At 42.5% G+C, this 240,128-nt stretch overlaps 2 protein-coding genes and 1 non-coding gene across 17 annotated transcripts; 1 reads left to right on the forward strand and 2 right to left on the reverse strand.

Annotated features, from left to right (window-relative positions):
* Nucleotides 1-7,407: 7,407 nt before the first annotated feature.
* On the reverse strand, nucleotides 7,408-37,922 carry TFCP2L1 (transcription factor CP2 like 1). The gene is made up of 15 exons (XM_085066916.1): nucleotides 37,754-37,922; nucleotides 33,511-33,662; nucleotides 20,729-20,805; nucleotides 19,083-19,188; nucleotides 18,713-18,819; nucleotides 17,970-18,122; nucleotides 16,972-17,082; nucleotides 15,150-15,241; nucleotides 13,737-13,785; nucleotides 13,547-13,640; nucleotides 12,602-12,692; nucleotides 11,832-11,932; nucleotides 10,749-10,891; nucleotides 8,272-8,323; nucleotides 7,408-7,840 (listed from the first exon to the last, which is right to left on the reverse strand). Exons 1-15 carry the CDS (start codon nucleotides 37,813-37,815, stop codon nucleotides 7,803-7,805), a joined length of 1,428 nt encoding a protein of 475 aa, XP_084923042.1. The 5' UTR covers nucleotides 37,816-37,922; the 3' UTR covers nucleotides 7,408-7,802.
* A 21,689-nt stretch (nucleotides 37,923-59,611) lies between these two features.
* Nucleotides 59,612-230,740, reverse strand: CLASP1 (cytoplasmic linker associated protein 1). Of its 15 annotated transcripts, XM_085066917.1 has the most exons (43): nucleotides 230,586-230,740; nucleotides 218,564-219,038; nucleotides 184,902-184,980; nucleotides 184,536-184,639; nucleotides 183,958-184,049; nucleotides 183,796-183,871; nucleotides 181,034-181,131; nucleotides 179,671-179,738; nucleotides 150,024-150,176; nucleotides 149,005-149,078; nucleotides 148,233-148,325; nucleotides 146,755-146,900; nucleotides 145,864-145,999; nucleotides 145,065-145,135; nucleotides 144,032-144,091; nucleotides 143,260-143,337; nucleotides 141,240-141,407; nucleotides 140,390-140,439; nucleotides 139,039-139,209; nucleotides 137,350-137,373; nucleotides 130,024-130,131; nucleotides 128,488-128,514; nucleotides 126,653-126,820; nucleotides 121,428-121,535; nucleotides 117,862-117,924; nucleotides 113,926-114,029; nucleotides 111,428-111,451; nucleotides 110,266-110,510; nucleotides 106,573-106,636; nucleotides 104,816-104,979; nucleotides 103,837-103,915; nucleotides 103,419-103,562; nucleotides 96,339-96,434; nucleotides 91,780-91,923; nucleotides 90,431-90,537; nucleotides 85,397-85,513; nucleotides 81,649-81,799; nucleotides 80,772-81,018; nucleotides 79,811-80,004; nucleotides 78,061-78,189; nucleotides 67,597-67,803; nucleotides 65,406-65,522; nucleotides 59,612-63,690 (listed from the first exon to the last, which is right to left on the reverse strand). In XM_085066917.1, exons 2-43 carry the CDS (start codon nucleotides 218,756-218,758, stop codon nucleotides 63,604-63,606), a joined length of 4,830 nt encoding a protein of 1,609 aa, XP_084923043.1. In that variant the 5' UTR covers nucleotides 218,759-219,038; nucleotides 230,586-230,740; the 3' UTR covers nucleotides 59,612-63,603. The 15 variants fall into 15 exon arrangements, with proteins under 15 accessions (XP_084923043.1, XP_084923044.1, XP_084923050.1 ...); XM_085066918.1 differs by lacking the exon at nucleotides 137,350-137,373; XM_085066924.1 differs by lacking the exons at nucleotides 137,350-137,373; nucleotides 139,039-139,209.
* Nucleotides 186,331-186,447, forward strand: LOC146434830 (U4atac minor spliceosomal RNA). Its single transcript, XR_014853586.1, has one exon. It is a non-coding gene; the product is annotated as a U4atac minor spliceosomal RNA (small nuclear RNA).
* Nucleotides 230,741-240,128: the final 9,388 nt, after the last annotated feature.

Raw genomic sequence — 240,128 nt, forward strand, 5'->3', positions numbered from 1 at the left:
TATTCAGCTTTTCCCTTATTTTACTACCTCAGGTCAAAGTATTAGGTGATGTCATGGAGATCTTAATCCTCAAAGCGGTGCACACCCATCCAGGAATTCTTTCTTCCAGGAGATACTAGGCTTTGAAAATACTTTCAAGGAGGAATTCCCCTCAGCATTGCATTTTTTAAAGTGTATCCAACATAATATTTCTAGCATGTCTCCTCTCTAAAGTGTAGTCTTCAACATTTAAATTTTCACCATCGGAAAAAACTATTTCTCAGTGCTAATGGGACACTAACACTAATGTGCTCAGCTAATTTTGGAGTCCTGCTAATCAAACTTTTTTCCAGCTGCATCATACTTGCTTATTACTTAATATCAGATAAATCAGAACTGAGGCTTTTCTAGACAGCAAAATGGATAGTGGCACTGCTTGCAACAGTCAAAAATAGAAGATTTAGGATGGGATAGGACAGCCCTGCCTCCCTGGGCCACACATCTCTGGGGAACAGGGGAGTCAGCACTTGTCTGGAACTCCAGTTTGATCAGGACAACCAGCAGCTGCTGTAATATACTAAAAGAAAAAACCACTTAACAATTTAATTTATTGCAGTGTCAAATCTTTCCTACTCAGGTAAGCCTGGAAGCATTTAGCTTCTTTACAGAAAGAGCATGACAGGTGTTATTTCTCTGCCTGCTCCACAGTTATGACTAATCTAATTAACTGAAAGACTGCATTGATTTGTGAATTAGAAAATTTATTTTAAAATGTTTACTTGCTGTTGAGGATTTTGATGAGACTACACCAATGCTTTAACTAAACAGCTCCAGTCCTAGGTCTTGTTTCTCCTCACTCATTAAAAGCTCTTAACAGTTCCTGTCCTGTCCTAAATCTGCCGCTGACTTCTGGGTCTGCTCTCTCTGAGGTCGTTTGCACGCGTTTCCCATAGAAATTAAATTGTGCAGAATTACCACTTTCCCTGCCCTTGAACCCTTTTTTATTAGGTAGAAACCTTCCTAGTGTTCCTTTCTGCATTGACCAAACCCTGCCAGCACATGGGCCAAGCTTACAGAAGAAGGAGAGTAGTTTTGAGCAGTTTGGTGGGAACTACCCATGCATGTGATACTCCCTTGGCACCCCCAGCTTTCAGGACTCAGGGAGGGATTCACCCCCAGCTCCTGAAAGCCCCAGGGATGACACCTGCAGCTGGCAGGGCTCATACAGCCACCAAGTCACTAGGCTGACAGTGACTCCCCACACTTAGCACCCTTCAGTGAGCCCTGGAGAGCCCAGATGCCAGCCTTGGACCCTCAAGTGCCTACCAGCATCCTGCCCTCAGGGAACAACCCACCCACATCCCCTGCTGCTGCCTGGAAGTGGATTTGACCCTACACTGAAACCGTGTTGAACACAGAAGCCCTTTGGGACACAGTGGTGTGTGACCATGCACGGAGCAGTTGAATACTTCAACAGTATCAGGAGGCCTCAGATGGCTGGGCTTCTGCCTTCAATGAATTTTAAGCACATAGAAATTGGGGTAGACAGTCCTTTTCCTCTTCTCAGGGATGTCTGAATCACTAGTAGGGAAAAATATTAAATTCTCTTTATCTAGGAACATTGTCTGTGCCCTTACACTTTGCATCTGAATAGATAGATAGATAGATGTACAGGCCCAGGCTATATTTTCTAATTTTGTAATTCAAATACTTCTTCAGCAAAGGAAAGGAGCTGAAATTGCTCATGAGGTCAATTCAGATTAAGGAGCACCCTTACACTGGTTGTACACCCATTCTCACTACTTTGCCTTGAGATGAAGTTTGGCTGAGGGAAGATACAATCTCCAAACTGGGCTCTATCTTCTCCAGCTGGAAAATGACACTGAACATCTGCGAAGCTCCTGACTATGTATGTGAGTAGATCTATGGTTTAAACCTTAGAGGATACTGGAGTTTTTCCAGCCAAACCACTGTGAATGCTTCACATCCAAACCTCACTGCCAGCATGTGTCTCACAGCTGCTCAATGGGGCAGAGCATTGCCATGAGGAGGAACTCTGCTCCTCTCTGATGTCAGCGAGGACCAGGATCGGAATCGCCTGTGCCTCCTGAGCACTGCAAGGCCAAAGCCAGCTGCCATCTGACACAGCTGGTGCTTTCAGTAAAGCAGATGCCATGGTCACAGCTTCTGCAAGGACCAGGGTGCCCAGCCCCTTGCAGCTGCACGCTGAGCAGCAGCCACTGCCGAGGCTCTCCTGTGCCCAACCGCAAATAAAGCAGAGACCAAACCCGTGCTTCTTACAAACAGATTTATTTGCATTTTGACTGGAGCACAGATTCTAGATACAGATTTCTTCTGCACAACAGTACAAGAGCCAGTGCAAAATATGCTTTTTTTTTATTTATTCATGTACAAAAAAACCCGAAAACCAACAAACGAAAAGACAAAGAGTGTGGCAGTATTTACTCACAACTGGTACGCCTCAGCCTCCCATCCACCCACCTCCACTCTGCCCTTGCCCATCATACCAACTTCGTGGCCAGCACTGCCTGCCTCTAACAGCTGCACTGTCAGTGAAGAGAGGTAACTCCCCTTTGAAAGATAAACACCCACCCCAAGCAAACCAGGACAACAACAGGCTACTTAAAGTTGGGCACACCATCTGGTCACCAATGCATCCCCTGCCAGGGAGCAGAATTTTGAGGGAATGGCAAAAAAAAAGGTACAAATCAAAAATGCACAAAAAATTTAGGCACTAGCTTAAGCCATTTGTTAGAGAGAGGCAAGGATGTTAGATATACCTCCAGTCTGCCTTCTCATATTCACCCACAGTAGTGATGATCAAAGCCAAACACTCCCCGCTCTGAGTACCCTGTGCTGTCAAACAGATTATAGTCTTATGAAAATATTTCTAATAGTAGCATAAAGTTAAACCATTTCATAACTGGAGGAGAAAGAGAAGAGAAGCTGCGGTCTGAATATAAGCATTTCTTTGAGAAGTCAAAAAAACCCCAACAGATACAGACAAAAAAACCTGTTTCAGTCATCCACCAGACGACTGTTAGAATTACAGCCAATGCTTATGCAATACAATATTGAGCTAGGAAAAGTCATCATATGGTTGTTCTGCTTATGGAGTAGCCTTACTAGTTCACAAAGCATTGGGCAATCTATTTCTCTGTTATTCTAACTAATTTTCAGAAGCTGCAATGTAGAACTGCAGTGTTAGTGAAAGAATATGCTCATCTTCACCGAGGCCTGGGATTTATATCACAGAAATTAATCAAATTTACATCACTCCAAGTGCACCGTGTCCAAATCACCTAGCTGCTACTATGGACTTTTACATTTCTACCCAAGGAATGGCTGGGTTTTGAAGCTTGATCAACCAGAGTCTTTTACATTGAACTGCAGCTAAACAAAGCAGAGTACCAGTTAAAGCCAAAGAACACATGTACTCAGCACAAATATGTGTTGATACAGTACAGTATGTATGTGGATATATATATGTATATATATGCATATATATGTATATGTTACATTATAAGGAGAGTGCCATTCAGGGCTTCTCAAATGCAAGAATCCTTTTACCACCTCCAAGTGTTGAAACTTCAGCCCATTAAATTTCACACTAGGACAATAAGAACTCCAGTATTTTCCATACTGAATTATTATTTCTATTTTAGCCAATTAAGCATGCAGGGCCAGCAGAAAGAACAGAAGCTTTAATTTTAATAGCACCAGTCCTGACACCTCAGACAAATGACCAATTTTTAATCACCAGAGAGTTTGCCCTCTCCCTGCCCTGTAGTTGTGTATCTGTGAATTTTCAGGACATTGCCAGAGTCATATTAACTGATCTGTACCAATTTACTCAGTCAATAGGAGAAAATGCCACAATTTATGAAATTTCAAACAGACAGTACAGATCCAACAAGAGCACAGGTTTACACTTGTTGCACTGGCTGGAATCATGTTGGTATTAATCACACAATGATTCTGCCTTTTCATCCCCAGCAAGCCCCCTTTGACTCACAGTGGCTGTCCTCATGCATTCAGCTAAAGAGCTAGACAGTTTGGGAAACTGTATTACTCACTGTTATCCTAAGCCCCAGTTCTTATAAAAGTTCTGCTGTACAAATTTCACATATAGCTGAAAAAAGTCTAATTTAAATCACTTTGAGCATATTTTGTTACTTTGTAAGAAAGAAATAGGAGCAACAACAATTTAAAAAAGCAAAAAGTGTAACAGGCACTTAAGAACAAAGTAAATGCTATTTCGATGAATGGGAGCTACTCACCTCCCTTGCCTTTAATCTAGAATTTAGTTATCTTAGACTAAACATTTATGCTTCCTCCAGTCTTGAGGAAACAAAAGCTTCCCTCTGGAGGCTGTCACTTCCAGAAACAGGTCAAATGAGGCCCTCCAGGGATGTCAGACCCAAGGAGAGTCAAGGATTACCTGACACACAGGTGAGACAAGTCTCTCTCTCAATCTCTGCACCTTCCTCAAGGGGAGCAGTGAAGGGGAAGTGCTAATCTCCTCTCTCTGGTGACCAGCGACAGGATGAGAGGGAATGGAATGAAGCTGAATCAGGGCAAGTTCAGATTGGACAATGGAGAAAGGTTTTCACTGGGAGGGTGGTTGGTCACTGGGACAGGCTCCCCAGACACTGCCCTTGCTCTTGGTCATGGCAACAAGCCTGCCAGAGCTCAAGGAGCACCTGCGATGCTCTGGATGACACTCGTGACACTCTCAGTCGTATGTATTTGTTTTAGGCACTCCTGTAAGGACCACTGGACTCTGTGATCCTTATGGGTCCCTTTCAACTTATGAAATACTCTATGATTCTAAGCTGAAGTAACTCCCCAGTCTCCTGGACACCAAACCTGTGTCTTCATGGTCGTGTGTATTACTTTACCACAAACCCCCAAATTCCTGCTGGGACTACAGAGGTTCAACAAGGACTAGAACTACTCTGTCAAGTAAGTGTAGGCATTACACAAACACCAAAGCTGTACAGCTTTACAACAGGCTCATACAGACAAAACAGTAGTGCCCACCCATGGGAAAATATTTATAGTCTAGGGGATTGTTTACTCTGGTATACCTTTTTAGAGCATGAAAGCAAGATCTATTGTCAAATTCACCCGCAAATCAGTACAAAATTATTTAATTTTTAAAAATCTAAATACAGCAAGGCCCTAACAGATTTCTTTTCATTCAAAATTGATCAAGCAAGTGTTGTTGAAACACTGTGAGGACTATGGCATATAATTCCTTATGGGCAAAAGTAGTTTTTCAAAGAGTCAAGAAGACTCTTTAAAATAACCAAACAGTTCTCAGTCCCTAACTGGCAGCAAAGCCACCTCTATGCCTTCTTCACACCACTGAGAATCAGCATTGCTGTGTGCCCTCAGTTACAGAGCTACCACATCTAAGTGGATGTGATACAGACTGCACTCCTGGCACCTTCAAGCTCTATTTTGAACCCTTCCCATGAGCTCAGATTCACCTGAACCACATGCCAGTGACAGCCATACTATGCACTGGGCCAGTATTACAGAACAGGATGAAAAACCACAGCCACCATCCACCTTCCAAAGCACCTTCTACAAAATAAATCAAGCAGCTCCTGGTACACAGGGGCAAACTGTGTATCCACCTACTCAGAAAGGCACCTGGAATTCATTCAGCTGTAACTGTGTGGCTACAACCTGGATTAGCCAGTGCCCATGGTCCAGAGCTCCTCCCTCACCTACACAGCCTGGTCCTCAACCAAGAAGCCTCAATTCTCTCCTTTCAGAAGGAGAAATCACTATGTCCCAAAGCCTAGGCATCCTTTTTGGAGAAACACTACAATTCATGGAGCACTGAGGACAGCCAGTTGAGCAAGATCGTGCCTAAGTAGGCACTGCTACTCAATTAGCTGAGTTGGCTGAAGGTTTTCCCATTGTAACACGATTTTTCTATTCTAGTATTATTTTCGGAGTAAAAAAAAAAAAAATCACAGGGGATGGGTGGGGTTTTTTGCGCAAAACTTGATGCTTTTAATGAAAAAAAGGTTGCTTTTCTCAATATTTTGCTGTTTATTTCTGTTGGGAAAACTTGAAACACATAACTTTTGTCAGAGAAATATCAGTCCGTGTCTGTCCGAATTCCTCTAGTGTCAGCTGGGAGCTGTAATTCAAGGGCTCCGTGGCCCCCTCTTTCCCTGGGCACCTCTCCAGCCCTCATGACGCATTCCCTGTTTGACTAACCCATGGTAGGAGCATCATGGGATCTGTAATTCAGCCAAAGGGCTCAGCCCCAAGGGAGACAAGGCGCGCAAGGCACTTGAATGACAATTTCTGAGGGCTGCAACAGTAGCTCAAAACTGATGCTGCTTTAAGGGCCAAATGGATTTAATTAAATGTTTCCATTTCAAAAGGCTGGAACATTTTATTCAGTGTTTTCCAGCTGACAATTTCTCATTTTTTGAAAAATTTCCATTCCAGGAAAATGTTTGATATTTCAGTTTTCCATGTCAGCTCAGGATGAAATGAAATATTCAAGAATCAGATTTTGATGGAATATAGACACTCAGTTTGGGGAAACAGCATTATTATTTAGCTGTCAAAAGTGAAATGTTTTCATCCACGCAAGAAAGGTGTGATCCAGTGTGCCTTTGACATCAGTGGAAGCCAGTTTTTTTAGCTTAATGGAGCCTGATTGGAGTCCCAAAAGACCAACAGAGGGTGAAGCTGATCACAGAGATACTGGAAACAGGAGTCAAGAGTGAAAGAGCAAGAATGTAAGAAGCAGCAACTAAGATGATCTGTTACCAGACTTGATCAAAACTCAGTTTAACTTCAGTAACAGGATGAAAATCCATTAAGAATACAACATCTAATTCCCAGTTAGTCACTACTTTGTAAGTAGAATAAATCTGTAGTATGAATTTGTCATGAGCACTATAGCTTTCAATGTTCAAAACATTTCCTCAGAAAACTTTCATATCCTCCATTCAAGGAGACTACTCTAAAGCTGAAGTTAATAATATGGTACTGAACTGCTCATCTCAGGTTGTCTGTCCTCCCTCCTTTGCACTAGTTTGGGACTGGTTTGGAACCCCTCCAAATTTGTTCTATTAGATTGGTACTACAGATGGTCTGTCAGGAAGGACCAAGGTCTCTGGACTTGGAGCACATCTGCAGGAGGAGAACAGCTAAATATGGGCTTCCAGAGTTGACACTTTGGGTGAAGGCTGGGCACCAAATCCATCCTCTGCATTGCCCAATCTGTTTTGGGATGTAGCCCCAAGCCTTCCACCTCAAAGAGTACAAGAGGAGCCCCAGGATGTCTATGTCCATCAGCATCAGGGTGTGTGTTGAAAGCAAGAGAGCACTCAGAACTGTAAGTAAATCAATTTACCCAAACATGAGGGGTCAAGAGAACTGGGATTTGTTTATCTTTCATTTCCCTTTAGAACAAGATAGATGTTTCAAAGTAATAAGCAGAAACCTCTACAATTTTTAAGACTGAAGAGGAAGGGAAAGAGGAAGAAACATGTACAAGCTTTGAGGATGTTCTCAGCTCCAGCTTAAAAAAACAAAAGAACAAAAACAAAAACCAAAACAAACAAACAAAAAAACCAAACCCACCAAAATCACACACCACCAAAATTTCTATCTGTAAAAGCAAGTTTTTTCTTAAGCTGTTTGGAAATTCTTAGTTCACAGGAGCATTTATCCAGAAGGTTCTTCATGTTTCCAGTCTAGGTTGTAGCAATCTCAGTGAGGCACTAAATTTTAGGCTGTTAAAGTCTCTCTGTGCAGCATGGTCATTTTAAAATGATGTGGTAGCCATCATTGCTTTCAGCTGTAACAAAGAAATGCAAAACATATTTTCATTACTTTTAGGCAACAGAGATACAGAACTTCAAATTTTCTTTCTAGGTAGTTTGCAATAGTTCGTACACTTTCACAAGCCACTCATGAAAACAAATTTTTAACATCTAAGTAGAATAATTTACATTAAAAACTCCACATACTGTCATATTTTATCATTTTACTTGTAAGTTTTCTGCTTATTTATGTCAGAGGTGTCAATGGATTTATGAAATTTTCTAACAGTGTAACTGAGAGTAAAGCATTGATCAGTGTATCATAGTGCAGTCAACACCCTGACTTACACTAGATTAGATTCCTTATCTTTTCGGGATAACAGCATTGAGTTTGTGATAACAGTTAGTGCAACTGAAAGGAGGAATTATCTTTAGAGCAACAGGTAATAGCTGCAGCAATACACACCTTTTAATGTGCTGATAACAAAACAGGATTCGTCTTGGAAGTTTTGCACCATCTGAAGGGCAGAGAGAAAAAAGCCAACATAACATTTTTGTAGTAATTAAATTCACATTTTTTACAGTGCCAGTATAGACTTAGAGGAGAAGTATCAAACAGCATTCAGTGTCTAGTCCTACACAGTCCTGAGTAACCCTGCCCATGAGATTATCGAAGTACATGACTGATTAATTAAGGTCCTTGCAGTTGTTAGTGTGTTTAAGGGAAGCTCATGCTAAATGTGCTTGTCTAAAACTGATCTAGTTCAGCATTTTACCATCCTCTTTGTAGCTCTTGATCCTGAAGGTTCTTATGCCACTCCAATTACTCTATTAAAGATCATGCCCTTTGCTGCTGTGAGTTAAGCTATACTAGTTTAGACTGAATGAAGGTAGTCCCTTTCATAAAAATCCAACAGTGGTAATTACATATTCAGCTAAACGACAGAGCTCAGTTGAACTTTCATTGGCGTTTAAAGAATACCTGGAGATGGTAAACCCCAAGAAATGGACTCCTTGCTGAACAAAGGAATTGCTACTGAAAAGCCACCTCAGCAGTGTCCACCTGGCTATTTTGACCAGACCTTAGTACAGATGCTGTGCTCGCAGGAATCATTTACCTGTTTGCATTTTGTTAATGAACAGGAATCATAGTGAAACTGTCACAAAAAGCAAGGCAAATCATGGGAAGAAAGACTAGAACCTAAAGGTATTTGAGTTATTAATGAGAAACAAATAGATTTTCAGAACAGGTGCAGGTTCCAGTGACACCTTTAAATACAGAGATTGAGATGATTTCAGATCCAATATGAAAAACCCATTTAAGGTTCATCCTTAGTCAGTGCTTCCTCCCATCATAGAGTAGCTATGTGGGACAGAGGAGGTGGATTACCTTCAGGAGGTGTCTCATACAGTTGAAGCAAATGCTGGACACAACTTCAGAGGAGGAAGGTGTGACCAGAGCCTCTCTGATCAGCTCATAAAATCCAGCTTTGTGAAAAAGCCTTCTCCTAGCTACTGAATATCATTCAAGTAGTGCATTTTTCAGCTGTAAGTTCTCGTATCAAAATACCCTTTTCAACTTAGACTAATCTCCCTACTCTCTTTTGGGTTTAACATCCAGCCCCTGCTCCCTCAACTCAAACTTCTCTAGCCAGTTTGTGTGTCTTTGCCTAATGATGCATGAAGTACATTCACAGAGTGCCATACTCTTGCCACTATAGTACTAGAACAAGAAAAAAATATTTAAAAAGCAATAGACCTTGTTAATAATTGACTTAAACAAATACTTAAAGCCTTATACCCAGGCCAGTTCATGCAATTCCCCTACCAAGAGTTGCCTCCAAGCACTTTGCATCCATAAAGCATCAAAGTTTCAGATTTAATCAGGCTGGAATAGCAAGGAGACTTCAGGAATAAGCATTACAGCCTTCAATTTAGGCTCCAGTTGAGACCTATGCTCTGCTTCATTTGCTTTAACAATGCTTCTTATAAATGAAGCTCCTTAAGTGATTCTGGTGCATGAATGAGTAAGCAATTTAGTAGGGGGAAAAGAGGAAGAAGGGCAACTCACTATTAACCTGCAAGTTAATGGAATGGACTAAATTAAGGCATCATATAATGGGACACAAACAGTAGCAGAGGTCCATAAATTATAGTGTGCATATAGTGTATATAGTGACAGATCCAGTGCCCAGAATCATGGGCCAAGATGTAAAACTAATTGCCCTACAGATTTTAAAATTTGCCTTTTTTAGGCAACTTACCTATTTAATTTTAAAAGTTCTTACATTAGATCCTCACTTCAAAATTTGTGTAAGTAGCCAAAATGAAAGGAAATTCATAGAATCATTTAGGTTGGAAAAAACCTGTAAGATCATTATGCACAAACATAGACCTAGCACCAGTAAGTCCAACACTACACCGTGTCCCCAAGCCCCACAACTACATGACTTTTAAACACCCCCAGGGATGGTGACTCAAACACTTCCCTGAGCAGCCAGTTCCAATGCCTAATAACCCTTTCAATGAACAAATTTTTCCTAATACCCAATCTAAACTTTCCTGGTGCAACCTGAGGCCATTTCCTCTCATCCTGACACTTGTAACTTGGGAGACAAGACTGAGCCCTACATTGCTACAACCTCCTTTTGGGCAGTTGTAGAGAGCAATAAATGACCAATTTTGTTGTGTTTTGTTTTGCTTAAGAGAAACCAAACAAGAACCCCAACATCTTTTACAAAGCAAAGATCTTGAACCACACCAAAATTGATGCTGTGCATGGCTGATTCAGTCCAAGTATTTACTTTAACTTGTTGGATTAGTGGCTTTGCAATTCTCCCTTGAAGACACATTCCATAATTTCAAAATTCATTCTAACTTCAAGAACTCAGACAGATGTTACACCTCTGACAAAGATGAGATGTAACAACTTAACCCCCTTACCTCATTGCTCACTAATACATGGATCCCTGTGGGTCCCTGCCTGTAGATCCGATTTATCTGCTGTGGAGAAATGCTGTACAAGTTTGCAATCTTCTCCATCAATTCCAGCGTGGTCAATTCTTCTAGGAAGATTGCATGATACACTGCAACAAGTGGAAAGCAGTTACAGAGCAGCAATACATATGACACCAAGATTCTCAGCATCAACAACCAAATGGGTTTAAGATGAAGGTTCAAATGGAATAAACAAGCTTAGTATTTTAAAGCATCCTCCAAATATCTGGCTTGATGATTTGCAAAAAAATACCCACTATTTGTAAGCAACAGACAACTGAAGCACACACAACTTTTACCCAGAGGAAAACACAGGGACTGATGACAACTTCCATCATGGGGCATTAAAAAAGCCCTCTCATAATGCTGCTAGTATTTTTGGATAATCTATATTTAATGATTTTTGAAGTTAAAAAAAAAATCAAGTAATAAAACATGGTATGTCATAAAAAAGCAGTATTTTATTAGATGCCATCCACTGATCCCATAGGCACAGCCTAAAGCATACAATGTATAAGGTGGTACCTGCATACATGGATGACAGTATTGTTTTATAAATCCAAAACAAATCGTAGCAACCAGGTAGGAAAGTGGTGCATGTTTATTACCAAAGTGCAAGATTTAAGGACAACCTCTATTCTTATTTGATTGTACATTGTGTCATGAGGGATGACAAGTTGCCAAAAGCTTTTAACTTTCAAGAATCAGAGCCTTACTTTAAGACCTACAGACCTTCCATTTCCCAATTTTTTCAAGCAAGACATAATCTAAAGAAAACTGTGGATGGAAGGGTGGTTTTTTAATGCTAATTATGTCCCTACAACTGAATAGAGCTTTTGCTGTGGTATTCTGCAGATAATTTGTAAGCTGGGTCTGTCTCCCAGGCAGATAGTGCCATTTGGAATCTGTAGCCCTGAAAGTATAACCAAAATGGCAAAACTGGGATAAACAGGACCTGTTCAAACACACAGGACACTCAGCTGTCCCACACAGGAGCTCAGGCAGAAAGCAGGTAAAGTAAGAACTTACCACAAAGACTGCCATCTCCATTTTCTCGTTTTTGGTGGAGATGGGACCTGTTTTGCTCTGGTTCTTGACAGACGTAAATTGTCATCTTGGGCCTTACATTTCTGTGGATTAATCAAAAACGATACTAAGTTATTTAGCAGGTCTAAAATTGTTCCAAGTCAGTTACCAAAAAGTAAGAGATGGAATCATTCAGGCTGTGCTTAAGCAAAAGACTAAGGCATAGTCTTGATGCTGATGACTAGATAGCATAGGATGTCTAGCAAGAGACCCCTGGGAGGTGATGCAGAACACCTTAATCTGTTCAAGATCAGATAAGAATAAATAGTTTACAGCGCTTGCCAAGCAGTTCATCATACCTGCCTGTACTGATTTAGATCCTGCTCAGCTGTAGAATTTATGAGGTTATTGCAATGAAAGTAAGTTTAGGAGTCATTTGAGGCTTCAGGTGTTTGGTTTTTTAGTGTTTATTACCTCTGATGGAGATGCAACATAGGGTATTGTAGGCTGTGTCTCCCAGGAAATGGACGTAAGCTATCAGCTGGTAGCAAATAAACCACTGGAGATCCACATTATGCTGCTTCATTGTGGCAACATTTCTGAGCTGTGCTTGGAGTTGTATACCATTGTGATCTCCAGTCCCTGAGAGAACCTCTCTAAAGTATTAAAAGGAAGTCTAAATGCTACAGCTCCAGAATTAACTTCTAATTAACACTGAAATTACCAAGGAATGCTATCACAGCAAAAAAAAGTAGGAAGGAAATAGTACAAACCTTCCTTTAATTGCATTAAAGAGCCGAATTCCATCAGCAGGCCCACAGATTTGAACAAAATCTTCTTTGGACATCTTCAGTAAGTCGGCACCTACATATTTCAAATTGATTTTTTTTCAGAAGTTAAGCAAATCTTAGCTTCCAAATTGTGTGTATGGGCAGCAGGAAAGGGCAGGGGGAGAGAATCCACAAAGCTAAACCAGACAGATTTGCACAGGGAAGTTGCAAATTCAGAGAGGTGTGCACTTCAAATCAATCACTGTGAAACAGAAAGCTGGAACCTGCCAAAAGAGCAGTGCTGCACTGGAAAATATTCTAGCTAACTCAAAAAACAGACAGATATTTCACAGTGGCCATTAAATGACCCAGTTTTCTGTAACTGTCACATTCACTGGGTTATTACTTCATGTTTCAAGTCAGAGAGAGTCCCCTCATGGTTTCACCACCTCTAACATTTGCCTCTTCCACCACCTTACTGGTGTGTACAACTACTCAATGGGAGTGTACAGTGAAGGTGCCAAATGCTTCTTAAAGGTGCACAGGGACAGGATGAGAGGCAGCAGACAGAAGGTGAAAGATTGGAAATGCCAATTAGATATAAGAAAAAACATTTTCACTGTGACAGCAGTTAATTACTTGAAGAGGTTGTTTAGAGAGACTGTGGAATTTCCAGCCTTGGAGATATTCAAAGACAACTGCACAAGGCCCTGGATTTGCTTCAAGGTTTCACTTATCGAACTCAGGGAATCCCTTCCATCTTAATTTATTCTCTTCCATCTTTACTTATTCTATATGCCAACAAACGGTTTTGACAAATGGTAACTAATTTAACAACCACACTGGATCAGACCAGGGGTCCCATCAAAAGTGGCCAGCAGCAGATGCTACCTGAGCTGCACCCACAGAAGCAAAAAAACCCAAAATAATTGGACTGTTTAAACTCACCCGAAAAACTTGAGAAGAGTCTACAGAATGGAGAGAACCTATTACGATGAAGCCACTGCTGGGCATCTTGAATAGAAGCAGAAGGAAGGAGATGCTACATTGCAAAAAGAATAAGAAGGTCTTGAAATGAACTGTTCACCAGTGTCCTAAAAGAGAAAAGCACCACATTAACATGATCTCAAGTACTTACATCATTGCTGGGAGGCAGGAGCTCCATTTGGTGGGTTGGAGAACTGTTGCTAAAAGAAATTATATAAAGTTGGAAGAGAAAAAAAAATACATTATTTTAAATTTTACATTGCAGTGTCCCTCCTCTTTCCCCTCCTCTATTTGACTCAACTTTCACAAGTTACATCCAACTTGGCTTTTTTTCTCTATCAGATTTTTAAAAAGGTGTCCAAAATCTGGAACAAGAATAAAAAACCCCTCCTCACCTGAGCCTTTTGTTGGACAGTTGAGGTCCTCCTCGACACTAAGAGAAAAACTCAGGTTTACTAACCTCTTTCAAGCTTTTCCATATGGGTAACTCACTAATGTGACACCATCTAAGCAAGGAAATTGTAACCTACAGGGTGGCTGAACTCAGACTTTCTAACTAAACCCACTGTCTAATGATAACTCTTCACAAAAATTTAATAAACAACCTTATAATTCAACTCTGGTGTTGTCTTAAACATAGTAAATTGCAATTTAACTATATTACAGAAAACCACATTCCTACTAAATTCTCCTAAACACAGACAAGACTTCTAAACTGTCAAGGATTTTACCAAAGAGCTAATGACCCACCACTGGAAGAAAATGCTTAGCAGATCTCTCTACTAACACAAAATTTGGTCATTTCAGTGTTTGCTCTTATTCATAGGTTGAGGGGATTCATTAAAAATTAGTGATACAACATCCACTGATTAATAAGCTGTGTGGGAAGGCAATAAGATGGCAGAGTCCTACCAAAAGAAAAAGAAAGGCCTATGCGAAATTCCTAAGGGGAAGTATGTAGCAGGGAGGACTCAGAAGTACTGAGGGACCCAGCTGTACCTTTCTGACATGAGTTATCATATTGAGCATTTCAGGATCACTAGAACTGTTTCTTCATGATGGCTGTTTAATGCATTAAACACACCTTTGTTAGTCCTTTGTTCTGAAATGGCTTCTCAAAACCCAGGCTGTTTTGCTGCAAACAGAATTTTTTTAAACTTCATTCATCCGGGAATTCAGCACCCCAAACTACCTCAAGGCAGAAAGCAAGGAAGAAATACCAACTCTGAAGAGGAGCTGAAAGCCTCTAACACAGTAGTGAGAAGATACTGGGGACTACTGATACAGGGCATGGTGTGTTCTCACAGGAATTGCCCTGGAGGCCCTCTGATGCTCACCTTCCAGCCAGCACATGAACAGTGCACATACAAACAGTGCTCTGCATTACAGGGCATTCCTGGATGGAAGGTCTTAAAAGGCTTTTGGGAAATACTTTCCCCTTCCTAGAAAGGGTGGTGGTCCTTAACCTCTTCTTCCAGGGTATGAAATACATGGACACACAAAGCTTATGCACACAAAGGCTACCATATCAACAGGAAAGATAAAGCATGTATTTGTTACATACCCATCTCCGAGGTTGAAGCTGTTGGGAGAACTGTTGTAGCTTGGAGATGGAGCATTGTTCATTTGATAAGGCACATCTGGCCAGGGAGAGCACTGTTGGAAGAAAGGCAGTGGGGAAACTTTCATAAGGATGGAAATAAAGGATTCGATTCTCTTCTAATACCACATTCATGCTGTTGCCACGCCACTAACTTCAGCTCATCACTCCTGCTGGGAGGAGGAGATGGGCCATGGATTTTCTACACTGCTCTCCAAGCGGGCTGTCAGGGGGCCAGATTGATTCCAGTTGTGCATTCCACATTTCTTTCTCCCATTTCACAAAGCCTGTCCCCAAATAACACTGGGCCAAAGTGTGCACAGCTGTAAGTCAGAGAAATGCCAGTAAGTCAACTCAGACTGAAGGCAGCAATGATACAGAAATACCCCTGGTCTCAATTATAAATCCCTAATTAAATCCAGGCAAGAGTGACAAATATGCTCCAGTGGCATTGCTTCAGGTTTATACCAGTGAAAGAGCAGAATTTGAACCAGCCTGCTGAAACCTCTGGCCATTAGTCAAACAGCTCAAGTCATAAATGGGTATTAAACAGAGAAAATTTAAGATACACAGACAGACACAAAGCTACTAAAAGCCTTCACAAATATAGGTCAGACTCCACATTCCATGACAGTAGTGTAAAACCAGGGTAACCCAGCTAGAATTGGTGACTCTGCTCTGAATTTAAGCCACTGTAATCAGCAGGAGAAATCTAGCCCTGTTGAACCCCCCACCACCAAGAGCTCAAGAAAATGCTCTGTAGTGGCCTTGTCTGCAATGATAAAAAGATAAAGCTCCAAAGCAACACTTGCTGTCATCTCCACAAACACTAGCAAACATTTTATCATCTGCACAAGCACTGGCAAATATTTAACTCTTTGGCAACCCACATTTCCCCATGCAATATGTCAAAGTGCATCAGAGCTCATAGGGAGAGTCTGGGATCTGCCAACTCAGTAGAATTAGGTCTGTCAATCAGAAAACATGCTGGTTGATCCTCACAACATGAGGAAAATTGAGTGGGAGGGACTGGATCTCACAAACAGGAAGTTGATTTAAATCAAGAAGAATTAACATCATTTTTGGAAGTCCAGCAAGCTGCTCCAAAAAAAAATTAGAACTAAATCAAACAACAAGACCTTCCCAAAGGGAGATTGAACAACAATTCTAAATCCCTTTCCTGAGTCCTGTTGCTGACTAATTCTTCAGCCTGTGGTAAGTTTATACAAACATCTTAGTAATGACAGGGAGGGGTAGAAAGACATACAACTGTGCACCAGATGCATCAGAATATAACACACGATATTCCTAGAGTACAACTCAGAATCTTCTCATATTTTGCATGTAATAGCAGCTTCATAGGCACATTCACAGAAAAACAGATTAATAATTTAATCAGACAGTCTATTCATCTGTCAAGTGCCCCATCTCCAACATGAGCTTCCGCCTAGCAGTTCTAAAAAAAAAACCTTTCTCATACAACTGGCACCTGAGAGCCATGACAAGTGTCCAGGAGCACAGTGGAAATTGAGATTTTTTTTTTTTTTTTGAAGTCAGGCTGCTAAAGGTTGGTTTATATGCCAAAACATAAGAAACTTTGGCATCTTCCATTTTCCATCTTCCAAGTTTCAACAGTAAGAGTAATTTTGTAATTTTGTTCCACTCTCAGTTTCACTCAGATCTGAGCATACATGTCTCCACAAGACAATCTCCAGGGCTCAGATGCTGTTTTCTTTTAAATTTATCTCCCAACATGATGTAGTATGATGTGTCTAAAACACTTTACCTCTGTGAGAATAGTTGTCTCATAGGAAGGCTGATACTTCTCCTTCTCTTGGGTGGTCTTCTTTTCCATTTTTTCCCTGTCAGTCTTCTGTTTTCTGTCTGCTCCTTTAGGCTATAAGTACAAGCACAGGCTCTCCCTTATGCCAAGTATTACAAGTTTGGAGACAGAGGCCAACAGATTTATCTAATCTGTTCACAAAAGTCTTTTTAAGATTTATGGGAATTCTACATATGAAACAAGACCAGATCTGCCTTTCTAGACAAAAAAAAAAAATTAATCAAGCATCTCTACTGTTTCCATACATCCACCACTAATGCCTACTGCAATTCTAAAATAGGTTGACCACAATCCTCAGATGTGATTGTTACTACTTCACACCATGAGTCCCATCAGTTATGCACCTCAATTGGCATTTGTACCATCTTTCCAGGAACAGGAAGGACACTGCCCACAGGAGCAAAAATGCAGCAGCAGATCCTTTGAGAAAACAGGCCTATGGAGAGTTTGCTGTTAAGTAGCTATAGGTCTGCCATGCCCAGATTACAAGCTTCAGAGATGCTTTCTCTCTGAATCTTTTTCTCCTCCAGGTATGGAGGTAAACTCTGCCACAACAACAACAAAAAAGGGGATTTAAGATCTCCGTGATTAAATCTTACTGTTCGTGGAGGATTCAATCAAAAGAAACTGGAGATGCCATAATGTCTTGATTGCCCAGGAACATCAAAACACAGCGGATACCCTGAATATCTCAGTGTCTTTATAATGTTTGAGGCACGATGGACTGGCACAAGCCCTGGTGCAGCACTTCAACTACAACTGCTGTGTAGGTCAGTGTTTATGCCACCTCATGCACTGGAGTCCTATTTATGATCTTAAGCATATCCAGTTAAAAGTCTGTTCCTCTACTCCACTATTTGCGCCACTCCTACACAACCTCAAATCTTTGCATGCTCCTGTGCCTTAATCTAGTTGATGACAAAGCCAAAACCACCTCATACCTTGAACACTTTGATCTGGCAGCTTGCAGAATGCAAGTGCTCTGTGTATTCACCATTTTCATTCTGCTTAAAGGTGTCGATTTGCACCCGGAAGGGCACCCCTTTCTCTCCTCCATGTTTCCGTGGGGTAAATTCTGTGCTGATGCAATGTACCTGGCAAAACAGAAGCTGTGCTCATCTCTGGAGACAGTTGGAACCTGTGCAAATCTGAATTTCAGATCCTGACAGAACATGAGGTTTTGGCTCCTCACAAAAAACTAAGAGGGGGAAAAGACTTCCTATGTTCTCATTTCTGTTCCCTTGGACAAAATAATCAAGAGAACAAGCAACTCAGAAAGAAATAGGTCATCAGGAAAAGCATATTTTGATTTATGTAAATCACTCATTCAGATTAAAAACCGATAGTATTTCATGAGAAATACTCATGAAAGAAGAAAGCAATCAAAACTAATAGCTTGTGAACAGTTTCCTCCAGACAAAATCTATGCTTAGAAAGCTACATCAGTGTCTCAGTATATTTTTAAAGAAAATCCTGGCAGTAGCAGGTAGTACTCCAATGTTAACATGTAGCCAGCATGTTGATTGAGTATCCTACAAATTAATTATACGTGGCTGTTACATGAGTTTGTATATTATCATTAACACCTTTCTCTTTTCTTCATGTACTAGCTATTTTAATTACTCAGTTCTTTAAAAGATATCTAATCATTGCATTTACCACAGAAATATTACTTCTTTCTTACCTGAATGAATGCTGAAGCTCTCTTTGATGGATCCCAGAGAAATTCAACAGTGTTCAACTGGGTTGGGCTTGCCCTGGGATCCAAGATACCAACTGACAGCGGGATATCTGTAGAAGAAAACCCCTAAAATTTTAAAAATATTAAATTGAAGAAGAGAAAGCATTTCCATACAATCACAAGATGCATGTGAAAAGTGAAGCCACCAAAGAGATCTCTACACGGGACCTAGAGTGATAGATCTCCTTCCCACCCAAAGACATACAGGATTCCTAAGACAGCAGGACATAAAAAACCCAAACACAAGTGCAAACACTCCACACACCAGTCATCTTCCCAACTCTGCAGAGGTGCCACAATGAAATAGCCTCACCTATATCAAGGATACGGTCTCCAGGCCGACTCCACCTCCAGCCCTCGAGCTGCTGATGCTCTGTGTACTGCAGGCGGCGGTCGTGGAAAACTACACGAATTATGCTCTGTTGAAAAAAGACAGCAACATGAACAACGTGATCCAGAATCCTCTCTCGAGATGACTTTGGTTTTCCAGAGTAGAAGCAAAAGCTGATCTGTTATGTTTCTCACCCCTATTCACGAGGAGAGTAGAGGGTCCACCTAAGAGACCCATCACCATGTGTATCAAATTCTTAAGGGACCCCTAAGAGAGAAACACATTTCCCCCGTCACAGGGCACATCTTACAGGAGTAACACAGCCCTGTGCAGCTTTCTGGGATTCACTCTAGAAGCACCATAGCAATGTCCAGCTAATCTTAGGTGTCATGGTATGTAAACATCACTGTACTGCCTCAACACCCAAAAAGCCTCATATAGGGGTAATATTTAATGTGTCTGTACCATGTCCCAACCCCAGTATATCCCATTCTGGTTTGCAAATGTGGAAGCCAGCTCACCTCTCCCTGCACTGGTGGAGCTGACATGTCCAGACACCTTGTCAGTGGGAATTAAACTTGATTCCAGCCAATGGATTTGCTCCAGAGTAGTTAAACAAACACAAAATAGGGAAGCTTCTGTAACAGCAGGCTGGTCCGCAATGGTGCAGCCATGCCAATAACTGGAGAAAAAAGGCTGGAATAAGGGCAATCCCCAGGGCAGACAAGTCTTAAGTACCCCTAACTAATATATCCTTTTGTATATTCAGAGTGCTACGCTTACATGAGTTAATGACCCCTAACATCTCCGTTTCTTAAGCCCACACTCTTGTTGGGGACTTCTGTATCAAATGAGTGAGCAATTTTTGCCAGTGAACCTGAGAAATGCCCAAATCCAACCCTAGCTTAAAGATGCAAACAAGCCACAGTGGGAATACCTGCAAAATTGGAATCCACATACTACCTGAAATGGGCCAAAAGACCAATAGGGAACAGCCTAAACTTGGACATTTGACATCCAAATTGGAATCCAAATTTTGCAACTAGTTCCCACTTCTCAAAGGAAATCCTGAGGCAGAACAAGAATTGAAGGCTGGACCCAGAACCAGGGCTCAGACCAAAGTTTTTCAATTTGAACTGTTTGGGGAGTGAAGGAAACAACAGGAAAAAATCCCCCAAACCAACAGATCAAGTTCTATCTGTTCATCATTGTGCCCATCACCAAAGTAAACTGGAGCTATGCAGAATCTCCCTGGCAGAACAATGTAAGCACCTGGGCCTTCCATGTGTCATGTAACAACCCAGGCATGTTGCTGGGATTCAGCAGGGAGACAAGTCTGCCTCTCCACACCTTTGACCATGTTCACCACTGAACTCTGGGATTCCCCTGAACCCAATATTCATAGTGAAACTCTGGGGTCATGATCACAAACAGATTAAAGGTTCCCCTGAAGCCCTGCAAAGCCAAGCTGCATAGTCCCGTGAAACTAGCACTCAACTCCATCAGCCCTACTCCCATTAAAAACAATGGCAAAGTATTTTCCATTGTCTCAGTGGGAGCAAGGTCAGGCCCTTCATTAAAGGCTGTATGTAGTAGCAGGAAGAAAAGAAATCTATATTTCTCCTTACCTTCACATATTTTGTGTTTAAATCTTGAAACTCTCCCAATTTCCTATTCTCAAGTAGACGGATTTCATAAGACTGACCTAGAGTTTAAGGAAACATTTCCAAGGTGTTTAATATGTTGTAGCAATGAGAGAGTCATGCTGGCATTTATCTGGCTGATAAAGCATATGTTTGATCAGGGAAAGCTTATTTTTGCTAACATAATGCATTTGACCCAGTAATCGACAGGCACTAAAGCACTACTCTGCAGAGGATGGCAACTGGGGCAAAATCTTGCCTTCTTCAGGGAAGAGTCAGGCCTGTAAGGTGTTCTGGTTAACTACAAAATCAAAATTTGTTTCATAAGGCCTGGAAAGTCGCTGCCAAGGGCATAAATAGTCCTTCAGACGTGTGTGGAGGCAGCAATGGGTATTACAGCATGGGCAAGGACCAGTTCTGGGAAGGGAATTCACACTCCACCACCCCCCTCACGTAAGGAATTTAGTCAATTCAACAGAATTCAGCTAACTGGTTTATGAAATAACATCTCTCCAAGGCTGACAGCAGACAAAGGAGACTGATGTCTCAATACCTTATGCACAAAAATGATTAAGACAGTACAAAACCTCATTGTACTACACCAAGGCTTTACAATAAACCTGCAGCCAGTACCGAGGCAGAAGAGGATCATTAGGATCAATGGAGCATATATATGCCTTCTAGCTAGCTTTTCTTGCTCATCTTGCTATCCTCCCTTTTCCTGGAAAATGCACAGGGTATGACAAGGCAGGCACTAAGGAAGACATCAGTTTGGATTTTCTGGCACAACCAGTATCTTCGCAGAACTGGCCCTGCAGAAAACTGCAAAGCAGATCTATCTATACTGTAAGCAGCTTCTACCAGCAGAGACAAAAATGCTACATTTTTTGGATCTGGATTTAGAAATGGAAGACTTGTGACAGTAGATGTGTCAGAAAGGCAGACCACCTTTTGAGAATCCCACCCACATGAGTACAGACCATATCCACAGAGCACAGAGATAACTGTGCTTATTCAGCTGGCTGGCAGATAAGACAAAAAAAAAGGGGGGGGGACGACAAGAGGAGCTATACTGAAGCCCCAAATGTTTGCACAACACTCCTACTGATTTTAGTAAGAGTTCTGCAAACAGGAAATGACCCTTGAATCCAGCAAGTGACTCGGGGCATGGGGAGAGTGGAGAAAAAACCATATGAAGTACCAAAATAAGCATGGAAACATGCATACATCTTTAACCATCTCTTTGAACATAAAGAAAACAAAATTACAACAGTGACCTGCCTTTGAAGGCTGCTGGACAACAAATGTGGATTTTGTAAACCAGTCATGAAACTGAGGTCTTCCACACTTTAACTTATAAGACTTCCTAATGTTTCCACTGATACACATTAATATTGTTCACCTAACAATTTAAAGAGAGGTGTTCATAAATCAGTGCAGTTGTATTAGCATAAAAAAGATCAGGGTCAGGTTAACAAAATGGGATTTCTCTGAGTCATAGAAAACACCTTTAAGACCATGAAGTCCAACCATTAACCTAGGAATGCCAAGTCCACCACTAAAACATGTCCCTAAGTGCCACATTTGCTATTCTACAGACTTGTATGTGCTGTACATGTTTATCTGTGTTGTACAAAGCACTTGGCTGTGCAATGGTTCAGTGTGGAGATACACTTCACCTGCTAGAGAGTGATACAGTTCATCATCTTGAACCCATTCACACAGCCAAGCATCTCTTGCACTTACAGTTCATTCCCATGCAAATATGGGGCTAATTAATCATTATTGAAAATTAATGTAGGTTTTGAGGGCAAGAGACAGTAAAATACATCTATCACTGTATTCAGATGGGGTAACAGGGAGAACAAAATGTGGTATGAGCTGTTCTGTGGAGGAAGGCAATGGTCAAACCAGAAGCATTGTCAGCCATTCACCAAATATCTCAGGAATTAGCAGGTTTTTGGGACACTCTTGTGCACTGATATGCTCTCACTCTTTGGTCAGCCTGATCTGCTTATTTGCAGTTACAATGAGACCATGGGCATAACAGAATCATCCATGTTCCTTTCAAACTAGCATCAAGCATCTCTGACCCCTTGCATGGGACAGGGACAGGGACAGGGACAGAACTGCAGCCCAGAAGGCAGTAGGCACCACAGATCTCCACCTGACAGGAGTGATTCACCTTGTAATGAGCCAGAAACAGATCCTGCAGACCAGTGAAAAAGAAACTACAGTGTAGACAGTTAATATTAAACAGAAAGCTAAAGAAGAAATAAAATGCTTTGATGAAAGATATATGGGTCATCTGGTGGAAGCCCTGGAATGTAGTTTATGCCATGAAAAACCTCAATCAAAATGGTATTTTATGCTAACTGCTTTCCCCTTGAACTCTGAATGTTTAACTTGAGTTGCTACACAATTATCAAACAAGACTGCTCCCAGCCAAGCTTCAGAAAACATCAGGTTTTTTCCCCTCTCTGTGAAACTCTGTCAGTGAGAATTTGGTCCTAATTCCTCAAAGTTTCTCTGTATATCCATCTTCTGGTATTGACTTTCAATTTATTCTCCTTAAAACTTTCCAGCAAATTCATTGCTTTGTGGCTTATGGTACCCAGAATTTATTAGCATGGACAGCATTCAGATACTTTTACTTTTATAGCATCAAACTGCTTGGATTGTATTTTTTCCTTGAAAAATACCTTCCAAACCTTGTTCACCCTCTATTTTCCCCCATCACTATCAGCAAAACTCCAAAATGGTGAACTACAGTCTCCGCCCTGCAATTATTACTGCAGGAAAAAAAGGTCCTAAAGAATGACCACTTGAATGCTGTAAAACAAAATCCCTTTGTAAAATAAAATTAGTAATAGCAACATAACCTGAAGAAAGCTGAACTCCCCCTGGCGTCGAAGAGGGCAAAGAAGTCACACAAGGCTCTGATACACATATCATTTATGAATCCTGCATCACTGACTCACCAGCACTAGCAGGCACACACTGACAATCTTCTGCAAAAACTAAAGCAGTAATAAATCATTCTTAGTCAGGTATCCAAATTTGTAAAGAAACATGTCTGTAAAGCGTGAGTAAAACACCCTGTACTTCCAGTTCCCAACACACAGTACAACTAGCTAAGCCCAAAACAGAGTTGAAATACAGAGTTCCCCCATACTGAGTTTTTCCATCTGTCTCAGATAGAAATACAGATAAATACAGGTGAGACTACAGCTTTCCAAGTCAACACTTGGTAGTAAAACTAGAGACAGGGGCAGATGATACCAATGCTGAGACTCTGCAGTGATTTGACTGAATGTCCCAGGTCCAAGACCGGGGCAAGTATCTTGTCCTCAGCTGACAAAGGTTCAACATCCACTGGGCTCAGATGGAAGAGAGAGCCTGAAAAAAACATTGTGGCAGTGGGGAGCAGCAGTGCTGTTTTAGATCACTCCCCTTTAGCAGGATGATAGGACTAAAGGCCAGCAACTCGCTAAAACCCTTTTTCTACCATGCTCTCAACACCAGCCACAGCTGTACCATCACACGCAACACAGCTTTGAGATTGCTTCAGAGTCAGTGACCAGCCTGGTCTCTGGTCAGGTGTAACACTGGACACACCCACAGGGGCACCCAAAGCACCTCTGTCACTACCTGGAATGAAGGGGACACTTTGCAAGCAAATCCCCAGCATAGCTGATGCCACAGCAGCCTCCTGCACACTGTGTTCGCTCCCCTCACTCACCACAACCCTTCTTCCCTACCTCAGGCAGAGAACAGGAGAGTAATAAATATTCAGAAAAACACAGCAAATTCCTGACATGCAGTTTGTCTCCCAGCTTCATTGGAAGCTTCAGGGGCACCAATAAAAACCGTGGTGGGTGATGAGATACTGTAATTTCTATTTTAAACAGACAGTCCCTGGGCAACAGCAAATTTACATCATCTCCTCCTACGCTAGAGTTTGAGCAACTCGTTTTACAAACAAAGTAGTACCCAGCAAAGTAGTAACCACCCAGGTCCAGAGTTCCTGGTTCATAATTCACGAAGCAATTCCACCTATCTGAAGGAGGATTTATAGACTGATTACATTTTTCAAGTTGCATTGTCTTTGACAATTAACACACATTAAATTAGGACATGGCCACCTAATGTGGGGACAGAAGAACTGAAAGTCAACAACTTACTACAGATGAAAAATTTAGTTCAACACAGGAATGCTTTCACCTACTCAAAAGGTACAAGTTTAACAGCTTACTGATTTCCATGGAATTTAGTCAGCCATCAGAAATTTTGGGTAATTTCTGATTACAAAAGATTATCACTATTTCAAGCTCAAAATTACATTCTGTTCAAATATTTTTTACTACACAACCACAGTATCCTGCTTGCTTTTCTTTGTTTTGGTGTTACATTTCAAGGGCCACTTGCACTATGCATTCTGTGGTTTTCTGCACAATACACCGACATGATACACTAATTTCCAATTAGGATGCTGATGTTCCAGGCTGATATGACTCAGGCCTTGCTTAACCTAACAAAGCAGCCTTTGCAGAAATTAATTAAACCCTAAACTTTGACTAAGCAATATCACCAACAAAACTGTGGAAAGGTGGGAAAAAAAAAAAAACAAAACAAACCAGCTGAGAGTCCTCTTTCTCAGAATGGACCCACACAGCACTAGATAGAACCAGCCTGGAAACTGTTTGATTATTAAGCCAAGCTGGCCAATAAAAATTCCATTTAGCAACTTTATATGGACATCCTAAAAAGAGCACAGATAAAGGCAAAGGAATGCTGACAGTCAAATGCACCATGCAGAAGAAGGGGGGTGTGGGGGCAGAAAGCAAGCATTTATCATACCAAACCAAAGCACATCCAGCAGGCAGGAGGATCACCTTTGAAACAGCCATACAACTATTCAGGGCATCAGGCACACACAAAGATTTTTCTGACAAGAAAGATTAATGAACCTTCAGGGTAAACAGACAAGAGTGGCAGAGCAAGCACATGAACTTGCATGCTTGATGACATACACCTTTTTAGCCAGTCACAAGCAAAAATAAAAATTAGTGTAAGACTTGCTCTAAGTGTCCCATGTGTGGACACTCTGCAGGAGAAGAAGCAAAAGCAGAACCCTCAATCCCTGAACCACAAATGACAGAGGATATATTCTGCAATTGCTCACTGCAGCCTCATTTGACAAGATGCTGTAGATGTTTATCCAGTGGATATTATGAATTCACCAGCTACACAATAGGCCACCCTGGAAGTTCCCACTAAGCTAGGAACATGGCAATCCTGCAAAGGAGGACAAGCTGTGGGCAGGAAATGCAAAAGCAACATTAGAGTCATTCGAACACTGCAGGCACATCTTGCCCCACATCCCATCTTCAACATAGCACCCAGAGATGGAGCAGGGTCAATACAGCCAGCCTTTTCCTTGCTGTATCTTCCCAGTTTTTGGTTTTCAGTGTCCAGATTACATCAAGCTGCCCACTCATGACCAATGCTCACTAACTCTTTTGTGTGGCCTCCTTCCAAATTTGCTTGTACTGTGGCAATCAGAACCACAATTTACACACGCCTTGCTTTACTATCAACAGTCTGGCCCTTCACCTGCCTCTCCCCTTGCACAAAGCCCCTTAGAGCTCCACTGTGTTTTAGTATCCAGCAGTTCAACACCAAGGATTCCTGCTCTGCTTGCCCATACCAACAGGGCAGTGACACTACAGGAACACAGCACACCAATTCAACCACTAATTCCACCACCGCACCACAGAGCTTCAATGTCATCACGTCACTTTTATGTTTTACCTCCTTTTACCATGTGCCCCCAACTAAGAGGGGGTTCTTTGCCCCCATTTCCTCCTTCCCTACCTCTTTCTTGTGGGAAAGCCAAAGAGCTGCCTCACAGCCAAGCATGCTGCAGGAAAATTTCACTGCTCATTTACTATATGAACATGTTTGAGTCCTACTCTCCACAGACTTTTGAAGGTGGTCTATTCTACAGCAGTGACACTTCATAGCTAACAGGCGCTAACAGAAATATTCCTCATTTACACTGGTTTCCACTCAAAAGAGAGGGAGGTGCAGTTAAATCCCTCAAGACTACAGTCTCACTTTGAATCAAGGACACAAAACAAACCAGCAGACACGGAAATATTTCTGGTTGCTAACTTCACTGTGTGCACTTGGCATTCTTTTGCACAGACTTCATCCACTTGATCTCACCTAACCTAAACCACATTAAAAACTTTGATTTTTAATACAAATTAATCAGTGAAAAAAATTATGAACTTCCAATGGAAAGCCGAAAAAATACCTACCCTGTGAAAATATTTTCTTCCTGTATTTCCACTTCTCTAGCATGTACTTGAAACACTCAGGATTATCTTACTCACATCTGTCCAGCTCAGAAAACATCAGCCCCCTCTGTGTAAGTAAAAAATACAGGCTTTTTCTGGTTTCAACCTGTTTTAAGTCAATTTGGACAACAGGTTTTATAGCTCTGTAAGAGGTGCTCTGTGTGTAATATTTACTTGACTTTCAGATAACTAAAAAAGAATGGTCCTGGGTGAGGGTGCTGACGAGGGATGCAGAAGAGCTGAGCATGACTCCTGACCCCACCCAGCAGCTCCCTTAGATGCCCTCAGGTTAAGTCCTTTCCTTCACCACATTTCTGCAATAGGAAACTGGGAGAAGGATGTCCCACTCCCACCCGTGGCTGCTCAATCAGTGCCTAGCACAGGGCAGGGAAGGAGATGTGATCAGAGCTGACTGTACCTTCCACACTGGTCACAAACGTGGTGCCAAGATGGGACAGGAGGAAGCTCACTGCTCCAGTGCTTGCTGTCTAGTTTCAGGAACACATAAATGTTTGGTAGGAAGCAAGCGGGAGAAAAATATGTGCTTTTTTCCCTACCTCTTTTGGAAAAATATATTCTCTTATAAAAACGTATATTACTCCTATAAAAACAGCTAATCACGTCAAACCTACAGTATTTCTCATGCTTCTTATTGCTACCTGAAATGTGATCTTTTAGGGCACTGCAAATTAGAGGAAGCAACAGGAAAATTTCTACATCTTCTCACACTGATAGTAACAGTCACATAAACACCAAATCCTGTAAAATCACAGGCAAAAAAATTCTCTGTCATAATTAAAGGAATCTCAAAGTAGGTATGGATAATGGGGTGGAATAATTACATGGAATATAAGGAAAAATCTTCCCAATATTTTCATACTCCTTACTACACTCTGAGGAACTTCTGAGCACTCCCTTTTTTCACAGATACTGAAGATTTATGGGAGAACAAAATGCAGTTTAGGGGCTTCCAGTAGGAATTGTGCACAGGCTACAATCCAGCAAGTTCACAATCCCATTTGAATTTCATCCAGATGTTAGCAACAGAAGAAAGGATTACAAAAAGAATAGAAAACAGCCTCTTGGTTAAAAGACAACTGAGATTCTAGCTTCCTAGGGACAACAGAAGTCAGATGCTCTACTTACGCAGAGGTGCCCTGTCATCTGAAGCAAGATTCATGGTGAGCTTAGGGATGGTGTGGTTTGGAGACAGGATTGTTTATCCTGGGCTGCCAAGTGAAGACAGAGCTGCCAAACATATGGGGAAATTGCTCCAAGCACAATTAATGGCTTCAGCTGAGACACCAGAACCTACTCAGAGCTGTCTCCAAAGTCAGGCAGGAGACAAATTCCTTCTCCAAAGACGAAGTGCACCACAAGAACCAAAACCGCCAAAAGCCACTTTCAGAAATGGGAAAGACAAATTAACTCCATTACCCACTTCATTTTTAAAGCCACCCAAACCAAAGAACAGAGTAGGAAGGGGTCAAGGAGCAGTATGGCACCCCGCAACAATCAGGAAACAAGGATGCATGGGTAGGTGGGCAGGGACCAGGCAGCACCTGGTGCTCACAGTCTCAATGACACAAATCCATTGCTGTGCTTGTGATCTCAGGCAAGGGTGGAGCATTTGTTCATACAGGAGAAGCCACCAGCAGCAAAGCTCCTACATATGGCCAGAGCCTGGTCAGTGACAGCAGTGACTGTTAGGAAAAGAGGCAGGTCCTAGCACGGGACAAAGCAAAAATATCCCCATAAACAGAGCTATAATTAAACCAGAAGCACACGCAGCCAGAGCTGGTCACCCAGCCTTCTCTACACTTCATTTATGCAAATAAAGAATTGTTCCAGGAAAAGTACAAACATCCAGGCAGTTGTGACCCCATAAAAACTCAATTACGTAGGAGTTAACGTCAATATAAAACAGCTTTTTTCATTTACTGTAAATCTTGGTGTTTAAAACTGTGTTCTCTGGCTGTAGAAGATCAGACAACCAAATTTGAACTTTAGACTTTTTAAAGGAGGCAAAGGTTCTCTTTTGCCTTCTGTTGTAAGCAATTTCATCTCCTACCCAAACAATCAGCAATCGACTCCAAAGCATCCTCTTAAGCTGTTCCTTGCCCACTGCTTCCAGCACCTTTCTTTGGAGAAGCAACCAGAGCATATCTGCAGTTGAGCTGAGGCAGGACAACACCCAGCAGAGTTTAAATGCGGCATCATTTTAAATGTACCAGTTTATGCACATGTGTCTTGAACCTGGATATATGCCTTGGCAACCTGGGGGTTGAAAATTGGGGCTTTTCTTTAGTTTGAGTCTGTGACCCAGACTCAAACTAAGTCCATCGTTAGGCTTATGAGCCACCAATTGCTTATGCACCTCTACAGCATCACTCCCAATAGCACAAGCTCTCTCAGATGTAGTGGTTTTCTCTCATGGTCTGGGGTTTTGGCTTGTTTGTTTTCTGAACCGTCTAGGACTGGCACTAAGGCTGACTCCTGGAAGACACTGTAAGGCAGAGGAGTCCAGACTTCCAAACCCTGACCAGCTGTACACTAAAATCTTTGCATGGCCAAGAACCACAAGTCACACACTGCAGAGCAGGAGAGCTGAACGGAGCCCAGGAAAACTTTACAGGCAGATGATGGCCAGTTACTCTGAAGTACCACTGGGAGACTGGGCTGGATTTCTCACACAGCCTGCTCTCAGTGACCCTCTGCCACCAAACTTAACCTCCATTTGAAGTAATCCAGATCCCAAGTTCTGAGCCAGCCCAATGCTGGTCATGAAACAAAATCATGACTTGAATAGCTCACACTCCACATGTGGTTCTGGCACTACAAGCTGATTCCCTTGGGCAATGACTTTCAGGTTTTTGTGATTTTTGGCATTTTGTTTTTTATAGGAATGACTTTCTCTCCTCACATTTATTAGCATTCAGATCTACTGTACACAGTGCTTGTTTCCTCCACATTCCTCCTGCTGCAGTTTCTGGAAACACCTTTCACTGCTTCCATTTCTGTCTGTGTTTGAAACTGGATTCAACCAGCCACAGTCAAACCACACCCCATATGAGTGCAGACCATGGAATATGCACTGCATCAAGCCATCTTGCTGAAGCAGCGGTTTGCAATATGGTTGCTGGTTGACTGTTTGTCTGAAAATCCCTATCCACAAGAGACGCTGAAATAATGCTAAAAGGCAGGCTAGTTCCAGAAATGTTAGGATGATTGTGCTGCAGACTTCTGGACAGTGTAGCTCTGTTGACAGATGCAAGTCCTGACCAAAGGAGCAATGCCAGCAGCAGGTTCCAGCACAAGGACTGCACCATTACCAGTTTCATGGACTGAAGGTGGAATAGTATTGAGACACCATACTAATAAACCTATACTTTGTCCCATCAGATGAGTAATCCTCCTGAGATTCAGTAAAGACTTCTTAATGAAGGAACTACCCTAAGGTTCAGCAAACTAAGACTGTGTTCAATTTGGCTCCAGTTTCCCGAGGAATGTGGGAAGGCAGGGGGGAAAAGAGATCGGGAAAGACAAGTGTAATGAGTCAGTCTTTGGAAACTAAGCTACAGATTTGACTCTAGTTACCTCATTTACAGGATGGTTCTAGAGCTGTGGCCAGAGAACACTCATGGTTTTAAACTGAACCAGACAAACTTGGGACTCTGCCCCTGCTGAATGTCCCCAAGTCAACTTAACACTACAGCTAAGCTCACTCCAGTAAGCTCCCTCACAAATACTTCCCCTGCCCTTGGTGAAAACACTGGTTCCTGGTTTCCAGCTCTGGAGTCCTCTCAGCCACCACCTTTGTTGGGAGCCCAGGCCAAAGACCTCTTCCTCCTCAACACCACTGACCACCCCTCTGGGTCTATCCTGCAAGAAGCAAGGCTCAAGAGAAGCCATTATACTCCACAAGTCTGGAGTCTTTTCCCATCTGTACACAAACACAGCCACTGGACAGTGCTCCTTCCTAGCCCATATGAAATCCTTCCAGATCTCACATTAAACTCTCCACTGGGTCCTCTTCTATCTCTGCTGTGCAACTTAGCTTTCAATTTGCTACCCTGTACTTGCTGCTTTTCATAGCCCATAGCTCTGTCAGACCTGACCTTTCTTCCACCAGTCACCAAAGAATGAGGAGAACAAGTTTCAGGGCGAGAAGCAGAGCTGCTTCACAGTGACAAAAGGTCAGTTTACTGAGTGGTGAAGAGTTCGAGAAGGAACATTTGAGCAGCAAGTGGCAAGAATCACCCAGCACACAGAAAACCCTTTACTCACACTGGATGTGAATTGCTTTGCTGGTGCTGGGACAGTCAGTCTGTCTTTTTATCTACTTTACTACAAGCCAGCCTTGACTGACACACAGCAGGGCAGAGAAACATTCATTAATGAAGTTACCCATTTGCTAAAGTAATCCATCACAACACTCAAGAAGGGAAGTTGTATGTAACAGTTCTTGGCCAATCCATGATAAACACAGAGACAGGTAAAGGTGCAAGAGGTGTCCCTTTGCTTACAGCCAGCACAAAGTGATAAGGTGTAGAGGATGGTCTTAAAATGCTACACAAGATGACTGTGGCATTGCAGCTGGGTCACAGCGCTTTGGAGTCAGCCAGCTCTTCTGCCATGCCACGAGCACTGGCTCCAGAAACCTCAGCTGCCTCCAGGTCCCCTTCACATACCTTCTCAAGTTCATAGAACATAACTCTACTAACGGGATTAATTTTCTGACAAAACCAGCTTCCCAACTCTGCCCCACTGCACAGCTCATGACAGCCTCATCCCTGCTTTGTTCCTCCATACCTGCCCAGCTTCATGCTCTCCAGGGTGTAATCTGCAAAGACACATCACACCTTGAGGGATGAAAGACAGACGATATCCAAGAAATGCCAAGGAAGCAGGAAGGAGTGTCAGGATGTAGCAGTAGACAACTCCTTGCAATAGTAAGCAGGACAAAGCCTAACACAACATGGTCTATCTAAAAGGCAGTAACAGTCTTACTTTGCAAAGGAAAACATGGACTGCTCCAGTCACACAGTTTTAAAAACTCATGATACCATGTAAAGAGTTACCTAACTTTCCCCCTGCTAAGGTAAAAAAGCAGGCACTGCTTCATGTATGTTAAAGTATTTGGCCATTGACAGATTTTCATTTAAAAATTCTTTTATTCAAATACAAGAAAGAATTGTGCTTCATAGGAAGATTCATCTCAATCTCACAATTGCTATGCCCCATTATCACCTCCTGGGATCTGTGTTTAGATGGATAAACTGGGATGACACAGTCACATATTCCAAGTATCTTTTGATCCTGGGAGACAGAACAGTGCCATTTTATGTGACAAGAAATACCTGGCTTCTTAAGTAGAGCCTGCAGTACTTCACTGACCTTTCTGTGCAGGCTTCATGGGTCTACCAGCTACCAACACAGATCCAGCAGCCAGCTGCACCTGAGGTCAGAGTCCAAAGCAGGTCAAGGCTCCAATCTCTATCAGCATTGAGAGACACCTATCCAGGGAGGCACCCAAGTGACATCCTTCAGTGCACAAAGCTTAAAGAGCTGGGGCAATGTCCTGAAGCAGGAAAGGGTCTCAGTAACAGAGCAGACAGCCTTCAGCTTGTTGTTAGGCTAATGCCCTGGTTTACAGCCTGGCAGAAAATGAGCACAGTATGTTTTAGCATAATCTCTGCATGGAGAGGTCTGATCCCCTCAAGACGCACAAGAGGTCCTGCAAAGTCACAGCAAAACACCAACCACAGACGTGCCTGCACAAATTATGCCAAAGGCAGGGGGAAAAAGAACACAGAGAAACAACGTTTATTTATCCAGGAGTATGAACTAGTCTGTAAGGTCAGCCATACAGGACCTTGCTGCACTGAACCCTGGCAACTTGTCAAAATAGGTGCTCAGCAGAGCCACACCAGCCAGCCTGTGCCAGCAATGTCACTCTGCCCAGACCTCAGAGCAGCCCTTGGATACCTGCTATTTCACCCTCTGGCTACACCCTCCAGCAGTGCTGGGGGACTTGCAGTGTTAAGAACCCTCCCCAGTCCAAGTTGGCCCATCTGCTTCATCAATCTGGTCTTGTGAGATGAAGGTAGGAGGCTGCAGCTTAATCTGAGATCAAGCAAGTACTTTGCCACAGGGAACTGTGCCTGCTATAACACTGCTTTAAATCAACAGTTAAATCAGTGGTACTTCATTATTTTTAGAAAGTTGATAATCTGGTATCTAAATGGGAAAAATTAAATATTCCTCCTTTCCTCCACCCCCTACTCCCCAACTTCTATCCCTCTTTTCCCATCCCACTGCCCTCCCGGTAGAAGTATGGTATTAAATTTCATGAATTGTTCCCAGGAAATATCCTCTCCTTCAGTGTACTGCAAACCCTACCTTGGTTGAGGTAGGTCAGGGTTTCTTCGTGCAGTTTCACAGCGGGTGAGGTGGCTGTGCAGAGGACATACTGGAAGGGTGGCAGTTTGGCATCATTCTCAGGAGACAGCTGCGGCTCTTCCTGCTTGAAGATGGGCAGCGCAAGGACATCTCTGCAACGTACAGTTCATACACAGTTAGTTGAAAAGAGTTTATGGGCTATCCTAGCCTCAATCTGCATTTGGTTCTCATGATCTGACATAATGGGGGTGGTCTCTGGAGAAACACCAGGTTAAAATGGCTAAAGGAGGAAGAATGTGGCCTGTGTAACATAACCGGGAAACTTCTGCCTCTAGGATATCAGCACTGCCCACAAAAGAATATAGCACTGGCAAAACAGAGTACGTCTGAGAATTAATGTAAGGTTTTAAGAAATAAAGCAGATTTACTTTTCAGTTAAGCAGTCTTCTTGATGAGGAAAAAAAGTATCAAAAATAGATTCTTCATCCTTGTGGACGTACATTTGATTAAGAGTTCTCAGGTTCTCAGATGAAAGCCTTTCAGAAAAAAAAAAAAAGCAAAAAGTCAGCACTTTGAGAGCTGAATGTCAGATTAGTCCAAAGTCTTCAAGTAGCAGCCACGAGTGAGAAGTAGACACAGCTCTGATGTAAAAAGGCACTGTTCAAGTAAATGATGGCATGAACTGCCAGATAAATTGACTCATAAGATCTCCCTACATTCTAATAAACCTGGTCCAAGGAATCACACAGCTTTTAAGTCAGCACTGGGCTACCTTGATAAATGCACACCACAGGTGCATGACAGCAGCTTCACTAGGATCTGCACAAAGACCCTGTTCTCAATTCTTTTCAAGATGTTGATACTGACCTGCCTGCTGATTTGTCCACAGGCTGATCCCAACCCACACTAATCCCCAAGCAGAACTGGTATTAGCAAGGCTGAGAGCTCAACAAACGATCAGTTGATTAGTACAAAATGAGATGTCACGAATAAGCATCCTTATCTCAGCCTGGCTGATACTGAAGAACCACATTAGCCTTTCCTATGACACTAACACTGTTGATCACTGTGTCCACCTACTCAAAACATTAATACTCTTATAAATTAGGAGGATAATGTTGAACACAGCGACATTTCAAAATAAGTGATTCTTTTTCTCCTCTATTTCTTCCAGGTGTGTGAAAAGACGAGAGAGATTCCCTTTACAGAGGCTGCAGTTCTGCTCCTTTTGGCAATCCCATACACAAAATGCTTTAAGAAGAACTATCCAGCATGTACAGGCATGCACCCTGAAAGAGCATTAAGAATTTTTTCCTTGCCTGTTCAGTTAATGATCCACTCACAGCACCCACAACCTTGAAGGCTACCCAGGTCATCAGTGAAACAGTGCAGCAGTTTAGGGTAAACTGCTCAAGTGCGTGGTTCAAACACAGGTACTGCTATTTATGGGGAAACAAAGCCAGAGAGCAAACTGTGCCATTTCAGATGCAGACAGGAGAAAAGAAACACCCATCTCTGTTTCCATTCTCCCTTCCAGCCCCACGCCCTCCATATTATCACCCACTCCAAGGCATCCAGCCCCATTTGCTTCCTGGCATTACTGACATAATCACAGCTCTTGCCTAACTGCTGCCACAGAGAGGGTTTTTTTCCCTAAGCGATGATTTACTACAGTAATGAAGTGACAGAAATGCCTGCAGTAGATTTCTGAAATAGATAGCATTGCTCCACACACATGCAGGATCTGATACTGCTCCGGAGTCATCTCGCTCACCCCGGATGCCAACATTTGCTCCTAAGCCGCTCATCTACACAATGCTCTCGGAATGCTTGTGGCTTTACAGATGAGAACAGGTCAAAAACTCCAGCGCCCAAAAACTTCCGCAGTTCGGCACGAACAGTGCACAAAATCCAGCCTGGGTTTAACATGGGGGTGAGGAAATTGCATACCTACTCACCTGAAACAGTTGAGAAATTTAGGCAAGGGGAAGTAAAAATCTAAATACAAAAATTTAAATTAAAAATCAAATTTCACATCGGGCTCTTTGCTCCCCTACACCTGCCAGAACAGCTGTCTGATCACTGAAGACTGTAAGCATGGAGGAATCCAGGAGATAGTTTCTGGAAGTTTCACCATATTAAAGCTCCAACGAAGCCACACAAGTTAATCATATTTTCACACTTAGAGCATTTGAGCTAACGGCCTGTGGTATCGTTGCTTTGGGTCAAGACCTTCTTAAACATTCAAGCTCATTGTAAGTGTTTGGAACTTAGAATAAGGTCAAAAGTCTCCCAAGTTTCACCTTTACGCTAAAGATTTACAGTTCTAGTCTTAAATAACAGTTTGCATACCTGAGAAGAGACATAGTTATTTGAGAGTTCAGTCAGCTGAAAGAACAGAGTAAAACACGTACCGGGTTTTCATGAAAAATTAATGATGATTTACAAGAATTTTTCTGTAGTATCATCTTGCTCTACCTACAAAAACCACTGAGGTCCAGCAGAACTTACTCGGATGTCTCAGATACACAGAAAGCTCTTGATCTCTGCAAAGTATAATTTATACAAACTTTTCTTACAGCAATTTCATATATTGTACTATTTCAGTTTCTTGTGCAGTCACTACAAGGGGATATGGAAAGCCTTCAGAAAGGCATAACTCATCAGAAAAACATCCGTTAGAAATGCATGTCTTGAGACATTTTCATGGAAAGCGAATTGGCCAGAATTAGCCATCTCTACATAAAAAAACCCCAACGGTTTTGCTCAACCAACCTTCCCTGAAACACCTGAGGGCATTGTTGCCATAAAACTGGTTTTAGGGATTTTAGTCTCAGACTGAACCCACTATGGTCACAGCAGCAGACACTCACTAAAGTTTAAGTTTGTTCCTAAAAAACCAACAGGTCACCTCCATACCAGTAGCCTTCCTGACAGAACAGGTATCCTTTATCCCCCAGCTAGCATCAAGCCAGCAAAAATAACCTAATGTGTTTTCTGGCCCATTAAACGGAATTTAAACTGTGGAGTCAAGCCTGACCCAGACCTGATGATCTTATAGCACTCCTGCTACAAATCCATGGAGTTAATGAAGCAGTCTCAGCACCATAAACACTAATGGAGAATATGCACAAGCACCAAAGCTGATGCTCCTTTGCTACTACCGTTCTCACTGTGCTAAACTAATCAAATTTGCAAGCACAAAGCAAGAGGGAACAAGACTTTTGCCACATGCATGTTGTGAAACTGAGTTATTGACATAGAGGGAGGAGATGAAGAATCTTGTATGAAGTGGAAAAGCTGCCAGAAGGCAAGAATCTCTCAGTATTGTACCATTTGATAATGGGAGATTATTTAGTCCAAAATAAAATTCCTTTGCAAGTACACTGACAGGCAGCAGGAATAGTCAAGATAGCGTCTCCTTGAAAGGCAAACATTATCTGTGCACGAAGTGCTTCCCCAGACAAACTCAATGTTCTCCTAAGAGTGGTTATTTGGGGGTACATTTGAAAAATCGGGGTTCTTGGGCCACTGCGAGGCTCTCCATGGCCACAATTCAGCAAAATCCCACTCCAGCAATCGACACCAGCTGACGGCTGAGCTTTACACCTTCAGAAAGCGAATAATTCACAAGCACCCAGCGAAGAGGAAACTCCCAAAGTTGCCTGCTTTCACATCGTTTGGAGGGAGGAAACACGGGTTTGTGCTACACATGTTACAGACTATTGTTTAGCAGCCCTTGTACTTAAATTAGGCATATTTAATTAAACGCAACTGTGCGGAGGCAGGAAAAAGCTGGTTTAGGCAAGTTCAGAAAGCGAAATTGTGCGCTTTTCACATATCGTCCCAAAAAGCAGAGAAAGAAATCCCATCCCCAGCAAACTGGGTGCCTTCTCAATTTGCCAACAGGCGTCTTCGGCAGACTTTTGACAGCGCTCCGCCGCTGCCGCACCTCCTCCCTCGGAACGGCAATACCCCAGCCCGGGGGAGAGGGAACACGGCACGAGCAATAGAGCAACGCCGCAGAGAGCTGCCTAACGAGGCGCTAAAAAAAAAAAAAAATAACGAAGGAAAAAAAGAAAAGGAAGAAGGAGGAAGGTGTCTCAGACAGAGGGGCAGCGCTGACCGCAGGCGGTGCAGCAGGAGAGCCGCCGGGGAGCCTAGCGGGCGGCCGCGGGACGGGAAACACCCGAGCGAACACCCACCGAGCACCGTGCCAGGGCTGCCGCCGCCCGGGACTCACCGCAGGTAGCTGCCGGTCGAGTGCTGGTTGTAGTGCTCCGGCTGCGTGTGCCAAAACAGCATCTTGAGGGCTGCCGACGGCTGTCCCTGCGCTGCGGAGGGGCGGCCGCGCTGCCCACCCCAGAGGTGTCGGACACGGCTGCCGCCAACTGGAGCCGCGACCCCGCCGCCTCCCGGCGCTTTTATAGCTCAGCCCCGGCGGGCGCGGGTTGGCCGGGCCGGGCCCCGGAGCCGGGCGAACCCTCCCCTGGCCCGCCCAGCGCCAGCCCGGCCCTCGGTGGGCACGGGCCGCGCAGCCCCGGGGCGGAGCGCCGGGCGGGGCAGGGCCTGGCCCGGAGCGGGTGTGAGGGGCTCCGGGCGGGGCAGGGCATGGCCCGGAGCGGGTGTGAGGGGCGCCGGGTGGGCAGGGCATGGCCCGGAGCGGGTGTGAGGGGCTCCGGGTGGGCAGGGCATGGCCCGGAGCGGGTGTGAGGGGCGCGGGTGTGAGGGACGCAGGCGGTCCCGGGGCAGCGCTGGAGCTGTCGTGTGGCGTCCGAATTGACGGCTTTTTAAACTGAGCCGCTCCATCCGACACCAGTGTGAAAGCCCTGCTCAGGTTCCACTGGGGTCCCTGTTTTCTTTAAATGAACGACAGCTGATGGCTTTAGCCCCCTGTTGTCTTTCGCACTGCCCCATGCCTCACGTTAACGCGACCTTTGTGTCAGGGGCATTTTCCAAGTGAGAGAGCAACAGGCAAAGTTTGCCAGAGGAGATGCATGAACGAGAGAACAGCGTCAGAGACTAAATTCACTCCTAACCCATTCGAAATCCTCCTGTCTTTCCGGCCTCAACTTCCCCACATAGTGTGGAGAAATCTGTTTGTTTTGCATTTCAAATCGCGGATCCTGATGCTCTGCCATAGAGCTGCCGATAGCTCATTTTCCTCACCCGCTGCTCTCAGGGCAGCTTCCCGTGCCTCCAATCCTCCGGTCTGACAGTTTGGGGAGGGGAAACAAAATGGTACAGGGGCTCCCCGTTTCGTCATTTCCTATTGCCTGTCCACCAGCTGAAATGAAAACAGACCCTTAATTACTCTGAGTCATTAAACTCAGTTTTCAGGAGAGGGCTTCCTATCCATGAAGTTCCTGGTCAAATTTCAGTTGAGAAAAAGGCACTTTACTCAGGGTAGTTGTTGGCATTTACTGTCAGATTTCACTGTCAGATGAGTTTTTCAGGCAGATGAATTTTCTATTCTCCTGCCATGATTATTGATAGAAAGAATATATTGATAGAATATTGATATTGTCATAGTATTTATAGATTATAGTTAGGTCGAGCTAAACAGAGTCACATGCAGCACAATGATAGGCATTGGTTGTTCATATTTGAGGTGAAGAACAAGCTAACCTGAAAGGTAATTAAACAGCTTTACAGAGATGTTATGAGTCTAAAAGTTTTTAAGATGCATTGTTTGTATCTGCTTGTCTCTGTTAATTTCAGACCAAGAAATAGTACAAATCAATGTGCCTTTAAGTTAGTTTCTCTTTCCTCAGTTATTACCCAGTTAGACAAACACTGGTTCTGACAAAACAAAATGTCTGGAGTTATCTTTTTTTATACTCTTGAAAATATTTAGCTCTGCTCACACAACATCTGAGACCTTGATTAAGCAAAGACTATATATAGCTCTTGGACAGAGAAACAAGGCAAAGTTTGCTGAGCTGTCCAAGGACTTCTCTAAACAGTAAATATCTTTCCACAGTTTAAGTAGTTTGCTGCACCAGCTGAGGAAATATGAAGTCCAATGCAAAAGTAAATTGCCACACTGTATGAAACAAAGGATCCCATCAAGTTTGGCATGTTATATTTTCTTTACTATCTTCCTAGAAAGTACATGTTGGAGTGAAAATTACTTTAAAATAATCCCACTCATTTCCTCTCTGGCCTGTTGATGAATGTAGAAAATACGGTGAGACCTACTAATTAATTTTACAGATATTCTGGCAGCAGATCTGTCTTCTAAGTGTTCCCGTCCTTCCCACTCCTTTCTAAGCCAAATCTGATGAAGAAAAATATTTCTTTGTTCCTTGTCTACCTCTCCTGAAAGAAATCTCAACCATCTTCTGGTCAACTGCTTCTCTTTCCCTGGTGCAGAAGTTTGTACCACAGCATCAAATATCTTCTCCTGACCTTCAGAACCCACCACATCACATAGACCAAATCATCCTCTGCTCCCCTCTGGGGCTCCCTTGATCACCCAGCATCTGCTCTTCCTCTAACCTTAACACAACCCCACAGTGAAGAAGTCATCTCCACCACAGGTTTCTCACTCAAATCTCTCCTTGCTCTCCTACTCTCTCCCAGATCAAAGTAATTTCTTTGCTGTGCTGATTGCTCTTCCTCTCTCATTTTAGACGCTTGTTCAATTTTCCAAGGTAAAATACTTTAGTCATATAATTAAAAGGGATTGACTAAATATTTTGTTAGATGGATTTTTCTACTTGAGGTAATGCTATGAAGGGATCTTGGGATACTTTTTGTGTTGAAAAAAGGTATTTTAAAAATAAGTGTCCTTTCCTGTGGATGTTTGTACCTGGAAACCCAAGTGCTGTGCCAGTAAGTTCAGTCTTAAAGTTCGTTCTGCTGCTTCACTGTTCATTGCAATCCCTGTAGCTGAGCACTGGGTGGGAAACATCTTTCATCTGCTTCACTGGAGAGTTGAGAGGTTTTGATCAGCTTTTCAGCAGCTGGAGCCAAACTAGTAGAATTTGCAATGAAGTGACTGAGATACAGTCACATACTCTGTTCCCTTTCTGCTCTGGAAGAACAGTGTTCCTATTAGCCAAGGGGCTAAGTGGATGTGAGCATTATAACACTGTAGAGATGGCTACAGATCTGTAAAAGAAATTAAACGCTTAACTCCCATGAAACTGGAAAGAAACAAAGCATCTCTATGCTGCTGAAGAGCGAGGTCCGCCGGCGGCTCGGCTCTGCGTATGGCGAGGCAGCGGGCGCGGGAGCGGCTGCAGTGTGGAGAAGCCGGCGCTGTGGTTTTTCGCGGCGGCGATGGTTCGTCGTCACTGCGAAGCCGCGCGGGGCGGATCACACTGGTTCCCGGGTGTTCAGCAGATCTTGGCGTTTCCCGGCCAATGCACCATTTGCTGCTTTGACCCCCGAAAGACTGCCAGCTGCCCCAAAAGCAGCAACGGAAAGGCGGCTGGCAGCGCTGAACACGGCCCGGGCGCGCAGCCGCGGTGAGGCAATCAGGCGAGTGCGGCTTCCAGGAGAACGGTAGCGCTTTAGGAAAGCGGTAAATACGGAAGAGGCGTAGACTCCTGCGTTTGGGATTCTAGAGGGTTTATTATAGGAACGGGGGTGGAGGACAAGGTAAAGGATAGGGTAGCCTAGAATCCGGAAACCCCCAGAAGCCCCGAGCCCGGTTCTGCACGGTGTTAAAAGGGCGGCGAGCACGGGGCGTGTCCAGACCCAGAGGACCTATCAGGAAGGGTCTTAGGGTGAAGGGCAGGCTTACAAACCAGTAACAGTATTGCAGGGGACGGTACATGACTTTTAACCAATGGGATGTTTTAGTTGGGGGAAAATTCTGGAACAGAAATTATAAATTCAAAGCTAGTTCACTGCAACATCTCTAGACCTTTATGACTTCCACCACAAACATCTGAGTTGCTTCTGGAAAGTCTAACAGGATGTTCTGTATCAGTTAAGCAATTTTGTGTTAGGTAGAGCCCCAGGTAAAGAATCAAGGGTGAACATTATCCTGTATCAAAGAGCTTCCAAAAGCTGCTATTAGTTCATTATGGCGTTAGTGAAGGTTATTCAGGGATTACTCCACCTCCGTCCTGATGCACAGACTGTAGAGTCTGGATGAGCTGCAGGGATTTGAAATGAGCTGCAGAGACTTGGGAAGACTTACTGAGATGGTCACCCAAGCACTGAATATACTCTTAGGAAAAGGAGTCAGCATGGTCTTTTGTGTTGCCTTTCTGTGTGTTTTAGCTCACAGGTTTCCAGCATTTGACTTAAGGATCCTTGGGGGTGTTATAATAAGGGGACTCTGCAAGATAATAAAGAAAAGTGACTGGGCTGTGACTGGCTGATTTGCTCAACTTTGCTTGGAAAACACTGGAGGCACCAGAAAGGACTGAGGTTTTAATCAGCTGTGATGTTATGAAAAAAGGAAAAGCTTTTAAACAGCCCTTATTGCTCTAAATAAAAAAGCATTGCCTTTGACAGGGTTTGGGACTGCTTCCAGTGGCAAGTACAGGCTCTCACAGGTACCCACTGACCCTCAGGGTCTCCTCATCTATTCCATGTTGGTCCACTTGTCAGATGGAAACCAGCCTAGGTGAGTTCCCATTGCCCTCTACTGAGCAGAAGCTCTGGGCAGTGACTACCAGCAGGAGTATGAATGTAGTCGTGGTGTTACAGCCAAGAAGGAGGACACTGAGGTGGAAAAACTGAGAATGAGCAAGGCCTTGAAAGTGTTCATTATACTGACAGAAACATGGAGCTTATTTTGGTTTTACAAGAGGAAGATTAACAGGTGACTCAGACATAGCCTATAAATACTCACAAGGAAAATCAACATTTCATAAGGAATGCTCCTAAACGTCACAACAAAGATACAAGAGCCACAGAATAAACACTGCAAGTTAATAAAGCGAGGCTAAGAACAGACTGCATTGAATGTAATCAACCATGAGTGTAACTTTCCCAAATTTTGTGGTTAAAGCTGTGTCCCCCATCCGTATTTTCTAGATGTAATTACAGAGTCATTAAAAAAAAAAAAAAGTTTAACAGAAAGGAATTCATTTAGGTGCTGTGGCCACTTTGACAGAGGAGAGCAAAGAATCTCACCAGAATTCTTTCTATCTTTACAATCTCTGACGTTTCCTGCCAAAGGCTTCCAAATGTCATCTCATTACAGTCACCTCCCTGCTCTACCTCGTGAGGGTGAAGCAATGTGTTCCCTTCCCTGACAGTCAAACTGCCCTGATGCTCACATGTCGTGATGTGCTGTCAACACAGTCATCATGACACAATGAGAACCACATTAACTGAACTTAATAGCAAAACAAATATCAGGAAGAATACCACACAGACTGGCTTATTTTCTTATTCAAGTCATTCATTAAAAGCCTCACCATTTTCTCACTTATCAGAGGTCACCATCAAATTTCCAGCTGCCACTAAATTTTCAGGCACAACATAGCACTGATGTATCCACGAGGTCTTTTTGCCACAGAAATTAAGCCTCATTTGCGAGCTCTCCCCAATGTCATATTAATCATTTTGACTGTCCTGATTTTATCACCAGAATCAAAATTTTCTTTCTTCCTGGTGAACATTTCTTTTAAAGTCATTTTGTTGTGGAAACAAAAAAATATTTACACAATGAGGAAGATGGATGATTGGATGACAAAATAAGTGCTTTTTAAATGCTCATTATACATCTATTGGCATTGGCTGTCTCATTGTGAGCTACAGGCTGCAATCATGGGGCACACAGTAGCTGTGTTTACATTGCTGCAAGGGACCTCCTCCAACAGCACGAGAAGGAAAGCAGCACATGACTTAAAAAAAAAAAGAAAGAAAGAAAATGAAGAGAAAGAACAACAGCAAAAAAAAAACCAAAAAACCCCAAAACATGTACTTTTTGGCCAGCAACAGACACTGACTCTGCAAACAGCTATGCTCAGAGCACATCCGGGGGTTAGTTATGGTCTCTCTGCCTGAGGTCACCGTGTGTGCTATGCTCCTGTCCTGGCTGGAGTGGCTTGAATACCTCACACCAGGGTGGCAGAGCAGGGGGGACTGTCACTGCCTGGTGTTTTATGGGGAACAGTGGCAGGAGGTGAAGCATCATCACCCTGAGCTGACAACAGCCCAGTTCTGCTCACAGCTCCGCTACCCAAGGAAGCTTTGCTTCACAGATGAAAAATTGTAGCTGGGACAAAAATATCTGTGATGGCTGTGTGTATCCCACATCTGCCACCAGCCTGGTCTGCCACCCTGCCCCAAACATTGGTGTCAGCACATGCAGGGAGAGCAGAGCAGGGAAAGGAGAGGCCAGGAGCTGGGCTGCAGCAGGAACTGACTGCTTCAGCCAGCTTTGCCAGGGGTGGGTGTGGGAAAGCAGAAGAGGTGCCAGATGATGTCTAGTCCATAGATCCCACAGACCAAAGCTATGTCCTGTCTACTCATGAAAAGGGAGTCCTAAAAGCCTGAACAAGAGGCAGAAGACACCCTCTGGAGATTTGCAGGCACCACCAAACTGGGCGGGGTGGTTGGCATACTGAGCACCAGTGCTTTGATCAGCAGGACCTTGGGAAACTTGAGGCCAAGAGAAACCTCACTGAGTTTTACAGAGCCATGCAAAACACTGCACCAAGCTGGAATAACCCCACACATCAGTCCAGGCTGGGAACCAACTGACTGCAGAGCAGCCCAACTGAGGAGGACCCAAGTGTTATCTTGAAAGATTAGGTATGAAACAACAGTTCCCTCTTGCCACAAATGAGGCAAGCCATTCCTCTTAATGCATGAGATCAGGGAAAGCTATCAACCCCTTCTCCTTGGTGCTGTGGAACTGCACCTGTTTGCACCTCCTGTTCAAGGCTGAGAATTTGGACAGCATCCAACAGGTCAACTGCTGAAACACTCAAGGCACAGAGCACTTCTCCTGGGAGAAGAGCTTGAAGGCGTTAGGCTTGCTGGGTCTGAGGATGATGAAGTCAAGACAGGTCCTTATAGCAGCCCACTATGCAAAGGCATTAAAAAAGGTGATGGACTCAAACCCTCCTCATTGGCAGCAGTGATCAAGGCAATGTCCACAAGCTGTCACTTGGAGATTAGACTGAAAATTAACAAAAACTTCTTCACCAGAGGACTGGAACAGGTTACCAGACAGGCTGTGGCATCTCCATCCTTGGAGGTGTTAAAGACTGCAGCAGTAGAGCCATGGTTGATGCAACCCAGAGCAGGCTCCAGCCCTGTTTTGAGGTGGAGTTTAGAGACATTCAGAGTTCCCTTCCCACCAACATTTCAACAAGTCTGTAAAATCCTGCAAGGGGTACTGTGGTTCTCACACAGGTTTTAGTGAACATGCTCCACAATCCCCTTCCTGCTCAAGGCAATGTCCAGGTCTTTAGCACACATGTAATGCCCTAGCACATGTGGGATGTCCACAGCTTCTCAGTTCCTGAAGAGATTAGTGGTAAAATGTCTGCATGCTGCTCTACTGCATGTGCTGTCCTACCCAGTGAGACTTCTATGCAAAAGCCAGCTGAAAAGTGGTTATTTTTAACTCTAGAGGAAAGGCTTTATAATAATCTGGAGCTGCCAAAGTAACAGTGTCAAGTAGACACATCCTCTCCAATGTAAACTCCTCAGACATGAAATAATTCCGGGAAAATTATTAGACACAGTTGAGCATGTAGAAAGAACTCAAATGCTCCACCCCAGGGTATTTATCTGTTGTAGGACAGCACAAAGCATGAAATACATTACAGTCTTTCATTTCCCCTGAAACACTTTAGAGACATTTTAAATTCCTTGGGAGGAAAACAATTTAAGATCCTTCATGTACTCAGAACACCTTTCAATAGTCCCTCAGAGAATGCTTAATGTACCTCAGCAGAGTCACAACTTACAGCTACAAGATCACTAGTCCTTCACAAACACTGTGTTTAAAAACTCAAAATAAAATAAAACATTTACCATTATTGTCATTATTATTATAGTAATATTTGTTCTTTAATTCAAAATAAAGCTTCCATCAAATGAGGTTTTTCTTATAGAAATGCTCTAGTTAGATGATTCACACAACAAATTCATAACTAAGAAGAAAGACTGGAAAAGGGAGTGTGGTTTTCTTTTATTAGCTACATGTAATCTGACTGTAATTATTCCCAACTGGAATATTCATACATAAAAGCAATTTTGCAATGACAGTAATTTGTACAATTATTCTAATAACATGTTATTCCCTTAGTTTTTATAAACAAATTCTGAGACTTTTTTATTATGTTTCCACAGCAATTCCTAAGTCAAATAATGAAGCCTCCCAAGTTCCCCACAAGGTAAGGTAAGGTGAGGTGAGTGGAGAGTGATCTCTACTGCTAGTTACAAATGCATTTATTTCCTCAATATTCCTTTCTGCCCCAGGATATCCCAGATTTCTTGCTTTTACAAGGTGTCATCTCTTGTCTCTGCAAGTCCTGTGGGGCAAGTTAACGCATTTGTATTAACTTCATGTGATGGCACAGAGTGTGGATGCACCTTACATGTGCAGATATCACCATTAGATAACGTAAAAGTCATCTTACATTGCAGGAAACTTAAGGGCAAACTAACATCACCGAGACAATGATGGATGTGTGAATAAATCCCAGAGTGATGAGAATAAATCCCAGTCTAGCTCTCCTTAGTAGCCATACAGCTGGACCAGGGAGAAGCCATCCCTTTCAAGGTGGGATATGCAGTACTGAAGTCCGTGATTTCATTTTCCTCTTATGCATCCAGGGATCAACTCAAGAATTTTTTTGATAAAAAAAAAATGGAGTTACAGAAATGTCAAAACAATGTAGGTGGAATAAGAATCACAGAATATCGTGAGCTGGAAGGGACACACAAGGATCATTGATTCTAGCTCCTCTTCCTGCGCAGGACACCTCAGGAGTTACACCATGTGCCTGAGGACATTGTCCAAACACTTCTTGGACTCTGTCAGGCTCAGTGCTGTGACTACTGCCCTGGGGAGCCTGTTCCAGTGCCCAGCCACCCTCTGGGTGAAGAACCTTTTCCTAATATCCTAATATCTAACACAGACACTTTATCTTTCCGCATGAACAGTGGGTACATTGATATGACTTTGCAATAACCTTAGTGAGACCAATAGAAATGTGACCATTTTGGCACATTCCCACACAACCCAGGGAAGTGGTTTAAGACACTGTTGTTTCCAAATTTTTTAAGACAAATTACCAAATTCAAGTCTCTTTAATACACTAATCACCTGCCCACTGAGGTACCCTTGTGCTGTGGATAAAGACTTTCCAGAGAGGAATGGGATAGCATCTGAGGGCACAGATGGTAAGGAATACCCTCAAATAAGACAATCCCAGTGACCAAAGCATAGAACTGCCACATCCTCACTTCCCAAAGGCTTGTGGGTTTGTTTTCATAGTGCAGTAACTAAGCTCACTGCACAGCCTTCCTGGGGCCATTACTGAAGCTTTTCCCATGATGTAGCTGGGGGAGGTCAGTGGCAGTTCAGATGCACAGTATTCAGTACTGCTGGCTACACCATGGCAAAAACCACCTGTGTCTTGCCTCCTCTAGGTTTGACAGTCAAACAGCTGTTGGACTAAATAGACAGCAGATACCAAGGATATAATCAGAGTTCACTGTACCAAGCAGAAATGGTTGTCTTCAGGCTAGAAGCCTGATTTGTCTCAGGCTAGAAGATTTTGTATCAGGCTAGAAGCACTCCCATATTTCATAGTAAAGACAAGTGCAGATTTTCAGAGGAAGTTTTTTCTATTGTTCTACTTTAATCAATCAGTGCCAATTAACCAACATTTAGTTTCAGCTCGAGGAAGGAATGACAGAAATAATTATGTCCTGAGACAGACATGCCATCAGCTTCTCCAAATCTATTAACTACCTCAGATGAATTGGCAATCAATTAACTGAGATTAAAAAGTCTAGCACACAAACCATTTTCATTCCCCTCTCTAGAACCAGGATGGCACAAAATTACTATCCAACCTGTGCATATGTTCAAATAAATACAACCTTACTCTGTCCATAAAACAGATTTTCTGGTTTATCCCAGGACATGTGTCCCTCTGACACTGAAATACAATGTAGATTTGCTCTTAGTTGACCCTGAGCAGGGAATGGAATAACCACTCCTGACATGTCTGTTTATAAGGCATCAGCTAAACAAGTGTGCTACCATAGAATAATTCAGTCAAGAGCTTTGTGCTATAGGTACATGTTGCCCATTGTAAAAGAAATTTGTGGTCTTGAATACAAGTTACTGTAGATAGACTAAAGATGTAAAAAAATATAAATACTGGTGTGAAATAGAATAAGGTTATAGTAGTTGTAGTGTAGCTCTGCCTTCCTTATTTGACTTAATATAAATATTTGTTTAGGATAGGGAGCACAGCATCCTAAATTCTTTGGATTGTGCCAGTGAGATCCCACTGCTGTAAACACTGGAGATGAATCAGATGAATCCTGCCAAACATCTGCTTTCATTTATCAAAATAAGGTTAAGAAACTTGATCACAGTTTATAAACATTTCTTGGGAAGTGTCTTTTCTTGACACAAACAGAAGTGAGGTGGTAACACTGATGGGGAAGCTGAGTGCATCCAGCAGTGTCCAGCTCATAACACCTAGTGTGAGCAGTAGCAGTCATGGGGATTATTAATGCTGAGACAGCACTGGTTTTTCTGATAAATAAATAGAATAAACCCAAGGTGACATCATCTACTTAGTAGTGTCAAGCAGTTAGATTTATATCTAATCATCATAGCTGCTTTTCAATAGTTTCCACTTATTTGAAGTGGCTAGCATTTTGATTTTATCATTATACATGCCTCCTGTGCTTTTTTTCTTCAAAAGCATAAAATAAATTATTCTCAAGTTCTTCTTCCTGTAGGCTTCTTGTTTGGACTTTCCTAACCTTAGTAGTGAGTAAAATTATGAGGTTTCAATCCAGCAATCCAAGCATAAAATGCATTGCAAAACTGTCTGTACCACTGGTGCCAATGTACAGCATCTGGCTCAGGTTGCTCCTGGTGTTGTTTCCACTCCTGAGGAAAGTGATTGCACTTCACAGGCCAGCTGGCTATAGATGTGACTTTTTGGGGATTCCCATCTCTACTGGAAATAAAAATAATGGTTGAAAACCATTGAACTGCATAAACGCAAGAGCCTTCCAGTGGCCTTGAATATGCTATTCATTGAGGTCGGAAGCTGCTATGGAATTTTTCAATACATGATTTAATCTGGGCAGCCTGAGCTCCAGAAGCAGAGGGAGGAAACCCTTCGACTCTGGAGCCAGGAGCCCTCGGGCAAGGAAAGGGAACATTTTCAATGGCTTTTAGAGGACACATTGGCCAAGTCACACATGTTCCAGCAGCTCACTGGCAGCATTATAAAGCTAGAAAAGAAGTGTCAGGTGAGCTTTCTAAAAGGGCAAAGATTACTCCCTACTCTGCAGCATAGTAACATTTGGGCATTTTAACTTTGGGTTTTAACTGCCTCATGATTGGAAGGCAACCCTTAGCATAGGGATTTTTGACCACTCTAAAGACAGAGTTAGCAGCAGCTTCTCAGCAGGCAGAAACCTGCTGTGGTACTCACTTCTCAGCAACTGAGGTTTCCCCAGCAGGTTCTGGGGTGACACAGCCCTGCCCTGAGAGCTGCACTGCCTCCTCATGTACTTCCACCCAACCACTGCAGGGCATGCTGCATCTCTTGTCTCACCTGTACCAGCAGTGCCAGGAGGCAACCAGCTCCCTCTGGGAACTGTTCTTTCTTCATGAGAGAAAAAATGGCTTCGTTTTGGTCTTCAGTTTGCTTCTCAGGTGGATCAGTCCCTGGATCTGAGTCCCTGTGTGGAGCAGTGGTGCCAGCACAGTGCGGGGAGCAGGGAGGGAAGAAGCTGAGGGAGGGCTGGGGATGGATTCTGCTCTCAGCCTAGTGAGGTGTGAATACCACTGAATACCACTATGCTATAGCATAGTCTCAACTCCAAAGAGATCAGTGTCTAAACAGCTTTGCATGAACCACTTCTTCCTGCCTTGATGGCATTCCTTCCCTTCTTGTGCCTGACAAAGTTTGCTGACATTTTCTGCATACAGCATCTTCTTTTCTATTCCAGAATATCTGGAACCTTATTAATAAGACAAACAAACTCATGAGTCCTAACCTTCACTGCTTTGTTTCATTCACTCCCACTATCCCAAGGAAAAGTAAAACAACATTCACTGCCTGGTTCCTGAAGGGTGCAGGAGCAGCTCTTGGTGGGGAAGAGGTGACCCAGAGCTGGGGAGCACCCAGAGGATACTGTGAACATCTCTCCTCACCCTGCACTGCACAGCTCTTCCCAGGCCCTCTGATAAGTGTGTCTTGGGATAGAGCTTCAAGGGTGATGTCCTCAAGTCAAGGAAACAACATCACCAAAGAGGTGCCTATTCAATTTTCTGTCCTTCAAGTGCCAGTGGCCTTTTTGTTGGTGTCTTTGATTTTAGAGACTGGCTGAGGAATTTGTACTTCACACTCAATTGCATCCAACTGCTTTTAAAGCAGAGAGCACTGCCAGCCCAAGAAATACAATCTTATCCCAAGGCCTTGAGAAACATAGTGGCTGTTTTTAAGTGTTTTCCTCCATCACAAGCAGCTCTTTGTCAAGGGCACCCAGGGCTAACCAACATTGATAAGAAGATCACATCCCCCACTGCTGCAAAGGGTCCTGCTGCTCCAGGGGGGATCAGACTCTAAAGGAGAAAACAGCACAGCCCATGGAAAGGCTTTGTGCAGGCAGGGCTGAGGCAGAGCTCACTGCCCACTGTCAGGTACCCTTGGCACCAAGGGATGGCAGTCCTCAGTTCAGGTTGCAAAGCCTGTCCCTCCCCACACAGGCAGGGACCATCAGTTGCGTTTCCCATCTTGGCGCCAATTAACCTCAGAGAGCCAAGGGAAGGGGAGGACAACAATGCTCCCTCTGGCAAAGGTGTCTTCTACAGCATCCATGTGATGGGGGGAACCTAGGACATAAGATTAGAAAATGAACCCTAACACAGAGATGAAGGGATGGTTGATATAATTTAGATGGGTTTCAACAATAGAGGAAGCCCATGTCTGAACATGCGCTCTAACTCCCTGCAGATGTGTGATAGCTGTGGAGGGATCCTGGAAGTGCAGAGAAACAGCAGAAAAGCAGAAACTCACCATCCCCTTGATAACAGGAGCCTTGGAGGAAGATGTGCCTCATGTCTCCAAAAGATCTTCCAGTCATTGTAACGGCTTTGCTATTTTTTTTCTGGATGCACAGTTTGCAGGGCCTTCTCCTGAAAGGGACCCTGTTAGTGCACCATCCCCTGCCTCTGTTTCCCCACCTGCACATCCAGGGCAACTGGGCTGTCCCCACAGAAGCACTGGGAAGATGGATTGGTTAATATTTGCTTAGTGCTCTGGAGATAGCACTATATAAGTCTAATTACATTTTATGCCCTCATGTGATAAGGATGTCATCTTGGATTAGAAGGGATTAGTTGTTAATGCCATTCCTGTACATACCGGTCCCCTCCGGGGCTTTGATTTCTGCTGAGAAGGTTATTCACTCTGCTTTCAAATCAGTAAGGTCCTCCCAATAATGGTAATTGTGGAAATCAAAGATTTTTGATGGATGAAAACAAGACTTGGTGGATACCTGACTATGCCTTCAGCCAAGCACAGGTGTGTGCTCAGTGAATGATGATGTGCACTCTGTGATTCTCTTGCTTTGGCATCCCTAAACCTTTGGCAAGGCCAGGGGAAGGGGGTTGAGCATGTCCCCTCCCTCTGCACTGAGTTCCAAACACACCACCAAGTCATTAAGTGCAAATCTAAGTTAATGTTTAGCGCTTGCCCAAAACACAGTGATTGCTAAAAGTCAAAACAGAGTGAGAAGCCACATGCTGGTAATGATTGCAGGGCTAATGCTACTGAGAGGACATTCCCACATCCTAGGAGTGCTGCAGTCCAGGGAGTGCTCCAAGCTGCAGACATGTCCCAGAGGGCTGAGAGGGGCCTCTGGCTCCCATGCTGTGTGTTGGGAGCCAGGCAACTCACAGGGATTTGGCTTTTCGAAGCCTGTTGCAGTGAAGCTTCCATCCCTTCCCCACAGTGACCCTGACAGCTCTCAGGGGACTTCCTGGGGAGCTAAGGCCCTCTGCCCTGGTTGCAGAGGTATCACAGATTAAGCTGAGATCCTTCTCAAGGATCCTTTTCCAGCACTCCCAGTTCCTCCCAGCATTGGTTTACCTTTGGCACAGGCTGGATTTCAGCTTGTGGCTCAGAATGAAAAGAGCTGTCCTGTCCCCACCTCCCACCAGCAAGGGTTTGCCTCAGAGGGAACTCTGGATCCATCACCTACTGCTGACCACCCAGGAGTAGCAAAGGGTAGGGCACAGGCTCCTCTTAGCAGCAGAGGTTGAGGATACCACCTCCTGGCTCTCAGCCCCCAGCTGACAGGAACAGTTTTGGCTTACCAGCATGATGAAAAAGCTCATTGTAAAGGAAAACCTCTAGGGACTTCTCAAAAGGTGCATTAAACTTTCAGAGACAGATCCCACCATGGTCCTTTGGCAGGGACCATGTGCAGCCAGGTATCAAACAGGGAGCTGCAACAAGAAGTGGTAGGAACTGGTGAACAGCAAAAGGAGCCCCTTATGGTTCCAGGAACACCCGTGAGAGTGCTGGAGGGCACAGCTGAGCGAGGAAGAAGGTGGCCAAACCATCAGCCCCAGCTCTAGGGAGCCTGTGAGGGCTCAGATGAGCACAGTGCGGGCTGAGGCTGCTGGGAGCCAAACTGGGTCAGACTGGAGGTGCTTCTCCACCATCAATGGAATGCAAAAGCAACTGGAGCTGTCTGCTTACCTGGGTTGGCTCTACAAAGCCACCTCCATTTATTTCTTACTGTTGGCCAGAAGAGCTGGTCTTTTGCAAGACAGGGACTAAATTGCTACCATAGTCATTTGGGTGGGTGTTCTCTGTCCTCACAGGGCAAGAGGTCCTGAGGTGCAGGTGGGATGCATGATTTTTGACAAGAAAAGGTTAGTTTGATAACTGGAACAAGACATTTTCCCTGGAAGACATCCCATGGCACAAGAAGCACCAGGGACAGCTGCAAGGCAGAATGCTGGGGGACATGAGGCTGAAGATGCCACCAGGGTGCCCTGGCTTGGCACAGCCCATCCAGAGCCTCAGCAGAGTCATCACCCTGGGAGCCCTGAGCATCACATTTCTTTGGCTGCAAAGACTAACCTTCCTCCCAGCAGCTACTCCAAATGCAGGGCACAGAGCCAAGCTGTCAGGGAAGCCAGCAGGATCCCATAGCAATTATACCAGACTCAGCATTTTTGGGTAGAACATTTCCATTTCAGTGAGTCAGCAGCCTTAGAAAGTGTCTGTCTGTGGGCAGCAATGAAGCTCGAGGTGGGCATGCAGGGAAAGGCCCCTGGGACATGCACCTGACCCAGCTGCAAGGACACTGTGCTCAGGAGGAGCCTGCAATGAACTGCCCCACCCTTTGGCCAATTCTGCTCCAGTCTATTCGTTGTCCATCAACAGAGAAGCTTGTCCAAGCTGAGTTTTCAGGTTTAAGTGGACTGACATGCAACAGGTCAAGACAGCAGAAGGATTCTGTTCCTTCTCATGCTTGATCAAATTGTCCCTTTGTCAAAATTAAGCCTGGAAACAAGTTAACTTTATTACTCTGACTTTTAGGCTTTCCTCATCTAAATTTTTCTTGCTAAGCTCAAAACATTTTGCCCTCTCCAGAGAAGAGATTAACCTCCCTCTGCATTTGCCTCTTGCATATTTGAGGGCTGCTCTCATGTCTCGCTGAGCCCCTACTGTTGCCTTTTATCCAAACCAGGTCAAGCTTGCTGGGAGTCATGTTCTCACTGATCTCTGGCTTCCCTCCAACCTGCTCATGTCTTCCCCACCCCAGTGGGAAGCCAGCTTTTCTTCACAGACCTTCTCTGCAAACTCCCAGTAAGTCCTCACAAGGATTTACAGCCTGTCGCTCAGCAGGGATGGAGCTGTTCTCATTGTTGGAGAGATGGCGGAGATAGGGCAGGGGATGCAGGCTCGGGGGTAGCCAGCAGATTGGAGACTTGCAAAGAGACAAAAAATGCTGTCGGCCCCCTCTCCCTGCTCCCTCTCCACCAAGAGGGATTTTTCACCCAGGGAGAAGAACCAGGTCTTCCACATCAGCTTGCAGTGCTTGAACCAGGGCTTCACCTGTCCCAAAAGGGGATGGCTCTGAGGCAGCTCTGGAGGGGCAAGGCAGGGAGTCAAACTGGTCATCCTGGAGTCCCTGCCAGGGCATGGCTTGGTGTCTCTCCTTTTTTTTTTTTTTTTCCCTTTTTTTATTTTTGCATGTGTTATCAATGATGGGTTGGAGTAGGACTGACAGATGAGTCTCATCGGGCAGGATTCAGCTGCTCCTCTTCCTCTCCCACCAGTGTCTGCAGGGCTGCAAAACGTAGCAGTTGCAGGTACCTCCTTGCAGGAAAAAGCAGGAAAAAACTGGCAGGGAGTGGAAACGAGTGGCAAGCAGATTAGGAACCCAGCTCCTATTTATAGACCGGCAGTCAAGAAACTGCCCCTGTGACAGGGCCATCTGTTTAACCCTTCTGATCCCAAATACCAGCCCAGCCAGCCCAGCCTGTGCCACGAGGGAGCATTCTGGCACAGGGGAAGAAGCAGAGACCCTGCTCCAGGGCACCTGTAGAGGGGCAGGAGACAGGTCCAGGTACTACAGAGATTACAGGGGTTGTTCCTCAGCAAGGCACTGGGGAGAAAGGTGGGGTTATGGGCATTAAGAGGTTGGGTGACCAGGGCAGGAAAAGAATATCCCAAGTATCCTGCTGCATGGCAGACAGAGAGAGACAAAAATATTTCTTCTGAGAGTGAGGTAATGAACATGTTTGAGGGGCTGCTCCAATGCTTCCAGCCTCTTTTGTCTCCCCTGGTTTGAAGGTACTGGGGGCCATCCCTTTGAGGGTAACTCCATATGCCATGCCCAGGAGTGGTTGCTGATGCTCACACAGGGCTGCTGCATCCCACAGGAGTGGACTGTGGCCCCTGCCCCCTGCTGCTCCCCACCGTGGTCTCCCCAGAGCTCAGACACTTCACCTGGCCCCTGCCACATTTGCATTTATTTGTTAAATGTATTCTGAAGCTCCCCTTGGCTGTTACTCTACCTGCTGTCACTTATGGGTGTCTTTACGCCATACGCATTTGTTTTATACACTGCCATGGAAAGACTTTCCAGCTGTTCCCCACTTGCTTGTGTCAATAGCTATTTTTGCAAGATTGCTTTTCTTCACTTCTTAATTGATCTAAATCCTTTCCCTTAGCTTTCTTGTTAAAGGTGGATTTAAAGAAAAGGAGTTCATTATCTCGGACATTTTTGAGTCATTATGAATTTCATCCCTCTCTTCATTAATTACTCATTACCCCTCAGCTCTGGAGGGCTGCTTTGTCCCCGATGTGTTTGTGAGCAGCTTCCCTGGCACCCTGTAATCCCGCCAGCCCTGCGTTAGCTCAGTCTGGTTTACACTGCCTTTGCCATCCCCTCCACTGCCTGCGCGGCTGCTCCCAGTCTCCTCTGCTCCCAAACAAGCTCCTGCCTTTCCCTTGTGCCCCAGCACTGTTTCTGCTGAGCCCTGCAGCCCTGGGTCCCTCAGGGGGTTGAACCCCATGAGCATCATCTTGTGCATCCTGCCTGCCCCATGGGACAAGCACCTACTTGCACTGTCCCTGTGCTGTGTGGCGAGAGGAGCTCCTGGCTCCTGGTTAATGGGCTGGCAATCGAGCCTGGATAGAAACAGCTGGGTTTGGGAAAGTAGTGGCTTTGCTGGGCATGTCTCAGTGCATGCCAGGTTATGACAATGCAGCATGGAGAATGGAGTAATGCATAAGGGCCTTGGGATTAACATGCCAGTATTTCCCAAGCCTTTGGCTGCAGTCAGTTCCCCAGGGACAGCCTGGAACATGTAAGCATCTCCTGTGATGCAGTGGTCCAGGGGGCACAATGGCTGCAATGGGTGTCACTGTCCTCCCATCCTCCCAGCAGAGCAAAGCCATGCCCAGTTGGGCACTCAGGTGCTGACCCTGCTACTGAGCCAACCTCCTCCAGCCTATTTTACATACTACTGCTGTATTCCCATGTTGACCACAAATGGATCCATGACTGGGGATGACAGTGAGGGATGGCCTTTCTCTGGACTAATACAAGCACACAACCATCCAATCTCTGAGACACCCCCTCCAACCCAGTCTCATGCTTGGGTTGATTTCCATGCCCCTTCTGCCCCAGCAGCTTCCCCAAAGCTTTGCAGGACTCTTTTTTCCCCCAGAACAGGGGGTGGTGCTTTATGGTCTGCCCTTTGCTCCCTGAGGTCAGTGTTACATCCATTTCTGCCCTGAGCTTCCACCCAGCAGGCTCCTGCCAGGACTGGGGTGCGGTCACTGGGGCCCTTTCCATCCCTCATGGAAGTCTATGAAAAGGCAAAGCAGGAAAAATGGGTTGGGTTGGCGAAGGGAAGGGAAGAGAGGGGTGTGCAGTATTTGTTTGGAGAGGGTAAACGAGGGTTGCACAATAAGAGGTTGGGTTACACAATCAGAAGCAGTGGAATTATTTAAGTTACCACTGATCAACTGAGCTGCACTTTCTCAGGGAGTTTGAACCAAAACATCTTATTCTGTAAGTGGAGCACATTGAGATAAGACACCTACCTGGTCTGGGAGTGCAACTCTGCTGACATGCCCTGAGTCACTCCTTGGCACATCCCTTAGCGGGAGGGAAGGAGTCACAAAATCATGTGAGGGGGATTGCAGAGGGAAGAAGGAGCAGCAGCTCAGACCCTTCAGGACAGAGAAATGAATTGAGAATGGGCTGCAAGTGCTTCCAGCAAGTCTTCACACTTGCCAGGAATCTGTTAACTACCTTTAATGGCTGGCAGCAACTCCAGTTCTCCTCCATAGGGGTGAGCTCAGCAAAACCCTCTAAACCAAGGATTACAGCCATTCCTCATTCTCTATCTGTGCATCAGTCATGTGGCTGAGGACAAAGGATTTAACCACAAAGGGGATACAAGGGACAGATACTTTCAGGTGGCTCAATAAACAAACACTCTCTTGTCAATCCAGTGCTGTCTCATCCTAAAGAACATATGAAAATCCATAGAATTGTTTGGGTTGGAAAAGACCTCTAAGGTCACCAAGTCCAGCTGTAAACCCAACACTGCCAAGTCCACCATGAAACCATGTCCATAAGTGACAAATCTGCATCTTTTAAATACCTCCACAGATGGTGATTCAGCCACTTCACCACACAGCCTGTTCCCTGACAGGCCTTTCCATGAATTTTCTTTCCTGATATCTAATCTAGACCTCCCCTGGTGAAACCTGAGGCCCTTTTCCTAGAATTTTGTACTTGGGAGAAGAGAACACCTCACTACAGCCTCTTTCAGCTGGTTATGGATAGCAGTAAGGTCTCCCCTGAGCTTTTTTCTCCACAGTGAACATCCCCAGTCACTCCTTGTAGTATTAGTGTTCCACACCCTTCCACAGCTCCGTTGCCCTTCTCTGGACATGCTTCAGCACCTCAATGTCCTTCCTGTAGGGAGGGGCCCAAAACAGCATTTGAAGTGCAGCCTCAGCAGTGCCTAGTATAGGGGGACAATCACTGTCCTGGTCCTGCTGGCCACTCTAAAAGGCTTTACTGAAGTCCAGGTAGAAAACATCCACAGCGCTCTCATCCACTCAGCAGGTCACCTGTCACAGGAGATCAGGTCAGTCAAGCAGAACCTGCCTTTCACAATCCCATGTTGGCTGGGTCTGGTCCCCTGATTGTCCTCTGTATGCCTTGTGATGGCACTCAGGAGGCTCTGCTTCATGCATTAAGTACCTCAAGCCTTTCCCTCATCCTTTGTCACTGTTTCCTGTGCATCCAATAAAGGATGGGGATTCTCCCTCTGGCTTAATTGCTTATTGTCTTTTACAGCAGTAGCCAGATTAAGTTCTAGCTGGGATTCAGCCCCTCTAATTTTCTCCCTGCATAACCTCAAGACATCCCTGTAGTCCTGAGTTGCTCCTCCTTCTTTCTTCAAAGGTCACAAATTCTCCTCTTTTTCCTGAGCTACAGCCCAAAGCTCTGTCAAGCCAGGCTGGGCTGTATCCCTACTGGCTCTTTTTGGCACCTGGGGACAGCCTTCTCCTGTGCCTCTATGATTTTCCTTCTTGAAGAATGTCCAGACTTCCTGAATTCCTTTGTCTTTTAGAACTGCCTCCCAAGGGACTCTTAGTCAGTCTCCTAAAGAAGCCAAATCTGCCCTCTGGAAGCCCAAGGCAGCTGTTCTGCTGACTCCCCTCCTTACTCCTCTCAAGCCCCATCATTTTGTGATTGCTGTGCACAAAACAACCATCACATCACCCACAAGTCCCTCATTGCAGAAGGAGCCAGGAGACTGAGACTATTTCCTTCTGCTCCTGTATTTCAATTGCATCCTGTAAAACTCTGGCCTTCTGCCATGCTCCTCCTGCAAAACAGTGGGGTGGCCTGTCCTGGCACCCCCAAAAGTGCAAATCTTGGAACCAAGGCCCATATTTGTGTGTCTTCCATGGAGAACAGCAGACGGTCAGATCTGGGCAGGGAGTGCCTGAAAGCATGAGCCAGTGCTGGGAGAAGACAACTTCTCCAAGAAGAGCTCTGCATCTGGCAATGGTTGGTGAGAAGCCAGACACAGCTCCATCATGGCCTTCCTCCTTATAACCTGAGCAACAGCACAAGGACTTGGAAAAACCCAGTCACAGGGTATAGAGTGTCTCACTCTGGAGGATGAAGTAGGCACGTGCCCAGCCTTCTCCAGTCCAGCCCAAGCTGCCTGGTGCTCCAGCCATGCAGACTCCTCTGCATGAGTCTTGCACCAACTGCCAGAATGACCAACTTCTGCATCTGTGGGATGTCCCTTGCCTCAGCTCCCACAATGGCTTTTGCAAGGACTGACCATTCCAAGCACGTGTCAGTGAAATCCAGCTCTGCAGCTTGGGCTAATACATTTGCAATGCCTCAGCCTTCAGAGCTTTTCCAAATCCCTCAGGACTGTAAGGTTAATTTCAGCCAGCACCTGGAGTTTTACAAGGCCCAGATGAGATACTCCCTTCTTTCTTTTCTTATAACCCCAGCTACCTGGCACTGCTTGAGAAGACACATGGAAAGTGCTCTGGGAAGAAGCCAGGGTTACTGGGCAAGGAAGGACCTTCCCTCCTACTGTTCTGACACACATCAGAGTGAAAAAGGACCCTGTCACAACAGGGGCAAGGTGGTCCATCTGCAGCAGGGAGAGCCACCAGTGCCCCTTGCTCCCAGCCCAGACCCCAAATCTTGATGCAGAAGGGTCCCCAGGCTGGCATGGGCAGAGATTGGTGACAGCCAGGAGTGCCAGGGCTGGTGTGCATGCTCTGTGACACTCTCCATATATTCTTCTGTCTGGGAATATTCACATCAAAAGCCTCCCCTACAAAATCTGAACCTCTGGTGCACTCCTGGCTTCCCTGCTCCCACCACAAGGTATTAGAGGACATTTTGCCTTGATCATCAAGGTAAAAATCAAACCTTAGGGCAATTATTTCCCTCGTTTAGAGCACAGCTTCATTACAGGTTTTAAACTGCGATGAGCTGTTATTCCCACAGGGCAACACACAAGTGCTTGAGTACTCAGGCTGCCCAGACAACTCAAATTTGAGTTCTTTGTTGTTTGGTACCAGGCACAGAGACCTGTGCAGTTCCCAGCACTCCTTCACTTCCCCAAACACTTAATCACCCAAATTTCTACTCCCATGTATTTTAAAGCCTCTAGAACTCTTTAACAAGCCTCAGAACAGATACCTTTGAAGCCCTTCCTCCTCCAGTTACATGACTTTGCACGACTATCAGCTTTCAAACACAATTGTGTCAAATAAGACCAAATCACTTCCAAGCACAGGTTGGAGTAAGGAGCTGTGCTGGATAATGAATCTACTTTCGTGTTTCTCCCCCAAGAAGAAACCCAACTTCCACTTACTCTAGGGCAAACTCAAAAGGTTTTATTTTAATTTTTTTTTTTAGCAAATTCTATCACGTAAATGTTAACAAAAAACATCTGTACAATTGCCATGATACACTCAAAAGTGAAACAAATAAGATATAAATACAGATATGGATGTAACATGACAAAAGCGGAAAAAATAGAAAAAAATACATGCGCATGAACACAGTGCCAACAAAGTCATTTCTCATGGCTGGCATTTTTCAGAGCGTTTTTTACTTCCCATTTAAAACATTGTTAGCAACGTCCTGCTGTATACTACAAAGGTCTATTTTTCTGTCCCTTAATATGTAATATTATGCTTGATAAATAAAGGGGTGGGGAGAAAAGGTTCTGATGACAAAGATGCAAGTTACATTACTTATACAGGTTATTGGTAAGCTAGTAATAAGCAATTAAAAAGACAGTCTTGTATTGTATTGTAATCCAGGCAAGCACACATAGTGTACCTTAAGAAAGCCACATGCCTCGGTATTTCTGAACTACATGAGAACTACAGTACGTAGACCTGTGGGGCAGATGGATCTGGGATTTGCCCATGCCCACGGAGCACTGGTGCAGCCAATGGCAGAAAAAACATCCACATCTAAGATTTCAGCAACCTTGCAGCCAAGAGCTGCTGTCTGCTGAGAGTTTTCTCCCATTCAGATTTTTAAAGCATGGTGGGCAAAGAAAATACACTTTTTTTTTCTTTTTTTTTTTACTTTTTTTTTTTTTTTAAAGGTACGAAAAATTGAAGCCCGGCATAATGGGCAGCAAGAAAAAAAAAAGGCAGCTGCAGTAGGTGGCTACTGCCAGGAGAAGGTGAGCACAAGCTTCACCGGTGCAGTGAGGCACTGCAGCATGCAGACCTTCCTCTGCAAGCGTGCGTGGACACTGATTTGTAGCCAGAGAGACCTTTATGCTCGCTGAAGAGAAAACAAGATGATTGTACAGCTTGTTGAAGTCAAAACTGGAGATCAGAGAGGTGACATTCAGAGCTAGCCCTTTGAGTACTTCAAAGGAAACACAAAATAAAAACTGGGTCATGTTCAACATACTAAACAACCCTACTATGTACATTATCTGCGATGATTTATAAATACCTAAGCAGAATGCTCCTACTGTGTACAGGTAGAACACATCCTAGAGTACTCAAAGGATGGACAGTCCTTGACTGACTCACGCAACAAAATTAAGTAGCACATTAATGAGCATCTGTTGACAAACAGAACTGAATCTGATTCAGAAAGTAAGGCCTGATTCTACCCTTTGCAGCCCCGGGGGTGCAGTGGCCTCGGGAAGCGCAGGCTGGCTGCAGGCGCCTTTTCAAGGACGAGCTTTGACCCCGACTGAGGTGTCAGGGACGTTACAGTGCGTTCACTCTCAGTGCATACCAACAGGATTTTATAAAACATATAAAATCATTTGAGAAGGAATTCGATTCCTGGAGATTTGCTACAGTGTGCCATTCAATGGAAAAAGAAAATAAATCAAAACCAGCGAACAGCGAACGATGATGGACCATGCTCCATCACAGCTGGGAGGGACTAACACCACCTGGTCAGCTATGCTGATCTTCTGAACCCCAGAACTGGAACAGAGGTTGCTCAACTAAGATGGAGAGAAAGAAAGGCATAAATACTAAGCAGTTAAGAGTATAATTAAAAAAAAAAAAACCAAAAAACCCTAGCCCACTACTAAAAATTCAAACAAGACAGCTAACTGCTGCCAACAAGTCAGCTGAGTATTTCCTCAAAAGGAAAAATAAATTTGTGTTAAAATCAAATTTGAATCATTCAAAAAAATTAAGAAAGAGCATTCTAACAAGCATACCAAAAGATGTTGAAAAGAAATGGTCCATGGAAAGGCAGACACGAACCATGGAGCAGCCAATCCCCCCTTTAGTGAGGATGGCTTTTCTGAGCCTGTGGAAAGACCCTGGGGGAATCCCACACCCCAGGAAAGCACACAGTTTCTCCTGCCATAGAATTACTTTTTGGGAAATAGGAGGGAACTAGCCCTGCAGCCAGCAAAAGCCTGCACACATATGTACCAGGAACAGGTCACCTCCTCTGCTCTCATGTGAGCAGGGAAAGGGACCAACAAGCCCAGTGCCACAGAGACCCCACCAGCCCCAATCCCTCCTGAGATGAGGACTGGGAGAGAAGCTGGCACCAAGCGTCAGCTCCCAGCTTATCTCCTCAGGGATGGGGCTGAAAAACAGGGATGGAATGAAGGAAGGGGCTTTACCCTCCTCTGCTGCAGTAACGGAGTCTCATGTTCATAATATGTTCCCAAGGTGTCCCTTCAGCTCCTCAAAGTGGAGATGGAGGAAGCTGGAGAGACTCCAAGGCACTGGGAGCAGCCAGAGAACACACATCCATCACCACAGCTGCAGCCATAAGCTGCAGGTCCCACCATCCTCTTACATGACTGGCACTGGGGGCAAAATCCCAGCTGTGATCCATGGCAGGTTTAGGGTGGGCATGCCCATCAGCCAGGATCCAGCCCAGGGCCAAACACAGCATGTTAATTAGCAACCTCCTGCCTTCCCTGGTGATAGGCAGAGCAAGGGGGAACTCCCCCTTTGCAAACAGAAGGGTCTCCGTTCAGGGAAGGGCAGTGCTGTGGGGTGTTTGATTTGCTGGTTTGCCTCTGATCTGGTCTGTGTCATCAGGCTGCAAAAATTTTCCCTGCTGCACCCTCAGCCAGAGCATCCTGCTGCCAGCAGTGCCCAGAGAGGGAACCCCACTCCTCTGAAATGCAGAGCACTCAGCAGGCCTGCGCATGGGGATGGCCACGAAGAAGGAGGTTTCAAAAGGCAGTTAACAGCACTGCAGGGTCTTCAGGAACAGGAGGAGCTGTGGCACGCAACCAGCACTGTCCCAGCTGGCTCAGAGGTGCTTCCACGTGGTATTTCTGTTCAGATTCAGACACCCTTTCTGTCCTCTGAGATGAACATTTTGCCCAAAGTGCAAAGGAGTTGTGGGGACAAAGCCAACCAGCATCAGTGGGTCAGTCAGAGCAGCAGATCAGCCCTTTGATGCTACAGATTTCAAGGAAAACAGCTGGCACTGAGGAAAAGCTCTGCCAGTTCCCACTGCCCACCCACTGATACACTCAGAGCCTAACCAAGCCCACCCACCTAACTCCACCATCCTATTTGCAGACATCAGTCCCAGCATCGAGTCTCAGGTTCCCTTTGGGGAGTGACAGGTAACCTGGAGAGTCTTTTGAACATATGAAAGGGCCAAATGGGTCGAGAGGGGAAAAATATTTACACACTCAATGAAAAGAGCAAGAGCCCAGCTGTTATGCACAGCACAGCTGGTTGGAGAGCAGTTACAGAAAGACCAGCCCATCCGGGGTCTGTCAGAACTATGTACAAAACTCAGATGTTTAAAAAGAACCTAAGTTTTCATTACTCACTCAGTATCTCCCAGTATTAAAGCATCTGAGGCTGGAATTGCAGCCACATCTGCAAAGCTCTCCCCATGGAGAACCCTGCAAGTTAGGCAAGCTGCAGTAGGGAGTACAAAACAGGAACACAAGACTTGTAAGAAGAGGAGGACCCAGCCAGAATGGGTGCTGGGAGAGAGCAGGTAACTAGCACACAGAAACCAGAACTGGGTATGAACTAAACCAACAAGATTTGTTTGACTTTTACACGGGTCCAGGTTCTTGGACTCAGTGTTAGAATGCAAACCTAAACATATTTCTGAGATTTCAGCAGGCTATACAAATATGTTTAAGTATGGCTTTCTGATGTTCACTTTTAATGAAGACTGCGACACAGACCTTGCTTCCTTTACATTCAATACCAGTAAGATTCTACATAAAAGCTTTTAAGGGACTAAAATACTGATTGCAATAAATATCTGCATGGCCTCCTTAAGCTGATGGAGCGCGCCAGTGAAGAGTAGCAGAAAGGTCTCTGAGAGGCACCGTTGATTGCTTCTAAGTCTACACATGTCCACAGATCTCCATTAACTGTGCGTTGAAACATCTGAAGAGGAGCTGCTGTTGCTGTTGGTGGTCTGGGCCCTCTTTATATACAAGTTTAGTAGCTTCATCTGAAAGAAAGAAACAAACGTCAGGAGAAGATGCCAGAAAAAAGCAGGTAGGGAAAAGCTGACTGCAAAATGTAAAAACTCGCATTTTGGGGTGAGCTGACACTGGGCACTCTGGAGGAAAAGCAAAAGCAAAACTGAGACAAGAGGCTATGCCCAGTCCCACTGAAGTTACAGACAGATTTAACGGGATTTAGGAAAGCCTCTTGCATTTCACTTCAGTGGCCATCAGTTCACAGACCTCAATCCCATAGCCAGATCAGGTCAAGCAGGATTCCCACAGAGGTCAGTAGGGCTGCAGGCACACTAGGTGCCCCTCCCAGGAACCACCCTGAACTTTCCCTGGTTTATAAAATGTTCTTTTCCAATGCCATTATATCTTCACTAATATGGTACATCTAGTGCAACTGCAGCTGTTATGACTATATACTTCCCTTGCATGGGTTTGCTCTCTTTTTCCTCCTTGCCACCTTAATTCCAGATCCTGTAATGACTCATGCATACATTTAACTTTAAACATGCAGGCAGTCTGCATAAACACAGAAGAATTACTTCCATGTTTATAGTTAGTGATGTGGCCAAGTGTGTTTGTGGCACCAAGGATATTGGGATAATAAAGCCTCTGCAATATTTTATAAGGAGATTTCCTAACTTCCCACATATAAAGAGGTAAACCTCAGCATACATAGCTGTCTCTTTGCAGAGCAATTTGGAAGCACAATTGTTATTTGTGACAAGACTACACAGAAATAAAATCCAAGAGTCTTCAGTCTCAGGTTGTTTTGGCCTATACCACACTTCCTTACCCATGAAAGAAATTATTGCTTAAAAATGATCGAATGAAGCACCCTGAACTAAGCAGCTACTCACATGCATAGATCTGTTTCAGAAACAAAAAATGCAGAATTCATCTCAAAATTGCATAGAAATCTTGAGTATGAAAGCTTAAAACAGAAGGAAGAAAAATTTGTGGTGGCTTATTGAGCAGCTCTGATAAGCAATCAAACACCTACACAAAAGTCTAGTCTGAAGGACAGAGCTGAATGAAGGGCTTGGCTTCACTTGCAGCATCAGGTCAGAATTTGAGTTTTGCAGCTAGCCTGACTCCAGGGTACAAAGTCCTTTGTGGGGTCCCTTAAGTTTGCTGTTGTCCCAGAAGGAAAGGGACACATGCACCCTGACATTAAGAGTGAAGCTTTACCTGCATTTCTACCAGCCCTAATCACAACTTGCTGCTGAGAGAACCTGTGCTCCCACCATCCCCATGCATTCCCATCACTCTCTGCATGAGGATGTCTGTGCAGCCAAAGAGCAGAATGAAAGCTATTTAATTTGTATTGCAGATCTGGTTTTCAGCCAGAGCAGCCAGCTGAGCCAGCTCACTGCACAATCACCTCTGGATGTAATGCCAAAGGAGCAAGGCAAACATGGCTGGAGTGGAAAAGACCTGTCAGAGGCAACTTGCAGTTACACAGGACCAAATGCATCATGAAATCAATCTCCAAACACCATCAAAATTTTCTTACTGAGATTTCAAATGCTCACACTCCTGAACAAGTGCTGTGCTGCTCCAGGGGCATTTGTCAGGGTGAGACAAGATTTAATAGAGTTCAGGGAACTCGACCCAGAGCTACAGTGAAGCCACAGGTCTTGCTGCTAGTAAAAGCCAGGAGAACAGCTTGCACTATCAAAACACCAGAGACACACTACTCTCGTACCTTGCTTCCTGTGAGTTGTGCGAGATGAGGTTTCAGTTCTTCTCCAATCACTGAATAAATTGCCACTAGGCAAAATACACTGGCTTTTCGGACACTGCTCTCTGTGTTATCATAACCCTGGAAATGAGAGGAAAAAGTCAGAAGCCAAACAGCACTCCCCAACAGCCTTATGAGCAATACACTCCAGAGCTGATACAATCACTCAGTACATCCTATCTGTTCCTTCTGTTATTGGTGTATGTCATGCTGTAAGTCATTAATATCTAGTTATTTATAACATTAAATAACAAGACTTTCCTAACATGAACTTGGGACTCTATCAGATACACACACTACTGTGTCCAGTTCAGATGACCATGAACTACCCTGAATGGTCAGGACCTGGAGGGCAGCTTACCTATCAAGTAGGAAGTACCACAGGAAAGAACATGCTGAAAGACCCCCTGTGCTGATCTCTGGCAGTTTGAGCACAACTCAAACTAGCCACCAGGTCAGTCAGCAGCTGGTGACACCAGTCCCAAACTCAGGCAGAGACCCATCACTCAGCAGCCATCCCACCCCATGAGAAAGGCAGATGTCACTTCAGCCTGGGGGATGCTGGCTCCTCCAGATACAGGGTGACCTCTGCCGGGAAAGCCCGAGGAGGGATGCAGCACAGCTGGGGCTGTTCCAGCTGCAGGGCCAAAGTACAGCCCAAAATGACAGTCTGCAATCCCACAGAGCACTGAGCCAGGAAAGCAGGAGGCCTCTGTGAGCTCAGAGAAACACCAAGCTACTGATGGTGGAGAGAAGGCTGAGCCTCCTGATCCAAGACCAGGGCAAGCACCACAACTCTCCCCTGGCCAGGCCCTGTTCTTCCATGGAGACCCCATCTGTTCATGGAGAGCCTGCTCCAGGCTGTTGAGCTGCACACTTGTGCTCACACTGCTGCTGACACTCCTTGCCTCCTCACCAGGACTCTCAGCATGGTAAACAAGCACAAAGGTGATTCTCTGCAATACAGTCCTTCCGCCAGGATTTCAAAATACTTCCCAAATGGAAGGAATAGATTACTTCAATCACTGAGTTTCTAAGGTAAGGAAATATCTCAGGCAAACTAGGCTCTGAAACATGAACCATTTAAAGACCTGGAAGTAATTAAAGAAGACAAATAAAACTGCCTTTTTAAAGGCATGCTGCTCCCAGACTTTTTCCAGTGCATCGAAGCTTCACTGTTCAAATTGTTGTCTCCAACAATGATGGCTAAAACCATTTTACAACAAAAGTTTAGATCAATACAGAATTGTCCAATTCCCAGAAGTTGAGATTTAAGAATTGCAAGAGCTGACACTACAAAGTTGGGATGAATGCTAGATGCATAAGGGGAATTTCTGACTTTGCTCTTGTCCTTCCAACATTTTATGCTCACAATGAGGAGGCCTCTTTATCCCAGTTCTCCATGGAAGTCTTACCCTCCCAAACATGTCTCCCCCTTTCACAAATTATTGAGCTGTTCCTGTCACAATCTCTCTCCTGCAAACACACACATTCCTTCTCCTCCCTCGCTGCTACTTCACATATTTCCTTCTTGTTTGCAGCCCCATCCCAATACTGCCAGCTACTTGTGCAGGGGATCAAAAGACAACACTGCTACAGCCAGTGCTCAAAGCTAAATCCACAGTGTACAACCAAGCCTTAGCACTGGCAAAAACACAGCTCCCCAGCCAGCCAGGAGAGGGTTATGAAAGAGGCTGAATGAAGTCAGCAAGTAGTTTGGTCCTAATTTCAGAAAGAAAAGATGAAAGGAGCAACCTGCCTGCTGGGATTCAAATTCAAGTGTGAAGTACCATCAAAGAACAGAACAGCTCAACAGAATTAAAGGGGAATTAAAGGGGACTAGAAGATGTATAGAGACAGTATAAAATGTGGATAACTCCTACTCCCAAATGTATTACATGGCTACATGCTACTGGCTTATTTAGGAGTCAGGAAAGGCATCCAATTGTGGAACATGCACATAAGAACCTGAGTTTTCCCTTCCTTAATACTAAAAAGATCAAAAACCCATATATAAAATTTTTATTTTAGCAAAAATTAAATGGTTTAATTTACCAAAATCTGGCCCTACAGGATCTATCATTCTCCCTTAGGGCACGGATCTCACAAATAAATGGTGGCTTTTGCTCAGGAGCAATGACATGAGATTCTGTACCTGTAACAACCCAGGAATGATATCGGGTAGGAGCTGATGCAACGATTCCTTGGAAATCCTCTCGATGACTTTCGTTTGCATTTTGATGGCAGCTAAATTAATTGGATAGTCTGCAGTCTGAATGATGGGGCAAAGCACCTTGATGCACTGCTCGGGGTGGATGGAACTCGCCAGGGTGGAAGCAGCTTCTTCAGCAGCTCTGACGACCTGAAAGGAAAGTAGAGCAAACCCTTATGTTAATGAGGTCACACTTGACAGCCAACACCGCTGGTGTGTGCTAGGAATGACTGCCAGGAAATGCTTGGGGATGTTCATTAACAGATCTGCAGGAGGCTCTGTCAAGGGGCAATCGACTCTGAGAATTCACATCCTCTGCCTCCAGTGACATCTTTGTTACAGCCACTGGCAAGATGCCCATCCTGCCTAATGTAACTGTGTCAAAGTTGTGGCTAGTTTGAAAAAATCACCTGCCACCCAAGACAGACAGGCTTGTCCATCCCATGAGGAGCAAGAGGACGACATCTCTCCAGCCACTGTTGAAGAACCCAAACCAACCAGCTTAGACTTATACAAAATATATCTCCTTAACTTTTGCCAGAACGGCCCTGTTGCAGCTTTCAGTGTGCATCTCACTGCTGAGTGCCCTGTGCCCACACTGAGACACCCATGGCAGATGTGTCCTGCCCCTTCCCAGCTCAACTGTGCTGCAATCAAATCCAGCTCACAGACACCAACAGGCTTTAGGGTGTCCCTGACCAGGCAGCTGTGCTCTCAGCACATCTAACCTATCAAGGCAGCACTGGGATCACCATACAAAATGGAGGAAGAACAAGTGGAAACAGCAGTAGCACCCACCCTTTGCAACAAGTCCACACTGTAAAGCAGTCACACAAAGCAAGGGAGATGCCAAATTCAACTCTGACCCTGACAGAAGGCAGATTCACAACTTTCACTCTTCTCCAGCAGATAGGACAGCTAGTTCAAGGAAGAAAGACCCAAATCTGGTCTCTCCTCCCATGAGAATTTATTAATTTTACATTCTGCAGTAATTGGATAAAAAAGAACAGGATGGGAAGGCAGGTTTTCTTTTTTCAAGTGTCTGTGCTAATTGCCAGGCAACAAAATGAAGCTTCCTCTTGGCTGCACTCTTCCTGGCCACAAATAACACTCTTTGCTCCCCATGTCCTTGTTACAACACAAAAGATGGAGGATGCTTTTTCTCATCTTCTCTCACTCCCCTCTTCTCAGGGTTTACTTTTAAGGGAGGGTAAATTCTGAGTAGCAGAGATGCCTCAGTGGGCAGACTTAAATCCAACACCTCAACTTGAACAAGAAAGAAGCATTCACAAATCATCATGTTTAGGATCTTCCAGCTAGTCCCAGGCAGTCCCTATCTGAGGCCAGGAGCATTAATGCACCCTCTGTTTCCTGGCTGTGTGGGATGCTCAGGTGCCCAGCACCAGCTCTGTATCTTGTCTAAACTAAACTGCCTGGGGTTGTCCGAAGTCAATACTTTGAAACCAGCACTAGGAAATCTGTCTCAGGCAATCTGCAAAACAGAAAATAAATCAAACCACAGGTCTCCTGTCACTTAGACTGAAAAAATGGCTGCTGAATTCACCTTGGTCTCCTCATCCACATGCTGTGATGGCATCAAACTCAGGGATTTCTACTTCACTAAGGCAAACCCTGGACAGATGTAGCTCCATCAAAGCCTCAAAAGGTGAGCTTTCATTCTTTTTAAGCAACTACTGTGGAATATGCATGAACAAGGAGTAGCTGGAAGCTTATCTTATTGTGTGGACTACAAAATACAAGGTTTAACTGACTTTTAAGATAACAGCAATTAATAGTGACCAGAAAGTATAATCTCCACCTACAAAGCCTGCTTAACCCACAGTCTTAGCATCACAGCCATGCTGCTAACATTAATCTTCCACTCATGCTGACAGCTACCTCCCCAAAATAGGAATGGCACAAGACACTTCTAGACCCAGGAAATAGCAGAACTGATCCACTTGGCTTTTGGCATCCTCTAAAGCAGATCTAACAGTGAATGTGATCTCAGACACTTCACACAGCACAAATATTGCGTGCAGGCAAGATATGAGCAGGATGGTGAAGCAACCTGAGATCTTGGACTGCTTCTGTACCAGTGCCCCATTTTACAGAAGAAAAGCTGTCCAAATGCTCCATTTACTTCAGGCCTTTCTCAGCATTTAATTATAATATTAAAACATATTCCAAAATGAATGGCAAGCCACAATGTGGCCAATATTAAATAAAAAATCATCCTAAAAGATCCATGAATGAGTAGACATCCATGCAGAACAGAATGCTTGCTTTTCTCACTTACACCAAGTTTTCCCACTTCCAGCTATTTCTTTGTTAATTCCTCTTCAATTTCACACATGAGAAGCATGAAAGTTAGTATTTTTCCCCATAAAGTGGTACTGCCTTAGGAGCCAGCACTGTGTGATTTTGTTGAGAAAGAAGAGAAACAACCCAAGTACTTGAGGGAAACCTAATGCCAGGCTTTGACAGCACAGAGTGGAATTGCTGGAGTGGATTAAGTCAGGAGTTCCACAAGGTCTCTAAAGGAATGCCCTTCCTGGCACTGTAGCTTCTGATGTCTGCTTTCCACAAATGAGGGAAAGCACCAACTTATAGAGGGTCCTGACACTTTGCAATCCATTTAACTATCCGCTAGCAAGCCACTAGCTAGAAAGCCCCAAATATTACTATTTGGACACAGGCCACCTGGGATTTTGTTCTGCAGCAATGCCAAACACTGTTTGGAAGTGTTTTCAGACACTCTCAGAAAGAAAAGCTTGCACATATATCACAACACACTAAAGAAAATTAAAAAAAAAAGAAATTCAACCTTATATCCTCTTGGTATCCTGCTTGATAAAAAAGCAACAATATTTTAGTGTAAACCTATGGCAAGACTCTGATCTCAAATACACTACCATAAAAAAGAACCCAAAAGCAGTAGGTGAAAAAATCAATGAATATTCTATCTGGGTTTCAGCTCCATATCCTGTTTGCACACAGTTCACTATGGTTATAAAGTTGAAGGTATGAAGCAAGTACATGAGGCAAAATCTTTTTTTAAAGCCTATTAATCAATTCCAAGCACAACAAGCATTAAAATACAGAGATAATTTTTCCCAAAATAAGTGAGGGTTCAACAGGTTCAAAGGTCACACATATTTTGCCACATCAAAAGGGGAGCAAGGAACGTTGTGAAGGTTCAGAAATTATTTATGTCCCTGACAGTCCTGCTTTCAGCATTGCTGCCCAGTTCTAGCATGGATGTGGCTACATTTAGGCAGTGGTTAGGTACTTCACATCTCTCTACCTGCAGGGCCTTCCCCCTGAACACAGAAGGATGTATTACACATGTCCAGCATGATAGGAGTTGTAAATGTGACAACACCAGGGAGACTTCCAAATCTCCCACAAGCACATCTGGTGAACAACGCCTGAATCTCAGCCACACTTCAGCAAACCCTGAGTGTGTGACTAGCTTTAATAACATGCTCAAGGCTCACTGACATCAACGGGATTCCAGCATGTGCTTACATGCTTGCTTGGAGGAGAGCCTCTGCAGGTAAGCAGCTCCTGGCTCCCTGGGGAAGCACCGGCAGCTGACGGCGTAGGAAGGGTAGGGTAAAACCAGCTGACAGTGAGCCAAAGAGACAAACTCATCCCTGCTGGCACAGAAAGCCAAATGCCACCATTCTGCAATACAAATACCAGCCCTGTCCTTCCTCCTGGCTTTGGCAAAACAAAACATTCAGCCACCCAGACAGACTCTGCGTCCCACGAGGGGAAGCGTGGCTTTTAGTATTTACCTAACTCACTCAGAGTCCTGCTCACCTGGCACTGCCAGAGAAATCAGCAGCATTCCCAAACAGAGGGAAGCCCATAATCAAAAGATACAAACTGCCAGGTCATTTGGCAACAAGCATATGCAATTGCAACAGAGTTTAGCAAAGACATTTTGCCATAAGGCACAATGCCTGTGCCTTGCAAATTGTACATACCATACAATATCAAAAAATCAAATATCTTTTATAATCGGGGCTTTAACAAGACCAGCAGAGTGAAACAACCTGAAAAGGAGTAGGAGAAATGAACAAACAGGATAAAGCAACAGGTCTTCCTCCCAGCTTTGAAAGCAAGATCAACAGATACACATCAGGAAGTGACAGGAATGGTTCATACCAGCAGAGACACCACAATAAGTAGCGGATATGTAATCTATCCTTTAAGCCCAAGAAAATAAAAGGGTGCTGTTTGGTACGTGCTCAGACTGGGGAGCTTGCTGTCACAAGAGGATTAGAAGTTAGACAAGTTAGCCAAAGAGGAAAAAAAAAGCCAACACACACAGGGAGGCAGACAGAACAATTCACACGGAAAGACTTTAAGACAGCTGGAAGGAGGGAGAATATCCACAGGGAAGCATCATTGTACGCTTGCCTCTTGCTAGTCAGTCAGGTAGGGTATCAAATGAAGCAAGATTTTTGTCTGACCTAATGTAATGAGTCTCAGAAATACAAAAGGAAACTAGAAAAGTCATTAAGTGATGATGGCAGCTGGAAGCACCGGGTTTAAAAGGGTGGCTATGAAGCAAGATGCGCAAGACTTCAGAGAGCCTGCAGTTCTTTAACAGCACAGCCACTAAGCTGTGTGTAAGGTATGTCACAAACATGATTTTACCTCCCAGTAAAAGCTTAAAGCAAACCATGGCTTGAACTGGATAGCTTGACATCATTCAACACAGGGCGGGTAGCCCAGGAATGCAGATCTAAGAGATAGCTCTTGGCCCTAAAGCAGCAGGTTTTTCTCCTTTCCAAAGGCTTATTCCCTACACACTGGAGACTAGATTCAGCCTGACTTCTGCTGGCACAACACAAACTGTGTGTGCTGGTGGGTTCCTTGAAAGACATCTGAGGTGCATTACGACCTTTCTAGTCTCACAAAAGAGAAATTTTTATACTTCCACCCAGTTTGCTGTAGGGAAGGAACCATATTCACATGCACAAAGCCAGTGAGGTGTAGCACACAGAGAGCTGTTCACCTCTAGCAATGTCATCCTTAATGCTACCAAGGAGTAATTTCAAACTAACAGGTTAGGCACTCCCAGGAACATGCATGGGAATTGCTTCCTGATCTCAGTGGGAGAGGATATGCTGACATGTACTATTAGGAACAGTGTGATCAAGACACTAATCTGTCACAGATCCTTTTCTTTTAATAGAAAAGCACATTGGAATCATCACAGTTCTACAAAATTTGCTGGACAAACTTTGGATGGCAATGCCCACTGGTTTACCTGGTTCACAGAGCACTGCAGCCACAGGATCCTGTTCACTTAAGACAGCCAGAACAAAGACTCCGTCTCTTCCACTCAATTTCTTCTGCTCAGCTATTACTTTCAGTGCATTAAGATGTTGTTTGCTGCTGCAGCAAGCAGCTTGTCTGCGACAATATGCTCTTGGTCAATATGCAGCAGCTTTCTAAAGAATTTTCATAGTTTCATTTCTGCTTTAAAGTGACAAACTGCTAGCAAATAAGGAAAGAAAAATGTCCTGACTCACCTAAGGCAGAACATGGCAGGTTCATAGGCTACACAGGGCATCAGTGTAACATGCAGGGATCTCAGCAAAGCAGCACCTGCACACCTGGATGAGAGCTTCCCATAGGAGCTTAAACTGGAATACTTTGCTATGACTGCTAGTTACACTGTCCCTGCAGAAGGCTGTAGAGGATGAGGCAGTGCAGGCAAAACCCCAAGGAAAGCTTAGAAGCTTTGTACACCATTGTGAAACACACAGAGCCAGAGAAGTTTATTAAACAGAAGAATGAGGTTTTGCTTTCTGGCTTACAAGGCATGTGATTGTCCTTTTGAGCCAATTTTTGCCATCTAGAGGTGGTTACTTAAAGCCTGTATAATCTAAGCTGGAGGGGATGGAGGTTTACCAGTACCTAGTCAGGCAAACTCCCATCCCTGAAGGCTTTACAGTCTGATCCAGACAGGAACAAACAATTACAGACTTGGTTTCAAAGCAGGAAGTGGACTCAGCAATAGGGAGTGCTAAGCAGATGAAAAGGCAGTGTGATTTTTATAAGGGATTCCGAGATGAAGTAGATTAGACTGCTTCTCCTGGGCATTAGATATTTAAAACATGTTGGAAAATAAAAAAAGCTTATAAACATATATCATGAAACATCAATGACTACCCAGTTTTAGCACTTGGTAGCTTCCAGCATGGACTAGGTAACAATTAATCTTCAAGACTATGATCATTCAGTGATTTTCTACACAGATCATACCATCATCAGCGGACAGTTACAAATCTTATAAATGTCAGAGGCCAATCTAAAAACACCTCAGCAAGATAGTAACAATTACCTACAGCTAATGGATTACTGATTTCTTCTCCTTCTCCCTCCTTTAGAGGGTTACAACAAAGAATGTACAATAATGTACAATAAGCATCTCAATTATGCTTATGGATCTTCTAGATCATAAAATACAGAAATCAGATATCTAAGATATGGCACAGGATCCTTTCCTTACACATAGAAAACACACAACAGTTGAGTCTATAGGCTTTATGCCAGAGACAGAAACAGGGAATTAGCTATCCTGTGGTTTTTCACTCTGTGGCTGATTTCCAAGATATTAAACTATTTCTGTTTTAAAATAATAATAAGAAATTATCCTCATTTTGCTGGCATGAAAGTGAAGCAATGTCATATCAGTGGTATTGGGTCAGCAAGTAGCATCTCTCCTTAGTTATGGGTGAGTAACTACACTGGAACAATATAAGTTAATATTAACTTATTGGCAACAGAAAGATGGTTCTCTTCCAAATAACTCTAAACAAAGACTGATAAAAATCAACAAGATTTAATATCATCCACAACTTCAATTACATTCTAATGCTCCAAAAGTAAGTGGAAGGCATTTACATGTCACCCCCCTAAATGTTTCCAGTTATGACTGAAGCAGGCTTGACTCTTCACATCACCCCATTATATCAACAACATCCAATAGACTGTTGTACTACAAACAGTATAAAAACAGGATGAAGTTAAAAAATGCAAACTAAACATGAATTCCAAGCCAGAGTCTTTTAGTCTGTAGCCCAGGGTTACATTAATTTCGACCTGCCACTGAGGTCTGTGCTTTGCCAATCTCCTGCATTTGTACTTACAACAAGGTGTGACTCAGCCTCCAACTCCATGTACCAACTTTCCCTCTCCCTTGTCCCTGGGGGGAAATGTGGTGCTCTCAGTTGTGCTGCTCTGCTGATCCCAGACCTTGCCTTCAGCAACAGAAGGCAGAAGACTTCTTGGACTTGGAAAAACAGCCAATTATCCAGGCATACTAAAATATCTAACAATGCTAACACTGATTTAATACTTCCAACTATGTAATTTGGAATAAAATCATGGTCTTTTTTTGTTAAAAAAACTCGTTATCTAAATATCAGCACTCAGTTGGGGAAGGGGCTGATATTTGCTCATTGGTGAATGTGTGGGTTTTAATTTATGATTTGATCTCTCCTGGCCACAATGAACAACAGCAATATTGGAATTTGGGTAGGCAAATGAACCTTCCTGATCTCCAAAGAACTGCCTCTTAGTAAGACTTCCTGGAGACAGTACCAACTTTAACAGCTCTGCCCTGTGCTCCTCTTCAAATTCCCTTTGCTTGGTCACTTTAGACTGAGTCTCTGTGGGTCACATATAACTGAAAATGTGTGCAATAGCTTGGCAGCAATTAGCAGTCTCTGTGCTGAAGGGGAAACTCAGGTAAGAAGGACTGAAACAGATGCAGCTTGCTCAAAACAGACATTTTCTCCTTACTTATGCGGCCCGCTGGACACCAAAGTATCTCAAACCACAAACAAGGATCACTGCTATCTTCTACTACAAGGCAGAAGCAGCCCAGAAACATAACAAAATGGAGTGACATCTTATCAGGACATCACCAGCACAAAGATTAATCCTTTCCCAACTGAATTATATACCAGCTTTTCTTGAAATAGTTCTAACAGTCTAGAGGAAGATTTGATTTTATGTAGTCTAAGGGCAATACAACACTGCCTTCAATATTCCTCTGATACAGTGAAAAAGAAAACTGTAGAACAGACTTCTGTTCTGTAGCTGTTCTGTACCTCAGAACTTCCTTTCCCTCTTCAGCTATCCTTTGAAAGTGCCCTTCAATCACAAACTGGTGAATCCTCATTTAATCTGCTGCTCAGTGGGATCCAGCCAAAGGGCAGCTCCTCCTCCCCTCCTGGAGAGACCAGTGCTGCAAAGTCAGCAGTGGGAGCAAGCTGGAGGGCCACTACAGGAAGGGAATTTGTGACCTTCTGGCTCTGGGCTATGAGTCTGACCAACTGGGCCATGCCCAAATGAACCCTCAGTTAATTTTTTACAGACTTAACTGAATCAGCAAGTCCCAGCTACAGGTAAAAATACTTAGAGCATATTCCCAGGTATATATTTAGCCTAGCTCATGTGAATTCTTAAGTGCAGGTACCTTTCTTAACTTCAGGAATGCTGATATTCTTAAACTACTGACAGACAGCTGATGCCTTTCCTGGGCTGCATCATGGTTCTGAAAGCCTCATTTACACAGAGATCAGAAAATACTCAAAAACTGAACAAAAAATCTACAACCAGTGCCCCCACTTAACAGGAGTATACCTGCAGTGTCCTGCTGTGACAGCTGTCACCCAAAGGTCTCACTGCAGCAGCTGATGTCTCAATATGAAGATGCTGTGCAAAACTGTGGCAAATCAAAGACATGCTATGTGCAGCACAGCAGCTACTTGCTGAGAGCAATACAGCTCAATTGTTCAATAAAGAAGTGCCAGAACTCCCACCTCTTCATTCCTGGTTTGAGTTTGTATTTCTCTGCTTTTCCTTGGGAGGCACCTCATGCAAATCCTGAAGAACCTTCCCACACCACAAGAACACAGAGGCATAAAGCATGGGGTTTTCAACATTGTTCTTGATTTCTGTAAAACCCACCAGTCCCACAAAGACAGTGAATACTGAGGGGCATTAAAAACAGTGCCAGGGACAATCTGGAAAGGTCCTTCTAGAAATGTTAGTTTTGGAGGACTCTCAGAGAAAAAATACAAAGGGCACTGAGTCAAGGTGAGCTGAGAAGTATGTAAGTAGGAAAACTTGCCAATAAAAGGCACTCCTTCAGAACATAATGTTTTGTCTGACTGCTTTATCAGAAAATCAATTTACAACTGCTTCTTACTACTCAGAACTGAAAATGACAGGGATGCAAAGGCTCTAAATCAAGAAGAGGAAGGTAGGCAGATCAGGCGGCCCTCATTCACTAAATGATTAAACATTTTCTACTTTTGCATTTTAGAGAAATCCAGACTGTTAGTTTCTTTCCCTGAGAGTGTTTCTTGTTTTGCTGTTTGGATTTTCAAACAGTACAGTTTCTGCTACCCACAGCTAAAATAACCTTGTGTCAGTCACCCAGTGCTCTGGAGCAGTCTGGTCTATTACAATCATCTTTTCATGGCCAAATCTCTTCAGACAGAGATGCCCAAAATTGCTTTTTGATTTGATTTAGAAGAATCCTGTTGCAGAGAAGAATAAATGCCTTAGATTTCAAAGCAAGAACTTTGGTAATAAAGCCATCACAGATCAATAGAGAAATTCTGGTAGCACTTTCCAGAAGGTTTGGTTCAAACTTGCAACATGCACCAAGGCAGATTAAAAGATCCAACTTGGAAATCAATCTACAAAGATTAACTTTAAATGTAATTTGAATTGATATACTTAAAATGTTATCATGTCCCTTTATTCTTGCTTTACTTCAAAATACTTTCAATTTTGTGTATGAATTCTCTCATAAAAGAAAAATGCAATTGACTCTTCCCTTTGCTTCTTCCTCTGCTGCTGCAACATGGCCTCTTTGTCCATTTTCTCCTGTTACTCACCAGTTCCCAGCTCTCCAGCATGGCCCAATTTCACCATTCAGTTTTCTCACACAATTCTGCATGAACATGGCCTTGGTGTTCACCAGTACATTTTGTATTCTTACCTGTACAGACAGAGGCAGCACAATGCCCCCAGCACGCTCTAAAAGACAGTTAAACATGCACTTTTTTCCTACAGTGTCTCAGCCTCTCCCAGAATGAGCAGGGAAGTCCTGGGAAATTAATAAACAGTGGCCTGCAAATCCAGACAGCTCCAAGTCCACATAAAAAAAGTTGACAGTTTCAACTTTGCTCCTCCCTGTTCAAGCATGTAAAAATCCTGTCTCTTCATACTTGGGAGACTCAATACCAATTTTTTCTTCTGTCAAGATGGCTCAACATGTCTGCCTGTAAAATCTCACAGGTCCTACATTCTTCAACAGGTCCATATTGCTTTCCCAGTAGCAATGCTGAAAGGCTCACTCACCTCCTTGTGGGAATCCTTATGTGCTTCCAGTGTCTTCATGATAGTCAACTCCGCGTAGTTCTTAAACCTTGCCGGCTGGTTCCGGAGGATCTCCCTCAGCACTCGCAGTGCCAGGGCTCTTATCGAATGCTGTGCCGAGAAAAATAGGCATTACAAAAAGCTGCTTCTCAAAATCATACTCTGAAGTGAATTCCAATGGCTCACCAGAAATTCTCATGGCTCCCTACACCATCAGCTCCAGTGGAGTGAGCAGCGCAATGTAACAAAATTCAGAATTGGGTTCCTTGCTTGCTCTTGCACAAAAAGCCAAAGAAAATTACTGTTTTCATATATACAAGAGTCAGAATGACTGCTTTGTTAAATCCCCTATTTCTGACAATGAAGTACAAATTTGTTCCCACAGCTGCACGTCTGCATTACATGAATCTACAAAGAAAGTCAGATCATACATGTTTTGCCCTTCCCCTTTTGCTCAGCTTTGCAGATATTGGGCTCCATACATGCCACAAAGCTGTTTCTCATGTACTAATGCAGTAAAACTGACTCTTCCTGTAACTCCTATAGAAATTACTTTCAAGAACTTAAATTTAAGATATTGTAGTCAACACTGACCTATGACTTAATCCTTCATATCAAAAGATCATTAGCAGAAGGGATTTATGACACCTGTTTCAATTGAATAACTTACATTAAGTTTTTGGCCTGTGGCCACTCCAAATAGATTCCATCATTTCAGCAGAGGAATACTTACTTTACTTCATACTCTGCCTTTAAAACATGTACTTTGCTATTCATCTGCAAAATTCATACAGCAGCACAATTCACATGTACTTAAGACAAAGTCACCAGACCTTCTGAAACCTCTGTGATTGTGCTATGATTAAATATATAGAACTAGAGCAGTTCATGCTTAAACTAAGAACAATGACTGAGAAAATGTCAGCCACCTGCCCTGCTTCAGAATTAACATTTCTGAGAGCATGTCATATATTTTAGAAGGAGTGTAAGAAATACAACAGATTTTTGACTCGGATAAAACAAAAAATAACTGTGAGTGCCCTGCAGCCTCAATATTGTAACATTCAGATGGAGCATGGCTCTGATGTGAAGGTGCAGTGGGGTGTTGAGCCTTTCCCATTTTTGTGCTGCAAGCTAAACAAATATCCCCAAATGGAAAAAAGCCTAGACTGTCAATTACCACTTTGATCAACTACCAAACATAAAGCTGTGATAATAACACAGCTTTTTTTAACATTTCAAAACAAGATCCCCTATAAAAGCAGCTTGTTCTTGATGACATTTTTACAAGAGACAGAGACCCATCCCATGAGATCTAATACCCTGGGTCTTTAAAACACACAGAGAAGAAAAATTAATTTATTCCAGAATGCCTTTATTCTCCTTGTTGGGAATGGGTATAATATAGCTAAGAGCTTGTAACTTCATCCTAACTCAGAAGAGAATAACTACTGAAGTCTTGATAGTTTTTTACTAGACTTCTTTTACTAGAAGTTATTTTCTAATTCTAGTTCAATTTTCTAGCTATTTATTGGTAACACTCTGGAGGGAGGAGAAAAAACTGGGACACTTTGGAGTAGCTTAAAACTCATCACTGAATGCAGTGTCAACCTTCAAAAGAAAAAATGAGCAGTGCAGTATCACTGATGAGTTTCATTTAAACAGGTATGTAGGAACTATTACCCGAGATGAAGCAATGTATAGGAGAGTTAAGACAAAATCTACATCTCACATCTTTGTCTCCAAGCGTTTCCAGCAGCAAAAGAAGAATGGTTTTGAAATGCTCCTCCCAAACTCCAAGATTATCTTCCCTTGTGATCTTTAGTAATTCCAGGAGAGCTCCTTTCCGCTCCTCCACCCGCTCGTTGTGGTTGGAGAGCTCTTTCAGAAGATCAGCCACCAAATCCGAATGGTCAATGGGTACTTCTAGGACAAATGGCAGCAAATCATTTGGAGAAATGGGGAAAAGACCTAATGTGCCAAGATTGCTAACCCTCTACAGAATAAGGTGCACATAACAAGGGGCCCCCAAAAAATGCATTGAATTCCAGGTGGCCTCAGTCAAGCAGGCAACAGAATCTGACTATCCCATAATTTAACCTGAGTTCATAGCACGGCTCATGCATCTGCACATGGCTTCTGACGAACCAGGAAGAGACGACACCTGGATTTCTTCCAGTTCCAACAATTACTTCTACAAGATGAGAACTGCCGTGGTTTTTCCCAGACACACACACACCCAAAACCAGTGGTCACGTGTATGACCTTTAGATTAAAGTACAGTGACTCATCAGTGTACTGCAAAAGAATAAAGCTGATGTGTAGCAGCACTTAAATGAAGTCAAACACTCAATAACAACAAGCTGTTGAGTGAGGCGTCTCAGCCATAAAGAGGGGAAGGTCCCAAAGCAGTGTCCCTACAGATGCATGGGGATGCTTAAGGGACTAGTTTGTGGGAAACCCCAGGCAAACAAGAATCAAAACCACAGTAGAATATTTTTTCTCAATAGCCACAGATGAGGTTCTGCTGGGACATGAGAACAAAGGGTATTTCATACCAAGCCTCGACTCAGATGCAAAGTAATACACAACACATGCACAGGCAGGCACGTATCTGAGAGCACAACCCATACACAAACACACCAGAAAGGCAGCAAGCTGTCTGCAGTGTTAGGAGGTGAGCTGATACAAACCATCCCGAAGCTGATCCATGTCATCATCAAACACTGCTTCCTTCAGGGCAGTCTTGTCATAAGTGTTAATTGTGTCAGCGTAAGGATAGGGGTTGTATTCCCGAGCACGAGGCCCTGAAAAGGCCCGGGGAGGCTGGGTGTTCAGGAGGGAAGTTTTGTTATCCAGAGCCATCCTTCCACCTTCCACAATGTCACTGCCTCCACGGACATCACCAGTGGGGAGAGCAAGGCCACCATCTCGAGACACCTGGGGGATCAAACAGAGGAAAAAAGTATGTTCAAAATTCTATGGGAACTGTAGCATTTTTGGAGCTCACCCACCAACAGGAAGAGGCATAGAATCATTTACACATATCATTTACACATAACACTTCAGTAAAATATTGATTCACACAACTACACCTGCTCAAAACCATCCCATGATCGCAGTTTCTGTAAGCACTCATGCAATGTAAGATACCATATGAGATGTGCACTTGGAGTGATCACAGGTCCTAAGCCTGTGAGGGAAACCATCCTTACATTTTAAGAACTAACATTTCCCATTATGGACCAGACTACACTCTATGCAAAAGCCATCACTGAGCCATGCTGAGCCTGAGGAACACTAGCATTGTTTCCATCCTACGTGGGACTCCCACACAGAAGCCCAGTGAGCACATTCCACAGGAGGCCTGAGTTCAAAGGGAGCCAAGAGAGCACATCAGTGAAACCCCATAACTAGGGTATAGGAAGTTAACAACCAATAAGCAGAAGATGCCTCTAAGAATACAACAGGAATAACTGGATTTTATACACTTAACAATCCCTGGACAGGTTTAATAACAATGTTTTAAAATTTAATTTATCTGGGGACATTAATCAGTGGAATACTTACAATGTCACAGTCTTTCTTTCCATCACGTTTAATTGGCTCATTCAGGTCCTCTTGACTACGGAAACTAAATTTCTCAATTGCTTCTGTGACTCCACGAAGAGAGCTGTAGATTTCATCAGAGTTTAGGTTCTCCGTGTCATAATCCAGCATACTAAAGACCAAACGTATATGAAATGTTACAAATGAAATTGGGATCCGCTTCTGACTGTTAACAAAAACAAGCTGGAGACAGATGGTTTGGAGTACCCTTTCTAGCAGTGACTTGCAACACAACATGGATGGAATAAAAGCAGAGTTTGGGTCTGAGTTTCCCCTCAAACGGGGCTAAAACAAAGAGAAGCTCCACTGAAATCAGTGATGTTACAATGCTGTAAGGGAAGGGAAAACAGGTCCACTGTTCCTTACATTCAGTAAGTGTGCTACCTTCTGTAAACCAAAAAACCCTATCCCCAGTGTGGCAGCGGTGTAATTTGAAAAGGAAAATAATATCAATCACTATGCGAACTCAAAGGGCTGTGACAGCTGGTGGAAATGAAATCAGTGAAATTTAAGTTGAGTCATATATGAAACTGTGACAGATTTAAATGGAAAGGAAAATGTAACTTGACATAAACGATAGTCTAACATGGCCCATTTTAATTTAAAAAGTAAAAAAACCAAAACCACTTGCACAATGCCTTGAGAAAAGAAGCATTTCAGTATTGAGTCTAAGTTTGGGAATTCTCTCATTCTATTCTGACACTTTCTGCAGTCTATCTGTTCCTTAGAAATTTCTTAGCAACATAAATCCTCAAAAGTTTTGGGATTCCTTGAGGAATTATCCAAAATTGAGTCCCATGATAAAATGCTTTGCATGCAAGGGCAGATGATATTAAAAGATCTGACTAAAGAGAAGTTCCTACAAGCTCGAAGAAAATGAAAAGGCATTATTGGCAGGGCTTTGCTCTATCTAGGAGAAGTTGAGTTTGCATGACAATCACTAAATTAATAGATCCAGTAACAGAGAACAATTTCTGGCAGAGTCTCAGATCTCAGTAGAGCCAGAAGCAAATAGACTGAATCAGACATTTACATCAAGTTGTTTGTCAATAAATGGCAAGAAGTGGCTCCCTACAGTGGTGAATTACTATTTCATAATAGCTTGGGAAGGATGACAGGATGGGCTTGGAGGCAGATGGCTGAATAGTGTTGTGCTTCTTTTCCACAAAAGAAAGATTCCCTATGAGGTGGGTGGGGAAAAAACCCAAACAAACAAGAAAATCCCTTCTGAATTCTGGGTACACAGCTGTTATTTTCAATGGAACTAAAAGTAAGATATTAAATATCTATTAAGTATCTACAACCGTGGCCTTTTTTCTGGAGGAAACTTGGGAACTTCAGACAGAGGATAAGATTGGCGCTGTACAATTCCTTTGGGATTAACACACTGAAAATAGCCATAATCCTTGGCTCCCAAGCAACGCGCTCGCACTACACTCACACAAGCATCAGCACCATGTATTTTGGCAAAGAAACCAAACAACAACTCCCCAGTGTCTGGCAGGTCAGGGACAATGAGAAACCACATAAAGAACGGACCAAGATCAGGAAACGAAAGTTGTTCATAAACCTAGAGAAGTCAAAGTAGTTAGGGCTTTTCAGACAGCTGAACAACACTAATGCAGTGGGATGGCTTTCCAGACAGAATGGAAGGCAGGTTCTTTAAAAGTATCAGTCAGGAGTAGGAAAATCTTTGTTTCATATGTTCTCAAAAAATATTCGTTTTGAGCTCAAGCATGTTTAATTCATAGATCTTAAAGGGTTTTTCATACAACATTGAAGTGGGCAATGACACCACCCAATATTTGAAAAGGCATACATGTGACTGTACCTGTGTACTCACACCAAGAGATGACATGACTTACCAAAGATCACACAATTAAATCCATGGCCAAAAAACCAAGAGATAATCACAAATATAATACTGACAATAAATCTGTTGAAATCATCACTTCTTCCCTCAGGAATGAATTTTGCCCTACACTGTTACCAAAGAACAATCAAAGTACAGACTCTTTAGTGCTAAAGGACTAAGACAATTTCTCAGAGCCACCAATCTTGTGCATCTGTCAAAGCACAAACCCACATTTTAATAAAAATCTAAAGAATCCAGTGATTTCATATGTCAGGAGTAAGCCTGTGTAGGAGGTCACATTATGGCTGTGCTCTGCATGAATGAAAATTCTACAATGTGAACACACGTCTCTACTGACAGTATGCGCACTGGAATACTTCACAGACAACACAATGGGGGGAATAAAAGTAAAATGGAACTACACTCACCTTTCAGGAAAAAGAAAAAAAAAACTTACAAAAGGGGAAAAAAAAAATTATGACCCCATGCAGAAAACTAGAGGAAAGGCACAGGATGAATAAGAAGTGAGTAGAGATGAGCAGTGCTTAGGGATGTCACAACATTATTTTCCATCTACTGCACAAAACCAATGCAGCTGTCTATAAGTTTATCAAGATACAATTTGGCAGTTTTCCAGTCTGGCATGACATACATTTTACTTCCATAAATTGTTATTCAGTTTCCAATCCAAACTATGTGTAAGTAATCCACAGTTTAATGTTTTCACGCAGTACACAGTAACTCATGCTTTTGCACTTTCAGGCTCTGGGCTGGAATATATGTTACATTATTCCAAACCTTATTATCTGGTATCTGGTAAAAAAAAGACTGAAAAAACACTCTCAACTAGTTTTATTCCGAAAATCAACATGCATCTTCCCCACAGATATCTTAGTGTCCTAGCAGAGTCAGAACATTATTTTAAAGCTTTTAATTCTGCAGTTATTCCCAGAGGTACCTACTATTGTATTCTATTTTCTCTCTCAGATGTCACAGGTTCTTAAATTTTGAGCCCTCAAAGAAAAATTTCTTTGCTTTTCTTCCAATAGTTTTTCATTAGGAACTTTTTTGCTTTAAGGAAAAACTATATATACTCCTGCAGGTAACAGACATATTTAAGTCAGGGGAAAACACATTTACAGATAGTCTGTTGTAAGGGTTTAAACTTAAAAAAATCTAAGGAATTTAACATAGATCTGACAAATTAAATTTGTATTCAGGCTGGGTTTTTTTATTAAAACCAGCATACAGCTTTAGTCCAGTATATTGATCCAAGATATGTATGCAGACTGGAACAAACTGTGAGGGCACAGGAGGAGGAATAGATGTCGAAATTGCAATTGATAAACTCAAAATCTTGTGGTAAGGACAATTTTAATTTCAACACTACAAATTTCCAAGATGTTCCACAATCACATTATGCAAGCAAAGTTCTGTGTGAAGTCACTCCTGAGCTGTATGTGCTCATCTGGAGGTGCTTGAGTGCCACATGCACAGCACAGCCAAACTGAAAGATCCTGCCCCTGGTATCATAACGCAACCAGTGCCTGCCAGAAGTGCTCAGCAACTGTGTTCTGCATTGGAAACCAACTGTGAAGCATCTTCCCTGCCACCTTCTTGAACAGGTGCAAGAGTCTGGGAAAATCCACTTTTTTTACCCACTTGCATGCTGCATTCTTCCCCAAACAGCGAGCAAGTGGCTGCTCATCACCCTTGCTCTCTGAAAGCTATCATCATCTTTTCCTTTTCGAGCCAAAACCTCTACAAGTCCCACATTTGTACAAATTCCATGGTGTGAAAGGTAAATAATACTGTGACACCTCAGACAAGTTGGTTTAACAGGTAGCTTGTTACCTGGGAGAGTAAGAGCGTCTGAAAGTCTTGTGGGAAGGAGCAGTGGGGATGGAGTTAGGCTGAGAAAGGGGAGGGGGGTGCTTCGACAGCCCATCTGCACTCCAACCCCAGAGCCGACTGCCGTGACCAGAGGAGAAACAAAAGAGAGAAAAAACAGAGAAAGGAGAGGAAGGAAAAAAAAAAAAAGAAACTATAATCTGAGTGGCTTAGTGCTGTCATGCTGCCTTGGAGAGAGAAAAAAATTAATAGAAACAAAATTAAACAAGAATACTCTGTTGAGCCTCACAAGTCATTGTTTTGGCCTTTATTATTAATTTCCATTTTTATTCCTAACATAATATGATTCACAAAAAATCCAGTCCCTGCTTGTACTAACCAGTAGATTTTGCAAATGGATATAACCTCTATAAACAACTCTATTTATAATGTTCTACGCAAACAATCCCTGGCCACGTGTGTATTCAAACTCTAAGCAGGTATTTCTAAGCAACAGGATTTCCCTGGAAGAAAGGAAAATTGGAGTTTATTTTTTTATCAGACACCTGAAGGTACCTTGTAAAGTTTGTCACCTGGTGCCTCTATAAAAGGCCCTACACAATCAGGAAACCTTTGCAGGGCTTAAGATCTGATCCTGTTTCACCAGATTCAAACTGAACCCAAATATGCAGCAAGTGAAAGTCAGTCTAGATTGTAAATGTATCATGTAAATAGGGGACTTGGCCCAGGTCACAGCAGACAAAGCTGGAAAGCTCGATGAAACAAGCCTCTCAGTTGATCCAGATCTCTCCTTAAACTCTCACATGCCCCTTTGAGTTATATTTTGACCCTGTGCCTTTGAGTCAAGACATCCATCCCTGAGTCAATTTGTCTAATCTCTGCTTTTGTCCTGCTCCCATTATGATACATGGATTTTCAAAATCACATTCTAAATTAGAGTAGATGCTTGAGCTGGTGGAGTATTCACAACATCATTTTGTTTCTATTATATTTCAGCACATTGTCTTAGATAGTTGTATTCGTATACATGCAAGTGAAAGATATTGTAAGATCAGATGTAACAAGTCAACAGTTGCTCCACTGCAAACAGCAGCAAAGCCAGTTGAAAAACTCCTCCAAAGAGCAGTGTCCAGAATTTCACTCATTAACCAGCAATCAAAACCCAAGCTATTACAGGCCACTATTATCATGGGAATACCCCAGACTCCCAGACTGCTGATCAGAAGTCTCACAGCTCAGGTCTCACCTACCTGAAAACAGGCCACCAAACAATGAAGGCTTGTCCTTACTGTATAAAGTGGGTGGCTTATTTTAATTCTGTTTCCATGCCTTTGCTTGCTCAACTTTATATTGAAAGTGTCAAATTTTGTTTTTAATGGTATTTTCTATTATCAGTGAAATAGCAAGCATGCGAACTTACACAGCGAAATAAAGCTGTTAGCCTTTTATTTGGAGGGATTTCCTCTAAAGCTCTTTGAAGGACTAAATAGTTTTTTAAATTTTGGGTGATTTTTGTTTATTTGTTTTTAATAATCAAAAGTACACACAGGCTTCTGGGCTAGTAGTAATGGCAGAAACCCATTACAAATGTATTCGTTTGATATTTCTTCAAATATTTCCACAAAATTCTACGTGAAAACTCCCAACCTGAATGTAACTTTTAAGTTTACAGAAGTTGATTTATCATTCAGAACAGTATTCTAACACCAAAGGACTTCACAACTTAGCGTTTCCTTTTTTGTACTACAACATAATTTATTAAATCTCAGCAGATTTTTTCTGTCCAACACAAACTCAAGCCATTCATCTGTGCTTTGCCTAGGAAACATTCTTCTCTTTCAGTCTGAAGCCTGGGGTTTTCTTCCTATTATTTGCAGTCTTCCCAAGTGCCCTTCCCTGCTTTTCTCTTTCAGAAAGCACATTATTCTTCCATAACTCCTCTCACCAAAAACTAAAACTGTTAAGAAAAAAAAAAAAAAGAAGATACAAATGCAGAAGTAACTCACAGATGCAGTGGATATGTTGTAGTGATCATGAAGCAGAACTGGAGGGAGCAAATGAAGGCAAGAGAAAGGACTCTGTCCAAGACCCTGAAAGCATGTTACCCTCCTGAAAACTTCAGGGAATACTTAAGCAGATATTATCATCTGGACAGGCAAATTAGGTGTTTGCAGAGTCCAGTTCAACCAAAACATTCAAAATCTATCCAGAGAGCCCAAATACACACACACATAAATACACACACACACACAACCCTAAAAATCAGTCATCTGGAATACATACATAGTACAGTAAATTGGTATCAATGAAACCTTGCTGATTAATGTTCAGGATACTTGTCCACAAACCATTAGTAAGTAATATAGGAGAGCAGCTATGCTTAGCATTTTCATGTTACTACAGGATCCAAGCATCCTTTCTATACATATCCAGCTCCAAAGACATGTGTGCCTCTAAATTTGACTCCAATCTGTGCACCAAGGAAAAAAACAAAAGGAAAGCATAATCTTCAAAACCAAAGCTAGCATTAAGAACTGGAAACAATCCTTCAACCAACTGCACTCAGGCTGCCTGTACAAGACATTGGCACGGATGAGGTAAACAGCGCCTGTACATGGAGCACCCCAGGAACACACAACCTGACTACAAACCTTTGGCAGTAGGCCCCATGGAAATGTAAAGCCAAGCCTACTTTTGGAGGAGAGCTACACAAAGAAACTGGGAATCTTTATCCTTCTACGCTGCTACCAGAATGACCTGGGTTCCAAGTCTGTAGAGAGAAAAGTGACATTTCACACCACTGCTGAATAGCAAATGGCAAACATTTGTAATGGAAACATGACACTGAAGCACCTATACCAAAAAATGCAATGCTGCAGCGTACCCTACTTATCACAATCTGTTTGCACATCTTTCAAAGCCTTTTCTCTGAAAGAAAGACAACCAGAGCTAAATTCTCCCTTCTAAATTAGGACCATGCCCAAACTGTGCTACACAGGACATTTTCAAGAAGGATGCAGCCCAGAAGAGCATCAGAAGCTACTGCCCCTGATTTGCAGTACTTGCCACTGTCTTATCTACAAATGGCAAAAGTCTGCAGTTACTGCTCAGAGGTCACTCATCACAAAAAAGCACAGCTTCTCCCCTCCAAATATTTTAAATGGCTTTTGCAACAGCACCTTCCCCTATCACTGAAGAGTAAGTTTTAAACATCACTCTTGTATAACTAAATCCAGCAAGGAAGCAGGACACACTTCTTGAAGAGACACCTAAATTTTTGAATCAACACTTCCAAGAACTCAATAGAAAATGGAAGCAACACTTGTTTTCTAAAGGCAATTCCTAGTCCACTGCACCCATGGCAGAATGCTCTGGAATTACGTGCTCTCTCTAACTAGTCCTTGAGAACAAATCACAAGGGGAAAAAAAACCCTTTCAGTTTCTAAACTCAGTATGCTAGAAAGCAACAGCAACAATGTACACTGGATGTTTTAACCAATACTTTGATATTTCCCTCCTGACATCAAGAGGTGAGAAGAATGCAAAGACAAACAGAAAACAGTGAGTGAAGGGGCAATAAACAGTTGTGTCCCAATGGCAAAACCCAAAAAGCATGGTAAAAGGTTGTGGAATTATAAAATAAGTGCCACATGCAAACACAGCCAACAAAACCACAAGGTAACCACAGGGAGACAGAGCTAATAATTTCCCATGACAGAAATCAGCAGGGCAACAATGCTCAAGCTGGTCAAAAAGGAAGCAACATAGCTGGACCCATTCCCCTGAAACTCTACCACTTAACTTCTTAATGAAAACTTTGTGGAAAAAACTCATAACTGGAAACTTGACCTTGGCTTGCAAACTCTTGGTTTAGTTTTGAATTACAGAAGATTTAGAAGTCACTAAGATGTATTTAGATATCCAAAATTTTCTCAGGAAACCCCAATGATCCCTATGCTGCTGGAATTAGTATAACTGTTCATTGAGTGCTAAAGGCCTGTACTTTTCCTGACACATAGGAACTCACATGTCTAAGCATCCCTTCAGACAGAGTTTTGCAAGTCACAATAAGGACAGATCAACAAATTTCAGTGTAAATTACTATACTGGACTATGAACTGCAGTCCTCACCCATATGGTTCCTTATGTTTCTTCCATAACCTGTCATGAAGAGGACAGGCAGACAAGAACAGCAGATTTTAAGCTTTCCCAGCATCAGAGGTCATCCAGGTAACAACCTGACACTTTCCTCCAATATTTCTATGGTCCCAGAACATACTCTTTAAAATGTCATCTTCCCTGCTCCAAGTTTTAATGGTGCAAGACATCTACATTCCCAACATCCCAGAGTCCATGTTGGCTGAATACAAGATTTTGGAGTGGACCAATATGTTCTAGGGTAGCACCTGAAGCTTCAGCAAAACAACTGGTTGCAATAGACCTGCTGCATAAAAATACCAGGCCAATGCTCTGCTGGTGAGCAGCCAGGTGAGCAATCTGGGAGCTATTCAGCATTGAAACACAGCCACCACCTCTGCTTGTCCTGAATCCTCACAAAGAATAAGAGGGGAGCAGGAGACGCAGCACTTCGCTCAGCAGCACAAGCACTGTGCTACAGTGAGAGGAATTACTGTTCTCAAGTCCATACCTAAAAAATAAGCACAATCTGGAACTCCCATTCTGAGAGTCATCACAGACTTTGTGACATATGCAATCTCAACAAGACCTTATTTCTAATGCTGCCAATTAATATTACCTTTATTTATTATCCACAAATGTAATTCTGAAGAAGGCCATGGAAGAAAATTAATATGATAAGAAAAGACATTAAGATTACACAGATAGCATGAGGACTGGAACACTGAAGTCAATGACCAGCCACATATTATCATGTTCAAACAGTGCTTCTTTGGAGCAATCTACTGTAAACTTTTGGTCTTGTTTTTGCTTTCAAAGTGAGTCATATTCTGCAAACGCACAGTCAGTGTTGAAATCCTTTAGTATTTTGCAAGGGGTTTAATTAGCCTGCCACATTACCTTGGAGACAGTCCCCCATGGGAACAGTTGGTAGGTGAAGTTAAGGGGCTGGTTCTGCTGCTGGAGTGCCGGGAAGGAGTCCGACCAAGGGTATTGCTGGGGGAACCCTGACACAGAAGCAGGAAAACAGGGATTAGCAACGTGTTGCAATGCACAGGCAGGAGTACAACAACAGGTCCAGACATTGCCTCTCTTTGCTCTAGACAAGCTTAATGCAGTTTTGATTATGCCTCTTCACCTAAAAATCTGCAGCCATAGTTCATGTAGTCATTGATAAGTTCCTGAAGGTACGACTCGAAGGGTGAAGAAAGTGTATGTGCACTTCTTCACAACCCAAGGTACTTACAAATTTAAATACACAACATGTACAGCCTGCAAATATTGCCAGATAAATGGTTCATCAATACAGCTATGCAGCTTCTCAAACAAGATTTGCAAGGCTCCAAAATATGCTCACCATTACCCTGGCAATTCAGCATTCCAATTACACTGCTGTTCTCCACATTGTCTAAAGCATTCTGATTATGCTTGTTAGGAGCATAAGTAAGCAGTCTAACTTATCGTTTTTCCACTGGCCTGCACAATCTTTTATACCACAGCAAAATGAGTAGAAATTGCTCTCAATTTTGACACTCTTCACAGAGTCAAAAGTATTAGAGAATCCAGAATATTTGCCTGGAAGCCTAACACTGCAGTTTTACTTTACACTAAATTCTACTTGTCCCCGTGGAAGTGCAAAGATAGGAGGGTTGAAATTCCAGCAAGTTCACAAGATTTCCACATTAAAAAGACAAAAAATTCCCTAATCCTTGCTGCTCTGGGAAGAGAAAAAAAATTCAAATTTAAATCTTCCACTAACATACTCCTTCAGTGAAATAAAAACATGTAAGAGCTTCATATAAGAGCAAAACATAAGGTAATAGGCATAGTCTGAGGTGACCTTGTAGGTCACATTAAAGACCCTGCAAGCTTCTTAACAGACAATATATCTGTTATTAAACTGATCTCAATAAGAGTACCAAGGCCAGAAAATTTGTGGTATCAGATCTGCTGTAGCCAAAAAGTTGTTACTGGCAGGACTTTCAAAAGCACCACCAACTTGAAAGCACCAATTTTAATGCACTTCTGTAATTTTTTAATCCCTTCTGGTTAGGACTATATTAAATTTTAAAATAACTGAGTTTTTTATTTTAATGGTCCCTATTAAAAGCAACATCAAACAAAAGCCTCTGTTGCCATATTGCTTCAAGACAACAGTTACAGATAATTCAAACTGAACATCTGCAACAGCTTATCAATGAGCTGCTGTCTTTGGGGCTCTGCTGTTTGCAAGGACAAGAGCCTCTCACCACACTGGTGTTACTGGAGTTCTTGAGGTGGTTGTGCAGGAGCTTGGTAGCACCATCCTGGAATGTTTTTGGCAAGGCACCAAGTAACATGGTAAACTCAGGAGTGTTCAATTCAAAGAGAGAAATCAGGACTATTTGTGCTGCCTGAAAAGAAGAAAAAAGACGAGACCATCAGTTTTTATTCTTTGAAAAGAGCATGCATTCTCTTGGTGGTGATCCTTACAGTAAATGTGTGTTCCACTCAAAAAGAAGACTCGCCTACCAGACAAATCTTTGAAATGTTCTTTGTGATGTATCATAAGGATTTACAAATACCAACAGTTATTTTTTTAAGTTCTTATAGCTTACAATATATTTTTGCATTTATGTCACTAATTTCCCAGATGTGAGGTGTACAGCTATTCACAGCTACTGAGAAATTCTTATCATTGTCCTGTCCAGCACATATTTCAATTGAACAAGTTACTGCACAGATTTACTGAAATCAAATAAAACCAGAAGCTCAAATAAGTATGAAGACTCTAGGACTGCAACTTTTCATTCCTGTGCTTTTTATTTTATGTATGAATGGGACTAGTTATCTTCCCACCCAACCTCTCCTCTTCCTAGACATCCTAAGCTTGTTTCATCAAACAGACAATCCACCTCTCCTTTTAAGTCTTGACCATGGAGGCTGTTTCAGCAATAGAAGACTCCATCTGAAGTGGAAGATCTATTAGGATGGTGAGAACCATCATTCTCTAGACCATGAACAGGCTAAACCCCACCAGATTTCCTAAATTTAATAAGTGAAACTAAGGTACCACTGAAACAATGGAGAATTCTACCATTAATCTTACTGGACAGGGTTTGCTTTATCTGCCTCAGAGAACTGCTGCCAGAACAGGATCTCCACTAATACATTAGCAAACACACAGCTCTGCATATCCTGAACTAAGCCAATGGAATCAAATGGGAATGGAAGCAGAATAAATCACAGTGTGCAGACCTGAAAAAGTAATTAACATCACACGTTCCTAACTAGACTTCCCCAGCAGCATCCAACCTGTGTGGGTGCACCAGTTCTGTGTTTTTTCCTCCTGACTTTACTTTGAAAGTACACAAACATACAAACATTTATGAAAAGAACAATAAAAATGAAGCAATGATGAAGGATATCTGACTGCCTGCAGCAGCACCTTCTCCAAGGAGGATGTAGCCACTGATTCATCAACTTCCAGAACACATATATATGGACACAAAGCAGTGGATTGGGCTCACAAAGTTAAGCAGCAAAGCTACACATGCTCTTATTTTGGAAAAGCATACACACACACTTAGGAAGAGCAGACACTTGTGTTTGACCCTTTCAGGAACTTTCTAAAGTCTGCTAAAACTGAAAAACAACTTTGAAAATAGTACAAGTGTAATTCACTGCTGTGGGGATAAATGTACATTCATTGTTCTCATCAATTTAAAGAAGGATTTTTTAGTAAGCAATGTGTTCACAAAGTTGACATAATTAAGTGTATCTGTAATTCCCTCTGGAGTGGAATTCTTCACAGATTAATTACTTAGGTATACAAGAACCTTTCATAGTGGAGGGGAATCAGAGTACTTCACTGTTTCAGTGTGCAAACTGCAATTCAAGCTATACTGTTTCTTCTGCCATCAGGAGCAGCTAGCACAGCTTTGTATATAAAAACATTTTCCATCCATGAAAATTTGGTATCATCTTTTTCATATGGCCAACAAAGGAACCAAGGCCCACAACACTAAATGGGCTTCCAAGAACTGCAGCAAACAACAGGTCTTCAGACTTCATTGCAGATGGATCATACTGCCTCCCCTGCCAAAACTCTCACTGACTTGAACAGAAACACAGTATGTTATTATTCACTCCATTCCAAAGATCAAAGAAGTGGGGAGGTAAGTTTCCCCCGTGGCTTTCCCAGCTCCACAGTATACCCTCCTCTGAACGAAGTTTTGGGCAATTCTGACATGAAGCCTGCCTGGTATCCAACAAGGAAATGTATGTCTGTCCATTTTGATCCAAGAACTTTTAAGTTTTCACCAGCATAGTATCTTCTGTAATAAAAATATTACTGCAAACAAGAAATCTCAGAACAAGAAACAGCAAGTTGAACTGAATGCAAAGTGACAAGACATGCCAAAGTACATTCCCACTGGTGAAGGGCATGCGTATCCTCAGTGGTTAGGAGTGGACATGCAGATCCTCTGTGTCAGAACAAGCAGATCTCATGTTCATTGAGATTTAAAAAAAAAAAAAACCAAATAAAAAAAAAACCCACCAAAAAACCCCTGAAACAACAAAAAGCCCCCAAACCAAACCCCACAAAAATTGATCAACAAGGTTCCCAGACTGAGAAATTGCTTACAGACTAGAATATCTGGAGTTATCAACTGGTAAGCCAGGAGCTACCCAAGGTGTGAAATGATTTCAGATACCTCTGTTCCAAATATCTCCCACTGATGGGTTAGAAATAAAGCCCATCCTTGGAGATCTCCTAAGTAAAGCAAACAGATGCAAGAGTACATGCACTCTACGATGGGACATTCTGGAGATACCCTTCCTGTATGACAGAGATGTTCCAGATGCATCTCAGATCTGAGCAAAAGCTTCAGCAAAGCTGAACCACAAACACTAACAGCACAGTGTCATACATGAGTAGCTGAAAAAAGTTTCAGGTCTCAGAGGTCACTCTAGTTTTGTTCCACTTTAGTGTCTTGGCTTTAATAAAACCAGAACAATGCCTGCCCTCCCTCTGCACAAAATACAGCTTGTCTTTAGGAGTGTCTGCCAGTATGCTGTGTACCCAGTGCTCTTCAGCAGCTTTCCTGTTGCCTGTAAATAGACACTGGGCTTTGAATGAAGTGCTTAACAGTAGCTCCCAATGGTCACAATCTTCTGTGGCCTCAAAGAAAATGATCTACAGTCTAAGCCTTTTGAAATAAAGCCAAGGACTACTACATCCTGAGAGTGGTGCTCCAGTAAAGGTCTCAAAGGCAACACTGGAGTTACATGGGTAAAATCCTATCTGTGTTCTTTCTACACAGTCCTCAGCCATCCAACTGCACTTCCAGGTTTATTTCAGGCAAAAGCCACTATTTGAAAGTGTGCCCATAATTTCCTACTTAATATTTAACACACAAAGGTCTTGGTCCCTACTACCATAAGACCAACACTCTTACTTACTGGCCTCAAAAGCTGGAAGGTCCATGCTAGCTTAAAATCAGACTTGTAACATGCTCCAAGTTTCATTCCTGAAATATTTCCCAGTTCTAATACAAGCAATTTTATTTCAGTAATGAAGAGCATTAGGAGCCGCATTTATACATCTCTCTTAATAGTTAGATCTGGATAATCCTCTAAATTTCATTTATCTAGCATACTTTCACCTAATCAAAAGACATCATCTACAGATAATGTTTCTAAGAATTTTAAATCTGTCGATTTTTGGCTTGTGACAAACCAGAGACATTTTCATAATCTCTGAATTTCTGGTCGTCTTCTGAAAATCTTGTTTCATTAGATTACTGTCAGAGTAAATAAATTTAACAAGCAATAAAAAACTTATTTCTGTACACAATGTACAAACATTCTCCATGCAACACTCATGCTTGATGACATATAGTCTGAAGAAAGTAATATCTGAATTTTCCCTTGCTTTTGTGTCCCTGTACCATTAGTATGGAACGCTAATCCATCTCCTTCAGTGACACATAACGTAGACCCTACAGATTATCTAATCTTAATGAAGCCATTCTCTGCTGGCTTGAGCTGGAGAAACTCCAGTCACTTCAGAGCCTGACTATGCTAGAGAGGGGGTCTGGCTCAGTGTCAGGTTCTTGAATCATTTGCAAAGGATTGCTTATGTAACTTTATTATTTTCCTTATCACAATGCAGTGAGGGATCAGGTTCCACAAGCCAGTAGCAGCTCCCAAAGTTTCACACTTAGGTCACTGCAATTCATGCTGTCCAACAGTGTCAGCTGCTAAAGGGACACAAATGCTTTAGCATCATCTCGGGGTTTTTTTGTTTTACCTAGACAGTGGATGATAATCAGATTTAACCAAATCTGTAACTTTTCAACTTGGCTGAGTTATAATAAAGTCTCTTTGAAATTGTTTGGGCTTATTAAGCAAAAAGATCAAAGCTAAGTGGAAAAATCCATTGATTTTAGGAAGGAAACGTGGTCACTGACCTAAGGTTAATAAAAGTGCCTTATGATCGCTGCTGCTGCTGGTCAAGTGGACCAAGCAGAATTAGCAGCTAGCTGCCTGAGCTACATGAAGGTAATTTCCAAGTTACTCAAACATCTACTGGTGATGGGATCCCAACACTGGCAGCCCCATAAAAGGAGGGAACTTTGTACCCTGATCCTTTATGAGGGACTACAGCAAGAGAGTTAACAGCAAAACACACCAATGCCAAAAGTTACTTCAGACAGACACACTTTTTTCAGGCTCCCAGTCCAGGTCTCTTTACACAGCTGGACAGTTGAATTGAGACTGCAAACACAATTAGTGTGATTAGTGCACAAGGCTTTCAGTCTACCTGTTTACATTTCTCTTCCAAGTTTCCTTCACCAGGCCCTGAGGAGGCTGTAGTTGTCCTAGCTGGCAAATCCTCACCCACCCAACTATGCATCGTCTGGGTTTGACAAACAGGAAAGTTGATATTATTCAAAGAAAACATAGATTTCAACTCAATCATCTAAACAGTACACATGCTATCTTTTTGCAGAAGAGTTTTAATCAATTTCTTGCTTTATTTCAAGTAAAAAAAAACATTATTTGAGGTCATCAGAAGAAAATTCCTTTCAGCAGAGGGCAGCTGAAATTAAATTCAAAATTAAATCTGGCCACAGCTCCCAGGCTTACAGATCATCCCTTAGTTCTTCTACAAGGCATTGCTTTAGCAACCTCCTGGTGGCCTCCATAAGCTCTTGAAAACCTCTGCTGAGGTGCAGAGCCCAGGCTGTGCTAAACTGAGATGGCACTTGCATCTGGCCAGGCAGGAATGGAGGAATAGGTGCATCTCCCTGCACCTGCCCTAGCAAATATCTCTAAGTTCAGAGGAAGTTAAAAACTTGCAAACTCCTGTCTCCAGTCTGGACATCAGTCTGATGGACCAACACGGTGTACAAATGCCTTTAATCATGGGATCAGTCTGGGGAAGAGCCTCACTAACATCTAGTCACTTTTGTTAAACACAATCATATTCTGAATGCATCCCACACTTCACCATCCAGTCAAAGGCAAATGTGGTTTTTAATAACTTAAGGCACAGTGGAGCAGAGAAGCTCTCTCTTGTGTCACTTAAAATTATACTAAACTGCAGATCAACTAGAGGTCCACTGAGATGAAGAGGCAGCACTTTCACATTAGGCAGCTTGTATTAGCTCACACTGGCACACAGCTTCAATTCTCCAGTGAGAGTAGCTGATGTTAAGTGAGTTATTCACATCTACTGAGAGTTTGCAAGCTCTAAACAGGTGTTATTTCAGTGTACTTTCCAGCAGACAATTAAGTATTAGCTGGCACTGAACTAATGATGTATCTACCAAACCAAACCTCCTGTTTCTTCTTTTTTCAGGCCTAGAATCTGATGAGCAAGAATGTCCACACTACTGACATGGCAATATGAAGCACAATGGCTTTAGCAGCTAACACATAATCCAAACACATCAGCTTGAGTACAAGTTTTTAAACACACATTTTGTATTAGAATATGGTGTTCACATCCACATCCTGAAAAGGAAGAATTTGTTTAACAGATTTAAATACAGAAACAGATTAAATCCATGTTGCTATTGTGTTCCACAAAGTACACACTTTATACATCATGAAGGCTTTTGCAAGTCAGAGATGGTTGCATTACAAGTATCAAAGGCATCTTAGAAAAGTGACAGCAAAAAAGATGCAGCACCAAATCACCACATATTTGGGTTACTGTTCTATAGCACATTATTACTCATGTGTGGTTGTTTCATGACCTAGGCACAGAAAAGACCATGGCAAAAATGTTCATTATTTCTTGAGAATCGGGCATTACTCCAGAAATCAACTTGATGAAGTCTACCCTGAGTAACTTTGCTCATTATAAAATGACAGTTGTTGCAAAACCAGGTTTCAGGATAGAAACAAAGGTTACATTTCATTAACAACTGAGAAACTTTTCTTATGAACCTGGCATGATAGAAGTATGAATTTTCAGGCAAAAGTTCCCACATACAAACTAAGAAAGAAGAAAAGTTACTGAAGTCATATGGTTTGTAATGAAAACATGCACTTCAAACTGCATGGATTTTCGAAATGCTAGAGGAAGTATAGCTGAATTATCTGTCACGCTGCAAACAGCTCTGCAACGCATTGTGTAAACACCACTTCTAGACTTGATTTTCGAGATAGATACATCACCTATACCTGTGTAGGTGTGCATGTGTTTACATAAATGGCATGTTCTCACAAACATATTGTGCACAGACACATAATGTAAGTGTTAGTGTACACATTCTGCGAAGCCATTTCTTCTCTCGCATTACCACGCACTAGCTATTCTAGCAAACAGAGTATGTGCTTATATGCAAACTGCTTTCTGCCCAAAGCATACTAGAGGGCTGTATAAAGTGGAGGGATTAATTTTAAGGAAATCTGCCCCAGCACCATGCTTCCAACAAGCACATAATGATTTTCTGGTCACTAACATTGGGTGAAAGCCATTTTCTTTACAATGCGTACACTAAAAACATTTGGGCTCCCATAGCTCTGTAGCATCAAATTCAAAACAAACAGAAAATGAGGGATACTGTTTTGGAAACACAACTAGGACACAGAGATCCTTTCTGTTCTAATAGCTTTACATCATACAAACACTACACTCCACCAGGTGCCATTTTTGATGCATTACACTATTTTTCCTAACACTGACTGTGCTTTAAATGCCTGATAGAAGTTCCTCTGGGCATTTTTACTGAGTTTGACTTCTTTAGGAATATTCTTTGGCTAAAAGGCTGACCTCAGCAATATGGACATAGTCCTATTTAAGATTCTGTAAGCCTGAAATGAAATCCTAAAGCCTGGTGCTCTGGTAACTTGGCTCATCATGAAGTCCATGAGATGCACAAATCTGGTGTAGGAATACTGCAACAGTACTAGAGAAACCTCTGACCCAGAAAGGCAAGGGCCTGTGGCTAGAGAGCACGAAAACAATTTGCCTTTCACAAGCATTTCTGCAAGTGTTCTCTTTGCCACTGCTACTGTAACAGGCCATGACCAACAGTGTTTATTGTTCAACACCAGTGAAAATCAGCAATGCCATTTCAGCTCATTCAGAGGCTTTGGGAGTGCTCTTACAGTGACATGTCTGCCCCAGAGTTGCTGAAGTCAGCCTGATGCTAGATAGAAAATTAAAACTTCAAGAGATTTTAGAAGTTTCATGGCATCACCTTGCAAAGGAGCCTAATTTCATTTAATTAAAAGTGCTTTCCTGTCTGTCACAGGTCCTTCTACAGATATCACAGCAATGTTTTATCCAAAGTTGCTCTAGGCTTTATTGATAGATAGGATTTCCTTACCAAAGCAACAATATCAACATTTCTCAAGAAATGACCTTGAGGATTACTAATTAAAGAAGTAAATGCATCTTCATCGCCTGTTTCAGCTTATGAAGCACCTGTTGACCTTCAGCTTTCTCTCTGAAATCTTCCTCATCTTCTGCATTACTCAGAAACTATTTCTCAATCAGTTTTAGTGAAAAAAATCTGATCCCAAACCCATCTTCTTTGGATATCCCTAGACTTCACCAGCAAACCATTGGCACCAATCCAAGGAGAGCCTTCCTCAAGGTACTCTCAGGGGAGCTTCATCTTCATGTAAATTACAGTAACACAAGCACCCTCCTGGCCCTTTTGGTTCATTGCAACGGTTCTAGTTTCTTACCAAAACCCCACTGTCTGTATCCAAGGGCAGCTTACAGTGACAAGTTGGGCAGCTGAAAGAAGTAGTTTTCCCAGTTACATAAGTGGAAGGCAGAATATGATGTACACGTAACACAAGACTGCCCATAACATGTAAAAATGCCCTCAGGCTTGTAAAATAAAACCACTGTAGGAATGTTTCATCAACAGAGAAGCCAGTCAGGACATTTGGAACAAAGGAAAATAATTCTTTTGCCCTGAGATCAGTACTCCAAATACCCATCAGGCAATACAGATCTTGTTATTTATCTGTAAGACCAGAGCCTGGCCGATTAACAAGATGGTAAGAATTGTCATTGGCCCTTCAGCCTGCACAAGGTCCTCCTAAACACTAAGATCCTGTGTCCCTCATAGCTGATTCCACATCTGCAAATTTCTGGGCACTCATGTTAAACAGAAGTCTCCATTCAGACAAGCCTTGGACAGGTGGCTTCTGCAGGCTCTGGCCAGAGTCAAATGAGAAGTCTTATTCTAATTTCCATTCTCAAACTGATGGCTCTCTTCCAAGATCAAAGTATTTTCCCACACAGAGCTTGTCATCCAAATTCAATAAGCACTTAACCTACGTAAGGATTTCACAACAACTTTGCTGGCAATCTTACTGATAAATTGGTGAAGTTACTGACTTAATGTCCTCCCAGACCAGTCATCACAGTATTGGCATTGCCATTGTGTTACTTTCCTGTGTGGTAATCAACTGGCTTTTTAAAAATTATTTCATTAAATCTTGAACAATTTCCAGATGAAAATCAGAATTAACACCCTGCTACAGACAGGAATAAATCAGTGCAGAGGGAAGTCAAGCACCTCACACAAGGTTAGATGACACTGCAGTTGAAATCACAGCTCAGTGATCTGAAATCCTGATCTGTGCCCTGCCCAAAGGTAAGTTCTGCAGGGGGAAAACGTCATGAGCTGGCTGCATGTGCAGGAATCACATCCCATCCCATTCAGGTCTCCACACAGCACTGCAGGACCTGCTCCTACCGCGTGGCTTTTGTTCAGCATGGAGGGCAAATGTCTTCACCTTTCTTCCAGCACTGCTTGCAGGAAGTAAACCTTAAGCTGAATGGAGGGTAAACATCCACAAGTACTAACAGTCTTTAAAGCAAGACAAATATTTACCCATAACACACTGCAGATCACCTTATTTCAAACCCAAAGCTTGACAATAATTTTCACTGTACGTACTTCATGGCTACTATCAGCAGTTTAAATGGTTTCTGTCCTGAGAGGGAATCACGACATTTTGTCAATAACACTCTTTAGCATCAACTGCACGCTCCTCATAGTACATCATGTTTTCCTTGTGTTAAAAGAGCTTATGTTTAACTATAGATGTCGTTGCATACAGGACCATAAACTGTTTTATGCAAAACAGCATTTCCTTTGACTTTTTCTCATTTCACTAGCTACAAAACATGAGCTGCAGTTCAAGTTGTGTCAGATTGGTTAAGTGTGCTCATTAAGCGTACTTAAGTGTTGTCACAAGAATACACAAAGTTATTAATAAAACTGTAGCATTCAGTTTGAAGATGTTTTTGGGCTAAATGACATTTCTTGTTCTATTTTTCCCCAGTGCCTTAACACTATGTGGCTGGCACCTCCATGACCATCACATATAGTAAATAGAAGTAATGGACAGACGATCCCTAATAAAAGGATAATCTCAGTATAGACTGAAGATACAATCAATTTCTTGAACAGATATTAAAAAGGTACTTCTGGGTTTTTTTTCCCAAGTTATATTCTCAAAAAAAAAGCAGGGCAATATTTAATTGTGCTCTTCAGAACATTTCACCTGCCTGGATTGAGTCTTGATAATCCACTTCACTACTGCATAGTGAATTTATTAGTCTGTTAACTGCAGTCCTGACGGAGATAATGGCCAATGATTGCTTATAAATCATTTGCTGCACTCTTTCTTCTAAAGCCTGTGGTTTGTACTATGCTCTTAATAAAATCATAGTACAGCAACGGTATGTTGAAATAAAGATCATTTGTGCATTCATTTTTAGTAGCCTAAGTTAGCTTAACTGTGTAACAATTTATTTGAAAACTACAGGTATCAAAGGCAAATCCAAGTCACATGCAGGTTTAATAAAAAGAATTTAGATTCAGTAATCTCTTGTCAGCCCCAAGGCACTTTGCCCAAGTACTGCTCAGGCAGAGTCTGCTGGAAGTTTTGCTAGAGCTGTGCAAGCCATTGGGACAGGAAGAAGGATGGACACCACATGAACACCTGCTCCCCACAGCCCACATGAACAGCAAACATCCAATTTTTCAGCTGCAGCAGACATCCCCTGCTTCCCTTTGCATGTAGCAATGATGACCCCTAATGGTGGAATATTTCTCCCACTGGGCAATATGCAGAGATTTTGCTTTTCAATGCGTATTTCTACTTAAAATAATTACAACTTCCCCTCACAGCCCAGCAGCAGAGTAAACTGCTTGAGATTCACCTGAACTGTAACAAAGAAGCAGCTGCTTTGCCTGTTTAATTGATTCTGACTTTGGACATGGAAACATGAAAATGCAAATCCATATTCCAGATCTAAGCCCAGAATTTAAAGTACATCTTTTTTCCTGAGGCAAACTATCTTACAGAAGCAAGTATCAGTTACAAAGGTGTGAATAATCCCTGCAGAAAGTCTTAAGAAATGAGGATGATACATTTTTCCCCAGAACCAATTATTTGTATGCAAGCAAGCAAATAGCACACACCCAAACAGCTTCTTTGAAAGCTTCCTTCAGCTGCTGGATAATGCGGCACACTTATGTGTGGCAGCACATTTGATACCCAGCAATCTTTTAATCATAATCAAATAAAAGTAATTTTATTATTTCCCAAGTTATAAAATTGTATGTTACTTTAGTATTAAGTCAACATTTTATGTGCATATAGTGTCAAGTTCTCATACAATTTTTACATTCTCAAGCTATTATAATTTGGTTGGGTTACTTTTAAATCCAAGTACATCTTAAAGCCTGTAACTCTACTGAAATTAGAAGGTAATTTTACCCTATGTTACAGATGCCAGGTGCATAAAACTAAGTCTTGCTTTTCTCTTGGGAGAGATGAGTATCACTACCTGTCCCATTTTAGCTTGCCTGACACTTGCATCTAGAGCAAGATAAAGAACAAGGTAACTATTACCCAGGCCTGACCTAATTGTGTCAGTTTTTTCCAAGCAGAGATAAACACACAGTGCTTAAAAGAGAAGGGCTGAGAGCCCCTGGCAGCTTACTGATTTGTTTACTTTCTTTTAACAACATTATAACACTGAAGTTGTGCTAGCTTTCAGTCTACAAAGCACAAAGCCTTCACCTAAACAAAAAACAAACCTAGAGATATTTCCAGAATGCTCAAGAAAAAGCACATTTTCAAACTATGATCTCTTTTTGTATGGTAATAGTAGTTCAAGTCACACAGGTAAGTACCTACTAGGAAAAAAAAATATGGAGACATGCTTCAGAGCTGTGTCTGGACTGAATTGACAATTTTGTCTGGACAGTGAGATATGTAAAATCAAGGCTTTTTTTAAGTTAAGAGACTAATCGCTGAAGTTTTCAGTACCTTTATGACAGATTTCTTTGATTTTTTCTCCTTTCTGAAGAGCAATTATTACTGCAAATACTTCATCAACCTGGCTTACCTTTCTCACATCTGAGCTCTTTGGTTCTGTTGTCCAAGTTATAATTCTAGATACAGCAAGTCTTGTCTCACTGGAGTTCACAAAGTCTGTTGGATCCATCTGTCTTGCCAAGGACTCAATATACTTCAGGATAGCAACTTTGACCTGAGAAATGAAAAGGGATTTGTTAAGCTCAGGAGTTGGCAAAAATGCATTTTTCCCACAGGAACAGATACCACTACAGATTGACAAGACTTATGTCACATGGTGGGGGAGAAGTATTTCTGTGACATGTCTTAAAGTTGCCAATATAATTTCTATATCACGCACATACTGCAACTAATTATTTTCTCTTGAGTTCTATGCTTTATGGTATGCCTGACATGACAAGCTACAAGAAGCATGTTGATGCTTTAGTGAAATTGCTTTTGATACTGACCTTCAGGTTTGGTGTCTGGGTCTGATCTACAATAAACCTCATCAAAATGTTAAATTGCTGATCAAATGGAAAAGAGTCTCTGTCCAAAGAAAACAAAGGCAAAAAGTTAATCTAACATAAACTAAATTAATACCTTAAAGATTACAAAACAGATTTCAACATACTTTTCTTCTTGGTAACTTTACCATCAACAAGAGAAACTCTAACCTTAAGGATAAGCTAGTTATTGACACAACACTGGAGAAAACTGCTAAATCAGTATCTTTATACACTGTTACTCTACTTTCTGCACACTTCTTTAGCTTTTGGCACACCTGTCCATTCCTCTTCGTTTCAGACTCTGCTTTGCTCCCTTATCTCTACAAGCAGCTTGGTTTATCTTGTCCTTAGAGTTCATACCTGGTTTTGATTTCTTTCCTCTTTTCTCCAACTTTATCCTGTCTTCTCCTAAATTATTACTGCTTTTTCTTTTCTTTTTAAATTATCCTATTTCTAGAATGAGCTGAACTTTATTGTAATAGTGTCCTGTGCTGGACATCCTTTGAAAAGGACATGGAGTACAGAATTGGTGTCAGCATTGCAGCACCATTCAAGGTATTATCCTGACGTAACCGTTATTTGTGTTTGAACAACATGAAAGATGCACTGAACTTTGTGGCAAAGCACTTTTCATATTCTGAACACTGCAATTTTGGTACCTGTCAATCAAAAAAATTGATATCTGAGCACACACACCCCAAAACTCTGAGATTAATCAGTTATATATTTTAAAATTTATGCTTTGAAGTTATTTATTTAGAAGAGACAGGCCTTTTTAATTCAATACTTGAAATACTGTGACATAACTTTGCTCTCCTTTATTCTTATATTCATCAAGATTGAGCCCTCAAAATACACAGCACTGCTGGATTTCTAAAATGTTCATGCCTTCCTGTAATCCTAAAAAACTTCCATAACATCTGCCATCTGAGTGCTCTACCTGGTGACATCCAGAGCTTTTTGAACTTTTGCCTGCACAGACCCCAACAAATCTGCTCCCATTTTCTTTAGCAACTGGGTCAGGAGAACAAAAAGCCAATCCTGCAAGTCATCTTTATGAATGATGATGAAATCAACCAGGGTTTCCAGAAACATGCTGAAGACCTATAAACAAAACAAGTGTCAGAAAAAGAAACACACTTCTTAAAATAAAAATATTCAAAGGGAGGGGGGATTACAGTCTGAGTTTCACGATGATTTTGTTATAAAAGTTTCATGAATGAATGATTTTAGTGACTTTACATTGCTCTGAATAAAAAATCAGACAAGACATGTCTAAAATATGTTGTATTAAAATACCACATGAAACGAATGAAGGAGGGGGGTAGAAAACACTTACTCTCTGTTGTGAATTCCACGGCAAAGCAGGCCATGCAACAAAACAAACCACTCGTTAGCACACAAAGTGATCAAGGATGCAGTTTCTCAACAGATTAAAGACACATTCATTGAAAATTTACATTTTCTTAAAACTAAATACCTCTTCTCAGCATAGTTACTTAAAACACTATATACCTTGGATTAGATTTAGTCTCCTCAGTCACAAAAGTACCATATGTTTATATGCATTTATATGAACAAATCTACATGTCTTTAACACTACAACTAATGAGTTTGTATCAGTAATTCTATAAAAGCAGTACAGATGACAGATCACTGATGACACAAAGGATATATCCGAGCCCAGAGTGCAATAAACTCCCAGAAACTGGAAGTATTGCAGACAAATAATTACACCTCCACCCTTTCCACTACACATACCTTGGAGAACCAAAGCATCAAGACCTTAGTAGGTAGGACCTACACATTGGTGAGACCTGTGGGACAGCTGGTCTACAGTATAATTAAGGCCAAAACTGCACATTTTCAGCACGACCTGTGACAGGTTACTCTGCCTACCCACAGAATTTCCACCTCAGAATTATTTGCTAAAGCTGGCTTGCCAAGAGGTCTTGAAGTGATAAGATTTATACAGATTATCCTTTCTCAAACTGCATTTAACCCAACTGCAGACGTTTTTACACAGCCATTACTGGTTTTTCTCAAGCAGCAAAACTCAGAAAAGGGCGTGAAATTCCCTGTTCCTTTCTCCATGCTCATCCTGAGCTGTTAGCAAAAACCCACTAGTTCTGAACACACCTATGGGCCCTACCTTCCCATTCTGTAACCCACTTCTTCTTAAGAAATGTCTGTAAATTTATGCCACAGCCTTTAACTTCTAAGGTCAGAGTAATAAAAAAGGCAAAGTAGCTATATTGAGCTAAAGACCTTAATTATGGGATTCAGAATAGTGTCTTGGTGAAACACCTGCTCCCAGGTGAATACAACCCACAAACCCCAGGGGCCATGATGCTCATGACCCCTTCATGGACCACCTTTCCCTGTGTGTCACCAAAAATACAAGCTAGAGAAGTGCAAACCAAAATTAACTTCTCGCTCCAGGAGGTCTGGAGGCATTTCAAGTCTGAAAGGCACTAAGCTGCTCCTCAGAAAGCATAGAGTAACCAGTTCCTACAATATAAGAGAAATTGAGACACACCCCCTCACTGTAAAAGAGATGAAAAACAAGGAGCTTTATAAATGCCAGTTTTCCCCAGCAGATGGCAGGGGTAGAAATACAAACCACTCATCTTGGAACAGTGTCAAATGTGCACACATGGTAACATAGGAGAGCGAGCCAAGGCTTTGTGATCTTACCTTGCTGTGAGGGTCAGCAAACATGCGAGTAAATATTTCACAAAGTCTTTTTAACTCCACTCGGCTAAAATACATAAATAAAACACAACATTAATGCCAAAGTTTTAGCTGCAGGGAAAAAAAAAGGCAGCTAATAAATATTAACAGCTGAAAGATCTAACCTTCTTTATGTAAATGTTACTTCCATCACACTTCTGAAAGATTTGTATATCCAGGCAAAGCCTTTACTGGCACTCCAGTTTAACAGCTGGGATCACCAGTTTGACACTAAGAATCTAATAAACATTTATTTTTTAAAATCGCAAGCCAGACAATTGTATTTTCAGCTGCTTTTATTTTCTTCTATATTCTGGATTCCAGAAGACAACGTAAATGTGCACGTTTGGGAGGCACTTTGCTTCTGCATGGGTCAAGGTCACTGAATCACTGAATTATGCGTCTTTTTCAGTTTAAGAATACGTTTTTCACGTCTTTTTTTTTTTTTCATTCACAATCCTTTGTGTCAATGATTTCAAATTTTCAAGTAAAATCAAAACTTTCATGTTGTTTGGTTATATACTAATCAAATATTTTAGTTTAAATTTTCAGTTGCATTAGTAATATCAGTCTAGAATCACAGATTATTAACAGATCAGAATCGACTCCAAAGTCTGACAGCAGGCATGTTGAAAATGCATATAGAAGAGACAGATACATAGAAATGGAAGCCAGATTAACAAATAGCAACCTATTAAATTAGAAGATAATTACATCAAGGAATAATCTAAGTTCCTATTAGTAAGAGATTATTAGGTGCTCATCAGTGCTCTTTTTATGGCAGGGAAAAAAAAGAATGATGCATGAGATACTGAGTTGGAGTCAAATGCACAACTCTTTAGTGCTAAAGCTCTTATCTGCAATGTATTGAAAATGTCTTAGCTTTCCTGCAAGGCAAACTGGCAAAAAATACAGAAGTTCTTCTTGTTTACAGTGCAAACAAAAACAGAGCAAGGCAGTTAAGTTACATTTCTGCATACTACAGATGCAAATAGGTATTTTTCACAATTACAATGAAACCACAGAAACTAGTGAAATGCAAACTGATTGCTCAGAGAGGAGTTATTGAAGGTTTTGACTACAGGTAATGTATTTCCAGACTAACATTAATTCTACAATCCACCAACTTCTATCTTTCTAAAAATCAGCTTCAAACAGGCCAGAATATGGCAGTAGTCTGTAGCTATTTTATGTTAGATTGTTTCAAAGTAACACAGGAGTTTGGTTTTTTTTCCCCCAGTAAGTCCATGCATGAAAGGCTGATCAAATTTTAAAAGGGCACAAAAATAATGGGTTTAAGAGTCTGGTAGGGAGGGAGAAGTCTTTGTAACAACATCACAGTAAACTGTCAGCTTAACTCAGGGTGAGGCTTCACAGGCTCAAAATGACAGCAACACTCTCCTGACATCATGTAGATTGCAGGTCTCTGAATGAACTCCTATTTATTACTCTAATGAATTTTCTTTCTGGACAAAGGTTACATAAAGTCAGAAAGTGTAAGTGTGTCTGTTTCTAAAAGCTCACAGACCCAATGTAACAATGCAAGCATACAAAACTGCAACAGGCAGTGGAAGAACATTTCCTTAAGGGACTCGTTTGTCTTGTTTTATTCAGATGACCTTATGTGGAGCCCTTAAAAAAGTAGGACACACGAAGCTGTACGAAAACAAAGATGGGTAAGTGCCATTGCACTTTGCATACACATCTCTGGATATGCAAATCCCAGCTAACACAGGATCAGCCGTCTTTCAGTTCAGAATACTAAAGAAAACCTAGCCACATCACCGCCTCTTATTAAAGTGGTGTTATACCACAACAGAAGATACCAGGTTTAATTAGAAGACAGACTTGCCCCTTGGACTAATGACCTTGATGATGTTCTCAAGATGCCGTGGGAACAGGATGATAAAATCTAATCATTAGAACAGGCACCAGATCAACTCTGAACCAAGGCGGAAACAGATCAAAAGAAAACCAAAATGAAATATGGAGAACTAAACACAGTATCAAATTAAAAAAAAATAACTGTGCAGAGGTGCAATTTCTGGGACAAGTTTAAAAATTATTCAGGATCAAAGCTAAGAAAACTTGTTAGCTTGACTGGTGACAGGACAGCTCAAACACTTCAACCAGCAGGGATGAAATCAAGAGTTTAATTCCACCGGCATTTGTGCTAAGAGCTACTGACCTGGATAAACAGCCCATCACCAAAATTTCTCAGCACTTCCTCCCTTGCAACCATCCCCAGCAGCACTCCAAACACTGCTTATAATCCTCACACACCTTTGTGGCAAAATCAAAATCTCACTCAACTTTTTCACACAAGTAATGAGGTGCCATTGTTTTTCCAGACAGTTTGTTAAAGAGAAAGAAAAAAGACAGCATACATGGGGGAAGTATCTTTTAAAAGACTCAGACCACATCAAAAAACATCTCTGATCCAGAGACTCTTAACTATCCATTTAAAAAACCTGTAGCACTTCCCATTTAAGGCCTGTATCACATCATGTGAAGTACAGGAATATTTTTATGATGACAAGGAAACAACCTTTTCAAGCCTGCTCTCAGCACATTTTCATTCAGACTGTTAACACGAACAATCAAATATTTTCAGCCAGTGTGAAGCCGTTTTAAAATGCAAACAACTGCAAAAATCCAAGTAGGGAGGCTCTAAACTATACAGCAACCACTTATAAACTCAGCTATAATTTAAGTACATACTATTCATAACAGGAAAATAAAATTTTTGCAGCTATTTGTGAATATTATCTTCAAAGGAGCCAAGAGATAAACAGCTTGTTTCAAACACTTTCACCATAAACTAAGGGTGGGTGAAAAGTCTATGGCCTGAGAGCCAGTTGTTTAGTTAACATGACCTGTGGCCATAGGGAGATTCCACATGACTACTGGATAATTCTGAGACCTACTGGATAATTCTAAGACCTCTTTTAATGTGTGATGTGCCAAAGGTGTTTGAAGGGGTTTTGAAGTTCTCCACAAAGGAAAAACATCTCCCTCTCCTGCCACATGCAAAGTTTCAGAGTTGGTACACCTACTTCATCGACCTAAGAAGCTTCCCTCTTCATTATACACTACACCATTTATATGACACAAGTTTCTGATATAAAGTTTTTCAAGAGTTCTAAACAAGATCTATAATTGCACCTAACAGAGCCTTCATAAAGAGCCAAAGTATAGCCAACACCAGCACCATCTGATCTCAGCTTTGAAACACACACACCCTGAGTCATTTTAGAGTCAGCGCAATGTTTGCTTCACCAACTAAACTGCCGTGGGAAAAAATACTGAAGGTTCAAACAGACTAATGTAAAAATGGTACCACCCTTTGAGTATGTCTACAATAGCACCAAAGTGGGAAATCTCACTGTGCTGCAACCACTGGAGGTCTTCATGAGACAAAGGAAAGCTAAGATAAGACACGATGCTTACCTGAGCCCTTTCCACATTACCACCACAAATTATACTGACAACATAGCAGAAATCTTTACAAAACTTAATTGCAATGCCACTTTGTGGAGAAAAAGAGTTCACAGCCATGGAAGACACAACCTGTCTCCATAAGGCAAGCACACAATATTGACTTCTGGCTATAGCCATCCCTCATGAATTATTGACATCATAAAACTATGAAATCACCTCAGTGTCCGTTGGCTTTTCAGTAAATTCTGAAGACCTATGAGCCCTTCTTTCCTTTCAGACCAGTTGGAGCTGGCACAGTGGTTCAGGACCTCAGCCACATCTTCAGTCTGCCGCAGGTAGTGTGGAATGCCCCCGTTCCTGGAGCCATAGGAGCGCTCCGAGCAAGCGCTGGATGCGTCACTGTTGGCATCATCATCAGAGTACATCCCATAGGGCTCATATCTTCTTCTCACTGGCTTTTTCTGGAACAGGGGAAACTCAGACTTACCAAGTTACGTATGGCTACATCAATGCCAAAAGAAAAACATTCTATTTGCAATCACTAAAAGGAAGATTAGTGCTACTGTTATAGTGACTGAAGTGTTTTAAAGACGTCACCATGCACTCCCTGCTTACCTCTCACAGCAGAGCAAAACAGACCCCACTGATTTCAATGAGACTGAATGACTATGGGGAAGTGGGTCTGCCTTCCCCAGCATCAAAGTGAGATATTTATGCCCAGTAGAATTAAGTTACTGGTAACGGAATTAAATACAATAAATGTTCTATTTGCAATAATGGTCCGTTTCATTGTTACAGATGCTATGATGATATGACCTCTACTAAAAAAAAAAAAAAGATAAGGAAGAAATAGCTGAAAGAATCTGTGCTGGCAAGCCCAGTCACTTTGATATTGATACTGAAGTGACTCTAGAAATGCACTGGATATAGGAGATGGCAATTTCTCTGTTTGTTTGGGCTAGGATTCTTTCGAGAGGCTGTGCTAAGGGAGTCGAGTACTCAAATCCCTCTCACTTCCATAGCATGGCATTGGAGAACCTAATTCCCTAAGGATCATCTTTGACAGCCTTGATCCTCACAGAAAGAATAGTAGCATAATTATGGCAGCAAAACAAACTCTTAAATAAACCTTAATAGAACAGGGTTGGTAAGAGAATGTATCAGAAAAAGATCATCTATATACTAAAGTGTTTGCTACAGAATTCATTCCAGTGTCCAGTCCTGCAGGTTTTGGAATTTTGAAGCCAGCAGTGTTTTGCTTCCACTAGGACTTGAGGACTGAAGCATACAAATTAACTCATGTGCATTATCATGGGCGTTAGCAACAGGGTGGGGAGAGTTGGAAAGTAGAAATAAAAAGTCAAGAAAGCACTAGTACCTTGCTCCTGGAGTCTCCTAACAGCTGTAGGCAGGAAAATATTGAAGGGTGGGAAAAAGCATAGAGAATTATGTCAGAAGCTTATGTAGGGTTTGTTTTTGCAACAAAAATGTATAGCAAATGTGTCTTAGCAAATTAAAAAAAACCACAGTTTTTGCAAAATAAAAGTGGGTATAACGCCTGACTTTATCTCCTAACTGTTGCACTACTCATGCTGCCTACAATTTTCCTTAGGGAGCTTGGAAGTGAGAATATCTGTTGAAAACTTTTTTAGGAACAGATCTCTATTCAGCACCTCTTTGCTCACTTTTCAGAAACCTCCACTGAAAGATACCCGAAATTTTGGTAATGATTTCTTTCCCCACGTATTATTAGCAGCATTTCATTTTAGAGTTGTACAAAGAAATCCTGATGTGAGGAAGTCACTATCTACAGTACAGCACATTTAATCCATTTCACTTGCCAAGTTTTCTTTCAACCCACAGTTCTTACAGCACACTTTTTTGAAGATTAGCTTCTTTTAAGACCTCCTGGTTGGCACCCCTGGCTTAAAGGCCTTACTTAACAGCAAAGTTTCCATCACCCTTTGAGCTCTTCTGACAGATCCAAGCACTGATTCCCAGTACAGACACTGTGGGTTTAGGCCAAGTCCAGCTCAAACAGAAGCAGTGGATCCAACTGGAATTGTACAGAGGGAGCAGAGGTCACAAAATGACCCACCATGTTTTGTTTCAGTTGAGAATTTGGCTGAAGCCATCTTTGGAGGAGTTCTTTTCATTTCTTACTACGCGGAAAGGACGACTCTCTGAAAACAAGGCTACTGGGTAAAAGCTGGCATCACAACACTCTCTTACAAGGAGCCTGCACAGGCTTTGTAAATTGCCTGTTGTCAGAAGGCAACAAAGAAAAAGAGAAAATTGGAGTGGTGGGAAAGAAGGGATCAACAAGATAATGTTGCATCTCCTGAAGTCGTACAAATTCAGATTGATTAACCCAGTCAGCAGCTAGTTTCCAGCTAGACTCAAGTATTTCTCTCTTCAACCCTTCAAAATTTTAACATTTCAATATAATGTTATTTAACTTCAAAGACGGAATATTTAAAAGAGAACTCTGTAAACCTAGCTGAATATTAAGTCACACCCAAAGAAATCTCAGGGCTCAGCAGTCAACTGAAACACTGTGACACTCTCCTCCCTCAAGAAACTTGCATTCAGCAGCTGCTCACACGAAGGGATAAAGCCTGATTTTGTTTACACAGGCAAAACATTGTCTGTAATTATGCCCTGAACTGCTCTGGTAGCAAATCTGAGGTGCTGAGTGCAGAAACTGGCTCACAAACTGTTATATTTGGTAATGAAAATGCTCCCTAGTGATTCAGCCCACTAAATGCAACAGTGCCATCCATTATATACTGCTCTACCTTTCTAATACTCACAAATTCTTTGTTTTGAAAAGTAAATTTTGTAAAATGGAACATTTTTCTAGAAGTACTCTAAGAGGTGCCATGAGCTGCATGATAATCAGACATAAAAAGGAAAATGTTAGCCATCCTTAGGGAAACTGAATTAGGAAACAGAGAAAGGCCATCTACCACAAATACTGGTGACATGGTTCATCCTCTATAAAGTGCATCTGAGACAGATTCTGAGAGATATGTCTCAAGATATATCAGGAAATCCTCCCCTTGTTCACGTCTAGAGTTGAAGAAGACCCACGGGTACCCAGCTAACATTGTACAATAATTTCTCCTGCCTCTACACATCCTCTCTCCCCCAAATATTCAAGATACATAAAAAGGTTTACTACATGCCTTCTGAAGAGCAGAAGACACTTTCTGGGTTCTAGCCAAGAGATACCATAGTACAGTAAGATTACACAGGACAATAACATGCTCTAAAATTATATAAAATTTACTAGGAAAAGCAGTGAATGGTTGAAAATATGAGCAGCAAACTAGACAAATACACTTCAACTTAGAACTTAACTGCATGAGATGGTACAGATTCCATGCATGCCAAGTTATGAGCTATCAGAGTATCTACCCAGCTGCAAATAACACAGGGCAGGAACTTGGGAAATTCTTGATTCCTGCTGAAACCTGATCAGGAACTGACCCTAACAGAGAACACGGCTTTTCTGACAAAATCTTTGTGCAGGTGATGGGACTGACAGCAATCTCTGACCCCATGAGTGCCGAGCACTGTCACACTGCTCTGCACATCCTCTGACAACCAAGTGAAAGGCAAACAGCTGATTCAACCCATCCTGCAGCTGTAGCACCAAGCGACAGCACTATCTGACAACTGCAGAGAACTGACATGGAGTAAGGAGAAACATACTGCTGCCAGTATACCCAAAGACAAAACAGCAAAAGGTAACTCTACAGCATCAGACACTGGCACAATCAGAATAAAGCTATTTAGAAAGAGGAGAACATACGTACAGGTAACTTTAAGCCACTTTCCGGTGTTGGAAGCATTTTGTATTTTTCCTCTTACCAGTGCATCGGCCACAGCAGCCTCCAGATCTGTGCTGGTGCTCAGGACTCGCATGGCATTCACAGAAGCAGGCATCCTGCCTGGCTGTCCGAGTCCAAACCGGTCTGCACAAAAGACAACAGTGAAAGGGATTGTTAAATGAATTCACATTCATTTGGAATCCTAATCAGGTGCCCAAGTAGTTCTCCCCACGGACTCTGGGAACTCACAGTGCTTTTCCATTAAACGCCCTTCTACCCAGAGCTCCAGAGTTTGCCATTAGGGTAAGAAATAAACTATTGTTTGTTGGGCGTTGGAGGCAATTTTGAATCCTCAGGGCAACTTTGCATTTATTTATTTTAAGCTGGGAAGCAGGGTATCTATTTTCTGTTTCTTTTTACACAATTGTCTCAAAGTTTTATTTTAATGTCAGAGGCAGACATGCCCATCCCAATCTGGCACTCTCAGAAATCAAGAGAAAACTTCTCATTAACTTCAGAGAGACAGAACCATGGCCAGTGTCAGAACATGTTCTAACCTGAGCACTCATCTATCCTGCAGCCATTTCTCTCTGGCAAGGATGTGATACTAGCAGCACCAGATTAGCCTATTTTACGTCTCAAGGCTTAATCAACCAGTAGAAATATCCCCCTACACCTCACAGTATAAAAATAAAGTTTATAATTCACTTGTGAAGTGACTCCAATTTTTGATTTAGTACTAGTCTTGAGATGCAGTTTAAATTCCAGAGCCCTATATGAAAACTGATTTTGAGCAGACAAGATCATCTTCTTCCCTTTGAATTTGATGGCAAAGCTCTCAGTGGCATCCAAAGCAATGGGACTGAGTCTAAAGTGCCATTTACACTCCTAACATTAATTACTTCATTATTTGCCCAGTCTGCCAAAAAAAGTTACTGAAATTAGTTTCTTCAGCACAGCCAAATTCAGAAAGGCATACTAGCACAGCTATGACAAAATCAGCGACTTGAGTATCACAGGCCAGGTCCTGGTAGCCAAGTCTTTCTAGAGGGGGGGCAGATCAGATACCAGATATTGGGATCCTGGCTCTGGTCCATAATCAGAAAGATTGGTTATGACATTCCAAGCTTTTCTTTCAGTGTGGGCCTGTGTTTGCTCATGGAGGACTTAGAATATCCTCTGTCCCTGTACCCACACACGTCAATAGGAGTTTTGCCAGCAAATTCAGTGGTGAACAGATCAAGCTGCATGAAACCATTTAAAAGACATTCAGCTGATCCACATCAAGCAGCAGGAGAGAGGGGTCAAGTCACACAGTTTTTTTAATAGTTCATCTATATTTAATCTAACAACGGAAAAGTACTGCTTATCAAACTGCTGAATTATATAGTGGATTTACTCAAAGCTGAGGCCAAACATGGCATTCAGCAGCTTACTGAATGGGGTTTTGGGGGAAATACTGCGTATCACAAAATTTCATTGCTTTCTTCTTTATGAGCCTACTGCACTGAAATATCTTCTAGGAATCAGCTCACATTGACATGCATAATTTAAATCAGAGATTGAGGTTGGCCAGTTCTACTGTCCTAATTACAAAGCTTTATTCAAGATTAAGCTACTGTGGGGGAAACAGGGAAGATTTTTAAAATCCCAAGCATTTTGAAAAGAAAAAAAAAACCCTGCAGACTATTTATTTCAAATAGAAGTGATATCTATCAAAATTTACTGTTTCTTGGAGTTACATACCCAGACAAGACATTTCGGATTTACAACAAAAGCACATTTTCTACAAAACACATTACAAGGGAAAAAAAAATAAACGAACTTCTTAGAACTATTGCCAAAAAGTAATCAAATAATGACATTTCACAAAAAATAAAAGTTATATGTGTTTTTACTATCCCCTTTTTTAATGCACTTGGGTTGAAGAATCACTTGAAATAGGAAGGTGAAATAATGCTTCATTCCTATAATGGAAAGATCTGTGCACTCTTAACAGAAGCACAGAGATGATAATGCATTAGGTCTGATTGAAACTAAAGTCACCACTACAGAGATATAAAGCTGTACAGAAGACAAGGATTTTCCTAAGTGTAAATGAGATCTGGTACAGTACAAGGGCTGTAAATGTTGAGGTAAGTTCTGGACTTGGTTTCATAATTAAATCCAACTCAATTACATTACTCAAGTGTTACTGAGATCAGAATTTGGCTTTAACTTTTGAAACTACATAGCATCAAAAATACCACTGCCGTTTGTCTTCAAGTAAATTTAGTATTACATTAGAAAAGGGAAGATAGTTTTGCTTTTTTTTTAAATGAAGAACAAAATGACAAAGTAATTCAATTGTAGATCAGTTAAAAACCCAGCATAAAGAAACAAAATTAAGCTTTTTAAACACATTAAGTACAGTGTGGCATGCTGACTTCTATCTCCACGGCTATCAGCAATTTTCTGAACTACTTTGTCCAGCCATTTTTAAATTCTAAATACCCAAGTCATTCCGGGCTTCTCCCCAAGACACTGCTGCCATACTTGAGTGCAGAAAGAAGACCAGAGGAGAGACCTCAACATATCTCTGATGTGGGGCTGAGAACACATCTGGCTCCAGGAATAACCAGTACAGCCAAGCCCAATGTTACCGGGCAAGAAATCTGTGGATTATGCTCTGGCCACATTCCCTTGTCTTCCAGGCTAGATTCATTATATTTGCTACAAACTTGGTGAAAATTTGCAACCACCATTATTAATCCTATTTTGCCATTCTTCATAAGGTTTTGGCCTTCTGTAGTACACAGGTAACCATACAAAATTCGATTATGCTTTGTACCAAACCACAGGAGCCAAACATGAAGTGACTATCACAGGAAGCTGAATGCAAACAGCTTAAATCTGTATTATTTTTAATTATTTTGGTTAAATACAAATTCAGATTGTTCTTTGAAAAATGCCAGTCCAATCAGCTTGCATCATTTCTGTCGAGTTACATGATAAGGGAAACATTTTGAGAGTTTCAGTTAAGTGATAGCCTTTTAACTAGACTCGTGAGAAACAGTATTTTTCACTCCCTATTTGAAGTGTGTTAATTAATTAACTTCCAGTATGACAAACTCCTCATATGATTTTAGCCTCCAAGAAAACACTGAAGCCCTCATCTTCTACATTATCTTTGTCCCCACAATTAACTCTCTATTGTCCCAAAGCTAGCAGCCCTCATTCAATTCTTTTTAAGATTCCCAGTAAAATATCCTGATTCCAAAGTAAGTTACAGGTTCTCCATAACTGCAAATCCAGTACAAGGGTGGGACAGAAGCAACTGGAATCTGCAGGTTTTTCTCATTACATGTAGCCATCAGTCACCTTAAGCAAAGCCCAGTGAAATAAAGGGATTTTTTTTCTTTCAACAACTTCCACGTACTTTGGACAAGGCCTTCAGAATTACATAAAGGATGGATAAACATGTGTTATGCTCCAAAGTTCATTTTGAAAGCTTATCAGGTGCTTAAAATGCTGCTCTTGTGTATTTTGGAGAGGATCCCACAAAGAGCTTTCATTAACAGAGACAGGAGTCCAGAATATTTAGTAATAAATGGGATGAAACCCATTGGGATCCTGTCCTAGGCACTGGAAAGTGCTACACTACAGAAGAGGAAACAGAATTTGCAAGTACTCTGCATCAGTCAGGATTTAGCTCATGCTGCACAACTGATCCAATTTACAGGAGAATTGAGAAAGCCCTGGATCACCCTTTGTTTAAACACTGCTCACAATATTTCTAAAATACTTTAAAATTAAAAACATCCAATGAATGAAACTTAAAACGAAAAGCCACATTGAACAAAACCAGAACAGAAAGCCCCGCAGCGGTGAGAAGCACATGCCAAGTGCTGGCTGATGCACACGATGGCAAATGTTAAGATGGTGTAAAACAAGACTACGTATAAGAAGCGGATTCATGCAGTTAGCGCTTGTTCACCTGACTGCCCAACAGAATCAGCAGTGGAGAGAGCACTAGTGGACCTGGAATGACGTCGAGAAGCTGCAAGTAGAAGGAATGGCAACACCCACAGGATTAACACACATTGAACCCGAGACACAAAATGCCACAATCCAAAGGGGATGCGTGTGAGCGCTACCGGCAGAGGTGTTTCATAGTGACAGGGAATGGCGCTGTATGTGGATGTGTAACAGGGACAGTGCAAGCCCCACAGCGACGCCTCCGCCTGTAGCTTCCCCCTTCCCCTCATGACCATAAACACAATGCATGACAGAACTCATTTGGAACAGTCCCAAACCGGGTGCAGCTCAGCAAAAACACCCTGATGCACATCAGTCACGTTCCAGACCCGCAGGTCTGGCAGGCGGCCGTCACGAAAACGTGGAGCACAGAGAAGGGTTTAGATGTGTCTGATCTAAACCCCAAAGTGAAGCCATGAGGAATGGTTACAAACTGTGCTTGCAGGTATTTTTCCACAACATTCTAACCTATGCATAATAAAACCAACATTAACAAAGAGAATGCGTAACCACATGAGTAGAAAGAGTCATACAGGGAGGTCACCAACCACTGTAGAGGTCCTTGGGTTGGTTTCTTTTTCCAAGTAAACACACATACACACATATTGCAGGTGTTGCTACTTCCAAAGGTCTCTTGCTTTTAACAATTTTTGCATACATGTTTCTTGAGCCTCAGAATGGACATGCACAGCTAAAGAGAATATGCACATCACACACCTATCTAGAAGGACACATGTATACAAATTGTTAAAAGCAACGGAGCACACACGGTAGCAGAGGAGCCTAAGCCAAATATAGCTCCCACTTCAATTCCCAGTTGTTAGCAGCACATCAATCACAAAATGCCTTTGGAGAGGTTTTCAGTTCTTGGATTCAGCATACAAGTGAGCTCTTTATGAAAGCAAATGAAAAATGGGCCCAGTCATTTCCAAATTACAGAAATTTCATTTTTCTAAAGAAGTTTTCCCTAGGTCTGGCAATGACATGCTCACCAGCTCAAAGCAACTGACCCAAGAAACCAATTGTTCATTTAAGCAATTCATCATAACAGACTCACTGAAGGCCTTGTTGCTTTAACACCATAACTAGTACTGTCAAGAAACTGAAAAAATAAAGCAGAATCACCTTACAGTACAAATAGGCTTTCTCAATTATGCACATAAGTGTGCAGCAGAAAAACTCTAAGTCTTCTGTGTAAGGCAAAGCATTCTTAAACACAATACTAATATTATGAAATAGAAATCAGCAAAGTGAGAAAAATATAATTTCAGGGTTTTTATAACTTTGAGAGCTTCACTAAAAGCTATACAGAATATGCAATGTGGTCTTTGACTATGGAGAACACATGCATTTATTCAAGAGAACAATCCCACTGACATCATAAGTAAACTCATTAAAGATTTGCATGATCAGCACAGGATGATGGACTGAACCTTACAATTACGGTTCATAGGTCACAACTGCTTTTTCCCAAGCCATCCCCTGTGCCCTTGTGGACACCACTGCAAGATCAAGGCCCAGGGAGAAACAAGAAAAACAAAAAAATAGAAATGTCCACATCTCTGCAAGGAGGCTGAGTAGAGACTCACTCTTGACTGATTTTACTAACGTAGGAAGCAGGACTCTTGATACACAGACATGCATACCTGCATAGCAGCCCCAAAACAAGGGGCAAAATAACATTTACAAGGTAAGGATGTCAGAGCTGACACTGACCATAATACCATTAAATGCAAGAATTTTGTCATTTACATGTAGTTATTCTGAGCATAAGTCACAAATATACAAGTTAATCTTTATAAGCAAAACCAGACCAAGCACAGCATTATTGAATTGTTGCAAGATTAACTGGGTTCTAAAAATACGGTAAGAGAACCACATTGTTTTGGTTTAAAAGGACATATATAAATTTCTTTGAGATTAATTACATGCTACATAATTAACAAGTTCATGAACATGTTTGAGCTTAAAGCATTTCAAAGAAAACACAAGAAAAAGGTAATAGGATAACAGCTACATTGTGTTACTGTTGTTACATTGGTATTTCCTCCCCATGTAACCTTTATGACCTAATAACAATAATTAGTATTTCTAGAAATGCATTACTCTTCAGGTAATTAAAAATCATGAGCCAAAATGACTCTCTCCTCACAATCTGTTAAAACAGAGTAACACACATCCATAACTGAGATTTTATACTCAGTGTAAGAGTCAAACTGGTGGAAGTGTACAAAGCTCACACCAACCATGGTTCTGATACACTGCATTTCCTTTTCAGAACAAGGGCTCAAGACAATACTTCAACTACTTTATTTTCAATAAAATAAACAAAACACAGCCCAGTGACACAGAACACTGACAAGTTAACACTGAAATCCAGCCTGCTTATACATTTTGGCTGGAGGAAAAAAGCTTCATCCAAAATTGAAGCTAGGCAGGTTAACTATAAAAATAAGGTACAGTTGTAGATATACTGTCTTTTTCTAGCTCTGCTATGAAATCAGCTTCATTTAATCAACAAAAAGTTCATCTATTTATCTTTAACAGTTATGAACCAAGTTTTGAATGCAAAGTTGAACTCCTCCCACTTTTCACCAAAAGTTGAGGCATTAGAGATAATGTAAATAGATTATTTTATAGCTCAATAAAATGATGTCTTTGAACACAAAAGCTTCTCCAATATTAACTTATGCTATGTTCCATTTACACACTACATCATATAGAACTGTATTTTGTCACTACGTGCGAAATAGATCCTGTAACACCATTCTCCACCAAATTACTACATAAATGAAGAGGGCCTGGAGATTAGCTGAATTTCATGTCTGAGATGACAAGTTTTGATACAACAAGCAATGTATTTGATTGAATATGACATGGTATTTGATCAGAAACATTAACGATCTTGCTGTATTCAGCAATGTGCAGAAAAACTTCTGCATGTGGTAAGTGTAATGAGATTTTCTATTTGTACTGTACACTTAAACTGCACTTTAATGATGCTCCTTTAAAATCTCAGTCTTTCCATGATTTTAGACTGCCCTGTAAAATCTCTACAAAAAGAGAGCTGCTATCTTCACTGGAAGATTTAGGATAGAAATTATACTGTAACTGTACCTAGCTGTAAGAAAATCTTATCATGAATAATTTAGAGTCACTCAACAACAGGCTACGAGGCTACAAAACTACTTCACTGTGACCTAGAAAATCCAGGCTTGCCCTCCCATAGATTTCCATCGGTGTTATTAAGCGAAGCACAGCAGCCCCATACAAGCTGATTTAATGAAACTAAAAATTGCAAAAGTTCAAACTAAGCTATTTCCCTGCTAACAGTAAAATGCTGAGAGTTGAAGCATGCAGAAAACAGAGGGGGGAAAAAAGGGTGTTGGAAACGGGGAGTGTCAGGAATCCAAAGGACAGAAAAAGCTCATTCCACCTAGCAGTGTCTTGAAAGGGCAATCACAACAAGGGAAAAAAGAAAAAAAAATATTGACCCTTAAAGCTCCAATGCCTACATGTACTCACCAAGTGGAGGGAAGCCCCGAGCAGGGCTTGTATCTCGACTGCTCTCACGGCTGGTATCACGACTGCACCCCTGACTCATGCTGGGTCGGGGGATACGACTGCTCCGTGCTAGCATGCAGCATGGAGAGTTTCAGAGAAGGTGAACAAGTTTAATGAGGACAGAAAGCTCAAAGTCAAGTCACATTTCTGTTAGTTATGGTAATTATTACATTAGTAATTACAATTTGCAGCAGCCTGCCCAGGCTCTTTACAAACCAACTACCTTACATGCTGAGCTGTTGTGTTTGTGATGTGAAATTTCAGCAGCATTAAAGTCTGGCTGACAGTCTGCTTTTTTCTTAAGCAATCCAAGTTTTGTTATTCAAGTAGAGCAGGAATCTTCACTCATTTAGGGAAGCTCTACTGTTGCAAAACAGATGAGACTGAAAGAAACCCTCCCGGAATACTTCTTCCTTAATTATAACACCCTTCTGCAACAAAATAGCAGACAATTTTTTTTTTTTAAAGTAATCAGAATACCAACATGATATTTTTACATAGATTTGCCTTTCACAGGGATAGTTTTTTAATAAATATCCTAAGGAAAAGAAAGGTGTACTGCACAGACTTGCAGAGATATCTTTCTCCAATGAAAGATACTGGGAAAAAACATTTAGAACCTCAATACCTGAAAGACAGGTTAAAAAGTGATTTGAATTTGAAGAGAGCAGAAGCTTCAGATATTTAACAGAAGCTAACTTCTCCTTGACTTTATGGTTTTATATGCACACAGATTGAGATCAGGGGAGCTTTAAACTGTATTTATTACTTTGACAAAACTCTACATGCTTGCAGATGTTTGAGACCTTTATGTTTGAAAAATGCTTGCAGAAAAACATTTAGTAAGCTTTATACCTGGGTAAAGAATACAGTATTTTCTTAGGGCAAAACCAGCAGTTAATTGTCAGGAGAATTTAATGACAAGAGGGATTTCCCTTGCTGTTTTGAAAAGGCAGCAGCATATTTCATGTGTTCAGGAATCGCCATTAAGGAATTTTCTCAGGCACAGAGTAAAACTTAATCTACCAGCTTTGATGACAACATAGCAAAGATACATATGCATAACATGAACGTGCTAATACTTTGACTTATCCTTGTTTCTATAAAAATAATGTAATTTGCATGCTTCAGAATATATATATATATATTCTTATAAATCTCTGTTAGTCTGTATACAGAACTTAAATGCCTAGACTCAAGCTAAAGTTCCTCTACAGTGTTTCAGTGCTCTTGTATACACTGGGTATATTAGCATCCTTCAAGCAAAACAGTACAGAACAAAATAGAAACCTTCATATTTAGGCCTTATAATTCAAATAGAGACTTCTGCCAGATTCTTGCTTTGTCAAATCCCTCCCAGTTTTGCAAAACCCGGTTTGTATCTCTCAGATTAATTAATGGTTCTGATGGTTGAACTCTGATGTCAGACAATGCAAGATGAGCTATTAACCAAGCTGATTAGATCACTATAATGTTTAATGGTACTGAGTTATACAGTCTTACAATAAATAAGACAGACTAAATTATAAGAACTGGATGAAATTAGGGTCCATGAGTACAACAATCTTATCTCAGATGTACAAGGGAAAATACTGACAGGTGAACTACAAGTAAAAGTAACACTAAAGTTCTCCACACAAATACTTGGCTTGAAATTGCAAACTCTGTAGAAGCAAACTTCTCATTCTTGGGTCTCATGCTTAGATATAAAAATGGCAGCCTTCACAACAAGTTTGCTCAAGCAGCCACTTCTCTTAAGCAGAGATTTGCCCATTTTTTTCTATAATACAACCCTACTAAAAACAGTAAAGGCTCTTTAGAGAGGGAGAGATGTGAACCATTAAAAAAGTAATGGATGCACACAACAGATTCTCCTTCCATACCAGCTAACAGCAGCAGCATGAAGAAAATGCACTTTAACTGCATGAGAATACACTACTAGGACAATGCTACTAATGAAGCATGATACTGACTGCACAAACAGAACACCCAAAACCAAACACTGGGTACTTCAGGATGAATGGTCAAATAAAAGGGTTGCATGTTACTGGATACAAAAGAAAAGCAAGGAAAAAAAATGGATCAAAAAGAACTGAAGGATGAGTCTGTTGTGGACTCCCAGGCACCTGCCTTGCATTTTCACCACTGTGCTATGTAGAGATTTTTTATCAGCTACTCAGACTATTTCCTTTAGACACTGCCAGCAGTAAAGGCCAGCAGTGTTGTCATTTAGGTAAGTCTCTCATACTGTGACAGCCTGTCTCTGCAGTGCAGGGAGCAAAATCACAGAACATAGACACAAGTCTCAGTTTGAGAATTCTCAACCCCCAAAAGCTGGACAGAAATCAAGTGAATGAGTAGCAAAATGGATTAAGAGGAGTAGGCAGGATGAAAGCAGACAGTGTGTCCACAGCCAGCTCTGCTGTGAGAAAGTCTAGGTCAGGACAAGGATGGGTTGTTTTCAATAACATTCCAACTTTCTAATGTGTAGTGTACATCTAAGTTTTACCAATTTCATCAGGAAAGTCAGAGCACTGACTTGGACATGGCTCACACCATTACTAAAAGACACTATTAGGCTGTCTTACACCAGTGGAACCCAACAGCTGCAAGTATCACCAGCAGAACATGAACATGCCCCTGTTTACCAATCTACCACTTGGAAGAAACTTGTATTTCATTATGGCATGAATTTTAGTGATTCTTAAGTGGAGACTTAAAATCAGCAAATGCTTTCTTTACATCAATACCAGAATTTTAAAGAGTCTGAAATTCTGCCAAACAGCCAGAGGAAAGCTCTGCAGTGGGGAACACCCAGTCAAGGCAAGTCAAGAACCACCTTCAGGTTTCAAACAAACATGCACAGCATAACTCCAACAGAAAGACTGCCGCTGCATGAAACTGACAGACAGCTATGCCTGCTCCACTTTTTGGAGAATGGCTATCTTGAATCTCTCACTTCTTTCAGATCCAGCTGTGCCACATGATCTACAGAGCATCCAGCAGAATTAACTCCAGGCTGGTAATTTTCAATCCATGGGAAATGGACATCACCTGTTTGAGCAGATGATCTCCTTCAAGGGGCCCAAAGAAAAGCTCAAGATTAACTGGAGTATACTCCTCCTTCCCCAACAGGGTATCACCACTAGTAAAAATCACTGAGCAGACAGGAGAGCCAAGTTTAAAACTGAAGTGTCACAAGCAGTGCCATATAGGTGACCACACAGGACCTCAGCATGTTGAATGTGCCTCATTGTGCTGCTTCTGGGAAATCAACATACTTCTTCAGGGTTCCCAGCATACAGAAGGAATCTATTTCATGGATGCCTGTAGTCATCATGGAAATCAAAGCTAGCAGCAAGGTACTGATGCTTACAGGCATCCACATGCAGAGGGCTCTATTATTGCTACTGACCCAGGAGGGCCTGAAAAACTCCAGTGGATGGTTTCTGTATTTGGAATCAAGGTGAGTGGGAGTCTATTTAATGAAATGAACAAACAAAATAAAATATCAAGGAAATACAGAGACTGAAGCAACACAATAAGAAAGCATAAAATACTGTTAGCTACTATGTCATAAAGCAATAAATACAATGGAATAATAGTATACAGCTGACAGCTCAAAAGCTATCTCTGTCTGGGTCAGTATCACAACTTTCAACATCCAGTAAATAGACAGAATTTCTGCAGCTGAACAGTTAAGTGTCAGACACTCCTGCTCCCATAACAGCTCAATCCAGGCTGTGTCGATCAGTCTGGAGGGAACAGGTGAAAGCCACACATCTGATACATGTCAGAGCTCTCTCCCACTCTCAAAGAACAAGCACTGATTGTGTTCTCAGGGAGCACATCTGAGAAATCAGATACATATTACTCTTTCAAAAGAATTCAAGGCTCCTGTAATATACCTGAAAGCAGGCAACCCAAGAGTGAGGATTTTACACAAGGCAATTTCCCTTCAGGTGCTCGAGAATGTTTTAAATCAGACCACATAATATGATGATCAGCTTAAGCATGTATGATGACGCCATCTACCATTCTTTGCTTCCTCCTAAAAAATAATGCTCTTCTACACAGTGACAGCAGAACAATTATCTCTAGTATTTGGGAGGCACTTTACATTTTAAAAGCAATGAACAGAAAAGCAGAATGTATTCATACAGAGTCCATAAAATAGATCAGACATGAGAAGAACACTAAATTTGAAAAAGCAATCACAATGAATATGCAGTATTTTTTATGAATCATAATGGCATATACACTCAGATGCTTTAAATTCATTTCAGTATGCTGGAAAGAATGAATAAAATACTTCTTTATTAACAACCTCCTCTAAATAAAAATGTAGCTCAAATGCAAAATATAAAACTATTGCTAAGGCAATAGTAACAAATTTAACTGCCAACAGTAAGGCTATAATTTCAACCAATTTCAATCTACTAGTAAAGTCTTTGGAGATAAAAAAGAATTTAGTGTCAGTATAATTTCAAATGTTCTTCTACATTAGCTTCAAACTTATAAAATAATTTCTACTAAAAAGTGAAAATTTTCAGATAGCACATTGAATACCTTTTCACTTCAACTCAGATACAGAAAGGTTTATATATATATTTACTCACCTGACTTAAAAAAAAAGTCCGCTGATAAATTTGGAAATAGAAACTATTACAGAGTATTTACATAACAATCACTGAGACAAGACTATTGAAAGCAGAACAATTAATGCATAAGTCTAAAATGTGGTCTAAGAACGTGCCTCCAGGGTATTAAGGATGAGAGAAGCAAACCATTTCAGATGCAAAATTTCTAAAATAATCCAAGAAGGTGCTTTTTGCCCTTGATTCCAAGTGACTGTAAAGACTGCTCAACTCATTTTAGGACTAAGCTTAAATGAGGTCTTTTTGCTGTGATCGTTATTCAGAACAATTGTTTTTTGCTGCCTGATCTAATAACATTGCTCATGTTGAATTCCAAACAGAAAACAAGTCATGACATCTTTAGGCTTGCTTTGAAACCATAAGCTCAACCCAGAAAATTGAAATTGCTCTCCTATAAACCACAATCATATCAACATGTCAGCTAAAAAACTCAGAAGAATAAGAGTAACATGAACAGTTTCCTAGTGAACAGGAAAGCCCCTCCTTCAAGCACGCCAGCCAGCATGTCAGTGCAGTGATTGCTCTTACCTAAGCCTATTCTGTTGGGACTCGTCTCCCGACTGCATCCCTGGCTCCGAGGAATCTTGCTGCGCTTCTCTGAGGATGATGGCACTGGCTGGACTCTGGATGTTCCACTGCTCAGGCCACCATAGGAGCTTCCTAAGAGCTTACCCGGAGAACTAGACCGGCTACCAGCTAGAAGAGAACCAGAAATAAAGAAAAAGCAATTAAAACCCCCCAAGATTTTAAACACACTGATAGCAAAACTGGAATGCAATCAGTTCTATGTAAGAATTTAATCCAAATCACTCAGACAACTAATGGGAAAACTTCAAGAAATACTGAGGAAAGCCTGTGGACAATGAACACTGACATCAGCAACCCTGTACTGCCCAGGGAGATCAAGCCCAAAGCAGACACTGCAGTGTATGAACACCCCAGTTGGCTTCAGGAGAGCTTGTGGAGGTGCTGGGGCAGTCTTGCTGCAGCAGCAAGGGATTCCCAGGCTGCCTCACCTCCTCACAAAGCAACACCAACCAGGCTGTGTGCAGAGCTGTACTGCAGTGCCCTGGCTTCTGGCACAGGTCACCTGCTGCAAAGCAGCTCAGGCAGCTTCGTGCTACACTGCAGTGGTGGCATTGCTTTTCTGCAATAATTCAGTGAAGGAAAATAAAAAACCCACCACATCTGAACAGATCACCACAATAAAGAGTAAACCACGTGAGCCTCTCACACTTGTAGAGATGCTGGCTCGCTTAGGTCTGGCTGGTTAAACCCAAGCTATTTATTTTTCAGATGATATTTTTTAGCAAGTTCAATACTTGGCCAGTTTTATTTTTCCTTGTCTGTTTGAATAGTCCATGGCAACTTTACATTTCTTCTAAGCCATGTTGTCTGCAATCAAGATGTATCTCCTTATTTACACTGCAGCTGCAGTAGATACTTCTACATGAAACACCCTTGCTGTCTAACTCAATGAGATGACTAATACTTTTTTTTGTTGCAACTCTTCATTTGGTAAGTTGTTCAAAAATTAAATAATGCTAGATTAAAGGCAATAATAAATAACTGTAAGAGTAGTAGATTGATGATTTTTTTTTTCTTCAGATAAGTGAGTCTCTGAAAACCTGCTGCTGCCATTACGATTTCTGATATTCAATTTATTTGTTGAAACAGCCAAGAAAATTATATTTGAAAAGGTTGCAAGAACATACTCAGGCAAGCTAAAATTTGGAACCAATATTCGTGTTGATTTCTTTCTGAAATGCATCTACACATTTCATAAAAATTTCATTTCCAGATACTATTACAACTAGTAAGATTGCTCTTCTATCTTAATTTAAACAAAGATTGCTCTTCTATCTTAATTTAAGAAGATATACAACTCTATTAGTGTCATGAACAACACCATAACACATGTATTATTTTGACTTACTTGCCCCCTCCAATTTCTTGGTCACAGCCATCCTGAATCAATCAAATATACTCCAGTCCTGTATGTGGTGCTGGCTTTGTTCTCCCCACCCCAAAGTGACAGATGCCAGTCTTCCACACAGCACCATGACCTAAAAGTCATCTCACTGATGTCAGCAGGGGTGCACTGGAGTAACTGAGAGAAGAATTCGGCCCCTGGGGGTTGCGCTACAGCAGTGAGCAAGCTTTGACATCAGAATGTATGATTACCATAGTTTGATTACTAGAAGAAAGCAAAATCACCCACCATACCTATTTTGATTTATGACTGTAAGGAAATGCTTTTTAAGTCTCACAGTTAGGAGAGAATGAGGGAAGCTAAAAGCTTAGCAGTTAAAAAATGTGAAGGAAATAACATGAAAAAGCAAGAAAGGGAAAACGTTTCTTACCACCAGCAGGATTAGCTGATCTGGATCCTTGATTATGAGGGCAGACCAAGGGACAGGCAAAAAGTGGATTAAAAGACAGCAAGACAATATAGCGTTCAGCATGCGGTTTGTGCTATACACAATACAGACAGATTTATTTACAAACATGTCACTCCTAAAGCCTCTGCAGAATGCAGTGAGTTAATGTGCAGACGCAACTAAACTTCCCAAGGTTGACCAGCCTCTCAGCAAAATGTCAACCAAGACCCAAGTTCTACTCTAAATTCCACCCCAACCCAGTCTGTGCAATTACAACATGGTTATCCACTGTGTGGGCATGGAGAATTTGGTCCTGTGACCAACTCATTAGATTTGAATTCATAAATTATTCCATTCAATGTTTGGCTTAACGATGAAGATCACATCTGGTTGGGCTAGGCTGGAAACTCAGGAAACTAGACCAAGGCAGCAGGTCCAGATATGGCCATCCTAAATCTTCATAAGGCATTCTATAGAAAAATTAAGTCCATAATCTTTGAAACCTTTAAAGAATATTTAACTATTCTTTAAATACTTCTGAGACTTGTCTCATCTGGTCTGACCATTTTTCACCAAACTAAGTTTAGGAAAAAGGTCACCTCTGGCTTTGGATCAGTTTTAGATTCAGCACTGAAGAAATCAATTTACATTAGCATCCCAAAGCCCAAATATATCCTTATGGCCTCAATGTAAAGATTTCCATTTGGCCCCATGCTCAATATACTGTGTCTTTATGCGGTTCTCCCAGCCTAACAGAAGGCTATAAACTGCTTTTTCATCCCTCCAGCATGACAGAGCAAAGCAATGAAAGAATGAACAGAGAAGGGCTTTCAAATAGGGGTACAAAGCAAGACAATTCCTCAGAACAGACAGGTCTTTCCACAAACCCAATCTCCTCTTGTTCACAAGGCTGAAGGTCCTCATAACAGGGAGTTCCTCCCTCCCTCTAGTTCCTTTTTAAAATCTGAGTGACAAAATTCTTCCCAGATACACATGACAAATATGCAGCAGCACCATATGTGTGGCTCCTAGGAGAAAACGATGCCTTGCCAGGAAGCCAGAGAGCGCAGATGTGTCATGTGAATCAAAGCAGAACCCTTTTTCCCATATCTACACAAAATAGGTAATGTCCTATTTTCAGCTGATGCCAAACCCCATTAATTTTAGACAGCTCACGTGTTCACACATACAGAAATAGTCACATAAGCAGGAGACGCTTGGCAGGGCAAGCAGTCAGCTACAGGCACAGGGGGTGTCTCAGCAGAACCCAGTGCCAGTTATTTAGAGCTACACATCACAGAGACATGAAATTCTGCTGCACAACTGGTAAAAAAAAGGCAGCAACCAAGCACTTAGATTTGGGGCCTCTTTGTCAGCACAAGCACACACTGGCTAGGTGGGGATCCATTTTATTACATGTACAAAGTAACCTCAATTCCCTGCTGATGTTACTGCAATTCAAGAGAAATATATTAATAACTCTTTGCTCTGCTATCCCAAGAATAAAGCAATTCTTACGCTGGGACTGGGAAACTACTTTAGCCCGGCTGCGGCCTCGAGTGTCAGCAGGAGTTGAGGTGACGCTTGTGGCACTGCCAGAGCTCTGCCTCCTGGTACGGATCCGACCTGCAGGAATGCAAAGACAATCACACTGTTAACAAGCTTCTTACAAAGGCAGCAGCAGCATCTAACACACTATACACACAATTACCCAGGGTACAAAAGAGTTTTACAGGGAGAGGCAACACCTTTTATTAGGCTGGCTGAGATGCAGGGGAGGGAGTGGAAAGAGCCACAGTCCATGAGTCCAAAACCTTTGCTTTCTGTAATGCTACCAGCCAGTTTAATTACAAAATATTACCTCTCTATAGCCTTTGCTTCTGCTCTATAGTAGCTTCTTTACAAAGGATCAACAACAAAAAATTTCAAGTCTCCTAAATGCAGCTTCCTGTATCAAATTATTACTTTCTGACAAGGTGATCACCCTTTCAGAGACAGGTGTGACAGATGCCCTCCCAAATTCCATCGCTGGGATTTCCAACTAGCTGTCTGGTGCTTCATATCCTGCTCCACCTGTGCAGGCTGGCATGCTCTCCTGTGACAGTCCGTCAACGCAGTCTGATCACACTTTTATTTCAGGCTCATTGAATTTTCCCTGCTGTTTACAGGTCCAGCATATTTATCCAGCGATCAGTGTAACTTTACTTGTAATGGAGAGCCCTATTTAACACAATCAATGTGGAGGAAAACAGAGTCTGTGTGCCTTCTCTTTATTTAAACAGAGAATGGATATAAAGTCTCAAAGTGTTCTTGGTCCTTGTTCTGTAATTTCCTCATGAAAAAGCCACAGAAATTTGAGCTAGAAAAGCTTACAGGGTCATCAGTTCATCCCCTTCCTGGGGCAGGGCTGTTTCCTACAGAATGTTCTTTCCACTGCTAAGCTCTCTCTAGTTAATGGGAAAGAAATGATAATTAGGAGTAACACAAAGAAAGCCTCCATCAATACTTTTCAACACATCAGTTCTTAGCCAAGTCTGAAGTTTTTTCTCAGGACTCATGCCAGTGCTATCCTGCATTCAGAGGATGACTTCAAGTTTCAGACACAATAATAAAAGGAAAAAACCCACAGCAGGTAAGAGAAGAGTCTAGACAACTGCACCCTCTGTTTATAGATACTCATCTCCTGCCTTCTGTCTCTACCATAAGCATACAGAGAAATATGAACAGGGAGACACACACTTCCCACCCAAAAAAACCCACTTCACATAAGGCACACATGCAGGACAAGACAATGGCAAGCAGCCCAGACAGAGCGATTGGGAGCTATGTTCCCTCTCTGAGCTCTCAAAATATTCACAACATAGCCTGCAAGCTTCTGCTAGACACAAAGTGACAAGGAGATGCTTAACTTGGAGAATAAAGGCCAAACTCATTTGCAAGGAAAAAAGCCTACAAGACAGCTCTACTTCAAACCTCTCCACTAAAATTAGTTTTAAAACAGCTCAGCAGGCAAAGTACAGGTATGTACATTCAAACAATTGTTTATAGACAAGACACAGAAGAAATCACCAGCATAAAACTGGGAAAACACAAACAAAACTTTTTAACCACTGGCTCAATTGAACAAGCTCTGAGCACACCCATGTGGGTCTAACAGCCATGAAACTGCAGCCATTAGGCTGCTGATGTCTTCTTACAACCAGCAAGGCTGCAGATTCCTCTGCTCTGGGGCACTCCTTCCCCTTACAAAGGGTAAGCCTGATGCACCACCAGAGGCAGTTCTAGAGCTCTCTGCCAGCCTGATCCCACCCCATGCAAGTCTGTCTTCTCACAGCTATACACAGGTGAGAAGAGCCACTCTGTCACTTGCTAATGAGGTATGGACCCAAAAGCCCAACACAGGCTCCAAGGAAGACAGGCACAGGGAAGGAGGCAGACAGACATCGTGCTCCTCTCAGAAGCCTCAAGGCTTCCCTTCATTTCTACCAGGAGGGCATCACAGTAAGACAATAAATTAAATCTGACCAGTCTTAGGAATCAGTAATGTAATTCATTTACATCCTTCCAGAAGGCCAACAGGAGGCCTTGGCATTGCAGGAAGTCCTAGGGGGAAATCAAACTGAAATTCAACATTACACACAGAAACAGACAGTACTGGAAGACTATTTAATGATGTGCATGGGCCAAGAATGGGTGAGAAGGGACTGCTGCCTCCTCCTCTTACACAAAGGCCACTAAAGATCCTCAAAATTTCCTGGATTTTTCTGCATCTGCAAAGGGTGGTTTTTTTCTTCTCTTGCAACTTCATCAGTAGGTGACTAAAAAGGGAAAAACTGGGACAATACATGCGACTCTTCCACCTTAAGAAATACAAAGCCTAAAATAATATATAAACTGAAACCGAGATTAGCTCCTGAAATCAATTCCAGAGGCTTTAAAAAATAAAACTAAACTAATGCATCCAACTTAATTAACATGTGATTATCAGCAGGACTGGAAACAGAGAACTCAGCCCTATTGTGAAACTCCTGAGGGCTAGAGGACAGATTCCTACCAACCTCTGCGGTTTCTGAATGAATGCCCAGGAACAAAATTCTGCTTCCTTTTGGACTGGTACATTTGCACACTGTTTTAGGCCTACTGGGTGTCAGAGAGAACAATGTAAGAGAAGTTGCTCTTCCACAGGAGGAACTGAGTCTCAATACTGATACTGGTTTTCTCATCCTTTTAAAAACGCTGACAAGCATTTGAACTAGCACTGCACTGGACTTGCACAGTGCAAATGGATTTTAATATATATTACACCAAGTACAGCCTGCATGTATAGTAGTTAATCTATACAACACAAATGTGTCTTCTACATTCCCCCAGGAATTTCATTTGCTAACAAGAGTCTGCATTCACATCCAAAAGTTATTTGCACATAAGACTATGTGTGTGGCTTTATCTCTATCATTCTAACCCAGACAGAAAAACTAATTTCAAGCAGGACTAGACATATCAAGTTAGTTATTTAGACTTTTTTGTTGTTCTTAAATTCAAGCAAACACCTCCCCTCCCAAAACTTCTTTGCTTTCAAGTGGGTTTGTCTCCATATCTAGCTCAAACTGCAGATGTAGCAATCCGTATTTCATAACCATTATTTTTCTGCTGCTTTTAAAAGCATTACTGCATCCTAACAACAACAGCACAGCAAATGAACAGATAAACACTGCCCCAACAAGTTTCCAAAAACCACAAAAATATTTCCATTAAAAAGTCCTTGATCTAAATTTCACCTGTTTCACATTGCTGTTGGTACAGAAAGATTTTGAAAGACTCCTATAAATGCTTTGTGTTAAGAAATCATTTCTGGATTTTTAAGAGGTTTTGGTTTTATTTTTTGAAGTTATTGTCATTTTTACATTTTTACATTTTACATTTTTACATTTTTACATTTTACATTTCTAAAGAGTGGTTCAGAATCAACCCTGAAATGTCTAACAAATGCATAAACCTGGAAAGGTTGTTTTGTTTTTTTCTTAGAAAAGGAACAGGGGAAGGAAGATTCTATGATAACATTTGTGCTTTACAAGAGGCTTCACCTGGCAGGCTGTTCTGAGCCCTCTGGGTGGATACTGCAGCATCCCCATTCCCCAGTGCTCAGAACAGTCACAGGCTTTATGACACTCAGTCTGTGTATCACACTGAAGAAAATGGTTTTCAAATAGTCTAGAAATTGTATGAAACAGTTCCACAGCTCGGTTTAATCAATTCCATGCTGTGAATAGTGACACCTACAACCACACAAGTTATACATGGAAGCACTGGGACAACAATGGTCTCTCCAGGGATCAGGTTAATGCATTTAGGTTACCCAGCACTGGGGATTTTGCCCCACTTGGAGAAACACGTTCCTTAAAGAGCCTCTAGGACCCCCTAGCTGTATCACTGCTAAATGACACATGGACATGGGAGACACACAGAGATTGATGAAAAACATGCTTTACAGATAAATCTTTAAAAAACTTTTTACAACCACCACTAGAATGGTTTCCATGCATATTTAGCACTTGTCCAACAATGAAAAGACCTGACTCCACTCTCCCTGAGAAACACCTGATCCTCACTGGAAACATGAATAAGGCTGTGCTGCCTCTGGGTCTTGCAGGAGAGCTCCCTCCAGAGCAGAGGACTCAGTGAACAACAGTCACTCCACTTTGCCCTACACAAACAAACACAGGTAAATCAACTCAACACTTGCAAAGGGAAGGACCAAGAGAAGTAAGAAACCTACTACCTGAGCAGTTCCACATAAGATATCACAGTCAGGCATCACTTTGAATCAAGCCTCACCCTTAAGGACAAGGGAGAACTAATTTAAGGCAGAGAAAAAAACAGGAATGGCGATTTCTTTTGAACTTGTGTTACTCCCAAAGCCTTTGATAAGGCATTCAAGGCATCCACCTGAGCCTAAATTATCTGAAAACTGTAGCAAACCCCATTTTGTTGCCTTTCTGGTGAATACTAAGAACTATTAAAATTGTGCCACTAACTGCAAACTTTTCATTTTGTTTTAAGTTTGCCAGTCGCAGGTCAAACCAGCAATTATGCTTTCCTTTTGCAGAAAGACTTGTCTGAAGGGCCTGAATTTATGCTTGCTTTGAAAAAAAGATAACAGAAATGCTCTGAACCATTCTTCTGTAATGAAAGCCAGCATTATGCACCCTTTTAAAATAGTCCTTGAAAAGCCATTTAATGATAAAATAAGCAGAAATTTTTCTAAGGTTTCCCTTTAATCAGGTATAACAAACATGGCACAAGTGCCACCTCCCCAGCACTAGCTGCAAAGACCAAGACTAAAAAGGTTTATCTATTTTGAGCTTTCTATGCATAAAGCCCTGAATGAAGTTCAAGAGATGTCCACACATGAAGGGTCAGGGCCATCCAGGCATACCTGTGCACTGCATGAAGACCTGCACAGCTCTCACTGGTATACAGACTCACCTACCTTTCCACAAGGAAGTGCATTTCAACTGGGATGCCACAACTTAAAACCAAAGGACTGATAATCAGCTCTTAGTTTGCATTCTTGCCACTGGCATCACCTACTCTGTCTTGTTTGTTTTTTAGAGCTGCCTGACTCCAAACCAAAGCACTGAGGAGAACCAAGGGCAAAGCAGATGGGAACTGCCAAATCCACACAATGCTGGCTCCTGGCTGAGGGGAATGAGAATTTTACAATGTAGCTACACAAAGCCATAATGGCAACCAGACTGCAGATTTAATGTCAAGCTGAACCGCACAAAAGGACACAGGGATTTTCTCTTAAATTACTTACTGGTGACCTGCAAAAAATCCAAAACAAACCACAGGGGCATGAGTGTAGATGATGCTTCCGCTTTATGTTCTGCTTCCTCCTGTATTTCCAGAGCAAGAGGGTGTTTTTCTCTTCTTCAGCCCTCTTAATTTTTACATTTATGTCAAGAACAGAAAATTTTGCCTTCCCTGTACTCAATCTGCAAGACCAGAATTGGCAGAAGGCCTTACTCAGCTTCATCATTCAAATGTAGAACACACTGAATCCTGAAGGTTTTTTCCCCCTGAACTATTTCAAAGGAAAACAAAGATGAAGAGTTTCAAACAGTGATTAAACTCATTCTCAAAGTACTCTGTCTGTAGTGTACTGTGTAGTTTTAATTCTCCCTGATCCTCCTTCTCAAAAAAGAGAGAATCCTATGGCAAAAAGAAGATACAAAATTTGGTATTTAACACTTAGGGAATAGCAAACTCAGTATCTGAAAGTTCATACCAATGTTCCCTGCCCCAAGCAACTTGCTGGTTTCTATTACAGATTTTTACCAAACCAAATCTGCTCCTAATGTAACTGATTTGAAAACAATAACCAAATAAAAACCCCACCCTTTTGCATTATGACAATAAAGTATTTAATAAAACTAAAAATAGAGGTATTCCACAGGACAGCTGTTGTAACAGGCCTCCACAAACATTATAGCCAAGAAGAGGATTGAAAGCTGCACAGGGTATTTCATATAGAACATTAAACCATCAACATTTTAAATGTAGGCCAAAATCAGAAAGGTTTCAGAACTAAGAAGAAAGGAAGAAAAGGGTCAACAATTAACAAAAAAAAAAAACAAAACAAAAACAAAAACAAACAAACAAAAAAAAAAGCTCAGGTATTACAACAACTTGGGAGTTTTCATCTAACTCATGAATGATTCAGAAATACAGGTTTCAGGACAACTTCATATTCCTTATCACTGACAGATCACAAAGTGCAAACACTTCCCACTTCCTGCTCAAGATGCAGAGGTCAGCTCATCTCTCAACACTAAGTATCATTTCCAAAAATGGTAGAGACCTTTCCCTTTAATGAATCAATGCATCACTAACAGTAAGAAAAGTAACACAGATGTCACAACAGCACAGTGGCACTTCTCAGATCACCACATCCAAATACAAGCAGCCATCAAAGATATAAACACAGTCCCACAAGACAGTAATAGATCCCTTGAAAAGAGACTTGCACTGGGAAAAAAAAGGCTTTGATGGAGATTGTGGTATCTTCATTCTGTGCAGAAAACATTCTTGTTTTCAACTCCTGTCTACCTCAGAAAAAGTGATTTCCAAATGATTTGTTTTTGCTGGAGAAATAAGAAATAAAGAACAAGGTCTGACTACAAGCCAGAAAAACAGACTGGGATCCTTCTCAAACTAGCAGGCTCGGAGTTCTAGTAAAAAAAGCCTTTTCTTCAACTGTCTTTGGTGTAAGCCATCTTACTCAGACAGTTAACAACTAAAAGAGAGGGCTCAGGTTTAAAGAGGGTGACTAAATATTCCTTCCCTAGAGATCATTGTTTACTGTCCTCATTTTTCTGCCATGTGATCATCTCACTCAATTCTCTCACTGCCCAGTCTCTTCCCAAAAGCATTTGGCAGTTGTGACCTGAGCTTTGGATGGAAAAACACAGCAAATCTTTACACATCAAGGAGAATAGAAATCACAAGCCTTGTGTTGTTTGGGGGATTTTTGTTATTGCTGGGGTTTTTTTTTAGTCTGTACACAGGTCACCTTCAACCAAAAGCAGTGCTTTAAATAGAGAAACCCACGTACAACTTAGTGACCAGAGTCGAAAAGCAGACTAATGGTTACTGGCAGGGAGGAGCTCAAAGAGAAAGTGAAGAATACCCCATGGCATCAAAATGAGCAGGACAACCATGCAACACTTCATGCAGGTCACCAGTGAACATGGATGAGAACCAGGTAACACTTTGAGAACAGAGACCAGGTAGGGTAGTACGACTGTGGACACACCTCAGTTACACAGAGAGACTGCTTACCCTCGGTTTTACTGGTAGTACCATCTTTAGGCAAATTAAAGAAAAATAAGGAAAGGGTTAATAGGGAAAAATCAGTAACATCAACAGAAGTGGGTACTATTTATTAGCTACATAAATATGCAAAAGAAAATTCAAACAATTAAAGAATTAAAAAAGTTTGACCGAGCTGCAAATCAAACCTTGATGTATTAGAAGAAAACACTTTCAGGTTTTCCCTCCTGCGACAACCAACCTTTGCACAACTCCGTTTTCGTTGTTTGTCTCACAATTTCTCTCATGGGAACGTGCAGATGATAGATGTCCCTACTAGCTCAAAAGGAAGCAGGATCCTTCAGGAGCATCCATGTTTGCATCACTTAGAGTGAATTTGCTGCTTTTCTCCTAAAGCCTGATTTGGGAACAAGACTGACACTGGATTCAGTATCTCAGCTTCAAGGACCAAGTCAGCTTTAAGCAGATACTTTCTCCCTCTTCATTCTTCCTCGTGACACACAACTGTTTGAAGGCAGTTGAGCTACCGAAGCCAGAGTGCAGCACAACTGAAAAGTGGCTGCAACTCTAAATCCACTATCGTGTGACCAACTTCACATTCTGTAACTACACTTCCATGGCAATGTATTTACATCTTGAAGCAAGTATGAACAATTTAGATCAGAGTAAGAATTCAACTTCTGAACTGAATACAAACAACACATCTAAGACAAGGTAAAACATTTCAGATATGAAAGAAACCTGTCTGAAAAAGTAATCCATAAAAAACATCCCTATGTAATTCACCACTTACATTTTAGTAGATTAAAGAGCAAATGCCCTACATGAAGAAGAAGAAACTCCTCAACCAACTCAGTGAAGACAATGTAAACAGCTTAAATCAAGACCACAGACCCCTCAGTTTCCTCCCTGTTGTAAAGGTAAATCGATGACAAGTCTGGGATTAGATTAGTATGAAACCAGCAGAATGAGAAACAAGCTCAGATGACCAGCCCTGCTCACAACCAAGATGAAGCTCAGCAAGTATGGTGTCAATCACTGCCTTGCATTTCCTCCTCCATGACTCCTTCGATGGCAACTCCAGGAGAGAAAGATCCAATGCAAAGTTTGTTTTAAGAAACCCTGAGACACCTGAAGGCAATACACAAGGCTCTGAGGGAATAATGTGACACGTGGCTGTAAGCCAAAGAGTCAGCATAAGGAACAGATACTTATACCCTGCCCAGTGACACAGTGAGGCTGACCTCCTCTTTGCTTCTAAATCTTTCTCTTCTATGAAACAGAAAGGAAGCAAACGCAACTACGATGTACTATTCAAAGCATAAAACAATTAATGGAAAACCAGTTTCAGGAAAGGAGGGGAGGAAGAGAAGGAAAAGAGACAGGGGAAAATGTCAAAAGGAATTGAGTAGCATTGTTCTCAGCAACACCCCTGAACCATAGTACGTTCTGCTCTTCCCCAGAAAGAAGAGTGAGACGCAGATTATTACACAATTCAAAACTGCTGCTTCGAGTCAGTTCTGTTGTAATTTTTTCTCCTTAATCCCAAAGGGCAAGAGATCACACACTGATCCTGGAGAGCTGGTAACTATCTCAGAGGTACGTTCTTCTAGTCAGAGTTTATTATTCCAATAAAACTGCAAGGCACTTTCTGCTACTAAAGAATGCTAGCTGCAAGAGTAGAACATGTAGATTTACCTAGTGATGCGTATGACCCTGGGGGCAAGGCTGCAGCAGAACTGAAGGGGGTGGATGCTCCAGAAGACGTCACTTTTGACTTGGCACTAGCTGCTGCATTCACATCGACGTCACTGCGGGATCGCTGCAGAGATCCTGGTGTTGACACAGATTTTGTACTTACTGTAGATGCTGCAGATGGGAGTGGGAGATCCAGAATAAAGAAGATTAATTTTTTGAGCTGTGTGCTTCAAAGAGCCTGACAAGCAGTTTAAAGTACTATTTTTAACACTCCCTGCTGGCACTGAAATATCTCAACTAAGAATGCTTATCAGGGCAATGTGGGCTTCCCCACACTGCCTGCAAAGATATTTCATCAATGCTGCCCTGATGCTGCCTCTAAGAACTTTATCAGACACAAGCCTAAACGATAAGATCAAAAAGACTGTCAGGCCAGTAAAAAGAAATTTCTAACAGAATCCAGATGGGAAAGTTCAACCACAGTACCCATCACTGGCTTGTGAAAGTTGCTGGCCAAAACAGACCTGCAGGTCCTTCAGTCCAGGTTCTAATAACTTCCTTCCCAACACCTCATCTTCTCATGAGGATCGTTGCTCCCATCACTTGTTGATGCTCACCCTCTTAAGCATGAAGCTTGACTACTCAGCTGCAAGCAAACATGCATTTGTGTGCACAGTCAAGTAGGTTACACAACAACATCTCCTTGAATCAAAGGTCTCAGTAGGGTGTAGTTACAGACAAACCAGACAGAACCCAACCTTAGTCAGGTGTAAAAGGCAGCTTAGCTTCTACCAACAAAGTTTTATCTATTATATATTGTATTGATATACATATATAAATATATGTATTATTTAGATTACTGTATGCATTTACTTAGGACAGAAAAGCTGTACCTAAATATTCCATCTGACAGAAAAAACAGATTAGCAACGAGATGGAATTTAACACTGTAGGACTTGTGTGCAGACACCTCCAGTAAGTGCTGAAACCACAGAGAATAAATAAGAAAAAAATTATAAAACTGGAGGCACTATTAGACTATGTAGCTGCATGTCTTAGCATCAGCAGCAGCTATTACACAGCTAAATATACTTTGACTACAATTTTCAAAGCTTTTTAGGCTTCCCTTCAGGTGTAAGAAATTACTGATTTACTAACTTCTTTTAAAAGCATTATTTTATCAGCAGCTGATGCACAGAATATGGTGTAAAACCCAAAAGTAATTAAAGTTTCTGCATCCTGAGCTGCCATTTTAGGGAGCAGTAAACAGTGATCAAAGTTGGTTTTTGCATATCATAATATCACACTTCCTCAGCAACACTTGAGCACATTTTTCAGCTTCTGTTCTCACCTCTAGATGTAGTACTTCCAGTAGGACTTCTTTTGGCAGACAATGGACGGCTGGAAGTTAATGTAAACATTTATTAAAACAAAACCAGTATTTCGCAGTCATCAAAAGCAGTACAATTCTGTTCCCTCAGTACACAGCTGAATTAATAGGAAATTATTTATATGCAGGAATAAACTACCAAAACTTGTTAAGAATAAATACAGCACCACCATGAAATTATTTATAAAAGTATAAGGAAATAAATTAGTATTCACATTATTTGTGCAAAAAGAGATTTTTAAGAACACTTTTTTGTAGATTTACAAACCTACACCAGTTTATTTACACAAGAAAGTTATGGATATTTTTCATATAGTTGTTACACATAAATCAAAGGCATTTGGAACCTAAGTTGACTGTATATCTGAGAGTAGCTAAAATACATACATTCAACAGAAGAGTTACATGTTGACTTTGCAGTTACAACTCAAGTTTAATTTAGTCATTTTTTTCTCTTGTATGGAAAGAGACAGACTTACACCTCTAGGATTAATGCTAAATGCAGCACTTCAATCTAAGCACTTCTTTAAGCACACCCGAAAGGAATAATAGTATCTACTGAGTATGAATAGCTTCCTAGAAAACTATTTATGGAGTCAAGATAATGATTCTATTTTTTTAAAACCATCACAGGGTTTTGCTGGCTTTTTATTTTCATACAGCATTAGGTTAAAAAGAAAAATTGGAGTAACCAAGTGTAGAGTCCAAATAATGACCAGATGAGACAAAGCAATCTGATGGCTCCTTTCAATTCAATGGAGCTGTCTGTCAGCAGTTGTTTAAATGGAAAGGTAATGAAACAAAGCCTTACTTGAGACTCTCCTGGGAGCTGGAGGAGGAGCGATCCGACTGTGGCAAGGACACGATGCTGTCAGAGTTCTTCAGATGTGACTGCAGGGCCTTCTGGTAGGAAGACTCCAAGGTGTGGTACAAATGCTCTGCCTCTCGGCTGAAGTGACTGTGGAAACCCCAGTAGCACCTGGAAACAAGGCACAGCACTGTGAACAAGCCCTTGCCATGTTTTAGGGGGTTGTGGAGCAAAGGCACAGCCAGAGCCCTTCTCACTGTTGCCATTAGTGGCCTTGTTAGCCTTGTTAGCCCAGTCATTCAACCACATACTGCCCTGGTACATTTAGAACAGATCAGTTTTTTTCAACTCATTGTATTGCTCAAACAGCTGCACAAAAGACAAACCAAATGAAAGAACCATTTGGTGCATTTGTTTTAAAAACACAAGTAGCCAACAAAGCTTTATTAGGGAAGAAACCCTCATCCCTCCAGCTGTCTACTGTACACAGGAGAGTGCAAACCCACCACACTGACACTAGTTTGGGACTGGGTGTGCAATAGCTGCTTCAAAAACATGCCAAAGGCAGAGCACACATGCATGGGCCTGATTCAGGAAAGCACCAGCTGCTGTTTTCTTCCTTAACTTTAACAAACAGCTCTCCAAGAATCTGCAGAGACAAGTCTCTGTACTGAGCTGAGGCAGTCTACTGTCTTTTTGGAAAGAAACAAGAAGTAAAAGGAAAGAGATGCTCACATGGATTTCAAATTAGTGCCATGCTGAAAATAAAAGAGCATTTTAAGATGAGGGAAGAATTCCTCTATGGTCCAAACCTCCCAGCTGATGGCTAAACACCATTCACTCTTGGCACAAAGGAGATGAAGACTCTCAGTACTTTTCAGGGGGCAACTGATGAACAGTTTAAGAGTAAGATCATTAGCTCAAATAAATCAGGAATTGTTTCTGTGTGACAGCCAGTCCTCAGAGAAGCCACATGCATTCTCATATCACTAGAAGAAAACAAATTTCTGTCTCACAATCAGGCATGCTGCTATTTAATAAACATGGGAAGAGAGAATTAAGCATGCTCTCTGAAGTCCCATGCCATTCTCCCTGCTGTCTATTCAGCTTAACTAGTCACCTGCTGTGAAGTCTCAGTGACTACTGTAATTTTCAGTGATGGACATGCTGCCTCTCAAAAGGATGTAAGCAGTCCTACTGTGAAACACCACTGTTTATAACACAGCATTTAGATTAATAAAATTTATTGTTCATTGTTTTCATGTTTTATGCCATCCTCTTTCTGCAGAAAAATGTTCCTGTAGTGTTCTGCTCAGAAAAGCATGAACCTGGTATATCAGCATACTAGTGTAAGTATGATCACATTAATTAAAATGCATTGACATCTTCAACAGAAGAAAATTAATTGTAAATACTAAAATTTCCTATAGATTACACAGGGGCTTTTTCAATGTCATAAAATACTACCTTAATTTAGGATACTATTTAGCAGCGGACTTGCACAAGGACTTTTATTTCAAGAGTAGCAAATAACAATAGAATAGACTATTTCAATTGGATGGGACCTGCAAGGAACATCTAGTCCAGCTGCCTGACCAATGAACAGTTGACCAAAAGTTAAAGCCTGTTGTTAAGGGCATTGTCCAAATGCCCCTGAAACATTGACAGATTCAAGGCATTGAAACCTCTCTGGGAAGCCTGTTCCAGTGTTCGACCACCCTCTTGGTGGAGAAATGCTTCCTGATGTCCAGTCAGAACTGCCCCAGCACAGTTTTAAAGCACTCCTAGGTGTCTATCACTGGATCCTAGGAGGAAAGGATCAGCACTTCCCTCTCCATTTCCTCTCCTCAGGAAGCTGTACAGAATGGTAACTCCTCAACCCCTCTTTTTTCCACTAAATGTGAAGTCAGAAGAATGTGTCTTGACTGGATTTGTGCCTCAACCATGCAATACCACTGATTCACAAAACAATAAGGGCAAAGAAGGGGAGGAAGAAGAGACACCAACAACAGCTTTCACTTACTTTCTTGCCTCTATCCTGGCTTCAGAGTCTGCATCATGAATACCCTTCTTTATTGTTTCAGCTAACACTGATATGTGTCTGAAATAAGAAAGAAAACATTATCCAACAGTTCAGAAAGATGTGCCACACTTATAAACAAATGACTAATTTGATTTTGCCTTGGTCTCTGAGAACAAACAGCTCATCACATTTTTCCATTTCCATCAAGGATCCTTTGTGACCTTTATTTGTTTTTTCTTCCAAGTCCAGTTTCATTTCACCCACACTGCTGTCTAGGAAACAGCAGCAGCATTCTTCATAGGCCTTTACTTAGCTACCCAAACTGCCTGGATTTAAGAACACCCTCCTAAGCCTTAAATAGTCTTGTGCAGTCTAGGGCTAAGAAAATTGTGTCCTAGTCTCTCCTCCCACAATTACTTAAACTGGTCATCAATTTGAAGTAATGTAGAAGCCTCAGAAGCTCCTGGTAAGACATGTAGCAGCCTTCACCTCATCACCTCATTTCAGGGTGCAAAAGGAAAAAAGAATCATTGAACAAAAACTCTTGAGTTCAGGGATTTGCTCAGCCAGGTTTGCCAAGGCTGGCATAGGAGACAGACTCACCAAACCAACAGAGCTACAGGGGCAAATAGTATGTGTGTATACATGTTTTGTTTTGGTGGTAAGAATATCTCTACTACAGGCACCTAATATCTCCTAAATGATCCTTTCTCCAGAATTAACTTCCCCAGCTAAGCAGCAGAGAGCAAACCCACTTGTATTCAGAACTTACCTTTCTAAGGAGTGCGTTTGCCACTCCTGCAACAGCAAGTCTAAAAATTCAAAGCAGCGCCTGAGAGGAAAGAGAGAAGAAATGCTGAGTTTAAGTTAAAAGGGGCACACTGACTTTGCCATACCTGACTCTAAACAACAGCCATCCAATCGGGAAGCTTTTTGGGACATCAAAATTCAGTGCTGACCCCAATAAAAACATCCACACCTCTAAAAATCCCATTAATACACAGTCTGAAGTATTAACTGGAGGCAGCTCACTACAGACAAGCCTGAAGAAAGGGATTGACTTAAAATCCCAGACGCTTCCTTTCTCATCAAACACGATACAGGCCCAGAAGATTTATGCTGATCCTCCATACCTGTTAGTCCAGGCTTCACACAGAAACCTCACAGTTAGCTTCATGTGGGGACAGATCTTTCTGACTTTAATCTCCCTTCCTCATTTCAAGAATCTTAAAGATACAAGTGTGCTGAAATGTGTTCAGTTCGTCACCAAATGCAGCAACCATAAAGCCCTTCCTTTTGTCTAACTAGAAGAGAACCAGTTAATGTATATGGATGAGCCAAGAGTCTCCCAGTGAGGTAGTGGACTGAAGCACTTAGATTTTAAGTCCAGACAGGACCATTAGCACATTCAGCCCAAATTCCTTTCCAGATGATGCTTTTCACATAAGACTAATTTACTGGCTCAAAGAAAACAAGTCACCATAACAGCCAGGAGTAGGGCATAGGAATGTATCTGTAAAAAAGCCAATTATCTTGTTACAACAACATGTAAGCACAAAATTAGTTTAAAAACCATTTCTCTTTGTGGAAAAATGCCTTTTCCTCTCTGCAGTGATGCAGGTTATATAGAATAGCTGACTTTGAATTTTAAAACAAATCATGGAGGAGAATGACATTCATGTTATAGTAAGTGTTTGTTTCAACCCTTTCAACAAGTAACAACAAATACAATCATATTTTCAGAAAGCACATATGAACCTACTTACTAATAAAAAACAGTAAATAAATGTAAACTAAATTCTCACCTTCTAACTGCAACAGACTTGGAAGTACAATTACTGGTTATGATGGGTATTAACCGAGGGATGTGCGTGTGCTGGAAGAAAACAAACAACAAAGAGAAGAAGAAATCTTTACACAAAAATTCCATAGAATGAAAGACCATCTCCTTCAGCCACCCAAGCTCAGTATTCAGATACTTATTGTTGTTCACTTCCTAAAAACAGAACTGCTAGATAAAGCAACACTAACAGATATGGACAGATTTTTAATATTAAAGATATTTTATAATTTATCAGCTAAAATACCTTTAATATATACTTGATTTTCTTCTGTAATGACACTCTCTAGTGAGTCAAAGGGCTGAAGTCACTTCAGGAGGATCTAAACTGCCAGTGGTGACAAGCTGAGAGACATCAGGCTACCTACAGCTTACCCAGTGAATCACTAGGCAGAAGTCACCACTGTGAACTAATAGTTTTGGGAAACATGGACAGTCTGTGAGGTATTTTAGAGCATAATTAAAAAGATGAGTCTGCTGCAAGGCTGGTCTAAAACCCTTTCAAAGAAAAACGTTTGCTCAGCTCTTAGAGGGATGGAAATATCCTGCCCTGCAAAAAGAAGCATTTCTCCTACTATTTTGGCAGAGCTTAACGAGCATCATCTACACAAGACTGCATGACATCTGAGACAGCCAAACCCAGCACTATCAGAAAAGTAGATTAGGCACTTAATCTAATTTTCATTGCAGCAGCATTCATACTTCATCAGAAACACTGCACTATTTGGAAATTAAAACACTGCTCTCTTTTGATGTATACTTACTCGAATGATTAATCTAACTGCTACAACACCAGAAGTGGCCATGACTTTGGCACTATTTGGAATTAGATTAAAAATTGTTGGCATGATGGCTTCTGCCCCATGGTCAAACTTGTTTCCCAGAACTGATGACAAATGTCTGAAAAATAGAATGAAGTCATGCTGGTAAGCAAGCTGAAGATTATGCGAGTCAGATTTGTAAAGAACATCTGACATAAGCACATCTGACATCTCAATCTTTGCAACTGTCACCTCCTCTCCAACTCTAAAGGACAGATAACGCCATGTTTCAAAAAACAGTTCCTTTCCTTTCATTTCAAACTTGTGTTCTATATTCATGTGAACCCTGAGAAACAGTTAGGTCAGCATAAAATAAAGTAACTAGCACAGCTAAAAATTTATTATCAAACAAATGGGATCAAGTTGATAGAATATTTTTTTGGTTTATAGTATAACTTCTCTGAAGCCCCGTATTTTGCCTTAATATGCACAAATTTTAAAAAAAAGTCAGAAACACTGCAGCACCCTTTTTCTTGAGGTATTTCACAAAGCATAGACCATCAGAAATAAAAACTAGGTCAATGTGAAGCAGAACAAAACACAGACATTTTCAGCTTTATTGTTCAATCCTTCCCTACTCGTGCATGAAGGCATGGCTTGCTCATTCTGTCTGTGTATCCCACATCAGCATTGTTTAACACTCAGAAACATGGCTTGGCAGAATTACAGTTAGCAGCAGTTACATGGATGGGGTTTGAAACAGATGCAGAAAAATCATGTTCTACCTCAAACTATATAGCACTAGGCACAAGATGAATCGTAATTGAGTTTTAACCACTGCCTGCTCCTTTTCTTCTGTAACACATTTCAAGCACACATGGAAAATAAACTTACCCCAATGTGATACAAGCCTCTCGTACTACTTGAGACCGCAGGTCTTTAGCAGATAATTTAAATGCTCCATCCAAAAGTCTTAAGTGTTGGAAGAAGTTATCATATTCTGCAGCTCCAGCCAAAAGTAAGGAGCGGATCTTTTTCAACTGTTAGGAGCATAAAAGAAATTAATGACTGTTAATGAGCAGTAAATACAAGGACAATTATGTTAAGGAGGGACACCTGGTTCCAGGGTCCTTGTACAATTGTTCTTTACCATGCATTAAGGAACTTGATTCTTGATGTCCAAACAATTTTATTATTTCCTATCTTATAGTGAACCCATAGTTACTTAACATGCTACGTACAATAAGCAAAATACCCTTGTTAACTTACAGAAATCCAGAAGCGCTGCATACACCTACTCAAACTGTACAGTTAATAACCCAAATAGTATTTTTTAAGCCAAAAGGCTTAACATTCCCCTCTGTTCCCCTATTTACAACAGGTTCTTAAGTTTAGGTAATTTCACAGCTGACTCTTGTGTTAAAAGGATACCTAGACTTTAAGAGCATGGTTCACACTCAGGCCTGAGTAATACTGACTTACATCCAGAATGTGTCCATTGACTTCATTAAAACAGTTATCTGGTTCTCCTAGAAGTGGAACCCTGACCCCATCAAAATGGGAAATTTCCTATTAATATTACAAGGACCACCATCTCATCCTACAGACAATCCTCTGACACCTTCACAGGCTGTCCCATGCACCAATGCGTATGCACATAGCCTCAATTTCAGCTGCCTGTTACTCTGTACAGAAATAAAATTAAACAGAAGTAAGCTGAATCAGCCCAGTCTGCCACTCAGACCTGTAATACAGAGTTTGACAGATGTGGCAAAGCTGTTACACCAGTGATGAAAGTCTATTCTGTAGACAAGACCATGCATCTATTTATATCATGAAAAAGCAGCTCACCTCAGTAAATAAAACTTGGTCTTGACATGCATATAATATCCAATTTTCCACTTCCACACTTCCCATAGTCTTTCTTATTTATTCAAAACTAAAGTGTGTAAATTCTTGCTGAATTATTTTACACCTCCTTTTGCAGAAGTATAAGTTCTCTGTAAGCAAAGTAATATTCTGCCTTATCAGGTAAGTTTTAAGATATTCTGAGCAAGACTTGACACTTTGATTTTAGCACCTGCTAGCAAATTTCTAGCTTTACATCTGGATTTGCTGCACAACTTCCAGCTCAATCTGATGCTGTCTCAACACACTCTTGTACATCAAATAGCAACTCCCCTCACAGATGTAGTTTAAATTCAGTCTCATAAGGAAACGTTTCCCCCAGGTGTGGGGGACCATAACAGGTGCTTACCACTAAAACTGCATTCCAGCCTTACTCTGAGATTCTCCCAGTACCCTCAGTGGGATTAAGCTCAGTGTAGAAAAAGCTTATTTTAATACAGATCCTATCTAAGTTCACTACTTACCGCAGAAACTCTCTGTTCCCAGTCATGTTTATCATCTGATAGGATCTCTCTGATCTTGTTTATGGATTCCTCCAGATCCCGGCTGGAATAAATCTAAAAATTTAAATACAGAGTAGCACCGTAAAGCAGGATTTACTCCAGAAGATCAGATCATTTCCAAACTATGTTCTTATGTCCTTTGCTCCTCAAAGCATAAACATCATCTGCTAGCCTTGGACACAACTGGCTTTGCATAATGCACAGAATTGATACCCACTGCCAGCAACCAAAACTTAACCAAAACTTAAAAAATGATCACAAGATGATTAAAGGATCATTTTTCATTATTTTACTATAGTTTCACAACTTTAAGCAGCATTCCTGCAGCTACCAGTGGCTATAGTAGTCAAGAACTACAGAAGATCATGAGTGGACACATGTGCTGTTAACACTGTCCCAAAAATAAAGCTCCAGCGAAGGAGAGGGGATATGTGATGCATCTCAGCTATCCAGCTACATCAGCAAACATGCATGGTCCAGTTGTCACACTCACAACAGCAGCAATCCCTGAGGCACAAGTCACCTTTATAGCTTTCAGTTCCCAGAGGGTTTTACAGAAACTGCTGGCACATACTACCATTTAAAACTTGCCTCCCTTTAACTTCTAACCTGCTATCCCCTTAAAGATTTGCCAACATCACAATGAAGCACAATTTGCCAGTGATTAGCATGAGATCCTATATTCACCTTCTGCTTTTTAGTACAGCATGGTTTAACATGTAATTCTACTTACCTGAACTGTTGGGACATCTTCAAATGCCTTAATGAAGTCTTCTTCATCCACAGCACCTGCTCCCTCTTTGGCTGCTGACACAAATGAAAAAGCCTTTTCAATCTTGTTATCAACAAGAGAACCAATTAAGAAACCACCAGCTATCAAGGCACTTAATCAGGAGAAAGTTCACTACCCATGCAGCCTCAGAGTGCTGCAGATGTAATGAAAGCAGAGGCAGGGAAATTCAATGCCAGGCACTGGCTAGACATTCATGGCATCCTTCAGTTCATAGGCACAGAGGGCACATTAGGGAAGTCATTACAGTAGTCACTCAACAGTTAGGGGACACAGTCTGAAAGATGAAAGGGAATACTTACTTTAATTATATGGGAGATTTTATTTTAAAGGATTTAATCCCATCTATAATAGATGAAGGTGGAGATCTGACAGGTGCACAAACAGATGAACGATAAGGAAGATAAATAGTCTCTGGAATACTAATCAGATTAGAGACTGTCTGACATAGGGAACTTTCTCCATTTCCCTAGGACACATATGGAATTAGAGCTACATGTAGAATTATTGCTCATTCAGAATGACTACTCAGTTTTTCTGCACCTTCATTACCAGCCATGCCCGAAGGTCTTAAAAGAAAGCCAATGTGTTAGGTTTAGACTGCAAGGGCTCAAGTTTAGCATGCAGCTGTAAGTAGCCTCAGTTCAGCTAGAGATGCAACTACAAAGACAAAAATCTCCACACTGCAGCACCAACATGATTTACTCATAGCCCTCAGTGCACAACCACACAGGTCCAACTTCTCAAAAATGCAAAATAAATTATAGGGATGTGGGGATTGCTTGGGGATTCATCCTACCAGACTTCAGTTGTGGCATGCCAAGAACACAGACATAATGATTGCATAGGGAAAAATTTGTTACTGGATTCTGGGGGCCGCTCTGGAAGTGCTTGTAACAAGCTCGGTATGAACACTATAAATACTTCACAGACACTTCAATTCATACAGGCTGTTGGCTTACTTGAAGACTTGGAGCCCAGAGCTGCAGAGCCAAGCCTGCGGGTAGTGCCCATCCCAACTCTGCGTGAGTTTGCAGGGGCCTTTGAAGACGTAGAGGAGCTGGCTGAGGAAGGTCTGTTCCCATCCACGGAGTCTTCATCATCAAAAATTTTATCTGCCAAAGAAACACACTCAGCTGTAAGTCCAGTGAAGCAAAGGAATGTCTCAAAGAACATGCCCATGGTATGGCAAACATTCTGTATTTTTAGCCTGCTCTGCTAGCCCTCATCTCAGCAGTGCCCTTGTGCTAGAAATCCAGTTAGTCATGGAAGACCACCAGCTCACTGAACCCAGTCCTTCGCTATTGCAGCCACGATGTTATAAACCCTTTCAATGAATGCATTCAGATGAAGAGAATGAACTTCAAATCTACAGCAGAAAGATGCAAGCCCCAGATAACACTTGGGATGTTGACAGTCTGCATCTCTCAGGTTTATGCCTCCAAGAGCTATTTTGCCATGGACTGTAGGGAAACTAAGACCACATGCAAATCCAGGATCCAGGTGTGGAGGGGACCAGGCAGCAGAGGCTGCTATGTCACACTGTCAACTGCCTGCACCAGACCAAGGATAAACAGGCTAACTCAGGAAAGCTCTCATGACAACATCCATACTGTTGATAAACCACAGACCATTAATCACAGACCCATCTAGAGCTACAAATCCCCTTTAACTCTTTAAATTAACACCAGAGATTCCTTGCAAGGAAATACAAAAAGTATTCCTTTAATACTATAAACATTATAAATACTATAAATATTCCTTTAATATTATAAACATAAATATAAGGTGCATTAAACCTTACAGAACCTTCTGTGTACATCCAACTTCAGCCTCTACCACCAAACATGAACATAAATTAACTTAAAATGAATTACAGCCTCTTTGATTCTCAGTCAAGGTCACTTCAATTCCAAAGGACTGCTTATATTGCAGTTTTACACAGATTAGCTAATTCACTTGAAAAAACAGCCTCAGGTTGAAAGGTGACAAAGCAGTTGGGCAGCTGATATAGATGGAACACGTAATTATTGAGGCCAGGAAGCCAGCTCAGCCCCCATCACTCAGCTTCTCCACAATCCATTCATGATTTGAGATCTGCTTCATGTCCATCCTTCTCCAACAGCCCAAGGTACACACCCCTTCTCCACCAGATTAGGAACATTTCCTTCACAATTTTCACTTGGCAAACCATCAAGCAGGTGCTTTAATCCATCCCTGCTCAGGATAGCATCTGGGAACTTCTAGTAACAAATACAGGCTCCTAGCAAGACATTAATGAGTGAAATTCAATACAGGGTGAGCTTTCTGAAAGTAAAAATAATAACTTGATAACAGTATACACATATTATAGGGGAGGCAAAAGAACAGAAAGAAAAGCCTGTTTTGTTCTCAGCCCAACCACTTTCAGTTTTCTCTGCCCTAAGTGGCATAGGCTTATTAGCAACTGGACACAGGAAAACTATCACAGATCATCTAAAAACCTACAGCCCCCCATTTCTGATATGCAGCTGTGCATATGATGCCATACTCCAATTACAGCTCAACACTGACACAGCAGGTACACAGAAACATCCAGAAAGTAAAAAAAAGGTGGAAAATTACATATCTCCTCTGAATTCTGATGTTCAAGATGTTTTGGAATATGAAAAAGGGCTACGGGGAAAAAGCAGCTCTAAAGGAAAGCAGTAAAATAGTAACTGGTACTTGTACTGTTGTTATGGCAAAAGTGAACAAGGCAAAAATGAACACAAGAACTTTAACTCAGACAAATTTCAGGTCACACAGCTAAGGAGAATATAAGCCACAATTAGAATGTGGGCTGTCTCTTTAACACAGTGCCTGAAGGCAGCCATAGAGACCATGCTACCTCCCTACTGACACCAGTCTTGTCCTGACATACGTAATTCAAAAATAATTTGAAAAGAGCTCAGGGAACAATAATGAAACTGATTAAAGGATTAGAAAATATGTTTTTAATTCAATTAAATGAAAATTCTCTGCAAGAGATTGTTTAGTCTAGCCAGATTCTTAATAAGTTGCTTGATTACATTCTTCATTAACACAGCCACTGAAGATTTACTAACACAGTTTTCCAACATGATTTATTAACATTGTTCCTCATCTAATAGAAAAATATACAACAAGGCAACTGGCTGGAGATTAAAAACAAATTAAATTCTGAGTTGCTTTTTTTTCCCTCTCTTCCCCCCGTTCCCCCCCTCCATTTTCTGCAATAATCACAGGGCTGACCCTCTGTGAGGTTAGGAGGTGTGTCACCCAGTGAATTCTACAACAGGAGTTCTTAAAAAGCAAAATTTTTTTTTTTTCTTTCCAAAAGATACAGTCTTGTTCAAACAGGAATTATTTCAAAAACACTATTTGGTGAGAGTTGCATCAAGGTGAGGGCAAATCGAAAGAGACTTTAAAATGTGTAATCTCTGAAGCCTCTAAGAAGATGTTTAAGTGATTCAGAAAGACTTGCACAGCCATTCAATCCAAAAACTTCTAAGCAAAACTTGTCCCAGATGCACATATTTCAAAAGCATCTATATGAATATTAAGCAAATTATTTGCTGTACATGCATTAACAGCCAGGAGAAGGTCAATCATATTTGAAACAGAAGATACTCTACTAGTTCATAATCATTTTCACCACGTAATAAAATTCTCCATCAGCTGCATTTCAGGCTACCTAGATGCAGCCTTAGTTAACTCATCTCTTCTATATGCATTTTTAAAGCCTCACCCCTCTGAAAGGAGAAGAGGGTGTGGTTTGCTATTTCCTATCATAAATAAAAACTAAAAAAATCCAGACATTAAAAGCATTGCACTTCTGTAGCATTTTAACAACTAAACAGATGATCATTTCTTTCTAAAACAGGCTTTTCTGAGCATTAGCAAAAATGAAACACTCCAAAAATCCAGCCCACCCACATTCTGGGGATGACTGGATTACAATCACATCTTCCTGTTCATTAAGTCTGAAAACTAAGCACTACGTATTTATCAAACCAGAATATCCCTTCAATAACCCAACAACATTTTCTCATCTGAGCAGTGCAGAATGACAGCACCACATTCAGAACTGCACATCAAGTCTGCCAGCAGCACGTGTGCAGAACAGAAAGAGAAACAAAGAACAGAAAGGAACCTGGACATAGGAATACAGAAAAGAACAGAAAACCAAGCTACTATATATTATTGTTAAAACACCCTTTTCTTTGCTCCCCCCTGCACTGATTCCTGCTTACAATAATCATTTAAACTGGCATCATATTTTTCAGCATATCTGCAAATGGTAAATTCAGAATGGGTGTAAGTCTCAGGACAGAAGCTGAGGTGCACTGAAGTGGAATCGGTGCCCCATTCTAACATCAAATAACCATTGATGTTCTCCCACCCCAAGACACCCCCAGAGCTCATCTATAAGGACCTTAGAGTACTCTCTGTCAGAGACATGCTCTTATAAAAGAGGCCTTTGTCTGCTCGCCACTCTGCTGTCTCAGAGACAGAGAGAAGACAATCTGCTTTACGTTTTTCAATTCATTTACATTATTTAAGAAGAAGAAAAAAATGCTTACAAGTACATATCCTTCTGCAAATAAGCTTCCTCAACATTCCTTAATATTTTCCATAGCGTGCCCAGATGTAAGAGTGCTTCACGGAGCGCCGCGGCTTTCAGTCCAGAACATAATCAATCATTGCCCCTCCGATTCATTAAGCATGCTGTCTTCACACGTGGATTTAAACAGCCATGGCCTCTGTCCTCTCTCTACGACTGCAGATCTGCATGATTCTCATCAACACCCATTTCAGCCCAGGAAACTTCAGCTCACTTCTAGGAAGGAAATTCCCTACTAGCGAGGGGAGCCCGGGACAAATAATCCGGGAGGAAGATGAGCTGAGTCTGCCTGGCTCGGCTGGCTTGCACTAGGAACCAGCCTGACTTTATCCCCTGGGAAGCGCTAACAGGAGCATCTCAACAGCTGTCATCATTTGTCCATGACGAATAAATTTAGTCATTATTCATCTTAAAACGTAACCCCTTCAGGTCTGGGCAAGGTGAAAAGTGGGGAGAAGAGGCTGCACTAGCTATTTAGGAACCATGGTAAACAAGCACCAGCACTTCCCTCGCCTGCACCACCAGCCCGGGACCTTTCAAAGACAAGCACACTTTCAAATACCCTTTCCAATAAAAAAAGATGCTTTCTGGCTTTTAAAAACTTTAGTATGTCAGATTCAAATATTTTAGTTATTTGTCTGTAAGCCTTAGAGAAGACAGCTACTCTGTAATGGTAACAGACTGGGAAAAGACCTTTCCATCATATCTGTTCCTAACAAAGATGCCCTGCTATGGTCTTCAGATTCAACTCTGTAAAGGACTAAACTTGTCCTGGGCCCACCGTGTCCACTCATCTTCTGTTCCACTTCCAAGCATCAGTGCAGTTGAAACAGGCAAGATTCATACAGCTTGCAAGTATCACCTGCATCTCCCTCAGAAGAATCTCCCTTCTGGGTGCAGATGAAGGTGAATGACACCAGAGGAACCTGCCTCCCCACACTTCCTATGGCGTGCTCCACCAGGAGCATACAGGTAGCTGCTAAAGCTGACACACATTTCAGCACTTCCAAACTCCATGCTCAACCCCTACCAGGTGGGCAAAGCCCAGCTCCCTGAAGATCTGAGAGCCCCTTACATGCTAAGAACACACACCAGCAAAACTACCAATGCCAAAGAAAACAGGGTATGTTCCTCTCTACTCCTTTCAGCCAGGCACAAGCCCATGAGCACTGGTCTGTATTTTTGAGACAGACACCTCTTTGACATCTCAGCTCACACCCTCCCCCCAGGGCAGCATCTGGCACCCCCATCTCCAGCTGTGTCACCCTCTGTGGGTGTCCCACCACCCTCCAAGGGAGACAGCTTCAGCTGAGGTTAGATGCCTCTTCCCATTAGCACACATTAAAGCCATGCATGGCTTAGCTGCAAGCCTGCCCAACTCCAACACAGGTATTGAAGAGGTTTCTCCATGAGAATTAGTTTATGAACCCACTAAAGATAAAGGAACATGCACATGCTCCTCAGCAGGATCAAATGTTTAAAAACAAAGGAGTCACAGCTACAAGCAGAAGTACATGGGCACAGCACGTCATTAGGGTTTCCTGCTTGGGCCAGTGTCCCAGCTGCTCTCCCCTGGCCCCAGACACAGCTCCTCCTTCCCACCCTCCACACCAGAAGTGTTTTGAGCCTTTGAAATGCTGCTCACTTGGGCTCAGTGATCCCTGTCAGCCCCGCCAATGCCACCCGCCCCTTCATGTCCATTTCTCCCAGGTTGACCCAGTCACCAGCTCCAGTCCCAGCCCACCCCTGCTGCTGCCTTCTGGCACTATTTGCTGAACCACCTCATCATCCTTCACAACTGGCTTTGAAGTGGAGTCCCAAAAACCCAACATCAGCAAGAATCACTCCAAGGGCTGAGATATTATTGTGTCTACAACGACATGCATATCATCCAGGACCTTGGCTTTTTTCTCTTATCTCATCCTATATACCACCCTATTTAAACTAGAATATGTATCATTATGGCTGGGAGTTTTTCTGAATAAGGTTTCTACAATGCAAATCTAGACAATGTATTTGTGGCCATAATAAATACAATAAACAATGTGGGTGCCATCAGCCACAGCTAAGGTGATGCTTAGAGAACCAAGCCAAGAATGTCAGGCCAGGTAGGTGCAAAATGCTTTTTGTTTTAATAATTCTTATAACACCACATGCTTTTCTTTAATCCCAAATGCTTCCATTTTCCCTCCTTAGCCAGGAAAAGAGACACTCATGGCCTTGGCTGCTGCCTCATTCTGTCTAACCACAAGCTAATGAACCTTGTAAGTCTTCAACTTTCTTATCACAAAGGAAAAGAAGAATCCTCAAAGTAGTAGCACTTGGAATTGTCTTGTGCTCCAGAAACATCGTATTTACATAGGCAGTTGTTCTGATACACATCCTGCTTAGTCCCAAGCACCCAACTACAGCAATATCAGAGTATTCATGCCTGCCATACCTCTGTAAGCACAAGGACATTTAGGCAGTAGAACTAATTTTAAAAGTGTATTTCTGTGAGCGAGGAATCCTATATTTATCAAACCCATACCAGTACGATAAAATTACCTTCGCCAAACTGATATGAGGAAATTGTTGTGCACGTTGACCTGACCACATTCAACACTAGACTAGGCAGACACAACAAGCATATGGAAAGTAAATTCCAACTTCAATCTGCAAGAATAAGCAATGGCCCTGGCAACATTCCAAATCTGATCTCAGGGACTGGCCTGGTAAGTCAAACAAAATCACCCTGCAGAAGACTGATCTGAAATCATGCAACTGATGGCTGATTTAAGGTACTTTTTTGAGGGACATTATAATTTTCAATCCTGGAATCAGATGACTCCAATTTAAGATGTAGCCATGATGGATAGCTGCACGAATAAATGAGAACAGGAGCTTTAAAAAGTTGAAAACAAGAGACAAAAAGGATTTAACGAACCTGTTTACTTCAAAACACAACTTTTTAAACTATAATATTGACAGTATTAATGCCATCATGTCAACAAGCCACAGCATGCTCTCTTCTAATAGTATATGAGCATTAGCACAACTAAGAACAGAGCAAACAAAACTTTCAGAAACTTCAGCTCATGAAACCAACACACCTGGAAATGGTAGTTTTTAAGAGTTAGTGAAACTGTCACTTAGACAATTTTCAGCTATATGAAAGTTTCTGTTACCTTTAAGAATATTTAGAAAAGAGGTAGTACAAATGTTACATTCCTACAAGCTTTGTAAAATTAAATATCAATAGGAGACTCAATACTGAGTGAAAGAGCACCAGCTTGAACAGGCAAAAGAATTCACAAAAGCATCAAAAGCCAAAATAAATTCATTTAGAGCTAGGACTAATTAGTTTCACTAATTACTTTACTACAGATCATACAGACACCTAAACAAGAATCAAACACCCATGTGTTAGGAGCTGCACAGACACAGCCTTTACCCCATACCGATTTTAAAAATTAAGTAACTGAGAGACAGACAGAGACACGTACATAAGGCAAAATAAAAAGGGAGAAGAGAAAGAGATATGGATCTCCTTTCCTCAAAGCCATCCTTGGAAATACAATATTCCCACAGTGCTTTTTCCAGCCAGCCACACAGCCCTAACCCAGACCTCAAGAGCATCAGGAAATCCACAGTGTATACCTTGAAAAAAACCACACCCACCCCAAAAGCCCACACATTTACATAAAGTTTGAATTGAAAGAGCAAAACCAGCTTTTCCCTGCCCTGTACTTACCCCGGTGGCTGCCCAGAGGTTCATCATTACGCCTTGCAGGACACCCACCCTCCATTCACTGCCAGGCTGTCCGTACATCTCCACAGCCTTCCACAAACACCCCGACTATTTCAGAGCCTGTAACACTCCACACCAGCATGTTGTTTCTGTATTTCACTGCTGTGGTTTTCCCTGCTGACTGTGCTTGAGGGTGCTGCCCCAGTTTTGTTCTGGACCCTTGAAAATATCCTTTAAATTACACTGCCTTATTACTCCCTCCTCACAGTGCTCTCATTAGCATAATCTTCAGAGATAAAAGACACAAAGTGGGTCCCTGAGCCCTAGAGATACCAATCAATGAGAAAGGCTGTTGATGCAGAATGGATCAGGGAGATCTTTTAGAGTCAGAAAACACCTTTTTACAGAACTACAGGAATTAGCCTTGTCGCAGCATTCTGTCATACCTGAACTGCAGATAAAGCACACTGTTTTTAACTTTAATATTAATCCTCTGTGCTGCACTGCAGTGGCAATGTTAAGATTTTGCCTCAGCCTTACTGAAGTTTAATTATTTAGGCAAATAACTGTATAAAAGAAAGCGAATTATTCTGCCTTTGTTCACAAGACAGAAAAATTCCATTCTGCAGAGGCACAGGAACTCCCTCAGGCGCCACTTCCATATGCACACATGGCAGGGATGTGTCAAGTTAAAGAGCAATCAATGAACCTTTTTCCTCCTTGCTCTCACCTCCATCTCTGCATTTGCTGGAAAACTTATGGCAATAGCTTGGACTCCCCATGTTTGCAGCGAGCAAATGTCAGGATTCAGGCAGCAGGCAATGGGTATCAGCATCACCCAGCTGCTGGTCATCCACACTACACCCAGCAACCCAGGCAACAGCCTCATTTGCTGGCTATATGGTCAGATTTGCACAGCATTCACTTTAAAAGTTATATTTACGTAACTAAAAGGCAGAGCCATTCAACAAGAGCAAATAGCACTTGTTATTTTAATGTGTGAGTAAAGTGAAACAGAGCTGTGGGACATTCTCAAGGGTGTGAAGACTTCAGGGCATTGCCAGACTCTACATTAAGCTCCACTCCTGAACATTTTTTGTACAGCTCCCTTTCTCTTCCTCCTACTAAAGATGCAAGTAGTGCCAAAAATGTTTTCTTATTTCCCAGTATTATCTTCAAAATTGCTCTACACATATTCCAAAAAGAACATTTGCAAATGGCTTGGGAAAAGTAGAAATCACATCACAACATATTAGAAAAAAAATTTTAATTTAGTCGTTCCTGACAGGTCGCTTTAAGCTTAGCCACACCTGAAACTGAGTCCTCTGTATTTCCCAAGGCTGGTGCCCAGCACTGCTACAGGAAAACAGCAACCAAGGCTAAACCAAGCTCCCAGGGAGACACCTGCTGGCGGCAGCCTGGGGCTTATCTGCCAAAACCCGAAGGAACAAGGAGATAGATACCTGTGGAATCGACAGGTGATATTTTGTCTTACCTGGACTGCCTATACCCTATGTAAGTTAATTATCAGGCATACCAACAATTTGCAGCCTTCAAACGGACAGTGTTTTTCAGCAGCTAAGGGCAGGAGCCCTATGCACAGATAGGGCAGGTGCCTGCAGCCCCACAGCCCAGCCCCAGATTTCCAGCTACTTGCACCATCTGCTGCCATGACATCATAGGGTGAGGCACTTCTCCAGCCTGCACTCCCCAATTGGCAGTCCCTGCACAGATCCTTCTGCCTCTTCGGGCAATTATGACCAGAGTAGTTCACCTCAATGCTGACTGCCTCAACACCCATCATTGCCAACACAAGGAAATTGCAGTTTCTACTGTTATCACTTATCACTTCCTGAAGGGATGCTCCTTCTCTACATACACAGCACACCGAGGTGTCAAGCATTGAAAACGAGCATGCAGAGTTGCGTTCAGAAGGAAAGAGCATCCTGACATATTTAGGACAAAGCACTCTTACAGAAAAAGGCAAAGGCATCTTACTGCCTCCAGTTACACAGAGCACGTCTGGGGGGGCAGAAATGCTACAGATCCCACTTCCAGCCACCACAGAACATCCTGCTACTGCACACAAGTCCTGCAGCAAAAAGCTTTCTAGAAATAGCTACAAGGAGACAAAAATGCCAACGTGGAGCCTTGTTTTCTTTCAGGTTAAGTCTCAGAGGATGGCTGGGTTGGTGAAGTTAAGCCAGTAAGATGTGCTGGAGGGACCTGGGGAAGCTGCAGAACCAGCTCTTTCCAGTACCTTAATTTAGGTTTATTTAGAATCAGTAACACACGTTACCCAGTACCTCATGTATGCCCCTCCTATGAGACGGTGGGGCATCCTAAACTTTCTAAGCAGCCACCTCTGAGCCAAGAAACAAAGTAGGTGCACTTATCCCTGAACAATGAAGGAAAAAACAATGCTGTCAGCCTCCAGCCTGTACAGCCACAGAAAACAGGAGCCTTCTGTCCCAAGGCATTATCTGTCTGGTTAAACGCGAATGCAAGAACATGGGAACTACATTTGCAAAAACTGTATGGTGTTACACACATCACACATCAATGACTCCCACCCACAATGCCTGGCCTGATGCATAATTAATATACTTTAATTAGATGACCATTTAAAATACTGTCAAATGCTCAGTGGGCAATAATAATGAGATAAGAATGTCTAAGACTGCAGGTGGTTGAGACAAAAGAAAAACCACAGAAGGAAAACTACGGAGCAACAACTCCCCACCCTACATGCTTTTTGAAAAAGATTATCAATTAGTAAAACAGGCATGACCAGCATGATGACCAGAAATTTCTACCATAAATAAATACTTCATCTTTATAAAGATGCATTTTACTATAGACTGTGAAGACACATAGACAAGCAAAGTGTACAGACAAGTTTGTTTATTTAAGAATAATTCAAACTTGAATTTTATGATCCAGGCTACGCTCTGTAGCCAGAAATGGTTACCAAACAGTGGTTTGAGATGCCTCTGAGCTCCTGTCACAATGACAACTAAGTTAAGGAGTTGGCTGTGTCATCTCCAGAGCATCAACTGCAGCTGTTAGCAAAGGAAAGGGATGGGGAACCAGACTTGATGCTGACACTTACTTCTTTGGAGCACTCAGCAGCTCTGACTGGCTGCTGAAGCACTCTCCTGATGCACTAAGAATCACAAGTTTCTGCCTACTCCTAACTAATAAAAGTAGGACTTAAGAACCTGGTTCTTGTCTCCCCACCACTTCAATTCAGCTGAGCAAGCAGAGCCTTTGATAAAGCTGCATGCACACAGGTTCTTACAAACCATGCTTCAGCACCAGTACACCAGTGCCAATGTTTGCAGCCCATTCCAGCTTTTGCAATGTCTACATGGCCACACTCAACCAGAACCACAGCTCAGACCAGCAATCCCTTAGAGCTGGTGAGAAACACCTATTCCCTGCTCACATCATAGTCATTTTGGCAGAAACCGGCAAAGGGAAGCAATGGTTTCCCAACAACCAAGCCCATTTGGTTTTTAACCCCAGCATCTCAAAAGATAATAAACACAGTGAATTAATAGCTTGTATTTTCCTCTTCTCAGGATCACTGTAGAAAAATCTTACTTATGATCACCCAAGACCAGTGACTTCAATGGTAGCATTAAAAATGGCGTTTTTTCAGATGTAAAAGCAGAAACTAGTATATAATGTTATACAGGTTTTACTTTTAGTTAAAAAATGCTTGTTCAGTAATTTTTAGAATGGATGTTCACTGGCAATAACTTATAATACTGCTTTGCACAGATTTGTGTATTATCTAGATAGGATTAGTTCCACTTTTTTGACACAGTGGAAACAAAGGCCAAATACAAATGAGGAAGCTGACGTCAGGTCATGCAGAAAAGCCAGAATTACAGCACATGCCAGAAGATGTCTCAGAGTATAGAATCTCCTTTATTTAATCACCATCACATAAGGCTAAATTCTGCTTCCAGCTCTATACATTTCGGATGAAGGTGAATCCAAGAGCATGCAGAACTTTGCAGGATTTTTTTAAAGCTGCTATTATCTCAGATTTTCTTCTTATGGTTTCAAATGAGCATGGAGAGGTTTTAGTACATCAAGTAGTGGTCCATTTGACAGATAATTCAGTACAGCATATGGTTTCCATGTGGCTGGCTGCCGGAACCTAAAAGAATCAGACTGATATTTAATACAGCTTCAAATATAAGCATGGTCTGTATGCCTGATTTACAAGAGGAAAGCTCCAATTCCTTAGAATTATACGTTTCATTGGCCTTCCTCATCAGTCCTTCAAAGCCTCAATTTAAGAAAACCATGGGCTCAAGGAAAAGAAGTCATGGGAAAAAAAGCACCAAAGCCAAAAATGTATCACAGCTTATAAAATATTAACAGTCAGCAGGGCTTCTGTTTTCCTGAAGCTTGTTTCCTCCACTCCCCAACACCTTTAAAACAAAAGGTAGATCTAAGCTCCTTCATCCATATTCTTCCCCATAAGGAATCATCATTAGGTACAGCAAATAAAGCAGTCATACTCAGAGGAAGAAAAGCAGATACAAAGGTAGCGTCAAGACATTGCTGAAACTTGCCTTCCTTTTGTCATTAATTACTTCAGTCTATTAAATTTGATATTTATATTTCAGAGGCAATATGAAACCCTGAGAAAGCAGGGGAACTCTAATGTGCTACAAGGAAGAAAGCACCTTTCCCAAAGAGCTTGCAGTATAAATAATGCAGTCACAGCATAGGTAAAAATAATTACTATTATTCAGACTTTGTAAGAAAAATAAGCACAAATATCTCCCTCCTTCTCTTTTAAAAGAAAAAGGGCAGTTAAAGAAATGCAAGCAGTTGTGTCCTAATCAGTCTGTTTAACATAATCTGGCCCTACCCATTTTATCTGGCCTCAGTCAGTGCTGCTGTTCACTGTCTCCCCATGGCTCAGCATCCTTTTCCAACCATCCTCAGGTCTCTGCACCTAGTTAAAACTTAACCTTGTCCAGCCATCCAAAACCATCTGCCATGACTGAAAGTTGGACTTAATCATTGATTCTGATACCACAGCTGGTCATTTGACTTCTTTAGTAACCATCCCATTTTCTTCCCACACACTGTGTGCACAGTAAAAGACTTCCATAGCTGCTCTATTCAAGAAAGAAAGACAAAGAAACCAGTTTCCCCACATAAAGCTACTCACTGCATAAAATGACAATATGTCAGGATCAAATAGGAAATTGGAATTGAAAAAATGTGTTGTAGCAGACCAGTAAAATCTCAGTTCCTCTGAACTGAACTCTACCTGTTTCTCTGCTGTATCTCCTGTACCATTTGACTCTAACTCTGAGACCATCTTACCCACAAGAACAACTAAAGGAAGGGACTAAGGGCAGACAAGTCTTGACCTTAATCTCATAATTTAAACCAAGTTCAAAACTTGGTAAGAGGTGGTGGAAGCTCTGAATAAACGTTTACGAGAAAGCAAAAGATCTCCTCTGGTTCAAGGGCAAGGTCTGTCAAGTGAAAACGAAGGATGAATTTGCCTCAGGACTCAGATGCATGATCAAATTATTCCTGCTTAACAAGTTATAAGACACCAGCTGAGCCAAAGTAACAGCCCTTGAGATGCTATTAAGCTATGGCAAGGGTAAGGTAATACAATCTAACTTAGCCCTAAAGAAAGAAAGTTAAGCCAAGCAGAATCATTCACATTTACCACAAAGAATACAAACACTAATCACAACCCAGTTAAACATCTAGATCTACTCATTAAAGACTTCACAAAACAAATGCTGATGGAATTGGAGACATTAAAAATCAAAGAGGCTCCCATGGAAAAGCTGGGAACACTGATTCTAAAAAAAGCCTGGCATAGCCATTTTCACCACTGCTAGGGAAAAAAGTCAAAATCACTCATCTTTCTTTGGCACTGACACCTTCTCACAGATGATTCTGTCAACTTGGAGTAGCTGATGTGGAACAAGATTGAGACAAGGTGGTGAGCACTGTTTGTGTAAGTCCTTCCTCATTCAGAAAAGTTACTGAAATCATTATCATCACAGAATACCTAAACCCAACTGATTTCCATCTATGTTGATTTCTGGTTTCAGACAGGCACACTTGCTGCCTCAATGCAAGTCTTAAAGAAGTTAACAAGTCAAAACTAGAAGGAAAATAATACTTTATTAATACAAGGAACCATTTTCTAAGCAGCTTGAGATCTCTCTCTTCCCTAAGGCAAGTCTGGCTGGCACAGTGACTTTGTACATCTGTGACCCTGAAAGATCACTGCGATGATAATGCAAATGGACAAATTAGATAGCAGCTTCCTCCCCATTGCACTGATTTGTCTATGCTGTAGAGAGCTGCATCTCCTCATGACACACTTTATTCCTAAATTGCAAGCTGTAAAGTGTAGCCCTTGTAAAGGCTCAGCTCCTAGAAGCAAGCTATCCCCTTTTCAGCAGACTGATTACTATATAAACATAGAAGCCACCAGGAGAAGCACAGATTCATATTATTCTAATACCCTACCAGCTAGGAATAGAAGAGACCACATGGGCAACCAACTGCAAAACCAAGTAGAACAACATTTGAGTATATATCTTAATCAGGAGTAACAACAAAAACTAACAGATTGTTTTAATCCAAAACAGGCTCCTTTCAAGGTTATTCAACAAAATAAAATAGGGATAATGTCTGAGACATTTTATTTTGAAAACTCTGTAACAGGTTCCCAGGTTAAGACAATGGTCTTGAAGTACTTATTGGGCCTTTTACAGTGCACTAGTACTGATGAAATCTTTCCCTGAACCCAAGTTTACCAGAATGACTGGGAAGAAGAAATTTGTTTCCTAAGTTTGCTCTGAAGATAATGACCCCAAGGTAACTATCTGCAGCCATCAGGTCACAGAGGTGTCAAGAACTGAGGGAAGGAAAGCTCTTTGAAGCGCCTTTGAAATCAGAGTATGACACTTCCTCACATTTGCATGATTTCTTATATCCCAATTTTATTAAGTCTTTCTTTTTAGATCATTTTGTTGTCATCTTCCACTCACTTGTACAGGAGAAAAGGCATGACTCAGAGAAGAGGAGGTGCAGAAGAGCACAATTTTTCTTTCACCAGAGGCAAAATGGATGATCTTTCCTTGTAAGGGTGAGCTCATTCAGTGAACCCCCTCCTGCAGGTCCTCACTCAAATACACAATGCTCTGTAACACGTCTGTGTACCGCGTGACAAGAAAAAGTCTGAGTTCAAGGTTATTAAAGGTAATTTGTCTCTCATGGGCTGTAAGGTGTTCAGACACACCTAGAACTTACATTCTAGAGCACAAACAAAAGAAACTTACACATGTCAAAGAATCAAAATGTTTTATTTTAAACGCATTTCATTTCAGACTCAGGAATGGGGAGAATTAAAAAAATGGGACTAAATTCTTAAAAATGAAATGTGTGTTACAGAGTAAAATGTAACAAGGAAAATACAGGTTCTTCTACATCGTTCATTTCACAACAGCCTTCCACTCACATGAGCAAAGCTATGCATATGTATTATATACAAGTAACATCTATTTGGTGGTTTGTATTTATTAATTGTGTAGCAACATCAAGATTCCAGGTGACAACAAGACCTTCCTTATACCAGCTGGAAGAGATACCGAAACCAATCTTCAAGTGGTAACAACTAGTTGCAGATTTCATCTGAGAGTTTCATTTCTGAACCTTCAACTTTGGGGCTTTCACAGTGACTCACAGGTGTGCAAAATCACCTGTGCCAAAGCACAATTGACCCTGTTGTAAAAACGGACAGCTGAGACTCACTATTTCTATTTATCCATTCACAAAGTAAAAGGATCTTAGTAAGTAAGCAAATTCATTTAAAACTATAATAGTGCTTGGGATCAACATCCAGATTCCAGACTCTTATGCATTTGCTTTGCATTTTCACAAACCAGAAGCAGGAGTGACCATGTGTTATGCTCCATTTAAGTAAGTGTTAATACTCACTCTGACAGGCAGGATTACTATCTGTTGACACACTAAAAAATGCTCACAAACTCCATGACTCAAACACTATCAGGTATGGAAGTGGTAATAGCACAGAGGAGGTGTGAAAGGAGGCAGATATGAGCACCAAACTAGCAAGTTTTTATTATTAGCAGGTGTTTCCAGGCATTGCTTAAACGATCTGAAGAACCAGTATGAAGAACTAACATTAAAAAAAAATGGTATGAATAGTTAACTGTAACACAAGGAAAACAAAAAAAGTGTATCAGTAGTAACACATCAGAAAATGTCGAGTAGGCCAAGTTGCAGAAGAAAAAGCTGCATAAATCTTTCTCCACCCAATTCAGTAATTTTTAGCAGGCAACATAGGCTGCTGCTGCCTTGTTGTTCAACACAAATAACAGGGAATGCTCACAGGGCACTGCCATCTGTCAGCAGCTGTTACTGCAAACTGAACACAGGGGCAAGCGAGCAGCACCCTGCCTCCAGATGCAAACAAAATTCAGAAGAAATAGGAATAAAGTGTAGGAGAAAATAATGTCTTATCAAATCCTTAAACCCAAATTCTATGCTCAAAGCATAAAGCTCCAGCATTTCTGGAGAAGGCAAGAAACATTCACAGCTTGACCACTTCAATCCTTTCACAAGCAAGTGTGCTGAAGGTCCTGTACACTTGCACGTACTATAGCAGTAAGAAATTTCTGTCTAGGCGTGATTATTCTTTATATGTAGCCAACTGCTTAACCAGGTTCCAGTTCATTCCTGGTATCAGAGAGAAAAAAGGTTGGAGGCCACCCAAAACATGAGAACCTGGATCATCCGAAGCTAACAAGTTAACCAGCTTTAGCCACCTGAAATTCTCACCTCCCTTACAGGAGGTAACCCTTACAGATCACTCACCTTTAAATGCCAGTAGCAAGAATTATTATTTTGTCCAGACTGGAATTGAATGTCTCAGTTACAAAACAGCTATTTACTATTTGTACTGCTGAGGCAGCCTGCAGCAATCACTGACCAGCAGCAGCCTGGTTCATTTGATATAGTACACATCCCATCAGCTTCCTAGATGCTGTCAAACACTGAATCCATGCTTAGAAGCCACAAGCCAGCCAGGGAAGCAAGTTTTGAACCATTAGCCTGCATATTAACCAGCACCCAGAGGGCGTTCAGTCCAGCTAAACTATGTCAGTTGAGCTAAAAAGATGAAATTACACTTGTGCTGCCCCTCTGGTGAGAGTCTCTTGGCATGATTTAGTCTGAAGAGTCTGTGAAAGGATGAGAACAACTTTGCCTCCTGGCGCTATGGAGAGAAGAACCCCTAAGTCTCTTATGGAATTAATGCATGTCCTACACGAACTTCTCTGTTCACATCTGATTCTTGTCCCATTCTCATTTAGGCTCAACAGGTAACAAGCATGGCTTCTTAACAACAAACGACTGAAAGTTCATCAAGCATCTTGCTAGAATTAAAAAAAACCATAAATAAATCATATCACAAACTAAAGATGGTGACAAAACACAGGAATTTCAACTTTCTAAATGAAAATTTAAATCTCAAAGCAATGACAGCAAAGCAGCCTTAGGCCTGTCCAATTCCCACTCCTGCAAACACACCACCATGCTGGCAAATCATCTGGTTCTCTTTAGCAACCATCTGTGCTTGCCTTCACTTAAAGAAGAATTAGCAAACAGAGGAACTGGCACATGTGAAGCGCAGCACGTAACAGACAACTATAGAGTCACTTTTAGTTTTGCTCAGAGACTGAAATCAAGTAAGATGAGGTTTTTTTAACTGTGAGGCATGAATTTCAGTAACACCTTTACATAACATCCATAAGAAGTCAATGATTCAACTAGCATAAATTTGAACTGTTTGCCTTTGCCTCTTTTCCCATGCAAAGCTTCAAGGGTCCCCACTACACACTCCCTCCTCTTTACAACCTGAAGACTGAATTGATGAAGTGTTCACTGAAAAGCAGAACTGAGAAGATGGGCTGGAGAACTTCCAGTCCCTCTTTTTATACAGTAATTTTGGTTATAGTTTTTAAATATTGAAACAGGGTCCTTCTAATGCATCTGGAAACCCCCTCCCACTGACACAAAGAACTAGTGATGATTCCTGCCTGGAATAGGGGTGGGTTTGTTGAGGTGGGGATTTCTTCTTGTCATCTAGATTACATTTAAATCAGGTTTACTTAAGCTTCCTTTTCCAAATACTAAAAGGAAAGAAGGTCAAAAACTTGACTGAGATGAAGAAAATGCATTCAAACATCCTGAGTTACAAGAAATATTTAAGTTGTCTGCACAGGGAAGAGGAACACAGAGCTCTGTCTGCAAAATAAAGCTTATGATTACAAGTAAAGGCTCAGAAGACTCCTAAAAATAGTATTTTGAAGAATGGCATGAAGATTAAATGGAACAAAGTACAGCTCACCTACTAATTTGTAGCAAACTGCTCTTCAGATAAACAAAAAGAATATACCCACATTTAAATATCAGGCTTTAAATTCTTAATATTAAAATCAAGGAGCAATCTGCATCTTAATGCTTCACTGAAAACGTCTGTGTGCAACTCGACAGTCACACTGATGACAGACCAATAAAACTAAAGTGAAGCATTATCACCTATTCTAGCATAACACTAAATCAGCAGAGGATGTGCATTAAATGATACAGGCTGCCATTTATAGAAGTGCCTCTGTTGTGGCTTGCAGCCTTTTCATGCTGACATCAGGCTGTGTTGTTAGCTGAGGTCACATTCTCTTCTGCCTTTAGCCCTGTTACCACTCTGATAAACTGAAGTGCTGCATAACAGACACAATCTCAAATGACACTGGCAAACCTTTTCTTCAGCTTATTGGCACACACAGCTAGAAAGTACTGAGTAAAAAAAACCACGGAATCAGTTTAAAGGTCTTCCATAACTACTGCCTCCTGCAGGAGGAAAAATGAAATAATAGCATAATTTAGGTTAAAAGGGACCTCTGAAGATCAAGTGACCCAATCTCCTTTCAAAAGCAGGGCTGACAAAGTTGTATTGCTCAAGGCCTCATCCAGGCTCATTTTAAGAATCTCTGTGGATGAAGATCCTCTGGGCAACCTGTTCGAGTGCTTCATTATCTTCAAAGTGAGAAAAAAATCAACTCATGGGAAAAAAAACCAAGCATAGGGCTGTCCTCTCAGTCCCTCAAGTACGCAGACTACTGGAATTTGCAGAAAACAAATTTAAAATTTCTTAGTGAAAAAAAATCTTACTTCTAATTGAGAGGTTTTCTGGAATTACTGGTCTACACATTATAGGTACAGGAAAGTCATGACTCTAGCCCAAAATTTAAAAGATGAGCTGCTCATCACAGGCTTTTACTAGAGTTTGTCCGATGTATAGTTTCACAGAAACCCCTTCCATGCCATGAGGGAGAGGAGATCAGCTGCTTTCAAACACTGGACAGATCATCACTGGCCAAGGGTGCAGAGCACCATCAAACACAGCTCAGGTACATTCTCACCTCTAACTGGAACCATTTACCATTTTAAGGGCATGTAAAACATGCTGTTTCAGATGGCTCTGTGATCCAGCTTTCCTGGGAGGCAGCTGTGGAAAGGACCAAACCACACATGCTCACACTGGGGGCCCTGAAGCAGCTGATGGAACGCCTGGTCTGTTTTATGCAAAAGACACAGTACCTGGCACAATCCACCTGTGTCACAAAGCTCCCAAGGCCCCAGTATCCTGTCACATCTCCCACACTCTCAGGGAGAGTGAACAGAGCTCCTTATACTATGCTGCTACAAACAAGAATAGGGACAAGACTGCTTTAGAGCCCATGATAATAAATAGGCTTCAGGGAGCAACATGAAGGGAAGCAGCAAGCAAGGAGTACAATGTGCATACAAAGACCCAATACAGAGTCTTTGGAGAAATCCACTGCTGTGAGACAAACTTCTGCACACACATCAAAAAGAAGAAAAAAAAGGAGAAAAAGAAAGAAAAGGAAAAAAAGAAAAAAAAAGAAAAAAAAGACATCTCTAGGAAAGCACTAGAGACAAGTATGGAGCTTCTTAAGGGGAGGATGTAGAGAATAAGTTTCAGTGAGCTGGTGCATAAATATTTTGCCTGTGGAAGCTTGGGATCAGATCTTATTTAAGTCTCCAGTGAAAAGGAGCATGGCTGTCCCTCCACATCACAGAAGCTCTGTGTGATTAGAACCCTCTGCAGATTCAGATCCTGCCCAGCACAGATATCAAACAGCAGGAGCATAAATTTGAGTTGAAGTGCACTGGCAGAGCTACAGCAGGAAGAAGTATGCCCAGCCCTGCCTCTCCAGGGCTGCCTGCAGGAGTGCCCCTGATCCCTAGCAGGAGCTGGGGGGGGGCGGGGGGGGTCAGGGGAAGAAACATAAATGATGGAATACAGAGTTAGACCCATTCTTCATAAAGAAGCCCTAATTAGAAATGTCAGGTCTCATTATGAGCCAGCACTCCACTAGACAGGAGTCCCATTACTCAGGAGAGATGTATGAGGAAGACATGCATTTCTTAAAGATGTACACATCTTTCCTCTACCCACACAACAGCCAAGGGGAACAGTGTCATTACATGGGGGTGAATGCAGCACCGAAGCTGCCAACTGCGTAAACATTAGCAGTTTATGAAGCAGTGCCAACAATGTTTCATACCTAAAACTTCTATCCCCCCTTCCCTATGGAAGACTAGGAGCTGCCATGCCTAAAATATTCATAACGAGGCTGTTTACAGCACAGTCTACCAGCAATTTACATTTCTCATTCCTGTTTATTTCCCACTGAAATTATTAGAAAGAGTCCATAAGTACCAAGGAGAGCAGATCTGGAGTAAAAAAATAGTGTAAATTTATCTTTCCTACCTCTGCATCTAAGCATTTGTCTCCAATGAAGCCCAGATATTCTTCATATTCCTTAGATATCAGCATCTGCATCTAATTCCAGAAACACCTATGTCAAGCATCTACAGGATTTTGTGGTGCACTGACAAGCTCTGAGGGAAGGCAGGTTAGGTCTGTCACAGGAAGGGCAGCAGCTCTGGAAATGTGGTTGCCATAAGGTTTTGCCATTCTTGAGAAAAGCAGTTCAGGTGACACTTTACTGTGAATGAAGGTATTTCTCTTTTCCTCTGCAGTGCATTGTTTGTGCTAAAATCCACCTGGCTGGACTCTGAAGGCCAACTGCAAAGCAGCAGCCATTAGCAGCTTTCCTCACGAAGATTTGTCTGCAGTGAGATCCCTGTAGGCTACACGTGGGGTGTAAACCTAGCCAGGATTATTCAGGGCTGTCTGCAGCTTTGGGGCTTCAGGGGAATAAACAAAAAAAGAGACTCAAACTGCTCTGCACAATGCAACAAAAGGATTCTTTTGACAGAGCAGCAGGGCAGAATTAATTCCTTCAGCAGGCAGAAGAAACCCAGTCATTATGCAGTATTTGCTGTCTTAATACTACAAAAATAGGATGCATTTACTTATTATAGCTCAGTTTTGCTCTACTTCACGTTGCTATATCTGAGCTACAAACAAAATACTTCAGCCAAACATAATGGAGGAGGAAGGCAGTGTAATGCCAGACCAGGGCCAAGTACAGACAATGCCTCCACTGTACTTCCCACTGGAGTAACAGATCAGCACTTGTCCACTCCTGCATTTTGACAAAAGGTCCTCCTCTTCATGCCCCTGACTCACATGGCTGTAACGGCAGGTTTTGTTCTACCACTGCATGTTAAAACCGGATATACCATCTGTATTAGTAAGTCTTCCTCCAAAATGGACTCAGCAGTCCAATCTCATCCAGCCCAAGGTCAATGATCTGAAAATGCAAAGTAACTAGATACAAGACCTTCAACCCTCCAAGCATTTGGTCTCAGGTTCTTTAGAAATCAACCCGGTGCTTTTCAGTCCAGATACTTACAGAAAACCTCACGATTATGGAAGCTACAGCTACTGTGGTTACAATATACAAGGACAGGGATGTTCTTTGTTGCTGGTAGGAGAAATACATGTTTCATGTACTTTTATTGCCCCTGAAAGCCTATCTTGTATTTCACCAATTACAATAGAATGACTGCTGTCCTCAGAGGCTGCTAATTACAGCAGCTAAACTCAGACCACTTGTTACATGCTCAACCTGAAAACAAATATCATCAAATAAATTTAGAGCAGCAGCACAGGAATTCATCAAAGTGCTCTACCAGAGGTGAAAGAAATTTCATCTCTTCCCCAAGCAGTCTTTGGCCACCGCTGAGGCTGCTGATTAAGGACACCAATTGAATTCTAACTGGGACAGTGATTCTATATAAAAACAGCCCAGAGCATTCATTTAAAAGTAGTTATTAGGAGAATACTCTCCAGAACCCTGCACTCAGCCAGTACATGGAAAGGGGAAAGTAAAGACACCTACTCCTCCACCACTTTCTTGGAAACTGAACTATTTGTGAGCCTCAGGCAAGGACTTCTGTGTCAAGAACAATTTTGTAATTATTTTCATAGCGGCAGAAAGCTTGTGATACCTTCACTTGTGCACACTGAAGTACTCTACTGTGCACCCTCAACAAGTGTTGAAGTCAGTGTGCGTGAAACACAAACACAACCCAAATAAACTTCATGAACCTGCACAGTATACAGTTATGGGATACTTTTTATTCACACCAGATTGCCCTTTAGTGTGCCAGTCTTCCTCTAGGATATTTGAATAACTTGTACTCCCATCTCTCAGAGAATTGCTGAGAATTAAAAGGCTGACTTAAAATTACTGCTATATTCACAGTGATCAATATGTGTGTGCAAAGGCACATGTATGAACCATCCTACTGATAAATGTGCTCCTGCAAGATTCTGTGTACCATAAATGACAAAGCTAAGCAATCAAAACCATAAGATTTAGTTAGTCCTTTCATGTAAAAATGTCACTGGAGTTAATATTGCTCCAGCTTTGACCCCAAGCTCTTTCTGACAGAAGATCTACAAAGAACAGCCAGCTGTGAAAAGCAGCACAGAAGATACCAGGAAACTGGTGCAGAAATTTTAAAGACAATGACCACTGCAAATTTAAGGCTTTCTTTTCGATGTGAAACCAACCTGACCTCAAAACATGTGAAAGAGTTAGGAGGAAAAGACCATACCAGAGAAAACAGCTACTACTAAGCATTCCTGAATTGTGATCACCTCTGCAGGTGTACCAGATGTTACTGCAGTTTCCATGGGAAGGGTGTAGGAGTTTCTCATTCTAATTCTTTATGGACACTGGACAGTAAACTCATCCTTGCAATGTGTTCCAAGTTGCATGTGTCCAAGGCAACCACTGAGGTCACTCAGATCCACACGGTACTTTACCAATGGGGAAGAACAGAACAGGCCTGCATGAAGAAGCTCATCTCAAGATGTGCAGGACATTCATGCATTTCACTTCCATCAGTGTTAATGGAAAGGTGAATGTTACTCTTTTGCTCATGAAGCCCATACTGAACAGCAGTATCTCATTCTTTAGCCTGTATTTTGTGCACATCTGTTAGTGTTGTTGGTAGTAAAGTGGTTCTGCTTAATTGCACCAAAGCTTTGCCAGAAGAGCATTTCTGTGTTCATATAAACCATCAGGCTTTGGGGAAGTGATGAAACACACACAACCAGAGTAACTCTGGTCTTCTTTGCAAGGAAATCCTGGGTCAAGGTATTTTGGATTTAATCCAGAATTCACAGTAACACTACAACTTACACGCTTACTTTTCTTCTGATATTTGCTACTACAACAGTTCAGAAAACCAACAGTGATCTGGAGGTCAGACATTACCCAACTGATAAGACCAGCTGGACCACTGTCCCAGGCTCTTCATCCCATCAATCGATCTTTTAAAGCTGAGAAGTTCCCAGCAGGATGAAATCATCATGCTTCATTGACAACAACAAATACTTGCTTGTTTTCTTTAATAAGCAATGAAGTACATTAATTATTTAACACGCTTGCACCTTTGGAAAAATCATGGATTATTCTGTTCTCCTCTTTTGACCTGAACAGGAGGAGCCAGAGTGCAAATGTCTCTCAGCTGTAGATGGTGACACTATCCACTGACAGGTGATACAGTTCACGAGGAGGAAAACCAGCCCGGACAGGTTTCTGTGTTCATTTCCTGGCACTGGGAGACATTTACTGATGGTGAACAAGGAACACCACACACATGCATCCACTGCTTCCTCTGAAAATGCATGCAGTCGTTGCCTTGGAAAACGTAATGTTGCAAAAGGATAAAATAAAGAACTGTCCATAAAACTGGCACACATGGTAACATGCAGTATTCATTCCACAGCATTCAATTTGCCCAGGAGATTTCCACATTCTGCTACAAAAAAAAGCTGCCAATTAACTCATACCTTGAGACAGTATCAGTACAAAACCAAGGTCTATAAAATTCAGATACCGACCTACTCAGACTTCCTAAAATTAATCTACTACATCCACAGTATAGTAAGGGTTTTAAAAAGGTACACTGAATCGAGAGAAAAGGGGGAAGAAAGAAAATGCAGCTTTTCCAAAGATGGCTAGCAAGTCATCTCCTCTGAAAGCTCAGACGAAAAACATAGGCTTCTTATGTACCAAAAATAAATACAATATATGCTTCCCTCCTGTAAATTAATTCAGGTAAACAGATAGAGAGCTTCTCTACCATTCCATCTCACCTAGTCCCATCCAGCCTCACCGACTACCACAGATATTCTTTCTGTTACAGAAATGCAGTTAAAACACAAAAACATGGATTAAAAAAAAAGCGATGTCTCTATTTGCCACATTCTCGGAACTGTGATTCGCTGCTAATTCAGAAGTACTCATAACCAATTTAAATAATCTTCCCAACTGATGCTGCAAAAGGAAACATTTAGGAAATGGAAGTCTCAATGATCACTCAAAAACAGCACAGACCAGGAGGGGTTTCTGAAAATTCATGTCCTTCACCTCTCTCAACCTGTTCTGGTCCTTTATATATGCACACATCCTCTTCCTTCACCCCATCATAGAGATGATTAATCATATTTTATAGAATCTAAATGGAGCTCGATGCCATCAGGCTACAGATGCTTGCACAGTATTTTTTTTAAAGTTCCACTTTTACTGCAAGATTGCTTCAGCCTCTTCACACCGTTAAAAATAAACAGAGCAGTGGAATACTCAGACACTAACAAATAAACACATCCATCCCCGTGGCACATTCACTAGCACCTACCTTTCCCTGTAGTCATTCTCTGCGGTGCTGGGGAGCTGCTGGGGAAGGGCACTGTGCTCGGGAGCAGCCCCACAGTACATGTCTCTCAGTACATGTCTCTCAGCAACTTAACCACCAGCAAACTCACCACCCTCCTACACCACTTCGCTGTGTGACCTAGCAGGCTATTGCCACCTCTCCTCCAAAATAAAAGCCTGTTCAGCATTCAGCTGAGCTCCATGTGCCCCCCTCTGCCTGCCTGCTCACCCCCCCCTCTACATTTGAGAATTTCAGCTCTGTGCTTATTTACAAAGCTGTTAGAAAGAAGTAGAGATCCTCTTGTCTATTTAGACCTTCCACAAGGACATATTATCAGTTAATGGTGTTCATTCAAACATCACTCAGATGTGACTGCTCTCTCAGCTCCCACACAGGTGAAGAGGTATTTACCTGCTTTTTTCATGCCCTAAAAATGCTGACTCAATGAAATCAATTTTCTATTTCACTTCCTATTTCAACTTGAAAACTGTATTAATAGAGAGCAAGCCATAATGGAAATTAAATTGCACAAGGAGGTATGAATGCAAAAAACCACAGCGCAGCATTTATTGGTTCAAAATATCTGTGTTATCACAGACAGTTGTTCCTTGTTCCCATCTGCAGTTCTGCTGCTCGGATATGTGTTGACAAACAAACAATATTCCATCCCCAGATGCAATGCAATACTTGGCAAATGTGGGTGATTTTCCTCTGTATAATAAATATCAAAATAGTTTTCAATCACTCAGCTTTATTACCAGCAAAACACAGGAATCTAAAACAGCTCCAGTTTTCCTCTAATTGACTCCAAGTTCTCAACTTCACAAACAGAATTCATTTAGTAAATAGCAAGTTTGTCTTATACACCCTCTCAAATATAAAAGTAGTTCTACTGAAAAGCAGCATTGCTCCTTCTTCATAGGTTTTCAGTAACTGAAATTATCCCATCTTTTATTTTAGCACTGTTTTAATTAACTTGCTTACTCTTAGAACACACACTCATGCAGTCAACTACCAAAATTGCATCCTCCCCTCATCTTACTCTGTGCAAGTATCTGTGGGGGAGAGATCTCAGCTCAAGAATTCTGGCTTTAAGATCTCCTGCTTTGATTTCCTTCCAGCCCAAGACCACTAACACCTCCACTGTCCCTAAATCTTGCTCTTCCAAGTCAAAATTCAGCATGAACAAGAAAGTTCAATGCCCTCCCTGCACACAGGAACACCACCACAATATCCCTGCATGCACAAATATAAACACATCTCCCAAAAATTGTGTGACTTATATAAAAAAATGAAAGTTTACATCAAATAATATCATATTAGGATATCACAATGATCAAAAGCATAAAAAACACACAAAAACATTTTGGTCACTAATAGCTTTGGTTTGGGTCATCAGTTCCTGTCAGACTATTTTTCAGTAGATAATTAATTTTACTCTTAATCTGTACTGAAACTTGATTATAAACTGAGTCCAAATCTGATTCCAAGTCAGCTCAAATCTATGGAAAATCTGTACACTTTATGTTAAGGTCCTTTCAGATAATACTACACAGCATGAATTTCTTTGAGTCTCTGTCCAATAGCCTCTCTCTGTATCACATCCAACTAAAGATCATCACATAATGCCACTCGAAGACAGCAGCTGACTAGCTGGCAATTATTGGCTCTTTCATGCTGAAAATGTATTTGTCCCAGGGGAATAAGGCATCTGCATAATTAGCAAAAGCAGTTACACAGAAAATAATTAGCTTGCTGAAAGCCCAAAGGGAGAAAAACTATAATTTTTGCTTCAAGAGGCTGACTAATTATATGCCAAATAACAAAACAGAGAGGCACTGAGAATCATCGAGAAATCCAGCATGGATTTTAACTCCATATTTTAGCTATAAGGGCTGCTGGTAGCCTAGCAACAAGCAGCATACTTGGGCATGCCAAAACCACCTCCGATTTAATGAAACACCTCAGATTACTATGCAAACCTCCCCCAGCCCACTATGCATTCGATTCTTGAGTTACTAAATGATAAAAACAATGCCTAGCAAAAAAAAAAACCAAACCCAAAAAAGAAAAACAAAACCACCCAAACAATTCAAGATAAACTCAAACAAGTGCTAACGGACCACCGTATAGGAAGACAAGCAAATCCAAAACGTGTATTATTTTCAGGGACTTGAAATTCGCAGTCTGATTAGAGCTGATTCATTAGGTTTCTTCTTTGGGTTAAGAAAATGTCCTATTATTTTAAGCAACTTTTCTAGTAGTCTGTGTAAGATTTCTGTTTGTGTCTTGGGAATCCTTAGATACGACACCATTAACAACTCAGAGCAACTCACTAAACTCCAAAGCACTCGTGATATACAAATACTGCTGCTGCAATTGCTTCCTTTTACTTGAAAGTAAAGTGAACTGGTAGAGGAAACTGTTATCCCTAACAGTGGTCTCAGAGCCAAGAGTCCAGTTTTTACCATATTCCACCATTCCAGAAGCCGCAATTGCTGTCCTAACTGTGGTCTGTGATAAAAACAGGTTTGACAACCAATTTCAAGTCTCGTTGATATTAGCACAACCCTGGTGCTCAGTTATGAGTGATCCTTCAGGCAACAGCTTGCTCTTGGTTACCCACCAGAAAAGCACAGAGTCACATATTCACCCGTCCAACCACTCGGCCAGACTCAAAAGGGTTAACAAGACTGAGCTATTTCCACTGTTTCCTGAGAAAGACAAATCTTTTGCATGAGCAATATCTCCTCCCTGGGGACTCTTGACAACTGCTGAAAGTGTCACCTTTGTTCAGAAAGTGTCAGGGACACAAGAAACCTGACAAACTTAGCTTGTCTTCAGGCCATAATAAACTTGTGACCATGGGTGAAGATAAGCCTCCTTTTGCTGGCTTACACAACCTCAAAAAGGTAAACTGAAAGTTGCACAGAGCTGTTGACACACAAGATAGGACTAGCATGTAACACTGTATTTGTGCTGCGCTTGCAGGGCAAGGAAGAAGCAACAAACCAGCCTATGGTGCTAAGGGAAACTGAACCCTCCCCTCAAATACGCACAAAAAAATGTTAATAAGTAATGTTATCATTATTACCTTCACAAATGAGAACTACCTTAATTCTGCAACTATAGACTTTTTCACTTCTAGGGAAGATGAAAAGGTTCTGGCAGAATAACAGGAGATCCTACCCTTTGCTCTCCTTGACCCTTAACTCTACTCCACTCTCCCTTTTCCCCCAGGCTTCTGTTTTGTCTCAATGTCCACACAGGAGACTAACACACGCAGACTCCAGGGATTGCATCTTGCTACAGCATGAGTGAGAACAGTGAGACATCAGAAGATCAGGGTAAGCAGAGTGAAGAATACACGAGTACTTGTGTTGGGAAGTACTAAAAGCCTGTCCATGGACTCCAGGACATGAGATGGGGATCACAAGGCCTCAGGCACTTGAGGCACAAAAAGGGTAAATCCTTCATTGAAACAGTGACAAAGGGGTATAAAAGAAAAAATAATTTTCAATTAAGCCTAAAAGCAGAAAATCTGATACATGCCGATGCTTTAGATGTAGCACTACATCTCAGATCACAAGTGTGCCTCTTCAAAACACCAAACAGCAATCTACGTAGTACAGTGATGCATCAAACTGCTTTTTCTTTTTTTGAAAGCCCATTCTATTCCACACCTAGCAAAACAAATATTCCATCTTAGCCTAGCCAAGCAGAAAGCAAGGAAGTTGAATCAGCAGTAAATCTGCTTCATTTTGAGTGAGGGTTTCAGAGAAATTGCCTGTAAGTTGGGAACCTTAACAAGTTTACTAAGGGATTAAATATTTACTTCCCCTCCCACCTATTAAAAAAATACAAGGACATTTGTTTGTCAGCTGCCCTTTTTTGCCCCTGTAAGCCTCATCCACCTGTACAGACAAAGTTCTCCCATATGCAAAGGCATAATTTTAACCCATTCTGTTACACAGGAACCAGTACTAGGTCTTCATCATTCCCAAACATACAAGAGAACACATCACATTCCTGAATAATCCAAACTATAACTTCAGGATTTTCAAATCAGTTATTTTTATTGTTTCTGCAGGAATAAAGTTTACTGTATTTTAAAATGGTTATGGCAAGAAAACGGTGCCCAGAAGAGAAAAAGGCATTTTTTCCAATTTAAAAGAGCCAAGACCTCTCTGCTCTCGACTTCCAAGAGCATGGCGGGCATGGCTGGGGACAGAGGACATTACCACCTGTGCTCCTGGCCTTGCAGAGGGTGTGACCTTGATAGGAACCCAAAGTACTGAACTTAGGTTCTTCATCTCTGCTCTACTCAGCTGTTGGCAGAAAGATGCATTTCCTCACCATGAATTCTCTATTCAAAAATCTATTGTTAAACAAGGAGTCATACCTATTAAAATTACTTACTAGCTCATAAGCTTATTTGTAAACACAGTAATAAACACTTGTTATTACAATAAGCAAAATACTAGTCTCAGACAAGACAGACAGAATTAAGGCTCTGATAAGGGTCTTTGACTATCAGTCCTAAACACGCAAAATATGCACACTTAGGAACTGCAAAATACAAACACAAGCTATAAACAGAACACTGCTGCGTTATTGTGAACACTCTCTGGGCCTTTCAGGGCATTAAACTGAAAAGGCAATTCTTCTCTGAAATTACTATCTGAGTTAATGAACAATTTACATGCACATAGACTTGAGAACAGGAGATGCATTTCCCTAACATAACTCAAGAGGAAAAGAAGACAGCTATAATACCACCTTCTCTTCTTGGAATTTATGCTTCCTTCTCCTTCTGATACTACACAAAGACAGCAGATGAAGTAAATGTCCATTTTATTTGTTGGAAAAGCACTGTGTATATTTCTGAACAATCACCATGCTTGTTTTGCCTAACAAAATGCTTGCTCTATATCCATTTAAATGCCTCACCAAATGGAGATTGCACCAAAAAGAGCATACAAGTACTTCTACTCACCAACTGAAGTCTGGACCATGTTTCCAGATTTTTGGACCTCATCGAATTTTGTAAAAATTACATTCAACCTGTTTGAAAGTGAAAGAAATACACAATGAACAATTGAATTTAAATTTTAGGAATATTAGAGCCATAAAATCACAAATGGGTTGGAAAAGAGCTCTAAGACTATTGAGTCCAGCCTTTAACCCAGCATCACTGTGTTCACTACTAAACCATGTCCTCAAGTGCCACATCCACACAGCTTTTGAATACTTCCAGACATAGTGATTCCACCACTTCCCTGGGCAGCCATCTTCTAACATCTTACAATGTTATAGAACAAATTTGCCTTCACTCAAGTCATTGGGAGCACTGTCAAAAATGTCAGTGAAAAATGTCAATGGAGGGAAATTATTTTAAAATTTAAAAAAACCAGTATCAACACACAACAGTTGATAGGAAAACCTGAGATATAATTGAAAATACTGCATTACTGAAGATGTGATCTGGCTAATTGTAAATGAATTTCCAGTTCATCATCACTTTGCCTATGTTAACTATTTGCAGAAATACCACAAAACACACCCCTACAAACCAACTTGACACAACCTTTGTCTTTGGCCCTGACACCTTCCCATTTATGTCACAGGTCTAGCAGAGCAGAAGATCCTTATCACATCTCATCATTCCTTCCCAGTGAGTTTATTACTTTAAGGCATGTTGTAGGAGCAGATGTTTTCACTGGAGAACAAGAGTGCTGCCTCCACCTGCGTGTACTACACCTCCAAAACCACCTCTTCCCTCTGAGCACTGACAAGCTGCAATCTACTCCATCCTCAGGTCTAACCATGCTCTGCCCTGAGCACTGGAGGCAAGATGCAGAGCAGCTTTCTTAGCACACCTGAAATGGCAAAGGCAGAGGGACATGGTTTTGGTTTTGACATAGGTTTGGCTGCTTTTAGTTTGAGGGGGGGAGAGTTGCTTTTTTAAAATGAAATCTTAGAACTGATTATTTTGTCTCTGAGTTTTTGTTCTTTAACAGCCAAAGCTGCATAAACCATACACACAAGCTACTCTGAAGTGTCCTCTCTACATATGCAGAACATACAGGAAAAATGTTAATTCACTTAATCTTAAATTAGTTACCTTAACATCTGTAATAATTTTAGTGGTTTTCCAGAGATGCTGTGGCATACTTGGGCAAAAATACAGAATCTGCATTAAGTGAAACCTTAGCGTTTATCAGATTTTAAAAAAATAATAATCAAACCATGATCCTGGGAAAAGGTTCAATCATGCAGTTCCTGAAGTCTTCTGAAGGAAGGAAGGGAATAAAAACCAGCCCAAAAATAGTGAAGACCTAACAACATTCTCAACTTACCGAGACTGGGGTAATCCTTTTTTACTGAGATCAGCCCTTACACGTTCACCAACATGTCTGTAAATTTCCACAAGGCTGTTTATTGCTGCATCTCGAACCTGGATGTGAGAGATGAGAAAAATCAATCATCTTTACAATTTAAATTAATAAATCCCTAATAAGTCCTACCTTAGAGAAATAAATTTGCACATTTCTCAGCAACAACAGTCGCCACTATACGCATTATCACATAGTTCATGAAGGAGCTTTCAACCTGCATTTCACATGTTAGCAGCATCAGCAGGTTAATTGAATTGAAAAGGCAGTGAAGGCATAAGATGAAAGATTTTGTACACAGGCAGCTTGGCTGCCTTTGCTGAACTCCACCCAGTGTACAATGGGTACATTTACTGGATGAAAAAAGGTGAGAGACACAAACAGACCTTGTATTACTAGAATATTATAAAATGAACTGATTTTTAATGCTGTCAAAACTTACGTTTCTATGTTGATAGCAAAACAGGGAGGGAGGGAAGAGTAATCAATGACCTGAGTCACCGTGAATTTTGTGCGTTTTCCAAACTGATTTGCAACAAAGTGCTGAGCACATCCTTCCCTCCAGCCAACAGAGAGACATAAATCTGATAAAGGTGTCACATTTCTGTACTTAAACCCTTCCTCCACTAGACACAGCAGGCAGAGAAGGTAAACAAACTATCTGCTCTGCCTACAGAAACACCTACAGGGCTGTGCACTTCTGCTTCTCAGAGGATGGCTGGCAGCTACCCCCACACACACCCCAGGACTAGACACACAACATCCTGAGGACACAAACTAAAACTGCCAATAGTTGGGAGTCAAAGGGCAGCCACACATACCCTGCCTCCCAGCCAAAGAAAACCCTAACACTTGACTCACATCCATCTTACCCCATTCTCCTGCTCTGCAGCCTTCCCCCTCAGCAGGTCACTGCCAGTGTCCAAAGCCCTCCTTCACTCACACCAGCCCTTACTCAGAGCTCGTCTCTTATCTCCTGGCCCATCAGCCCTATATGCCACCAGGGTTTCTGGGCTCAGCTCTGAAAGAACTCTTTGGTGTCCCCAGTTTCTGGGTACACAGACCCTAACCCATCCTGCATAGAGCAAGGATTGCCTTTGTGTGCACAGTTAAGCAGAGGCACAGCTGCAGGACTGCGTAAATCCCATACAGGGCAAGGCAAGGAGCCCTTATCATCATACTTGGTTTAGTCCACCACAGCAATAACAAGGCTTTAGTAACTTTATTTTTGAGAAAAAAAATCAGAGTTTAAGTACTGTTACACCAGATGCACACTGGGTTAACTCAAATTGTATCAGCTGAAAACAACAAAAGCACTATTTCTGAAAAGGGCTCTAACGGAACAGCTTCTACATCCACAAAAAAAGAAAAAAAAACTGGGCTTGACCTGGAACTGTTTCTCGATCCTTTCTCCAAGAGAGGGCAGCAGTGACCAAGCCCAGAAAGTCTCCCAGTGTTCAGGAGGAACCAGCAGCATAGCAGCAGCTCCAGGGGAGCCCCAGCGCAGGCACTGTTTCACCCAGAGCCACTGTCACAGCAATTTGTATCTGACCAGTTCACGATAGGTTTTCTGGGGACGAGGGACCAGACCCAGGAGAAAGGGAAAGAGATCAGTCTTGTTTCCCCCTGCAGTTGCATACAGGATTATGAGCTGTGCCAGGCACAAGGAAGAGGCAGCACAGAGGGAAAATGCCTCAGTGCCCTCACCAACTTTCCAGTTCATTCAACAGCTCACCAATGGCAGGACCAAGGCATCTGTCTGTTCAACAAGTCCAAGCCCTAAAACCAGGATTTCCTTGCAGGGTAACAGCTTGCTTAGTCTCAGCTCAGAACTACAGAGAACCATAAACATTAAACTTCCTCAGAGACTTCGTGGAGTAATGGGTTTACCATGCTGCACTGGCACAAGCAGCAAGGGAAGGCTGCTCCACACTCAGTCCTCCTCTTAGCAAGGGGAGGCCCTGACAGCCACAGAAATATGGCCAACTCCCCAGAGCCAGCATAAACCCATTCTCCAGCTGGACACTCCACACCTCCTTCCAGCTGAACAACTGCTCCACACCTGGATCACATGTGTGTCACCCATGCTGGGAGGGTCACCAACATCATTATTCAAAAACTGCTAGTACACATTACACAACAGGAGTTGGAACCCTACTTTCTCATCTTCCTCTGCTCATTAGCCCCACATACTTGCATCTAATTTCAAACAGGACAAAAAGCATTTAGGAGCAACAGATTTTATTCCCCTTGTATTTTCATTTGGGTTGCATCACTGACTTAAGTTCCTGTACCACTTGTCTTCACCCCCTATTCAGAACCTCCCTGTACAACTTCTGGCAGTGCACATGGCCAGGCTGTCTAACTGGTCCCATCTGCCTCTCCCTGCCCAGACTGGTTGTTCTCTGAAGGTGAGGGGTGCTGCACTGAGCCCAGAGGGATCCCTGCAGCTTCCTCTATATTTAGGCTCCAAGCCACAGGAGTTCTGTTCCCACAAAGGTTTCCCTCTTCTGTTCATCTCACCTGCAGATTCATGTTGTTCTGCTGAACCCTTGGAATAACTGATATGCTGGTTTGGACACACTTCAAATTATACCTCTCCAAAACCAGCCAAGGGTTCTGCGTGCACAGCATTGTTCAGAGCTCACCACCAGCAGCACAATTAGCTCATTTACCAACGAGGCAACCAGCACAACCTTTAGATGTGACTCACAACAAAAGCTCACCTGGCTGTTTGGATCTCCAAGTAAGTTACATATATGTGGCACTATCTTACTCAGTGTTAAACTCTGAGCTCCAGATCTGGGAATAAAGAACAAAAAGCACCATTATGAATCACAGAGCAGGCTCATGTACACAACAGAGGTTTGCAGAAGGTTCTGACTTACGCATTGAGTGTTGCAATAAGGCAGAGGCAAATCCCTTCTCTTGTCCGAAAATTCTTGTGTTTGAATCCTCCTAGCATCCTGTCCCACACGTACTGTGGAAGACAGAAAAAACAAAAAAAGAAGATGGCGTAAGAAACAAATTCTCTCTTCCAGCGGACATACACCACGTCATCTTTGATGCTCAAATATAAGCTTTACAGCCATCCAAGCAGAATGGGACAAGAAGTAGCAAGATACTTTTAGATCTGACATTCTTTGTTCTGTGCTGACTTCACGGCAACTCCCCACTACCTAAAACAATACTCATACTTTCAGAAAGCAAGAAACTTCTAAAGAGGTGGAACAATTACTCTGACATGTACCCGTGCCATCCTTGGGAAATCCACTGACACTCATGCTCCCATGTATATCCTGTCTGACAACAGTCTTCTCAAGTGAAGCAATAACCTTATAACAAGGTGTGGGGAGATGAAGCCATTTCAGACAGAGAAATGGCAGAGAAAACCTTCTGACAGAAAAAGGGTTTCCTTTTCTTACACAGCCAGTCAACTCATGTTGTGGAGGGTTGTTGAACGTACCTGAGGGTTAGCAGCTTGTTCCATGATTTTCAGCAGCAAGGTCTGATCCTGCTCCCTCACTGAGTCCTTAGAATCTCCCAGTCTATCAAGTAAACTTGGCAGCACTGAGGAAAGAAAACAGGAACATCCAAATCCCTCAGGAAAAAATTTTAACAGAGGTAGAGCCCCTCTGCTCTCCCCCCACCAACCAGTGGAGGCACCAGCCCTGATGCCCTTCAGCAGAGCCCGAAAATCACCAAGAGCCCCCCAAGTAAGCCCTCCTCTCTTTCTCCCAAGTGCTCTCCTGGGGAGAAAGACAGCTTTTAGTCCAGCAGCCAGTGCAGGTGCTGGCAGAGCAATGGTGACATTCACACACAGACCCCTCACCTGTTCCAATCTGGGCCTTGAAGCGATCTTGCAATCGGGACACCAGTGCAGAAATTATGTCAATCCCCAGGAGAACCACCTGCAAGCACAGGACAGACGGTAAATTAGAGTGCACTGCAACTGTAATTGCTGCTCAGTGCTAAATTCATATGTATAGATGTGCAGGCTACACAAACCGTGTGCATAAACCATCTCAGTGTTTGCTGTAACTAGCATTTCTAATTAATTGTAATTATTACAGTTATAATTAGAAAACAGTATGCAGTAAGAGCTGCCTAATTATTTATAGGCAGAAATTAAACCAAGCACTTTTATGACATAACTGGAATTTAAAGAGACACCTGGTTTGAGAGAAGCTTCATGACAGGCTGCAGATCAGAAAACCCACTCTGATTAACTATGCTTATTTACTAGAAAAAGACAAATCACATACTAAAGGTACTGATAGCCTGTGTATGAAACACTTGGCAAAACCTTATAGATTATGATCATACTGATACAAGACATTTCTTCTTTTAAGTTTTTTGATATGCACATGAAGTTAGTCATGCCTGGAAGCATGACTAGGCTCCTGAGACAGTGCCAGGCTCCTGAGGCAGTGCCACTGGGGCTGTTCCAACACAGCCCAGCTCCCTGTACATACACACAAGTGTACATATATACACATATGTAGACATATCTATATTCCCTGTACATACACACAAGTGTACATATATACACATAAAATCAGGGCAGTGGTCATGGCCCCAAGCCTTCCAGAGCTCATGGAGGTTTTGGACAAGACTTTCAGGCACATACAGGATTGTTGGGGTTGTCTTGTGCAAGAGCAAGGAACTACAGTTGATGAGCCCTGTGAACCACGTCCAACTCAGGGTGTTCTATGATTCTGTCATATATACATATATTTTCACTCCCTGTACATACACATTAGCATGGGGGTATACTCGTATATACAGATATGTATCAGTACTCCTTGCACAGACACACAGCTGTCGATATGAACGCCTGTCTGTGCTCCCTGCACACACACACCCTGTAGCGAGCGCACGCACAGGGAGCACAGCCATCGCCGCACACACGCTACCCGCAGGCTCGCCGGAGCGCTGCCGGGGCCGTGCCCTGCAGTGCCGCGGGCGCTCGACAGGGGGCGCGCTCCGTCGCCGCTGCCGCCCGCCGGCGGCCCGGCCCTCTATGCAAATCATCGCCCGTATGGCGCGCAGCACTCTGGGTAGCGCCGCCGCCGCCGCCGCCAGGGCTCAAACCGGAGTCGGAGCCGCGCGGACGCGCCGGGCCCCGCGCGGCCCCGCGCGGCGCGCGCCCCCGAGCCGGGCGCGGGGCAGCGGGCGGGCCGGGGGCGCGCCGCCCCTCGCCGGGACCTAGGGCGCGGCTCGCGCTCCCCTACGGGCGGCGCGCGCCCCAGCGGCCGCCAACCGTCCTTATCTGGGGGTTGCGCGGCTGCTCAATGAGCGTATGGCGAGGGCAGCCCTGCTGACACCTTGAACAACACAGCAGCGCCCGCTCCGTGCGCGGCGCAATTTTTGGAACCTCGCACCGCGGCGTGTGCGCGGCGCGTTCTCAGCAACACTCACACCGAGCCCGGCCGGGCACCCCGCGGCGCCGTGCGGGACCCGTGCGTGCTGCGAGCCCCGGCACCGTGCCCGCGGCCTCTCGGCACCACCGGCCATAGCGGCACCGCTCCCATTCCCGCTCCCCCCCATCACCGAGCGCTGCTCCCAACAGAGCCCGGCCGGGGCACCCGCTATGCCGCTCTGCGCCGAACCCCTCGCGTTACTCGCGCAGCAGCGGTCAGTCCAAAACCCTCAGCTTGTCACATGGATTCACTCCACATTGGGCTGCATAGCACGCAGGGAACTGCGTGGTGTGCAGCGGAAACAGCCTACGACTCCATGTCAAGTCTCCTATGAAAAAAACCTTCCTAAATACAAGCCTCTGGATCGTAACTTCTCCCCACATACAACTTCACACTCTCCAAAGAGCTCCTGTAGTCTTCTCCCCTCGCAGTTAACAGACCCTTCAACACTGTCAGTTTTTAATTCAACATTATTTATTCATACACCAAAGGAGAATTTTCCTCGTGCTTTTATTAAGCTGTGTTTCGTTTTCACATTCATCTTGCACACTGGATTTAATCTACCATTGACAAATGCTCAGCCAGCTGCCCTAAGCGCTATCGCTGCCTGTGTCTGCCAGCTCACTGGGCGCCGCCCGGCTGGGGTCCGGCAGCAGAGCCCCAGTAAGAGGGTGGGCTCCAGACCCTCATCAGGGGAGAGATGCTTTTAGGGAAAGTCAATGGCACTCTGAGCGCCAGTCACCATTCACAGCTGTCTGATCAGAGTCCCATCACGGCAGCATCCTGCACAGAGATAAGTGTGCTGCCTGCAATTACAGAGATGTGCCCCAGGGATAAATTCGATCCCGGGAGAGGAAGGAATTCATCTCTTCTTCAAACTGCCCGCAAGCCAGGAAGAGTGAGGGGAACTCATCACTCAAACGTGAAAGGAAACACATGCACAGTGCAAACATACCCTGCAGTTCACCCCCCGGATGAGGCCAGGAGCATGAGCTAAGCCTTGCACGACTTCTTGCTGTTGTCGTTACAAAAATGGGGAGTTAATTAGCACAATGATTAAAGTGGTGCTTGGACAGCTATTGAGGAAACAGCAACTGGGGTGACCAGATGTTATTCCCGACTATGCTGGATTCGCTTATCAACCCCAATGTGACACCTGCCTCAAAGGTCAGACGTAGAAGGTAGAAATCATGTATGGATTGACAGAGTCAACAGATCCACCACAGACAGATAACAGACAACCCAGGGCATGGCTGGCAAATGAACAAAGAATTAATTGAATTCCAGTCCTGGCTGCATTAGACTGACTGCACTCTTCAGCCCACCCGTTCACTGCTGAAACAGTTAGTGAAGCTCTGCCTGAATCAACACGCACCAAGGTCCAGGAGGAGCCTCAGGAGCAGGGAGACTGGCCATGTCAGCAGCCACCCCACTGCTGTGATCCCGAAGCAGGCCTCTCCCCAGGAAAGCCAGCTGGTGGGCACAGCTCCACACCAAGGCACAGGAAGGGCAGCTCTCCATCCGAAATTCCAGATAGTGCTGCAATGCTGATAACTACTGAGCTATTCCAGGCCTTTACAGCAGCACAGATCTTTTAGCGTCCTATTTACACAGGCCCCCAAGAGTGATCTCAGAACCAGAAAGAGAGTGACAGCCCTCGCCCTGAGGCTCTGCCTCTTTGCTTATTTGACTCCTGAGGTTCCCCAAGACAGTCAATAAAGCAAGTTGTGCCACCCAGTATTCAGCTCACTCGGCATCTGCTGCTGCTTTGTCTTGTCTCAGAGTACTTTCTGTAGGCTCCAAGGGCTGTCAGCAACCCTTCTCCTGCCTCTCTCCAACTGCCAGGTCATCACTCCCAGTAATGAAGTCTCTTGTTAGTTCCCAGGATGCAACACAGCCTTTCCCAATACAGACAATACTTTTTTTCAGAGGTGAACAAAATCAACTCAGAGTATATCTCCTTTAATGTCTGGGTGGTGTTGAAAGACCTGAAAGGGTAAAGAAGCTGCACAATCTAGTAGCAGCTGATTCAGCACGAAGTGACCAGAGTGAATCACAGCCTCAGGCTACCCTAACAGCCTGGAAGAACCGTGCAGAGGGGGTGGGGAGACAAACCCTTCTCTGCACTCACCATACCATGCCACAGCAGAGATGTAGTGGCTGCTGCATGAACCTTCATCCCCCGTCTTTGCAGGGATACAGCAGCGGGCTGAGCAGTACATCTCCACAGAGTGCTTTCACTCTGCTGGCCTCCTGCTGAGCCTTCCATGCCTGGCAGCTTGGGACCCAAGTGGGAATGCTGGAGAGAGCCTCTACACCAGCTGTGACACCAGCTTGCTTCATGCTGCTTCAACATGCTCATCTCCACCACTGGTGACACTGCTCAGCTATTTCACTTTGAAATCTGTCTGAGAGGATTTTCTTGGAGAAGGGATGGGAAATGGAAGACAAGACTTATACATCTCAATATGAACAAAAAGAAAAAAAGGAATTGTAAGAGCATTCAACCAGGGTTTTTTAACACTTGCTAAGATAATATTTTGGATTCATAAGCAAAAACACGGAGAAGCACTTGCACACTTTGAGTAAACTTGATATACTCTGGAAAAGAGGAAAACACTTCAGATTACACACTGAGAAGCCTAAGGCAAGCACTGATGGCTCATATCACTGCCAGTCTGATCAGCACTGATCAGTCGGACAGGGAGCAGTTCTGATTCCTTGTGATATGAAACATCCACCACAACTGAACTGGGCACTCAAGGCCAAGCTGAAGTTAGATGACATTGGCAAATTTAGTTTTGAAGAAGGTACATGTTTTGGGTCAGCACAGCAGTAACCAAAGTTCTGGCAGACAGAGAAGCATGGAGTCAACTTATGACATGCTGACTGCTGTATCCCACCTCCACACGACTATAACCACATCCACCCTGGAAGAGTCTATTTCCTTCTGCCATTCCAAGAGTTAACATTTCATGTTCCAAGGCAGAATCACATCTGCACTGGAAGCATGAGTCCATCTCCCCAGCCCAACAATCCTCACACAGACACAAATGTTAAGTTTTTTTGTACAACACAATTTGCAAAACCAACAACCAGCAAAGAAAAAGGCAGCAACAGAAGCACAACTGGTTTTACTGGCATGACTACAAGCTATGGTCAAAGAGCTGAATGGGGGAAAACTTTAAATATATATTCTTGGGTTCTTTCGCTAGATTAATGAGATATCATCCATTCTGTCACAGACATCACCTTTAAAATCCTCAAATTCCCTGATGGAATTAGGTGAACCAAAACACCCAATGAAACCACCAGCACTAGTAAAATAAGCAAAAACCTGGCTGTTGAAAATTCTTCATTTACAAGCCTGGTAACAGATGAGCAACTCAGTAAAATATGCATGGTTCTAGAGTGAAATAAATTCCAGGAGAACTAAGGTCATTTAAATGTTGGGAAGTATTAAGAAAAGGTTGTCACAAATGATCACTACAGAGATGTATTTTTACAATTACTGTTAGGACACAAGGGAGCCTTTCCTTTGCAAAAGCAAAAAATTCCAACAACTATTTTCTGGATTAAAAAAAAAGCCAACAGAAGTCCCTCAGTTGTCTTTTGATCTAAAAGAGATTTTACAGAACCCATGAGAAATTCAAAGCAATTTAAGGAAAAGCATCACAGAGCAAAAAGTCATCACTACAAAAATTCCACAAACAGGATGATGCTTAAAAACACGATCACCCTGAAATGTGGTCATCTGCTTGCAGAAGAGTTGACAAGTTTCAGTCCCAGCTGAAAGAGGTGGACCAAGTCAGCCCTCAGTCACACTGCTCCCTACCCTGCCTCTGGCTCAGAGGAATTGAAGGGGGGAGTTCCAAAGAGTAAGTAATTCACCCTGTTTTGCAAAGATTCTGAACTGGTCCTTGAGTGGTTGCATATGATGAGAAGAAGAGCAACCACTGGGCTCTCTCCAAAGGACATGGAGGGAAGCACAAGTTGCAGAGTCACTGCTGTGGAGTACAGGAGGCTTTTCTGCCCTGAGCAAGGTCAAAGCTCCAGACAGCACAGCAGGTAAATCACCACTGACATAAACTACAGTCTGCTCAGTCTCCAGGGAAGCAGCACTCATGGTCATATAACAGGAGACTTTGCAGCTGAAAGCAAAGTTACAACTTATTTCACACTTTCACATCTCAATTACCCCAAACACTGCTGGAAAAACAACAGCAGCATTGTTTCAGAAAGGTGGTCCTGCTTATGCAGCACCTTACAGCTATGGAGACCTGCATGGCAGCACTCAATGCTTAGTGCCTTCACATGAAACAGCATCAAAACAAAACACCTGCACTACCAACTGCTATTGTCTTTGCTTCCTCACCACAAAGCAGTTAAATATCTTAGTCACAAACACTGCCTCTATTCCGTACATTTCCATTGCCCCCAGCTGAGCACTTACAATTACAGCCAGGTCCTCAGCCAGGAAGGAAACATGAATATAGCTCTGTGAGCACTGATGAGATCTTGCCCTGGGATCAGGACCACTACATCCTTGTAACTTTGGTGACTAGTTGCATCTCAGGACTCAAGGCATAATGCCATCTCATACAGTGAGTGCTGTTACTGAAAACCAAAAAGAATATGGCAAGGAAAAGAAAAAAGCCATTGCATTGTCCTGTTTTGTTTTTCCTAGGAAAACTGAAAGCCTTTAGTATGGCAACTAATCAATTGCCAGTACAGTGATGTGCCTTATTAACAGACCAGGCTGCTTTACCTAATAGCATTGCCTTCCCCTCCATTAGCAGCAAAAAGCTGCTACAGTGCACAGAAAAAGTGAGAAATCACACTGGGAATCTGCCAGGAGGCAGAACCATTTTAGCTGGAGCACCTCAGAAGCTCCTAGCACAGAAGCACTGACCCCAACTCCATCTATAACACTACAGGAATAGAAAGGCTCAGCACATTTTAAAATTGGAACAGAAGTGCTTCTGAGGGTTCAGACAGCATCTGGAAAAAAAAACAAGGCAAGCACACAACCTAGCAGATAATCACCAACAATCTTCTGCTCCCTCAGGGCTCACAAAGACTAGTAAGAACTGTGAGGATGTTCAAATATCCAGATACTCTCCTTGATCACGAGTTCCCAAGCTTCTGAACATCTGCAATTCCAGATTACACCAGTCAACACCAGCTTTTATGAGGAACAGCAATCCTGCAATACAATGATGACAGGATATATGGACAGCCTCATGAGGAGGGCACCAAAGAGGTGCAGACAAAGCCAAGTCCCACCAGCTGCTGGCAATGTGAAAAAAGCTGGGGATCAATCAGGGAGGCACAGCAGCCACTGTGGTGAGGACTAAGCAGCAGCCAACACGAGCCAATACGATAGTTACTAGATGCTGACAGCTCTTGCTAGATCACAGTTAATGAAGCTTTGTTCTTGAATTGTTTGGGAAGAAAGAACACATGCAATTAAGAATGCAATAGCATTTTCAGTAGCCACAGCCTTTGTAAAACTCTGGAAACACCCTAAGACCTAAAGCTTTCACAGCACCTCCCAGCCCTGAACGAATAGACTGCCTGCTCAGCATGTACCACACAGTCCTGCACCTTTGAAAAGAGTCTCCATACACAATCAGCAGCAGCCTAATAGTACAATAATCAAGAACTCCACTCAAAACAGAAGAAAGGTTCAAGATGCCTTTGTTGGCCACAGAAAGACACAATAGCCCAGGAAAGCGAAGAGGTGGGTGCTAGGCAGAGAAAAGGAGCAAGAGGTGGGAAGAAGTAATGCTTCCTCCACAGAGGAAGGCACCACTTCAGCCAGAATCATACTCATACTCTTTATGACCCATTCAGGAGAAAGCCCAGAGGATGACCCTTAAAGGCATGGGTTAAAACACTTCCCAGTCTCTCCTACACCAGTGAGGGGGGAAGCTGAGCTAGATCTAACCCACCATCTACAGCAGCCACAAGATCTAGCACAGCCCATACAGCAAGTGTGATGCTTCCCACAGCTTGCTGTTCAGTAAGGTCAGTGAAGACTGAGAGCTACTGGCTTAAGCTGTTGACTACACAAGTTTCTTGTTTTACCATTCCCTCTTACTCCCTTCTCCAAGGTAATTCATGTCAAACAACTTGAAGGGAAAACTTCCAGAGGCTTACCATCAGTGCCATACTCTAGCTAAAACCAGGACCCCAGAAAAAACAGTGCCACAAGAACACAGAAGGAGACAGTCCCAGTGCTGACCCACTCACCTGAGTGTGCCTGTGCAGGTGGAACACAACCCCACATCAGCAGGTATGTACCAGTGCCCATCTGCAAGCTGAGCAGCTGCCAGCATGCACTCTCTGCTTGAGCCACTGTGTTACCCTGCAAGGGACAGGGACATTCAACTGAAGTGACACCACTGGCCCAGGCCTAGCACCCTGCAGACCTCCTTACACAGCTTTTGGCTCTGCAGCCACAACCACCCTGCAGCCCATGCATGCCTCTAGAAACTATGTCTTACATCCAAGTCTTAGCACAGTTCTTGATCAATTCAGGCATCGTTTTAATATCTTTTAACTTTTGGCAATTAGATCTCTTCCCAAGACTTTGATCTATCTGGTATAGGAAACCAATGAAAAAAGATTCTGTTCCTGCCCATTTAAAAACTAATTCTAGCTTAGAGGGTAATGCTTTCCACATGCTTCAGAACCAAACCCCACATGTCACTTAACACGCAGGAAATAAAAATTATTTAATGTTGCTCTCCTCAACTCCTTTTGACCTGTGTGTCTTTGCCTTTTTGGCTGTCATCATCAAGATCTGGAGCAACAGCTGATGCATCACTGTGAGCTCTCACAAGAGAACAAAACATCTGTTTTCCTCCCTCAGACTGAAAACAGATGCCTTTTGAGTTGTGTCCAACAAATACTCAATTATATGACAGCATAGTGAAGCACAATGCATCTAAATCAGGGCACACCCTTGGGACACATGGGTGCCTGGCATGTGGTCAGGAACCCAAAAAGGCTTTGCAATCTCAGGGAGGCTACCTACCCACAAGTATCTGGGGTCCAGGACACCTGCAGATGCCAAGGGTAGTTTTCTTGCCTTAGCAATGTCTGCAGAACTGCTGTGGAGCAAACACCACGTGCACCAAGCGCTGCACAGTCCCACTGCGGCTCAGCTGTGTACTTGGGGCTCTTCTAACAAGCTGTCTGGAAAACCCAACTCCATACAAAAACCACTTCTCATCAACCAACTCACCTGACATTCATTCCATATCTGAAAGAGGTGACAGCTGTCACCACGGGCCAACTTTTCAACAAAACCTGCCTGGAGAGATTTTACTGGTTCCTGTTAGAAACTCATGGGTATGAAAAACTCCTGCAAATGGCACCTGGCGAAGCCCAGCCACAGCAGAGCTAAGTGAACAGCCTGGCAATCACTGGTTCAAGATCCAACTTGGGGACACCGGGATAGGCTGACACAGGTAAGACAGCTCAAGCAGCATCTGTTCCTGTGGCTGAAGCAATCCAGTCTCCAGATCTGCTCAACTGCAGGCATTTTACAGACAAAAAATCCAAAATCCGAAACCCCCGAGCCCCCCACCAAATCAAAAACAGAAAAAAAAACAACCACCCGCAACCAAACCAAAAGAAACCAAAAGACCCAACCACAAACAGATCAAGGGAAGAGAAGGGAATTCTCATCCTGCACTGCTTGAAGGAGCCAGCATTTTGCTAAGGGAAAAGAACAAGCAATCTGAGCAGCTGACAGCACAAGTGGAAAACCAATTGGAAAATTATAGGGACAAACCACATACATTTTGGCTTCCATAGCCAGCTCTAGAAACACATTTAAACAAGTCAGGCAAATAGCTCCTATCAATGCTCTAGTGCCACAGCTACACAAACAAGCATCCCTCCGTTTAGAGGTTTCCACAAATTCTTGTGGATTAATACAAGAAAGGTATTAATAAAGTGTTCAACTATATCATTAGTTCTTGGATTAATTATCTTAAACAGAACTCTTTAGAACTGAAACAGATCAGAGGAACAGAAGCTGTAAGTGTAACAAAAGAAGCCACTCAGGGTTCAGCACAGGTACAGGAAGAGCTGACACCCTGGGGGAGCTCAGCCAGACCAAGCAGGTACCTCCTGGACAGGCTCTACTCACCTTTCACAACGCTTTTACTACATTTTTCTCTCCTTCACAACTCTTACTGTTATTTTCAACACAACAATGGCTAAGCTGAATCAAGTGTTTAAATAATATTTTTTTGTGATTTTAGACGATTGATGCCTTGTTTTGTAATTCTGTTATTTTCTCAGGTTTGTTCTCATTGGACACACTAACAAGAATAGCCTTCTTGCTTTCTGCTGAACAGGATATACTATATATTCATGCAAGCAGTTAATAGCACAGCATATCTTTATGAAATGCAGAAACTTAATTTAATATAGCTCAGTAAAAGACATTGTGTCATGTTTCAGGGGAAGGGAGGGGTTTTTGTCCCCCAACACTGCAAAACCTTGAAGCAACACTGAAAAGCAATTTTGAAGAAGAGTAAGTGTAACCTGCAGAATTCAAGTCACATTTCCCCTCAGAGAAGAAAGGGAAGAACAATTTTCCAGATGTTCCCTTCTAGTTAAAATCAACAGATTTTATGAAAGAAACAAAAATATTTGTAATTTGCCAAGGAACAGACTCGGTTGGACCCAGTGGTCATCACGTATACATTCAAAGGTGGATTTACTTACTTTTGTCTCCAAGAGATTTTAAGGGAGGCTTGGTGGAAATTCCTAAGGCACAAATTAGATGCCAGCCCTAACTGAAATATGCATCACCCAGAGGGACCTATACGTCTAAAACTGTGCCCTCCATATCTTTGAAAACTCTTCATTCTACACCATCTCATCTCTTTTTACTCATACAGGTTGGAAGTTATGTAAGCCTTCCTGCTCCTATAATTTCAAAAATGGTTTATTTCCTTTGAGACACCTATTCCAAACTGAAAAGCCCCATTAATATTATTTTTTGTTTTAAATAAAGCAACAACTTTCATGGATGGGAAAGCATGGTCACTCTCAGAACTCCAAAACCTGATGTCTAGTGAATTGTGAAATGAGACAGACAAAATGCTGAATGTGACAGTGTGCCATTGTTAACCTGACATGAAAAGGATGCCAGATTGCTTCCTCCCATCCCAGCCAGCCTTACTGCCCATTCCAAACTGAGTTAAATGAAACAGTAACTATTTACTTTTAGCATAAGAATAGGTCTCACCAATAAATTCAGGTGAGAAGTTGTCTCCGAAGGCCAATTAGTTCAACACCATCTCCATCCCACTGCTCAAATTAGATCAGTCATGCCACATTTCTACAGAAAGCATTTTGTTTTACTTGCTTCTTAACAGATACATCTTCAGCTGTAACTGACTGCACGTGTTCATTAAAACCTGCAACAGTTTTATGGATTCTAGTTAGAAGCAGCCCTGTCAATTCAAAAACAGGTTTAATGAGCTTCTGTGTCACCACCTGTAAGACCCTGCTGACAGACTATGAAACAGAAAAACTTACTTTATTTTTTTTTAATCCTGCTCTAGGTACAGTATTATAAACCAGGCACAAATTTGTAGCCCCCAAAGACTCCAGCTATATGATCAGATCCGTGACAATCCTAGACTTCAACAGTGCTTCATGCAGTTATAAAGGATCTGCAACACGGATCAGGGAGCAAGATACATACAATACACACACACACACACACCAAGTTCAAATACTGCAAGTCATATCAGGAATTGATACATTCTTTTCAGCAAAGAAAAGGCATTGGGCTTTTGGTTCATTTATCTAGGAGGTTTTAACTTGACATCATCTGATAAAAGTAAAAACTTCAAAGTCACGCAGCGATAGGCTTCAATTACTATTTCTCTATCAGTCTGTCAATGGCACAGTGATTCAGGAGGGAGGAGGGATTGCTGCTGGCAAGTCTTTTGCAGTCTGTGGCAGAGAGGCTATTTCAGCTGAATTGGAGATTGAGTTTCCCAGATAGTAACTGTGTCAGGCTAGAAAACACAATTTAGAGAATTTAAAATGTGATAATGCCCAAGGATAACACAAAGAAACATAATACACTTTCCTGATAAGACTGCTTGTAGTACAGGTTAGAGATCAAGTAGCTGCTTTTTCTTAAGAACAGACATTGTCAGAGAAGTCAAGCAGATAGTTGCTAAATCTTCCACAAAATCAACACCACAAACTGATTTGGAAGAAGATCCAGCTTCAGTTATATATCTTCTTGCCCTTCATCCTTTTCCTCCTGCAGGTTAATAGGACTTTCCTGCACCACAGCAAGACAGGAAATACTAGGTGGTGTTTTTCATGAGTTTTCATATCCTCGTCTGGAAATACACAGCATTATTACTATCATAAACTTGTCATACTGAGATCTAGCAGTACTGTACGTTGGAAAGAAGTATTATTTGGCTTCTTCATATACATCTGCCTGCAGTGTTGGGACTGTGCCAGCATGCAGTCTGGTAACAAGTGTAGTCCAGTCTAAGATCTATATATGCAGGAAGAAAAAAAATCCATGCAGACCTACTCGTACACTCACATCACCATTTAAAGAGATTTCTCCTCTGTCTTTCAAAGGACTGGGAATTTGAGTGTGCACATATACATTCTGTTCCTTGTCTTCGAATTCATACATCAAAGAAGATGCCACAACCACAAAGCAACACGGAAGCAAAGCACAAATTCTTCATTAGCTCTTTCTTTTAAAATAAGAACTTCAAGAGATGTGCAGGCCCTGCAGTGGTTTTTGATGTATCTTGACATTTTCACCAAGCAAAGGTAAGGAATTTGGATTAGCTGCTACAGGCCAGATTCTGACCCATCAGACTAGCACAAAACCAGAACCCTGAGCCAGATGTCTGCACTCACATTCTCTCCAGAAACAGGATGGGGAGATCAGCAGTGACTGCACATTTCTCTCCTTTTGATGACTTAATTCAGACCTTAAAAAGTCACCTAAATTCTATTAAGTAGGGAAAAAACCACTCCAGAAACAGGTTTTTAGCTACTAAGCTACTTCAGTCTACTAGGGAAATCACATGCTCTTTAAAGAGTTGCCCAATTATGTGCTGACCTTACACAGGCTTTGATGGTTTTTTTAAGACTCATTAAATAATCCAAGATAGTGAAAACTTTATTTTGCAAGACAGGTTAATGCAGCTACATTATTTTTCCATAACATTCTTCTTGATCACTAGATAATTAGGACTAGGAGTCAAGATATGGCAGCATTAACACCTCCTTTTTATCACTTCCCCCCAGCAAGAAATACAGGGTCTCAGGAAAAATACCCATGGAAAGCAATCCCAAATCCCTCCTTAGAAGGGTTTGAGAAGACATATAACACTAATCAACACCAGCACTGGTTTTATTGTTCCTTTCATCTGTATAAAGCAGCATGAAGGCAAACAGCACCCTTCCAGCCTACACTGTCTCTGCAAAAACTTGAAGAAATTCTCTGACTTTACAGAGAGGAACTGATGTGCTCCCAGCTGACTCTGGGCACCAGAAAAAAGACTTGTGGCAGAGCCAGGAGTGGGATCCCAGGTCTGCCCTCCCAAGCCTTTGGTCAGGTCCTCTTCCCCCACAAAGGAGATGTGGGTCTGGCCACAGCTGCCTCTCAGCAACACCAAGCAAAGAGCAAGACCAGGACCTGCCACGCTCAGCAGGGAGCTGACAGACACAGCTCTCCTTCCCCAAGTTAGAGAACAGTCACACAAGTCAAACCAGTTTTCTGCTCATGTAATAGCAATCCAAGAACTTATTCTGAGGCAGGCCTAAAAGCCATTGCTTGTTCCTTGCAAGTCCTCACTACAGCAGCACACTGCAGTGCAGGCACAGTGCACATGAAAGGTACATTCTTCCTCAGGCTGCAAAGCTAACCAGGAATACCAAAAAGGGAGCTCCATCAAGGAATGGACAGGAAAGACTATGAGCATTAAACAGACAGTCACAAACCAAAGCACGGTTAAGACCACCCATCACTTCTGCCATGAACATCAGATGACTGTAAGACGCTCTGTAAGGATGGTGACCACCAAGGAAGGAAACTACAGCCCAGCTGACTCTTACAGGACATTTCTGCTGCAGCCTCCAAGACCATTTCTCTTCTCAGCTGTTGCTCTCCTGGCTGTACATGCAAGTTCATCCAGAGGAGACTGACATGAACTCTCTGTCTCCAAGGACAAAACTCTCCATGCACACAGATCAATACTACCTCTTCTACAGGTCCCCTTCCCAGAAATAGTTTAATTCGTATCTTCACATTCTTGATCACAGCAGAAGTTCCCAGTCAGGGTGACATATCAACATTGTGACCCACTTTGCCTCACAACAGTGCCTCCTTGGCATGACTGCAGCTGCACTCACCCCATCTGCCAGCATGCTCTTTTCCCTGCCACATGCTGTGGCTTTCTAGAGATTACAAAAACTATCTCTGCCCATGACAATACCTTTAAAGCTTCATCCCACATCTCCCCCAAGCTCTTTGTTAATGACACTGCTACAGAACTGGAGCTGGAAACCAGAGCAGCACCCATAAAAGGGCTAAAGATACCTTTAGATCTTCATTAAATAATGAAGATGTTACACCTCCAAGGGCACATGACCCCTCAATGAAATTGAGACATAAGCAAGGCCTCTGTCTTTAAGCACATCTACTTACAGGCAGAGAAGTTTTGTTCTTCTCTACCCTTCAATTACTTAGCACCTTTCTGGGATGAAGAGAGTGGTGTGCCCTCCTCCCAGAATCCCACTAGATCCAGCAGCACAGACAAAGCTCTGCCAAAACACTGCAGAACAAGGCACAGACTGCCAGCCTCATTTGGCACATGTTAACAATTGTAGGGAAAACCACATTGAAGAGATTTTGCTAGCATGGACTTGAACAAAGGTGGTGATCATCTTTTCCCATATCCTCCAGGAGAAGGATAAAGAGAAATCCTCTTAGATTAGCTAGAAAGAAAATTAAACATGCAGAGCAGAGGGGCACTGGAGCAGACTAATTCGGGAGACTGTGAAATCTTCAAAGGATGTATTTTAAGCATAGGTTGGATAAATATCTGACAGGAGACATCCGGGTACATTCATCTTCTGTGAACAATAAACTGGATTTGACTATTTCCTGAAGTCCCTTATATTACAGTGACTACAAAGCTTCAAAATTTCCTCCTTGCCATTAGAAACACATTATCAGCAATATAAGTTATTAGTTGGTAGCTATCCTTTATGAACAATAAAAGGCAGAGTGATAGACTCTTATTAGCAATCCTCTGTAGAAACACACTACACTGGCTAATAAAAGTTACTCCCCAGGGTAAGGTTGACACCCTGGTTAATAAAACCTTTCAATACTGGCTAAAATCAAGCTTAATGTACAACCATGAAGTACATAAAGGCTAAGGTGAACCTCAGACTCCCTCTCCCATGTCTGAAACTCAAATCCTTTGTTCCTCCCCAGGATCCTTAGCAAATTCTACACCAATGACCCCAACTTACACACAAATACAATTGTCTTCTTGACAAAACTTACTTTGAACCAAGCTTTGAGAATACGAAGCATGTACATCATTACATTTCTTGGAATAACAGACGTGCTCACTCAGAGAACATGAAAGAGCTTTGTGCTCACTGCAAGCAAGATGCAAGGAGACATTTGGATTCCATCATGCTGAGCTGCTCCAAGACCCAGTAAAACTCCTCATATTTGTGACATTCATTATTCAAGAGCAATCAATAGCACTTAAACTTTTGGCTCTTCAGAACAACTTTCTAACCACCCATACACCTAACTTCACAAAACACACATGCTGGACTCTGCATGAACAGGAAACAACCTTAGCATATTCAGCATGCTCTGTCTTGGGTTCCATATCAGAGTGACTCAGTTGTGCTGCTTTGCAAGAACCTGCTACCAAAGCCAGAATAAGACACAGACCAGCCCTTTCCCAATTAAACTGAAGCCATTTATGCCACACTAAGTGAGCTAAACCTGGTAAAAAAGTCTCCAGGCCCTTCAAAGCAATAGAAAGTTTACTTTAGGCTTGCAGTGTTTTACTCATTAGGGAGAACTTTAAACTAAATTGCATGAAAGCGTGTCAAAAAATAAATTTGCACCATTTTCCAGACCATATGGAAAGTGTCCTACTGCCATGTAGTTAAGAACCACCACATCTTCTTCAGCTATTGGCTCTGAAAGGGGCAAGAAACAAGCTGATCTTAAGTTAGACATCCTCCCCCAACTTCAGAGGTCTTCTCATCACTCCCATTTTCAAATAACTACAGTGAGCCAGTATCCTCAATTCAATAAGCACAAACATTTTTCCTAAAGAACAGATAAGAGACTCAGAAGGAAGGGAAGACTTTATACCTGGATACTGTATACTGAATCTGAATCAGTAACAAGCCAGTATCCTCCATGAAGCACAAGCCCTGCCCCTCCACTGACTCCAGCTGTGAGGTTCCCAACTTGTGCTCCCAGGCCTTGCAAACAGACTAACTGCCCCTCATACAAAAGAGCCTATTAAACAGCCCAGTTTACCTAGAAATAAAAACTTTATTTTATTTTAAAAACTTTATATCAGGAGGTTTTTTTCTTCTGTGGGCAGCCTGAATACCATAAAGGCAGAGACCATCAAAACACATTAGTTACTACAGGCTAGTCTTACACATGGTGTGTAGAACTCATATCACATTATTGCAATGCCTATTCATCTTAAAACCACAGGGAAAAACAGGGCCTAGCTTATGGTTAGGGTTTCCTAAAAATTCGCATGCAACCTCTGAAACTCTTCAACAGATTTTCTCGAGAGCTTTCACCTGAACACAGATGAACAAAATGGGTAACCACCTTCAAAGCAGGGCATTCTGCACTGATGCTGCAGTTGTGTCCTCTTGCAGCCTTTAAAGCAGAATATGACCTCCTGCAGGTTGGGGCTGCATCTCCCTGCTGACTGCAAACAGAACAGAAACAAAAACCTCAGCTAGCTGTCTGCAGGGTATCTAAAGCATAATCTCATGAGCCACCTGCAAATACACAGGACTGCTATTTTGACTCCCTACACCAAAGAGCTCGGTTGTGGTGCAGACTTGTGGTTTGCAAACCTGGATTTTATCACTACCACTTCTTTTACAGCCTCAGCAACCAGTGGAGGGAGAAGGGCTTGCTGCAAGCTGAGTCAATAACAGCCTCTTCACTACCCCTCTCCTCTTACTCACATCAGAGTCCACACAGCTCCCTCATTGGTCAGATTAGGAACAGTACTGGTTTGTTGACAAGGATCTCCAAGAGAAGTTTTCTTCTTTCAAACCTGGACTATACAATATGCTTGGGAAGGGGAGAAGGTTCTGCCCTCCAGTCATTTCTCAAGAGCCCAAAACACTGGAGGCACAATTGCAATTACCTGCTAGGGCTGCCAGCTCAGCAGCAACTAAGCCCTTCCCATAGCTCCCAAGAGAATTCACTGTGGTGGTTTGAGGAACTGGGCAAACAGACCAGACTCAGCAACTGAATCCTGTCAACACACTTCTCCCTCATTTAAACAACCTCCTTGAGACCTGGGGGAACAAGGCATCATTAACCTGGAACGAGAAGCATCTGCATGTGGCATTAGCTAGAACACCTGCATATAGCACCAAGAGAGAAAACACTTTTTCCCCTGGAGCTAATCCCTGCAAGGGCACCTGCTTTCCCAGCAAACCTTGACACCAGCAGAAACCCAGTTCCCGCTCAGTTGCTCACTATTCAACAACCCAGACAGATGGTCTTTAACTTGTAATCTTCTGACACACACAAAACCCACCTGTAGTAGTTTAATCATATTTTTACACGGAAGGGGCCAAGGCTGGCAAGCAACTTACCTAGCCTCTCTTCCACACAGTGAGGAATCCTTCTCAACAAGAATTTGTGGAGCAGCCTCCATACTTTGGGGAGTGACTTACAGCTTCATAGAAACATAAGGCAGAAAATGAAGAGCGTGAAAAATATCCAGGGATTTCCTCTTCAGGAATCTGCCTGACAGCCCTATTTCAGTCACACAGACAGAGGAGGTCTCCCTCCCACCATGCCTGGTACAAGTGTGTTCCTAACACTGGTTCTGTACCTCTCCCTGTGACAGTACTGCACACCAGGTTCTGTGCTCAGTCACACCAGACTAGGCCAAGGAATCTCCAGAACAGCCTGGTAAAGAAAAGCCTCAGACAGCCAGAGCTGTGGTGGGCAGAGCAGCAACATGCCTTCACAGCCAGGCTACCTAATACACCTGCTGGTGCAGCAAACAGGGCAGGAGGGACAGCTCCACATCAACCTCTACCAATGTTGCAGTAAATACACTTAAATCTTCAGGGGAGTTTCTTTCCCATTCAGAGGGCAGAAGGGAGGCAGGGTACACTGAAAACCCACTGTCAAATTTTCCCTGTAGTATTGCCTTGCTACTTTATCTGTAAACTAGGAACTAAATACAATCTCTATCTTACAGAACATCTTAAAGACTAAAGAACATAGCATCAATATTTAAACCAGTCAAATTTCTTTGACAGAAAGAACACATTTATGCCAAGTCTATTGTTCAGGCAGGTAGGAGCAGCAGGCTTCAGTGATGGGTTTAGCAATTTTGTTGGTCTGAAAAGGAACTCCAGATACTTTCAGATGAAATGCACTACAGAATTAAAAAATTTATATTAATCCCATTCTTCAAAAAAAATTTTATTTTCTTTTGATCCAGCATCAAAGACTTTCAGGATAAGTAAATCATTAACTATGCCAATCAGAAGAGCAGTGAATCTCCAAACCAACTATTTACAGTATATGTAGCAAAAAACATGCACTAAATATTTCTAAATCAGATCTTGCAAGATTGGGGAGAAGCAGGGAGGTACCTCCTAACAAGCAGGACTTTCAGGAAGTTTTATACAGATTAGTTCTAGTGAAAGCTTTAGATATCAGGCAGCAAACAGCATTATGTCTCTTGAAGGAGTCCATGCTCCAACCCAAATACTCTGGACAAACACAGCCCCTGCTGAAAGATGGCACCACACAAGGCATGGGCACCACCACAGCCTGAGACCCACCAGGCCTAGAAAATGACAAAGACTGACTTGAGGCTCAGCTGTCCACAGTGCAGACAGATCACTTACTGCTCATCACTAACAAAAGAGCATAAGGAAACAGGGGATCTGTGGCTCCCCAGGAACAGAACATGTATCTCCCTGTGACCCTCCCTTTGCAGACTCCTGGTGCATCTGCACAAACTTGCTTTCAGCAGCAAGTTGAAGCTCAGTGCATTAAAGAGAAAATTAGCTGTGCAAGTCAAATAAAAGCACGTATACCTCTTTTCAAGTTTCCTTTTAATCTTTTGATGCTAGATAAAAGGAAAAAACAAGATTCATCTCACAGGTATGCAACTGTTCCAAAAATGAGCACTGAACAGCAGAGATTCAAAACAGGCACGAAGATGAAAACAATATCCACATGCAGCTTAAGCATGTCATCCACAAACACTGAACCTGTCAGTGAGAAAGAGAACGCTTGTGGCAAAGAATCCCTTTCAGCCCTGTGTGGATTCAATCCTTATCTCCCTCCCTGCAGAGCCTCAAGCCTCAGAGGAGCAGGATGCACCCTCAAGTTCTTGCAAGAATGTGGACACTACCACAGGTCCTGAGACAACCAAGTATCTGGTGATCAGCTTTTCCAAATAGCTCATTCTCAGCTCTTGTGTTTGCTACAGAACAGAAACGTTTTCAATACAATGACACAACCCCCAACTCATCACCCAGCATCAACCCAAGCAACCAATGCTCTGCACAAGGACACACCTTCGTGACTGAAACCTTAATTCCAAATCACAATCCAGCTTGTAATGTTGGTTAATCAGCTGCTCTCCTCTGATGCTTATACCTAGGAATGATTCTTTTCAAGATAAAAGAGATTGCAGATTTCCCTCAAAATAACCAAGAGCAGAATTCAGGATGTCAAAAAAAGCACTGTGTGCAAGCAGAGGGAACCGTCTTTCTCACACCACTGATCTAGCAAGTGCAAAGAAAGAGCAAGGACAAGAGAAGAAAAAAAATTACTGAAAACAACATTATCTGTCCAGCATCAAACTACATTATTTTAAGGAACACAGGCAGCAAAGATTATGTCTCTTTATCCTACATTATTTGCACCCACAACAGATTTTTAGAGGCAGAAGAGCCTCATTAGATCAGTTAATCTGATATCCCATGTAATACAGCTCATGAAATCCTAAGCAGTTCCTCCTGCACTGAAACCAATTATTTTCTATGAATAAGGTTTTTCTTCTGGAACAGCATTAAGGTTTAACCTGATTTAAGATCTTCAAATCAAATAAAGGAAAAAAATCAGAACTAAGAATTCTGACCAACAATTTATTTTTTCTTAGACACAGACATTGTATACAACACAGTAAAATGCAGAAAAACATAAGCATTTTTGTCATCTGCCAAAAAAGGATACCCCACCCCCCAATTCACATGAAACAGTTTTCAGGCTTCATAAAACATACAGTGATCTACATACTTTCTAGTAAGGATGTGGATTCTCTGCAGAGCAAATGGAAGCCCACAAACAACAGCCTCACTTCCATAGAACTATCTTTTACAGCTCCCTAAACAACAAACCAAGTTCCACGTGGCTGAGAACTCACAGGTTGGAAACTGGTGCACTCCAGCCAGAGTGCAAAGAAGCAGAGAGGGTTGGGGTTGTTCCCATATCCACTCCTAGGGCAGTACAAAAAACAGTAATAGCCCAATATTTTTTTCCCCATCTTCTAGTGTGTAAAAGCCTTATATGAAACAGCACTTTTAGAAGATGCCACATTCACACAATGCCAAAGTAACTAGCACAGAACCCATGATTTCTGATATAAATTCATATATAATTGACTGTAAAAAATAACTATCAATGTGTTTTTACTTTAAAGTCACCGAAACTATCACATGGAAACACAGATTCAAAAGCTTCAAATAGTGGGAGTGGAAAATCATAAACTTCAATCACAAACTCTGACTTCCGTAACAAAAGACTAAACAAGATTAGTTATCCCCCGATTACCCATTATTAAAGGTAAGCCTCAAATGAATGTCTCCCAGGAAAAAATCTCCATAAGAAACTACATTGAAATGTAAATTAATCCTTATTAACATGCACACAAGTAATACAGGCATGTTATCGAAAGCATTTGAAGAGCTAAAACTAAAAATAAGCAGACGGATCTTCCCCACATTAGCTGTAGTGTTCATCCAAAATTATGTCCCATCTCTGGAGAGCCTGCACATGGCACACTGCAGCAGCTGGGGTCAATTTGAGTTTCTCCAACTTTAACGGCAGCAGGATCTGGCTGTTAATTAAGTTCCAGACTTCCCATTGTCCTAATCCTACCACACCTTTCCTGATTAAAAAAGGCAGTTTTTAGAGCATTTTTGTTTTAGTTGTTCCACAGCCAAGTTTGGCTGTAGAGCCATTTCCTAGCACACATTCACTTGCCAGAAATGCTGCTCTCATTTATCACAAGTGCCCCGGAAAACAACCCCCAGGAACACATTGCATTTCCATCCTCCCAGTTTGAAGATGCCAGACACCTACAACTGCTGATAGCCACGAAGTAAAGAGAAGGAAGATAAACAGGCTCAGGGCATCTGTTTGACATCCCAGAAGTTTTCCCTGGCTCAACTCCCACCCTGATGAACACCATCTAGAAATCCTGCCCTTGGCCTCTTCTCTTTGCTTGTGCTTCCCTTACCCCAGTTTGAAAAGACACACCAGAACCTGTCCTCCTGCTCTCTTCCTCTCAGACTAACACATGAGAGCCACCACTGGATATCTTCCTACAGGGAAAGCAGAGTCTATCCCACCCTCATCCTTCCCTGCAGCTCTATCTTTTCCCAGATCAGCAGCTCCTTTCTCCTCCAAGCTCCTGGCTCAAACACACCTGCTCAGACTTCCCAGAGGGCTTTATCCAGGCCTTTTGAACTGCCAGCAGTAACCTGTGTGCACAACAACTGATCATTTGACACTTGCACAGCTCCCCATGCTTTCTCACTCCATGTCTCACCCATCCAAAACTCAGCAGTGTTCAAGGGCTGTAATTACACCAAATGAGCTCTCTCGACTGGTAACACAAAAACAGCAGGACCACCACAGCCACCCTTTGTGCCTAGTACAACAGACTGATACTGAAGTTTGACTAGTGATCTTGCAATCATCATAAAACACACACCTGCAAAACAATTGTGATAAATTTGGATTCTAGTTAAAACACAGAAAACACCACATGGAAGTCTGGAGCACCCACAGTGTGTAAAGTGCGTATTCCAGCAATTTATCCTGGCTCTCCTGTCTTAGTCAACTTTCCATTCACCTAATTTCCCTCCTTTATGTTAGCTGAAAGATCTGGGGAGCCCATGGGACCTAGACAACTCCACTACGTCTCACGAAATCTGCTTTCCACACACCAAAGAGCCAGCAAGCCACCCTCACACCAGCTTTCACATGACTGAGTTTTGTAACAGAGCTACCACCTAGAAAAGTCACCAACTCTCCTTAAATGTTTGTCCAGCTTCAGCACACTCTGCTACAATTCTCATGCACTACTTCCTCCTGAAAATGAGCACCAGAAAACTCAGAAATACCTATCAGAGAGCCATCAATAAGCATCAGCCCCAGACACCTTAGTGATTGCACAATGAAGGATCAACAGCTGAGAAAAACCATGTTAGCACCTACTACTCAATTAAGATCTCTCTCTCTGATAGAAACCTGAAAGATACTTTTCAAGTTTATTAAGTTTCTAAACTAGAAGTATTTAATGCAGACCTAAAATCCAGTCAACCCCATCTGTATTAAACAGCTTGAAGTTCTCATATGGTTCTCAGCAGCTCACCTTTCTCCTATTACATATCCTTTCCCTTCCACCTTTCCCAAATATATGCCCTGTTTGTATCACTGTTGCTGTAAGGCAATTATCTTACACTGATACCTTTTCACAGATGATCCTTCTTCTCACACCACCATCCCTCTTTAGCTGTTCTGCAAATTGAAGTTTCATATCTCCACCTTCAAATCACTGCTGTTTGGTCCAAGATGTAGCTCCTGCCTTCCCATCCATCTGTAGTGCCAATTCCCATCACGCCACCTCTAGGCACAACTTTTCAAGCAAAAAACACAGCACTTTTCTCCACACATGCCCTCCCTGCTTGGGAAACCTTCTCATTAACTTTTAGCAGTCTTATGGAACAGGTAATTCCAGAAGGAAGTAGATGGAACTGCATGGAGAGAATGGGACCTGACCAACATGAAGAAAGAAGCAGAGCTCTTTGAAGGCAACAAGCAAGCTCAGATCTTGATGGGGATTGAAGCCAGTAATAGTCTTTCACAACTAGACCTACTCACATAACTCATTCACATTACAGCAACAAATTCCCAAAGACCTAAAGGGACAGAAGGTAGAACACACAGGAAAACCAGGAAAGTCACCTATACAGGCCTGGAATAAAAGCCCTAGCCAGACAGACAAAATATTCCAGTCAGTAAGAGCATGTACCTCCTAAAACCTGTGAGCAGTTTCAGCTTTCCATACCACATCCAATCACTGTGAGAGAAATTCCTTTTGGAGGTCAAGCAGTTCAGCCATGCACACAACAGCAGCACAGCAATGGCACCCTTCACACCTCGGGATACAACACTGCAGTGACCCTCTGAGCATCTCAGAGTTAATCAAGGTACACACCTGCCTTCTCCAAGGCGTTAATTTGCAAAACTAGGAGTGTACTGCAGTATCTGCACAAGGATCATTCTGTCCACGTCACTCCAAACAGATGAAAGCACACACAAATGCAGTTTATTGAAGAGTATTGGGTTAAGTAATTTGGTGCATCACGACTGACTCCATCAGCTATGAGCAAACAGCATTCCCTTCAAAATTCAGGTACACTTTTTATTCCAATGTGAAAGCTAGAGCTGTCTCTATATTACAGCGCTATTACAGAAATTGGATTATTAACAGGTCTGGCTCCATCGGACAATTTTGGAGATGGGTGTACGTCAGTAAAAGTCTGTAATGTCCAGCTCTGTGCTGCAGTAAACAAGCAGTGACCCTTTATTTAAGCTCCCAACAGTGAGACACAAAGTGCCCCCAAACTGTTAAAAGCAGACATTTGTTCCACGTCACTGCACAAGCGCTGATGCCTCCATTTGCAGCAGGATTTCCAATTAGACCCAACACAACTGTGTCACTTGATATTAGTCAAATGGAGAGTCATGGAAATACAAGGCAAACTCACTGTCTTTTAATGGAGTATAGTTCTAACAGGCACAAAGAACAAAGAAAATTAGCACAAAGAGCTCATTTCTAATACATATTTCACAGTAAATGCTGATATTACTCAGACAATATAATTTCATAACACACTGAATCGAAGCAACTTTAGGTCTCCCATTTGCTACTACCAGGTTCTCAACTACCAGCTGACTGGCACACTCTTAACCCTGGCAAAGTGGTACTACCACAGTTCACCTCACAGTGCTTCCACACCCCAAAGAAACCTTGCCAGCCTTTGTGCTTGTCCTTCTTGTAGGAGCAGAGCTGCCACACAAAGGGCACTGCCAGGCTGGATGAGGCTTTGAGCACCCTGCTCTAGTGCAAAGTATCCCATCCAGTGGCAGCGGGGCTGGAACCAGATCATGGTTAAGGTCTCTTCCAATCCAAGCCATTCTATGGTTCTATGTCAGAATGGGGTTCTACTATGCAATTTTTCATCATTTCCGCAAACTTCTCTCCAGGAGGTTACTTCTGGAGATGAAAAAGCATTAGTAGCCATAAAATTTTTCTTTCTCATGCTTAATGCAGATTCAATCTATACATTCTTTCCTCTGGCTAAAATCCCAGCCACACTATAAAGAATTATCAGACTCTCCACAGCCTGATAACTGGGAGTCGTTGCTCCGATTCTTGAATACTCAAATGTTGTTTTGTTTTAAAGCTCCATGTTAGCACAAATGAGGAACACAGTAGTGTTCCTAGTTTTGCCTAGGAAAAAAAAAAAAAAAAAAGAGATCTCATCTAGAAAGAAAGTAATGAATGATTTGTGGGAGGCAACACTCACTTGGAGAAATTCAGAGACTACATGTCTCCACTGTGTTCCCTCCTGCATTTAATGATATGGCCACAGCCCAGATGACACACGGGATACAATTACGTGAGGCAGCTTCATACATACTAACACGAAGCACAACTCCAGCCATCAGAAATCTGGAGCTCTGAGCAGGGCAAGTAGGAAGAAAATTTCTGACTGCACTCAGCCTCAGTTAAACTGTTACTGGTACCTTGGGTGACTCAGAGTCAGCACACAAAACTGCTTGCATCACTGGCATCCCAAAAACTTTCACACAGGAGTCAATTCATGTAAGCACCTCTGACACTGGGACACTTAGCATTTACCTGCTAAAAAATTCGTTAAAAAACAAGTAAGAAACAAGTCTTAGGGTAGGGCCTTGACAGTATACAATTATATGGTGGATGAAACTAGATGGTGAGTCCAAATCCTAGGAGCTGATCCAACTGCCATATAGGTAATGTTACCTTTCAGTCCCAAAATGCACCTGCTGCAAAAGAAGGGCTGCCAGAGCCAGAACTGCATATCTGAAACAGCAAGGTAACCCTGCAGCAGACTACACAGTCCTGTGGGCTGATCCTTCAAAAAAAACCGATAGGTACACTTAATGCTAAGAGCACACTAGATTGTTAAAAAACATGTATTACCAGGTATTTTTCAGTCCTATTTTTAAGGAAGAGATCATTAAAGTGTTCATCTAACATTCATACATTCTTTTTTCTCCCCAACTCCTGAATTCTTTAGCCAATTTTAGCAAAACTTTAACCTAACATGGTAGGGAAAACAGGTACCAAAGATGATATGCTCTTACAAAATCCAGTAAGCAAAAGAGTGAAACACAGACCTCAGCATTAGGAAAACCAGAGCATGAGATGCCAGCAAATCTACATAGAAAAAGTCAAAGGAAATGAGGCTTCATACAACTTCCCTGCTTAAAAAAATCACTTAATTAAAACTAGACCAAATCAGAGGCAACTAGAGCCTGCTGCAGTGGGACTTTCAGTAGACAATTTTTCATGTGGAAGTTCAAAGGGTGAGACAAGAATGGCTTTTAAGACAATTTCAAGGTATATCCCACAAAGAAGACACAGAAGAATGTGCATACTTTTAATGGAGAAGCTAACAGGCTGGTGCTCATGGGAGGACCCTGGGGGCTGATGAGTATTTCTTTCAGCATCAAGAGGACAACAGAACTCTGCTGAACAATTTAGAGACTAGCAAAAAAAAAAAGGTGCCAGTAAATCCAGCACTGACACCAACCTTCCGTTCAGGTCACATCAGGGAAAGTGAGGATTCACTCCTACTCACCCTGCTACCTAGTAAACATGAAGGGAGATAGATCACACATGCATAGAAATGCTAATTTTACTCTGAGGTAACAGGCACAGCATGAAGAGTCTCTGTAAGCCACTTGGGGATTTCTGAGGACCAAAACCAGTACACTGTTTAAAATATTTTATTTAAAGTCTTCAAGCAGTTTCAAGCATGGTATCATACCTGTTCTACCACACAGAGGACTGAAATGAAATATCCCTATCAGTGTGCATAATCCTGTTACTCTACACTGTACATAAACTATACAATATCATCACAAGATCTATCCCAAAACCAAATGTCTTGTCCCTATCTATTCATCTCCAGGAGTTTTCCAATGTTCTTTCTGCTGGCAGCTTTCATCTGACATGCAGCCTAAATTTACCCACAGCCAGTTTATACTCATTTGCTCTTGTGCTAACCTTGCCCTTTAAATCTAAGAGTTCTTTCCCCACCCTGACGGTCACCCCTCTGATGTATTTATAGACAGCAGTCATATTCCCTGTCAGCCTTCATACTGTAAACTAAACAAGCCAAACCTCTAGTCTCCTCTGGTTAGGCAGGCTTTCCAATATGCTGAACACCCCATTAGGCCTTCCCTGCACCTGTTCCAGCTTGAATTCCTTCCTTGCAGACAGGGAACTAGAACTGTAAAACACATGCCACAGAAAGGCCCAATAAGGCACTCCACAATAGCATTAGTACACCCTTATCCCACGAAAATAAATCCTCAATAATCTGCCTTTTCCACCAATGCATCAGCTGTGACCCTTAGCCTGCAGTGAAGCAATACACACCAAGGTTTTCTGAGAGCTGGCTAACTCTATTAGACCTCTAATAAACACTGGTGACAAGCACTGAGGTGCTGCAAATGCAACACTACACCAGCATTAAAGGAATAGCTTTATCCTCTCAATTTAGTAACCACAATGGTTCAGTCTGTTGTGTGTTGACCCAGACTCCCAGTCCCAAATGAGAGCCTGCTTGCCTTGCCAACACTGAAGCACTCTACCAAACTCCCGAGAGAAAATGTATCTAACAAAACAAAAATAAAACAAAAACACCCAAACAAAAAACCAAAAACCACCCCCCCAAAAAAACAAAACCACACACACAAAAATGCAAAAAACAAAACAAAAACACCACATCAAACAAACAAAAGAGAAAAAAACCCCACACATATACAACATTTGCTAGTCCCAGCATTAAAACCCTATGGGAACTTAATTTGGTCAGAAAATAAAATCAGGGACTCAAATCTCTACAAGCCGGAGTGATATGCAAGGGAGACTTTTACTTTGTATCCCATTTTTCTACTCATTTCTCACCATCCACTATGGGCCACCAAGAGACAGGATATCAAACTGTCTATTAAACACCATGTCAGGCCTGCAATTAGACTCATTCAGGTCTGGTGAAAACAAGAGAGATGAAAACAGTTGGTTTAGTGCATGTCAAACTCTTGGTTGGTTTAAAGCACCTCATTATGGTTTATAAGGTTGCTGTGCTGCTGCAGACACTCCTGAGATGCCAGAGGACTCTACTGCAGGCTTCAATTACTTCTGAAACAGGCGACCCAAAGGAAATACACTTTGGTTTACAAAAGCTACCTTTCTTCTCAGGGATGGGGTTATTTTCCTCTTCATTTCATGAATGAGTTTAGGATATTGAGCTCTAAAGCCTGTGGAAGAGAGGTTAGACAGCCCCTGAATGTGCCACTACGGAAACAAACTTCTGTCCTAATTATTTCAACACTGTGTATACTCTCTTCATGCTCCCCAGGGATCCTGTAGGTCCTCATTATTTGTATTTGATTTGGTAATACCTTGGTAAACAACTGACAGATACTGTTGTTTGGTATGCTCAGGCTCACAAACGTTTTGTTTTATGCAACCAGTAGCACATCCACATTGTGCATAAAACAAGAAGAAAGTATTACTGCTCCAAGAGAACTCTTCCCACCACAGCCAGAAAAGGACAATCCATCCTGTTATGCTAGTCATTATTACCTGCCAAGTGTGAAGAGAAAGCCACAAGGAAACTCTAAATTCTGACTTGCTAGAGCAGTTAATTCTTCCCCTATCCTGAATACAAAGGTCTGAAGCTAGTACTGAATTTGATCTATTTCAGCTGCTACAATCTCTTATTCTGCACTGCAGCCTCTGTGGCACTCTCCACCCTGCTGATACCAGAGGTAAGAGCTGCACCATAATCCAATCAAATTACCACATGGAGTGGTTAAGTATTGGGAAGGCAGGTCCACATACTAGAGACAGAGAAAAAACAACTGATCAGCTGCACAGGGAATTAACATCAATGCCTACAGGAAACTGGATATCCTGGTGCCAAAACTCTGCTCTTCCATAAATTTAAGGCAGGAAAACCTATCTATTAGGAGCATGCCAGCATAAAAGCCTAAAAATAAGGACAGGGCACACTCCACAAACGCAGTTCAAACCCAATGAGTCTTTAGCCCTTCCTAAGGTAACTCTTTTCCCCACTAGAGAAGTCATCACAAGCAGTTTCTGCCAAGTTACCTTTCACAATATGGGCATATACAAGGAACAGGCTCTACTCTCAAGTCCAGATCGTTTTTCCTCCATAGTCCATTTCTCATCTCTTCTGTGCATCAAAACTAATTTGACTAATTTTTATTAGCAATTTCAGCTTCATAGTAAAGAGGTTGTAAGGGATGAAAGTGCTAAATGAATGTATACATTACTGATCTCCATGAAGCCCCTGCAGCTCAAAACTCACCAGCTAACAGCAGCTGCTTGGAAACCCTTTACAAGTCTCTCTTTCTTCCCCAGATGGTGAAGTCCTTTTCCTCCATGCATCAAATACCCAACAAAACACACTCACCAAATTATCATATCAACCCAAAACCATGCATGATAATTATTTCTTAAATCGGGATTTCTTCCACCGAATTCCAACCAAAATAAACATGGTATAGAGAACAAATGTATGCTTATAGTGAACAACCATTCATCAGCTTAAGTAACTCTAATGATGTCACTTTAAACTAAGCCTGCACCATCTGTTCTACCCCTCAATTAGCAAAGCAAAAAAAATTATTCAATACACAGTTTAAGAAAGCCAGCTAATTTATGTAAGTTTTATTTCTCTTCAGCTCAGTGAAACATGCTCTTGTAACACTTGATATTCAGAAACAGATCAGAATGGAAGATTGCTTTCTCTAATGCTATTAGGAATTTTGTCATGGGAAACAAAACGTCCATGCAATATTTCATCATATCAAAAAATTCTTGTTAACATCTCACCATACATTTTACTTTAAAGACCATGATGTCTCTCTCAGTAACAAAATCAGCTGGGAGCTAAACAAATCAAATCTGAAGTGCTGCATACATGAACACAAACAAAGCTCAGGACACAGCCCTGTCCTGACAGACTGAGTCTACCAGCACAGCAGGAGGCTGTGGATGTGTCCTCAGACCGGGGGGTCTGTTAACCATGTCAGTTCCTAACTCACCTCTCAAAGGCAAAACCCAGTCCTGCAGGCTGCTGGGCACAGAGCCTTGCACAGATCAAGCTGCACTGGGACAAAGGGACCATCCCATGCAAGGTAAGATACTCTACTTGGAAATCAAACCCTGTCTAGTGAGGGCAGTGCAGCACCAAAAAAATCACTGCTTGCTGAAGTGCATAAAAAAATACATCACTTACTGCAAACCTTCATCCAGTTTCACTTCAAATGGGCCTCCCCTGCCACCCTGCAATATGTGGAAACACTGAATAGAATCTCTTCAGTATGTTGCATCCTGACCTGTTTTGAAGGCTCTGTCATCACCAATCTCTGAGTTCACATTTGGATGTTTGTCTGAAAAAACCCTGCAATAACAAGGGCTATTTCCACTAGAAACCTCAACTCACACAGCACAGGCAACACATCCCAAAGAAAAGAAAGGTGCAAGAAACCTCATCTCCCAATACTGTTGAGGAAAAGCAGACAAGAGAAGGTCACTGCTGAACACTCTCAGTTCACCTCTAGGAATATCAGGCTGGTTGAAAACTACTTTAAGATCCTGGACATATTACTTTGCATTACACCTTAATATGGAACATCAGTGGCACATCGTGGTTTGGGTACTGAGAAAGGCTCATCAACCACAGATGAGCCAGGAGATCCTGCACACTTAACATCAGCATTACTAAATACTGCAGAAGCAGCTCAAAGCAAGATGGCTCACCAAGGGATTACCAATGATTTCAGCTCTCTCCCCTTGCCCTAGGATTGTGAACCTGAGGGGACATGCTGAAGCCTCTGACACTGCTGTGCTATTCTGCCTCATGTCTCAAGACAGTCAGCTCTGCGCAGGCCTTAATTATTATTTGGAGATTTAAAGCTCAGCAAAATAACTCTCTCTTATGTTTAACAGGGGAAGAAATGGAATCAAGCAGAACCACCATCCTGAAACAACACAGACCAAGCAAACAGAACACATGAAGAACAGAACAGAGGCAGAGTTCCTCTCAGGTCTGCAGCATCCTGCAATACCTTCCCCAGCCCAACCTCACTGGTAAACTGTAATCTACAACTCCTAGTGCCTGCACAAACACAGGCTGTCTGCTCTAAGCAACTGCGCTCCAAAGAGGAGTAAGAGCTCTCAAAGCCAATTCATCTTTTCACTCTGCACCATTCTTCTGTCTTCCACACACCGGTAAGTACTGCTGGGAAAACTCAACCCTGCAATGCCTGTTGGGTGCAGTTCAAGCACACTCCTGGCAAGCACAAACACACAAAAGGCTTTGCACTGGACCTCAGTGCCTCTTTTCATATAATCACTTTTATGTTTCCTTGATTTGAAAAGCATCCTGAAATATCCAAGTGCCTTCTGCACCTAAGGCAGCTGCCTGTTACAAAGCAGGAACCAGTGATCAGGTCACAAGACTATTGTTAGAAGAGTTTCAGAGTACTGAGTGCTATCAGAAGCACGTTAGGCATCACTATGTTTCACACATGATGTTTTTAACAGACTTGGGACAGCACCAAGCAAGGAAAAGCATCTCTGCTCTCCATTCTTCTTTTCCTGAATCTCTTGAAAAATAAGACTCCATTGTTTCCAGTCATGATGCTGAGGTCAAGGACTTCACAAAATAGTGTCATGAAAAATAGAAACAAGGTACAGAAAAACAAAGCCTAAAAAGGTCAATGATGACCATGACATACACAGAGCAAACCTGTATGCCAAGAGGGAGACAGCTTGAGCCCTTCCTGTAAAGGTGCAATAATTCCATCATCAGTTCAAGCTCCTTTTAATCCAAACTGAACTGGTTTGCCTTAGACATGTCACTTCTCTGGTTCACTGATGTTTCCTCAGTGATAACATAAGCACAAGTGTTTAGTTGGACAAGTCCTAGACAGGCAGGAGCCACGAATCAACTGGATGCAGTCCCAAGATAATGGGTCTGTTATACAAATTCAGTCTTATTCTGAGAGCATACACTTTATCACTGAAGTGTTAGGAACTTTCAAATAATAAAGATGATTTCAATCTTTGTTTTTAAGCTGATACTTTTCCAAATGACAGGACTGAGGTGAGAAGAGAAATATACTACAAATATTTCAGCTTTTTCAGCTGTGACCAGACCACTGCAGTTCAGCTCTCCAGATGGCTATTCTAGGGCAGTGATGCTTGGCCTTTCACTCCTGAAGTTGACATACTAATCCATGAACTGGATCAGATGACACAAGCTCCCCTGTGCTCTCTCACACCAGAGAAAGCTGAGCTTCCAAACCCCCACCCCTCAAGCACTCAGGAAGAAAGGCAACAATAATGCAGATGCAGGCAGTAAAACAAAAGGAAGACACTGGCTTAAGAGGGTGCACTAAGCCTTGGCTGGATCCTGAAGCAGACCTCACCACCTCACTGACCTCCACATAGTCAGCTTGCCCCACTCAAAGGCTTCACATCTCCTATTATACTCATTCACTGAGAAAACACCCTCCAGACATCTGAGACATGTCTCTGTTATGCTTACTAGAACTTATTAATCACAGCAAATGCTATCTATAGAACACACATATTAATGAACAGCCACCTCAGCAGCATGAGTTCTGGAACAAAGTCACTGCAGTACAGAAGTGCCACCAGTTTGTCACTGGAAAGTGAATACCACAGAGATCATTGTAAGTGTGTAGCTCAACACACAAAAGATTGGGAAGATGAGCAGGTTATATGAACAGAAATTCTGCAAACTAAGTGTGATACTGGGATTGCAATGCACTGCACAGCTCTGTGATCCATACCACTTCATGAAATCCATGCAAATAGCACATTTTGTAACAATTTCAATTTTACTCTGCTTGGGTTATTCTTCCACTGAGAATCAAGTAAGAGAAAGCCAGTTAGCAAGAAAATGTGCAATAAAAATATGAAATACTCTCAGAAAGTTATATGCACACTGCTTGTTCACAACAGCAAACTAAAAATTGCTTCATGCTCTCCACCAGAACAGATCCTCTACTGAGACCATACTAACTGGTGGTTTGGTGATTATGTTTTTAGCATTTGGGGGGTTTTTGTCCCTACATGCCTAACAGCTTCCACAACAGCTGCTTGTTGACAAAAATGAGGAGAAAGAAATGCAGTCATGCAGAACACTCTGCAATCTCACAATCACTTCCCAATCAAAATTTCTGTTAAAAATAATTTTAATTGATTTGGGTATGTTGAGCACCAGAGCTCTTACAACCAATACAGCCAGTCCCTCCTTCACTTCTACATGTGTGAACTCCAGTAAAACCCTCAGTTAAGCACCTTTAGGCTCCACTCTGTAGGAACTTTCACTCTGAGATTCTTCTGGACTTATCAGAAAGGAACATTATTACATCCCATACAGTAGCTTCAGTACTCTATTAGACTTTTCAGAGAGCCTCATGAACAGAGCAGGACCGGAGTTTTCCAAGCCACAGCTGAGAATCCCTCCCCACTCCCACAGTAAGTGGCTGTGGTAGGACTTCCTCACTAAACCTGTAGGGAGATGAGGTAACATGACAGGAATAACAAGGCAGTGGAATTCTATGTCCAACAACTCGTCCCAACACTATCAAATTCAAGATTTATACACACAACATTACATTCCTTGAGCTAAGGACTACTGACCTAATGTGTTGCCCACAGAAAACAGGAAAAGGAGTCCAGCAAGATTTAATGATAGTGAAAAATAGTGTTTATATATGCTTTTTTCAGTTTTATAAACCTTTCAGTATGGCAGCAAATAATCAACATTGCTAACTACTGGGATGATCAAAGCATGCCACCAGCTAACAAGGTAAGCAAAGAAACCAGGCTACCACAAACCAAGAACACCAAATGTAAATCCACTTGTGCTTAAAACACCATTGACTGAATTCTTACTACCTTGAGTCCTCAGCTGTCAACTAACAAGATATGGAACAACAATCACTGATTCAGTGTAATTACCAGATTACAGAACAGTATAATAGAATGTCTACTATGCAGTTTTCATTTAGATCAAGTAGCACTTGACATCAAAACTTCAGACAGTAGTCCCATTCCACCTGACAAAGTCTTACCTTATAATTGCTGGAATTTACCCATGAAGTGGCCAATCCATCAACCATTTTATCCAGCATAGTCTGATCATGTTCAAGATCAGCTGACTTCTGTTTATCTGAGAAATAATCTATCAATTCCTGGCCAACCTGAAGTCTCTTTCCAACATCCTTCTGCAGCACCTGCGCTAAGCAGTACTCCATACTGGGCTCCATAGTGTCTCAGAAATACAGCACCAGCCAGAAAGCCAGTGGGCAGCAGGGCCAAAAACTCCCTCTACAAATGTACGCAGGAGGTCGCCTCTTTCTTCGATGAAGGTTACTGAGGGCCTGGGTTTCAAAGATGCAATTCTGAGAATGGCAACAATGCACCATGTGTGTGTGGACAGCAGCTGGCAGGATATTAAAAGTCCAATTTAAATAACTGGTAATAGATGAAGCAACGAGGAGCGCTGTACAGTTGAGTCTGCAATAAATCCCAATTCAGCAGTCCATTCTGAAAGAAATGAAAAAGAACAGTATTATAGGTTAAATTAAGACTGGAGGAAAAAAAAAAAAGACTGAAAGCATGTCACAAAATAGGTTATTCATATACAGCTGCAAAGCTGTGGTAAGTCAGATATGAGCAGCATTGGTCTATTTTAAGGAATCAAACAAGGTAGGTCAGGACAAAAATCTTTGGTTATTCCTCACAATAGCAGTTACCCATCAGTTCCCTGGATGTTTTAGTGACAGACAGTAAATTTGTGTCTTAAAGTAAAAGCTGATTAATAATCTGTATTATTGCAACTGCCACCATCTACCCATAAAGGTGGGGACAGAATCCTTAAGCAGGTCACCATAAAAACCCATCTACTTTAAGTGAAAGCAGGAAGAGGTCTGGATTCTGTTTTGACTGTTGGCCTTCAGCAATCAATGTCATCAGCTGGTCAGTGAGATAAAGCACTAACACAAGGCTACAGGAATGTAAAACGATCAGTTTTCAAAAACTAGGTGCTCAAGCTGTTTCCAGGCTGAATTCTGTTACATCCCAACCACACGTGTCCAGGAAACAGCACCAGCATACTCTAAGCACAGTTCTGACAACCAGGGCCACACATACAAAGAAGGCCAGGCCAGACTTTGCTGCCACTCAGAGGCACAGCATCACCTCAGAAGTAAGCTTTTGGCTTATGCAAAAAAAAACCCAAAACCAAACAGAGCAAAAAAACAAAACCAAACACACACACAAAAAAAACAACTAAAAAAAAAAAAGAAAACAAACAAACAAAAAAACCCACCCAAACAAACAAAACTGTATGTTTGGGCTCTGGTTATGCTCCTGAACCCTAAAACTCTCTTGTCCACAACCTTCATTAGAGACTTCCTCTGTCCCTCCATCTGCAGCCAAATAAACCCCTCCAGGCAGCCAGGGAACAGACTAAGGGCCTGGTCACCACCTTCCCCACAGAGCACAGTTCCTGGCATCACCATAGTGCTTCCTGAAGCACCCCCTCATCACAGGTTAGCTCTTGTAGGAAGGGAGTGATAAAAACCCAGGGCGTCTTTTTGTTTCCTGGCTAATAATACTCAAAGCTAGAAATCTGCCCTACTTTTTCCGTCAGTGTTAGGAAAGCAGGCCAAGCTCAGAGTAAGGGAAGAGGCTGTGCAGCAGACACCTGGTTCAATAAACAACTGGAAGGAAGCTGGAGGCACAAGTTCACTAATTGGAAGCACTGGGGCAGCAAATCTAAATACCTTCTGTTTGAGCAAATAAGGCCTTCACAAAAGTCTTACTAGAACAGAGTGGACCTGACAGCAGATGAGACTGCACACAGCCTGGAAACAAAAGCACCCTTTGCACAGCAGACTATTCAGTTCATTACCTCACCCCCATCCTCCTTGGCCACATCTTACCACCACCAAGCACAACATCTAGATTCAGCACTGAGGTCTAAGGCTTCCCTAACCCTACAAGCATTGCCACATGTGTCCCAACTTCCCACATTGGCTGCACAGGAGTCACCAGAGCAAAGGTCCCTCCATTCCAGGCAGCCAGTTCAAATCCCCACTGGCTGATGGGGATCAAAACTGGTTCAGTACACCAATGGACTCACCTCAACCAACAAATCCTACCCTCAGCCAGAAGGGATTGTTCCTGTCTGTACACTAAACTCCCTCCTTGCCAGCAAAACCTCACCCCCAGAGCAGCAAAGAAGCCTTGGCTGCAACTGCACACACAGCACCTCAAGCTCTGAGTTAGTGCTGTGGCAGATTACTGCTTGTGATCCCTACCACAACCTCAACCACCTCAAGAACACACAAAACTCCCACCATTTTGTTTCAAGTCATTTCAAGAGGGATTTGATTTTAAATTGTAAAATTGTCAACATCCCCGCCAATCAGTACTCTTAATACCTTTTTTCTTTCTAAAAGAAAGTTCCAAACTAGAAGGAAGCATTGTCTTTCTTATTGCAGTTTCTACTGTTGCCACAGTTTCTCACTTGGCTAGTTTAGCACCAAATCTGAAAGAAGCACTCTGAGCTTTCCCATCTTCAACCAAAATGTGTCACGACATGGCGCCAACTCCCATGGCAGCAGAGGCACAAAACCAGAGCCACATCCACAATTGTACAAGCACAGCAGATGTTTTCATCCAAGTCTCTCTGTCTGCAGTTTTGAATACTGGCTCCTGCCCTGCCCTCTAGCACAGGCTGGTCTTGCTCCTTGCTGCAGACACTCCAGTTATGGGAGACAGTCTTACACACAGCAGTGTCTAAGTATCCAGTGGAAGTATTTTCATATAGTAGGGAAGCAATTCACTGGACAGCTCGCTAGCACAGAGCTACTATGGAAGAGACAGGGGACTGGTATTAAACTGGTACCACATTCTAGCTGAAACCCTTCAAGTCCACTGAGCAGTTTGTTTCCAGACTCCAGAAGCTGCACACATGTTCAAAAGGGGACTCTTCTGTTAAACTGGATAGAACACGGTGAAGTCTAACTGCTTTTAAAATGGAAATGTAGAACTTGCTTAAACTTGAAAATTCAGATTATGGAAGGGTGTGAATGAGTGCTAGTTACCACAGAATAGCCATTTTTTATTAACATCACACAGAGGCAAGTCCCAACACATTCAGAAACCATTAGCCGGCCATACTGCCATGGGAAAGGAGCATTCAAAGTTTCAGGTCTGTCTTCTGTGTATGTGGTTTTCATTAAAGAGTTAATAGGTCTCTGCCTACAAGAACAATCTTTAAAGGCAACTAATGTAAACAGATTTCTCTCCACATTCCTTGTTTTTTAAACACATGAAGGAAGGCACGGGATAAAAATCATGGTGCACTATAGAAGAACAAATTTGTGTCACAACCTTGAGGACTCTAAAGAAAATCCACTATACATTATGGCACCACTATCAAACACAAGCAGGGAAGAGCCAGAAACATCTTTGAATACTGTGGAAAACAGTAATAGAAAGCCAAGAGTAAAAGGTCAACGTGACTTGCATCTACCAGCTAGCAGGTGTTTAAGTAGCATTTCTCTAAAAAAAAAAAAATTTCCTACACATGTTAGGAAGTCTGTTGACTCCCCTCTTCCCCACAGGAGGAAGTAGAAAAAATACCACCTGAGAAAAACAAGAACCAAGCTGACAAAAAAATTAACTTCCCAGACAATGAAGCATATGCCTGCTGCATCCCATCCATCAAGTTTGCAATTATCTGTGCAGATACCCCCACATAACAAGCTTTGAAAAACACTAAGCCACAACCTCAGCCCCAGTGATCTACTTCTGTTCCTGGACTTTTCAGGCAGCCACTGCTACCAGACACAAACAACTTTGGACAGGGATGTTGAATACAACCTCTTCCCACAGAAGAACAGTCATGCAGAACTCAGAATTAATAACTCAGTGGCACAGGTCCTGTGTTTGGAGCTCCTCCAAGTTTTGAGAAGGGTTGCCACTATAAGCTCCAAAGCAAGGGTCTTCTCCAGTCCTCCTCCAAGCCTTGTAGTTTGCCCTCGAAGAGACAGGCTAGGCTCAACATGTACTCAAAATAATTCAAGAGAAAATACTACCCCAATTCTGTCATCAAAAAAAAGTTCTCTGTTTCACTAACAAGCCATCAAAACTATGTGCTTCGTAACACCCAAATTTTCCATCAACAGCTACTCAGCAGAAAGCCACTACAGAGAGGTTTATGTTTAATGCCACCTTGGAGCTCAAAATGATGAATTTAAAGGGGAAAGCTGACAAAGACCAAAACAGCCCAAAGTTACTCAGCTGAGATACTACCATCAGCATAAAAGCTGATACAATTCACAGTAAAGCAACTCGCTCGACATATACAATAAATTAATCCCAACAGTAATAAGGAAATACTTGTTACCTAAGATGCTGTGGCAATATTAAACTGGTTATATATGCCAATGAATTTTTTTCAGTACTTAGAACACCACTAATGTTAGACTAAGTGAAAGTGCATTATTTGCAATTCTCAAGTAAGACTTCATCTTAGGATAACTTCACAAGAAATTTTGACTCTTCTTCCTCTTCCAGGGAAGGAAACTTGAAGCACATGAAAAATTCACTATTACTCTTGCGATGTACTGCCTATCCTTGGGAGGTCTTCCAATGCAGATATTTGACTTTAAAACTGATGTTCCACTCTCTTCTGCTCTAGACATCAGGTTATCATCTTTGTCATGTTTCACTGTCATCTTCATCTGCCAGAAAGTCAATGCAGTCCATCACCTCCCCAGAGAACTGCTCCAGACACAAACATGCAGAGACAAACCTCTTGCTGCCACTTATGATCACTGGAGACAAGAGCCAGTGCCACTCAATAACCAGCTCTTTCCAGTCATCTTCCTGAAGGTATCTCTCTACTTCCAGCCAGTAAGCTTAATTTGTAACCAACCTGTAAACATGACCACACTCCTTTGGTGCATTTTTTTTTTCTGCACAGCTGTAGCCCAACGGCTGTAGAAATAACACAGCAACGCAATTATACCAACAAGTCTCCTTCTTCACAGGTCTCAGGACCTAATTGCATAGCCACTTCAGTTTAAAATTATTTCAAGGTATAGTCAACAGACAGGTCCTTGAATCTTGACTTTCCACAACAAAGAACTCCTCCTTCAGGAGATCTCCACCCTAGCCAAATGAAGTGATTTTTTCAAATATAAAAGTAAGCAGGCATCCAGCCTGCAGTAGGTCACCACTTCTGCAAGGTGGGCAGTGTAAATACATAACTTGTGGGTTTGCCAGGCAAGCCCCCTTGGGCAAGAAGTTCAGAGATATTAGGACAGCACCTGGAAACCATGTGCAGCAAAGACTAAGTGGAGATCTCATCAGCAAGTGTCAAACTGCAGCTCTGCAGGAAGGGTGGGTGGAAGTTCTCAGCCCTCTGCCCACTCTATTTTTGCTTCCCTCAGCCATACCTTCCCCAGGGGGTTTGGTGCCAGGCCTCTACAAAGTATTACAATCACCAAGCATTCCATCAAACCTACTCCTCCCTCAGTGTGCAAGTAGCCGTGAACAAAGCAGCTCAAAGTATTCTCACCCATTCAAACTCTGAGAGAAGGAGGTGGCAAATATAACATCAAGTGTCCTACTTGAAGAAGAAAGCAACATTTTTCTGGAGCCAAAGGGAGTTTGTAGGAAACACCCACCCAGCAACTGACAGATGGGCTCTCCCCATTGTTCACCTGTATCCATAAGTAGGCAATAATGTTTCTTTCGTGCCAGGGAATATTACACAATCACTGTGATTGTATTAAATCAGTAATTAGTGCCCTGTACTTGAGCCTCCTCCTAATCCAAAGATGGTATCTTAGATTTCCAGACTGACAACTCATGCTTTTCTAATTAGCTGGCGGGACAGCCCCGTGCTTATCTCCCTGTACCAAGTGTCTCTGGTGGCATTTGATGCACTCCTTCCACGCCCCATGCAGTAACCTTAACTGTCCTCAGACAGTGCCACCACCTCTCAGTCCAACCTTGCTGATAAGCAAAGCACTGCCTAGGTGGATGCAGTTTCATTTCGGGAAGGTCTTCAAAGGAGGGTTTCCTTCTGCTCCCACAGCGCCAACCACACTAAAGCAGTGTTTGTAAAACTCTACTGCTGCAGGCAGTTCATACTCAGAAAAGCCAGGTCTGTTTGAAGGCTTGCTAGGACTCTGCTGAATACTGGCTGGTCTTCAAACGTGCCTGGAGTCTGTTAAGGGGTTCATATTCACAAGCACAGGCAGTAACCAACCTACAGCAGGGCACAACTCCACTGCCATCAGGAAAACTGAGGCAGATTTCTAGAATGAAGACAGCCGAAAGATTTCCAGGGCTTAAGCCAACTATGGCCTTCTCCCCCACACACAATCCTTCTAGGCCAGATGCTTGCCGTGAAAGTTGCATTACCTAGCCTGGGTAAGATGAGAGATAAGCTTCAGATAACAGAAATTCTTATGCCTCCACTAAAGATTTACATTGCTGCCTGGGTAACTGAACACCTCACACAGAGCTACCAATTTCAGCAATGCAACAATCTTCAAAAAAATCTCCTCAGTAATGAAGCTGCAGCAAATCAAGACAACTCGCAGGTCACCTCAATGTGACTCCAATACCCTACACTAATGAAACCACTTTGCAGAGTGGGAGTAACCCTTCCAGAGTAGGATAGAAAATGAGACGAGCTTTAACATCTTTTGTTTTTTTAATACAACCCCTCTCGGAAATTAGTTTGGTTTTAACTTTGTCTGAGACCAAGGACAAGTCCAAAATGAGCCTTCAATGTCTCCTTTTTTAACAGTTCAAGTGCCAAGATGCAGCTCAAAATCCTACAACGTCAGGAGCTGCTCTGTGTAGATTCCCTCTTGTAGACATCCCAGTGCATGGTTCCAAGGTAACATGCTACAAGCAACGAGACCAGTGGTGGGGAGGACACACGACTATCATCATGACACTTAATTCAGTGAGCAGTACTTGAGTTTTGGGTTTACGTGTACAAAAACGTCCTCCCTCTCCCTCACTGTGGAGATCTAAACTTATCTCAGAGCCTGCAGATGACTGCTCTGACACTGTGAGACCCTGGCACACAAACCATACAGCACTGGCTCTGAGACTTCCAGCTCGGCTCTGCAAGGTGTGTGAGACAAGGCTCCTCCCAGGGGTCTGTGGTGACACATCCCAGAAGAATGAAAGTGGCATCAGCCCCCTTTCTACAGCAACTAGGAGTGCAGGACAAAATTTTCCAGTCACATCCTAACCCTCTCCTCCACAATCCAGCAGCACTATTGGATCATGTGGAAAAACCAAGGGAAGAATAGACTTTCACCTGTAGCCTTGTGGGTAAAATGCTTAGCAAGGTTTGGAAGCAGAATACTACTGAGAATTAGAACAGTGACCCATCATCACTTTCCAGTTTGCTGACAGGACAAGTGGCTTCCCAGAACATCTGAATCTTGTAATTTCTCTTTGCATTGTGATTGATGAAGTGCTTTGGGCTAAGATCACTAATTTAGCCAGCCCTGAAGATGGAAAGCATCTCCTTCATTTACATCACTTGAAGAAAAAGGTGGTATAACAGCACCTTCCTATTTTATAGGCAGGAATAGAGTAGGAATTCAGTGCCTTCCTCAGAGTCACTGCAAAGTAAGTCTCCAGTGGCAGCGGTAAGTGAGGATGAGATAACACCTTGGGAAAAGAAAAAACTGATAACGGTCACATGCTGGTGTGTAAGACCTGGATAACTGAATTTTAAAGAGAGCAGTGGGTTTGACATAAATTTCATACTCCAGTCCTCCAGGACCTTGCTATTCCTACAGATACATAACTGTCTGGTGACGCAGAAGTAAGTTTTTGTGTAAAAGTCCAAGCCAGAACTACTCCAAAAGGAAGTACTTGAGAGAAAGGAGCTAGTAATAAAATGACACGTTGGAACGGAAAAATAATATGCAAGATCATACCTTGGGTGCAAGCCCTCAAGGGACACTGGCTGTGGGATGCAACAGCAGCAGTTTGCAAGTCAACAGTTTTAGAAAAAGGTTATTTTGTTGGTCTGTCTTCAGGTTTCCCAGCTAATGTCCATCTGTCTTCCATGACTATAAACACAATTTTTTTGCATGGCAAAACAGGGATCTTTGCCTGTCCCTGTTCTCCAGGGCTGCCATGGTAACTCTTGGCCAAGGAGAGGAGAACTCAGCAGCACCTGGATTCCAGCTCCAGGGACGGGAAGGAGGGTTACCCTCTACATTCAGACATAAGCAGATTTTACTCAGCCTGGCACTTGCAACCACACAGAAGTGGATGGCCAAAGAAACCCCTCCACCCAGGCTGCAAGGAAGTGCAGAAAGCCACCAAGACACTAAGATATATGAAACAGTGGGTGGAGGAAGCACAGGACAAGAAGGAGCAGAAAGAGGTTTTACTTGACAGTATCACAAATTGCGCTGAACCCTAGTACCAGTTAAGGCAACTTCCAGCCTACGAACTCAGAACTTCTGCATGTAACAGGCAAAGACACACCTGCAATTCCTCCCTCCTGCTCAGCAGCACTTTGAAACACAGCTCAAAATTTGACTTTATTTTCATCAAATCTCTGCCTCAGCAAATTACTGTTGGTTCAATTTGGTTTTCTGAAATATCTTGGAATATAAAGCATCTATAAGCAAAATGTAAAGAAAGGGTCACAGATTAAGCCTGAAATACTGAAACAGGGACTGCATCAGGGACTGGCCTGGTTAGGCTGTGTAGTCTGTTATCCTGCTGGCGGTGGAAACAAATTAGAGATTTTTAAATCCTCCCACTCACAATAAACTAATGATGATGACGCTTCTCTAATAATTAATTTTGTGGCTCCTACTTGGCATACTTGTTTCTGGATACAGAATGGACATCTCCCTCCCTGCAGAGCCAAACGTGCGGAGATTTGATTAAGGGACAGAACAGGAAGTAAGATGAACTCAAACACTAAACATGAATTGAGATCAAATCTCTCGGGGAGCACCTGCAGCCTCTCAGACAAAATCCATTTGTTGCACTTCTATAACTTGAGCAGTTACAACTCCATCCAGTTCTTTGGGTTTTGTGGTGTGGTTTTTTTCAGGTATAAGAGCACTAATGCTGCCAAAGAGAGGAGAAAGTGAACTCTCCCATGTACAACAGAGCACTGCAGAATGCCAAGGAACATGTATGTGCTCAGTCCTCAGTATCCCACTGTGCAAAGCTCATAACCCACTGATACCAGGCTTTCACACAGCTTTGAGAACTGGTAACAGGTTGGTCCAATGGACAAGACCCAAAACACTGAACGACATCTAAAGAAACACACAGTGCAAACTTTGACACTGTATAGGGTGATGGAAACAGAGCCACTGAGCAAAGTGCAACATGAAGTGGACACCATCAAACAGCAAGGTAAAGCTAATGCTGCACATCACTGTCACGTCAACCTTCATCAAGCAAAGAAGCAAACCCCTTCCCTCACAGTCAGACTGCTTAGAATTTACCGAAGTCACGGCGTGAAGAAATTAATAGACAAGGACAGTCTATTTTATTCACTCAGGTGACAGACCTTTCTATACTTGCCAGCATTTCTCCACTGCACTGGCAATCACTGCTCCAAGGTGTGCTGGCGCTGTCAGAATCCAGGAGAAGCTTCAATTACAACTGCCAGCCAAGGAGGCGTGAACAGCAACAAGCCCCATCCAGGCACGCCAACAAGATTTCCAGCCCTAGTCTAGGCAAGGCCTGAGATAATGAGATGCTCAGGGTGACACATGAGCCTGATCCAAAGTCATCTGAGGCCAGAAGGGACCTGTAATGGCAGTCCACAAGCTTCAAAGCCACATCACTCTCACAGAAGCCCACATGCATGTTGGAACAGTGAGTGAAATGGTGATGTTCCACCTGACCATTTCGTGTCCAGCATCTTGAAACTTCTTCTGACCTGCCCCTGACAAAGGTTATTGAGGGCTCCTCTGTAGAGGAGATCTTGTCCTCATCCTCCTGTGATGCTGTAAATCACTACAGAAGTGGCCAGACTTGCTGTCAGCCCTCATCCTCTAATATCCCACAGCCCTGACCAAATTGCCTGATGGATAGAGAACCGATTAACATGCAAGAAACAGATAAATCATTTCAGTTTGGCTTTTGCTGCTTAAATATATGGTTTTCTTAATACCTAAGTTGTAGCACAGATTTAAGATTCCTACAGAACTTTGAAGATGACTGGAGGACCAATTCATTCAATCATAGGCACTCTCTCCAGTTGTACTTCTGGGGAACATCACGTGAACTAGAAAAACATTTCCACCTCCAAAACATGCTGCTCTATCACTTTTAACACCGCCCGTTAACAGCCAAGTGAAGCAAGGCTGAAGTGTATAACTCCATGGCATTTTTCTTCTTGAAACAGAAACTTCTGAAGCTGTTTGACATATTTTAAGGACTTCACAGGAATGCTGCAGGCATCAGTACAAAAAAACAAATCTATTTATGTCGGTAGCAATTAAAAAAAAATTAAGCAAGTGAGACTGAAATACAGAGAGAATTGTCCACGGTGACATGTCATTCCTCTGTCCCTCTCGTAACTTCCAGGCTTCAGTCCCACTGACAGGGTTGAACAGAGAAAACAAGCAAAGGCTCGACTTTGCCAAGCCCAGGACTGCAGCACAAAGGCTTGCTCCACAGAGTGAGCTATGTTGCTTTAACAGGGAAGACCCTGAATATGACAGCGCTGCAGTTCCATCCTGCACTTGGGTGTAGTCCTTTACAGGAGAGAAAGCTCACTCCTATTGCAAGTTCTCAAATGTATGCTCTCTCCAGCTGCAAACCTCTTAAATCCAATTCAGAATCCCACACGGAAGCAAATACTTGCACTTCCAACACCTTTCCAAGAACTAATCTAAGCACTACTGATCTAAATGGTGGATCTGTGTCTCCAGGTATCAAACAACAATACTTTGTCTCCAACAGCACCCAGGTAGCATCGAGAGGAGCACAGAACAGAGATGCAACTGCTCAAAAGATGCAGATGAATGGGCTGTGCTGCTCAGCAGCAAACTGGACTGAGACATATTTGTCTCTGATGCTAGCACCAGTGCTGGGCTGAAGACTACACCTCTGCTCTATTAACACTAACTTGGTACATGCTACTTTAGTAAACCCTAGTCTCATTTACTAAACACTGACTTCTAAATCCACTTGGGAAAGAAAGATCTATTGGGCAGAGCAACCCACACAGCTGGGAAGCCTCTGCACTACTCCACCACAGGCTTCCCACACAACCCTAAGCCTGTTATCCTACCTCAGTTTGCCACATCCTTGTCAAGCGGCTGTGCAGGGAGTTGGGGAAGGGAGCAGCCTTTCCCACCCTCACTGGTATCTTTAGACATATAACACTAAAACACCTTAAGCAGAGCCCACACAGACTACTGTAACACGCACAACTACATTTATTTACTCAGATCCAGCATCTCTCCAAAGCATTTCTGCAGGATTTGTGTAATGACCAACCCACCTCTTCGCACAAACACAGTTCTGACCCAGCTCCCACTAAAAATGCTGCCAGAAATAAACGAAGCGGAGCAGGGCACGTGCACAAAGGGGCCAAGCGCAAGGGCTGAACCCACCCAATCCACACGATGCTTTAGGGAGCACAGCAGCCTCAAGCGTTAGCGAAGCCCCGCGGTGCTCGCTGAGCGCAGCACGGCCGCGCCTCCCTCCCTTGGCCGAGCTGTTTGCTCCAGCGGGGACCCTCCGCTGTGACACGGCCCGGCACCGCCGCTCCCGCACGGCGCTCGGCGGCCCCAGGCGGGGGGCTGAGGGGCGGCCCCTCTCCAGGCCCCGGCAGCCCCCGCAGCCCCGGTGCCGCCGGACCGCCCTCCCCTGCCCACCCCTGCCCGCATCGCGCCGCCGGGAGAGCCGGCACCGCGCTGCTCCGGCCGCTGCCGCGGGCGGCTCGGCCCCGCCCCGAACCGCTCTCCCCGCGGTCACCCGGCGGCGGCACCGCACACAAAGCCCCCCCGGCCGCGCTGCTCCCCGCGGCGCGGGCGCGGGCCGTACCTGCGGGGCGGGGGCCGGGCGGACGCGCTCCCTTCTCCTCTCGCGTCTCGCTCCCTCAGTGCCGGCGGCGGCGGCGCCCGCTCCGCTCCATGGCCGCGCGCGCCCCGCTGACCACGGGAAGAATGGGGGACACAGCGCGCACGCGCCGCCCGCGCCCGCCCCGCCCCGCCCCGCCCCGCGCGCCGGCGCGGCGCCGCCCTGCGGCCGCTGGTACCGCGGTGAGGTCAGCGCGCGCCGTGCGCATGCGCGGGGCCGTTACCGTGCGCGCCCCGTCGCCATGGCAACCCCGCCCGCCGTGAGCCGGGCCGGGCGGCGCGGACGGGCGGATGGATTGCCGGGAACACTGCCCGGGAACGCCGCGGGCCCTCCCGCCTGACCGCCTTCCAGCCGCTGCTGCGGCCGGGGACAGGCTGGAACACTGCGCGGGAACGCCGCGGACCCTCCCGCCTGACCGCCTTCCAGCCGCTGCTGCGGCCGGGGACAGGCTGGAACACTGCGCGGGAACGCCGCGGACCCTCCCGCCTGACCGCCTTCCAGCCGCTGCTGCGGCCGGGGACAGGCTGGAACACTGCGCGGGAACGCCGCGGGCCTTCCCGCCTGACCGCCTTCCAGCCGCTGCTGCGGCCGGGGACAGGCTGGAACACTGCGGTGGGAGTTCCCCGCACGGCGCGGAGAGCAAGAGGGCTCAGTGGTGCCGTGCGGCTGTGCCCGCGCTCTGCCCGCCTTCACGGAGTCCCCAGGGAGGGAAACTGCTGCACAGTCACAGAGTGCCTCAGGCTGGAAGGGAGCACGGCGGGGCACCTGGCCCAACCTCCCTGCTCAGGCAGGGCCATCCCAGAGCATATGGCACAGGACTGGCTCCAGACAGCTCTGGAATGTCTCCAGCGAGGGAAACTCCACTCTCTGGACAAGCTGTTCCAGTTCGTGGTCACTGCTCGGTAAAGAAGTTTTTCCTCATGTTCAGCTGGAACGTCCTGTGCATCAGTTTCTGCCTGTTGCCCCTTCCATTGCTGGGCACCAGCAAGCAGAGCCTGGATCCATCCTCTCGACATCCCACTTTGGATATTTATAGGCATGGATGAGGTCCCGTCTGTCATCTCTTCTCAAGGCTGAACAGCCCCAATTCTCCCAGCCTTTTCTCATACCAGACATGCTCCGGTCCCTTAATCATTTTTGTTGCCTTCCACTGGATCCATTCCATGTCTCTGTTTTGTGCAGCCTTAGTTTAAAATCTGCACTTAAAAACAACTAATTCTTTCTCCTTCATGGAACAACTTGCAGTGCTCCCACTCTATAACTGAAGTGAGAATGGGAAATAAGTGCCCTGTGCAGAAGCTCTTTACCAAGATGTATTTGACCATCTTGTTCCCTGCTTCATGACTGCTTTTCTCCTGTTGGTTGTGGGGAATTAACATCCATGTCCCCTCAAACCATCACTGTTGTCCCCTGTGCTGCAGAAGGCAGCTGACCTCTGTAACACTGCAGTTCCCAACAAGCACAGAGTCTGAGCCATCAAAACATGGGAGAGCTGTATGTGGAACAAATGACTGATTTTCATTCATAACTCCATGAAATAATAATGCCTTCTCCTTGGCTCACGGCCCCAGCACAGCAATGACTTTTGGCAAGCCCCCTCCAAATAATCCTAGATTTGCCAATTTGTTCTTTTTTGCCATCAGGTTCCAGAGCAATACATAACTGCTGCTTTGTGTAAAGCCATAAGCACAAACTGAATGTAAAGTCTGGAACAAGCTGCACAGATGTCAAGAGAAAGCTGGGGATATTAGCGCTTAAAAGGATGCCAGCTCTGAGTACTCTGAAAGCAGGTGATTACAAACCAGCTTTAGAAATTACCATGGTTCTCACCCCCAGGCAGTAGCTAATCTCCTGAGAGCCCTAACTGGCTAAGCACTACCCACAGCAGAGACAACTCTTCACCTATTGTGGCTTCCCAGTCCCCATCTCACTCTGTATCTGCTCCCAGAGGAAGCACAGTCCATGTGCTGAGTGTTTTCCCTCCCTGGTTGGGCAGTTCTGCAAACAGGACTGCTCCAGTGGTTTGCTCTTCTGTTTTGCAGCCTCCTAACAGTGGCTGAGGACAGAGATCATGGGTAAATTAATAAAGGACCAATCATTCCACTTCATCTGGATCTGCTAGAACTACAGGCAAAGTTCTCACAGAGAGTCTAGATAGTTGTCTCTCTGTTCCCAAAATACCTTCACATTTCATTTTAAGCAAGAAAATGAGATAAACACTGAATAGTTCTAAGTTAGGTGAATTATGAAAAGCAATATTTCATTTAGTTTTAGTAAGAAAAACTTTGTATCACACTTTTGCCGTGAATTTATTCTATTCAGTATTACAATAAAGGGGCAATTACTTTGGAAATCTCCCAAAACTACCTTCTGATATAATTGTATGTTTGCCCTTTTTTCACAGATTCTTACTTCCGGTGATTCTACAGTCACTGTTTGGCAGCCTAAAGAAATTTTCATAAAGAAATGCTGAGAAATGTAGCTGGCATAGGTTAAAGTATTTTTTTCTCCCCTCGTAAATAAAACTTGCACAGAAAATATGGCTTTTATTTTCTGTTTTGTTGCAAGACTTCGGGGGACAACAACTGCACAAAATTTAGAAGCTTCCTCAATTGTGCAACTGACAGATTGTGGACATGGTCTTTGTTTTCTTCACATTTTTATTGTAAAGCAGGTAAAGTATCTTCATAGAAATAAATTTGTTTCTTTATGAGCTCTTATGTTTGGAATTTTTTTTTCTGTTATTACATGACTGTTTCCTTGCTCCCTGCAGAGACTTTTAGAACACTTTATGCCTATATTCAAGACAATCAAATTGCTCCATGAGCAGCAGCACTAATGATGCCTGGTTTCTCACAGGTCTGTGTTCTTTGTCCCTCTAATCCTCCCTGCTCTCTCAGCAGCCCTACCTTCCTTTGTGTGTCCTGTGACACTCCCCTCCAAAGGGACATGGGCGGCACGGGGTTAGTCCAGGGCTGTATTCATGTAGAGATGGAAGGGCAGCCTTCCATCACAAGGGACCACACCACTCCCCAGCTCCCTCCTGCTTTCCCCTGAGGCTGGCAATGATTATTTCTCTCTTCCATTTCTCATGAAACTTGAGATTGTTTCCTCCCCCCTAAACACTGAGAAGGAGAAAGGAGGGCTTAGCCTGACAGCTGAATAGAGACAGACAGACTGGTCATACAAGCCTCTTTTTCACCAGGAAAAGAAGTCCAAAATACATTGTAACCTGCAGGTTTTCTTCTGATTTAAAAGTAGGAGGTGAAAGTACTGTTCTGGTTCTTGCCCTTTAGGCTTCTTAACCTTAATCTTAGTACTCTTTAATTCTGCTGACGATTCCACGGCGCAGTCCTGCAGCTTTCCCAGAGCCATCACTCTGCATTAGTTCTGGCACACCTGTGACAGACGTGTGCACATCGCCTGTGACACTTCCCCATGGAAACACGCCATGAGGGCACGGCAGGATACCCCAAGGGCAACCAGATCTAAGCTTCTGGATGGAGTCCAGTCTGAAGGGATAACTCAGCTTCTCCAAAGTTATTGTTAGGCAATGACTGTGCTATTGCTAAGCAGTCCTTGGGTACTCATCCTGGGGTGCAGAGAGGACTCTCTAAATGAGGGAAACAACAGTGACCACTGGACTTGCTGCTATCATCACGAGAATGCTTGACCAGGCCTTCACTACCTGTGGCTCAACAGCAGGCATTTGGCAGTACCCTTATCCATAACACTTTAAAAAAAACATACTTTTTACTATGCTGTCATTTCTGAAAGATTTCCATTTACCTACCTGTCTCCAAAACTAAGAGACCAGTCTCCTGAGAGGATTCTGTTCCCAGTGAAGCTACACGGATCTCCCTAATCAGTCCACCTACAAAGTACACTGTTCCCCGCTTGTTGAGAAAGTTCTGGTTGGACACGAGGAGCTGTGTGCTTATACATGTGCAAAACAAAGCACAGCCCATCTGCAAGGTGAAAAAAGAGATAAACTGATGGACATCTGCATAAAGCAAGGGCAAAGCAAAGTCGGAAAGCTTTTTAAAATAAAGAAAGGTAAGGATAGCCTAGCTTTCAATTACCAACACTGCTCTTTCAAATAAAAACACATCAATAAAACTAGTGGGAAGCAGATGGGTGGACTGGCTCTATTTCAGCAGAAACACTGACTATACCTGAATGACCTGCTCTTCTCCTTTCCTTCAGGGCCCTTTTGCACAACATCTGCTCAGGAATCTGAGGGCCTGGAGCTTCAGTGAGAAATGTCTTTATTTATGGATGACAGTATGATGATGTAGCTGCCCGTAGCAGCAGAGGACAGCAGTGTCAAAGCCTGACTGTCCTTTGGTTGCTTCCCCAGAGTTGAGCACACTGCTGTGCAGACTTAGAAAGCCACATTTCCTTTATGTGCTGTCCCAGCTTCACTACTTGCATAGCTAAAGGGGAGAACAGCTTCACTTAATGTAGCATTGCATCTCTCCCTTTGCCATCTCCTGGCACTTACATCTCCTGCACAGGTCACCTGCACAGCCTAGTGCTGTGATGAGGAGAAGGTTGGACTGCTGTTGGCACAAAGATAAATAAAAGGTGAAGTCCAAGTACCCAACTTCTGAGTGCTGCTGATCCCACTCTGGCACAGGCCCTCTGTGTGACTTACCTCTTCCACTCCTCACTTACCTGGGAAACTTCTCATTCATACTGCATGAGAACAAACATTTTAAACAGGGAAAGCACAAGTATGTCAGATCAACATGCAATTTAATAATTCCTTGTTCTTTCCTTTGCACATGACAGTTGTCACAGCCCCAGATTTGAGCACTTTCAGCTCACACAATGTGCTCCTGCACCGCTATCTTTAATTGGCACTTTCCTGCCAAGCCTCGGCGTTTTGCATCGGACTTTTTCCACGTGAGAGCTGCCACGAACAAAGCATCCCACTGACCCACTTAACTCCCACGTGAAGGCACATGAAGCTTCGCTTCAGTCACCAAACAGAAAAGAAAACACAAGGGCAGAAGATTTTGATTAAAGGGAAATGAGCAAATGGCTTCAAGGCTCATCGTGTGCACTTGGGCACGTCTGCCTGTGTTCACTCCTTGCAGACATTTGGCCACCCAAGGAGAAACATCCTGCACAAAGCAGGTAGTCCTCAGGCAGTGTGAATTAGGTTGGATTCGAGATTTCCCGTTGGCAGGAAGCTCCTGTGAGCCATGCAACATCCCCACAGGTCTCTTCCCCTGACCTGGAGTGACTGCCTCCAGGAAGGCAGGGAATGGTTCATTCTCCCTGACCAAAACATCAAGGAAGGTACCAATTAGTGTTAATTGTGGCATTCTTTGTTTTGTGACCAGAGCTGAAACCCCCCAAAACTGAACATGGGCTACTGGCAACAGTTTTCCATGCTTTCTGAGCCGTGCTAGATTTAATGCTGTAGCCTAGATCACCTCTGGTCTTACCAAGGCATGGGCATCAGGTCTTATATTTGCATCAGAAACTGAATTTTTCCTGGCTACCCTAAGGCCTCTGGGAAGAGACATTTACAGGTCAAAATTACAGGAGTCCTATTTTTGCCTTGCACTTTAATTTACATTAAACAACATTTCAGCCCCATTTCCTCTTCCCTCATGGTTTCCCATTTACACTGTTTCAAATGGATTTACCTCTTCCTGTGCTTGTTCTTGATAGTCATCTGCTGATGTTATTTTATCTTTTTTCCACCATGCAAACACAATTATGCTCATGCCTCCTTTTTTTTTTTTATTGCTTGCACATCACACACACATACACCTTACCAGCATGAATTCTTTCAATCTTTGAAAAACATTTCCTTTTTATCCTCACCCAAATATTAAGCCAACTGGAAAGTGACATATCAAGGTTAGGAATGCAGTCTGCTCCTGACAAGGAAAAAATGCTGAGCTTTGCAAGAGAGGCTAAGTGGATTAAGATCCTTTTTAAAGATTAGGTCACCCTCCACCCCAAATGCAGATTTCTACTGAAATTAATGGAAGCTCTTACAGAATGCAAAGGGAGGGCTGACATTGAATGGCAACACAGCAAACATACAACAGCAGCCTACCCAAACCAAATTGTCCAAATCACCAGCTCCAAGTGAGTCCAACTGGTTGATTCTGTACTATATATTAACACAGCAGGATTTCATCTGGTAAAATTATGAGCTGATGGGGAAAAAATGCTGAGGTAGTAGTTCTCAGGATAAAAACTTAGGCTGTGATTCATCTGATGTGGCTGCACTGACATTACACCAACAGACAGGTTTGCCTTAGGAGAATCCATACTGCCTCTGGAACTAGTCTTTTGCACTTGCATAGCTCTTGCCAGACCAGTTACAAACCTCCAGCAGCTCCAAACCTAGAATTTGTTTTTAAGGACAAAAAAAAAAAAAAACAAAACCCCACAAACATCACGTCTCTGTGTGGGATAGCTAAAGGAAAACTTTATAGATTTGTCTTACACTTCCTCTGCCATCACTTCTGGGCAGACAAACCCAGCCCTCTTCTAACAGGCAGACCTCTACAAATGCAGCCCAGCACCTGAAAATCACACCAGAGCCCTTCCAGCTCTCACATCAACAGAAATAAAAATACTGCAGGTAACAAAGGAGCTGTGCTGCTGCTTCTACACAGCTGGCACAGACCCTGCTCACTCCCTGTGAGAAACAGCAACTGAGCAAGCACAGCAGAGAGGCAAGTCCTGCCTTCACCCTCAAAATGCTGCAACGCTCTCAGCCTTGCAAAGCCACCCTGACACAAGCAACTCTACTTCCCTGCTTTTTAAAAAAAAAACAATACACAAGCAAACTGGAGTTTGTGCAAGCCCTTGTGGGAAACTGGCAGCAATGCCTCACTGCAGAGCAAGCAGCCTGATTTCCAGCTCTGCACCTGCTCACCAAGGCTCCTCTCAGTCAGCACTGGAAAAACACACAGAAAAGAACAGGGCTTTCCAAAATCACTATCATAAAAATGAAGTTTATTAGTTTCTTTCCTTTCTGTTCTTTAAAACGAAAAGAACAGAAAACCCAGTAACCCAGGCCAAGCCCCAGATTCTTTGTGACAGATCAAATGGGCAGACAGAGAAAGGAAGAGACCCCAGTGCCTGTGGCTCACTGCAGACACCCACCTCACTGCCTCAAAGTCCTGCAGAGTTAGTCCTCACAGTTCTGCCTCTCCTCAACAACACATTTGAAGACAATTATAAATCAACATTTTCTTCCCTGATGAGAGCCAAGGCTCGAGTAGGAGCTTCCCTGTAGCTTTTCCTTTCCCAGCACAGGAGAGCCACATGGTTACTGGCCACAGACGCACAGGTGTGTAACTACTCCAAGCCTCCCAATATCTCTGTCTCTGCCATATGCCTAATTAATGCTGGGTGGGAAAAGTGATGAGAGGCCTTGCTGCACCCTGCATGGAAGAAAGTGTTTCACTTCAGGAATCCTCACTCACACAGTTAACCATTTCCTCAGCTTGCTCTAATAGCTGATGCCCTTGGGCAGAGAGGGATGTGCCTGCATCAGCAGTGCCAGCAGCAGCCTGACACACAGAATGGCCTCCCCACCATTCCAGCAGCACCCTGGAGTGCTCCTCAGCATATTTCTGGCTAAGAAGTGCAGATTATTGCTGCCTGGAGTTAGACATTACAAGAATTTGGGAGCTAGATTGCAAACTCAGGAAAAAATGATGTGTTTGAACAGCATCTTGGACAATGAAGGAGTCTGGTCCAAGAGGATTTGTGGGTATTCCTGAAAAACATGTAATGGAGATCACATTCACTGTATTCCTGTCACCTGCTCACCCAGCTTTCACCTGCAGCACCCTGCCCAGGGCAGGGATGTGCACAGCACCTCCCACAGCACAGCCCACCCTGGCCAGCTGCATAGCATGGCAAAGTGAGAGCCCAACACCCCAGCATGCTGAAGGGAAAGCTGGGAGAGGGGGAATGTGCTGGAGCTCCCCTCTGCCTCACTGGTGTGTCACTTATAGAGGAGAGCATGTCACCCCTCAGAGCCATGCCCAAGTCCTCCCTTGCACCATGAGCCATTTGCAGACAGGTTTTAGCCTTGCTCCTCGGGGCTGCAGCCATTTTCAAAGCCAGGTATGCAAGCAAACAGGCTTGGTACTGGCAAGAGCAAGTGTCACTTGCCCAGCCTGCTCTCCTCCTCCACTTGCCTCATGAGAAGCACCAGCACTTGGACTGTTGATGGCAGCACCCTCCTTATGCTCTATGCAGCCTGGGCATCCCATAGCACATCTAACAGGCAAAACAAGTAGGAAAACATAAAACTACATCTTTAATTTTTGGTAGTCTAACCCTGCCACATTCACTAATATTTTTCTTGAGAGGTGAGCATTGGCTTCATCATTCCTTTCTCCCCTCTGTCTTGCAGGCAATTCTGCTTTTCTCCCCCACCCTCCCTACCATTCTTCTTTTACTTCCAGTACTTCATGTGCCAGGAAATGGTGAACACTCTTAAACCCAGCTCCCCCCTGCAAACCAGAGGAATTGTAATAAAGGAGTGTGGATTAGCAGGCTTGGCTAGCACCTAAGTTTCTCAGGCCTGAAAGCAGTAATTCATACACGAGTGCTCAGCAAAACAGCTCCACAAAGTCATTCATAACTGAAAGGCAGAGCACTTGCAAGTCATGCCTTGAAACCACAGCCCCCACACTCCTACCATTCCAGTAAAAACAACTTGGAGCCTGCTGTAAAATCAGTGGCCAGGAGGTTTGTATTTGTCCAAGATGAACAAATGACTGGAGAGATGAAAAATAAAAATCAGTGCAGGGACTGGGGCATAACTCATGACACAGCACATCTGTCCACTTGCTATGGAAACTATGTTTGGCAAGTATCAGGTGTCTGAATTTCTGCTTACGTACATCTCCCTGGACAGCAGTATATTAATAACACAGGCAGCCTAAAAACAGAAACTATCACCAAGAAAAGCTGCCCTTCTCCCGAGAGTTCCTTGCTGTAGCCTGGGTATTGTTGTGCTTTCCTCAAACAACACAGAATTTTCCTTCCTTGCTTTTCAGAATTGCCATGTAAGCTGATCTCAATTGAAGGAAGATGAACAAACAAAAGGAAGGGAAAGGAAAATTACAGCAGGAAGCACCACTTATTGTAAGCAGTTTTCTTGAACGTCTTCCCATTGAGGCTCACACTGCTATGTGATTCTGGAGAGCCAGCAGCAGCCAGGGGTTAAGCTTAAAGGCACAAACCCTTCCAAGAGACCTGCAGAAGCCAAAATCCCTCATGCACAGGACATGCAGGAGCTCATGCAGCCAGACAGGATAACCCTGGCACTGCAAGAAGCATGAGAAGAAGCTACCGAGTTAAATATGGAAGAAAGCAGCAAGTGGACACAATCAGGGGCAGAACACTGGGCACAGAGAGGAGAACAGCAACAGAAGCAGAGTAGGAAGAAAGCAACTCCAGGTTCAAAATGCAGGCCAAGGTGTTGGAACAGGAGGCACAGGAATGGAGATG

This window comes from Lichenostomus cassidix, chromosome 7, assembly GCF_008360975.1.
Source record: "Lichenostomus cassidix isolate B80296 chromosome 7, HeHo_3.0, whole genome shotgun sequence".
NCBI lineage: Eukaryota > Metazoa > Chordata > Aves > Passeriformes > Meliphagidae > Lichenostomus > Lichenostomus cassidix.

Coding starts and splice junctions, on each gene's coding strand:
- CLASP1 (XM_085066917.1), bottom strand. CDS start 218,758: ATGGAGCCCAGTATGGAGTACTGCTTAGCGCAGGTGCTGCAGAAGGAT. Junction 145,136..145,863: donor CAGTTAGATTAATCATTCGA/GTAAGTATACAT, acceptor GTTTTCTTCCAG/CACACGCACATCCCTCGGTT. Junction 85,514..90,430: donor CATGGGGGACTGTCTCCAAG/GTAATGTGGCAG, acceptor TGGTCACGGCAG/TCGGCTCTGGGGTTGGAGTG.
- TFCP2L1 (XM_085066916.1), bottom strand. CDS start 37,815: ATGCTGTTTTGGCACACGCAGCCGGAGCACTACAACCAGCACTCGACC. Junction 19,189..20,728: donor TAAACACAAAATATGTGAAG/GTAAGGAGAAAT, acceptor TTTTTTCAACAG/AGCATAATTCGTGTAGTTTT. Junction 15,242..16,971: donor AGACAACTATTCTCACAGAG/GTAAAGTGTTTT, acceptor TTCTTCCAACAG/TGCTCTCCCTGGCCAGATGT.